We start from the raw sequence: 272,904 nt of genomic DNA, 5'->3' as shown, positions 1-272,904 counted from the left end.
GTCATCGCTCACTCATCCATTCCATCTCCTCTAACTGCTGGTGCTCACACACACACCTGCACACAAAAGGCAGACAAAATGTAAGTGCTAAGTATCTTTTGTATGAATGCAAAAATTTCTGACACCCTACCTTTTTTAGCTACTACTAAGGTACCAACTACTCTTCCTGGGATCCACACAAGTAAACATTACATCATTGTAAGAGATAGTAATAAAGTGAGCTGCAACAATCACTCGATCAACAGAAAAATAATCAACAGCTATTATGATATTTGACTAATCATTTGAGTAATTCAAGGAAAATTGGCAAAAGAAAATGCTGTTTTCAAGAGTTTCTGCTTTTCTTGTTTTATTCATTTTTTCTCTGTTGGTTATGAAAATAGTCATTAGTGGTGAAACCACTGGCAAGAGTGTGGGTCATATCACTTGCTTGCACATGTGTATGTACATTCTCGTGTGCGTGTATGAGACAAAGAAAATGGTGACCCACCTACTAGTGGGTTTTAGTGTTTTAATTTCACTCATTACAAAGAATGCTTCTAAGCTGAACAAATCACAATGTGTGTGTTGCACTGGGTACCAAAGCCTGTGTCTGTGAGGTGACTTAATGCTACTGAAGTGAGTTAAAGTCTACACTGTAAAACAAATGTGGCAATATGCACATCAAACATGCACAACTGCACCTTAACAGTTATCAAACTGTCTCTGTAAACAGCATAAACCCAAATAAAATGTTAAAAAAGTAAAAGTAAAAAGTAATGCTGTGTTTCATTCAGTGATGTTTGGTAAGGGCAGATAAAAAGTATATATGGGAATGTGGAAAGATGACACAGAGTCAAATGGTTACTTCTTCCTTTGTTGCTTAATTCTATTGAGATACTGAACCAAGGAGGTGAAAACACATTAGATCTTTAACAGTTAACTCAAAAACAAGAGGCTAACTCTCAATGGACAGAGAAATTGCCAATTAGGATTTGGCCTCAAGCACTAGTAGAGACCCACCATTAAATTTCAGTGAGCCTTTACGCCATGTCCAAAACAAATTCAAAGGGAAGCATTACTTAAGGAGGCAGCAAAATAAATAATGAAGTAATCAGTAAATAAGGTGTGACGAGCAATTTTAGGTTAAATATAATTGTATTTGGAACACCAAATTGTGAACACCAAATTATCTTTTTTTGTCTTTAACCATCACTATCACTACAACCATAACTAAATCATGTGTACAAAGAGACATTCCAAACAACTTGGTGACAAGTTCACTAAAAAGCACCAATCTGAGGAAGGTTACATAAAAAACGAAAAGACAGTCACCTGCCTGAAGGCACAGAGAAGAATACGATATCCTAAAGCCAATGATATGATACATAGACTGAGAGAGGCTAGAGATCTGCTCATCCTGAACATTTTTGTTATTCTCTAGTGAAGACGATGATGACAAAACATCATATTGCGAAATGATGAAGAGAAAAATATGAATTAGTAATAAACTTAGAGAGAGTAAGAGCACACATAGGAAAATGAAATTACTTTTTATGCCATCACTAATATTTAATATTTCTATTTTTTTCAGATAGGTACTTGGTAAAAGGGACATTTTCCTTACAGCTGAAAATATTTAATGAATTCTCCTGAATGGCAAAAAGCTTTTTGATGTAGAAATGCTAATTCATGAAACAACACTGATGAAACTGTCATTCTTTAAAGACACACTACCTTTAAGTAACCATGTGCTAGGTTAATAAAGTTTCATGTCTGACAGGCAGAATTTCCTTCAATGCTCTTGCTCTCATGAATGTAGGCAGAAATACCCTAAGTGCAAAAACAAAGCTGATGCAGTCACACTGGCAAAATAACAGCTCTGCAACAAAAATAGTGTCACAGTGACTCTGAACAGAACTGTGGGCAAGTACAGAATCATCATCTTCACTTTTAACTCACATTACTTTGCAAGAAGTGGTAATGAAGACTGCGTCCCGCTATCTCATAACTTCTTTTTGACAAAAGAATGGTTTCACAATACTTCTATTTTTAGCCAATTTTCATTTATGTTTACTATGAATACATACCCTGAATGACTCAGTATGTATGTATGCATTCAGTTAATCATTTGAATGTGTTGTTTTCAAAACAATACACATATTAATATCAAACCTCCTCAGCTTAGCTTTATTCTTAATTAGTATTTTTACATTTACATTCTTTTTCTTTTTTTTTTGCTGTTATCATTTTTGCCATTAGCAGATTTAACAACCATAAATTTTCCCACAAAGCCATTAAAGTTTCATCGTCTCTCTTATCAAAATAAGCAACAAAGAATCAGTGTTGGAGCACTGTGTATTGACATGTCTCAGTTTGTGTTTTTCTGAACTATGTCTGATTTCTAATACATTTTTCAACTGCATCAGCCACAGGTGAAGTAGTGCAGGGTGCTTATGTGAAGTTACCTGTGAAGTATCCATGTGGTGGATCAATCGTGTGGTTAGTTCATGATGATCAACATGCTGAAGACCCTCCTGGCAGACCATCTGGAACTCCTCCAGGATGTTTCCCATCTCTACTGGTCGCTGAGCGAGTGTCAGCGCATCACTGATGTCCTGTCAATATGAGCAAAAGTTTCCATTAACCTTCCACACATCTGAACATCAAGGCAAAGACATCCCAGAAGTAAAACTGAGAAAACACCAAATAAACTATGAAAAAAGATTGTATCCTTTTCATGTCAATAGCACCAACAAAGTACTGTCAAACTTAAATGGCCCTGTAATGTTGGTGAATCTCTCTGTGGGACTCTTTGACTGTCTGTAGGATCTGAATCCAATGCAATAAATGGCTTTAATAACACACCTGAATCATCCTCAGCCTTTGTTCTATACAGGTCATTGTATTTAATTATATGCTGGGAACTAGCAAGAGCTGCTTACTCCAAGATGCAAGTCTTTGTGTGTCCCTTGTACTAGCGACAATTAATCTTAGGCATGGCAGAGTTTCTCTTAAAAGAATGTAAACTAAGCCACAAACCTACAAATTTAGACAGTTAATTTCTGTCTGCTTATGGGCATTTGTGACTGTGTGGGTATTAGACTGTCTACACATGATAAGCAGTCTGATCTCAAATGGCCGTTGGGTTAGACATAGAGTCAGTGCCAAGAGCTAATCCTAACATTGATGCATCATTATAGCTACAATTTATAAGTACTGTTCAATTCATGCTGAATAGGACTGATAATTTTTAAAACAGCCAATGTTCATTAAGTGTCTAAACAGACGGACAAATACACATACACCCAGGCAGGAAAACACTCAAGGCGATGGTCTCTTTAACTTCATTGTTGCAGAAGAAGCGACATCCCGCTTATCCAGGAGCACATAAAAAGCTCTAGGTTATAAATTCATAGGTTATAATAAACATCAGCTCTATGTGTGATTAAAAAAGAGCAGAGGAGCAGAATCGCATTTATCCTCAAAATAAAATAGTCAGTCAGTCCTGAGCATAGTGGACAGGTTGTCTACTTAACTTTGAATTCAGAAGTAGCAACATGTTCACATGCTGTGGGGATAATCTGGTGCTCAGTCTGTTAACTGTGTGACCCGCAGCGGAGAATGCACACTCAGATGGTACTGATGTCCCAAATTATTTTAACTGTTTAACTGAGGTGTAAAATCAGAGTGGTGCCCAATTGCAAGATTTGGCATCATTGGTCCCTCCCCCCGAAAAAACCTGCTAAATGATCATGTGTAGACGCCAAAGGTGAAGGTGTTTTCTTCCTTCAGTGCGGGTGGCTGTGTTAACTCAGGGTGGGGGTAAAGGGGAGGCTGTGTGGGGGAAAAAAAATCAGTTTGGCTATATCATATCCCCTTGCAGAGTAGCCTTGACCTGCTGGATGATCTTGATAGAGCTGACGTCCATTTAATTGATATGGATACGCTAACATCCCCCAGTATGCCTTATCTCAGTGAGGACCAAGTTATATATTTGGGATTGGATTAGAGTGATCCTACTGAAAGAGAGAGAGAGAGAGAGAGAGAGAGAGAGAGAGAGCGAGAGAGAGAGAGAGAGAGGATAGTACTGACAGATAGACACAAAGGTGTGCAGACCAATAGAATTGCTGCTACCTACAACATATCAGCTTCTAACCTTGAAAAGTTTAAACCAATTACAAAGAAGCCTTTAAGTTTAGCAAACTAACTGTGTGAAAAGTCTGTGATATGAATTAATCAATAATTAACAAAACTGTAGTACCATAGTATAAAATAAAGGCACAAATATGCCTACATATATGAATATAATCAAACACTTGTTTTATTTTACAAACACTGACTTGAAAATGTAAATATTTCAAATTTCTCAGAGAAGCTATTTTGACAGGTCACAACAGGAAAAGTATGAGTGTAAAAATAGAATGGATGACAGTAGAACTCCATTTGGTTTCAGGGTCCTGGTATTATGTACGCTGCCTCTCTGTCAGGGCCAACTGGGACACTGGGGTTGTGGTTGAAAAGTAAAAAAAAACAAAACAAAGAAAAACCCTCCTTTCCCAACTACTTTTATTTGACCTCGGTGGAAAAAACATTAAGTTGAGAAAAGATGTGAAGGAGAAGTGATTAAAAAAAACCAACAACCTAATTACAATAGCGGTCACTTTAAATAGTGCTGCTGCAAGGAATTGTGTGGCAACAAACATTACCTCATAGATGTCTTATAATGCATCCATGCATTTTCTCCTTTCCTTTTGTAAACAAATGTCCAGTGTATCCTATGCTAGGTCAAAAAACAGGAGGGGCTGAAGAGCGCATGTAGAGAATTCACTTCATAATATAGCTGCCATTTAGATACCTCCAGGTCATATCACTCACTGAGGAACTTTCCTTAGTGAAAGAAAAAAGACGGCGACAACCTTGAATAGAACCGAGCCATCATTAACGTTATTAGCAACACCTGTGCTTTTCCTGTCGCAGGTCAAAATGTCTTCTGTGAAAAAGGTCTACATTTATGTGGTACAGAAATGCTCAAGACAGAATAAAATATAATGGTAATAAATGAACAGGCAAGAGACATGTTACACAGGTTAAATGAATCACACATACATTTGCTTAACATTTTAAAAACATGCTGCAAGCCGTAAGTTTGGATTAAAATACTTACTTTGCATCGCTAGGCCAGTATCATGGGAAACACTGTACAATGCATGTTCACTAGAGGTGAGTTTCTAACTTTTCACAGAGGTTATGCTGTATTGGCAGAGGTCCGCTGGAACAAGCGCTGAAAGGTAGCTAACCCAGGTCAGCGAGCTGACCTGTGGTCGCTCTGTGATGTCTTACTCAGTGAGAGTTGGCGGTCAGTGGAGTCGCTGCTCCTAAACACACTAAGTACTCAGCAGCATCACATCCCAGTACAGCTGAATTACAGGTGAACTTCAGCTGATCAGACAAAAACCTGTCAACAGCCCAACTGCTGACCAATCAGATCAAGGGTAAAAATGAGTCATAGTTTCTACGGGATCTCGAAGGGACACTAAAGTAGACTCGTTTTGCAGTTGTATAGCATGCATGTATCCGCTCTGTTTTAAAACACAACTTCTAACAAACGGAGTTTATCACACTGATTAATACATAATTATTATTATAGTGTCATTCTTATTGAACGAGGATTCCTGACTGTTGATGCTTTTATACTCTTCTTCCATCCCATCAGTATAGCTAAGAATAACACAAGGAGACTCTGTGACAATAACTGGAAATAAAAACTTAACCCTCTGACGTTTTTATTAGAAAAATTATCTTCAAACTGCTAAATATTGCCCATGATTATAAATGTACATTCCAGTCAGATTGACTTCATCAGACAGAAAATACTTTTCTTCTCTTCTTTCTTTCCCTGCTTTGGCAGCAGAAACAGTCTGACATTACTTTTATCTGCATCACATGTTCATAATTTGATCATCATGAGACTAAAGAGTGAAAACACTCACTCGCTAAGAAACTTAATGATAATTCATGTACTTATTTACAGCATAGCCTTGGCCTGACTTCAATGATTGGAAATTATGTCTGGTGTTTCTTTTTTTATTCTAGTCATATGATGAAATTGTTTACATTGATTTCACCTTGTTGAACATCAGCTTTGGATGTAACTGTAACCAACTTAATCAGCAGGTAACAGCATTTCTTCTCATATCATATTATATTATCATGGTTCTGTTGCTTGCAATTAAAAACACTGGCTCTTTCGCATGAATGTGCTTGTAGCCAGACAGGCAAACCTAGGGTTAATTGAGCAAGCTGATAACTAGCTTTGTAGTACAGGTTATCCAGAATGGCCAGTGTTAGGTTCAGTCAAGCCAGATAACAAAAAGTTATCCTGGGTCTGCTGAACTTGCTTCATAGTACAGGCCTTGGGTGAACTTGTGGAAGCCATTGCCGACATTTTGGCTTCTGAATGTTTAAATCTGAATGTAAATAAATCCTTGCATAATCTGGAATTTACAAACTTTAAACAGGCTTGTTCCACACTCATATTTATTCCAAACTAATGTTATATGGTCGATTTTATCCACCAGCCTCATTCCAAGTTGTAAAAAGTCTTTTTGCCTGGCATACAAGATTTCAGGTTTTTTGGACTTTGAAATATAATTAATCAACATTTGCTGAAAAAAAGTGCTAAGTCAGCAAACCATCATAGTCTCTTGATTCAACACAAGTGAGTCAATAATAAAATATGTGATAAAATATTTACCGTGGCAAAATATAGATATGATAAAGTAGGTTGTGTGGTGTTTTGTGCACAAACAAGAGATCACAATGAGTTGTTATGAATAAGCACACCCCCAAGCTCCTGAAACTCACTGAGGCAGAAGGGTACGTTTCCACCTGAGATGGATTAACTTCATGCAGGGCTGAACAATGAATAGAAATATTATCGAAATCACAACATGGCTGAGTGCAATATCCAAATCACAGGAGCAATTTTTTTATAAAGACAAAACTGCTTCCCAACATACCATTATAAATTAAGCACTGTGGTGTTACAGAGATGCCCCAGCCTTAAAGTCATACTCTCGAGATGTAATGCAAAATGCTTGCTTGATACTGACCCCAGCAAAAATTATATTACATTTTTTCCACTGAAAATGAATTTCAGAAATTCTCTCTAAAACCAAAATTAACTGAAATCACAATCTTAACATATTTCATTTACACATATTTTCTTTTTGAACATTTGACAGGTGAGTCTACACACTGTAAATGTACTTTTTATTGTTTATTTTTGTAAAGAGATTTTAATGCCAGTAAGAATGGCAATACCACCAATACCAGTATATAAAAAATGAATAAAATAAATTACTTCTGTGGCAATTCTTCTAGACAATAATATATTTAACTGTATTCAAGATTTCATAAGCCACCCAATGACATAATTTCAGGAACCTTTTGTGTTAATCATCAGTACAAGTCTAAATTGCCAGATATGTAGATTTTGCTAAAAATAAAGTTTTATTTCTCATCTTTACTCTAAACTGCACAGTGTGAGAAATGACTGTGAAATCTGCTTTTCAAGAGAAACTATACTGCATGGCTGCAAAATCTGTTTTGGTAATTCACTTGAATACGCCAAAAACCAATTATTTTAATGCATCTCTATGATATTTCTTTTAGATCATGGGACTCAATAATTATTCAGCACTTAATTTATTAGCATTAAATAGAAATACATATGACACTTGATTTTTGTAGCAGAAGGTGAGAAAGAGAACATGGGTGGATAGCAACATTTTATGAGGCAAATTTGTTGAGCTGACAGATGGTCAGGATGGACTGTAATCAACATTTAGAAGTTTTTGGAACAGATGGTTTTTTTGGCTGTGTCAGTTTGGTATCCACTCTATTGGCCTTTTCTTTGCCCTGACATCATGCAATAACTGACTGAGTCTTTGATAATTTGGTCCATTTGTCATGCCTTGCAGTGTATCATAAGATAACTGGCACCTATGTCATATTTTATCCCAGCAGATACAGTACATTTGTTTGTTGGCATGCTAATGAGTAAATTTACGTACATTTAATATCACAGTCTACATCTCAAAGTCTTATAAAAGAATATGTGATAGACAAAATATAACACATAGTCAGGAAGTTCTTCTTTGGCAGTAGTATGAGTAGGTAAGGTAGTCTGTGCACCCAGGAGCATGGACAGTATGCTATTTATAGCTGAAAGAGGAGGAAGCAGAGATTAACTAGATGGCACTTTAAAGGATGACCAAACTTCAATACTTTTTGGAGGTTTTAAACTAGTCATGTACAGAAAGTGGACACCTAATGCTTGCACAGATTCAAAGCCCTAATTTTTATAAGATATTTTCTCATTAAAATAATCCATTTAATACATTTTACACTATATATTCTCCCTTTTGTTAATTAAATTGACACTGGAATGTTTAATGTGATATACCAATGATGATGATATTTGATTCTAAATTTTCTTGATGTTGATTAATACTGATGGGGGACATGAAATCATCAGTTTAGTCAGAAGATTTTGTGGACGGAAGAGCAGACCTTGGGGCCGGTGTGAATTATCTGGCCAGTTAAAGTGGCTAGGCAAGGCTCATAATGCGACTATGACTTGGCAACATCTTTGTTACAAACTAAGATTATTAAAAGTATGTCCCCTGGCAACTCATTATACCATCAGCTCAGGCCATTTTCTCCTTAAGCCTTTAATTAAATTTGAATGATTACAAAAGTACAGAACAGTCAACAGCTACATGACCGCCAGCTAGTATTGCATTATGCCCAAAGGCATATGACTTTTTTTGCTTTAATTTATTTTTTTCTCCATGCTCACGGCTCCCCAGCATGATTGTTGGTCTTCACGATGCTGACATTTATAGCTGTGTTCCCCTATTGTTTCTGTGTTTCCTGTTTCCTATTCTTCTGTATCTTTTAGATGGGTTTATAAGTCAGATCACACACAATATATATATATATATATATATATATATATATGTAATATGCTTTTTTTGTGAAATATATGAGGGTAAAATATAATGGTTTGGGAAACTTTGTTGATTATCAGATCTTGGCCATTCTTGGGATACAATTGAACCAGGTTTGCTTTAATCTCAACATGTTCATTGTACAGTATACAATTATGTTGATTTATTAACATAACAAAAACTTAACTGAGTCTAATTAAAGGATAACGAGTTGAAAATTAGAAGTAGCTATAAGCTCTTTTTGCAACACATCAGTTTCATGCTTTGTCTTGGAGCTACAACCCTGTTTCCAAAAAAGGTGGGACACTGTGTAAAATGTAAATAAAAACAGAATGCGATGATGTGCAAATAATACAAATCCATATTTAAAGGACAACATATCAAAAGATGAATGCAGAAATTTTATTGTTTTATGAAAAATAGATGATCAATTTGAATATGATGCCAGCAACATGTTTCAAAAACGTGGGACAGGGGCAACAAAAGACTGGAAAAGCTGTGTAATGCTAAAAAAAAAAAAAAAAACACCTGGTTGAATATCTGACAACTAATTGACAACAGGTCAGTAGATGATTGGGTATAAAAAGAGCCTCCCAGAGAGGCAGAGTTAAGAATAATATTCCTCAGCATAAAATTGCAAATTTTTGATGTTCAACATCTAAGGTTCATAATATCATTAATAGATTCAGAGACACCGGAGAAATCTCTGGATGCAGGGGAGAAGACCAAAAACCAATACTGGATGGCCATGATCTTTGGGTCCTCAGGCAGCACTGCATTAAAAACAGAAACAATTCTATAGTGGAAAGCTGCATGGGCTCAGGAACACTTCTGAAAACCATTGTCTGTGAACACAGTTCTTCGCTGCATCCACAAATGCAGGTTGAAACTCTACCATGCAAAGAGGAAACCATATCTAAACATGATCCAGAAACATCGCTGGATTCTCTGGGCCCAAGCACATTTAGGATGGTCTGAGGTGAAATGGAAAACTGTCCTGTGGCCTGACATATCAAAAATTCTGATTCTTTTTGGAAATCATGGACACCGTGTCCTTGGGGCTACAGAGGAGAGGGACCATCCAGCTTGTTATGAGCACATAGTTCAAAAGCCAGCATCCGTGATGTTATGGGGGTGCATTAGTGCCCATGGCCTGGGTAGCTTGCACATCTGGGAAGGCACCATTAATGCTGAGCGATATATACAGGTTTTGGAGCAACATATGCTGCCATCTAGACAACGTCTTTTTCAGAGAAGACCTTGCATATTGCAGCAAGACAATGCCAAACAGCATTCTGCATGTATTACAACAGCATTGCTCCATACTAGAAGAGTCTGGACGCTAAACTGGCCTTCCTGCAGTCCAGACCGGTCACCCATTGAAAACATTTGGCACATCATGAAACGAAAAATATGATAAAGGAGACCCTGAACTGTCGAGCAGTTGAAGTCCTACATCAGGCAAGAATAGGACAACATTTCACTTTCAAAACTCCAGCAACTGATCTCCTCAGTTCCCAAACGTTTACAGTTTTGTTAAAAGAAGAGGTGATGCAACACAGTGGTAAACATGCCCCTGTCCCAACTTTTTTGAAATGTGTTGTTGGCATCAAATTCAAATTGGGCAGATATTTTTCATAAAACAATAAAATTTCTCAGTTTCAACATTTGATATGTTGTCTTTGTTCTATTTTCAATTAAATAATGGTTTACATTATTTGCACATCATTGCGTTCTGTTTTTATTTACATTTACATAGTGTCCCAACCTTTTTGGAAACAGGGTTGTATATTAAATTGCTTTGACCATATTAAATAAATAAATAAATTTAAAAAAAAAAAAGAAAAGAAAATAAGTGCATCAACTCAGGAATGAATGTCACAGAGCATAAAGCAAGAGATTGTTTTTCTTTGTTCTTTCCATTGACTTGCTTTCAATGAGTCTTTACACTGCAAAATAGAGTATGCAGTATTAGGTGGGTAGACATGCTAAAAAGCAAGTAATGCCACAGTGCCTTTAGTTGTGGGCTATTAAATGATCCTTCGGAAGAAGTAAAAACTCCAATAGGAGCACAAAGACAAACTTTATATTTTGGATGAGGGTTTTCAGGGAATAGAAGTCTTTTGAAAATCATATTGTTTTGGAAGGCCTCATCTACATTAATAGATATGGGTCATTCTTTTGATACAGTAGAACCAGGCCAGCTTTCATCCCGCCTTGTTCATTATAAACAATTACTATGATTTATTAACATATAACAGTTAAGTCAGTATGTTAACTCCAGGGCCCCAGCAAGGAGTGGAATGTCATAAAACACAGAGGTAGACATTATTCTGTTTTGTTCCTGCCACCAACTTGCACTTAATGATCTTTATGCCAAAAAACTTGGTAATTGTTGTAGTAGTTCACTGTATGTAAGTATGCTGAAAGCAAGCAATGCCAAAGTAACATTTGAATTGTCGTTATTTAATCCTCTTGTGCTTTTGAGAGCTAAAGCAGCACACAAAAACAGACTAGGCTACAGCATGTGAAATATAATACAGCCACTGAATGTCATAGCAATACAGATTTCAAGTAGGGACCCTCATTGGTTATGGAGATATGTCCCTGTACATGCAAGCAACCCTTTAGAGAGTGGAGGTCACGACATCACGTACTGACTAGTTTGTGTTCCAGTAGCATCTGTAGGTCAATGCCTTCTCTCATTCAGTATTTTTTTTCACCTATCTCTCTGAAAAAATCCAGTGTGTTCCTGGCGTTTCTGTCCATATTCAAAGACAAATCTGTATCCACTGGAGCAATTGCTAAATAAATTTAAACCTTTATGAGCACAGGAAAAACTAGGTCCCACATCTCTGTCCTGCTGTTATTGCTATTAAGACATGTCTGAGCCAACTGTGAACCCTTCAACTCACTCATGGCTTCTTCTGTTGAGCCATGATGTTTATCTAGCAAATGTCTAGGGCTTATGAGAAATGGTGTTCTATAACAGCTGCTAAAATTATACACATTTCATTAACAGCTTAATTAGATTATGGTTTTTTTTTTAAAAACAACAGTCCATATCAAAACATACAAAATGGGCCACACAAAGTACTCTGGAGAATGACTGATCCAAAGCTTTATTTTCAGTCATTAGCATAGTTGCAAATGTCGGTGAGATTTCAAATGAGGTTTTCTTACTTCTGGAACAGAATGCGCTCTCTCTGCTCTCTCTCTGTGCTCTCTCTGCTCTCTCTCTGCTCTCTCTCTGCTCTCTCTTTAGATCTCTATAGCCAAGAGATAAACATGCAAAAACAGAGGCCTTATAGCAGTATGGAAAAGCCTCAAACACCCAATCTCCGACAGGAACCTTCTTCCTCCACTGTGCAGAACAGAACTAACAAACCTGCTGATGTGACTGACCTCTACTGCTGGTTTGTAAAGCACAGCTCACCCCTGCTCTGTCTCACTGCACAACCAACTACACCAGAAGCTGTTCCTCCCTCATCATCCCGCACTAAGGATCTGTAAGATAACATGGTGCCAGAAGTTTCAGGGACAAAAAAAAAACAACAAGAAATCACCAAGCTAAGATGCTGTCTCATCCCAGCTGAGAAACTCAACCCTACCTCTACCAATGTACAGTATTACAATCCTGTTTGAATCAGCCACCAAATAGGACAGGGGCAGATCACAATGGGAAATCAGTGCTGCCCATGCACCCTTCAGGCCTTGTGCACCTTTTGAATTACGGAAGGGACAGAGAAAATCATCACAAGACCTACTTATGAACTTTTCCCTCTAGTAGACACTAGAGACTAACATACAAGCAGTTTGTTCTCACAGGCCATCAAAGTCATCAGTTAACTCAGTGATGTAAAGTCTCAACTAGTGTTTTTCAAAAAAAATCTGCTATTACTGTGAAATTACCACTATGTGTTGTGTGTCATTGTAAGTTACTTTGGGCACTGCATGTGAGTAAACACAGCAACTGACAGCTTTAAATTGCTTACATGTGTGAACAAACTTTATTCTGAGGATTATTGTTCTGTTTATTAATTAAGGTGTGAATGCCCAAGCCATCAACAGTGTGGCATCAGCAGCAGATAAATCACCATGTGTTTGTGTCATTGATGGTGGTGACAAGCAGGCAAGTGGTTTGTGTCTGTGGCTGGTCAGCAACAAATGAAATGGGAAGGATAAGGCTGATGACTTTGTGAGTCATGCTTGAGATGTTACAAGAGGTGTGAAACTTAAACTCTTGTTTTGTGTCCAATTTGTTCATACAACTCCTCACAGCCACAGGCTGTAACTGCCCTCTGTTGGTTCCCTCTGTTGAAACACTATTTTCCCACCACTTGGTTTGTTTACATGGTGATTTATTGGTTTGAAGATTGCTTTGAACATCTCTCTTCAGTCCACAATACTTTTAAAATACAGTTGTCTCCCATCTACCTCACTGGTCTTAGGGGAGGTGGATAGTGTCAAGTGAAAAAAAGAAAACACTACACACACAAATATAGGGGCGTCAACATTCTTGTTGTGAACACAGTAGTTCAGGTTTAGTATGTATTTGCAGCATTGCAGTTTTGGCTTGAACTTTTGCCTATGCCTGGGTAATGCACAGTCACTGTGGCCAAAAAAGATCACTGAGAATTTAAATTTGTGTTTTTAGGATACAATATGTTTTATACCTGTGTTCTGCATGTTATAGTAGGAGAACACATGTGAATATGGTTGTAACTTCATCAACATTTCAGCATTAATACTGTAGTATAAACATAAGAAAATATGGATATAACATTGGTGACACCATCTTATAGGACCTTGTCAGTAACTGTATAAAATTAGCTACATTTTGGCAGAGGGGGTGAAGCCTGAGTAGAGCTGAGGTGAGGTGAGCAGGCACACTACAGCTGAGTATGGATGTAATTGGGTGAGAAACCCCTGCACATCAAGCAAACACACCCAAAACATATAGCTTTGTTTAATCATTGATATCTCCCTGATAGAACTCACAAATTTGTGACAGACACACACACACCTGAAGGAGTGAAATCAATTTTTGAGACCCTAGCTGGTTGAGGAAAAAATACAGATTTTCTTTTCAAAGAAAGTTTGAGGTTTTCTGCCTCAACTTTAGTCGCTGTTTTAGTAAGTATCTAGTTGTCATAAGCTCATCTGCATCTTAAGGTACTTATACACTGGCTATAGTTAACAGCCTACTCAACTGTGATGGTTGCTGCTTGAACTGTGCTTGACTGTAACAAGCAGGACTCAGGGGGCTGCTGATAAGAAAGACCTAGCTGTGATGAGCAAAGCTGGGCATGACATTAGTCACAGCTGTGAGGAGTGTGACATTAGCAGCAGCTGCAGTGGATGTGGCTTCAGCTGTTACAAGTGTGAATGTGGATGCAACTGTCGTACTCATGTATCTGAGCAGTTATGATCAGGATGTACACTTTGATTGGGAAATGTGTAAAACTGACAAAAGGCTGACAAAAGGCTGATTTAATAATGCATACTTTAACACATAATTAAACACATACTGTGCTGCTCATAGTTTACACACACATATATATGTGTATATATATATCCATCTGCTCAGAGTTAGCTGGAGTATACAGATTGTTCGTATACAGATTGTTCGACTGTGAGTATGTGTGTGAATGAAGGGTGGATTATCAATCTGCTTTATATTTGAAAGTAATTAGAATTCTTCATTTCTCTTTGAAGCCCTGCAGAAAGACGCAGGGTGGTGGTGGTGGGGGTGACAGGTTAATTGAGGAATAATACCCTTCAGAATGATGGATTTTGGTGACTTGAGATGTCAGAATCCATTATAGGAAATTTAAATTTGCAATTAAAGTGGGAGGTTGGGCGCAGAATTCGTTCATTTTAATTCCCCCTTGCCTCCTCCCCTGTTATTATTAATGTTCTGCATTAAATGTCCAGGCCCTCTGTTCTCTGCTTTGGCACTCACCCACCATCCAAAATGAGGCTTAATTAATGAACTCATACATACAGTAAACAGTAAACGCCTTTTCAGAATAGGGATGCTGGACTAGGGGGACATTTCATAAGGTAATTGAAAATATGCATCTCATCATGTTAAGAAAAATAACTGAAAAGGCATTCAAGCTTCAACATATTTGACCTCACATTTGTGATAACTGTCTTTTTTAACTACTGTGTTGAGAACTTTTTGAAATGAGATATTTAATCTCTGTCCAGTCAAACCTTGTAATCTTTGGCTCGTGGGCTGCATGAACTCAGTTTTACAAGACAGATTTTACTGGTAAAGCGCATTCAGTGTAATGTGATGCCGATAAGCAGTTGACTATTTGTGAAGATATTTCTGCAACACTCATACCAGAGGGATTTTGAGCCTGAAGTGGTGTATGTCAGCACTTGTGTCAATAAATTTCTAATGGGAAACCCTTGCCGCCTGTCGCAAACTAAATAGTGTGTACACGTCCTGTTGCACATCAATTTCTTCTCCACATTTCAGATTGTTTAATGCACACTTCAGATGTTATTTGTTATTCATAGCTGTATTTTAAGATACTCCTGAGAAATCACACAAAGATCTGATAATTTTGTTGATTTATTAAAAACATCTTCATAAAGTTAACGTAGGCAAAGCAAATGTATATCAGTACTACAGATGAAGCTTGGCTCTTTGTCCCAATTTCTTTTCACTGTCAACTAATTTAACTAACTAAATGTTTTATGAAATATTAAAACCCTTCAAACTTTATTGGATTACATTAGAGTTGGTTAAAAGGAACTGCAACACCAAGTACTAATAGGATGAAAAATGATATGGAATACAGATAGAGGTAATATGAAAACTCACATTGTACAAACAATGAGACATAAGAAGATCGTTTATATAGATTCCAGCATTAGCTGATTTTGAAAAATATGTATTTAAAATATTATTTACAATAAGGATGTAGTTGAAAGTTAATAATAAATATGTATACAGAGACAAAGATTTTTTTTTCCAGATTTCCAGCAATGCATTAACTGGTGCAAGAAGCATTGCCTTTGTGCTTACCCAGAAGGGGAAAAGTGCAATATTTGGTATCCATTGTTAAAATTGAGGTGGTGGGTGAATAAATTCAGCATCACTGTTTCCCTGTGAGGACTATCATATTAATGCCACTATCAGCTACTATATCACCAGTCAAAGTGACAAATGGCAGACAAGCGCCTCTCAAATATTCAGGGAGGGTGGAATAGTGCAGGGGTGGTGATGGGTGATGGTGTTTTTCTCTATTTGGCAGGAGGACTTGGTGTAAAATTTGGGGAGGGAGATTGCTGGAGTAAAAGTGGAAAAAAGCAGTGTTTGGGGCTGTGTATGTCTGCATGTCTACATGACAGTGTTTTAGAGCGGCAAACGAATAATTGTCTTATTGTCCTTTCTCTGCATTTCCCTCCGCTTACCCACCACACACACACACACACACACACACACACACACACACACACACACACACGCCCCCTTGTCTCCCCCATCATTCGGACAGCTGGAAACAGAATTCATCCGATTCGTTCTGCTGCTTTTCTCTCTCCCAACTGCCCCATTCCCCCCACCATTCCCCAGTCCCCCTCGCTGTCGTAATAGGATCTGCAGGAATCATTCAAAGGCTAGATATAATTTACTGCTTGCCGTGCACAATACCCCCCTCCCACTCTCACCCCCTTTCTCAATCGCACAAGGTGCCCTGCGGATGAACTAATCATACTTGAAATATTATTTCTGCTTCTTATTCCTCCATTTTATGAACAGCTCCTTTTTATGGTGCAATGGATTTAACCCCTGCCTGGTCACACTTGCACCCGTCTGTACAGGAAGAAAGAGGGTGGGTGGGTTGGTGTTGTGGGCGGAGACAGAGAGAGAGAGAGAGAGAGAGATACAGAAAAAGCCTTTTTGTTTTTGTATTTCTTTGTTTACATTTCTGCCGTCTGTTTGTTTTGATAAATTCATATTTTACCCAAACTTCATTTCCCCAGGTGATGATTCCATCTTATGAAAAAAGCATTACTTACGGAACATACCGTAGTAACACACCCAGGAGCCTTGCCAACAAAACCATAAAAAACAATTCCACAGGGCTCTTTTACCCACAATCCCCTCGCTCTCTTTATACAAGCCACATATTTGGACAAGTAACTCCTCTTCATTCATAATATATACACCACGGTAAAAGCTCTCATGCATTACAGCTATTAGCATATGGACTCTGCTGCTCTTTAAAAATGAAAAAAAAAGAAACATAATTTTAAAACTACAAAAAAAAATGTATTTCTTTGTAAAATACTATCATGTTCCTTATGGTAAGACATCCCTCCTCTTTGAAAAATGCCACATGCTCAGTCTAGAGGTGTTGAGTTTGATAGTTTTTATTTGAGTCACTTGGTGACATGAAATGGTTGAATGCTAGACAGAGGGAGATGGATCATGGGCCAACACAGTTTGGTGAACAGTGGAATACTGATAGAGACTTTTATGAAATTCCATCGATTTAGCACTTTGTCCATTGATCTCCTGTGGGATAAGAGGTCTGGATTAGGATTAATGTCCTCTAAACCTGTTTGGGACCTGACATCATGAAAGAATTGCCTAAGCCCTTTTTTCTTTCTTCATACTTGGCAAATCGACTTGGAGAGAACTGATTCATAATGGGAACATAAATATGAAAACTGAACAACAGCATGCAAAATATATTTTCTGAGTTTTCAGTAAGTTCAGAGTTAAAGTCAGAGGTGCATAGTCTATATTAAATGAGCTGTTCAAAAATGCTGCTGCTACATACGGTCTCCTTCCCATTTGTTTTATGTCATTTTCTGTGGCAACATGAATAAACTAGGGCCATGGCCAAGGCCAATGTCAAACAACATACACACACACACAAAAAAAAAAAAAAATCAAATTCATAGTAAATGATCCAGATCTGCCCCAAAATTGAATGGATTCCCTGGCCCATGCGCCGTCCCTCCACCAAATTCGTTGCAAATTGATTCAGCACTTTCTATGTAATCCTTCTTACAAATAAACAGACAGGGATAAAAACATAACCTCCTTGACAGAAGTAATTAAGAATACTGAGGAATGTATTTTGCCATTTTGCCATGTTTGATTGCATGCTTGAGGAAATTGTTTTAGGTCTGTCTGTGTAAAACCCCAAACTGTCACAAATCTCAATGTAGCTGCCAATATTAATTTATTGCAGAAATACCAGTATCAGCATATTTGTCGGTCGATAAGTAACAAGAGGTTGCAGTACTGAAATGCTAACAATATGTCTGAGGTCATATAGAAACAGTGTTGCCTCTAGATAGTTTGTCCAGTGGAGAGTACTGATAAATTCATTTGTAAATTGTCATGTGTCAACTTGTACAAGTACATATCTTGGACACTAAGCTTTAACAGCAAAACGAGAGGAATTCTGAAAGTGTTAGAGAAAAAAAAAACAGACAAATATAATCTTATATTTTCTTTGTATCAGGCTATACTATCTGTGGTACATTCAGTTTTTCAATTGCTGATCCCTGTAGAGTGAACATATAGCGCTTTGGGCCTCTTGACTCTTCCTTTGAACAGAATAGCACCAATGTCTCTGTGATTCAGAAGTAGCCAATACAACACGTTGACTTAAGATATAATGAAGCAGGAAACCCAAGAGGGAGATCTGTTAGAAGGCATCAGGGTGTTGTCATGATACCCCCTGTTCATTTCTGGTCCTCTTTTCTCTCTGCATGAAAGGTACCCTGTGGGTTATTGTAAACAGAGCCAACTGTCAACTATCTAAAGTGCAGCTAGTGTGAAGAAGGACTTTGTCCTTTTGCTACATTCTGTACAGCACATGACTTTTGGCGAAGGAATTATCTCTGTGGAGTGATTGCAGACTGGATTTTGTCAAAACTTGTCATATGATGCATCTCACCAATGCATTTACATGTTTTAAAAACTTTGTCTCAGGATGGTGATACATCAACTTTTCAAGTGTTTTTCACTGTGCTCCACACAATATCTCAGACAGATCTAATGTGCTTTTGGCAAAATATGTATTGCACCATTGTTTATTTTAACAGTGTTGCATCAATTCCCCAAAGGGGAGTTACAGGTCAAAATAATAACTGACTGTACGGTGAGCTGCAGCATTGTTGGCCTTTTGTTAATGATGATCTGTTTTAAGAATAATTATCTGTTTTTCAAGAATTAAGAATGTTTTTAAGAGTAAACCTGCTTGATTTAAATAACTGAGTTTATAAATAATACACCTCACTGTATGTTTTTGGACAATGGCTTCTACAACTTTATCAAGGGGTTATCACACTAAGAAAAGTGCAAAACCTGTTGAAATTTTCACTTACCACTTTCTCAATTTTTTTTTTTTACACTGACCTAGTATCTACTCTAAGAACATACAAAAATAATACATCTATCTATGTGTCTGAAATCCCTCATTTGGATACACACACACACACACACACACACACACACACACACACACACACACACACACACACACACACATACTTGTACTTCTATCTTTGTGAGGACACTCACGGACATAATGCATTCCCTGGCCCCTTACTCTAACCTTAACCATCACGACTGAGTGCCTAACCCTAACCCTAACCCTAACCTTAACCTAAACCTAATTCTAACCATAACTCTAAAACCAAGTCTTAACCCTCAAAATGTGATTTGAAGTTGTCTCAAAAAGTGAGGACCGGCCAAAATGTCCTCACTTTCCCAAAATGTCCTCACTCTGTTAGTAAAATACTTTTTTTGGTCCTTACTATGTAGCAAGTACAAGTACACACACACGCACACACACGCACGTACACACACACGCACGCACACATGCACAAACACATGCAATTGCAAACATAATAAATCATGTATTCTTTGTTGAGTATGTACATATTGGCTGAGCAGACGGTGAGATGGAGAGAATGTGATAGCGAGTTGACGATGACACAGAAAGTGAAAACGAATAAAAAAAGAGAGAGGAAAGGAAGATAGAAAGGCAAAGAGAGAGAGGTAGACAGTAGGCAGCTATCAGCTGTTCACTTGTACTTAGGGAGCACATTTGCTTTCCATTGATTTCCAATGCTTTAGTCAATTTCCTGTCACTTTTCATTGCAAGTACATGTGATCTCAGTTTAGCTGCTTGCAGGAAAAAGGAGAAAGTCCAAAATGGATTTTTAGAGTCTATAACACAACTGCTACTGGCTTTGTGTTTCTTGTCTGCAAAATCGAATATTACTCTTGGCAGGTGTACATCAAGAAAAATAGGTATGAAGCAACAAGTTATTATTATTCAGTAAACAACAGCTTTATAAAATAACCAGTGTAAAAATCTTACTGTGTCACTAGAGGAATGGTCACTAGAAGAAAAAGTACAGTAAAAGTAAAAGCTAAACTTCTCACAGAGCATCAACCAGATGAAAGTCATAAATTTCCAGTCAACAGATAGCTCACTAACAGATGTGTTGGCCAGCGGCCCCCATGATTCACCTAATCTACTTTAACGAAATAATATTTTACTCTTTTTTCTTTTCTTTTTTTTTTTTTACCATGGTTTCTGTCTGCCTTTTTTTTGAGCCATAGTTTCCTTTGTGACTATTTCTGTGCACACAGCATACAGGTTTGATCTGTATTCCATTTGTTTTTTCTATCTCCCACATCTTTTACTGTTTCTCTTCAATGCAAATACTCATTCACCTAGTTTTTATTTTGGAGTTTTTTTCCATAGCCTGCCATCAGAGAGCGTTGCCAACTGAATATTCAGTTTGAAATAGCACAACTCCAAACAAAGGGCATTTTTTCCTAGCACATCTGCTTGCAACGGAGACAGGGCCTTAACACCTGGAAGTAATGAAAGACCAACACTGAGAGAAAAAATAAGGTAGGATTATTGTTCTGTGTGAGGAAGAGATTATGTTCAGAGAAAAGACGGGGAGGCATGCGGCTACACTTTCACCTCAAACAACAGGACTAGAAAGCAGCCACTGATTAAAACTGAAACGAGGAGAGAAAAAACATCTGAAAATGAAGCACACTTTCATGCTGAGACAACAAGTATAAAGCTTTATCTTAAATGGAAATAAAATAGACTGGAATATTCCAAAGCTGCTGCAGTACTATTACTCAGTTACAGTGTCATTATCTTACCACAGCTTAAAATGATACTGGTATAGCATTTTCTCAATTTTGATGAGACTCATTTGTTGCATTTTCTTTTTTCTCTGCTCTGTATTGAATATGTTGTGCATTTGTCAGCTTTCTTTTCCTCAAACCCAATGAGCCTGTAATTTCATCACAGTTGTGACACAGTTTCTGTTGTGATGAAACACAGAAAATGAGAAGCCTGGGACGTTATCTTATTTTCCATCAAAACTTTACTAATTAACTTCCTTTGAGAAGGATATTTATGAGAACGCCTTACTAAAATGAACATTTCTCACTTTGCCTTTTATAGCACAGTCAAATGAATCCAGACATAGAAAATGAATTTCTAATTATTTGCAAACTAAGACAGACGACAGGACAAAACAAGCAGGAGGAATGCCTCAGACAGGTAATTATTCCGTGACATCCAGACACCTATTTCCATTTGCAGGCCAACATCAAAGCACTGGGATGCGAGAGAAATACAAAAACAACAGTAAATGTGCCTCTCCTCAGGTATATGACCCAACAATGCCCCTGCACAGAGTATGTTACCCCATAACATCCGGTACACTGCAAACATTACACACAAAAACCAATTCAAACTGAGGAACGGGAGTATGGGATCCAACAGTCTCTCCCTTTCTCATCGCTCTCCCTCATGTTGACTGGAACGACATTAGATGCCAGTGCTTGTTTGTGCTCTAATGACAAGTAAGAGGGGACTGCTGTCTCCATGGCAACAGCCAAGGCTCAATACATCATACCTCGTTACAGTAGTCAAGCGGGGACGTTTGGTCAAAAATTAATATATCAAGGGAAGGGGAGAGGGAAAGAGTGTATTGTGGGAAGATTGCCCAGCATTTGTTATGAGTTTGATAACTGTAGCATTTAAATGGTGGTCTTATTAATTTCAAGCTGCAGCAGTAGGCAACAATTTGAAATGGATGTTCAGTGACCTTGGCTTGATACGTTGAGAGTGTCACGTCTATATGAGGAAGACAGGGAGAAGGATAAAGAGGCAGACCAAATCACAGGGTGTGTGTGCATTAGTGTGAGTGACTGTGTGTTGGGGGCAGGGATGGGCTTCAGGCTGTATGCTGCAGATTAATTGCATATGATTCACAGTTGTAGGGATTGTAGCACAACAGATACTCAAACTCAAAAGTCAGACTGCTCAGATTTCTTTCCAGTGTTTGACTGACTCCTGTTACTGTGTAGGTGGTTTTTATATGAACTAAACAGTTAGCTTTGGAGAATGAAGAGGAGAGAAAAGGAAGGGACTGAATACTTTAAGTGTAAAAAAATCTTTCAGCAGTATATGCCAGAATGAGAGTGGTCAGAAAGACAGACCCAGCCGAGGCACGTACCGGCTGTAAGGCAGGCGCAAAGAGACACAAGGACACAGTCTGGGCCAGATGCATGAGTCTAGCCTCATGTAAACCAATTTTTTTCATTTAATCGACAGACATTTCATATATGTTCTGCTCTGAGAGGTCAGGTGCAGTGACAGCTCTGGAGGAATGAACTCACATTAAATGTCACCTACTTAACTGGAAAATAGAGTAGCTAAATTTTCATCTGAAAACAACCTATTCACAAAGAAAAAGGGGTCAGTGGCTGAGATTTCTTTTGACTGTGTTCAACCTGACAGAACATGCACTTGCCAAAAGGTGTTTTTATGTCTTTTATGCACAATATATGCTTAAAACATGCCCACACGTCATTTGAAGCAGGCCTTTGTGCCTCTCCTAAAATTTTCTGGTAAACATAATAACTGTCTAATTTATACAATATCAAAAGCTACATTCTGCAATGCAAAACCGCATTTTAGCTCACAAGATAAGGCATCCTGAGTGACAGCCCTTTTAATAGCCAGACAGGGTCAATCAAATAGGAATCTGCCTTTCTGCAATATTCTCATGTTCTTATGGGTTGACTACCTTTGCATGCTTGTTCATACAGCAGGCACTGTGATTGCCCCTTATTCATGTGGGAATAATGAGTAATTCACTTGCTTGACAAAAAGGCCTCAGTAGGACCCTGTTAGATTTAATTATGGGATAATCTCAGGAAGACAATAGTCAGTGATGACGAGAGAGCCATTCCTATTTGTATGTAATCAATGTTTAATATTTATCATTCAACAAGCTCTTATGGAGAAGGCTTTAATGAGGACTTACCTTCACTTGAGTCCCTCTTCAACAGTTTCCGCTGTCTCTCCAATTGACATTTACTGACCTCCTGTAGAAAACAGAAGTGGGGCAAACTATTTCTCCCACAGGATCTGCTGCAATCTTTGAAATATGTTCTCAGAGGGTTCCTCTAAAGGGTTAAATTGTTGATGTTAAATGGCATGTTGGATTCTGCTAGCTGCCTGCTAATTAGATTGTAATTACAGCAGAGCTTTGCGAGCTTGTCTCTTCCAATTAGACACACTTTTGCGGCCAGTCTGCCTGACCTTTCTTTTAAAACTTCTCTACTTTAAATTAACGGCAGATACAAGGGGTAAATGCTCAAAAATAGTTGTTCTAAATGGTCAAATTATCATATTTATGAATACCATGGAGACACACAGGCTCACATAATTCAAGCAAAATATTGATTTTCAGCCCTAATTCTTGTTTTAGGAGTACACGCCACAGTGTAGTTTGTATGAGGAAAAAAAGATAGTACAACACCAAATGCAGGTGCATAACTTGGTTAGTGTATATATATTTTACATATATATTTTATACAGTATGTGCGTGCATGATGTGGAGTAAGGAATTGGACTGTGGCCCAGCCTGTTTTCAACAGTGGTAGTATACCCTCCCTCTCACTGAGAGGAGCTCTCAGACTGACTGAGGAGTATCTCAGGCATCCACAGCACACCTGGTCTCCATTATCTCTCCATTTCACAGGCTTGCACCCCCTAACAGGGCAGCCTGGGAATGGGCCTGGCTCTTTCATCTTCCCATCATTATAGCAGCCAGCCCAGGGTCAGGGCCCAGTCTGACAGGCATTCCAGCAGCAATACACTACAACTGATTTTGGTTAAGGCTTAAAAAATACAAAACCAAAGTCAGAGAAATATTAATAAGAACAAGTCTCAAAGCAATTATTGTATTAAGAATTCTTCTCAGAGTTGACATTCTCCCCAAAGCTATGTGAAATATGACGCTGCACCCCAAAACTGTGCCTCCTGCTTTTTCAACAGCATCACCTTCCCTCACCCATGCCTTAAAGCCAAGCTTCCTCTGTGGTTCATGTACACTTTCTCACTGGAACATATAGTAGATACACAGTTGTTCTACTGTTTGCTGACAAACACTCAGGGAAGACTTCAAGGAAGCATGATTTTTTTTGTTTTATCCTCCAGTATGAAAGTAGTGTTTACAAGTGTGTAGTGATATCATGCTGAGTGTTAGGTTTATTCTGTTATTTTATCACTCTTAAATCTTGTCCATAGAGGGACATTTGAAGACAGATCAAGGAGAAGCCAAATTCTTTCCCTTCAGCCTTTTAACTGTTAAAGGGATTTAACAGACCCCTTCAGACAATCTGTGAAACACATTTATGGAGAAAGGATACACCACCTGATGGTTCAGGTCTGACATGGTCCACCCATTATCATTTTGCGTATGAGAACAAAATGAGGTGTGATAATTGATCTCTCATGTACTTCAGCTCACTCTCTCACGATACTATCAGCACAGCTTCATTTCAAGGCAAAAACACTCTCAGGCAGAGCTCACCGAAGGCATTTTTAATGCATCATCACTTTGAGGTTACAGAAATGACACCATGAGAAGCACTTTGAAGTGAAGTAAAATTATCCCCTATTTCTGCAACACAAATGATTTCTTAAAGGGTGAAAAAAAAAAGGGTGGGGGGGTGGGTTGGAAAGGGAGACGATAGATGAGGGATAGAGAAGGACAAACACATTCCCAGCACATATTCTCTTCATTACAAGTGGGGTGTGGGGGGTGGAGGGGGGAATCATTCAATTACTGACTGCCGTCACATGCTAATATTCCTGCCTGTCAGTGCCCATTCAGGCTCAGTTTTGGTCAGAGTTCTTCTGATGGACCTCATTTCCTGTTAAACAGAACCAGAAGGTGCTGTGAAAATGCTGACACCTGATCCTGTGTTGAGGAGACGGGAAATGCTCTGGCAAAGCCCAGAGCTTGCCAGAACAACCTCCACACCTTCCCCGGCATGAATCCCATGCGGGTGGGAAGCCAGTGTGGTTGAGTTTAGACAGAAGGGTTTATAGGCCACTAACTTAACCAGCACAGGTGGAGGGTAACACTGACATGCATATTGTGGAGAAGTTTTTTTGTGCATACAAGTGATGTGAAGATGGCTCTTCCTGAATCAAGAAACCTTAGGAAATAATTCAGAAGAAATGTATAATTCTTTTATCCCATTCAATTCATCTTTGATCTTCTTTCATTCGTCGTTTTATCTGACAGATTAGATTGAATTAATTTGACCTGTCCTCAAGGCTGTAGTGTAATTTGCCTTTGACATTGATAGTGGAAGAAGACAATGTGGCAAAGCAAAAAGGTGTGAGTGGAAAACAGGAAAGTGCTGTAGGTATGTGATGTAAAGGGAGGGACTATGGTTTTCAGTAAAATTCTTTTCTTTGTCATTTCACCAGAATGCCTGTCAGGGGTTAACCCTTGACAGTGGCAGTGTAAGCATAACAGCTCAGCTTAGCTAGGTCTTTCATTACCTTAGTCACAAATGTATCCAGTATGTGCACAGTATGTGCTGGTGACAGACTGCAATTTGTTACTTCAGAGCAGAACAGTTTACACACAATTCTACATTCAATATTTTCCTTAGTATTATTGTCAACTCTTGCCTTTAAGGTGCTATACAGCTATCGCTACATAGCCAGTGTTAGCATTAACAGCTGTTTACTTACCAGTCTGCAAGAAACATTAAGTATCAAACTACTTACCTTTATTTGCCAAGAGCTTTCTCTAGCAAAGGAATCCATTCCCAATATTAACTCTTGCTTTGCTTCTATTTCTATGACCACTTTCTGCCGAATGTGGTTTCTTGCCATCTAGATAGCACTACGTCTTCCTCATACAAGGCTGGGGGCCAACTATATTCTACAGTAGGTAGTGTATCTTTTTCAAAGATAAAAAGCCTTTAATCCAATGGCTATTTCATAATTGAAGGTTGAAAAACGTGTGGTCTACATGTAAAAATGAGTTGAAAAGCAACCCACGCGTAGCAGCGCAGACAGCCTTTTTCAGGGTTTGTTCTTCAAACAAACAGTTTCCCCTTTTGTGTAGGGTAGCCTAATTACAATCACCTGAGTGGTAAGGTTGTGAGCTCACAGATAAGAGAACAGACACAAGACAAAACCACTAGGTGGCTATATAATAGGTTGAGACCAGAGGAATACACAGACAAGATAGACAAGTAGTCAGGTTTTTTCATCCAACTGTATTGCAAATTTTAACCAAATGTTCAGACCATCGACAAAAGAAAATGAGAATTTATACACATTTCTGTAACGTGCATATCAGGAGTTGGTTCATCGAGATAAGCAGTAGGTGGCACTAAGTCTCCAGTCAGGTGCCATTATACCACTGCAGAAGAAGAGGGCTCAATGAGATGATGTAATTAAAATATCACCGCTGTATTAATGTGATGGAAAGCTTGGTACAGTACACAATGGCAATGGAGAGTTTTGAAATACTAATATTACAGCTATGTGCTTTTGGAATAGTTATGGTAACATCCTTGTTTGCATGCATAAGTGTGTTAAAGCCATCCAGAGGCCACACGTGCCTGGTGTTTTCATCTGCAGCTGTATTTCATCTAACATGGAGAGGAAGCTTAGTGAAATTTAAGTTGTGCGATTGCTGTATGTTGATGACTCTGTTTCCATTACACTGAGTTGCAATTTTTTGCAATATTTTTTTGATGTTGTCAAATGTTATGCATTTCCACTCTGAGTGACTCACTATCACCTCTTGAGGCACAATGTGGTATTACAAGATGGGATGATCCAGGGCTAGCGGGTATAGATATCTTTGACATAACGTGAAAACTCTCATTTCTTCACATTCTGTTGATAGTTTTGGTTAATTTCTGGATGTTTTAAACTAAAATACTTATATGTAGTAGCTTTAAAGTGTGCATATTTAATTTATCATCAAATTCTTTCTTGTACTGTATGATGCTGACAGACAGTTTCAGGTAGTTTCACTGGATTACAGTTTTGGCTGTGAACACCATGAAACGGGACACACTGACTCCCCTCTTTTGTCTAATACGGATGCTGGGATATGTGGTAATGTGGTTTCCCTTACAGCTTTCTGCTCCTCATTTTCTGCCTTTGTGGTGTCAGGTGGTAATACCAATCTTAAGCCAAAAATCCATTAGCTATGTTTTTTATTTAAGACAAGGGCCAAGATAACATGGCATAGCCACAGCTTTGTGGTTATTTAGATGAGAATCATCCAACATTGATACCATTTATTCACTGCAAAGGCTGAAAGCTGATACTAAAGAGCTTTGGAAACCTGAATAAACCATTATTTCAAGAAAGAAAGAGCATAGACCTCAGCATGGTTACACCACTCAGCTTGGGTCAGAGTGTATAAACAAAGTCTGTGGTATTCTATCCAATAGAGCTCTGCTTGTCTTCTGTGCTACAAAAGAAAATAATCTATGGTATGTCATTGGCTATTTGGGATATGTAAAAGGTTGACTGATCTAAAGAGACTAATGACTTTAGGAAGTTGTCAGCTCCCCCTCTGACTGAAATGACTGAGTTAGTGAGGTGCATTGAGAATGATAATTAAATATGGGGCCAAAGATTGGCAAGTTGGGCCTTGTACCTTTAGGCCAAGGAAGAATGGGTATGGGAGCTCACACTGCCCAGGGCCTAGGTTAGACCCAGGCGCTAACCCAATTTCACACTGTGTGACTGGGCCTGGCCTGTTTCAATGCAGCATCTGAGTGTGAGTACCATCTGGTCCAGGCCTGTGAAGGAAATGGCCTTGCTTTTCACACTGATCGGATTAGGGTGTTTTTAATTCATTCGGGATGTGCCCTTGCGTGTTAATTGGCTCAACATGGCCAATGAATCTTGCCCATTGCTTGACACACGATGGTCTCTTTCTTTAAAGGTTTGATGCGCCTCACATTTTAGCAGTTATAGCGTAGCATGTTTTCCATACAAAGGCTGATGATTTTAAAGTTTATGACAAATTATTTAATATATAAAAACATGAAATAATTCACCAAGGTTCAATGAGCAGTATAGCAGTTTTTTTGTTTTTTACGGCAGTTTAATACAGCATTTTTTTCCTCTCTTTTATGACAGTTATGTTGCTCAAAACAAAAAAAAAAAGTATAAATGATGCATGCCTTTAATTAACATTGACCATATAATGTGTATACAAAAACTCTTAGGTGAAAACAATACACTTATGTTTGCCAAAATGCTAATTCTAATGCATAAAAACTCCTGCTATAGTCTTTGTCTTGTCCATACTTAAATGCTTATTCTGAGTTTGATGCCCAGTTGAGATGCCCTTTTAGAAGAGACTATTATAGAAGCATTTCTTCTTTTATTAATTCTTACTCCAATGTATCACATCTAGATGACACTTTTCCAAGCTTAATTGTCAGTGCTTCTGATTACATTAGTTGGATACAGTCACAGCTATTTAAGAAGTTGTTCACAATTGTTGCTTAATATGTAGGCTATTTGTTAGGCTTGGGCACATACAAACCCTACCAGTGGTCTAAATATAATGCAGGGGTTGAATCAGAGGCTGATGGGCAAGATCAAGATCACTCAACATATTAATTAAAGCAATTAAGAATATTTAACACAGAATATTTAAAGGCACAGTTAGTAATATTTTACTGGATTGTGGTATAAATTTATCATAACATATCAGTGGGGCCTCACGAGTGTTGCTGGTCAGTGCCAGTCCCTCTGTTACTGTACCTCAATGTGTAGTGAGAATTTGGTCGTGGTAGAATCTCTTGTGCCCCCTTAACTCCCCTTTGAACTGCCCACTATCAGCTAGAATTGTGTGGCTCTGTATTAATCAGATTGGTGAAAGTGTGTATGCATGCAATATTAAATGAGATGACTTCAGAGATAATTATGAAGTGCTATGATATGCAGCCTTGACCTTATTTCTCAAGTACAGTATCAGTTAGTGAATAGGTAGCAAGGATTCAATTTGTTCGTTGGAGATTTTGGAAGAGACCATGCAATTACTTCTTTTGCAGTTTCCTAAACATGCCACTAGGTGTTACTTGTTTTTTTTTTTTGGGGGGGGGGGGTTGTTTTGTGCCACTGCAATATACACTTACACACAAAGTTATCTGTTTACTGGTAATTTTCTTGAAAAGACACAATTAGTTATCTTGATGTAGGCAAATACAGCATTTCTCCAACAAACAAAGTTCTAAATAAAAGCCAATATAGAATTATTTAAATAATTTAAAGTTTAACTTAATTGTTGTCATTAAGTATAAAAAAGGAACTGACAGGTCTTTTATGATATGTGTGAAAATATCTGTGTGCCTCTTGTCAACTTGGGCTTTTATGGATCAAGCCATTTTATGAAGTACAGAGAAAATACAACAAATAATTTTTGTGTGAATATTTTTTTTTTCCAATTTTCTGAGTTCTGCCAAGTACAAATCAAGTGATCAAATCCCACAACATTGAAAGATGAGTCCAAACCAAATTATGCTCATACTTTTTTAATGTATCACAATGAGCAAGAAACATACTTGATGAAATATTTTCAAAGGAGTATATTCAATTACCATCTACAATCAACTTAACTAGGACAACAAGGTTTTGTGACAAAAGTTTCTTTAAAAGTCTGAAGTTCCATGTGGTTGTATGTATGTTAGTTTCCATGTAATTTGGTACAGTTTGGAAATCTTCATCATATAATTACAGTAACAAAAAAGCTAACAAGACTACAGTATAGAAAAGACATCAAGAACAACATTTTTGGTTTAACTTGCTCTTTTTTGTACATTGCAAGGCTGTTTTTTTCTACCCTCGGATGGGCTGCCTGGAGCCACAGAGCCATGCTTATGAGGCTCGAAGGAGGAGTAATTCAAGGAAACAAAAGGAAAAACTAAAAGCATAAAAAAACATTGTGGCACCAGAAGTCACAAAAGGAACAGAGAGCTCCAAGTAACAGTTCATCTTTGAAGTTGGAGCAAATGGTTGTTTGGTTGTTAGTTTGGTTGTTAATTTTGGTTAATACGCTTTTTTAGTGTAACTGCCTCTTTAAGAATGACAGCTTTGAGAACCCGTCCCCTCTCTCTGTTATTAATTTCTCTTTTTAGATAAGGTAATCAACAGAGAGAGGGGTGAGCCGCCATTTGACTGGAGAGCTTTACTTGTCAACCAGAGACAAGCACAAGGAAATGAAACGGGTAGCAACATGAACGGGGAGAAATGAAGCAAGCATCTCTGTCCATCCTGTCCTGAAATTTGGAAATTGTCCATCAAAGAGCAGAAGCAGAGGCAGAGCTGGAGAAAGAAAGAGACAGACAGAAAGGAGAAAGAGGCAGCTGGAGCCACTTAAGTTCAGTTTCATCTAAGGACTTTCCTCTCTGTGTCACACATGTCCATTGGTTCCAGAGTCCATTCCCATTACGGAGTTGTCAGTAATCAAAGAAGGAGGTGGTTTTAAAGCTGTTTGGAGCCTGCCTCCGGCTCCCATGCCCAGTTTTGGTGTGCCCACAGCCTCTCATGTCCTCCTAATGAGATCTCCAAAGCTTCCCAGAGTCCTGTTTTTTCTTGTCCTTCCTTCTTCATCTCAAAAGAAAAAAAAGTTGATGTCTTGTTTTAAATATATCTATATCTGTATACAGGTACACGTTCGTTTTCACAGTGGGCAAAAGATGACCTCTACAGAAAAACCTTGCCTTTATCTTTCTTTTTGTAAATGTCCATTAAAATCAAGTATCCCAATGTAAGTCAGTGGACCCAATTATCCACAATAAGGATTTGTGCCACAATAAAATATACACTTATCTGGGGCACAACTTGTAATTTTTTTCTTTTTGTTTCAACTGCATAAAGCTTTGGCCACATTCATATATTCAATCAAAGTAAAAACTGCTCAGTGCTTCGGTATCATTCTCATTTCTGATCATTAGCTTTAAAATTGGATTTTCAAAATTTCAGTTATTTATAATCCAGCTTTGTGGTTCAGTTTGTTTTGGTGTGTAACATATAAAAAAATAAAATAAAAGGCAAACAAGAAAAATTGAATTGATGCTGGCTCTTATGAAACACACACACACACACACACACACACACACACACACACACACACACACACACACACACACACACAAGCATACAAACTCACACACAGTCCATGCTGGCTGAATCTAATGCAGAGACCTAAAATTTGTCTTCCACAAAAGAGCCCAAAAGATTACACTTTGGAAATAAGAGAGCAAACAGTATCATTGAAACAATGAATATAAAGAACATTATCACACCATAAAGTGGCCAGGTCATATTTTTTTTTTTGTTTCTTAATTTCAGCAATTCAAATTAAAGCTAGTGTTAATTTATGATAAAAAGTAATATACAGAAACTAAAATACAAATACAAATACTTATAAGAAAATAACAATACATGTCTGACATTATCTGAAAATTAAAATAAATCAAACATATTTGAAAAAAACTGTACAACTTAAGATTTTTCCAAAATAAGAAAGTACATATGAACAGTATTTCAGGGAACTGGACTTTAGAGAATTAACAAGCTTGCAGACCAAATCTACTGACTTTCAACAGCATGCTGTAGCATTAACACCAAATCACATTGCTCAGCAAGACGTAGCACTTTAAACACACTTCTGAGATTGTGCCTTTTATTCATCTGGGCAAATGTATTGGCTATACTGTGGTGGCCAAAAGTAGTTTTTCACAAATTTAAATATGTGAGGGTTTTGGTTTTTAAAAAATAAAACTTTTAGTTCATCAGATCATCAGTGAGAGGGGTGGGGATACGTATGCACATCAATTTCCATTGTAATAAAATGAAGTGGGGGACGTCTTTGGATATGAAGGATCCTAACTATTTGAAACCAAGGGACATCTTCAAAAAACCTCCGACTTTTTTCCAGAAATAATGCTTTGGAATGAAGATGTCCCTTAAAAATCTGTAAGCTATGTGTGGAAGTGGCACCCTGCAGACACATGGGACAAGTCACTGGTGGATTTCCCAAGAAGGGGGCAACAACACTTCAGCAAAACAGCCATCATTTCCCTCTGAGACTAGTTGTATGTTGACTGGCATAACTGTTACTAAACCTATGAGACGCATCAGTACCAGATGTATTATATACATTTTTTGGTAACCACTATTACTTGCTTAACAAGTGAGCAACAACCTTGACTGGATGGAGGGATTTTCAGCAATGTTCCATGCCAGCACAAAATGACATATGTAGGTCACTTTGTTCAGCAACCAATGATGCAAAAATGTACACAACAGTTTACAGTCACTTTAAAAATGAGAAAAAAAATAGATTGTGACAATTAAAAGCAATTAAATGAAATACGATCAGTCCTTGCTTAAGAAAAATCCATTGTGATATTTGGAATGCACTGTTCTTTACAAACGTTATAGATCATTGGCTTTAAACATTGGTCTGTTCAAAATGAAAATCGGCAAAATGTCCTTTGGAACATATATTCACAGTCTTCAAAGTTCCGTTTTTGCAACAAGAAAAAAAAAAAGGTGTTGCAGAGGCAAGAAATTGGTTTATTGTTTGTTTTAGTTAAAGCTTAGCCAAAAGCAAAATGAGCATGCATCTAGGTACTCTTTTTTTCTTTCAAAATTCTACATTAGCAGCAAAACGTATGTCCTTGAAGACCAGACCTTATACATTTTCTTTAAAAAATGGACATTTGAATGTGACAAAAAGTCAAACAAAGATTAATAACCTCTATCTTACAAACTGCAATGGCTCTGTAACGGTGCTACTCCACAATGCAAGGACAAGGGCCCTTTTTGGTTTTTGGTATTTACGTAAAAAAGCTACCTGTTTGCTTGCAAAGAAGCTAAAACGGCAACTCTGATGCGTACTCCTTTATCTTTTAAAACTTTGTTTTCTTTCCTCTAAAAACAGCAACAAATTCTCAAGTATAAAGAAGCCTCTTTTCTCATCTTTATGCACCAATGGTGAAAGTGTTTAGTCTTTGGATTTTCTTTTTGTCTTAAAGCGTGAGAATTATTATTAGTATTCTTTTTTCATTTTCATTTATGACAACAAAAATGTCAAAATGAAAATAAAGACTGTAGCCACACTACATGAAGAACAAAAGACCTGCTTTGTAGTGTACATACCTACAAACACAGGAGAGCAGAGGAAAATAAGTGCGAAGAGAGGAACAAGTAGAGTGAGAAATAGAAGTCAGACAGTGATAAGTGCACAAAGGTAACACAAAAATTAAATAAAATAAAACTTTCAATATTTCACCCAGGATCTTTTTCGTCTTGGTTAGCGCAATACCAACCATACCATAAAATTTAAATAATTCTACAAGAGGATCCTTCCTTGTCAGGAGGGGCATTTGGGTGAATGTTTCCCAAGAAGTTGAGAATAAGACAGAAATAAAGTTTAGATAAATTACCTGTCCATAAATCTAGTCTATTGGAATGACCAAGACAACATCAAATGAAGCGTCTTAAAGTTGGACAATACAAAAGCTAAATGTACACAAAGTTTTTTTTCAACCTACCATACTGTTTAAATTCATTTCCAATGCAACAATCTACTTAACAGCAAAAATGTTCATATCTATCATAAATACAGAAGGTTGTTTTTTTTTTGTTTTTTTATTTAATCAAAACTCTTTTTAATCGCCCGTTAATATGTCTGCAATGCTCTCCTTGTCTGGGTACAATGGGATTGCTATTTCCCCCCTTTTAAAAGGATTTCTAATGTTAAAATCAGCAAATCATTTACCCTTTTTGAATGCCCAGAAACAATGCCTTATTAAAATTTCATTCAACTTAAAACTTTATATTATTAAATCAAGTTCTGAAACAAGGAAAAAAATTGCTCATCTCCTGTTGGAAACAAAAGGTGTAAAACATGGATTTCTGTAACAGAAAAACATCTGTGAGCTGTTGACCTGAGAATAAAATAGACATTACATTATTCTTTTAGTTTTGCAAGCCATTGGTATCTGAATGCTTAAATAGCAAGAAAACGGATAGACTATTCTCCCATACAGTACATACTGGCTTTTTGTGACTGTGCTATTAAGTAGAAATTATTACAAAACAAAGGGACAGCTTGTTGACTTGTGTTTCTTCAAAAGGGTTCTTGGGCCATTTGTCAACTTTGAGGCAGTCCATTGCCATACAGTACAGCATTCCTCTACCATTACCCAAAACATAACTGCAGCGATCTTTTCTATTCTCATATATTAGTATGCATGTATTTCAGTTGAGTAAAACAAAAACAAACAAACAAAAATAACAAAACAAAACGAAAACCAGCATGTTGATATGGGAAAACAATCCACTAACATTTAAATTTTTGGTTACAAGCTTTGGAATTGCAGTTAGTCTTTACACATCTTTTTCTGAAATTGGTTTGTATACTTTTAATGTATTTTTAACATTGCTGCTTTTTATGTTTTTTCCATTTGTGATTTTTTTTTGTCTTTTTTAGTGTTTTTTAAATATTGTCCATCACTGAAAGCTCTTTTACAATCTGATGGAGTCTGTTCCTACACTAGCAAGATTACTACTACAACTACTACTGTCTTTGACAAAGCCTGGCTGCTGCGGCTCCTCCGCCATCCTGCCCAGCCTGTCTGCTGACTTCTGACTGCTGTCAGAGTCAGACTCGTCGGTAAAGACGTCTGTTGGTATCGAGGTCTGAACTCCTGAGGTGCTCAATGAACTTGAGGTAACCGTTGAAGGTGAGGACACTGGAGGAAAAGAGGAGGAAGAAGAGGAGGGACTGGCATTGGGCTTCCCAGCTAAAGCTCTGGAGAAAGGGGCCTGGGGCCAGGGTTTGCCGGCAGCTGTGGTGTTGAGTGGGGTAGTAGACGAGGAGCACAAGGAAGAGGAGACAGCAGAGGATGGCATGGTGGCTGATGTTGTTGGCGGGGGAGGGGGGCTGCTGATGGGATGAGTGGCAGACTGCGAGGTAGATGCGGTGTTAGGATTGGGGAAGCAGGCTGAAGAGTGAGGTAATAAACTAGTAGCGTGCTCTTTGGCATTTCTGGCTGATCGCTTGATTGTTCTGTGTTTGTGCAATGCCGATTCCAGGTGTTGACTGAGTGCTTTCTCCCCATCCAACGTAGTGTCACAAGCCAGGCAGTCATAGAGACTTCCAGCCCCTGCACCTACGCCACCGGGGACACGCAGCAACATCTCTTGCAGGTTTACCACAGACTGACCGAAAAAACAGTTAGATTTAAGGTGGGTAATAGCCGCTTCCTCCTTGTTGAAAACTGCTTGACATTTGCGGCATGCCAGTTTATACTGCACCTTGGGGACGATGTACTGGTCTAGATGGGGGTTACCAGCTTTGCCATCCATCTCGCTCTGCTCAAAGGGTACTTTATTATGAGAGGAGGTGGAAGAGGAGGAGGAAGTGGGGGGTTGACTATGGGAGTTGCCCTTTTGCTCCTCTGTTTTCACTGGATCTTTGGCAGATTCTTTACGATCCCCCAAGGATTGAGAGGGAACTGGAGTTTGGCTCGCCTTGGGTTGCTGGATCTGCTGAAGCTGACGCTGTTGCTGCTGTAGTGCCTCCTGCAAGCTCTGCTGATATTGCTGGTAATGCTGCAGCAAGGACCCTGGAGACAGGCCCATCAGTGCTTGTGACAATGCTGGGTTGTAAGGGAAGAGACTTTCCATACCATACATTGGTTGCAGGTAGCCCCCTTGGAGAGCTCCAGGGATCTGTGGGGTGTAATACGGGGAAAAACCAGGCATGAAATAGGGCAAGAACTGGTTTGTGAGAAGAGCTGTGGGATCAGATGCCAAAGCAGCCTGCAGTGCCTGAAGTTGGGCAGGGTCTACCACATACTCCATGCCAGGTGTGGGCATGGAGGTGGCCGGTACCGCTGTATCGGGTTTCTCCTTCTTGGCGCTGGCAGCAGAAATGGAAGGAGCAGGGGTGCTTCCGGTTGATGATGGGGTTGGGGACTTCTCTGTCTTTTCCTTGGGCTTCTCCTTCTCTCTTACCCTCTCAGCATCATGTTCTTTGGGGAGTTCAGGCCGGGAGCCAGACTGGGTGGTTGAGGAAGTGGAGTTGGATGTGGAGGTGGGGCTTGAATGGGAAGCAGATGTGTTGGTCTGTGCTGGGCTGGATGCGGCAAGAGACGATGAGGAGGGAGGCTTGTTGGGCAATCCGGATGTAGGGAGACTAGGTGAGGGAACACTGGCACCAGGCATGTTCAGGAGGTTTGAAGGTTTTGGAGGAGTTAAAGCTGGAAATATTTCAAATACAGACAAAAATTTAAGAATTAATGGGCATTTTTTTTGATGGCTGAGCAATTACTTAAAATGTATGTATGTTAAAATATTCAAGTATAACGAAAATAACAAATAAGTTGTTTCATTATATAATACACACAGAAGAGTTAAATGAAAATCTGGATGTGCATCAGCGAATGGATATGGGCAGTTAAGGTAGATTCTGTACTTCTGTACTGTTACAAATTCTACACTATGTGTGTATGTGTAGTATGTATAAATGAAGAGGCATGACAGACTGATTGATGGGAATAGAAATTATTTAAAGAGGAGTAAAAATATTGTGTTCTAGTTTTGTACTGTTTTGACTATGTTTTACAGTGCAATATGTGATTATTTCATGTAGTACTGCCTCACAATTGTTTGAATTAAATACTTTTCGGTTGAAAAAACTCATCTGCACCTTTGCCCCTAAAATTTGAGCAGTATATCAGTAAATGAATGCAATATGGTGACGTACCTGAATTAGATGAGTTAAAGCTGGAAAGAGAGGGGCTGCCAACCCCTGGCAAAAGGACAGGTGGGATGCCTTGCAGATTCGGATAGGCTGACTGGAGATTCAGAGCCTGCATTGCAGGGTTATCAAACATCCCTTGCTGCTGCATGGCTTGCTGCTGTGCCAGTCCTAAAACTTCATTGGCCTTCTTAATGCGATCCATCTCTTGCTGGGCCATAAGTTGGCGGACAGTGGCTGGGTCAAAGTATTCTTTTTCCTTATCGATCTGGCTGCCAATGGTATCCTTCACCTTAGAGATGTGTTGCTGGGAGAAAATGTGATCACGAACAGAGAGGCGAGCACTGTACTTGACACCACACAAAGTGCATTCAGTCTTCGGCCCCTCATAGGATGTCTGATTTATTCCGAAGTGCTTGGCCATATTGAGCTTTGCCTTTTTCTCCTTGGCACGGGCATTTTGAAACCACACCTGGACCACTCTCTTTGGAAGTCCAATATCATTGCCAAGTACCTCACATTCTAGCATAGTGGGAGTCCTGTAGTCGTTAAAACAGGATTTCAACACTTTCAGCTGGAGGTTAGTCATCTGGGTTCGAAAGCGTTTTTGGCCAGGTCGATCTCCACTGTCAATGCTCCGGCCACCTGAGGCCCCAGGACTTGGAGAGCAGGGGTCAGCCAGACTAGATGTCTCACTGTGGTCGATCATATGTTCATTTTCATAGTCTTTAGCATAATAACTTGTTGCAGGGCTTACAAGCCCTGAGGACATCTGGTCATCATTTTCAAGGATGGGGGCTGTGCCTCCAGACTTAGACAGGTAATCACCACTATTCTGGCTGTGCTTTGCATCAGCACTGTCATTATCAGCATTGGCCTCATCACCTGTAGTTGTGTCTGTGATGGCTGTATTCACAGAAGAGCAGTCGTCATTATCCAGTTTGCTCTGATCAAAGCTGAGGTTAACAGAGGACATGGTCGCGCTCTCAAAATCCTCCATTCCCTCAACTTTAATGGATGAAGGGCTCAGTAGAGCCCTAGGAGACAAATCCATGCTTTTGTTCACTGGTGACATCGAGGAGCTTTGTCCATCACTGTTTGTAGGGGCTAGCTGGGAGTAACTTGATGCCTCTAGAGCATCCATTTTTATTTGCATACCCTCCTGTTCAGGTAACAAACCAGTGAGAGCTAAATTATATCCAGCACGTTTGGCTTCATGCCAGTGACGAGAACGAATGTGTGCCTCAAGGGCAGTTTTTGCTTTAAAAAGAGCTCGACAAAAAGGGCATCTACGATGAGCTTGAGCTGGCCCTACTGCCCTAAACTGGCCTTTTCTCTCTCTAGCTCTGGTATTTTGGAACCAGACTTGCACTACTCTCTTTTTTAACCCCACCTCATGAGCAATGTGGTCAAGCATTTTACGTGTAGGATTTGAATCTAATAAATACTTCTGATAAAGGATCTCCAGCTGCTCAGGTGTGATGGTGGTTCTGAGCCGCTTGTCTCTCTGTGGCTCTTCTCCACTGTTTGTGCTGTCATTCTCACCTGGGCTAGTGCCAGCTTTCTCCTCTAACTTCCTCTTCAGGGAGTTCATGGTGGAGGTGGGGGTGGACGGAGAGGTGGCAGAGCTGCTGGGGATCTGTGGCATTGCCCCAGAGAGTAGCTGACTTGCCAGGAGAGGATTGCTAGGATCAAATAGCATGAAAGGCATGTCAATTGGACGGTCGAGGAATTGAGGGTGGATGAATTGATTTTGCACAGAAAGGAAGTGTAATTGCTGGTGTTCCTGCCAGTGCTCAAAGGAGGGGAAGCCAATCTTGCACTGCTCACACTGGTATTGGATCATCTGTTGTGCCAGTTGTTGTGTGGCAGAGGTCAGATGTGGATTGAGGCTCATGTGAGAGCTTTGTGATGAGGCTTGGCTTGTCTGAGATGCTGATGGACCACACTGCTGTTGTTGCTGAGAGAAGGAAGGGGATGAATGTTTGATGGACTTGGACATAGTTTGAATTTTCTCTTCTCTCTGAGGTCTATGGTGTTGTGCCTCAGACTGGGGTAGATGCACAATTTCCTGCTTAATAGAAGTTTGGTTTTCTCGTGGATCAGCAGAAATATCTGGTAACTGCTTGGGCTTTTCTTCATAGAGGTTTGAGGTGGATGCTGGTGATGCTTCCTCTTTCTCTGCAGATGGGAGGTGTGAGAATGCTGAAGTGGAGGGTGGAAGTGGGCAGAGACTTGAAGAGGAGGGCATTGGGGTGTGACAGGAAGACCCAGAGGGAGTATTACATTCATGTGAAAGATCCAGTGAATCTTCATTTTGGCTGTCATACTGTCCATCCTCATCTTCATCTTTGTAACACAGCTTCTTTTGGTGTTTTATTAGATCAAATATGCGCTGGAAAACCAGACTGCATTTCTTGCACTGGTAGTTCAGATTTGAGGTGCGGATATAGCGGTCATTTGACAATTCTCTTCTTTCACCCTCTTTTGCTCCGTCACCCTGATTTTCATAATTCTTCCTGGCCTTCTGGCGAGCATTTTGGAACCACACAACAATAACTCGAGTGGGGAGGCTCAGAAGGTTGGAGAGCTGTTCAAATTCATCATCTTTAGGATAAGCATTGGCATCAAAGAAGTCTTGTAGCACTCTTAGCTGGTAGTCAGTAAACCTAGTCCTGGATGATCTCTTACTTCCATAATATTCCTGTTTCTGAGGTTCAGGGGAAGGAGGCTTAGAGTCAATCTTTGTGTCATCTAGAGTTGTTGTTGGTGGATTGTTGAAATTGTATGGCGAGTCTTTGTTGCGCTGTCTCTCTTTAAAAAGGGTGTTTCTGAACCAGTGCTTAATGACTTTTTGTGGAAGCCCTGACTTGTCTGCCATCTCTTTGATCTGTTCCTCATTTGGTGAATTGTTGATATCAAAGTACTGTCGCAGGACCCTAAGCTGGTCATCTGTGATGCGTGTCCGTGGCCTCTTGTTCTGCTGCTGTTGTAGCATGGCTGGTGTAAGTTGCTGTTGATAGAGCTGAGCCAGGTCTGAGGCCAGGCTTGGCTCAACAGATGGTAACTGGGGAGGCAACTGAGTGGGCAAAGACTGCAGAGACATAGGCTGCATCATGAGCGGCGAGAAGAGGGGCAAATCCATGGGCATGGGAATTTGTGCCATTTGAACTGGTGGTTGCGGGTTAGATACAGTTGGGGGTGTGAGGGAGGCAGCAGAGACAGGAATATTTGGTGTGGGAGCTCTTTGGGGTGGAGGAGGAGGTGGAGGAGGAGGTGGTGGAGGAGCCGGAGCAGCCTCTGGTGTAGGGGGTCTCAGTGGATAGAGTTTATCATAATGCTCTCTGTATTCCTTGGCAAACCTCTCAAGGGAACGAAATGGAAAGAAAGCCTGATGGATATGCTCCTGGTGACTCTTTAGAATCAGTATGTTTGAAAACAGCTTGCCACAGGCTTCACATTCCAGTTTCTCTAATCCCTCAATGGGGTCCACCACTCTTGTTATCCCACCTGGACCACTTGATCCTGTAGGTCCAGCTGTCTTTTTCTGAGCTTTCTGTTTATTTTCATTGTACTGAATTACTAACTCAAACCCAAAATTTTCCAGCAGGGCTTTAGTTGCATTTCCTCGAGCATCTGAAGCAATTCTTGGTGGAGGCAATCCAGTATCATGGTTCACATTTATTGAAATGTGCTGAATGTCCTTCTTTTCTTTTGGCTTGCTGTCTGTAGAATCTTTGTTAACATATTCCTCATTTTTTTCAGTTGTGTCCTTCTCTCTTTGTATTTCTCTGTCTTTCTCATTCTGAGAAGAGGGAGTTTTCTGCTTTCTGTCACCCTGCTGGAGGAGAGATGCACTCTGCTGCAGCAATGCCATCTGACTCTGAGCCTGTGAATGAGACTGCTGCTGTTGTTGTTGTTGCTGTTGTTGTTGTTGTTGTTGCTGCTGCTGCTGCTGCTGTTGCTGCTGAAGATGGTGGTGCATCAACTGCTGCTGCAAGCAACTCTGCTGGGCCTGCTGAGCTGAGTTTTTCAGATCTTCCAGCAGTGAGGAGGTGGACGATCCTCCTAGGCCAAGTGCTGAGTTACTGATGTTGATCTCTGGGTTCAGCTGAAATTCTGCTCCGGGGATGTAGAAAGGGAATAGCAACTGCTGTTGTTGCAGGGGGAGAAGTGCATCAGTTGTCATTGGGAAGTGCTGCAGAAGTGCTGGGTTGAATAGCTGTGATTGTAAAAGGGCAGCCTGCTGCTGGAGCTCTTGCTGAAGCTGAGCTTGAGCTTGGGCTTGAGCCTGAGCCAACTGCTGCTGCTGCTGCTGAAGCTGTTGTTGTTGTCCTCTAGCTGACAGCATGTCTGTAAATTTAGTCTTTTTCACCTCATGGTTCTCAGATGGTGAGGAATGGCAGCTCACTGAGGAATTCCCCTGGCTTTCAATGCAGTGAGTCTGGCTCATGTGGTTTCCGCCAAGAATACTCTGAGTTGTTTGAGACCCAGAGGAACTATGGTTGGTTAAGCTAGTAGTTGAGTTAGTTGCTGGGCTTGGACTAGATGTAGAAGTGCTGATGCCGGACCCTCCGCCACTTAATCCAGGAGTACTTGCAGAGCTAGTAATCCCTCCTGCTGCTTCAAGTTTGGCTGCCCTAGCTTTGGTCTGGTGTAGAACAGAGCGCATGTGGATCTCCAGAGTAGAACTCTGGCTATATGCCACGTTACAAGTGCTGCATTTGAATGGCTTGTTGTCAGGGCTGCTGGTAGGCTCAGGCTGACCAGTAGTGGACTCCTGAAGAGCCCGCTTCACCTTGTGTAGGTGGGAGACAGAGTTATAGTGAACCAGAAGAATATTCTTCTGTGTAAAAGACTCTTTGCATACAGTGCACTTGAAAGGACGAGATGGATCCAAGAACTTCTCCATAGTAAAGTTGGGGCCCTTTCTGAATGGCAAAGCACGTTTAGGTTCAGATCCAGAATCTTCCTGCAGTGAGCCTGAGTCACTGCCTGTTGGGCTTTGTTTTTCGTCTGGGTCACTTTCATCTCCTTCTTTGTCATCTTCTCCCAGACTCCCATGCTCCTCACCAAGGGATGGGTCACCCATTATCATAATGTCACCATTCATCAATAAGCCCCCGTAAAGCTGCTGGATATCAGCTTCACTCAGCTCCAGGTGGCTGGTTTCTAGATGTTTCTTCAAGGCCTGTAGTGTTCTAAAGCTTCGCTGGCAAAGGCAGCACATGGTAGCTGCCCTGATCACATGGTACTGCGAATGGAGCTGTAGTTTCTCCACAGTTTTGAAGGCCAGGCTGCATTGGTTACAGCGGTACTTGTAGACATGGCGATCTGAAACAGGCAACTGGGGCCTTTTGTTATGAACTTCATTGAAGTGCATCTGAAGGGAATTGGAGGACTTGAAAACTTGATTACAGCCTTTCTTCCAGCACAAGAATCCTGTGGCATCATCCCTCTCTGATTGTTGATCTTCCAGAGGTGACTTGCGAGCTTCCGCTATTTCTGTAGGGAGTGATACCCCCTTCTCTGGATCAGCATCTGATGCATCTGTGAATAAATAAACCAAAAGAAATTAGAAATACATTACATACCTACATTTGCAAAGTGATATTTTTCAACAGTAGTATCAATAAAGGACATTAAAGCACTCATCATTGGAGTACTTTTGGGAAGGTGTAAAAGAAGAAAAAGCAATATCTAGATAGCAAGTGAATACCAACTATCATTTACCAACCATCCAACCATCATTCATTCATGCCAGAGTAATGGTTCTTTATTTCCAGTCTATGTAATAACAACTAATGACTTAATACAAACTTATAAAATGATAAAATTGAGTTCAGTCATATTTATTGTACTGTCAGCCATGATGACCCAGTGTGATAATGCTCATTACAGACCACAAAGGTAAAACTAATGTAATGGATTGATCTATTAAAAGGTTTAAATAAATAAATAAATAAAATACTTTATTGATCACTTAGGGAAATTCAAATTGTCAAACAGCTCACTAATGTATTGAGTTAATATTTTTGTCATATTTTTGGCATGAGCTATTTAGCAAGATACTTTAAAGTTACCCTCAAATCAGATACTAACCAGCTTGCTTCTTTGCATCTTCGGAGTTAGAATTGGCTGTGGCATGAGGGGTGCTCTGGGACTCTCTGTCTGGACTAGGTACAGGTATGAACATGCTTGCTGGCAGTACTTCAGTCGCTGTCACCTGGAAAACAGAGCACAAAGGAATTGTAGTGTTAAACATCTTGCTGAGTGACAATGTAATGTTACATTTTAGTTTAAATGATTAAAGGAAAGCACAGACAAACAAGAGGACACACAAAGTAGTTACCAAGAAGGTGATTTAAACAGATAATTAATGTCTACTGTAACAATCACATTTTTACATAGCACTAAAGGACACTAAACATAAAAACTCAGGAGATCCATTGCTGAGAATATTATATTTGTGAGTTACTATTTTCATATAAATCACTCAACAAGCACATATGTACATGTGTATGAATGTAAAGTTTCACAGTACCATATTTTGTCATGTGTGTATTTAAGTTCTATTGCAGCCAATTATGATGATGGACCTCATGTCATACAGTATCTCAGCCAGTTGAAAGCTTTATTAGGCAGGACTAATAAAATAGGACTAATGAAAAAAAGTCAACTGTAATAAAGTGGGAAAGGTAGGTAAACTACATCCAGCTATTTTACACTTTTAATCTTTCTACAGAATTTTCAGTGGTAAAGCTCTTTCACTTAAATAGAAAATCATTCCATTTAAGAAGAATTGCTAAATGTGACTGTGTGCTCCTTGATAAAACAGTAAAATCAAAAGAAAAACAGTTTCATTGCTGATAAAAATGTATGCGTTTTGAATTTGAAAAGAAAAAGAAAATGTTTTTTCTTCTTACTTTTCTTTTTCGAACATTTCAAGGACAAATAAGTATTGATTGAAGAAGTACAGAGGAACCCTGGTTCTCTGTGCTCTTAAAAGGTTGAAGTCAGTCATGTGTGAATGACAGCATGACTGTTTATCCCTGCTGCCCTCCCACAACTTTCTTCCCATTTTATCCTCTGATACTGTCTGTCTACCAAACCTGATAGTTCATCAGAATCACTCATTCAACAGATCTCTATTTAACAATAATAATCAGTCTGAAACTGGATGAGAATGGAAGATGAGACCCTATCTTTTTCACTTTCCTTCAATTAACTTCATAAACAGAATAATCAACTTCACTCTCTATGCTGCATTTTAATTCACAACTCCCCACCTTATCCATTCTCTTTTCATTTCTGTTCCATTGCTGATACTTCATTTTAACTTCATTTTGACATTTTGACATTCCACCTTTCAATCTTAGCTTAAAGTCCTTTCTAATAAAATCAAATAAAGATGTCTCAAATGATGTAGACAAAGGGGAACAAATATTAAAGAATGCATCTTGGTGGAACTATGGTCTAAGTCACTTCCACTATAACTGTGAAGTTCCTGACTTGATCCTGGTTGGAGACCTTTATCAAATGTCTTTCCTCTGCTTCCCCCTAGGCTCTCTCTCCTGCTTCCTATAAATCTACATTGTCATTTTCTAACAAAGGGGAATTAAAATCAAAGACAGCAAGTATATAATAAGTACTGTATTCACAGTATGTAAACATAATCAGTTTATAGCGATCAGAAATTATAAAATTTATCAAATAGTAGTTAATGTTTCTTTTACTGAAATAAAAATATGCTGGAGCTCGTACTGAAAAGAAAAAAGTGCATTGTCAGATCTCTCTGCCTGATGGTTTGGTTAATGTACCATATGTACCATATGCTTTCTAATCACTCCCCAAATAGAGTGAGGAGCGAGTGAGAGCACAGCTGAACGTACTGTAACAAGTCATATAAACAACAGGCCAGATCCAAATGGAGCAGAATCATGATCAAGCAAAAGGGGTTTCAAGGTGAAGTAGAACAGTTTCAACACTTTCCATAACAAAACACAGAAAAAAGTTTACCAGAAAACATCCAACCATGTCCTCCTTTTTTTGTTACCTCTCTATATCTTCAAAATGAAAAGTGAAGAATTAATGCAACCAGCATGGAAAGTCACCACAAAAAGTAAGGATTTACATTACAAAGTGGACTGTTTCCAGAAAACTGCTTCATTAGAAGATTAGAGGAAAGAACAGAGTATCCCAAGGTCACTTTTAATTTGGACTGCCTAATTGGCAAACATAGTTCAAAATGGCTATCATCCAGCCAGACTCAGAATTAATGAAGCACAATTATTTTCATTACCCCTATCTTATACAGACAGAAAATGAGACATAGGGTGAGAGAGGGAGGACCGTGTGTACTAATATATATAGTGTGTAGACAATGGTCTATGTAAATCTATATGCACAGAATATATACTTGTACAAAGATATATGTGTGTATACATATATACTGCACTGTATACATGATCTATATATGAGAGACATGGGCCGGGGACGAGGGAGTGCAAAGACAATAAGTGGATGAAGGGTGGAAGAGTGAACGCATCATTATGCATGCTTGGCAAGAAATAAAAGTCACCTATTTCAGAATTAATTAGGCTCCTCTCCTTAGACAAGTGAAAAGGATGAAGTACATTTCCATCTGCATTCACCAGTTATAAAAAGGTGCTGGCTTTAATGTATGTTATATTACCTCTGTTCTATCATGGTTCTTTTGTAGTGGTTCACTACATTACTACCTCCTATAAAAGAAATAAATATTTCCGTCTACCATACTAATGTGCTTGCCATTTACTGTCTAGATGGGGGATGAAGATGGCTAGGCAGCAGACATAGCAATGTTCTATTCGGTGATTGTCCAGCAAGCTATTTAGCTTCACAGGTTAGAACAGAACAAAGATTTGCTCAGGGATTTACAAGAAAACGGGGGAAATAAACTTTTATTTCCCCTTGATGAGCATTAAAGGAAGCAAGGAAAGTATTATCTCATGGAAAGGGGTGCACCAGTGCATTGCAGCTGATGTAAATCCAACTTCAGGACTTGAGGGCCAGCAATCACATGACTCAGGCTACAGACACTACAGACTGTGCATCTCATTTCCCATGGGAGTGGACCTGAACAATGACACAAAATGTTGTATGTTTGGTTTTATGCGCTTTTATCTAGACATATATGCATTGTTTATATGAAACTTGATTTTTGCCTGATATGTGGAGAATAACAGCATTAGCACTGTTTGTACTTGAATTTCATGAAGTTATGAAACTGTTCATTAAATTTTGATTAATTTGTATCACAATTATTTTAACATATTCATAATAAAAGACTTTGTTTTGACTAGCATGCAGGTGATCATAGACATGGCAAGAATGTCAGTGTAGCAATAAATTAACTGGGAGCTAAGAGACCTGCTCATCTCGAAATCATTAAAAAATACAAAACAGATTATGAGCTCCCCTCCCCAAATGACTGTGATTAGAGGCATACTGGAAAAGGCTCTCTGATGACAGACGCATTAAGACAATGAAAAATATGCATCTTAAAAAGGTGCAATCTTTTCCAACAAGCCAATGGGATTGCCTGCGGCCATTTCACAATTAACAACATTCTTTGTGTTTGATAAAGGACTGAATGTTGGCAATTTAGAGGAGTGACGACAGGAATGACAATTATTCACACAGCTAAGGCAGCCACTCCAGAGTGAGGGATTGATTAAGAGTCAGTGACTCATCCTCTTGGCAATACTGAATCTTTACACTGGTCCTTGACCTGACCCACTGCCTGGAGTCTGACTGACCATAATGTGTGTAAGTAGCAATATGCTGGGACTACAGAACACAAAGCCCACAAAGCTCCGCTGGCTGTGGTTTCCTTGACTCTAATATAAAATGTTTGTAGAAATGACAGACATAACGTGGGTCAGAGCAGGTAGAGAAGTTGGACTCAAAACTTGGATTGGTGTTATGTACAAATACAGCTTACCCAGGAGGTATTTCTTCAGCTATTGTACTTTTATTTCTACACAGTTCTCTGACTTATATACTTTGGATAATTCATCACCTAAGCATCACCTACTTATGTATTTTATTTTCTATGGGACTATATGACCAAAATAAAAGGGTACTGGCCATTCCAAGCTAATAAATAGCACAATAATAAAATAAAGCACAGCCCCAAGGATTCAAACGCATCGCTGGCTGAGAAATGTCAAATGAAACACACACAACACAGGACTCACTGTGGCGATCAGCTTGTCAACACAGTCAGGTGCCACACTGTGGAGGTGTGTGAGGTGGAACTGCAGGTGGATCTTGTTGTTGAGCATGTCCTGGCATAATGGGCAGCGTAACATGGGCTGGACAGAATGCTGCGTCATCACGTGCATTCTGAGACGATTCAGGTCTGTGTTGGTGAACTTGCAGTAGGGACACTGGTACATCTGGGTGAAGGTGGAGAAGGAAACAGAGAAGAGGGAGGGGTGGTTGAAATGGGTGTGGTGGGTACGGTAGGCCTGCTCAAAGAGCAACTGTGGATCAGGGGGAAGACTGGAGCCCCTTTCCCTCAAGCAGGCAGGTCCCTCTGATCACAGACAAGAGTGTAACTGAGTCTTGGCATCCACTTCAAAGAGCTCTCATCTGTCAAATACTATATTGATTTTCCACCTCATACACAATTAGCAGTGCAGCAGAAAGGCTAAAAATCCTGCATAATATAAAAAGGGTCAGTGAGATAACTAGGTAACTAAATAACTGAAAATTATTAGAAGTACATTTTTACATTTCGTTTTTTAATTGATGTGTAAGTTTTAGCCTCATAATGATGGCTTGGTAATTGAGGATGAGATAACCTTTAGCAAGAATCCTCTAATTCAAAGAGTTTGATGAGAGTTTCATGAACATCTGAAGGCTTCAGTGTTAACAAAATTCTCTGGTTTGTAACTCACCTGCTCTGCAGCGTTCTTCTCAGCTGTCCTGGGACGCTTCGTGGAGAGCGGGTTCTCGGAGGTCTCTGACCGTGAAGAGGGCCTCTTGGAGGGGATTGGGGAATCTGACTGGTGACGTTCCAAGTGGCTGGACAATGCTGATCATATGCACATTCACACAGACACACATAAACAAGAGGGATAAAGAGAGGAGAGGATGTCAAGACAAGGTAAGGACTTGGCAGCCTGGGAGCAGGTCAGTCAATAACACTGTGGATAAAGGGCTTTGGAATGTCTTTCTTAAATGTGATATAACAGCATTTAATGCGAATTGGGCAGAGAAAGTGTTGTTATCCAACTCATGTCTCCCCCATAAAAAATGCTGCCCACTTTGTTTTACTTGTCTTCCCATGCTGCCGCACAGCCAACGTGCTCTGATGGGCTGTCTTTTTCAGTGCTGGCTTGTCAGGATATCATACAACACTATAAACAGCTAATAATAATATTAGTTTGCCACAGGGTGCAGCTTCAGATTTCACACCATCACATATTTTTATTCCACATGTCTCACAAACTTGAGACAAGGTACACAAACATCTTGCGACCTCATCATACAGTAAGGAGGGTAAAGAGAAATACAACTTGTTCCTGTAATTACTTTTCCTCAGGTATGCCCTATCTGTATAAGACTTTAAGGTCATTCATATTTAACATACATTCAATGGTCACGTCAACTAATTTACAGTATTTTCAAGCTGCACTCAGGTGTACATTCAAGAGAGACAAAATTCTGTTTTACTATTAAAATGATCTGTAATGCAAGCATATTAAGCTGACACTCATCAACTAAGCTCAACATCTACATCTTCTGCATTTTAGTACACTTTGTCCCTGTCACAGAAAAGATCAACAGCAAGAGCTAAGGAAGAAGATTTTTTTTCGATACCTCACCAATAGTCACAGTTCTGCCTCACCAGAATTTAAAGTAATCAGGGAATTTTAAGGGATCAAGAAAGAAATGTTTTTTTTTTTTTTTAATCAAGCAGTGCCTACAGTTTAACCCAGCTTGGAAAATTCCTCAGCTCTTTGTTTCCATAAGCAGGTGAATGCCAGTGAAATTCTGTTTTTGACCTGCATTTCTATAACCAGCTAAGCCTTCCCCAGTGTGTTGTAGTTCTGTGCAAGTGGTCTGTGACAAAGAGAAAAATAGGACAGAAACATTAGAAAACCTCCTTTCAAACCCTGAGCAAATCTGGATATTTCCTCAAAGCTAGGTTGCAAGATTTCTGAGACAAAAACGTGCCGCTGGGCTCAAAGATGGCATTGGACTAATGATTAGTCATACCCACACATATTCTCAGGACACAGCCGTGCTTTGGTGCTTGCTCTGTGGGAATGTTTTTTTTAAAAAAAAAAAACATAGTCAGTGTTGATGGGTGTTTGAAAAGATTTCCATTCAGTATAGGTGCTTCAAGTGTTTCATTATAACACACATCAAATCACAGCGCTGATACTTGTAATTCAAACTACACTAATATTCTAATATTAACAAAATAGCATGTCTTTTGCTTTTCGTATCTTCAGAGCAAGGTCTCACACAAGAGTCCCTCTAATTAAAAACTACTCTATAAAGCAAAAGACAAACTGGAGCTGGCACATCGAGAGGCATCAGTGTTGGGCACACTGTTAAGCATAGGTTCACAGAGGAGCTAAATCCACACAGAGAAAGAATTGGGGAGCAGCAGCAGCACCACACTTTGTCACCAGTGGAAAGAATTCACTGGGAAATTTAAGGAGGTGTCTTGCCAACCCCTAACAAGCCCATAAAGAGTTAAATTTGGCCTGATTTGTACAGTCCTGGAAGGGCAAATTGAGAACAGAGGGCACTGGTAAGAGAGGGATGGTTTGGTGGGGGGTCAGGTTAAGCGGGGCTGACCACGCTTCTGCTCCAGACATTAAAATGTCAGCTCCAATCAGGATGAGGGCAGTTGAGCTGATTACCCAGTAGGGGACCTGGCTTTGGACAGAGCAGCCTGCGAGATCTCCCAGAGACACTAGGATCAGCCAGGGAGGCCCTATTAGGGTCCAGTCACAGTCAATCCTATTAAACACATCCGCCAATAAACAAAGGGAATGTTAAACAAAAGGAACCTCCCATTCCCTGACATTAACCTCGCAGTCATGGCACTGTCCTCAACAATTCCTCCTCCTCAACTCCACTTCAGTCGACTCCTACTTCCCCTGAACTCATCTCTTGAGGAAAACAACGGTCATCTGTTGTCACTTTCGCATTTCAACATTCTGGTTGGTCTTGTGATTCTTACACTAGATAGCAAAACCATGCCAACATGTATTGACATCAAATTTCTGGCTCCCAATTCTCTTATAAATATAATACCTTTTCCTTAATAAAATACTGTTCGCTATTTTTGCAGATGCACTATGAGTTATAGTAAGGAAACACAACCTTTACTCATAGGCCTTTCTTCTGTCCTTCAGCAGCTCATACAACAGGCAGCTTTTTGATTTCCTATTATAATTTTCCCAGCTACAAGAGCGGGGAGGAAAACGAACTGTTCTTTAAGTCATGGGGCAAGGACAGAGGAGAGCAAGGCAGCCAAACAGTAGCCTAAACCCAACAGCATCTGTTCAAACTATTCATATCGAGACAAATATCACATTTTTAAGCACCTGTTTTTTATATATAATAAATATCTCTAAAAATCTCAGCTGTACTGCATTTGTGCATGGAAGGAAAGAAACAAATATAACAATTATATATGTATACTTATATGTATACTTATATGTGTACTTACACACACACACACACACACACACACACATATATATATATATATATATACTTATATGTGTATAATTTGTGTTTACTGAGAATTAGTTCACTTTTGTAACTAACAAAGAGGTGAAGTGTAAAAAAGAAATTATTTAGATATATTAAAAAATATTAAAAAATAGAGCGTAAGCGCAAGTAACACAGGGCTTGTGTCGCAGATATAAAGTGCATACATACAGTACATAAAGTAAGCATGGACTAAGTAGACACAAGTATCCTCTCAGACTCATGATTAAGAGGATCAACATAATTGATTATAAGTATATTCCACTTCCACAATTACATAATTAGCACCAGAGAGGTGAGACAAGTGGCTGTTTATGCTCAGGCACTGGAGAGCTGCTGCGGAAGTGCCCAAACCAGCTTTCTAGCTCAGGGTGTTTTGTTTATGTGTGTGAGAGAGAGAAAGTGAGAGAGAGGGGGACAGATGGAGGGCTAGGGAGGCTTATTCAGTTGCAGTCTTTCTCGTCACGGCCAGTTAGGACTCCATAAATCTGATCAATCGCCATCTCTTGAGAATCCTACACCCTGACACCACCACTGGCACTGTGACTAACATCCAACTACTGTATCCTGTTTTACTTTGTCAAGAGTGATGAAAAAAATGACCGTAACATTGAAAAGCTGGGAATGAAATAGAAAAAAAAACTCTTTTTTCTTTTTTTTTTGGTTGTTGTCATTACGTACAGTTTAGCACGGCACATTGGACACTGGTGTCAGAGCATAGATCAGACATGAGAGACATGGATCGACAGTGTGAGCATGTGATCAGAACCAAAGACCAAAACATTGGGTCCTGATGGAGCAGGGTATAACAGGGTGAGTGATTATGGTTGTCAAATATAGCTGACTAGAATTGGAGGTAAAGTGTAGTTATACTTTGTGATGTTGGCGGGGGCAAGAGAGTGAACCCACAATAATTATACAATCATTGTAAAGTGGTGAAATATATTTTAACAAAAAGAGAGAGAGAAATAGAATTATTCCTGCTGTTTACTCTTTAATATGTAACACTGCGGTCACCAAGCTACTTTTGGGTAACATTTTTACTGTATGACTACAGTAGAAATTTCACCTGAGTGATACTGCTTCAAAAAGACCTAAGTCAACAGTATAGTTATGTATTTTAACCTCAGTGGTTGGCTTGATTAAAAATTCTCATCCTGTTCACATATAGTCCTCCACAGAGACTGCTATCCTCTATCAGCGGACCTTAATATCTTTCAGGAGTCTGTCTGTTACCCTGACCTCTTCTGCTTGGTCATTAGACACAGAGCCTCCATCAACACCAAACCTCTTCTGACAGATACACAGGGTGGGCTTTTGTTTGAAAGCACAAAAGGCAGAGCAAGAGTGCAGAAAAAAACCTAAGAGTCAATTAGGTGATTATTAATTCATGTCCCTTTTCCGTAAACCAGAGGCTTTTGTGCTGTCGAGTCCCGTAAGTGAATTGGACTTTGGCACCTTGTCTCACCTCCCATAGCTGGACTGTGTTATTCAAGCAGCAGAGGGGCTGTCAGCACAGTGCAACGGCCTACGGAGCAGTCACAGCCTTGTTGTGCTTTCAAGGGGAGAAAAAGATGGCAGCTGAACAGCACAGACTGAATTAACCACAACAGGTCATCTACCATCGAAATGGTCCAGGAGTGCAATCACAACTGCAATGAATTCGCTTTGTCCTTGAGGGAGCTTTTCCATATCCTAAAATGTGAGTTACAGTATACAATATGTAAGGAAGTGGACGATAGGAAAAAAATTCCTGTTGTTTTGGAGGGAAATTCCCCTCCTACTTACTGACATGGGGTCCTCATCATCTCCGGAGCCTCTGCCCCCTCATTACCACAGTTCCTGTCTTGCCATGCCAGCGTCAGGCCTCCGGTTGTAAAAAAACATAACCCATCATCCAGTTCATCCACGCCAACGAGCCTGCATAGCTTTACTGTCACTTTGCCCAGAACAGCCACAGTCTGCCAATCACTTTAAACTTCAGCTCACACCCACAATTCCTCTGCATAGTGAAACATGATGATCCTCAGTAGTGCACTCTCTGAAAAGTGTGTCCTCTGATTCCCAGCTCCCTGGAACCTTTCACCTTCACACTGCTGAGGGTTTCCGACACCCCTCTACTTCTTGCACCGTAGAAAATCCTCACCTCTATTCCCTTGGCAAGTTGGCCATTAATATGGAGATGATTCAACTCCCCCAGTGCTACAAGTCATTCTCTTTTAATGCTATGCTAACAATAGCTGAATATTGTCTTTTCTTTTTCCCATTTCTATCCAGGTTTTTAATCTATAGCCTGTGTCATAGCCCACAGCAATAAAGGGCAGTTTTCCATTTCATCCTATATTTCTCAGGTACTTATTCTGCGTTAATAAAGAAAATGCGAGAAAACTAAAACCTTAAAGTAAAACCTCATATTGAACCTACATAGGAAATTACTACTTATGTCCAAATCTGCATTTATAGAACTAAGCACTAAACTGTAAAGTATAAGAGCAAGTGAAATAGTGTCAGAGTGTTATGCAGCCTATGGGCATGATCGCAAAAAAGGAAAATCCAAGATGAAAAAATTGAGAGGAGTTATTAATTAGCAGAGGCATTAATAATTTTCAGGCCGGTGAACAACAGGATGACATGATGTTCACCTTTACAGGACGCTCAGAGACACAGCAGTGGTACTTGGCCATTAGACACCCTGTGGTAAAACCCATAAACACTGAGCTTTCAGGGAGTTGGCTCACAAACAAGGACAATTTATGGCCTATTATCTTCAAAGACAAAAGGAATTATAATTTGAGGGATGACAAGCACTCAAAGGACGTGATATGAATATGTAAACATTTTCACTGCTCTGTCTCCTGATTTCTCATACTACTTAGGGTTTTAAAGCAATAACAACAAATCACCACTGTGCTGAATGTCTCCCAGCTCAGAGTAACAATAACATAAACTTGAATAATTTGATTGTAACTAACCATAAGCATGCAATTTCAACTACAGCCACAGCTAATATTAAATCTACATATCTGCACTGTTATATGGAGAACAATTCATAACATTTGGTAGGTCTGTTCCTGAGTGAGCAACACCAGAGATTTAACAGCACAATAAAAAATGAGCAGACTGCAATGCCACGGTGCTGCGTCTAGGGGATGCTAATCATCATGTTCATTATACAGACTACATGCAGCATCTACAGTGTACAAGGCAGCATCTGTTTCTCCTACACACAGCACACCTGTATGTGCACATGTGCACCCTCAAGCACATTTACACAAACATACAGCTGGATGAGGAGCCACAAACACACACAGAGGCACACACATAGAATAGAGTTTACTGTAAGCACACCCAGCTGCTCAGTCTTCATTTAAATTGTTTTACAGGTTTAGTGTCAACATTTACTGAGAATGGTTTGGTGCATTTTTTTAGCTGGTCTGCGTGAAAATTTACAGTAGGAGCCTTGCAACAGAGGAAAACACAGCACAGTTTTGGAACATAGAGACAAGTGCTGCTACAGTCAAGTGAATATGTAAGGAAATGTAGTTTAACATATGATAATTTGATACTATCTTATTCAAAATAATTCACAGTTGTTCTTACAAGTTGTGACTGCACAAATGTTTAATTGTGTATAACTATAGAATTAAAATATTCTATTTATCAAGCCCAACATGTTAGAAGTAAAAGTAATTTTTTGGGCATAAAGACACAGGAAAATATGCAGTATTTGCCCAAAGGCAGTGTGAAAACAACATGCAGCACCTAATCAAATGCTAAATTGGGACCTGCACATCACCTTTAATTGGTCATCCACAAATACTCCTACACACTTGTACCGTAACAACACCAACATTTAAGCCGAATCTGGCAGAGACAAAGTCCAGTAAAAGATAATAAAATGTAAAAAGAGATTCACTGAACACAAACATGCATACATGTTACATACATACAAGTTATAAATGAAATGATTCCCAATGATTTTTCAGGAATTTGCAGACGGCAGAAATATATATCACTGAATAGACACAGATTCACATATTCATTTACCTTTTAAATATAGACTCTCAAAATGACAAATAAGTTAAGAGGACTGTATATATGGCTAACTGGGCAAATAGGCTTGTTTGAGTGAAATATTAAAAAACATATCTAAAACTGTCTATTGTTATTTTATCTGAGTTTTACCTTCATACCATTTACAATAATGTGTTTTCAGCTAGTTGAGTCTGCCTGATCTTCCTAGGTTTTAGTGGTGTCAGAGTGTGGATGATCCAGGCTGAAATATAATTTTTCAACCCCCTTACTCCATCGCCCATAAATTGAATGTAAGGAAAGAGGTATGAAAAGAATTATTTATCAAGCTCAATTTCATCCTCCCAGCACCTGAGACTTGCTCTCTCCCTCTTCCCCATCTCCCTACATAGGGTCCCCAAATTTCAATACAACCCTTCCCATACATTTATGTTAAAAATGTCAAAACACATTGTGTCCAAGTCTGCAGGTACATTAACAATTCCCTTCCTTCCTCCTCTTTCTGCTCTCTTCACCTTCCTATTTCCCTTATACTCGCCGCCGTCCTGCCTGCCTTTCTCCTTGCTGCATCCCCATACGTTCAGCTGCTGCATAAATACACCACCTGCTTTAATGAAGGTAAGGATCCTGCTCCTATGCAGAAGCTCTTCCCTTTTGCTAGTGCTGTCTCAGCTAGGTGAAGAAGGTGCACGGAAAGAGGCTCATAGCTGCCCATTTATACATATTTCATACCTACCATTAAAAATGACCCTTTGAATTACTAATCACGCTGGATGGTTAAGTTACAGCTACTGCCAACATGAACATCATTATCCAAATACATTAAGATTTTAGTATTTCACTTATAATTACTTTTGCTGTTTTTCTTCTATCACGATATATCTTTATGATAATGTGCTGTATAATCACAAAAGGTTCCACCACATATTACCTGTAGTGTTGGGAGCATATGACATTTACATATGTCAGAATGCATGTATGTGTATAATATGTACTTTCTTAAAGATAAATAAAAAACAACTGAATAATGAAGGCATCTTTCAAGAAATGACATGCCAAATACATATGCATTTTACAAAGGCTTCTGATGTACCTCTAAATGATTTTAATGAATACTGAGGAGCTGTGGAACAAGAAAGAGAAAATAAGATTGACAGTGGCTTTAAAAAGGAGGAAGCCTTTTTTCTGTGTTCGCTAACGCTGTCTGTCTGACAGTGACTGTCATTTGTAAAGGAACAATGTTGTGCTCTGTTCCAACAGCTACATGACAGCGATGAGAAGAAATACTTCAGTAGTTCTAATGATGGACCTTAGAAACAGCTCATCCACAGACAGTGGGAGACTGAGCACCTTTCAGATAAATAACAGGTTGGCCGAGATGCTCGTACACCATATTCTAACATACACGCCATCTGTGTATCTACTGTACAAACATCTTCAGACAATCACGGGCCCAAACAAGTGCTCCTCTGTTTACCAAATGCATTGTGAGGTCTTCCTCGCTTTTTTCCTACAAGACAGGTTTTCTGCGCTCCCTTTGAATGAGCATTGTATTCATCCATCACAAAAAAGTTTGAAGTACAAAAAGGGACCCTTCCATTAAACTACAGCTGTCTACCTTTTGCTGACAACACAGCCTTGAACCCACCACCCCAGCCTACACACCCACCTTTTCACTGACATCAAACAGAACCTCAGACCTGGTTCCCTAATGCACATGCTATTTTTAACTAAGCGTTTCTAATAAGCTGCTGGGAAGCTGTAAATTTTTCATATGCAAGCACATATTTCCTTTGTGAAAACACAGAAACACACTTATTTGGTGATTAGCGACTGACAGAGGGGAGGAAAGGAACTGAATATGCTTGTATCAAATTGCATGCCTTTCAAAAAGGAGGAATCCTAATGCGAGGAGTCGTCTTCCTGTGCACCACAGGTATGAGTGAATTATTAATCGGCCAGCTCATTTTAATGCTTTTTAAAGTGCTTTATTTTGATGTGCTAAAACATACTTTTAGCCATATTCAGTCAGGCATGCATATCATTATTTCTTCCATCAAAGAAGAGTGTCGCCCTTTCAAAGAGCACAAACAACTCAGCCTCATTTAAAATAGAAGTTCGAATATCAAAGACATTTTACAAAGGCTGGGCTTCAAACACTGTGATGAAGTTTTTTTTTTTTTTTTTTTTTGCTGCACTTTATAAAAAACTTAGGTATGCAAAAGGTCTGAATTGTTTTCCAGCTTTTAACCTGACTAGTGTAAATCAAAACATCCTGCAGTAACACAAGAAGTTAGACAAGTGAGAAGCATCTACCCAGGCCTGTTACTGTTCAGTGTCATCATTATCAGAAATCTCTTCTATTGAATAAGAGATGTCTTAACTGCCAGCATTGTTTTTCAAACACAGGCATACAAAGTAAATTGTGCATAACAAAGAAAAATGAAACTATATTTCATTTACACTGACATTTGTGAAATCTGAAGACAATCAGTAAACAAAAGCACCGTATATAATTAGATGCAGCAATGCACATGCACTGTGCAGTATGTGATAAAAAAAAGTTTTTCACTCTTGCTTTAAACTTCAGTCTGATTAAATTTGTGCTTGAGACCAAGTTTTATTCAAGTGAAGGAGATAAAATTGGGCAGCACACTTTGAGGATGGTGTTTGTGTTAAAAGTATTTTAAGTGTCAACAACTTTCATACATCTGACAATCTAAGGAAAAACTTTTTTTCTCCATACAGAGCATAAGCATAATTAAATTAGCTTACATACTTGTTTTTACCTTTATTAAACAAAATTACAACTGCTAAAAGAGCCTCAACTGGTTCTTGTACACCAGCAATCAGCAATGGCATCATCTCTCATTGTAAAAACTCCTGTTGAAACAAGATAGGGCTTAGTAATACCAAAGCAGCACTAAAAGTTTAGGGTTTGATGTTTAAAGCAGTTTGTTTTTTACCATGTAGTGCACTAATTGTTATTATTGGCCCCACAAATTGAAAAAGAAAATCCATGCATGTTCGCTACCATGAACTCAAGGATGACAGTGTATCATTGCATGAACCATTCAAACTGGAGACATTCTCTAATTTGAAAACATCTGTAAGATTAAATAGCTGAAAATGCTTTTTAAGGAGCTGCTGCCTGCCCTTGGCCAGAGATTGTTTAGGCCTAAGATCCTCCCCTCACCCTAAGCCCAACCCACTGCTTAGGAGTCACCACCAACACCTGTCAATAAAAAGGGATCTCAGATAAAACCATCCTAAACTGATGACATTAAGCACAGGTAAGTATTCTCTGTGTTCCTGTGTGTGTGCTGCAAAACTGAGAAGAGGGCAGTGCTATCACATGTGGATACACACATGGCTCAGCTGGAATTAGGCATACAGGCCCCTCTCTTCACATCACCTATTGAGCAAAGACAAAACATGGGTCACATGTCACCTGAACATATTACCTAAATTGACAGTTTATCCCAGTTGTATCTGATGGGATTTAATGCCTGGAAACCTGAAGCATGAAAGAGCACCTTCTGAAAAATATAACTGAATTTAGGGAGTTTCGGGATGGAGTGTTTCATGCTTAAAAAGGCTCTCAATATTTTGTTAAAATATGTGTAATCTAATTACATAAAAGGCCTGATGTTCAGCACCATTCAGGAGCAGAGCCTTATGCTTCCTGTGAATAACAGCCCCTAAATGTGTGTGGTGTAAATATTGGCCTTACCTGTCCCTTTGGTGAGCTCCTTCTCCCCCCCACTTTCTCTGTCTTTGGTTTGGTCCTCCTGGTCTGTGGTGGTCTCACTAGCAGCCTCCACATCCTCGCTCAGCTCTCCTGAAGGGGGAGGGAGGACGGGATATGTAAATCACCACGCCATCAGAATTGGTGGAAGCACTTAAAGGGACGGCAGCGTTTTTTTCTATAGGAGCTTGCAACAATTACATTTGCTGACACACAGTTGCAAGGCTAGCAGACAAAGAGGGCAGAATCTGCTTTCTGCTGTCTGTCCTGTGCTGTCTGATAATCACTGTGAAATTTATTTTGACAAGAATTATAAAATCTGAGTTGAATTACTGGGGACGGAGAAAGGCAAATTTATTATTATTATTATTATTATTATTGTTATTATTATTTGTATTAGTAGTAGTAGTAGTAGTAGTAGTAGTAGAGTAGTAGTATTAGTAGTGGTAGTAGTAGTATTATATTGTGTATTGTATTGAGACCTAATTTATTACATTTCTCCATGTACTCAAGACCATGACACAAATATGGTTTCCTCGGGTTTAATGTGGACATAAAACTGTAGAAAAAAAGCACACATGTGGTCTGAAGTGGGCAGATGGAAAAATAATTGTAAGAGCAGTATCCTTCATGAGAAAGACCTTATACCAGACAAGCCCCCATTATCTTTCTCACAGGCATGCACACATGAACATAAACATGCATACATACATTACTGTCCCCTGCTGCAATCTGCTAGGTTACTTACCAACAACACAAGTCTCATTTCACTTCTTCTATGTTACTATGTTAAAAAAAAAAAAAAAAAAAATCATAAATATTTAAAACTTTCAAAGCCACAATTCATTTTATTTTTATGCCAAGCCAAAGGCAGAAATCCCCTGTAACCACCTTAAAAGCCTCAGCTCAATATATCAGGCCATTTAGGAGCATCGAAGTCCAAACAATGGATATCCGATAATGCCATTTGTAAGTAACACACAGAGGAAAAGATAGCAAAAACAGATAATAAAAAGGGCATCAATCTTGTTTATTTCCCTCCAGTGCCCCCTGAACATCCCCTTTGCCTGTTAAGTTTGTTTAAAAGTAGTGGGACTTGCATGCAATAGCATTGATTTGACAACAGTAAACTAGGCCGCAGTCAATAGGCCCTATCAGTTATTACACAAGTCAGCTAATTCTCAGCAAATGTACTTAAATGCTCTTTTGAAAATGCTTTCATGCTCAGGTCTCTACTCTATGAGCTATTGACATATTGACAATGCTACAACAGCTACTGAAATATCCTGTTCAAGTATTCAGCCCTGCAGTCATCACACATCCAATCCTAGCTCACCACATGTCTACCCACAGCCAAAACCACCTTTATGATGTTGCATTATCCCCAGCACTCACTGTTTATCCCATCAGTTATGAAACATTGCATACATTGTATATGGAGTTGACACTCTGTTCTCAAAATCCGGTATGTGTCATTATCACAGATACACTTTGAACATCTCAGAACCACATGGCTGTTCTCACAGTCCCTTCCCCAATGCCAATTTTTACTCATAGATAGAACATTTTGAACTATATCATTTAGTAAATAGAGGTGCCTCACACAAATAAGTCATGTTTATAAATGAAAACTACATTAAAGGATTTTTTTTTTTTTTTGACATTCTCTGCTCCGTATGTAAATTTTTTTTTCTCAGTAGCCTTAAATAAAAAGGTTGGATACAGTACACTCTGCCATAGAACATATTTTGCCATTTTCAAAGGTTGGCTGAATACACACTGTAGCTACAAAATGTATGTGATATTACCATAACAATAGTTGCATTATTATAGATACATCTGCATGCTTATGGGGTTACTTAGTTTAAAAAAAATTAAAAAATTAACGTCAATGGAAAACACCTTTGTATTACTGGCAGGACCGGAGCAGGATCCTCCATTTCCTGCTTGCTGATCAAATGCTGTAGGAAACAGCTGAGCAGAGTGATAGATGTATGAACTGTGTTGTTACACATTACTGCTAAAAGCCGATCCTGTGATCAAATGATCCTGTGTTTAAATAAACATATTTAAAAGGGATGACTGGCTCCTAGTAAAAAGCATATTTAAGTGTTCCCCGGATCCCACAGAAATGAATACATTTTATTCTTTTATTTTTAACCATGTTTCTATTATGTTTCCAAGGCAACCCATGAATTCCATCCAGTGCAGCCCATCCCGTGCTGGTGAGGTGGATCTTAAACATTCCCAGAAAACCAGAGTCCCAAAATCCCATCTAACTCCTGCCTGCATAAATCTCCACAACTGTGTGAGAATTAGGATACTGTACAGCTGCATAGGTGCTCAGATTACAAAATAATCCCCAGGTAAATTTTTTCACCTTTAAAAATGGGGCAAGGTGTCATTTCTTAGCTATGTGACACTTGTAGTGAGACTAATTCCCCACCTACACATTAATACACACTTTGTGTTTAAACATTGCTGTGATAGGCAGCCAACATTTTAATGCCATTCACCTTCCCTGTACCCACCCCCAACTTCCTGCACACACAATGCACATGTGCACCAATATTTTTTTCTTCCTTGTTTTTTCAATACGTTTTTATTTCCGTGCCTAATCAACATATACGACACTTTTAGCACACACTACACAGAGCCAAGTCCATAATTTATGCAGAAATGAAGACATTTAAATCCAGGAGAAGCCTTACATCTTTAAGTGGTAAATGGCTTTGCCTATTTCTCGTCTCATCTCCAACAGTATTACAGAATGATTAAAGCCAGGCCGACAATAATTAATGAAAGGTCATGAGTGGCCTAAGAGTAGGATGCAAATGGAAGAGACACTAAAACTGTAGCCATAGATTAACTCTGAAAATAGATGAGGAGAAACACTCAAAGCTATGGCAGCAGGCCATTTCTAACCCAAATTTCAGAGATGTAAAGGACAATAGCCTGAAGGTTGTCTTCTAATTAATTGTCTTCATTAACCATCCTAATACAATGATATGAAACAGTTCCATTAATCTAATCATGCAAGCTGAATAAGCCCATTGCCGACACAGAGATTACACTCATCTCTTCTGAGCATATAAATATCAGCTTTGCTCTGCCAGTCACTCAGTGGGGACAGTCCATGGACTCTCTGTTCCAACATCCCGCAGACAGACACACACACACACACACACACACACACACACAAACACACACACACAGAAATTCGTGCACACTCACACACCATCTTCCCCTCTCGTGTTTTTGCCAGCAAGTGCAGAGGCTTAATCAGGCCCATAGGTGTCACTCTCTACAAGCTGGGAGAGTGCTACTTGCTCACACACATTAATGAGGTGCGGAGGGGTGGGGGGGAAGGGGCCGAGCAGCAACAGACAGAAACACACGCGGAAGGGGAAAAGGCAAGAAATATGTGGAGATGACAAAAGCAGATGCTATGCAAGAGGTGTCCGGTGGAGATGAGACACTGAAAACGGCAAGATTACCTTCAGATGAGAGAGAGCAGCCTTCCTTCCCCTGAAGAGCAGTGATTACACTAATGCTAATCAGACTGACAAGCACAAACGGCCTAATAAATAATTGATGGTAACCACTGCACTTTCCAGTATTCCTTCCCAGACTGTAGAGAAGAGCAGCAGCAAGTAATAATAGTCACTCTAGATATCTTTCACTAGGTCAGGCTCCTCCTCCATCCTCGGCCTCAGCAGAATCTACTGCTATGATGATAACTGCCTTTCTTAAAGTACAGAATCCCAGTCCTACCTGCAAACGGCTCCAGTGTTCCTCAAACAGTAGTTATAGTCTGCTCTTTTTTGTTGCATATACAGAATCTTAGTCAACAACAGTGTCTTGTCTGTCTCTCTCCTGGCTTTCATAAGTCCTGGAGAACCAGTGCGGGGGCTGAGCTGAGCTTCTCCCTCTCCCCGGGTCTCGAGTACTGGGAGTGAGGGTTGAGCTCTGCTTCTCTCTGGGCTCTTGTGTGGAGCTGTGGGCCTAAGCTCTCATTACTCTCATTATGATTATTGAGGCTGTTGTTATCATTTTAACCAGGTGTTACACGACCGCACTGTAAATCAGAGAGGTGCGCTTCCCCTGCTTTCTCCGGGCCCGGACAGCTTCCTTTTCTTTAGCGCTGCACTGTCGGATAAAAAGCAATCTTATTTCACACTTCACAGACTCTATCTTTCTCCCCTACTTCTTCTTTAAAAAATCCCCCTCTTTCTCCCCCCATCATCCCTTGCACCCCTTCCTTATATCAAAGTTGGCCTGACTCTGGACTAGAGGGTGCAAAATGAAAGTGACAGGAGGGTACCATGGGACAATGAGACACAGGACCCATGCTGAGGGCTTTCATGCATTGTCCGCTCCTCATATCAGCACCTCTGCGCCCCATACGCAAGACCCCCTTTTAAAGTACAACACACAGGAAAATGCTCCCACCCCTCATAACCCCCCCCCCACACACACACACAGACGCTCCCCTCTTACATACTCAACTACCTCTCATAAAACCACAATAGAGCAAAACATGACCACAACCTGGCCAGAGACAAGAGGGGCTTTTGCTTATGAACAACCAATAAACCACAAACGGGTATTATCAGCAACCATAATGGTCACTGCACAACAAAGCAGAATTAAAAAGTGGACATGTGATATGCTGTGCAAAAAGTGCTTTTTAAATGACTTGCAAAACATTCATGTGTAAAAGCTGATAAACTCCATGTATTGCAGTTGTGAGATACGTTCAAAAATGTGAATATAAATATCTAAGATGACTGAAAGTGCAATAAAATAGGACTAAGCGTACATCAGAATCAAAGTACTAAAATGTCAGGAAACACATCGAACTCTAGATCAGTCACACACACACACACAAAATGAAAGTGCATCTGTGTCTTCTTTTCTCATTCGTGCGCTCACTCCTCCCTCACTCTCTTTCTCCCACACACACACTCTCACATTTTGAAAGGAAAGAAGAGTAAGCTACCTCAGCGCTGCTGGTCAGAGTTATGTGTTAGATTCCTGACCTGTCTATGGGGGGACGCGCTGGCCTCTCCCTGCTGGCCCTGCTGTGACCTCAGGATCTAAATGTGAATGAATACTTTGTGTCTCCATGGGGCTGAGGGCAGGAGGGGAAAGGAGGAAGGGGGATAGTGAAGGAGGAGGTCCAGGGGATGGAGGAGGAGGGGTACGGGGTTAGGGCAGCTAATAACTAAGAAAACTTTAAACGGCAAGTTAATCACAAACAGAAGTGATAGCTCACACTGCCTTAGAACAATATCGCGGCAGCCCCCTCCTCCACTGCTCCACTACTCTCCCGGTGGTGTCTGCTCATCAAACCAGCTTCATAGGTCTCCCACACAACACTTAATTTGATCCCCCTTGCCTTTCAAAGTCACTGGCCATTTTAAAGGACATTCAGTGCATCCAGGTCACAGAGTCACACATAGAAGTTTTTTTTTTTAATAGTATTATTTCACAGAAAAAAACATACATTTAAACACACTAAACATGGCTGACAGCTTTTTTGTGCTCATGATACTTAAGTAAATTAGGAACTGTTATTGAGCACCATTAAATGTTTTCCCTAAAGTGTTACCTCATGGGAAATGACACTAATTAGAAATACTCCTCGTGATAATGGCATGTTTAGATACATAGATACAAATAAAGTGGATAAAGTAAGTGCCGCTCTAGTTGTTCTCTCTTTGTGTTTTACTTGAGTGATGAGAGAGAGGAGGATCTAGGTTAATGTGGCTACACAGGGAGTGAGCATTCAGGGACTGCTCACTCTTCTGCCCCAGCTGACACACACACACACACACACACACACTGTGACTTCCTTGAATGTCCAAGATGATGGCCACTCACTAACACATATTATGTCCACAATGGAAGATGCAGGCTGTACTTTTCCCTGCTAGGATGGTGGGCTAAAAGCCTGGATGGGGGGCAAAAACATCACCGGGCAGTGTTCTTCCATCTACTCTGCCTAAGGGACATTGTCCTGCACAAAGAGTCACTCTGCCTCTCTGCCACCCCCCGCCATGCATTTATGCTTATCGCCTTCCACTGCTGCCCCCTCTTAAATCAACCTGCTGTTATTAATGCGTCTTTTTCTTTTTCCTCCAGCTCAGAGTACAATGCCTTCACCTATTTGCAGCTATTCAAAGGGACCAAACAGAACTAGGGTGGGTTGACGGAGTGTGGGGGTGGCTGAAGGGGTGTCTGAAAAAAAGAGAAAGAAAAAAAAGCATCACCGCTGTCATGAAGGGCAATCACATCAACTCTGAAATATTCACCAGTGGGTTGGAAAATGCGATGGTACAGTTATGACAGGCGGACAGGCAACTCCCCCCACTCTAGCCCACAGCCCCCCGCCCCTCTCTCCATCAGGGCGGAAGCATGGTGGACACTCTGAATATGTATAACCCGGAAAATGTATTGATTTTTCATTTGGCAAAAAAGGGACACAAAAATCACATAACCTGAAACTGTCACAGCTCTTTTGTTCATAGCTCATCTCTCCTGATGTTTGGCTTTTGCCACAAACTCTCTTTAATTACCAGGTACAGCGAGCTTCAGAGCCTTTCTCCACAGAGACACAGCCACATACAGCCTGCTGGGCTTAACAAGACAGCCCACATCTATTATATATGACATACACCAAGCAGCTTTTGTTTCATATCTGACTAATAAGCTCACTGAATATGACTATACCCACAGTTTGTTTTGTTATTATACACAATATACAATGCAAAAAGGTTTCTTGCAGAAAACCTTGAAAATTAAAAATATAGCATACTGTATTAAAAATAGCACTTTTATTTAAAAAGCCAATGCTGGATTGTCCCAGGATTTATTTGATGTGCTTTTATGAGGCGGTTCTGCTTAACATGAACTTCTATTATTGATCTAACTTTTCCTAGGTAACAGGCAGGTGCTTGTATGTTTGTCTGAGTGTGCACACGTGTGTATGTGCATGTCCATTAACAGGTACTTATCTGTTTATCTCTCCTTTTAGGCACTGCCGACCAGTACAGTGGACTGTCTGAAAAAGATCTCTGCCTGTCGATTTATCGAATGCACCATTTGCATATCTTTGTAGTGCATCCATCTGCCTGTGGACTGTTCTGTGGAGGTATTAGCTCAGAAAATCAATGTTGCCATGGTTGGATGTATGTAGCGCCTACCTCGGCGCGTGTTAGGAGTCCGGCTCACAGCTCCCACTTGGGTCCTATTTACATGAGTCCTGCCGGCAGAGGCTTTCCTGCTGGTCCTTCAATCTTTGTAAACTTAAAGTACACAAACACGTTTCTCAGCATGCCCCATCAGAGTGGGCTGGTTTGCCATCCTGCTCGATGGTCATCCTGCCTCCCTGTCTCCATCCACAGCCCTGCGCCTGACTGGCTGTTTGTTTATGAAAGCGTACGGCGAGATAAAACAGAATCTGACAAGGTTATGAATACCAATTTCTCTAATCAATTTTATTTAAAATATAAAATATAGGGTTTCATTGACGTGTTTGCTCTGAAAAGTTTAAGGGCTTCCTAAGTTCAGATTCTTAGGATAGTTGAGGAGAGGTGGATGGTGGGCTCCTGTTTTATCTTATTTATTTTTTACACTTATTTTTATTGGTTACATCATACAGCTGTACAGATATACATGGAGACGGTGTGTGTGTGTGTGTGTGTGGCGGGGGGGAGGCGTTACAATGGATAAATATTTTTCTAGTAGAGACTGCAGTGGTTACACTGGCCAACTTTTCTTCTAACAACCACCTCGGCTGGTTGCTCATAGCTAATTGCTAAAGAAATCCAATGATTACACTGCATAGGCACTTTAAAACATCTATGAGAGTGCTACCACTTATTGGGGAAAAAAACTCCTGCTACCTCTTTCCATTCTGTTTCTAATACAAATCAAACACAGTGAGCTTTCTTTCACCATTTGTCTTTCTTTCTGTTCCTCTTTGCATAGCCCATCCATTACTTTCACATGAAATATGAAAAGGCAATATCCTCTCTGTGTTTGTACTGAAGCGTAATGCGATTGTGTTGTCATTTATAGGAAATAATCGCAAACCTCTCTTTCATTTTCCAGTTCAAATAACCATGAAAAATTAGCCTTCAATGTCAGGGAGGACAACAAAGGGATGCACACAGACTATTGCTTCACCACCGCGCTTGACATTTCTCCTTAATAGGAAAACGGGTGGTTGTTTCTATCTTTCGTTTTCAATCTTTCTCTTTTTCTAACCTCATCTTTTCCCTAATTAAAAAGTTCTGCACTCAGATCTTTGTAAATCTTTCTTGCGTCTTTATTCAGTGATGAGGGTTTGTATGTCAGGAACGGTTGGAGAGTTTGAAAATTCTGGTCCCATGCACACTGTGCCCTGCTCATTAGCACCCCTTCCCCTGTCTGCCAGTGGCTACTGTTGGAGGGAGATGTTGCCAGACAAACACTACGGGGCCTAGGTCGCCGTGACTACCGTCCAGCAGCCTGATAGATAAATAATTCAAGAGCTATCAGACTCCCTGGCAGCAGAGCAGTCCCAAAAACACACACTTAGGACACAGCTTGTAAAAGCCTTCCTAACTGATGAGCATTTAGCCCTTACAAATGATGTACAACCAGATGTCTGTACAGGACCCCACACAATTAGCCTTAGCAGTAGTCAGAAGATCCTTTTAATTTAGAGAAATCTTTATTTTCAGTATGAGCAGCAAAGTAATGGTAATTGCTTTCTGTATTACTGCCATTAAAGGCTTAATAGGCAGGTTGTTTTCCACTGTAATTATGTACAAAATAATCAACCAACTTTGCAGTGCAATTATTGGAGATGCATTTAACCAAGTTTATTTTAGCTTGCAATACCAGGTCTGAGGAAAGAGAACAAAAGTGAATATCAATACTACAAGGTGTATTGTCAGTATATGCAAAAAAAATAATAATAAGAAGAAAAATCACAAATCACCTTTATGGCTAATTTATATACCTTTGATGTATGAATGTTGATTATCAAGGAAGATAAGTAAATAATGAAGTAATGTCTCAATCCAAACTGAAAAAAAATTTATCAGTCATATTTTATATCTCTCAAACAGCCTGAAACTACAATCTCTCGAAGATGTAGAGACTACTGTCACCGGTCAGCACCTTTCTCTGGGTTATGAGGCATTTCTCTTTACAGACTCCGTGTTGTCCTCTTTTTTTCCCTGACTTTTGCGTGTCACTGTCTGGAGTGAGCAGAGGTTCAATGAAACTACGTCAAAAACTAGGTAAAAAAAAAAAAAAGAAATCACAACTAGATGTCTATTCAAATGCCGTGTTTCATCTGGCACTATGGCTTGTGATGCATACAATGAAAGTTCCTCTCAAAAGGCTAATGAAACAGACTCATCTCATGCAATTAGCTGCTCCTTTATTCACTTCTTCTAATGTATTAATTTATTATCACATAATTCTGGCAGCATTATTTATTTATTTGATTATGCGCACACCTTACAGCCTTAATTACAAAATAGACTCAGAGCCAGATGATGGGATGTAATGCACCAACTCAACCATCATTTAAACTAGTTATCCTTCTAATCTCAGTGGTATATCCAATGTCTATTAATATGAACCTAATCAGTATGCCAAACTGCTTTAGGCTTTCAATTTTACCTGAGATACAAAAATGCCTCAGAATGACACTTGACTGAGCAGGCCTACACAGTTCAGCCTGCATGAGAGCTCTTTTTTTGCTGTTAAGTATATTCAAATGACTGGTTCTACCGCTTGTTCAGCTGAGTGTACCCTCTCAGAGTGGGTCAAATTTTCTCCCTTTCTAAACGCAGTTTGATTATTGTTTATTGTTAGGAGATCTATCCAAATAATACGAAGCTCCACAGTTGAAAGTGTGTGCTTGTACATTACGTGTATTCAAGGTATGTATATAGATGTACAATCTTGGCTTTGTCTGATTCTTCATGAACATGTCATGATACTCTGAAAGTGGGCTGAAAGCTCCTAGAGGGGTGGAACTGTGCTGCCCGTTGTGGTGCTCTCCAGAGAAAGAGACTTGGAGTGATTACAGTCAAAACTGCTACTCAGTTATCTTTGGCTCAGCCACAGGAGAGGGAGAGGACGAGACAGGAAAGGAAAAAAATGGAACTGATGATGTGGCTAAAACATGGGCCAGCTGTGCTAAAATGACCAAAATGACTAACATATCCAATACTGTTATAGACTGTAACTTTTACTCCTGGCTAAAAAAAAACCCCAAAAAAACAAAAGAAATCCCGCAACACCCCAGCGGCAATCATTGTGGCCAAAAGATCTTTAGGATGAGCCCCAGGATTGTCCTATGTCCACTGGCTACAAGATGCCTGTTTAGCGCAAAGTACATTCTTTCTAAACACAGTCAAGAACAGCTCTGTGGGGGAAGAGATATTATTAAAGGGACCTTTCAGATGCCCTTGAATTGTGAAGTGCAGGCCAATTAAATGGCTTTGCAGCATCCATTTTGTGCCGAGTGAACAGGTATGAGCAGGAGGGGGAGGGGAAAGATTTGATGGCGGCAGGGAGGAAGAGGGAGCAGAGCACACTGGCAGGTAGGTGTGGTACATGACTGGCCATCAGTAGGCTCCATTATATAGTTTTTCAATTTACACACGTTTGTGAGACATAATGACACACCATCACCTAATTGAAGGTAACTTCAACTTTTACAGGAAACTGTTATGTTAATGGTCTACGGATCACAACTGCAGCATTTGTAAAACGTTGGGTTCCCCCCCACCCCCTCTCCACCCCCTCAGTTTAAATGCTGACTATGCATACAGGCATGGACATAAGCAGGTTAGTCAGAGTTGTGGAGTCCCTAGCCTCTCTAAGGCATGGTCAGGGATTAACAACCTCTGCCCTACGGAGACCAAGCCTGCTGCTAAATTGGTGCCGTGTTATATCACATATTACATTTCTATTGTATGCATGACTGTGGTTGCTGGTGTTGCTGTTGTCTTTATAATGGGTGCTGCTATTGTCCTCGCTGCAGAAGGCTCTTCTCACTCATTAGCCAGGGGTTGTAGAGTTAGGGGTGAGAACCCAGTAAGGTACAAAATTAATTATTCATCTCAGTGGTTGGTGTTTGGGTGCTGCTATGGGGCCTAAAGCAGGGACTCTAACTAACAGAGGTCTGCCTCTGGAGGACTGCAGGAATAAACAATTGAAAAAATGTTATGCTGTGGGTGTCAGTTACCCTGAAATAGCAAACACTAATCACTAAATTAATCATTAAAACAAGCTGCCTACAATAATATGCCTCTCTGTGGATTCATGGTTCGTCCCCTGTGTACTGATCCAACATTCTAAAGCTTCATCATGTCCTCAGTCTAGATCCTGCTTCTGGCTCATGAATGGGCCCGGATACAGCTCCCTCCTCCTCATTCAGTCATGGCTTCTGTTGGCTCCAGCCAGGACCACTGGCCTCCTGAGAAGGCTGTGATAAGAATTCATTTCTTCCTATTATGTGCTCTTGTCCACTGCCTCAGTTCATCAGTTCAGTGCAACCAAGTCAATGAAAGGGCCTGTAATGAAGCAATCAGATGCAGCCTGGTTCTCTGGGCCCGGCACTCCATTCTTGGCTCCCAGACCCTAGCTCCCAGTGCAGGGTGTGGGTTGAGGTGGGGGCGGTGACGAGGGGAGAATGGACACAGACTGCACAGAGGCATTAATTCAAGACCTTGCCTTTCATATACTGGAGGATAAGCTGCTCTCACATGTGCTTCACACCAGGTCTGCTGCCTCCTGTGGGTTCAGAGAATCATCCAGTTTTAGAGAGCCCCATTAGTTTAACCAGGCTTCGGAATTGCCACTAAACCAGCCAGTCAGGTTTCTAGGGGGCTTCTATGCTTATGTTACCAGTGACAGTTGTTTGATGGAAATCTCTTTCTTCATCTCCCCCTATCAGTATCTAACCTTTTCACTCCATTGTCTACGCTGCCATCCCTTACTCTCCTGCCTCCTTAACATCTCTTCAACATGTGGAAACTATTATGTGGAGTTTGGGACGGGAATGTATGTGTTGTTGCATCTTAATCGGTGCCTTTAAGTAGAGGATTCTGGGTCTCCTTTGTCTTGTAATGCTGTGAAAGTTTCACTCTAAATTAAAAAAGGCCTTTTTGATCTACCTAATATTGTTTTTTCTCCCTTCAGGAGATGGAAATGGATGGTGTTATCTTTGATCAGACTCCCTTCCTTATCCTCTCTTATACACACACACACACACACACACACACACACACACACACACACACACACACTCACACATATCTAGAGTATAAACACACGTGGTTGCTGTATTTTATGGTCTGTGTTTGGCAGTGGTCAGAGTTCAAAGCTAGGGTGCCAAGGCCCAAAAGTACAGATAGCAGAGTACACAAGGAGGCAATAAACTTTGATAAAGAGCAACAATGATGTCTATAAGTTGCTAAAGCATCTAATACAGAGATAAACTTGGATTCTATGTTGCTTAAAACATAAGAGGTTTCCCAAATCCCTTACTTCCCCTTCATCTGTACCTCTTCTTCCACCCTCCACAGTTCACCTGCTGCCAGCTTTGGCAGAAAGACCCTGCAGCTGGATTCTACCTGACAAGAGCTCCTTAACAAGCAGCAGTCATTAACCCCAGGAGCAGGCAGCTGCCATGTGATGTAGTGCACTCGGCCTGCTGCAGAAGGGCCCTATTGATCCCAGACATACTTGGTGCCTTCCTGGATGTTTATAATCAATATGCAAATGGCCCGCAGCATTGATTCAATATTAATTTTCAATTAGGGAATTCTCAGGGGGTCCTGAGGGGTCAATACAGAACCATTCAGAGCAAAGGCTTGAGCAAGTTGCAGGCATTGACGTTCCACTACCCAAGACAACTTACTTACTGTTTATTTAGCCTGCCCTGCTGTAAGTCCCGATTAGGGCTTTGGATAATAGGCAGAGAGACAGATGGGCCTTTCTGCACTTCTGCAACACCCATTACATAAACTGGATTTTGGTCGAAAGGGCTTGTCCCAACTAATAAGTCATCATCTCACACTTAGTTGTGTTTCTTACTTTGTTAAGTCGGATTAGGTGAGAATATTTAAAGTAAAAAACTGAAAGTTTCCATTATCTTAGTAGTTTTTACGAGCTCTCCCCTACAAGACATAAGTGATGAATATATAATTGCACACATTGTACATGCCTAAATACAGTACTGTTCCCACATTTGGGTGTTACTTAGTAAACATACAACAAATTTAACACATTTAAGTGATACTCGTGCATTACAAAACTAAATAAACACATTTTCCGGACAAGCATCCATAATTGATTGAAACCAACTGTGACTGCCATGTCATTGCTCAATGAGTGCATTTACTATAAATGTGTAAAGGAACACAGAGAGGGCAGGGCTCAGTGATCAGCATGACTATAATTTAACATGTTATTGTTTTCAAAGCCAGACTCAGAGTACAGCACTGACATCCTATACTTTTTTCTTTTGTTGCTTGACAGTAACCTTGCAATGAAATGTGGAAAATCCTGTTTTATTTACATCATATGAAGATGAGAGGAATGAAAATGTTGAGCAATGAATTCCAGTTAAGATATTTCTTCCTTTAAAACAATAGTATCGATTTATCAGGCGGCTATTATTCATGTACAGACAGTGTGTCTGTTAGAGAGAGGTGTGGTTTGTTACTTGGCTCCGACTCTTTGGTTTGCTCTTTGTTACAACTGTCAAGACAATCAGGTCTTTGTGGCTACAGACATATTTTTCACCACATCGACACTACACGTAACGTACAATTAGAGGTGAAATAATTACTTAATTAATGGTTCTGGAGTTACTGGCCAACAAACATGTCTGTTATATTACCATCATCTATATGACTGGTTCATTTCTTGGTTGACTGAATAGTGGATGACCTTTGAAACCTCTGCGTCCACAGTACAGATAATTTTTAAGAGGAAGACAGACACTAAGACTGTGAGGTCTAAAGAGAAGGATGCCCGCAACAACCAAGTTTCCATCTTTACAAGCTAAAATAGGAACTGACAAAATGAAATGGATTAGCCTGGAATATGAATCTATGACTACTTAGCTGTTTCTGTAACTTCAAGGCCAAGGCAACAAATAATGTCATGTCATTAAATACAATATTAAATATTACTCTTTTCAAAATGTATTTTCAATTTCAAAATATTTTATTTTTCCATGGGGTGAGAATAGATTACGAAAGAGCAGCCTCACCGCCATGTTAATTCACAGAGCAGTAAAAAGGCTGCATGAGAAAATTGCTAAGAGTATAACAGAGATAACCTGGTTGGACTATTTGCTGCGCTTTCCTGTAGATGCACTGCCTGAGGTAATTGGTTTAGGGATAACATTAATTACCACATTGCTCATTAATGGATGAAGCCTTTATTGGTTCCATTGATCAGCAGGACCTGTTAGCCATCATCCTAAGCAATGGTGGATGTAACAAGCTTACATATTGGCATATCAATTAATGTAATCAATTCCTGTCTAGCAGTTGCCATTCCCCCTGTCGACCCCACCCCCGTCCAATCGCCCCTTCTTTCTCTTCTATCATGTATCTGGACGGCTGGGACAAAAGGCCCATGTCAAACCAAAGTTTATTAAGAGATTTCCAAATTGTTCCTTAAGTCAGGGCCATTACACAGTAGACTGATTAAACATTCCTCTGACTGGCCACTGGTAAGAGTATTCCATAGGATTATAAAACCTGAAATTACACACAGGAGGGGCAACATTAAAGATATACACTGCTTAAAGAAAGAATGTTTAACTGATCTGACTCATGTGTAAAAAAACATAACTTGATATTCTAACTGGACTTCAGACCTTTTCTTTAAAAGTTCAGTAGTTTTTTTAAACGAAGAATCTGAGTTATATCAACACATGTACTTTAAAAAATTCATACATCTTGTATTTTTCTCAAGTGATTATGATCCAAAATAAAGGCACCTAAACATTACATTTTGTTATTTTGTACTGGAAGTACTTATTAAAAGACTATCTTAAAGTGAATCCAATCCTGAGATCTGATGTTTAGTGGGTCTACCCATTCATTTACCTTTGGATCACAAATTGTGCCTTTAACTTTAATCTACTCGGGAGAAAAAGCCTACTTAGTTCCAAACTTCCTTTTTTATATAAAATCAATGTGCCTTTTGAGAAGTCATTGATTAGACAACTTGGAATCCTCTCTGTGTCACGCATGCTCCAAAGGAGCGACTGACTTCAAATACAAGGCTGCTGTGCTGTCGTATAACATGGTGAAATGGGTAGAACATCAGGAATGAATGAAGGAGCAGGGTGTGATAACTGAGAGCACACCATGACAAAGTGGAGGGATTTACCGTTGGGCCCGCAGCACTTCATTTGCTTAATAACAGATCATTCTATAAGAAAGTGGCTGCTCTGAGGGGGATATCACCCAACGAGGATGTCTCACTTGCAGAAATCCTATTTGAAGACAACACCTTTTGAGCGCTCATCCTCCTCCACGCCTAAGACGATCAACGCGCATGACAGGCCCCATTAATATGACGCCCCGTGTAACCTTGCTCCTTCTCCTTCTCTTCCAACAGGAACAAAACTGATAGCCAAGGAGGAGGGGCATTATGTTCTGACTGAGCGTGTAACAGGAGGGATGGTGTTCATTTTGAAAAGACGTCTTACATATTGTTAGCTAGAGCAACTTCCTAGAAGGTGAGAAGTGCATGGAAGTGGGGTAGGAAGTGAGTTTTATTTGTGTGTGTTGGCAATCGTATTGGAACCAAAAGTGCCCACTGTGATGACCATTTCCAGCACAAAGAGGCGTTGGCCTCATGCCTCTCGAGTCTTTCACCAAAAATGCTTGTTTCCTGCATAGGGTCATCTTTACATCTGTGTTTCCCTGACCATCTGGCATCACACATTACATTTCAGAGAAGACAGACAACAATAATGTGACACAGGTTGACTTACAAAGACAGTACACCTCAATCTATAGTTCACATATAAAAGTCTAAATTCTTGTCTCACTCTTTATCAAATGTCACTGCAATGATTTAGGATAAGTCTATGCTCACTCCCCTGCTCATTAAACATTTTTAGTTATTCTATTACTCTACTGTAGCTACAATGAATTCTTAAATACACTATGCGGAATGTGCCTCTGGTGATTGCCGATGCAATTATGTGAAGGTCACAGAGAGTGAGAGAAGACAACATGTTTGTTGGACATTGTTATGTGTCGTGTGGTAGACCAGACGTGCAGGCAGTTAGTCGGACACCCCTTACTCGCATGATGCGGGACCTCCTGAAGGCCCCTGTCCCCTGAGCAACGCACAAGTGGGCTGAGCAATTAACAATTTCATGCTGATTGCCTGAAGCATGTTTTGCTATGCCATAAAGATAATAGCATGAAGGGTGCAGCAGCAGCAGCAGCCCCCACTCCCCTGGTTTTCCTCTATTGCTTCCATCTCTCAATTCTCTCCTGTGCAATTCACATGTTGGAATGGCGCTCTGCCTGCTTGCTTTATTAAAGACACTCTCCCTGCTTAGAGGATGCATTTAAGGAAAAAAAATATATAAAGATGACTCCCTGAAGAGTAAACAGGGATGATTATTAAAGGGAAGGAGAAAACTAGAGTCTTGGTCTCCCACTGGCTTCTTGATTTGAAAGTCTAATTTGGCAACTGCACACAACAGGCGTGCAGGTAGACAAAACAAACAGGTTCCATTTCCCCAGACAAACTGAGCATGCTCAGAATGGCTGCTGGTGACAGCCCTCATCTTCTTCATTCTCCTCCCTGCCAAGGCATGACAGCAATCCACTCTGACCATGCAGCTCACCGCTGTGCAACAGGAAAATCTGCACACCACTAAACCTGCTATTCATCTACAGGGCAGATCATATGAAAGAGTGCTAAACACTGCAAGAACATGGCACAGAACATGAAACTTTTCCCCCTCAATTACATTAGTAGTTGTGTGTGTGTTTGTGTGTGCGTTTGTGCAGATAATGTTGCTTAAGTCTCTGACAAAGACAATAAGATCTTAATAATTTGAATTTCACAACTGTGAATATTTATTTGTCTAGCAAATAATAGAAAATTATAAGGTCTTGAAAAAAGCATTTAGTGTATTTTCTGTCACTCTGTAGTAAATTGTATTGTGCATGAAGATAAACAAATACACCCACACCAAAGAAAACCCCAGCCTCCGTTATTAATGTATGGAAAACACTGAATGTAGAACACTGTCCTCAGCCTGGTGAATTAACATTACCCATATAGTACAAAGACGCCATGAATTGTCACATGTTTGAGCTGAAGTGCTGCCTTGATACCACTAATGATGTTCCTATGTTAATGAATGCAGATTTTATTAATGCAATGACTTTGTGGATGATATTAGCAATGTGAAAATGTATTATTTTTGACTCTGTAATGGTATGAACAGCATAGACAAATTCATATGCTCCATGAGAAGTGAAATTTACCAAGATGTCTTGAAATCATTAACCATTTGAGGTGCGTATTACACAATGAGAAGCTCACCACTACTAAACTCCAAACTTGTAGTTTGATTTAACGCAAATACCTCTTTTACAATTTCTTTCCTTTGACAAAGTTAGTGATAATAATCATAATGAGAATGTCAAAGTGGACTAGTGAGTAGATCGGTTTCTGTGTTCAGTGTGATGACATTCAATGTCTCGACAACCTCTGTAGTCTCATTTAGCCACTTGTTAACAACCATCCTTTTTTTAAGAGACAAAAAACTAAAAAATCACTGCTGAGGTATTGGCTGACATATTTTATGTCTTAAAATTGTGTTAACCACAAACCTTACTTCAGTCATCCAACAAAAAACCCATTTAAAAAACCCATTTGGGATGAGGGAACCAGAGGTGCTAAAATTCTGATGCTAATTTCTGGGTTTTGGGACTCATTCCTGTAGCACTATATGCATTTCCTTTTCTCAATATGCCAGTGAAAAGTTAAGAAGAGAAATCATTTTTGATTAAAAAAACACTGACTGACTGCATTAAGTCTGACAGTCTCACTATTCAGACAGCCATGTTATTAACAATCTACCCCCAGGGTCATTGTTTTTACTATGTGAAAACAAACCCTAAAGACATAAGGAGGAGCTGTGGACAAAGGGCTGCGGCACTAGCCCCCTCTGCCCCTCTGGCTCGCCCTCTCTGACCCCCCCCACCTCCCAAGCTTCTGGCTGCCCTTCCACCCCCTGGCTGTGTGTGAAAGTCCAGCTGGCGCATTGACAGCCTCGACACCTAAACTAAACATGGTTGCATTACAGGCCCCATATTGTTTATGATATGGAGCCTGTCATTAATTTGCATTCTTAAGTGGTAAACACACACATACACACTTACCATGTGATAAGGAGAAACATGTTTTTGCGTTAATTTATACGATACAATGTCACCCCCCCAACCCCAGACACACCAACAACACACACACACACACTTATAAATTGCAGTCACATCCCCCTGCTAGAAGGGGATGATAATTGCAGACGGCCAATAAATTACTGCTGCCTCCACATCAATTATAAGCATCACGTCTGGCAATGAGGAAAATGAGATCTTGTGACAAATTTCATGAGGCTTGGCTGCCCAGCAGCCTTTCTTAACATGCTACAGATAGCAATCCCTTATCTAGCCTCTGTAATGGGGAGCTACGGATAGAGAGATGGAGCTGCAGCCATTTAATTAAAAAGCTGGGGGTAGGGGGTGGAGAGGTGTAATTCATTGAAAAGGCACAGGAAGGAGACAAAGCCTTTGTCTCCAATACATATTTTGCTCAATATTGTCACTCATCAGAGGCCAAGCTTGTATCTTCTCTGACAGCAATTCTGGAGATTTTTTCCCGTCTTTGTGCTCATCTCTCCACCATTTTCCTCTGTTCCTCTCCCTCTTCTTTCCTTGTTTTTTTTTTTATATTTCCCAGGAGTCCACTGTTTTCTCCACTGGGACAGCTCCAGCGTTTTTTACGAATGACTGCGGTGGACAGACAGTGGCACTGAATGAAATGGCCCCTGCACCTAATTGTATTCCCACCTGGGGAAAGCAGGCAAGGGCGGAGGCTTCAAGAGCACAGCAATGAGGATTTATGGCAGATGGGGAGACGGCAAAATAAAACACCAAAAGGGATGGCTCTTAAATCTCATTCCCAGTGCAATATTCATTGTAGTTGCAATCGGGTGTGCTGATAGAGCATTGAAAAAATGACTGCTGTGTTCAAATTATGGCTGTACTCTCTACTAATATTTAACATCATTAGAAAATCATTAGAAAACCATCATAAAACCTGGGATTATGACCAGAGCATTAAACACAATGATTATTCAGTGTGTTCCTTCGCCGCTTTGCCTTGGAAATGAGATTTGCTCTGCTGCGGCTATGTAGGGGAAAAGTATGAATATTTTTCATAATTACTGTAACATTTGAAAAACATTGGCTTGCATGAATTACTATACCATTATGCAGTTGTGTTTGTCTGCCCAAAAGCAAAGTTTTCAATGAGGCTTTGCATGGGATATCATTAATGCATTTTCATGGAGAGTGGGGTGGGGTTGGTGGGTGGATGGGGGTAATGCCAATATTTTACTGAACTTCAAACTTATACAACTGTACCAGTCACATGGGTAGCAGCGACACACTGATTGATACCATGCAGAAAAAAAGGAAATGTAAAAAAATAAAGATATTTTTCTTACAGTGCTGGCTGCGTCATCATCAGACTGCAGATTCAAAAGTTGTGGGACATGAAAGGGACAGCAACAGCTATGTTGTGGTGAAAACACAAACCAGTAAGTTCAGTAGTAGATAGCAACTTCTTAGGGAAAATGTCTAAAAAAAAGAAAGAAAGAAAGCAGGTAAATCTGGTTTTAAGACTGCTAATAAGTGTGTGTATATCTTCTACTGTACTCCGATGTTCTACTCTACTAGAAGAAAGGGAGGGCCAATAGTGTCAGAGTTGAGTCTTTACTTTTTGGGATTTCTCGGCAGCCCCATTATCAAGAGCAGCCATCAGCACAAAGATAAAAGATCCTAATGGAGCTGGCCCTGGTGGAGATGAAAGGTGCAGAGATGGCACACTGTTATGAATCTCTAATGCAGCCCATGTTTCTAAGGTAATGACTGACTCTCAGGCCCCTTTCACTGGCTTCCTTTCTCAAGGCCTAGGTGATAAAGGTCTCCTATTCTTTGTCACTAAGTAGTCTGCAGCCTGATGATCCCATGACCCTGTTGGGTACTGAAACCCATCCTGAGAAGGTACACAGAGTTTGGGGAAAAACATATGTGTTCACTCTGATTTAGACAATGGATTAACAAAATTATCTCAAAAGAGGAAAGATTGAAAATAATGCTTCATCACTGAATGTAACATGGTTTATTGTTGCTCCTCAAATAAAGGGCAGTCACTGAGATGGCAGATAGCATGATTTTGGAAAAGCTATATGGTCAGAATAAACAGCAGATGGTGAATCTTTTTCATACTTTCAGATGCTGAAGTGTGCCTGTTTTAGAGTAGGTGAAGACTATTCTTTTTGGGTCAGGATGAACAAAAGGCTAATGTAAGAGCAATTCCTTGTCAAGCTTTTCAGAGTAATTGAACTGACACTTATGAGAACCAATGCTCTTTTGAATGCATTAGTTGGCAGATATTCATGCCTTTGTCCCTTAAACTTTGCCAGCAAAAATGATGGCCTTTGAACAACAGGGAGAGGTGAAAATACATAGTGAGAGAAAGAGCAAGTCTTCTCTGCAGTCCCTTTCACAGAACCTAATGGATTGTGAGCACTTAATGCATTAATCAATCAATATCTCTCACTGTACATCAACAACGCGACCAAGTTATGAATGACCTTTGTAACAAAAAAAAGGACACTTTAATGCACACAAGATTGCTCCTAGGTTAGTAACTTGGGCCCGGTTTTTATCACGCATGATTACACCTTCACAAGGCAGAAGGCCATTAACAGTGCACTAAATATACTGAGGTTAGTTGTTATACAATTTACACATGGATTTGCTGGAGGTAGTGGAAGACTAAAACCTAGGTCATACTGCAGAGATGCCTCATTCATTCACCTGCTGCCTCCTGTGGACTAAAGCATATTCTTCAAGACACATGGATTTTGAAATATTTTATAGGACTTAACATACCAATGCCACGAAAGTATTGCTTCCTCTTATGCATTGTAATCCACTACAGGGAGAAGCCTTGGTCACCAAGCAACATAAAAACTGATCTGGCTTGCTCTGTGAAGACATCATGAAAATTAAGTGCCCGTCTTTGTGCTATGGCTCAAGCACAAATTTAAAGATGGTCTCTATCTTGTGATAAAAGAATATGAAAAATCTCTCGGTTGTTGAGAGGAATCATTGTGAGTGGGGGTGTACACTCCAATGGTTGCCGATTGAAAGTCGTTTTCAATGTTAAACCACTTATGGTCTATTGAATAATCAGTCAGTCAGATTTGCAGCTGGTGCTGACTCGTAACAAGAAAAATTACTTAAAAATATCAATTATTCCATTGTTATTATATTATTTATTACTTGCATATTTGCAAGATCTTTGGCAACACTGCCTGGACTCATTGGACAGTTGCATTAATGATCAGTTTTAATACCTGCTCATTAAATGAGTGGATTCTTTAAAACTGACAACAAGAAAATATAAATATTCTATTCTCAGGGCAAAACTATGAAGAGAGTAATTTTAAAACTAAACACACAGGAGAAAAATGTATCTTTCCTTCACTATCTTTATCTTTTAAATAGTGTGGATAAGGGAGCAGGATTGAGGATGGTGATGGTAATGGTGGGATAATACAGGATAGGAAGAGGGCGAGGTTGAGGTGATCATGATGGGGGGCATGTTTCTGAGTCCCTTCCTGAGCACTGGTGGAGCGTGGAAGTGAAGCGTGGAGACAGAGTGGAACGGACAGGAGCTGACTGCAGAGAGCCAGAGAAAAGAAGAGCCCAGAACAAGAGCACAAGCTAATGCTATTGTGGTCAATGCACAATGGGTCCTGGAAAGTGACTGCAGAGGGCCCTTAAACAAAGAAGGCATTGCCATTCACTCTCCCCCACCCAATTAGATTCTTTTGGCCGGTTTAACATGACAAAAACACAGGCCATTTTTCCTAATTCTGGCTGCTTTACTGGCCCCTGTGCCACCTTAAATCGAGTAAGCCTCAGAGCGTTGGCCTGCCTGTTCGAATGTCAACGACTTGTGACATGGATTCAAACACATCCACCGTATTCTCCCTTCTACATCTCACACACAAATATGTGCCCCATCTCAGCTTTCCCAAGTGCTTGATATATTCAACATATACATGAGAGGAACTCATTTCCAGAGAACCACCAGTCATCAGGTACTGCTAGGGTTAATTTTTTTCCACTGAAAAAAAACATGATTTAAAAAATCTTTGGTAACAGATTTTCAAACAGGTTTTTCCTGCCCATGCCACCAATAGATGATGTGTTTTCTGGTGCATGTGGACACTGAGCATGCAGATTAAAGTAAACAAGGTCCCTTTGAGGCTATCACAGTCCAGCACATGCCTATAATACTTCACATTAATGTTGTTATTATTATTTCAATATTGTTTATTATTTGTTTATTTGCCCTTTTTTAATTTTTTAAATAAATTTTTATTCTGAATAAACTCAGATAACTTATTAAATAAAGGCAAAAAATATTAGGCTCTCTGCATAGCATGCTTATCTACTGTTGAAAAGGTATCAAACCATGTTAGTGACAGTAAGATATAAGGATGTTTTTGACATGAGCAATACTTACTTTCTTAAGTTGATGGCAACAAATAACAGATGTCTCACTATTATTGTGCGTATGTTTGTAATTCATTCAAAAGGTATCCACACATACAAGTCTTCACAAATCACAAATCTGCCTCAAGGGGCTGCCTAAAACTGGTTGCAGTATAACTAGAGGTGGTTAAAATTATTAAGGTTCAACGCAATGTAATTAGTGAACAAATTTATGTTGCATAAAATTAATATGTAACTGCTTAACATTATACACCTCTCTTCTCACATACAGGGGAAAGGAGTTTAGTTGCTGCTTATGAGATTAATGATTCAACAACAATTTCCTCAAGCAACTAAGCTTGTGTTCTTTTGAAATGGTTGTAGCTTTATCTCATAATTTCACATTACACGACTGAGTATTTCTTTGCAGACATCAATATACTGGTCTGAATTGACTATTCAAGTGCACATATACCATTACAATATTACAACATAAAATAAAAAAAATAAAATAAAAAACATCTTCCTTCTGAGTGGATCTGGAAAATCTTTTTATGGCAACACTTAGTCTAACATAGTGGACTAAAAAAAAAAAAAAGGACCTGAGACTACATGTCCTTCCCTGTTGTCTGTGCAGTGCAGCTGAATTGACTCGATATGCTCCTCTGTATGCTTACTGAGCAAGTACCATGAAAATTGACCTTTGCTTGCTTTCTAAACAGTGGATTATTCAACTTAATGCTTCCAATTGGTCAGGGTGGGTTTTTCCTGCTGTTTCAAACATTTGCCTTCCTCTTATTACTATATACAGTATGTTTACAAATTTGGTTTTAAATAAATCTTTAAAAGAATATAAAAGGATCCACACATGGACATGTAACAAACATAAAAAGAAGCATAAAATCCTTGTAAACAGCAAAAGGATTTAGAAAACATCATAAAATGACTAAATATGCAGTAATGATAATGCGTACAGAAACACATGGATGTTTTTCTTAAAAACATCTCAACTCATACAGTTGCTTATCATCAGTATATGCAAACATTATTACATTTAGATATATAACTATTATATGTAAACAAGAAGAAAGTGGTTTCACCCTTAATTCAAGTTAAGGGCTCTTGTCTTGTACCATGCTGTTTTTTGTGTTAGTAAAACAAGCACTGAAGTCTGTCAACCAGGGATACACATGCAAACTTTTATTGCTTTATTATCCATGTCTGTGTCATCGGATCCATGTCTTGCCAAACACATGCAGTTCTACAGGGAGTAAGTAATTAACCAATGTTGCTATTACATAAAAATTCCTCTTGGTATTTGAAAGGGATTGATCGTGGGTGCAAGCCTCAGGTACTGCTAACAAAAGTGTTCTTTTTTGCTTTTGTTTTGTTTTTGGTAATCACAGTGTTGCACTAAAACTCCTCCCTCAATGGTCACAGTGGAATTTTGTCTCCTCTGTGTGCATTTACAATGCAAATGACTGGCTCCTCATTTATTTTCCCTTACTTAAATTTCATTATTACTATCACTATACTCATCCAAGCTCCTTGCTCCAATGGACAGTGGGGAGAACATATCCACAGCCAACTAATAAAACAGCAGTGGCAGAGCAGCATTTCTAGCCAGACAAAGGGAGACTGTGAGAGATAGGTCATCCATTGGACCAGGGGGACACTATAAATCTAACTGAGTAAGAATGTCCAAGATTGTCACAACACAAATACTATTTTGTCTCAGGCTGTCACTGAGCAGGCGATCACATCTGGTTAAACAGAGTCAGGCTATGGGCACATCACCCACATTATCCAGACTTCCTCTCTTTAACAAACAAAGCCTTAACAGGGTCATTGGTGGCCACCACACAACAAGATACACGGTTATGTATGTGCTCATCAACCGCAGTGTCTTTCACAACAGTCCTCCCCAGATAACCACTGTCTTACTCTGCACCAGGTGTAGCGTAAGATGGTGAGTGATCTGTGATCAATGGCAGCCTACTGTGGCCTGCAGTCGTGGCATCACACTCAAACTGGTGTGAGAATTTCTGTCTGTCACTGATACCCTGCCACATAGGGACAAGGGGGGAATAATTGTGGAAACTAGACAAATCCAGTAAGTAATAATTATAATTGAGTAATTCTCAATAGCCATCTGTAGAAAGTTCTCTCTAATGTCACACACACACCATCACCAACATACAGCAGAGCCTCCCTCCCACTCATATCATCTTTTTGTGTTTTTCACCAAACTCATCCATTTCTCTTCACCCACCCTCCTCTCACCCTCCTCAGGTGGTGTGTAGTGTACTGTCAAGCACAGTGTGAATCAATGACTGGTGCTCACGCCCACAGGTAAAGGTCAGAAAGGTTCTTTACTGAATTATTTCTGCACTTCTCTCATTGCTGCCATCTGCCTGGCTGCTTTTAGTTGAGGCACTGAAGGGGACTCTTTTTGCTAATGCACTCAGAACATGGATGCATGTGTGTGTGTTTCGTGTCCATCCTGAATGTGTCTGTATGTTTTTTTGTCTGTAAGGATGTTTTCTGCAGATGCAGCTGACATGACATGAATTTGCACATTAGGCAACAGACACACACGTGTACTTACAGACACACACACACACACACACACCCCTACACTTATGCACACTCTGTTCACTACTCATGCCTATCTATCGGAGAGTGGATAATGAATCACAACATCTGTGCTTTCAGCCAGCCATTGTTTCATCTGCCTTTATTCTAATGGAGCCTTCGGAGTGTGAGGGCAACATGCTGCTGGATGGGGCATCCTTCATTCTCTGGTTTTGTTTTGCTGTCAGCGAGGCCAATCGTCTCTGCTGGAGCCAGGGTGAACTCATCCATAGCACAGATCATGCCCTTTGATCCACCAGCTCTCTCTGGGGGGTACAAACAGCCTTATTAAAAATGGCTAAATAAAACTTTCCTAGCCTCGACTCGATAGTTCCCAAACTTTACCCCAGCTTTTTCTCTGATGCTGCCTATGGTCAAATTGAGCTGCCTAATTCTGACAGCAAGCAGCACTGTTCACCCAATACCAAAACATAGAAACAAATGAAGCAATCTAAGTGTTTAACAATTTATTGGTTCTAGTTCCTAGACTACCTGGCAAACAGTTGCACTACAATCAATATCATAGATGAGAACATGCTGAATGTGAGATGATAATGTGAGCCTTAGGGGGAAATTCAAGTAAGTAGCATGCAGAAAACTAAATAATAAACTATTACAACTATTACCAGTAAAGAAAGGCCAAAAAGAGAAAAATGTATCTCCATTTCATCTCAACTGCATGCAAGATGTGCTGGTTTTGCATTTCTTGAGAAAGACAATAAACCAATGTTGACTTGATAATGACAGGCAGACACAACTGGCTCTTTGTGTTTGTAATTACATTAAAAGAGTCAGTAGAGTTAATTTAGTTACATTTATTTTTGTCCAAGTAAAATTTCTACTAAAAAATATGTATTTATAAATAATATTCTGGACATTAAAATCAACCTATACATTAGTCCTATGCTCTGTCAAGCACATTTCATATAAATCAGTCACTAAAGAGAAGAAGCTGTCTCACAACTCTCCATCTTAAATGGACTTGTTTCTTCTTCATCTCATGTACCTGTATGGCAGTGACATGAGTGCTGCTATAATTAAACCCATCACAACCATTGTGTCTTTGTCACCTAATCTATTCTCTCCTCCCCCGTCTGTGTCTGTCTGTAACCGCAGACTTCCCGCCCTCAGCTCTGACTGACAGCCCCTGTGGAGGCTGTGGTCACTCCACGTGAGTGACATGAGGTGCAGCAGGACTACTGCATTACCTCCTTCCCCTCCCTCCGAGCTCCTCCTGATCCTGCACCTCACACCACTGATCGCCACCTCTGCTCCAATATCCAGCAGCAAAGCCTCCAGGCCTGAAAATAGAACTCATTAACACGTTTAGTAAGTACAAATGAGATGACTGTCTCCTGATGGACTGTCTATCTTTTGGATCAGCTTTCAAGGAGAGTGTCTGGTAATGACAAGAGAGAGGGAAACCAATATTATAATGTGCTGCCGGTCTCTTCTGAAAATGGGCTTGATGACAGGGAGAGCCTCTCGCACCCACACACGGCCTGATTCTCAGTGTGGACACCTATGTGCGTGCTCATTTATGGGTGTGCGAGTTTGCAAAATAAAATCTGGTGCATATTGACACCCACATGACATAACTGACAGTGAAATCACACACCTGGCATAAAACATGCAGAGCATATGCAAGATGACGTTAGCATGACCAGTCTGCCCATGTACAACATACATTAAAAAGTCTCTTTCTTTCAGTATATAAACACTCTTAAACACTTTTGACTTTGTCAAAACAGTCAAATCTTTGTCACTTATGATGCCTCTCTTCTCCTTTAAGTCTGGTGTATTGGACGGGCTGGCACATCAAGACCCAGACTTTACCCACGTTCCACCCTGAGGGCAAAGCTAGCCAGTATTTACAGAATGAGGATTCAGTCGGGAGGTAGTAAAAATCTGGACACCAGACATTTTCATTCACAGCCTATCCCAGAATAGAGTGGCGGCTTTCTGGTCAATTTGCTATTACAGGATGAGCCAGCAAAGGAATTCATACCAAGCCTGTCCATGAAGCAGAGGGCACAGGGAAAGAAAAGACTTGCTTGTGTTAGTTAGAGCAGCAGGGTCATATGAATGCTGATACACAACTGGAAAATCTATAAAGCCATCATTTTGACTTTTTAATAAACGTCTAGTCTTTTGTAATATTTTCAAAATGAAAAGTAATGTATTTATGAATTTCCTGGCACGTTCTGTGGACAGCAAACAATTTCCTATGCTGCCTAGATGCCCTTCGGACAAGGATTAGAAGGCAGGCGACTGACAGAGGCCTGACTGAGCTGTGGGCCCTCTGGGGCCCTGCTCATCCAGGCCTGCAAAGTCCTCATCCTCATATCCATTCTGCATCACCAGGGCAATAACAGCCTTTATTAAAAGCGCATTGCAGCAGTGTCTGTCTATACAACTTACTTTCAGATTGGCCATAATGTGGCATGTAGAAAGGGTCTGGTGGTTAGGGGCTACAATATCCTGTTTCTGGAAAGGTTTACTTTGCATTTTAACAAGCATGAATAAAGGAAGACATTCCAGAAATGGCTATCATCTGTTTTTCTCTTGCCTGTGTGTGTGTGTGTGTGTGTGTGTGTGGGTGGGTGGGGGACTATGGCCTTTGCATGCTATCAGAGTGTGGTCTGGCTCACCTCTGATTTTACCTGGCTTTAGTAGCTTTAGCTTAGCCACTGGATATGCACATAACTTCAGTATAATAGTAGTGGAAGGTAAAGCCCTATTCATGTTTTGCAAAAAGCAGAAGCAGGGGAGGACAAAACATAAAGATGAGGACATGGTAATAATATATAATATAATAATATAATAATATATATAATAATATAATATAATGTATATTAGACATTTGGTAAAGTAATCACTGAATCTAACTGTGAGCTGCAAGGTGTTGTATAAATCCTAAAATATGAGTGACTTTCCCCTATTTGCTTTATTAGCGCATTTTTCCATGTCAGAGTCCGTTTTCCAGCTTTTTCAGATTGTCTCAAGAATTATGCATGAGGCAGGGAGGGAGAGGGAGGCATGTGGGGAGGGAAGAGAAATGCCTCTGTTGTCAGGACAGGCCTTGCTATTAGGTGTGTGACCCTGACAGCGCACCCCTTTTAGCGAAACAAGCAATGGATCTCATATTGGATACCACTATTATGCAGTAATTTGTATGCATCCTTTCGTCTCATTTCCATTTAATAATGCACACAGCTCCCCTGCCCAGTTTCTCAAACTGGTCATTAAAAGTAATGCTGATCTAAACTGGGGGCTTAAGTTCCACTTACAAGCTCTCATGGTGTGGTGGATGAAACAACTGCAGAGTCAAAGTAAGATAACCCCTCCCCAAACCAGTCTTTGCCCTTGAATACCCAGGCCTCTATGTCTAAACAGACAGGAGACAATGACTGGTGGTTGCCGAGGCGGCCCCAGCCCCAGCCTTCCCCTTCCCAGCCTTCTAGGCTCACAGACAGGGATTTCCTCCTGCGATGAGAGCCAAGCCGTCACAGCCCAGCGATCAAGGGCCTGCCATCTGTGACTGAGGCAGATTTACAGCGGGAGCTAATCCACACTGTCAGCCACGTTTGTTCTCCATCTCTGCTTCCTCCATACACATACATATAAACACACACACATACACATACACCACCACTGAAAAATACTAATATTTTAGCCTTATAAAAGGTCCTTTCTCTCTCTCTCTCTCTCTCTCTCCCTCTCTCTCTCTCTCTCTCACACACACACACACACAAAGCAAACATTTCTTGCAGAAGGGCATCCACCCTTCAGTGCAATTTAACTTTGCCCTTTTTGAAGGCATGATCTCATTCTGTTCTGTGCTCAAAAAATAACTGTAGTCGATTAAATGTTAAGAAATGAGAAACCTCAATGTGTCATTGAGTTATATGCCCTGGTGAACATCATTCATATGAAATAGGGTCATCATACGCTCAAGTGTCACACTAGTGCACACACGCAAGCTCCCAAAACACGTTTCCCCCACTTCTTCTACATTAATTTTCCACTATTTTCTCTTATTCTCCATGTACAGTACAGAACAGGCCTCTCTCATACACATACACCCTGATGCTTTACGATGACAGTTGTCAGCAGTCACCATTAACCCATATACTCGACATCAACATGACACTAGGTTTTACTTCTTCTCTGTCAACTCTAAACCTGAAATATATTCTGTCCCCGTGCCGCCAGACCAACTGTCTTCACAAATTAACACTTTATGGGAGTTTTAACATTTCTCTCTTGCCTTCTATGTCACAAACATGCCTCTTTTCTTTTTTTGTGTACACCTGCCAACTGATAATGACCTGCCATCCTTAAAATTAGAAGCTAGCACTGGTGCAGACAGTGCTGAGCTTTGTCCAGTGATCTCTGCACACAGGGCAGCTGTGTGGGTCTGTGGTCCCTCTGAGGCCTTCTTTCTTTCCACATAGATAAAGGGTTAAAGAAGACAAATGGAGGCGGGGCCCACAGAGCAACATGCCTAAGCAGCACATTTTAAGGACGAGCAAGAATTAAAACAATGCCGGCCTGTTATCCCCGCGTTAGTCTAATTGGAAAGAAACCTCATTTCTGCTGTCGCTGCTCTCACTGGACATTCAACCCAGAGGAACAATGTGGCATCAGTTCCTTACAGTCCATGTTTTCTGCATGCTTATAAGGGGCATTAATATGCAAAGCTGTAAAGTATAAAACATACCAGTTCATTCCATTATTGTCACAAAAAAGTATCAGTAAACTACATGTAAAGCTCAAAGACATTATTGTCTAAATGAAAAGATTCTGGGAATGTTTATATAAGCGTTTTGCCATGCTCGTGTTTCATACCACTTTTTTGTGTAATGTTGTCAGAGAAGCACTTGCAGGACCACAGAACAGCAGCAGGCGGGGGAATTACTGTCTAGGTGACCCAGAAATCCAGGGGCAACTTTGTTTTAACAAGCCAGGGAATGTTCCCCACTTTAGCAACTATGCCTTAACCACAAAAAAGAGTCCCGTGCCACAGAAGAGCTAGCGAAGAGGAAATTAAATATTACACAGTTTCAGCCCTATTGCAGGGGTGGGGCTATGAGGTGGACTGACGCAGCTAAGGCATTTGGGGTGTGAAATGATAGAAGTGAGGGGTGTGGAGTCAGCAATTTCAGAGTTAATGATTACAGACGCCAAGGTATGATCATTATTGAGATAATTTGACCAAGATGCTCAGTCAACACTTTTTCTTTTCTTTCTTTCTTTCTTTCTTTCTTTCTTTCTTTCTTTCTTTCAAACACACTCCATTCTTTTTAACTCCCTCACTTTAAAAAGAAACAAATGGAGATGGTGTTGGATTGAAAACAGTGACTAAGACCTAAATCATAATGAGTCAGAATCATGGATTTTGCTCTTAAAAGCTTATCTCTCTGCAGCTTAGTCTAAAAGAACACAATGAATTTTCCTGATGAAGGCGTATAATTAGGAACACAAAAACAATTATAGGCCTATTATACAGCAGTAAAACAGTGCCTAGATTAAACGTAACAATAGAAAGGCATTAACACCACTCCTAATAATCAAGCATCATCATCATCAAAACACACAATTATACTATAAAGACATCAAATCTTAAGCGCATTGAAAACTTAAAATTCAATTCAATTTCATTAATATTTGTTAGATACTTGTGGTCTGCTCAAGTATGTGAGGGTTATTGGATTTTGATTGAGCTCTGCAGGGGAGTAACCACTGTCTACATGTGTATGCGTGTGTGTGTGTGTGCAATGATACTGCCCACACACTACCCTACAGCAGGAGCCCATTACCTAACCTAAGGCTCAGATCCCTCATCCTGGCACAAACATAGGCATCTAGCACATCAAAGGTTAAAAAAGAAACAAAAAGCAGACTGATAAACACATTTATTTGCAAACAGCACAACTCCTCCTGTCTGAACACAAAAAAGGAAATTCCCAACCCCCAACCCTTTTAACCTAAATGGCCCTTCCCCTCTTGCCTTTGCATGTTCGCTTGTCCACTGTACTGTAGTCATTAACATATTTGGAGTGCAGCGAGCAGAAAGCTTAATTGTCCCTAATTGCTCAGCTAAATATGTTCTCTAATGATTTGCTTCAGATCTGTGACTGCCTTTTGCGCAATTTCCCGGCCGCTGGCTTCATTATCCCTGCCTCCTTGGAACAAAGCATCTTCACAGGCTGGCCTTTTTTCCCCCCTACATAACACAGACAGCGAGTATGTGTGCGAGGGAAGTAATGGTTCCCTCTTGGAGGGACACACAATAAAGCCCCTTTGTCAGGGCACAGGAGTTAAAGTGATTAGAAAACCAAATCTCTGCTAAGAAAGAGTGTTAATTGACCACAGCTCGCTATTCCTAATCAGTCCATAATAAATGAGCAGTCAGGGCACTTTGTTTTAGACATGCTACTGTTGTTGTAGCTGTGTCTGTTTTTTGGTGTTCTTGTTGTTTTTGCAGCTGCTGCAGTCATTCAGCTCTTCCTCCTCTGGCTATAATGCTCTGTCTCAATATGTCTGTAATGGCCAAAAACGACAGCTCCTGTTAACAGGAGCAGGGATTGCAGGAATTATTTGTGTAATGATATTTACACCTAAAATTACATCCAAAAATGTGACATTATGTTATGTACTATTCTTCCTATTTAAAAATTCTGATGTACGTCTCAGTTGTACAACTTCTATCGATTATTTTTAACCAAAACAACAAAAAGTACAATAACAACACCACCACCACCAAACCCTACTCAAAAAGGATATTTTTCTTATCTTTTCCAAACAGATGTTATCTAATAATGTTAATGCTAATTCTATACAGAAGAACATGTAAAAGTGGAAGAACGTGACCAGTTGTGATTGCAAATTCTGGCAACTCAGGCATATAGTGTCTCAGTTGTGCGAGTGGTTGTGTGTTTTGCGTGCAAGAGAAAGAGTGGCATAGGTGGAAAGATCAAGAGAGAAAAACAAAGGAATACAGACATAAGAGATACTAAAACAGGGCCACAGGGGCAGGTTCTGACCTGTATCTGAAGAAGGGCATTTACGAATGGTGAAAATGGAACTGAGGTCATCCTCCTCCTCCGGCAGGCCCTTCTGCAAGCGCTGAAGCTTCCTGAGGCTCTCACTGCGCTGGTGCTTCATGGAGCGCACATGCTGGATCAGGTTGAGCTTGGCCTTGGTCGAGTAGTTACACAGTACACAATGGTAGTAGCAGGCATCACCCTCTACCGCGTTTTCGTGCTGCTGCAGGTGCTGTGGGAGGGGATGGAGAGAGAGAGAGAGAGAGAGAGAAAGAAAGGAACACAGAGAAAGGAGAAAAGAGAGAGAAAGAGGTTATTGTAGATGGCAGATAGCTGGCTAGGCACTACCGACTCACTTTCACTCACACAGTTGGCAAATGAACAAATCAATTCCCAATCACAGCCCTGTTGTTTAACATCCAGACCTCTTCCACTTCAGGACAACTGTTTGGACTGCGCACTTTGCCTGCTTGAGTGTCTGTATCAGTGGGCTAACAGGACAGGAGAGGCCTGGGAGGCACGCAAATCTCAGGGGCCCAAGGGCGGGCAGAAATCGCATCAGCCACCCTTCAGAAACTGAGGGTCTACAGCCTCACAGACGGAAGGGAGCATTGATCCCCTTCACTCAACAGAAGCCTCTCGTCTCTGAAAAGGAAACTCCAAACATCTGCCTGTTTCACGCATGGGATACTAAATATTGATCATGGCGAGTTAAATCCTGGCTCTCTCATAGAGAAAGAGAAGCAAAGTCAGCCAGTGGTGAGACAGGAGGGGGACTGAGTACATTCTGAGAGAAACTGGAACATTCCGCAACAGGAGGACAACCTTCAGAGGACAGGAAATCAGCACCAGTATTGACCTGTCAACCCCAGCACTTCCTCCAAGACTCAACAGCAGGCCTAGTCCAGTCTGCAGCCCACCCTCTGTAGTGTCACAACATGCCTGTAACACCCTGTAGTGACACCATACCACCACAACCTCTTGTCACACCACAGAGCTCCAGTCTAATTACCTCCTGCATGGCTCAATCAATGATGCAAGGCCAACACAATATGGCTGGGCCTGGTGTGAGCAACAGAGTTATTGACCATTACCCTAAAGCATCACACTGATGGTTTCTGCATGTTTATAATAAAAGCCCCAGACTCAGTATGGTCACTTGTGTCAGGTCTGTCATGTGCGTCTCCTATATCAAACTCTGGAGTCTTGCTGTGGATTTCTGTGGCTGCAATCAATGTCAATCACCAAAAGTTTTCCTCTTTTTACTCTAATCCTCTTGGCCTCCATATCTCCTGTGAGACATGCTGAGACAACAACAAACTAATTGTACATTGTAGTGTGGCGTCCACAAAAAGACGTTTGATGAAATATAGATACTTTAAAAGCTTTTAATACATACATGTAAATTGTGATGACAATTATTTAACAATGGCCATTTCTAACAAGGTAAAATGCACTAATGAAAATTAACCTACAGTAAGAAGAAGCTTATTACCCACATCATTAACACTGCTGAAAGCTTGTGATTGTAATTAAAGTTGTGTCCACTCAGTATTTTCGATCAGAGTATAAATTTCCCCGTCATTTACTTCAGGCTTACACTTAAAAGGTTCAGAAAACTGAATCATTCATCAAGAAGAAACTGAACTATCCTCTCCTGCACTGGATGGCCTGTTTGGCTGGCTGTAAAATGTAAAAGCAATGGAAACATTAGACATTTAACCACATTACATTCAAATCAGGTGTTGACAGGCTAGCGAAAAAAAGTCATAACAATATTATGCCTCCCTAAAATGCTCTTGTCCCCTTCTCCTAATGTTTAATTTTCTGGCAATATTGTAATATTGCTATGGGGTTTTCTGAGCTATTGTATTTCATTCTCTTTGGTTTCATATTTCTCACTTCTACACCTAAAATGTGCATTAAGACACCGCTTCCAGGAAAAGGAATAGGAGTTTTTTTCCTCCTTTTTGTGAGCCCCTCAGCTCAGTGTAATAGAGTTATTAGGTGATTGTAAAAGGCTGTGTGTCTCTGTGTGCTCTCCTTTCTCGCCTCGTTTTAAGCCATCCATGATGTCATGAATAGGTGTTGCTGGATATTGTGGGAGCCCCCCTCCTTCTCCTTTTCCTTTGTGCACAAATATTGCATCAGAACTAAGGTAGAGAGAAACCTGAGAGACAGATTCAGTTATAGATAACACCAAATCCATCATGCAAACTACTTTTAGCCATAGCAGATGTCTTGAATTAAAAAAAAGAGTTCTTGCCGCAAGTGACTCAGGGCTGCAAAAATCTACAAGAAGACAAGTTAAAAAAAAAAAAATGACAGCACCTGACTGAAACTTCAAAGACAGTCTCAGGAGGTAGAAAAAAAATCTGGGAGTTTTATAGTTTCCCATAAAAACCACAGGGTTTATATAGGAGTGAACCCGAGACTGCCTGCCCCAGAATCAGCCATAATTCACTATAAACCTGACTGGCCAGGAAGATGGCCTTAACGGGGCCAAAGCTGGCCTGCCCCAGTGCTTGTAGCTCTGTCTACAATCTCAAACGGTTACACCTGTAAACCACAACTTTCACCATCTCTGCACTGGCCATGACCCAAAGCAGTCTGGGGTATTTTAGAGTCAGTGAACAAGGTGAAAGATCAAACCAGTCAAGAGTGATCAGTGAGGTGGGTCCCAGTTCATTCAGAGGCAAAATAATACCATAGTGTGACCCATGAAAACAACAACCCTCTGATCATCACATGCACAGGCTTTCTCCAATATGGATTCTCATTGGATTCCTTAGGAATTATCCATGTGAGGGACTACTAGGATAATATCTAAGAGCATAAACACAGTATGGACACAGTACATCCCCCCCCCCCCCCCCCCCCCCCCCAAAATACACAGACACACACACACACAGACTCTTTGAATGTGAAACATAATAATGCACGAGACAGGGCCTATGTCTGTTTCCTATGAACCTGCAATGAAGCCCCTAGTTGATAAATCACCTCCAACTGGAGTGCAGGAATTTGGCGGCTTAATGAAAAAGTCATGTTGAGCTGGGAGGAGAGTTGCCTGGCTCTGGGGTTTCTAAGCGCCCTATCAAGGCCCCAACAGGAGGGGAGCTGTGGAGCAGAATGAGAGGAAGCTGGCTGTGTCAGTGGCATGGACTCAATACCACTGAACTGTCTGGGAATTTGCAGCAGTCACATAAGAGATAGTACAAGCGTGTGACTGACAAGGATGCAGTTATGTACTCAACAGGGAGACATGCGCTGTGCACGTGAATGTACTGTGTGTGTGGCCTGATTAAACAGATACGATCACAAAGGGACATTGATTGTAAGAACCTTAAAATTGTCTTAAAATACCTCAGTCATTTTGTTGTTACAATGAAGTGTTTTATAAGAAACATGCAAAGAAATCCCTTCATAATCTACTTAAACAGAGACTGACTAGATGACTGTCACAGATACTTAACTACCTATGCTTTATATATTTTAAAACTGTATCCTCGGACATAATAGATCGTCTTTAACTGGCTTTTTGTCCAGTTCTAAGCCTTATTTAAGACCGTGGTGGTTTTCACAGTTTGAAAATGCAGTCATGGTTTGTCAAGCCTCTCTCTTCGATGGAGCACCTTGTCTCTTTCTGTGGAGGCTGAAGCAGTGCTTTGTGCTTTTTCAGGTAAAGAGGGGCAGGGGCGGTGTGGGCACCACCCCATCCTCTCTCTCACAACTCCACAGTGCACCTTGCTCTCTGAGTGGGCAATACACGCCTGTATCGGTTTCACCACCCACCCAGAGCACTGCATACATCTGCATTTCCATCCACTTAAATGCAAAGTAAAAGTGCACCTTTAACACAAAACAGTGTGGTTGCTGAGAGAGTCCAATTCACACAAGATGGAGGTGGGTATTACTGGAAGGGTGGAAGGGAGACAGAGAGCCAGTAATTCCAAAGAATAGCTCCCAATGGAGCCATATAATGAAGCATGGGCATGCAAAAAACACATACAAAAGTATAGACAAAAAGAATATCAGAAATGTACACACAGACATGCACACATATACACACAGGCACACACACACATAGCTACATACCATTATGATCATACCCTAATTTCCACCATTAAATTTGGCAGTGCTGTTAATACAAAATTAATGCATTAAAACAGATGACGATCTGTGAGCTAAATAGCTATCAATTCTAAGAGAGCTGCCAAATTCCCTCTGTGAGAGAGTCAGTGAGTATCTGCCTGGATATTGCTTTGTAATTGTCTCGCTGATTCTCAGCACTAAAAGCTGTTTTGTGTGTGTGTTGTGCGTGTGTGTGTGTCTGTGTGTGCGTGCGTGCATGCGCGCGCGCAGATGTGTTCTTCATGGGAGGCTTACACAAGTTACAAAACTTCAATTCACACCTGAAGCCATGCACTGCAGTAGAGCAGACCTGTCTGCTGATATAGATCAGGAGATAACATCCTCCAAAATCATGGAGGTAGGGCTCAGGTTTTCTCTTTCACCTGACAAGAAAATGTACAAACTAGTTCCTGGCTTGAGACGTGTTAGAATAAGTCAAGCAGCACCTTTGTTTTTCAGACACAGTGATGTCATGGCAGCAATTATAATGAATGAGGTAACTGTATTTCACTCTGAAGGGAGACAATGTACTGTGCCTGTTGGGCTGAAAAACACACTATGGCCAAAGGGAGAAGAAAACACCTTTGTGTTGTGGCTTAAGTCTCACTGTGCGTCAACCGCTGTAGTGAACATGTACTGTAGTGTACATTCATATATAGTGTATACATATTTCTGACATATATGTTTTACTATCCTGGTGCATCCAAAAGTGAAAATCCGAAAAGGTAGTTGTCCAATTGCTGCCTAATTCTGAAAGTTATGAATAAGGATTAAGCTAAACTTTTAAAACAGATTATTTTAATAATGAGGATTAAGTTTAGGGTTAGGTTCTGGAGAATGAAGATATTATGTCATGTCAACATTATGACCCCTTTCTTCACACCAGCAGTGTTTTTCTACATGTGCAGAGATTTGTTGGGGACTTGATTCTCATAAATCTGAACTCTGGGATTCCCCTGGAATGTAATGTAGGTTATTTAGCAAGGCTAAGCAGAGTGACTGGAGTCAGTGAGTGCTTGCAGTTAGGCCAGTGATTCCCTGTCTGCCAGCAGCATGAACAACAGCTCCAACCACAGAGGCCCCACTGGGTGCCAAGTGTGGTGGCTGCTTTGAATTAGCCACTGCAAGCTGCAACATGCCTTAAAGTTAGGTTGTGGCTTACGGGGACTGTGTATTCCAGGCCCAAACTGTCTACCTACTGCTTCCTGAACCTCATTCCATCCTTGTCCTTTCTTTCCCTCTACTCTTCCTGATCCCTGCTACCCCTCCACCCCACTCTGTCCATCTCTCTCAAAGCCCATAATGTGGTAAATTGCTTCCTCTATTGCTTTGCTGTAGAAGTGATCCATCGCTACCAGTGAATAAAAACAGGCTGCATATTTGTCTCTGGGAAGGAAGAGAGAAACAAAACGGACCTCTGTGTCGTAAGGGAGGGCAGCAAGGTAAAGATGGATCACTGTAGGTGTCCTTGGAGAGGATGACTTAACACAGAGCCATGAAACAAAGTAGCCTGAGAGCGGTCATAGAGACACTTAAAGACAATACAGCTGCTGGTACTCCACACCCACCACTCTTACTTACTTTAACATTAAATAAAGCAATAATTATTGAATTCCGTTTGAATGAGTAAGATGCTAGAAAGTAAACAATGGGAACATAATTGCAGAGGGAAGGCAATCAATGCAGGCAGTCATTTGGCCCATGTTGATTGTGTAGGCTGCTGCATGTGTTGTGTGTGAGTGTGTGTGTGTGCACGTTTGTGTAGCCATTGCAAGTCTAAGGTGAGCTAAGGGGAGTATGTGCCGTGACAAGGAGCTGAGTAATACACTCTCCCATACACACGCACAAAACAAGAGCTGGGTAATCCCTCCTTCAATAATGACCCAGGGCTCTAAACAATAGCTCTCAATCAGCTGATCAATGTGTCCACATAATTCATGTGCGAGTCACTGTCTTGAAAGGGGTGGAGGGGGAGAACAAGCAAGCGGGCGGTAGAGAGATCAATGCCCTGTGTGGTGATAACGAGCCTGGGCCTATATCCACAGGAACACCACACTGGTGTCCAGGGTCTCTCTCATTAAGAACATTTGGATAAGCATGACTATACATACATAATGTGCACTTCTAAGCCAAATAAACACATTTCACCCCCTTCTTAATGAGCTCGGCCCTGCTTTTGTGACATACAGCAATGACTCCAACACAGGCAGGATATGATGTCAATCCCCAAATAAGAAAAAAAAACAAAAAAAAAAAACGAGTAAAGCAAATTAACAGCAAGCTGTTGGCCTCCTCTTTCAGTAGCTAATTAACAGCTTAACCTCCTGGTGCTTTTATGAAAGCCATACTGGGAGGAGCTTGCCAAAATTGCAGTACAATAAGTTTGCCTGCAGGAGGCGAGAGCAGGGTGGAGCCATGGGGGTACCCAAACAACTGTTACAGCCACTTGATGACATGTGTACTGGCAAGGTACCATCTGGAAGCTGAATGGGGGCAAATCAGGACCTGCCCTGGCCCTTCTCACCATTACTCACAGTACTGTGTCAACATAACAACCCTCCATTTTGGACAGTGGTGACAATAATTACTTGCACAGGGCTGGGGAAGAACATTTTTTAATTTTTATTTCAGAAAAAACAGGAGGCACAAAGCAGGCTGAAATTTTGAGTTTGAATACTAGTTAATGGTATTGGTGCTTTACTAACATTTTTACTACAATAGTAAGTCATGGAGGAGAAAGACCAGGTTTTGTGATGTAACAAGTTGTGATAGCTCTGGTAAGAAAACATATAATACAAACAGTCACTGTGCCTAAAATTGCAAAGACTACAATGAGATTTCAGTAGGAGAGATAGTAAACAAGCAGCTTTCAGCGTCCACATCACCAACTTAACTTCTCCAACCCAGTATCTAAATGTTCTTCATCAGCAGACGAAGATGACTGCATCCAGAGGCTACTGATATTACCCTGAAAGCCACTCTCTGTCTTCTGGTTAAGACATTGGACAGACACAGAGGACTTCAATCTGAATCACATCTGGCATGACCCCAGGCTCTCTACTATGGATTGCATGTTTAAGTATACAGCTTTTTCACATACTCCCTGTAACAAAGTTAGGCAGACTGAAGACACCTAAAGCTATCAGTCAAACAGAATCCCCTTGTACAAAATTTATGCAAGGCTGGCTGTCTGAACAGAGCCATTTAGATCTGGACTCAGCTGTACTGTAGGCCACTGATGTGCTAGTAGGGTAAAGGCAGAGGCAGTGCTGTACCCACACAGCTGACAAGAGTCTCCAACACCTTACTGCCTCTCATTTGTCACTTGCCAGTCAGACAATGGCAACATGGCCTTGTAGAGCCACTCAAAATCTGGGCAGCAAAAAGCTTGTTAGATGGAGACGAAGGATGAAAAACAGTTTGGCGAGGGCAGAGGGGAACGAGCCATATAAGCATGAGTGAGGTGGTGAGTAGGGGCATAGGGGGTTGTTGGATTAAGATACAGGCAAACACTACTTGTAATGATTTATGCAGTCAGTGAGAATTAAATTCAGAGCAGGAACATTACCCAAACACAATTAGTCCTCGAGAACAAACATCACACTATGCTGTGAATGCAGATTCATTGCCATATCATCGTGAGGGAGTAGCCATCAGAAGTCAAAAGGACTCCGGAGGTAAAATTTAACATGTCTGGTGTGGTTTTCTAGAGTGTCAGTGTTGTGATTATGTGTCCCCTTCCTACAATTCTGGCTTCTGTGACCCAGAAAAAGCCCTTAAATGTGCCTACAGCAGTAAGGTTGACCAAAAGCCATGCTTACTGAACTGCAGGTCTGCCCACGCTCTTGCTTCTAAGCCTATTGTCATTAGTTGATCTCCTGTTCCACCTTTTCGCTGACGTAATGGCAGAGAGGAGACACAGAATACAGTCTCCTCAGGCTTGTATTATCTAGCTTTCACCCCTGGCGTTCTCAGTTTGGTAGTGTAAATATTTCATTACCACATAATTGGTTGCTGCTTCAGGCTACGCAATAAGGCTGTGATAGCTGTAACGCTGTATGTTTTCTAACTATCCTGTATCCTTTTTTATGTAAAATTCATAGAAATGTGTTTTGGGGAGAGGGTGTGGGAGATCTCGTGAGGGGAAATGTTTAGTTGTTCATGCGCTGCCCTCACACAAGCTCACTAGAGACACTAGCTAATTAAGAACAGTGATGATGTGCTCAGCCAGTGTCAATATTTAACCCAGTCTTACACAGCTATCTTTATTAGCACCACTGCACTGACAAAAGGAGCAACATGGCCTTTGAGAGGTCCTCTTCTTAAAATGAAAATTAATGAGTGGGGTTGAGTGGAGGTGAATATACAGAGTAGGTCTATATGTGGAACATGAAGTACCTTGTTGGAGTGTAAATGCCGTTGAGGGTTCTTCAAGCTATTCATACACCGAACACCCACTAGTTTCACCCGCCAATTCTTCTATACCAGGCAACTAAAAAGCTGCGACTTAATGAGTGAAACCCTGACATTTCACTTTTGGTATCGACAATAAAATAGAAGTAAAGAGCAAAACATTGTAAGTGGTATGAAAAATACCCTTTTTTGTAAATAAAAAAGTCAATACACATATCCTCTGAACCTTCCTGCTCATTGTTCAGTAAGAAGTCTTTATTACTTTTTTGTATTAGAACCCTATCACCGAAATGCAGAAAGAAACAGCTGTTGTCTCTCCCTCATAAGGACCAAACTTAGATTTTTTTTTCTTCATAAGACCCATTGTAGCCTTTGACCTATGCCCACAGGGAGATAATGCACTTCTGTTGAAAAATGGTGCTCTGTGCAGTGCCCCCCTTCTTCCCATGAGCAAAGCCAGCTCTATCACTAATACATATGGACCTTGCTAACACTGGTTTCTTTACTCATTAGCCAAAGAAAAAAACACAACTCCACTTTCCATAAACAGAAACAAAAGTGCTCATTGATCAGTGTAATCAATTTAGGATCAATAACCTAAACCCTCATCATTTCCACTGCAGCATAATTGCAGCTGAGATATAGTTGTCATCACTAAAAATCAAACACAGACCAGGCTAATTGGAAGAGGCCTATTGCTTTGGCCACGCTGGCAAAAAGCCTTACAAAGCCCCAGAAAGACTTGTGATAGCCAGTCATTGGAGCTTCCCAAAATAACTGTTCATGCCATTAGCAAGTGTCATCATGGAGGTCACTGTGCTGGCTGCCCGTTTGGGGACATCTAATACAGGGCATAGCAAGCTACCACACAAGAGTGCTTTGTATCCCTTCTCATGTAACTTGTACACATAAGTTATTAAACCCTGATTTTATAGGACACCTTGTGATTTTAATCTAATGTTTTGGAGGAATGTCCTTATTAGACAATTTGTTGCTGACCTCTGTGTTAAGCAATGGTCAGAAAAAAAAAGATGTCATTTTCCACTCCAGTAGTTGAGCACTGTAAAGAGGCTTAGAGAGCTGGTAAAGCAAAGAGGCGTGCCTGATATAATAGATATTTCACAGGCTGGCATTGCTGCCAAGCTGCCCTTACTGGCTACACCATATACACAGCTCAATCGTGCAAAAAATCTCAAACTATACTTCAAAGCCTACCACTTTTCCCCTTCCTGTTTATTGATTAGATAGAGCTCTTGTTCAGTAATTGTGCAGTAAATCAAGCATGGTGAGCACTAATCTCAACCCCGGGAGGAAAGTGTTAAAGGTAAAACCTGCTGAAAAGTGCATAATTACGGTGCTGTGTTCAGCCAGGAGAGAGGATATACTCCTCCCTCTCACATTTCTCACTCACTGCCTGCGCAACCAGAGGCATCAGGGAAAGGGGTTGGCAGAAGAGCAACGGGAAGTGTATACAGTTTCTAACCACCTCTCACTCCCTCCCTTACTCTTTTAATCCTTCTCCCTCTCAGTGCATTCCCAACCAAAGCGCCGGGGGCGCCATGCTTGTAAAGAAACCACAGCCTTTTGAGTGCCTCTTGTATTTACAAACGGAGGCATGTTGGAATCAAAGGCATTACCACATGACATAACACATTAAACAGTTGGCAGATTGAGAATTTATAGACTGAATAGATAGTGAGTGGGGTAAACAGGAATAGTGCCATTGTTGGATCAGTTTAGCTAGCTATACTTGATATGAGAGCAAAACTTACCTAAACCAGAGCACAGGATAGGAGTCAACTGCAGCACCTCCCTCCTTTCCCTTGCTTTGCCTTCCCTCTTAACACACAGCTCAGACTACACTCCAGGTGGAGACAGCTATCACTTTCCCATCAACTTCCTGTTCCTCTTGTCTCTCCACCCCCCTTTTTCTCTCCACTCTCTCACTCCCAGCTGCACAACTTGGTTTTCTGTGCCATGTTTGAAGAAATACAAAGCTGTATCTTTTCCCACATCTTTTGAAATACTCAAATCTGCAGTTAAAGGATTTTTTTTTGTTGCTCCTTATCCCTCTTTCTCTTATCCTCCTCCCCTAACACTTTCCCTTGTTGCTGTTCTGCCTAATCTCACCTCAGTTTTTATTTCACCCTCATCAGCAGGGACCTAAAAATAAATGATAAATGGAATATGATATTTTAAAGTCTTATCTCTTATCTGTTCTAACAGGGGGAAAAATAGGGTAGTTAATCCTGCAGATCCTACTCAAATTGATTAATCAGCACATGCGGACAATCAAATAAATGATTAATATTCCCCAGTCCTGTGGTCGGACAGTTACCCCTGAAACCATCAGTAATAATTCAGTAACCCTTCCCAGACCACAGGCTGCAGCTAGTCAGCCTCACTCAGCATCAGTCCTCTGATGTTCAGCAGGACTTTGAACTCCCCGCACAGAAACTCAGACACACCAGGGGTAAAACAATCTGCAGTCTACTCTCTCTGCAACCCTCCTACAATGCCTGACTACCTGATCAGACTCACCGTATATATTGCATATACAGATTTTAGGGCGAAGGACAGCAACATATGGGTGATGAGTGCCTCATCTCATTGCTGTTAAAGATAGGAGCCTACCCTCATATTACTGGGGGATGCTATATAAAAAGATCTATATTATGTACTATTCCAGTGACTGTACAGACAGACTATAAACTAAAAAAAAAAAAATTCTCAAAATGTTGCTATATAATACAGGGGCCAATTATAAAAATATCCATGCAGCCATGCAAAAAAAAAGCAACATTTCCTTTAAGAGCACATGCATACCTGAAATGGTGTGTTATGTAAGCACTAGGTGAAGAGCCTAAAAAAATAATGCCACTGTGTTCCCACAGCTAGAGAACCAGATGTCTCTAGGCATCACACACAGACAGACTGACAGACAGAGAGACAGGCTGTTTAGCAGCAACTCTCCCAGGCCTAACCACACTGAGCACACCCTGTCCTGCTGGTGGACAAAGGAGGGAATCTCCATTGAAAAAGGCCTTCTTTTCTCTCCCATTACCCATGCTATTCTCCCTCCCATAGAGGTCAACGAACAGCCATCTTTGTGGCACTCCTCTGCATCTGCCAGCTATAACTGTTATTAATCAGGGAGAGGGCCAGAGGCAGGAGAGAGCACCTCTTGCTCCCCCACATTTACACCCAGGCCGGGAATGAATGGTTCTGGTGGGGGTGGGACGGAAGATATATGTGCCTATGCACGTGTATATGACTTGGAAGGGGGGGCACAGGGTAAACACCGCTTGTAGGTGTGGAATGTCTGCTAGTGGGCCTACAGTGCTAGAGCTACGGATGTGTGTGTCTGTCTCTGCCAATGCTTGGACACATGAAATTATGGAAAGCCAGTACTCTAGGCTACTCCAGAGGACAAACACATATATACAGTATACACACACTGGCTCACCCCACCCAAACCCCTTCTTTCTGCCATACAGGAGACTTGGCCTTTGTGTTGCGTCTGACCAGCTGGTTGGCTGAATCAGCATGTGCAGCTGTCTACTGTGACAAACACTATTCTACCACGACCGGGACACAGTGACTCTTCATTGCATTGCTATGTTTTAATATGTCTGCCTGGCAATTGTACAGCCATTTAAAATCCATCTAAGAAGCCACTGACCTCAGGGGAGTCCACACAGGTTGAGTTTTAGCTATAACACATATTGATGGCCTTTAACTAGTGTTTGAGAACCTTAGAGGGTGGTGCTGTAAGAACTGCACTCACAACCGGGGAAAGACCGAGCCTTAAAGTGTGAGTGGTTATTTGGTAGTCTTGCCAATATGCCCAGTGATATATGGCTTTGTCTTTAATAGGTATGAGAATGGTGTGTAGGGCAGTGTCATGAAAAAGCCCTAGTTTTACATAAGCGTTACAGTTCACTTTGATCTCTTCTCTTGCTCCAATGTTTATAAATCAGCCACACAAATATTTATGAGCGGAACGAGGAAAATGGCTGGTCTGGTTTGTATCTCTGCCCTCCTTTCCCCCCCTCCCTACTGCGTCCACCCCCCACCCTCCCTGTGGCTGATGTGTGGATGAGGCCACCGCAGACGCAGAGCGAGCGTATAGGCCCCAGGCCACATCCATCATATCTGTTCTGTCTCTGGCTATTGTGTGGCCCCGGAGAAGCTGACCTAACCAAACCAAATGGCAGAAAAGATGGTACATTTGCTCTGAATAAAAGATAAAACTATAAAGAAAAGAAAATATTACTTGTCACTGACTTAACTTGTATAAGATGATATATAATAGTTGAACTAGCACAATGTGAGTGCATTTTGTGTACACAATCAGGAACAAGCCTGTGCATATCAATTCAAGTATATGGCTGTGTGTGGTGTGTGTGCACACACATGTGTTCATGCCCCTGACTAAAGCATCACTGGTTCATCAGTAACAAAGCTCGATAAATTAAAACAGCCATGTTCAATACTTATTGCCTCTGTCTCACTTTTAGCTCACCTATCTGTTTCTGCCTACAACACACACAATGGGAGAGGCCCAGAGCTTCTGGATCCATATGCTTTAATTGCTCCCCCCAGTCCTGACCTCTGATCCAGATCACTCTGATATACAGCATCTCTATTAAATTGGGATGTAGGTAAATATTCTTCTAATGACCCTGAGTTTTAGCGACACCATTGAAAGTGGAGGGGGGGAAAGAAATCAATCTTTTTTTTCCTTTTTGCCCTTCACCGACTCTATTAGTTGCCTTTTTATCTGAGGGCTGACTCCAAAAACGCAGAGGGAGACTGAGCAGAATGGAATGTCTACTCTCATTTTGACAGGGCAATGGACTTTACTGAGATGCATTTCGGTACTGAGGAGATTACCTATGCTCGGAAGGAAATATCTTTTGAACAGCATCTTGACTGTCCTTCAAGTAACACATTGGGTTTACTGAGCCAATATAAAAAAAAGGAAGACAACCTTTATCTAAACTGAACAGAATGTTGATCCTGCAATCTAGACTCGAGATAATTTAAAAGATAACGTGGTTCAAGTGGGAAAGAGACAAACTCGACCAAATGTTACCCATCACGTAGTGGTGTGCACAAAAAGATGTGGTGTATGCAAGGCGATGTGCATGTGTTATGTGTTTCTGCATGTGCGTGCACTGTACAGTAAAAGCTGATGAACTGTATGTGTGTGTGTCTGTGGCCAGGATGGGTGGGTGGGTGGGGTAGTGGTGGACTGGCTTGTCGATCGATGCAGTGATTGGCAGTTAATGGCTTTTCCTGTTCTGCCTTGGTAACCCTGACCTGATGGCTGTTGCTTCTGATCAGAGATGGCAGATGGTGTTTGATTTTCGTATATAAACCCCTGACTTTGTGGAGATGGCTTCATCATGTTTAATGATTTAAAAGTTAACTTGAATACTGGTGATAGTCCAGTGCTCAAGCTCTCATTTAAAAAAACTCTAACCTCCCTTCCAGATGCAATGACTGATCTCTCTTAACTACATGCACCACTCATGGTTAGTATTCTGCTATAAGCCACTCAAGCCTTCAGTAAAAAAGCTATTACAATGAAATTCAAAGCACATATGTTTTTCTCTACTTCATGTCATCCACAGGTCATATGACCCTTCAAAGAATCAAAAGTCCCCAAAGATCAAAGATAATCCTCAAAAGACCTATCACCAAATTGTTCCGTTCTTTTCACCCAACCAGTCAGTAATGACAGCACAGACTAGAAACTGAGCCAAGGTAAAAGGAGAAAGAGTTGTAAATGGAGGAAAATTGAATGATAAGCTCTATTTTATGTGTAAGAGAAGATGGAGGGGAACCAGAGTACAAACAGCAGGTCCTGAAATCTCAGATTCTTTAGAGTAATTTCATGTTTCAACTGCTTAAATCTGTGGTTTTTTGACATGTAATCTCCCCATTAAAGTTGCTGATTGTGGAAAAAAACAGGAGACAAAACTATCTGAATTGTCTTAGAAGAATAAAAAGTTAAATACAGTAAGGAGTGACTATATTAGAAAAGAGACTGATGTTGTACTATTCATATCGTCTATAAGTCATCTGTGTAACAAGGTTTGCTGAAACACAGGAAGGTGTCTCTGAACAGTGGTGAGCACAAAAGCAGTTTATTTTTGTGTGTGATGATGATAATGATGATGATGATGGTGTGTGTGTGTGAGTGAGAGGAGAGAGAGAGAGAGAGAGAGAGAGAGAGATTTAGGTCATAATGGGACTCACAACTGCAAAACAAATACACCCTCACTCCTGAAACATCAACAAATAATAAAATACTTTGCTTTACAGAACTTATTAAGATGCCCTCTCTCTCTCTCTCTCTCTCTCTCTCTCTCTCTCCCTCACTTTCAGCATGCAAATGAATACATTGATCATTTGAATAATAATTTGCATTCCAGATCTCACAATTTCATGTTCAAACTTTAACAGCTCCCAGAGTTCTCATTTAAACAGTAGCTGCACAGACAGTCCTTATGGTTCAAATTATTTCAACATGACTATTCCAACCTAACAAGCATAAATTAAGGAAATTCCTATCTAGTGACAGAGATAGGCCATCTGAAGGAAGGATCCAAGTTTGAATTATTCAGCAGTCCTTAATTTTAGGGCTAGTGTTGATTGAATGTGGTGTTATATAAAAAAAAGGAGTGTGTGGGGCTGGCAAGGAAGGCAGTGAAGGATGACAGTATGTGATCTGGGAGTGAGTCTCAGAGTTCAGTGGCTATAGAGACTTCCTCTGCTATCTGAGTCTCTGAAGAGATCTCAAAGGAAAGAGTCATCTGTAAATCAACATGAGATTGAAAAGGACTTTATAAAATACAAATGTGTGAAACCGCTTATACTGAACAAAAGCCTGCGCTTCATTCCTTTGCTTTCCAGAGCTTTGGCTAGTAAAAGAAAAGTGTCAGACATCATGACCCTGAGGTTTGCCACATAAATGAAGCAGGGTGAGGTGAAGGTGAGCAAGGAACACAGATGATATGATGGGGTGGGGCTTAAAGGCTTGGTAGTTAAATTTTTTTTTCCTCAACACCACTCTTTCTATTCTGGGCATCAGTTTGTCAAGAAGGAATGTGAAGGCCATAAAGTATCGGTGCCCTTGAGAAGCTGAAGAGCATTCCTGTCCCCAACTCTTAAAGCTGTCTCCATCTCTTTCACTCACTATCACTTTCCCCAGCTCACTCCCCCTCTCTCTTATTTCAGCAGTACGTTTAAAGGAGAACACAGGTGTAGAAGACGGCACCCGTGGGGATGATAACATTTGGGAACATTCCTGGGGTTAAAAAAGAATTTTTTTCTGATATTCTTCATCTGAGGAACTACGTAATTGCCTTGGTTCCAAGACTTTGCCTTTGTCCCCTTTGTGCCTCCAACCCACACTCTCAATCGCTACGTCTTACATCACTACATTGTAATTTTCATATAATAATTTAAACAAGGGATTCTATTCTCTGCTACTTTTTTCATTTTTCATCTTTCCATTTTATCCATCTTTTGTATTAAGAATAAAAGGCATGATGAGAAAACAAGGTGCAAAATGATCTTTTCCAGAGCCCCCAATAAAAACCACATGACACCCTGGGCTGCACTGCTTAATTACAAAAGGATGAAATCTTTTCTTCTACATCTGGAGAAAACATTGTCTGCATAGCACTGATAGATTTACAGCTCCCAGTTCTAACCCTCGACTCCAGCACACAGCAATTAGGCAAAACATGGATGAACAACCAGCACCATGAAGTTCAGGAAGGGATGGCTATTTTCTCTTGGCACCACAGAAAAGGCCCCTGAGGCCCAACTGTTTAAAACAAATATTCTGCTAGGAAAAAGGTCCTCAGGAAAGTGGTGGATGGTTAATTTTTATTCAAGCCTTGAAGGTGAGGCGGACTTTTCACTGCAGAGCGTACTTTACATCAGATTTCATGCAACATAACCCATTCAAAATAGACTGCTTTGGGGAGTGCATGCTTGCAGGCATCAGCACCTATCTGATCCATCACTAACAACAAACAACAAATCTGTCTCTTCAACCTACCTTGCTTTCATGTACAGCTCCACTGAACACAGACCTTAGAGCGGAGTAGTTTTGTGGCCCTGACCACTCGGGGGCCATTAATCTGGTGGCTAAGCCTCTGATGTATTGATGGCACAGAGCCGGTAAGCCTGCCTGCCTTACTCTCTCCATCCCTTCAGCTTAGAAGCTACATAGATTCACAGGAGCCTCCATCTGCCCTCATCAAAGTAGCATTTACCTGCCAACTGCTACTGTTAGTCTTTCAGGTGAGGTGGCTATAGGTTGCCAGATGTATTGACAATTTAAGCAAAAAAGAACTGTGAGGTATTTCATTCAAGCCATGATAGCAACAGCTGTTTGCAAGCACTCAAATGCAAATACAACAATTAAATCCAAGTATATGAGCAGTTAAATCTGGTTTCTGTCACTGTTTTCAATCACATGCTGCAGCTTTCATCTTACTACAAGAAACTGACATTACATTGTATTTAGTTGCTCTGTACACCAGTATTAGCATTAGCGGAATTATATCAGTGTTTCTTGTGAGCCTGTAGTCAACCACACATAATTCCAGATATTGACTTGACCATCAAATAACACATGTAGACTTTGTTATTTAGAAAGTCTGTTTATGGCAAAACATGAAAATGCCTTTATCAATCACTTCAATGTGGGTATTCATAGTAATTGAGTTATTTGGGTGCATGTAAATATAATGACAGACGGCCTACATGGCAACTAATTTTACTACAATTTGACTACCAAATGCATAATAGGCTTATAGGAAACTGTAGTGGCCACCAATCACATGGAATCCTAAGAGGCGCTTTTTAAAGACAAGGCAAAAAGGATACTATCTCTCTGGCATCTTTGCAGTGGGGGTTTTGTGGGGGTGGTAAAAGACAGGACCGTGACTAATATGTCTGTAATATCATCTTTACAAGATAGAGGCAGGCAGAGCCAGAGTATAACACAGATTAGATACAGAGACCCTCCGGTTAGTGCAGGAGGAAGTTGCTTCAAGATGTAATTGTTCTCTCAATAATGCCCTCATCTCCTACAATCACTTGAAAGGGAAGAACTATGTTTTACTGTTTACCGTCATAATTTCAAAAAATTTAAAGACAAATTTGAGCCTGGAAAACTTTATGTGTCTTTTTTTATGGGAGTTAGATCTGTTGATTTAATAAGAGAATCAGTGTGTAGGCAATAACAGTTAACTATACTTTACTGAGGAGCAAGGAACATCTAACAGGCTGGAGACTAAGAGGAAGTACAGAGAGTGGGATTGGGGATCCAGAAACAGAATTTAACTCAGGAGAATGTTTAGTTTTCCAGCATGGTTGGATTAAAGATATTTAACCTTAAGCAGATCCCCATTCTAGACCACCCACTGGTTCACTATCAATACTGGTTTGTTTTGTGAGTTTGTTATGTTTATTAATCTTGTGGAGACACCAAAGAGGGATGAAAAGGTAGGAGAGGGGAGAAAAGAGCAATATAACATAGATAGAAGGCTGTGTGACAGTAATGTTTAAGAAACTGCTTCTTGTCTGTAACAAGGTTGAAATCTGGTGGGAGGTATAAACTGTATATCTAAACCATACATCACTGCCTATGACGCCAGAACCATCCGTTGTACACAAAGTGGAACTTATCTCTGTCCTGAACTGTGATGAACCCCAGTCAAAAAACTGATATAACCTTGTCACCTCTTCCTTTCCTTCCTCAAACACAGTCTGCCTTTTCTGCTGATCAGGCTGAAGATAACATGATCAGCAGCTTCCTTGCACATTAGCAGGAGTGTGCTATGCTGCTTTTGTCCAAAAAGAAAAAAAATCATATCAAAACAAACAATCACTGACACAATGACCAATGATCTCAAACTCCCAGCTGACACATCGCTATCCTCTCTCTGATCATCATCCTGCTCTGTGTGATGGAACACAGACAGTGCTTTTCTATGTCCACCACAGCCACAGGATAGAGAACCTGGTCTGTAATGCACTGGGTCCTTAAAACAACTGTGCTGAATGGCCATTGAAAGAACGCTAGGAAAAGACCAGCCTCCCCTGTCTATGCAGCTCTCTGTTCCCCCTTTTTGCTTTCTTTCACTGTCATTTTGTGAGTCCCAGCAACACCCACAGTAGAGCAGTGGCACATAGAATCAACACCAGCAACATCAGGAGGAGCAGGAGCAGCAGCAGCAGCAGCAGCTGTGCCACGGGTCAAAGCCTGACCTTTTCCCTGGCCTTCTCAAAGGGTGGGAGCGTTAAGAGTTGTGAAATTCTTACACACTGCCAAACCCTAAGCCCAACTAGCCCCCCTTATTTGCCTGACAGCCCCTCTCTCCAATCCACCTTGATTTTTCGTTGTATGTCACACCTTCCTTGTTCCACCAACTCAGAGTAACTGAGACCATGTTTGAGGTATGGCACTGGACTGCAACTCTCTGCAGGAAACATCTGACACAAGGAGGGTTCAGGATAATGACTGTGTTAACTGAGGAGGAGTTACACACAGAATTTAAACACTTCCTAAATGTGATGTCATGCCTTTGATCACATGTTCATCACTCGCACAGAAGCATATGCTCTCTATGACCAATTAAAATAATACATTTCATGAGCTCTATGTTGTCATTTTCTGGTAGTTTAGATTACAAGATTGCTCCATATGTGTGTGTGTGTGTGTGTGTGTGTCTCTCTCTCTCTCTCTCTGTGTGCATTCACACGCTTGTGCATGTGAAAGGGGAGAATGGGCTGTCTCCCAGGATGTGCAGCGAGCGCTTTATTAGAGCGGTAGTACCAGTAAATCAGAGCTCAGCTCTTCCTGGAACTGCTGCAACCTTTCCCACTGAGCACTATTACTGAACAATCATAGGCTAGCCATGATAATTAGCAGAGTATCTATCCTTCCAACCCTCCTGTCGCCCCCCCATTGCCTCTCTCCTGTCTGTCTCTCCATCCTTCTACCCCTCCTCTTCTTAGAAATGTCTGGTGGGTGAGTGGGCAAGGCCAGGCGCCCGCTACACTTTATTTTGCCAGAGGACATCTTACATTACCTGCTGTAATATTTGTCTTGACGTTGGCTTGAATGACAATTTTGCTCCTTCATCTACCCACACTATAGGACCATGAAAATATAAAACAGAAAAGTTCAGCAGCTTGGGAGAGGATCTGTGTGTCCAATAAAACATTGACATGGAGACCCTGTCTGAGGAGCGAAGGGCAACAAGATTCCATAGTAATCCTGTTGATGTGCAAAATCTGAAAAACTCATCTGGGACGCCTAAATCAGCCTCATAGTCAACTAGCGAGGTCTTGGCCTAGTGGAAGTCAGGTGGACTGATCTCCTGCATTCATCCAAAATACACTCCAGCTTTATTTGATTGCAAAACTGCAATATATTTCTCAAACTAGAATACAAACAACCCATTCGTGGTTGAACCCCAACTACTTACGACTGTATAGTCCAAGGGGATTGGAGTCAATCCTGGTAGTTGATCATTAATGGGAAGAGGTCATCACGGCTTGCATTCCTGAGTCTGAAAAGCCAGTGCTTCTGCTGAGTAGGATCATTAGTGAAACACCTTAATGTCTTTTCATGTAACCACTAATCCCTTCATTTACATTACAGCCTCTTTTGCTCTCTTATGTTTCATTGCGATTATTTGCTCTCTGCAGGCTGTAGACATTTTCTTTCCTCAGCATTCACTGATTCTTTTGGATTGCACTGAAGGGTAAAATAAGAGCAGTAACTCCATCCAAGACGCAGATGTATTGTGTTCGTTAATGGGCTCCACTTAACTGTATGTTAGTGCAGTTAAAAGTGCAGAGCATGTGATCAAAACCACTGTTGTCATAGGTAAGGAACAGATGGTGGATGTGACTCTGTGTGTCAGACAGAGAGAATGAGAGATAGGTGAATGACAGTTTGCACAGTTATGTGTGTGCTCAATAGAGCGGGACCAGGACAGAGGGAGGGGTGACAGGACTTTCTTGGTTAAAGATTCCCCATCTGATAGTGACGGCACTTTCTCCCTTTCTTTCCATGGCCAAGCGGCATCTGGAGTGGATTTTGTGCTAGCAGACACCGAGGAACATGATTACATTCGGCTAACTGCGCTCTAAACTGATTATGCATGTGCCAAGCTAATGGACTACATTTGCAAGAGGAAAAATAACATCCAATCAATCTCAATTACCGCCAATTGCACCGGCCCCTGAGACAAGGAAGGTAGCCAGCTAACCCCCCCATGCTCCTCCCCTTTCCCCCAACCCTTGACTGGAAGCTGAGGCCTGTGGCTGGGCCTGGTTAGGCCCCACCCATTCTGTCTGCCCAGAGCAGCCGAGGCCTGAGTGCTGGATTAGTTCCATTTATCTCACCTCCACACTCGCACACAGCCAAGCCCCAAGGCCTACTATTGGTGCCATAAGGGCTATCATATTCAAATATTATGTATGTGAATGGATGGGTGACCATCATGCTATCATCAGAGCCACTAAAAACCCCACGTTCCATGGTAAAAAGAAAATGTAAAAGTTATTCAGAGTGCAGGGGTGTGTTGGCAGAACACACAGTGCTTAGAATGGGTAACTCTTCAAATGAGCACACGGGAAGACAGCATCACCCCCCACTGTGTGGTGGTCCATGCGGTCAGGATGACTTGCTGGATCTTTCTGTGGTCTTTTGGAACATTCCAATACATGGGGTGGTGGGGGTGATATTTTTAGAAAGCCCTAATATGGGCCGCATACCACAGACTCTCAAATTATCCCATCCAGCTTAGCCCTCAGTTTAAACCTTCCTTTTTAATTCCAGTAATTACAGGCTCCAATTTATATGGAGCTGTGCACACAAAGGGCCTGTTTAATGCAAACCAGTTTGATTTGGGTGAAGTGTCCCAAGCATCTCCCACATCTTACAGCCTGTTTATGCTGACTTGATGATTTATTTTCTCCCCAAAAAGGTTAAAAATGGTGCTATTTGCATCAGATTTCTTTGGGGAGGAATAAATGAATGGTGATTTTCCTTTTTCATCCTTGCATAATATACCAAGTTGGGTTTACAGGCTTGTGGGTCACTGTAGGTTTCTGCCTGTCAGTATCTCCACCAAGGCTGTAAATTCAGCGCAGTACGAAGACTGTGACATTGTCAAGTGGGGGGCCAATGCTGCCAAGAGGCCTCACAACCATGTACTTGTTGTCCGCTAATCACATTTGTGAGTCATAAAATATTGTAATAATTCTTGACAACTCACAAACATCTCTGTTTTTGAATGGTGTCTGGGATGAGGAGAGCTTATGAGGACTGCAGTGTTCTTGGGTTGAGGGTGCAGGTAATTTCTGGACAAATGCACACGCTCTCACTCAGAAGATCAATTGGTTTTAAGAAATATGGAGCCATCTTAAGAGGCTTAAGTCATAAAAAATGATCATGCCTGGATGTGTTGTACATATTTAATCCCCCACAGCCTGAGCAGCAGTATGACATATGTCTCTTCTTTCTTAAAAACTTGAGCGGAAAAAGAGACAGGGGAGAAAAAATATATGTTTCTCTTTTGCCTTTTGGGCTTACAGCAAAGTGGAAAGCACACAAATAATGTAATATAAACTGTAACTTATCTTGTGAGACAAAACAAGTCTCTCCCCTCAAAGGTGTGAGGAAGAGAGAGAGTATGCCAGTGCCTGTCTATTTTGGTCTAATGTGAGACTGTGATTGGAATGTGGGCTGGTAAGTCCAGCAGCTAAGGCCAGGAGGGGATGACCATGGGCTGGGAAAAAACAAAGATATCTTGCTATGGTTTTCTTGCTGCCTCACAACTGACTCAACACATTCACAGGTTATGTTGCATATCTGAATTTGTAAGTATCTATAAATAAATGAAACTGTTCTGTGGTCTCTGTTGTGCCCGGGAAAACCAGACTGACAAGCCAAACTACATATTCAACCCTGAACTACAGATTGTCTGCATGAGGAGCATCACACCTTCTTCTTTAACAAAATGCTGACACTTTATTTTTGTCCTACTGTTATTTCAGTACAAATGCTGTGTGGACAGGAAACATGTCTGCCACGTCAGTGGATCAAAGGAACCATTCATAATGCTGGATGATTTTCAATAGACAGCCACATTAGTTTTTAATGTGATTAAAAATGTCATGCTTTAAGCAGCACATTTTTCACATGCCTCTTAATAACTCCTCTCCAAAAGAAGTCATACTATAATATACTCAGACTCCAATTCAAAAGTGTCAAGCAATATAATTGTTCAATTAGTTTTTCCTGTTTACATTTTAAGAGTAAAAGACTTTAATGGAGTGGACTTATTCTAAATAAAGTCAACATCTACTAGGAGGAAGTGCACATTGCAGTATTATATATTAGATTCTGTTGGTCTGTATGTAGTTTAGACTTACAGGGAGTACATGTTGCCAGCGCTTGTATATGTTTTGTTGTGTGTGTTGTATGTCTGTGTGCGTGTGCAGCTATGCCAGTTTGGGTTAAGCGCGGAGTGGTCTTGGCCGCAGACACACAGGATAGGTACCTAAGTGGAATCAGGCCTGTTAGATTTATGGCCATTTGTTCTGAGAGTGTTCATCCATTGGCTATTATGGAATGATTAGAGGAGAAGGTGAAGCTCCAAGTCCAGCAAAAATCAATACGGCTGTCGAGAACGATTCAGCCTTTCCCGCTCCAAGGAGTATTAGCACCAAACCTCTGTCTCCTCACACTTCTTCATTCGTCTCCAAGTGATTCACCCCTGGGCCTACAAACCAGCTTCACCTGCCATGTTCTTCTCATGGCAGCAGTGTGGCCCCCTTTCCATGTGACTCATTCATGCCTCGGGAGAGCAGCCAGTATACTGGTGTGGGCAGCACTAGAGCATTTACAGTGTGTTGTATCAAGTTAGCAGGGAGATGATTAGGACACATTGTGCCATATGTGTAAAACTCAAAGTTGACTTGGATCATAATACTCCCAAATATGACACAAAGATGCTACTCCTAATGGTCATATTATTAACACCTCAAATACTGTGATAATAATATAATTAACTTATTGCAGGTTGGCTATTGTGTGACATACAAAAGTCTAATTTTAGATTTAATGTCTCTGTTACTGACATCCTACCAATGTGCATGCTCTTTCCCCACCAGTCATATCTATATTCAGTAATGATATAAAAATTGTGACGCAATGTCAGGACAAGGTTGAGTGGTGGGTGTGATGAAGGAGCTTGAGGATCACTGACCTTGTAGAGTTTGAGGCTAGCCTCATGGCGGGAATTGACAGTGTGCATTCTCAGCTTCTCCAGACTGTTAGTGTAGTAGTCGCAGGCATTGCACTTCAGGTGCACTGGATTGCCAATGGCCACACACTTCAGGCGCCATTCATTGCCCTTGCCCCCTTCCTTAATGTGGGCAACAAGCTGGTATTTTTGTACATGCTTGTCCGTCTTGCAGTGCAGCTGGAAGTTGGCCTTCAGCTGAGTGGTGTAGTGGCACAACTTGCATTGGTGAGAATCACCCATCACAGCACGCCATTCCTCCTCCGGGAGGCTGCGTTCAGCTCCCATATGCATGCCAAGCACATCCAGGTTGTCAGTTGTGAAGTGGTTGCACACAGCACATTGAAAGAGCTTGAGGGAGGGATCACTGGTTTGAGATAGACTTTCTCCCAGGGTCATCAGTTCCTCGGACACCAACTGCCCGCCGCCCAGCCGCACATCCATAGGAATCTCCCCACCTACTGGAACGTACAGGGAACGCAAAGACAATCAAAAAGAAAGAGGACAAAGACAAAGAAAGTATTTAGATGGCTGCATACATACCTTTATCATTATGTTAGACATAATCAGAGTTTACAGTCTACATAATGGTTAAGTTTTCAATGAACACTATCTCTCAGTAATTTACTTCAGGACATGCACATTTTATTCTTTTTTTTATTCAAAATGAATGCATACATTTTGAGACACTCTCATGACAATATTTCAGGTTAAGGAAGGTTTTTAAACTGTGAAAAACCATGCACTGTCTGTCTGTGAGATATTGCATGGAGAATAATACTGCATGGAGGATAATATACATGTATGTATTTATGGGCCTACAGCTATCCTTGCTTTGAGTTGGGAAAGAAGAAAGTCTGGACTTTTCCACAGGGACCAAAACCTCTCACTGCCAGAGAATGAACATACACGTCGCCCTGTTTGGGCTGGTGCACGTTCATGGCCTGTCTGTAAATCAATTCCAGAGGCCATGAGCTCCACAGAAAAAACAAGTTATTTTATCATTACCGAAGAACTAAGTTCCCAAGCACACATTACTGTAAATCAAATCCATCGCCTTGTTCACTGAATATAAAAAAAAAATCCAGCTCTCTTGGATTCTTCTGCATTTTTCTCTCCAGATTGCCTCTAAATCAATATGGACACCTACCAGATTAACTCTGCTTGGTACTGAGTCTAAATGCTGGGAGAGGTGGGTGAAGGGTGCACACAGAAAGCACATATCCTGTGACACCAACCACAGAACTGATGTCTATACAGTCTGGGAAGGTTGACTTTAAAAATGAATGCTAAAAAAAATGAGGTAACAGCAGCTGGAGTTTTTGCCTTTGCTTGCTGATCTTTAATCTTTCACTGCCCAGACTGAGCATGCAGGCTTGACCCCGCCTGGCTTTACACTAAATTAATTCCAGCAGCTCCTTTTTATTTATTGCTGCAGTATGCAGCCTGCTCTTGGACTTTTCTCCATTACCTGAGTTTTTATAGCCAGGAGAGGGAGACCTTTGAGAAGCCCTCTGAAATCACTCACAGACCCAGCTCCCCAGTCATACCTCCTTACACTCTCTCTCTTACAAACACGCAGATGCACACACACACCCAATCGCTATCCCGGTCCTGTCCTTTCCTGCACCTTACATCTCTCATTTCCACCTGGCTCTCATGCTCCATTACTACGCAGATTTAATGATTTACCCCAGACCTGGATCCTGTTCCTTACTAAATTCTAGCTGTAGACCATTAGACCAAGACTCTGATTTGCAGCAGGTATAATTGTAAACCAGTCTTCCCATTTATACAAAGACAGATTGCCAGTGTTGGTTAAATCTTAAAAAGTTCTGACACAAAAATCTAAATCTTTACACATTACAATTTTTTTTTACTTGTGAATAGCTATCTGACTTGTCTTTTGTAAAGTTTCACTGTGTATGTCAGACATCGAATTCGAGCCAAAATAGCTAAAAATCACATCCCCCTCATTTCTTGCACTCCATCTCATATCTGTCTTTCACTACAGTAGCTGAGTCTTGGGAATGAGGATTACCAGGAGGCTGGGATCATGTGAGGTCAACATTTGTTATCTCTCTCTTTGGCAATACACTCAAAAGTCAAAAATCCACTGAAAGCATGAAAGACCACCTCTCACTTTAGCTCTTTGGCCTCCTTGTGATGGCAGATTCTCTCAAGAGATTTACCAAGCCTTATGTAATATCAGAGTGTTTGTGTTGATGATGACTTTAAGAGTTCCTTTAAGTGTGACAGAGGATGACACCACTGTAGTTTATGGGTTCAGACTGTGTAATCATTGCCTCCCTTGTAACATGCTTATTACAACTCACCTCACACGAAAATGAACCAGATGGCAGAAGAGAGGAAAAAGAATTAGTCACAGCAATCAATTCTTGTTTGTGTCTCTGAACTGGTGACAGTTTCAGACAAGTATGTACAAACTATGGGGTTGTAACTGCCACGCCAAACACTCTGTTATGCTGCTGAATTACCCATGCTGAGCCCTCTAACCTCCCTTCTTTAACCGAGATAAAATTTATAGCTGCCATTACGAAGTTGGAAAAAATGGAGAACTCCAGTGGGGAAGTTCAGAAGCAGTTTGGGAATAATGACATAAAAAAGGCTGAGGCTGGCTGCCTGAGGGGAAGGACAGAGATTAGAGAAGTAGGGAGGTTTGGGCCTCTAATTCACCTTTTGGGAGCAAAAGTGGGTATCGCAAAGTGAACTTCAAAATTCAGTGAGAGGAAATAAAAATTACCTTTGGGCTTCTGCATGCTGCTAGACACATTTATGGCTATACATTTGGAGATGAAACTGATCGGTTGACTGGTTATGTGCACTTACAGGTTTTGCTATGGACATCTGATTAAGGCACTGAGTATAGGTCTATTTTCATGACGACTACTATCATGTACATTATCAGTGGGAAAATATGGAGAGGGTGTATAGTAAGCCCCTCTTGTAAACTGTTTATAATGGATGATTTGTGTGAATTTTGATAAATCAGGATTCAACATCAAGTCAAACTGGAAATCATCTTACATCAAAAAATTGCTCTTAACTGTTACTTGGTGATTTTATAGGCAACTAGGGGCATTTGTGAGTAAGGCTCACCAAGTGCAGGGGCCAGGGCGGCCATGTTGGGATCCAGGTGAAAGCTCCCCATCAGGAACTGGGCCTCTGCTCCAGCTGGGTCTATCTTGAGGCCTGGTGGAAGGCTCATGTTCTGGGTCAGGTAATATTGGTAGAGCTCAGCCTCAGAGGGTGAAGGCATGGCTCCCAAGCCAAGTCGGCCGTGCTGCATCTGAGTCACATTCTGCTGGAGTAGCATCATGTTGTGCATGTGCTTCTCACTGGTCATGTGGATACGCAGGTTCCGTGCCACATTGGTCTCGTAGTCACATACCTCACACCGCCAAGTAGGTTTGCTCTTCGGCTTGGTTGGAGAGGGGGTGCCACACGGTCCTGCCATATGGCTAGAGGACTGTGTGGGATGGTGGTGGGGCGGGTGATGGCTACTGGCCTGGGTCACTGAGGGGACACCCACCACTCCTCCTGGGTTATGTCCAAACACCTGCTCCTGCGCAGAGCCAATGGAGCCTCCGTTCTGCAGTGTCTGCATGTTGTTCAGGTGCTTGTCCGACTGCATGTGGATGCTGAGGTTGCCCTTTGTGGTGGTCGAGTAGTTACACACCTAGAAAATATAGAACATTTTCTCTTGAACTGCAATTAAGTGATGCAGACATTACTTTTAAATATCAGTTTATATCTACCCTAAATGGGTCAACAAATCAAGACCACAAAAACAACTTTAATTGTGACCATAAAAAAAACCCCCAAAAACATACATATCAAGCATTGGTGCATTTCTTTGCTACACACCTCACACCGGAAGGGCTTGTATCCACAGGTATAGCTTTCTCCACGAGCCAGACGAGGATGGCTCTGACCACTGCTGCAGTAGACACAGGAGCCTCCAGAGTCTGGGTGCTTCTCTTTCATATGGGCTTCCAGCGTCTGCTGGTACTTGTAATGCCAGTTGCATTTAGGACACTTCAGTGTCTTGCACGAGTTTCGTGAATGCATCATGGTCATGTGACCACCCAAGGAACGTGAGGAACCCAGAACAGTGTCACATTTAGGGCATTCTACCCCACTTCCTCCGTTGCCACCAGGCCCATGGTTCTGTGAACACTCGCCCATCCCTGTCATGTCACAGGAGCTCCCTGGGAGGGGGTGCGAGTGGCCATGAGATGAAGGGTGGAGGTGATGATGATGGTGGTGCATGTGGTGATGGTGCAGAAGGGCTCCATTTTCCTCCTCTCCCTCTGCTGGGCAATCATTTGGTTCTGGAGCTGTGGCACTATCTCGATTGGCACTTTCATCAGCAGCAGCATTGGAGGACAGAGGTGAGGAGGAAGTGCCAGCAGTGTCATCCTCGCTCCTTCTGACGGCAGCTGCCGCCATTGCCATGGGAACAGTGAGCCCTTGGCAGTTAAAGCTCAGAGGGAGCTCTGAGGTCCTCCCCCCACCATCTGCAGCTGAACCCTCTTCCTTGACAGAGGAGGATGTGGAAGCAGGGGCTTTGCTGTTGAATGTGGAACTGACCGCAGAGGTGCAGGCAGAAGGCTGGAGAGCGCTACTAGGCATTAATAAAGGAGATTTGGAAATGCTTTGGTTTGAGACAGCTGGTTCCCCTGCTTCACCCCCGCCGCTGCTACTGTTACCACCACAGGCCACTGCAGTGCTTTCTGCCTCCACCTCATCTTCCTCTTCCCCTAACAACAGTTCCTCTTCTTCAAAGCCCCCCATCTGGCTGGATAGGTGCGCCTTACTTTCATGTCCCTCAGTGTCCCCATCCTCTCCCTTGCATGCCAACTCTTTCCCAGCAGGCTCCTCTGTTCTCCCTCCCTGTTTGGGCAGGGCACTGGAGTCTTTGGCAGAGCCTGGGGATGAGGTAAGAGTGGATGCTTTGGAAATGCCTAGCCCTCCAAGAGAGAGGACTGAGCTTAGCGGGGTTTGTTGTTGCTGCTGTTGCTGGAGGCAAGAGTCAGAGTCTTTGTTCACGAGGGTCTCGCTGCCCCCGCTGCTGCTTCCAGGCTCTAGATGTACACCACTAAATGTACCATAGAAGCTCTGGCCAGAGTTAATGGGGAGCAGGGTAGGTGGCAGAGGAGTGCTCTTATTTTTTGGTTCCAGGAAACTGATGAGGGGCTCTTTGTCCTTCCCAATGCCCTGGATGATGGCAGATGCATGCTTGTCCCCTAGCAGCCGCCGCTCGTCCTCACACAGTGTCATGCGGTGATCATGGACGGCGTGGGTGGCAAAGGAACGCGCATAGCCAAAGGACAGCTTGCAGAGAAAACACATGAGAATGGGCTTACCCTTGCCATATAAGGCTAGCCCATCAAATTTGGAGAAATCCACGTTGTTGGGAACATCTTTGGATACACAGGACTTCTTGGCAGACCCATCGCTGTTCAGGTAATCCTTGTTGCTTTTGTGCCGCACATCGAAGACACGGAAACTGTGCAGGACAGGACTGAGGCCTGCCAAAGTTGAGGTATTGGGGAAACCTTGGTCTGAATTGCCAAACCACTTCCCGAAGGACGAGGCTATGTGGAACGTGTTGATGATCTGAGGGTAGACCGAGGATGAAGTCCCAGCAGGTTCCCCCGGTTTTCCCCCACTGGTAATAGAGTTTGTGGGAAGCAGGCCGGGTACCATGCCCCCACCACTTTGGATCAACTGACTGAGGCTCTCTACGATGTAGGCTGAGCCATCTGGCTGGTAAACTATCTCTCCAGCCAGGTTCTCCACATCACTGCTCTCCTCTTCCTCTTCCTCCTCTCCTTCCTCACTCCCACTCTCATGTGCTCCCTGCTGTCGTGTGGGCTGGTGTCGCAAAAGAGTGGGCATGCCCCCTCCCCCTGAAGCCATTGGCACCCCAGGAAAGGGTTGAAGACTTGGGAAACAGCTGTCAATCTCCATTTCATCTAAGTCCTCAGATTCTTCCTCTTCTCCACAGCTCACTCCCTCTTGCTCTTCTTCCTCAAGACCCTCTCCTCTGGGGTGCAGCTGGCCTGTGGCAGAGCTATCAGTGCGGGCCTTGGGTGATATTTGTTTTGGCTGCTGCTGCTGGGACTGTAGTTCTCTCACCGTGTCATGAGGTGCTCTGGGGATTTGGGGTTGAGAAGGGTAGGGAGCAGAGAGAGACAGAGGGTCCAGGGAAGGAGCCTGGTTGGTGCAAGGGACCTGTGAGCTAGAGTGATCGTTCCAGGGCTGTGGTGGTTGCTGCTGCTGGGAGGAGCCGAGCCCATCGTCTGTCCCAGAAACCACGGGAGACTCACAGCTGTCCATGCTGATGCCTACATGAGGCGTTCATCGCATCCAGGCCTGCAGAGACACAAATTGGGTGAGGTAAGAGGTTATTGTTATATTTGGGATGTTTAATGTATATACATGCATATACTGTACATAAACCCACACAACTCATCATTTACCATGCCAGTGTTGGAAACATATATTTCTAGATTTTCCAAAGTATTACTATGGCTGTTATGAAAAGATTAGATACAGAAAATATGAAAGGGACAATATGTATAGGAACCTTAAAGGAAGAAAATAAAATGTACGGTACATTGGGTGAGAGACAAAAGTCTGAGATATAATTGGAAAAATGACACTGTGCTCATTACACTAGATTAGGTACTTAAACACAATACCTGAGACAAGCACTAATAAGCCGTCTATGATTCATCTTCCTGCCATATCAGGAAGGTACCATCTTTTATCTTCACCTTCCAAACAACACCCCTAATCTTATATTCTGCAAATCCTACATCCGTTTTTAATTAACTTGCAGTCAGAAAAAAGGAGAAACAGGCTAACTTAATGGATCAAATAGATTCCTTGTGAGATAATTAGACACTGAGAAGCCACCCATCAGCACATTGCACATTTACATAACTGGAAGAAAAAGGGAAAACTGCATCTAAAAAAAGCAATTCGTAACAGTATCATTACCATCTTCAAGTTGTGTACATATAAGAAGAATATAATTCATGGGCATTATTGAAATAGATTTGTATGGACTCTAACAAGAGCAATAAAAGGCAGTATTTTCTATGAGCCCAAAATACATAAGCTGGGTAGGGACTTCAGTGCAGCTGTGTTTAGATCTTGCATCCAATAACCTCTATGCTCAGCCTGGTTTCAAACACTCCAGCCATCCTCCGCCTCTGAAATAATAAATGGGAGCTGAGCTTTCGGGAGCTGGCCATGCCCCGAGCATCTGAGAGGCCCAACACAGGCTGCAATTTAGAGCGCAGAAGAGATTAAATGATAGCGCAAGATACTGCTGAGCTAATAATTTTATTAAAGGGATGCAGCCAACATTGATTAAAGGGGGCAATCGGGCTGAAACCAATAACTCTGGGCTGCCCTTTAACCCACCAGCACTGAATATTACATGAGCAAAGTTTCCAGGCACCAAGCTCACTGCCATGTCCCGGTTGATTAGCACATTCACTGCTTGCACTTGATTTATTTACTTATTTACTTAGGGATGCAAATTTCAGCTGTGATCAGGATGGAGTCTACCCCCACACCCTAACATATTAACCACTGAGGGAGAGGAGAGATTGATAATGTCTGTCTGCCTCTTCATGAATGTCTGATGAAGCTCACCTCCCACACAACATACCTGAGACCTCTCCAGCCTATATGCACTAAAACTACAAAAATAATGGACTCCCATTTTAATGATGTGCTTTTGTATTTGGACTTCAGAATAAACAAAAACAGAAAAGATTGTGGAAATAGGAACAAAACAGAAATAAGCACCATACTGATAAAACCACGAGTTAAATTAAAGGACTTTAAAATATCACTGCAAAGATGTTGTAGATGTTACTGTTGAAAATACCTGGGGACATACATTTTCTGTTAGTATGGTCTATCTGATTGTTTTGTTTACACACTACAGAAGCTAACCCCAGTGACCCTTGTCTTGCTTTGCATACAAAATTAAAGACATTAGACCGGCTGGCTTATTAACAAGATTGCTTTATACAGCCAGACATGATTTAGAGATGGCTGCCATATTGAGTGAGGGGATACTAGCCCTACTGGTCTGTATTTATTATCTGCTCCATTAATAAGAGGCTATGAGCTCAACAGCCATTTCACACAAATGGACTGAGGGCAGCAAGAGTAATGCAAGAAAAAAAAATTATGCCACATGTCAAACAGACAGTGATTCTTCAAACTAAAAGCACATGAATAAACTGGATGAAATGAAATGGAAAAAGAGCTGAAAATGTGAATTGTCTAAAACGACTGCTTCTTAGGAAAAAGTCTCCATGTATCCTGTCTCAACATGGAGTGTCTCTCACCTTACTCCTGTAATCTATCCTATCAGTCTCTCCTCCAGATTCCACTGCCTGTCCTGACCAGGCCTGGGAACACTGGGCCCACATGCACACAACTAGCAGTTAAGATTGCTAGTTAACAATGACCTCTAAAGTTCTCTACTCTCATCTTTGCCTTGATGAGCCTGAACAGAGTGACTACGGTGTACTGTACCAAGGGTATGTACCCATCCATTCCCATTACTGCTGTAAGATACCTGAAGCAATTAGCAGTAGACAGGATAACACGATGACTCTTGATCAGTGCTGGAGCTCTGAGCCAGCTTGGTGTGTTCACTGCTTACAGAAAACAGGATTGCCCTTTAAAATCAAGATGGTGTAATTCAATAACCTGCAGTGGTTACTGATGAGCAATGGGATTGTCTGGAGTCGGCAAGTCGCAGATGGGCCAACTGATATAACGCTGTTTGTCTCTCTGAGGTCTGCCTGGCTCAGTGACACCTGTTTAAAGCAGGAAAAGCTTTAATCTCTGGGAGGCACTAAACAAGTCTGGGAGACAGACAAAGAGACGCGGTCGAAGGAGAGGGGAAGTGGAGGAGGCTGGTGTCTCAGTGTGCTGACTGTGTTAATAACCACAAATCAAAATGATGGAGCAGCCCGCTAAAAGTAACTACTGCTGAGTGGTATTGTGCAAGGTTATATACTGTAATATGTAAAAAAGTTCATTTTCTTTTGCATACTGGCACTAATGCTGATTGCACAAAACAAACGATCCCACCATGGCCTCTGCCCTTGTGCTATATCACAATTCTAAATGTGGGCCCACTGAGTTGACAATAAGCAGGCTGTATGCAGCCAAAACAAGCCTTAGTTGACAATAAGAGATAATGAGAGAGAAGAAAAGGCTGGATTCCTGAGCTGATCTGAGGGAGAGCATGCCGACGCACAGATCCTGACTGTAGAACTCACACTCCTGCTGCCACCTGCCTTCAAAGGCTTCATGGCAGGGTCTCCCTGTTCTCTCTTTCTCTCTACACTCACAAAAAAACTCCACTCGCACTCCACCCCCTCCCACCACCATAACAACACAGATAAGGTTGAACCTTGAGAAAAGGCCTCAGTTCTAATGAACACTGTCAGAGAGCGAGTCTGGATGTCATTTGGTTGGGATGGAAAATGAGATAAGTTTTAAGTTATGGGTCCTTTCATTAGGTGGGATTTACCGACCAACTGAGGGAGGAATTAAAGGCTAAGGAACCATCTGATTATAAGCATGCCTGATCACCTGCCTGAAGGCCTGTCCTTGTCTCTAGAAGACCCTGCTCTCCAGGGTTTCCTGAGGGAATTAGCTCTGACTCAGCCCTAACTCTGAATACTGCTGGGCTACAGGCGTGATGCAGCCCTGACCCTTACTCCTATCAACGTGCACGTCAGCAGTGAGAGAACACCTTTTTAAATTGTAAAGACACTGTCTCTTAATACACCTAGAGGACGCCTAACAATATACCAGATCAGGTTTTCAATTGTTCCTCTGTGATGTTGCCTGTCTGTGTCAGGTCTCTGAGCCATTGCTGAGCCTGGCCAGCCACCGCAGGGTAAGGGGCGCTTATTGGAAAATCAATGGCGTGAACGCTAAGCAAGTTACAGGAAGATGTGGGAAGGAAGGGTTCTTATTGATAAAGCAGGGGAAGGCCTTTGATGTTGCACTAGGGACATGCTCATTGACGGGGGAACCATTGTAGTCCTCAGGCAGAGTGAGGCCTAGGTTTATCTCATAGGTTTGCTCCAATTAATCACCAATAAAAGGCATGACCGCTTTGCATTCTGTAGCATAAGTCCACTTTAATGCCTGACATGACTAAGTAAATTCTGGTTTTAACACCAAGCTCATACAGTGAGGGACTTTATATTTCTTAAACTGCAGTACATGTGTCTCTTTCTGCCTTTGTCTACTTCTCTGCCAAACTGTACTGTAACCTATATCTAATACAAAGATCTGATAATCAACTAAGGTATAACTATGCTACATGTGAGAGTGCAAGTGTGGTCCTAAATTAGCAGACTGGTGTCACATGATGGTTTTACTGTACAGAATTAAAAATAAATAAATGTGTGCAATTATAAATAATGTCCTCTTACTGACAAAACTATTTTACTTCGCTAATACTTTTAGGGGGCTTTATGCCAGGGTCTGAGAGGACAAAATGCAAATCAACTTTCACTTTCCAAGACTATCACAGGTCACTTTGTCTCAGAGTTGTGTGGCAAAAAAGTGCTACCACTGCTGTAGACGATACACCAGTATAATTGTATTAGGTACATGGAGTTCTTGTTCTCTTTGATCCCTAACACTGTAAATCAGATACTTAACCATGTAGAGAACTGTTGTTTATTGTGTGCTGTAAATATTCTGTCCACTATTCTGCTAATGCAGACATAAGGGTGCTCCAGTATTGCTCCAAATGCAGGAGGCAAAAAGTCACCTCAGGTCGATGGCACTCAGCCTGTAAACAGGGCTTCCCGTAAAATCAATGATCTTCAGTAGGAGCTATCAGTCTGTGGAACAGAAATAGCCATGGCTGTGTTGAGTCTGAGGCGGGGAGGAACAGTGCTGTGTGTTTACATGAGTGTGTGTGAGTAGAGGGGGCCAGTCACTGGCATGTCTGGGTGTATTTCTCAGAGATAGCAAAACTGAGGCATGCAGCTTTTGTCATGTTACAGCCACTGAAAACCTAGGCTGCTGGACAGACAAGACTACAGTGTAAAGATTTTTTAATGTTGTTTTCTATGTTTATGGTATGCATCAAACTAGAGTTGGAACAAATATATAACTTAGAGCTAAAATAATCCTTTCTGATTACAATTTGAGCAAACTCAAATACCCGTGAGGCAATGTGCTGATTGTTTTAGTTTCACAGCACCCAATTTTAGTAACCATTTTGCACTAGCAAACTGGCCAGAAAAGGCAAAATTGATTTGTTTGTAGTATCAATTGCCTCCTTTGTTAATAGACTTGAAATAGAACCTTGAAAATGATTTTACCCTTTACGCAACACCATCAAATTCTGCTAATCCATTCCATGTTGCAGAACGGAAGAAAAGTGATTTCAGACAAGTGAAATCACAGTGCAGAAATGTATGTTACTCAGACACAGGGCAGTCTGATTAAATGATCTGACTGTCGCTCAGCTAACCTCCAAAACCATCCAGAAGGGATTTACACATGGCACTGGAGTGTTTCCTCAGTTTTGGAGGGTGCGATAGAAACAGCATGCTGGTGTAATTAGAAGTAGTTAATTAGCTGTGGGTTAATTACTGGGTTCTGCAGAGTGTTGGTGAAAGACCTGGTGGGGTGGCAAAGCAAAGGGAAGCAGCGAACACACAGCAGGAAGCTCCCAGTCTCCCGCCAATTAGCAAACAGCATGGGGTTGGGGGTTGGGGGGGGGGGGGGGGGGGGGGGGGGGGGGGGGTACAGTAGGAGTACAAATGTAAGAAGGCTCATATCATTGGATTTAAAGCTCAGTACAGGGGAAGTGATAAAATGAGAGAAGACAAAATATATTCTATTTAAATATGCATAGTGTTAGACTGTTTTACTACAGTTTTTGTAAAGAAAAAAAAACATTTGCCAAAAAGTCGCAGTGAAATTTTAAAAAGTGATACTATTTTAATAACAAAATTTAACTACAAAAGCAATTTGTTATTACAGCAGTCACAAGCTGTCTTTCTTTATTTACCAACCATACTAAAAGACTGCACTGTATTATTTTCCTGTTATGTCTCGTGTGGTTTGTTTAGAAAGCTTTGTAATTTATAAGAGCATAAATTATCCTTGGAATTAAGGTATTGATGTATAATCAGAGCAGGGCTATCGGGCACAAACTAACGTTCGCCCCCAGGCAACCCAGTGCACAGAGCGCACTCACACACTCAGTGTACACTCAGCAGGGTGTCAGTAAAATTGCTAGACAGACTTAGAGAGAGAGAGAGAGAGAGAGAGAGAGAGAGAGAGAGAGAGAGAGAGAGAGAGAGAGAGAGAGAGCTGTGTCTTTCAAATACTTAGATTAGTTAGATACACATCCCCCATTTCTGCTCATTTTCTGATGAACAGACATGGATACTGAATGATTTGCAACAGTCTGACATGGAACTTCAAATCCTTTAGCATGCAGTACTGACTTTCCCATAGTGTGGAATGCAGAAAGGCTGAGAGGACACTTGATACTTTGTGCACCGTTCTGTCTGGCACTAATCAATCAGAAAACAACACATTGATCTTAATCCTTGGGAAGATTTCTAAATGAAAAACATTTAGAAATCCCAGAAAGATTTTTGTAGATATGCGGTATGTATAACTGCATTTCTGTTGTGTCTGCAGATTAGCAGGAAAGAGAAGGGGAAGACAGAGAGATAGAGAAAGTCAGATTGAGATATGGAGCTGGAGAGAAAGTGAGAGAGCTAAAGACACGTGTCCAATAAAAGGTCATTGACAAGGGGGAAATGTGCTGATCAAAGTCTTTGAGCCCCAGGACCTTCATTTCTACTAATTATCAAATCTGCCCCTATTTATATCTGCGGGAAGCAGACACTCTCTCAAGAGAGGATGGAAGTGAAATCTGCTAACTACAGTGCTTTCAGAGCTTCTGTTTGCATTCACTCCATTTCATTTGTTCTAGAGTAACAGGATAAGGGTGGTAGATGAGGGTTGAGAGAACCGATGACTACAAGTTATGTTACTGCTTTGAAAGTAAAGGACAAAGCACTGTGTACAGAAGAATGCAAGGCTGAGCAAAATGTAAAATATAGAATCACTCTACTTTTTGATGGTGGGACACTCATTTGTGTCAATCTAGAAAACTATTGTCTAAACGGCCAGATCTCATGGTACCACACACACACACAAACGCATACACACCTTCCCACAGCACTGCAGTTAAGGCAAGCCAACCACAAACACAGTTGTTAAAATGATCAATACCATTGAAATATTAAACCTTAAGAAGCCACATTATTGATTTAGAGCCCAATGATAAAATGGTTTATTATCACAATTGTGGGCTTTATGTAAATGTTTTGGAGAGGCCCTCAGCTGTCCATCCAATATGGGCTCTGGCTAAATTTGACCCCCCCACCCCACAACAACCCACTCGTCAGTGAGTTCTGCTCCCTTACCCTGCTATCCAAAACCCGAGGGACTGGAGGGACTGGGGCGTACAGGGGGGTGTCATTACCACTACTTCTACTTCCATTAAGGCTAGCTGACACTGATCAGCATACCAAGCCACTGTTGACAGAGAGACAGGAGTATGGGGATCCAGGCCCCTGGAACAGCCTGGTAGCCCTGGGATGAGGTGTAAGAGATCTCAAGCAGACATGACAGCAAACAGGGGCATACAGTGGAGCAGTGGTACCAAGCTCCATGCAGAGCTCATGCCTTGACAGACAGATATGGGACATGGATAACATGTCTATAATCCTAGGCTTTTCTGTGTAATCTGGAAAACTAATAATAATGACCCAGTCCTGCACCTGGTGAAACACAGGGTTCACTGGCACCTGGAATTAGACAAATATCCACTGCAGAGCTGTCTTAAAGGGACACAGTATTTTTTAGAAGACACCAACATATGGAGTAATGATGCATTTTCTGAGAAAAAATGTCTACTGAACTGAACGATAAAGCACAGAGAAAATAGCAAATCTATAAGAAAATATCCGTAATTGAGTGGCTAAGCTGGGAAACAGGTTAACATGCACGCAGTGGTATGAGGGGACGACTTAAGTCACACAGACGCTCCGCTGTGAGGCAGTGCCACAAGCCTGGCGGGTTGGGCCCAGTGTCAGTTGAGTGGCTAAACCTGAGTAGGGTGATAAGATCCTTTTTAGAAGGCATGTGAAGGCCAAATGACCAGGAAACCTGACTAATGTGGGTGAAAGCTGTCTGGGGTGAGAGCAGAGATGTGGAAAGTCATGCAGTGTTATGTGTGGAAAATGGAAACTTACTATCTCTTTTTACACACCTCGTACTGAAGAATGGTGCAGTCCCATACACATCCAGTTGCGTGTACCCTACCATGTGTGGGAGCACATATCCAGACATGCACACACACACAAGCACACACATCAGGGATTAGAGGGTGTCCCAGTGAAACCATTCTGTGGAAATTATTTCTTCGCAGAAAAAAGGCATGAAAGCCAATGGTGACCTGGCCTCTAATTCTAGAGTAGGATATCCTGGATAAATAATTAGAGGGTTCCTTTGAAGACCTTGCACAGCCGAACCATTCACTCCCCACTTCACATTTGCTAAAATCATTAATGACAAAGATTTAGAAAGGAAAAGCAAAAATCTTTCTGGTACACAAATACTTTTTTTATGAGGCCTGGCCCAAATTCCTCTCTGCTTAGCTGAAGCCCTTATCCTGGGAAAGAACTGCACCCGTTTTAAACAATAAACCTCAGGGGAAAAGTGTTTTCTATTGCCCCCTTCCCCTGCTGAATTATGAGAGTTAATAAAGTTAAAAGAATAATGTGCCCTGTGTTTTAAAAGAGGAAGTGAGCAAGAAATGGTAGGACACTGGATGTCAAAAAACACAGGGTAAACAAAGAGAGAGAGAATAGTTTCAAACTCTAATAACAAAGACTGTTTTATATTTCAGAACGACAAAGGGGTGTGACAACTCTGCTATGAATATTAAAAGGACCCTAAACTTAATGAACATCACTGACTTCTTATATATGGGCTATTCTTGCGCCACAGTAGCGTACATCTCCAGTTTAGTCACAGCATGTGCCACTTCTACAATGTGCTGTGTTGTTAACCAGCATCATTCACCGGAAATAAGCGAGACAAAATCTGACATGTGGAATTACACTTATCACATTCAGCTTACTTTCATTCCCATGGAGGAAGAATACATTCCCCAAAATGTATTTTAGTGTATTTCATTGTGACAAAAATAAAAGAAATGTTAATGTGTCTTCAGGAAGACAAACCCACAAGCACTAGTTTACATGCCAATGGGATGTCTAATCTTTACACTTGCAGTTTACAAACAAAACATCAGATCTCGATTCATCTGTCATCTGAAAAGGAGAGCAGCGCTTGCCCCACAGTTTACAAGGACAGATTCCAAGGCAAACCTTGGAAGGTGATGTGCATTCCTTCTGAGCGGAGCAGTGATGAGGAACTGTCAACAGAGGAAAAGGGAAGAAAAACAGAAAGAAAACAACTTGTTAAGTGTATAACAAGGTGGCCTGGAGGGCAATGCTGAAAGACACCTCAACACTTGACTCTGAAGTGCGCAAGGCACATCAAACAGCACTTCCGTAGCTACACTGAGCACTGACAGAGCCGACCACAGTGTTCAGAGACCCTTGCGTGAAGAAAAACACTACAGTTTGGCAGGAAATAAAGAGGCAAATTGTGACTAAAAAGACAACAGTTCCTCCTGCAGTAGTAATCGTAAGTGTTTGTAGGCACTGAATCTGAGTTCTGTTGTGAGCCACAGGGAGACCTGTCTAACATGAGGTAAAACTGCTGCCATCAAACTACAAAACAGAAACAGAATAACCCCAACCTAATAGGCAACTGCAAACAATGAAGCAGTTCCTATTAGATAACGGCTACCCCTGAGCTGTATAGATAGGTGTGTGTGTGTGGCACAGCATGGCCCTCTGTGAGAAGCACCAGAGAAAGAGAACAAGGGACAGAGTCAAAGTATCTTTACTGCACAGCAGCTGAAAGAAGACCAACATATATATGACCATTAAAGCTGCTGGCAGCTCAGTAAGCACAGTGGTTCAGGCATGTTGATCTGGGGAGCATTCAAAAATCCTGTCTTAATGGAGGAAGGGGGAGTGGGGAGGAAACAGGAAAATTAGAGGTTTGGAGAAGCAAAAACTGGTGTGATATTTTAGGACATGTGGAGCGTGTTAATAAGTTCCTCCTCTTCCTCTCCTCTCTTGGCCTGGTCTGAGTGTTGTGACAGCTACAGTGCTGTGGAGCTATATTTGAGAAAGACCAGCCTCCTGCCCCTCATCTTCACACACACACACACACTGCAGCCCTTGTTCATCCGCCTTAATGAAATGGCCACATGCCTCCTCTCATCCCAGAGCTGCTTGCACACTGTAGCACCTGGTAGATATAAATCAGCCTCACTGAGCTGTATTTGGGAAGTGAGGCATTAAGAATGACATGGGCTGTCAAAGTTCAGATTGCACCGACCGCAACATCTAGTTGAACCGCTGTGGAACAGACCCAAGACCAAGGAGCAGGCCTACCATCAACCTCATATCTTCTGCTTCCCAGCTCCACATGACATGGCTGCCACATCTGGGTCCCAGCTGGATAGCCTGCTGAGCACAGCATAGCGCAACTGGGGCTAGGTAGGGAAACACTGAAGCACCCATGCAACATGGATTCATAGTAAGACACCCTTTTACAGGGATCCACAGCCCAAAACAATTAAGATTTAAATGGGTGTTACTTGCTGCCATTTATCTTTGGTCTTTCTTATCCATGAGCTGTTGGGGCTTGTGTGTATTAGTGCAGTTTTTAAGTGGTGTTCTATTTCTGAACGAGGAGATAAAAGTAGCTGGGTGCATGTTGTGTTGAGCATACTGTATGTAATATATGTGTGTATGTGTGAGTGGAATTTCAGTCACGTGAGCCCGGGGTCTGAAGGTCAAACACTGCCAGAGAACCCACACATTCCTCAGAGGACAGGCACACATCTTCAGTGCATAAGCATGTGTAAGTTTGCATTGACTTTGATGCATGCATGTGTAAGCATATTGAGTTAGCTAAAGCTCCAGTTTTTTTCACCACTCCACCAGTCTATCCCACAGCTTTATACTTGATTTATATATATATATATATATATATATATATATATATCTGAGCTGTACATGTACCGGATGAGTTTTCAGACACATGCATAAGACACAAAGACAGGAAGACAGAGCTCTCTCAGAAAAAAACACTATGACAAACAAAATGAAAAGGGACAAAGGGAACTAAAGGGTGAGGATAATGAATTATCATCTGCTAGATATTTAGTTGTGGGCTTTCACAGATGGGGTTAGTATGATATCTTCTTAGCTAGTAGTCAAGAAGAGCAGAAGTTTAGTACAAGAGAAAAAAGAGAAAACTGCACAGAAGAGAAGGACGGAAAAGGAGATGAGCGGACAGTGCAAGCAGCCCAGGTTCAGTTCAACCCTACTGTAATTTACATTGCTGGGTAATTAGTTTCAGGATCAGGCCAATAACAGATCGCTCTCGCAGGGAAAAAGCAAGCATATGAAGAGGACCTCAGCATTACCTCTATGACACATAACATTTATTGATTCAGTCTGTCAGAGGGAGCATGTGTCAAGGGCACAGAAACTGTTATATGTACAGCACAGAATTAAAGAAAATCAGGTCATGGTATTAGGGTTATCTTTGGCAGACGTGAATAAAGAAACAGAACACCTGATTCTAAATGTGGGAGAGAAGATGAGACCCTATAACTTACACCTGATGGATGGTTGTGATACATACTTAGTTTGGAATTGGATAACACTGTCCACATTTTTCACCTTTACGCTGTGTACCCATATATGCACATGCATATGCATACACACATATAGAAGCACACAAATTTACACATACAACTATGGTAAAAGACATTTGCATAATATTCACATACCATTAATGCATTAACATTAATTAATGTGTTTTATGTTTTTATGTTCATTTTATGTCTGTTCATGTTAAGCACGTGATGCATGTAATTTCTTTGTTGTAAAGCATTTTGTGCTGGATTTCTTGTATGAAAGGTGCTATACAAGATAAAGTTTAATATTATTTAATACTATTATTATTATTATTCATTTTTTTAAAATCCATTAGATTATTTTTTCACAGAGAAATAAACTTCACTTAGTGGCAGTAGATTCAGCACTGTCTAGAGGTCCTTGAGAACTGCACATTTAATACACATTTAATTAATGATGTCATTGTTTTGACATTGAAAGAGCATGTCAGCAAACAAGATAAACAAGATCTAGCTGTGGGAAGAGTGCTATCAGAATACTAAAGGAAACTGAGAGCTAGGAGATCACAGCTCCATTAAATCCCCCACAATGAGGGAAATATTTTACACACACCACCAAGCTGCACCACACTGTGTGTGTGAACATACATACACCCATATGTAAGGTCATATGTATCCGTGTGAGACTAAATAGCAGCCAGATACTGTACAATATTGTGAATGAATTCTTGCTATGGAGCAGTGAGTTTCCACTCAGGCTGCTGTGCCAGTGCACTGGGCATAGCTAAGAGTCTTTACACATGCCAGCTACTACTGGGAATTAAGCCATAAGGCTGGGAGGATAGACATATAGACACTGCAAAACACACACACACACACACACACACACACACACACACACATATACACACCCACACACGCACACACAAACACGCACATGCACACACACACACACACACACACACACACACACACACACAAAGAAATTCACCACATACCACAGACAGAAACAAAGCATAAAAAAACATAAGACAACAATAAAAAAAAACACCCACTCATTCATGCGTGCATGAGCAAACTTGCTTATCCACGTTTGTGCTCATGTCCTCGCACATACACACCGAAAAAACATGTTAGCAAGGAGGTGAGAATTAGAGCAGAGGCAACTGGCTCACCCTGAAAGTTCAAGTTGAGTGCCACTACAAATTACAGGTTGACAGCTTAAATTATGTTCCTTACAATGTATGTGCATGCTGGAGTTTGCTAAGGCAACTGCCTCCAGACAGCTGTTCTGGGTGAGGTATTTACATGTCAACCATTATCTCTACCAAAAGAAAAAAAGAACAACACTATACAATGTCCCTCGAGCTACGCTGACCAGCAAATGCCCCAGACCAGCAACCCCCTGCATGTTGTCAATGACAGAACCCTATGCCCCATCTCTAACAGATGCCCCATATTTGAGCTGTGAGGAGGGAGAGTGATAGGGGCAGTGTAAAACGAGAGGGTGACTAATTGGTTCATAACCTGTAATTGGGGAGATGTAATTGGAGTGGACTCGCAGATGCCAGGTGCACCTTCAGGAGGTGGGGCAGCGGTTTGCCCTTTGACTGGCTATAAGGTAGTGTGTGTGTGTATGTGTGTGTGTGCGTGTGTGTGTGTGTATGTGTAGGCAAGGGGCTAGGGAGGATTAGATTAAGGGGGAGCCAACACTTCTATAGTGCATGCCCCCAAAGAATATAGTTTAGGTGTGGCGTGTGCCTATTAGATCCTTAAAACCACATGAAAGCCCATGTGCTGAAACCTGTCACAACACAGCACAGCCACGCCCAATCCAAACAGGCACACAGATATAAATACGCACATACACATACAATATACAACATCCTCATGTCCACGGGCAATTTTTTCAATCCACTGTTGGGAGTGAGAAATCTGCAGCTCAACATATTCTCATGGTTCACATGGTGGGTCAATATGATCAATGTGTTCATGGCCCACCTAGCCAATACTACACCTCTCTCAATCAATGTAATGGGGCTGAGTATTAATTGGGACATAGTAAGAGGAGAGTGGGTGATGGAGCGCGATGCACTTTTTGCAGAAGCATCAGAAATGCTGCTTAATGTTGACAGCATTCTTGTTTAACCGCTTAGTTAAGAAATGTTTTTGTATAACAAAAAGAAGTGGACTGGGTGTGTTAAGGTGGTAGTACAGAGAGGGGGGTATTTGCAGGAACATCTGTTTGTCCTGCCCATCACCATATGATTATCAGTAATTAGCCACGACGCCTGCAGTTGAGTGGGTGTGGTCATGCATTCCCCTCTTTTGGGCAGGTATGCAGGAAGCACCCATAAAACACACTACCTACCTCTTGTCTCCTGCTGCCAGACCCCTACCTTCCTAATGAGTCACACACTAGTCTGCAAGCAGGCCTTTCTAACATGTACCATCTTGGAGACTCATGCTACAAAAGAATCAGTGACTCTATTTCCAGGCTGCACTTTGTGCTGAATTTTTTTTTAAAAAAGGTAAGAATGATACAAGACGGCACAAAATGTGGACTGGTGAAGGAAATTAAAGTAGTAAAGGCTGACTATGCCCAGCGTTGATTGTTCACTTGCATGGATGTTTCCTTTGCAAAAAGTAATGCAACAAGAGGGTTTCCTAACCACTGCGCTCAGTTGTGAGGAGACACTTGCTCTAAAGATAAGTGGCCTTCACATTCTGCTTTGAACAGGACTACAGTATCCACTTCAAACAGAAAGTAAATCAATTCTTCTCCACTCAACAGCCATGCCTCCCATTTATTTGGGAGAAACAAGTGCTAAAGATGGCGATGAGAAATAAATCTGCATTGTAAAGTGGGTGGATGTTTTTGCTGTTCATACTGTCGGTAGGGTAGCTTGGATGCAATGCATCGTACACTGTTAAAAATAAAACTCAGATATTCAAACATTTAAACATCCTTTTCTCGCAATGCATCTTTTGATGGAAATCTTGGAAAACTTCCACTGAAGAAATGAATAAATTAAACAAAAGCAATAAAAGACGAGAGATAGTGTGAGGGGTAGAAGGAGAGACATCACAGAATCAACTGTTTACCCTGCTTGTTTAGTGCATGGTTGTTTTTTCTGATGAGAAGCTGCAGCTGACAACTAAAAAAGTATGTAGAGCACAGGAAAAACCTGCCTGACAGATATTCTGTCTGTCAGCTAAGTGGAAGTAGGAAGTGGTGGTAAGGGAAACGGCCTCTACCAGAGTAAAGGCTGTTTCCCTTATGTTGCTTGTTGTCTCTCCCTGTTTATACAGGACACAAGGTTAGTCAGCGTGGAATCCAGCCCAGAAAGTGCTGCACCACAAAAGGCACTGTGAGATTTCACTTGCTATGTCAAAGTCCTACATGCAGAAAATCAAAAATAAAATTAGACTTTTCTTTTCAACTTTCTTTAAAATTATTATCATTAATAGATAACAAAAATCCTTTTTTAGCATTGTAATGCAGTATTAAAACTATCAGTTCCCTACACCATGAGCATCTATCTGAACCATTAGCTGGAAGTGAGGACATCTGATAGAGATTATTGATTTTCCACCGTTTTTGTGTAATTTGGTGAAGATTAATTAACATTTTCCCTTGCTCTGCCCATCTTGCTGACACAATGAACACTGATGGGTCAGAGGAAGGTCTAAAGTCAGGACACAGTCAGTCCAAAAACAAGGTGGCCCCCGCAAGACCCTGGCCTACCCCCAGCCTCTAAATTACCTCAACTGACACCAGAGAGGGAGAGGCATAGGCCCACTTTACCTCTGTACTGAAGCCAGTGGCTCAGCAGGTCAAGACCTCCCCATTAGGGAGCAGGTCAAAGCCACATAACTCTTTAGCTAAGGTGAGGGTCACTGCGATGCTCTGTCCGGCCAGGGTCAACCAGAGGTCTCTGGCCACTGAGGTTCATGGCAATACAATAAAGTAATCAATCTGGTCCCTGGATCCTGGTCAATAATATACTCCCAAGCAGCACAGGGTCACCACCTGTTCCCTGGCCTCTCCTTGGACTGTCCTGGCCTCCTGAAGAGCCCAGGTCTTAGATTTCACTGTCCTGAAGAAAAACTGGAAGACCATGGGGGTGCATAATCAAACCCTGGGTCTAGCTAGGCTATGGCAATATACTGTGATATACATTATGTACAGGTTATCAGTCATCAGTTATCAGAGCTGGACTTTTACTGTAGTGTAGGTAAACACATTCAACTTTGCTGTCAATTTTGTAACAAATCAGAACTTTTTCCTCAGTTTATGTAATTGGAGGTGTCATCTACAAATTTCAAAGGTTTTCATTGCAGCCAAATGGTAACTGCATTGTGTTAAGACTTTTCAAAGTAGATAAAATATTCTTAAGCTGAGTAAAGTCTAAACAGAGAAATAGCTGAGCCATGTAATCAACATTACTGACCAATATGGCCTATATTCTATATATATATTTTAAGGAAGTGCAGATGTGCATTTTTCTCTTGTACTTCTGTTGTGCAGAGAAAATCTCCACATACATGTATAGAGCCCAACCAAGACACATTAGTCTCTATACTGTTAGTCCCATTTCTCCCTAATTTCTTTCAGGTTTTTGTGACACACATTGCCAGCAAAACTGTTTCTTTCCCCTCCCCTCTCTGTTCCTCCCTGGTTGCCCTCTCACGCTTGCCATGAATGGAGGCAGACAGCATCCTTGACGGCTGCCAGGATGAGGCAGCAGTTAATTCTTGGCTGCCCTCCCTCACTGCTTAAAGGCAGGTATAGAGTTTCCAACAGCTCCAGCTGGCTGGATACAATGGAGATCTCAGTGCAGGGGCAGAGTTCCATGCAGGTGAACCAACCTCTCCTCTTTTCCCTTATAGCCCTTATCAGTCTTCCAACAGCAGTGCCACTAACACCCCTACACCTCAGACTGCACCAGAGTTTACCCTATCTTGCTCAAATTCCAGCCAACACAACCCTTAAGTCTCACACCATTTCCTGGCCGACAGTCACTGCACCCTGTCTCTCAAAGAAACATAAAACTGCAATGATAAGATCTGAAATAGAATCTAACGAGCTAATGAAACAGTGCAGGTTCAAAGGTACAGGAATATCTACTGCAAATGCAGCAAAGGTGTTTACAGTGTTAATGTCTGAACACATGCATACTTTCAACATGAGACAAGACTGGTATTTCTATTCATTTTATACCTCCATCTCCTTCCTTACTTTTATTCCCTGAGCTCTCTCCCGCCAACAACATGACATGTCATTAGGCAGTATAATCAGCATGCTATTTGCATACATCTGCTTTATTTTATTGATTGCTCCTCATTCGTTAAGATTCAGGGTATATAATTAATGACCATCCCCTGGTGCCACACCCTGGGGACAGCTAATTCCACTGCATACCAAGGGGATTTCAGCAGAGGGCACAAGTGGGCTTGTCACAACGGGCACTGGGCCAGTATCAGTCCCGGTCGCCTCCCAGCCTCCGGCTGTCCTTGGTCCCGCCAGCTCCTCTAACAAGGAGAGCCCTTCCCGGGCCGCGTTAACTAAAAGGACAATTATCTTGAGAACAATGATGCTTTTCACAGGGGCTGTGTTGTCATTAATGCAGTGGATCTGGTTACAGCAGCCAGCTTAAGCTAATTAAGGAATGCTATCTGTGCACTCTCATTGCTTCTTAATTAAGTAAGATTCATTTCAAAATGGGGACAAACAGTCACTTTTCTTAGAAGGGTAGGGAGGTTGTTTTACCTTTGAATTGCATTTGAATTCACTAATTTGGTGAGTTATTTTCATATGACCAAAACACTAGCACTTAGCTCCACAGCACTTAGTTAACATTTGCTTCACATTAAACAAGCTGCGTTTCAAACCGTTTGTCTGCCACCCAACCAGTCAAACAGAGGGCTCTATATTAATTAGCTCCAAGTATAAAACATAATTTGATATATGAAGCCCTTGGAAGAAGCTCTATTAAACAGCAGCTTTTGATAATGGCAGTGATGCCACATGCACGGTTGAGGAACAGCACACCTTGCCTTTCCTGTCTGGCTGTGGTCATAAAATTATTCACTCTGTCAGGACTAAGTTACTACAAGTCCTTGCCTGTCACAAACACTATCTAGACCCCACTGAGTCAAAATCCTTCTCCGCCATTAACAATGTATTCTGATTAGAAATGGCTGACTGACAGACTGACTGACAGACAAACTGAATGCTCTGAGAACAGTTGCTTTCCGAAAAGACAGCTGACTCTTTCTTTCCAAGGAGCCTGCTGACCTTTTACACAGGAGAGGGCTGTTAGTCACCAGTCACTCAGCACTGACTGACAACATGGGGAAAACTGAATGAGAGAGAGAGGGAGGGAGGGTGTGTGTGTGTGTGTGTGTGTGTGTGTGTGTGTGTGTGTGCGTGCGTGCGTGCGTGTGTGTGTGGTTGTGTGCGTGGCAGGGAGAGAGAGAGAGAGAGGAGAGTTCTGAGACAGTTCTGACTGGGTAAGATCCTGCAGAACTCTCCACATCCTTTGCTGCTCTCTTAAGACAGACTGACACATGTGCAGAGGTTAAGATGACACATAAGCTCATTCAAAGCCATTGCATATCCTTTCTAATGACACATACTTACTGCTGTCTAAGGACTGCAAGACAATAGCTGTGGTTCACTGGTCCACACTGGCTACTAAGGTTGTGTATTTTCAGTATCTACGGCTTGTGTAGCCGTTATTGCGGGAGAGACCAAATGTGTAAACACAGACACACATGAGTGCAGGGATCTGGTTTGGCAAGTATATATATGTCCTTACTTGTTGGGCATTGTGAAGGAGGTTACAGCTGTTGATTGTGATTAAATGTAAACAAAAGCTGAGTTCAGAAAAAGGGCGAGTATGTTTGAGGGTTGATCCACTCTCACAGACCTCAACACCTACTGAAAAAATTTTACTCTTAACACAACCTACATGGCTAGGCAACATTACAAACACATACAAATACATGCAGCAGATTTTGTCTCCTCAACATGTGCCATGTTGAGGAGATGAAAGAATGAAAACTGAGCAGGAAAATTTGCAAAAATGTATAAGACCCTCCTCCTCAAAGCTCTGAATCTATCAGCTAAAAATGATGAGGATTCAACTTCTTTCCCTGTTGTGCCCATGTATGGGGTCATCATGACCCCATTGTGACTGCTCTTCACATCAACAGCAGCGCTGCTTCTTCCATTTACCCTGCTTTTAGCCTCTCGACAAGAAAAATGTACTGTTTTAAGTAATCCTTGTTTGTACTGACCATAATTGATTGGGTAATCCTGGTTTAACATGCACTAAAGCCAGTGCTTAAGAATCTATTAGGAGGGCTAGCAGCTTAAAGAGGCAGGATCTATCTAATGTTGACTGCTAGATCTGTGTTTCTGTGCCTAGAGGTTGGCAGCATTTGATGACCCCTTCTACACTGACCCATTTAAAGCTCCATCTCGGGTCACATGGCCACTTCTGCCTTCCTGTCCCTCTCTGTTTCTTGTTTCTTTCAATCTGTTTCTGTATTTCTCTGTCTAGTAGGTAGGATAATACATTCATGTGCCAAGGTATCACCAAGGTTTATCCTCTGAACTCCACCAGCAAATCTCTTGGCATTCTTCCATCAACCTGGTGACACAGTTCTTGTGGTGTATAGGCCAGCCTCACCGCAACCCATCTCCACAGACGCCAAGCAAAAAGTCCCTGTCAACTCGACATGACACACGCCACGCTGCACACTCATCACTGTGACAACCCTGTCATAATCAACACAAATCTCCCAGCGTCAGCACGAGGAGCAAAGGTATTATGGAGCTGGAGAAAGGGAGACGGAGGAGGGAGAAGGAAAGGCAGACACACTAAGTACAGGTCATGGAACGATCTCAGTGGCTCTGGGATCTGACAGTAAGTGTGAATGTGACTCTGCACACAGGACAGTCAGAAAAGGGGAAGGCTAATTCCTGCTCCTCCTCCTGCCCTGACTGCTGTGGTTTCTACATGACACAGGAGGAGGTATGGAGGTCTCACACACACACATACAGAGGAAAGAAGAGAAGGAGAATAATCCCCACCAAGACCTCTGCCCTAATGGGGCCCACTACTGTAATTACAAGGCACAGATTTCAGATCAGGCACTTAAGTAGCCAGCTAAGAGTGCCCAGAAAACAAAAAGCTCTGTAATTATCGTCTGCCTCCTCTCTCCCCAGTGCAACTTCAGTTACCTGTCATGCTGCTGTTTTGTCAGGAGTCCGTTGTTTCCTGGATTCTCCCTAATCCATGGCTGGAAGCAGCCCTGGCAGTGCGCCTGCCTGTGCAAGATGCACATTTCAGCTTGTGGGGGCGAGTGACGACATGGCACACAAAGATAGCAGAAACCTGAGTCCTCACAGCCCCACAAGCACATGAATGCATTTTTTTTACAAGAGAGGGGAGGAAAAGAAGGAGGGGGAGTGTTCAGTTTGCTCTAGACAAAAGATCCATTGTGCAGTGAAACTTTATATACATATTAGAAACTTGAAACCCATAGCCTCTGCAAGCAGGATTCTTGTAACTGTGAACAAGATAACATTACCTACCATTCTTTCCTTCTGTCCACAGAAAAAGAGAAAAGCCTTCAATCCCACTTTTCTGCAAGGGTCTTATTCCTCATGATGGATTCCTGGTTTTTTGCAGGGTCATCTAATATCAGCGATAAGAGAGCTGCGGTCTTCAGGCAGTTTTGTGGCCCATTAGGTAACACATTCCCCAGGTGGAGCAGAGCAGGAGGCACAGCTTGTCGACAGAGATTTGCACTCAGCATTCTCTTAGCTTACAGCCACCATCCGCCTAACCTCTCAGGTGTTCCAGAAGGAATGTTATGTCCATTCCTTGACTTGCTCATTCACTCACTTCAACCTGGAATGCATTCTACATGTACTTCTTCTGCTTTAATAAAACTACAGAATCTGTTTCCAAACATGAGTGACTTATAACTTTTTTAATACTTCCTTTTACTTTTGAAACCCTGCCCTGTGATACCTGTAACCATTCAGAAAATGTCAAGAGGGATATTTTGAGAATAATATGAGTCACACAACACAAATAAGACTACATTTTTTCCTATTTATCTGTGGCACAAGTCCATTCTTGTTAGAGTTGTAGAGATTATCCGTTTTTTCAACAGTCAAGTCAAATAACCACATGCACAGTACTAATCTGAGACATACAACAAACACCAGGAGGAAGAGGGCCATGTGCAGAAATGATTCTCTTGGTAAATCACAAGAACAGCTCCGAAGTAATGGCCTCTCTTTGAAAACAAGTTTTTTAAATAAGAATGAAACAATAAAAGGGAAAAACCAAGTGGTTATCAAAACTTGGGGAGCATCAAGACCGAGTTCAGCCCACCATGAGTAAATCTGTGTCCACCAGACTGGGAAAAACTTGCCAACATGGTGACATCATCGACATCAGACATATAATTAACCTACTGCAGCCATGTAGTCAGGGGGACGGTCGGACAGCCAGGCTCATAATGACAACCCGTACACCTTGTAATTATTTTTCGCAAGGGACAAACACATGCGTACAAAACATACACACAGAAAACGGAGGACCTGCAGATAATAATGCCTATAAACAAAGTGCACTAGGTAATATGCAACAAGGGTGACATACAAATGTCATAACAACCAGCTTATAACATCTAATTTCTATCTAAAGGCAATGAGTGTGGTTTACTACAGAGAAACATTACAGCATAATTAAATCAAGCACTGGACAGTAATTTGGTGTTCTGAACATTGATTAATGCTTATGACAAAAGTTCTACATGGTCATTTCATTATTGAATTACATTTCAAGCAAGGTTTTAAACAAATTGCATAACTGTGTTTAACACAAATTTACTGAACTGATGTTTCCTTGCTTATTTTTGCTTGTGCACTAAGCAAATAAGGGGCTTCAGTAGGCAATAGAGTCCACGGGAAGCACAATAACCGAGTGAAAGGGCAGCCGCCCCATAGGGGAGCTCTCTGAAGAAAGACTGAGAATCTAAATTTAAAAGTTACTTAGGTTAGGGGGGGTAGGTCAAGGTATGAGAGCCATCTGTACAGATAATAAATCATGAAACCTTTCCCTTTATAACCAGAGACAACAAACATGGGAGTGGGGTGACTAATCCTAATGCTTTCCATTTTGGTTCTGGCTCAGCCTTTGTATCATAAAGACATTCTGTGAGTGTTTGGATAAAAGACAGCTTCCATTTTTACAAGTTCTATTAATATGGGCTTGAGGTGGATGATTCATTGTGAACCAGACCTGGGTTTTGTCAGTCTAACTTGTTCCATGAATACAGAGGTTAACTTTTTCCACTGATCTACATCTAACTAATAACAACTATGACCAGCACGCATTCATTTGTTTAAAAACTTAACAGTGCCCTTGTGAACTTGCTGTTCTTTATTCCTGTTTAACTGTTGTGTGCGCCAGGACAAAGAAACATAAAAGCATGGTGTTGAACAGAGAACTAACCACCAGTGTATAATTTGGGGGCCTCGAAGGTTTTGCATGAGGCTAAATGAGGTGACGTCCAGTCAAATGATGTAACTGGCGCCTAATGTGAGGAAGTGTAGGTGACCCTTTGTTATTGCCCTCCACCATGGAAAGATCATATCAAAGAGTGGAAATCATACAGATACTGTGGACTCAAAATGAACAGTGTCTTTGTCTTAGCTCATTCTTTATCTCACACTGGGGTGGGTTAGGCCTGGCTGCACTGTGATTGTCTCGGCTGAGCTGAAGTAAGTATCAAGCCTGGTTTGGTGTGGTCAACTTAGACCCAGGGAGCCTTGAGAGTAAAGAGGGCTCTAAGTTAGTTTTAATAGGCACATTATTTCTACCCCTAACACCCGCACAGGCTCCACTCTGAGCCATTGGCTGTTTGAAGTTGGTAACAGCTGTAGTGTTCCAGCCTTTATTTAGAGGTCAGCACACTGACTTCACTTAAAAGGAGAGTGGGACTAAAGTAGAGAGAGAGAAAGAAAGAAAGAAGAGAAGGCAGTGGGAGGAGAAATAAAGAACAGAGAGAGAGTGAGAGGTGAAAGAATGAGTTAAAAAAAGAAAGAGTTACTAGTGTGGCAAGGGATTAACTGAGGGAGAGGTTAAAAGTTTGTGGAGTTGCATCTGGCCTCCTGCCTGCTCTGTTGTTTATTGCCGTGGGCCTGAGGATCTGGTGCCAACATTAACCGCACCTGAACCACTCTACAACACAGCACAGCACGCACACACACACACACACACACAAAGGGACAAAACAGGAAGAGGCATACCCGTAGCCTGCACTCCTCTCCAATGCTTTGGCAAGATGTTACAGTGTGCCAGCCTTTTCTCCTCACTACACCAATGTGTGTGTACATGTGTGTCTGTGTGTGAACTACACTTGCAGATGCCAAGTCATGACTTCTCATTTGTTAATCCCCTGTTGCTCCTATTACCCTCGTCTTTCCCTTTCCATCTTTGTGCTCTGTCACTCTGGATGACTGCCTGGCTGCAAAGCCCTTGCCCGCCTCAGCCAAATCTCTCTAACTTAGTCTCCCAAAGCCTGGCTTGACAACAATTTCAAGTCTTCTCAAACCTCCACAATAAGTTCAGTGAACTCAAGGCAGATGGGAGTTCTCATGCTCCATATAAGAGTCCTATGTGCCATCAGCCAGTAATAAAACACTGACCACACCAGAGACATACACAGGGTCACTGTGGGCAGAAATCACACACAAAGAAGAATGCTAGGATGCCACCCACCGCAAAACCCATGGGACAGACCCTTCTCTGTTCAACTTCTCTCTTTCACTGGAATTCCCCTTTATAATGTGCCAGCTTACACAGTGTAGCACGTACATGCATGTGCACATACACGCATGCACACAGACACACATCAAATTTTAGAGACACAAGAAGGCCTGGAGAAAAGAAAGGGAGTTTGGAAGAGGACAGTTGGAAGACATTTGGGGGTTGACAGCAGGGTATTCCTTTTGCCCCAGGCTGTATAGACAAGCCTGGCAGCCAATTAGTACAAGCTGAAGCCACCCCCACCACCCAACCCCCCTCACCCCTGCCCCTCTACTCAGCCTTGCCCTGGTCTTCTGAACCTGGTATGGTCAGGGCTGGAATGTTGAAGCAGGTCATGTTCACATGCACATCAAAAGCGATTAAGTACAAGCCTCCTGGATTAAGATGAGTCTGTGGACCTTCACATCTTGGGCTAACCTCTTGAAAGCACTTGGCTTCCTCCTGCCACAACAGTATCCAAGTTCGTTTTGGCCTGACACAGGCCCCTCCTTTGCTTGTGGAAGTAATACCAGATTACAGAGCAACTGTTGTTAAATGTTGATATAATGTGTTTTTCTTGTTCTTTTCCCCCTCTCTTTGTTTGCACAGCTGTTCTTTAACAGTGGGACATCTCGCTGTGCTGCTCTTGTATGGCTTACTTTGTGCAAAACTGACATCTCATTTCAGTTTAATATATATGAAATACATATACGATTTGGCTGTGAGAGGATGATGAAGCCTGTGGGACTGAACTGATGGGTATGTGTGGCACATTTTACTCTGTTAGGGCTGACTGTTTTCATTCTGCTCTGTTTCATAGCTAAAGCCCAGCTGTGCATAATTTGGCAGACTCTTCCTCAATAGTGCTGTGAGGGTTAACTAATCCTTCTGTGACTCAGGTATATGGGACATGTCCTGACAGGCGACCCACAACTCTAAAACACAGTGCAAAGATTTGCACAGCCCACAAAAAAGGGGGATTTTCACCAGAGCAAGAAGGACTACGAAAACAAAAGGAGAAGAGGAAAGATGAACACCTCCTTGACAACATTCTTTTCTTTGTTGAATCATAGTATGTGAGGATAAAAGAAACACCCATCAAAACACCCATTCATAAAACATACCACCTTTTGGCGCTTGTGGTGAAAGGACGAGCGGAAAAGACAGGGAGACAGGTCCATGGGTACAGGTCAATGTGCACAGCAAAGTTAGAAAGGCTATACAAAGATGGTATACAGTGTATTAACTGAAACCTGCGCTCTAACTCTCTTACTCCCCACCCCCCTCCATCCCTCCCTTTGTGTGTGTACATGTGAGGACCCAGCAGGCTGGAAGCTCTCCCAGGGCCCAGATGCTCTCTGTCAACACCGAGATTCCAGAGAGGAAGCAGGGCTTTACAGCAGCAAGCTGCACACACAGCCAGGACCTGCAAAGACCAGGAGCCAGGAGAGGACAACCTGCTCCACATAAACACAGACCTCCCTGTCTCCTGTCTGAGCCACTGGTTCTGCTTCCTGGCTCAGGATGGGCTTGGTTCAGAGCAAGCTAGTAGCAGTGAAATCCTGGGTGTGGGGAATGAGCCACAGAGTTCCTCTTGCTGGGCTGGGCCCCCTCTCTGCCTGCCACCGTCAAGAGGTAAATAGCTATTGGCTGCTCAATAAGTGGCTTCAGTGCGTTGGAGTGAGGGGCCTTTTTTCCCCCACACTCTCCCAGCCTTGACAAGCATGTATTGACAGAGCAGTTACACACTAACCCATTGGGGGAAATCCTCCACATTGTGCCCCAGGCAGCTGATAAATGGAACTCATACAGTACCTGTAAGCATGATCTCCTACGCATGGACACGCAAAAGTGCATTCGCACGTACATACAGCTCAATAGCACCATACTAATGCAGGCATAAGTGAGGAGAATGGGGACTTTATGATATATAATGCAATAAACCGATAAAGCTGTGGAAAGGTAAAGAGAAGAGGGAAAGGGGGTTACAGATAAGTGTACAGTGGATGAAGTCATCTTGTATCTCGGACATTGTGTCTTTCTAACCTAACATGCAACAACTAAAATCAATGGGCCTGTGGTGCCTCAGGTGGCTGCAGATTACAGGATGAAAATTAGACTAAGGACAAAGGCCCACTATTTACAAAGGGGATTAAAATTCTCAAATAAAAATGTTTGAATTCGATTGATAATCAAGGACCTTGGAAGTAATTTTACAGACTCAAATACAGAAGTAGAAAGGAAGGAAGTGAAAGAGACACGCAGAGAACACGAGACAAAAGTCTTGTGTGGTTGCCCATGCCAGAAAAAGTTGTCACTGTCAGTCTTCTGTCATATGTGAGCCACCGCGGTCCAGGGGAGGAGCCAGTGGTTGGGTAGGAGAGGAGGAGTCGGGGCTTGAGCCCCCAACACTGGGGGAAAGTGCTGTCCTGTCTTGTCCTCTCTCCCCTCCACCCCTTTCATGTCTGATCCACTGCTGATAAATAGCTAGGGGTGCAGTACTCGCTTTCACTTTGTGATATGATGTCAGTAACCTTCATTGATCTGCGGGCGAGCAGGCAGGCCTTATCGCTGCCTCTCCCTTGTGATATACTGTGATCCAGGGCCCTGACTGCTTTTTAATACACTGCACTTTAGGTAACGGTGTCGCAGGCTAACCACCCTTCCCACTAACACCTGAGGCTGTATTTTACAGCGGTGCTGTGATGGCCAGAGAGATTACACAGAAACTAACTCTGGGAGAGCCTGTCAGCAAAATGATAACACTGCTAAAGTAGGACCTGCCTAATCAGGCAGTCTGGCGCAATTTCACCTCCTACCAAGGTGTATGGAGAATGCAAATCGTGGACATAACATATATACATATACGTATTGTGAAAAAACTTGAATATATATACAGGGTCATCAACCTCATGCACTTAGTATCCTAACTCTATGACAGACCTCTCCTGTCTCTTGTCTCTTGTCGAGACCTTTCAGTCCTGTAGCCGTGTCAGAGGCACTACCTGTGCTGTATTTTTAAACCTAATCAAGCACCTGTGTCAGAACATAGAGCTTGTGTTGACAGAGCACGGGGATCTTAGCTGGGCTGAAACGGTGCTGACAGCCACTTCCTCCCACCAGATTTACACATGCACTCACTCTGAGACAACACCTGAGCCAATTGCTGGGAGTTGGACCCACATCATGAGCACCCTTACACCAATGAAATGATCATGAGTTTACCCTCCAGGAACCCTGTGCTAAAATGGTGGTAGTGACCAGTTTGGGAATAGCCAAGGTTTAAGATGAACATTTGGCAATTGTTGAGCCGTCCTCTGGACCACTACTGTCAAACGGTGGCACTGAAGACGGTGAAATGCACGCAATATTAGCAAATGGCAAAGTTATATGCAAGTATAACTATTTAACCTCTAATATAAACGCAGGCATACTCCAGATAACCAACACCCCCATGTACATGGGTTGAGGAAGGCTGCAGATAAAGGAGACTGGACGACTAGCGGGAGAATTATCCCAACTATTGATTTTAGCTGTCGGGTATTACAGAAGGAAACAGCGGGTTTATCAGGCCAAGATCCCTCTGCACTTTCACTAACTAAACGAGTATTTTCCGGGCTTATCAGGCAAAAAGCCTATTACTAATGGTCTCAGCCTCCCCCACAACTAGACAAAGAGAAAGGTTGGCCACCATTATGTGGCCACTGGATGGGTTAGGTTGCATGGCTCTTTTGGGGACCCCTAACACTTACACAGCACTTCACAAACCCAAAATGATGTCCATATATTCACCACCAATATAATAGCCCTAAGGGGTGCTGCACATTTTTCATATTTATGTATCTTTACGGTTATCTGCTAATGGACTTGTGACCTCCTCAACCTCCATCTTCCTCTCTCGTTGTCTGTCTCTCTCTCTCTCTCTGGGTCAATGTCATTTCTATGGCTTCTGTATATGAGGACTATAACCAAAGATAATGGGAAGTGCTATAATCCCTGAGAGGAGCCTAATACCGGCCTTAATCACAAGAAAAAAGTGTGTGTTTTAATTACAGACTAAAGAGATCCAGACTGATACCTGTGAGGTACCTATCCCGGGATTCTTCGTAAGTGTGTCTTTCTTATCTGTGAAACCTGAGGAAAGCCCTGTTCTCAGTATGCATGCTACTCTGTATTAGCTGGCATGAATTAAAAGTGCTCTCGTTATTTTAAAATGAAATTATACTCAGAGACATTTTGAATATATACCCATTTCCCAATATTAATAATGAAGAAGAGTAGAGACAGAGAAAATTTCCCTCAGCAATTACTGTGGAAATCCATATACTGATCAATGTGCAATCCCAAGGATTGTCTTAATACATATAAAATATAGACAACATTGCATGTGAGTATGAATGTGCATGAATTTATTGTGGCGTAAAATGACCTCAACAAGATGAGAATATTATTGAAGAAATAAAAGCTGGGTGTAATGATTTACATATTTCATCACAGGCAGCAATGAAAGTAAGTGATTAAACACAAAGTGAGAAGGAGAGAGCGAGAGAAAGAGGGGGAGAGAGGGAATATTGACAAGACTGAACAAGACAAACTGCTAAACAGAATAAAATGATAAAGAAATAAAACTACTTCCCACTTGGGTCAGCCATACTAAAAGTCATCATGGAATAAAAAGACATATTGGATAAATATGTCTACCAGATGCTTTAAAATGTGTTAGTCTAAGCCAGTCTTTTTTTAACTAAAGATTACAAGAAAAGACTTCCATTATGTCAACACTGAAAGTTTTTCACTGTCTATTCGACAAAGAGGAAGTGAGCCTAGAGGTGGTGGAGAGTGGCACCAGCAGTGAGATGGGGATAGGATAGAGAATCGTGGCCAGACTTGGCACCCACGAAGGGGCAGTGCTCATCTGCCCACTGGCCTTGCCTTTATGTCTCCAAGTCAGCCCTGTAATTTGCTTGGGGCGGAGATAAATCTTATCTCGGAGACCTGATTAAGTTTTTAATTTACACTCCAATCAATAGACCAAGTCTATTGGCAATGTGTCTAAAACTCTATTTACCAAAGGATTCCCTGCTATCAATTGATCAAGGACCCGGCAGCCATAAATTATGGGAACATGTGTGTGTGAGGGAGAGAGGGAGACAGAGAGAAAGGGTGAGAAAGTAGTGCAGGGGAGAGACAGTGCAAGAGCCAGGTCATATGTGAGTGATTTTAGGATAGAAAAGAGATATAAGCTGTAGCTGTACCTAGAGACATTCACTTGAGAGTAGTGTGTGTGACCTGAAAGCAACACAAACACACTTTCGGAGCTCTGCTAAATATGCCTCAAGAATATTCACCTCAACAGCTGATAAGCCAGCTGTTGGTATTTCATCCGTGCAGCCAAGTCTACCTACATCAAACCCATGGCAGGGAGAAGTGAAATGTAAATGAGCAGCAACATCAATGCAAAATGCCAAACTCGCTCACTCCCACATGACTTTCCAAAGATTCACACCCAGAATGCCCATGCTAAATGTCTGGACAAGTGAGACCTCCCACTTCCGGCCCTTTCTGCATGAGCGCCATTATCTGTTTACAGTGCCTACTTTCCCAACGGAACTGTTAAAAAGGAATCTGCTGGGGTCTGGGTTCCCCACACAGAACTCTTACATACAGTTCCTAAGCCATGCTCCATGGCATCCTGCCTGGGAAACTGAGTGAAGGATTGTTCAGGCACCCATTGACACTGCTATGACATCCAGGAAACAGTTATTTTCTGTTGGCTATTTTTGGCAGTTCGCATGTTTGTTTAGGATTAAAGAAGATGGAAGGATTATCCATGCAGCTCTGAATCATCACAACTGTAAAAGGTACAATTAATCTTAACTGAGACCATCTTCACCTGATTACTGTGTCTGGTTCTGTGAGAGGACAAAGGCAGTACCATTGTGGTCCAGAGTAAATGGGCACAGATACAGTTCAGACTCCTCTCTGCTGCTCCCCTGCAGAGGAAGTGAAGGGGAGGGAAAGGAGGGCAACGTTATCACTGTGGAGAAAGTGTCGTCATGGCGGTTCTGCTCTGACCCTGCTGACTTGCCGATTCCTTAACATGAGATCATTTTGGACAGCTGACCTCAATATCATTGTGCTCTGAGGACGAAACAGATCCAACGGAGCTTCTTATTCCCCCCCATCCTGCCTACAAAACATAAGCGGGACGTATATTTAAACAGCCATATGCAAAAGTCTCCTTTTTATTCCTGTACCACCATTAACAGGAATTAGAGGAATTAACAGAAATCAAGTAAACAAGTTGGTTTCCTCTCTCCTCATCATTTCCACAGAGACAAAAATAAATGAGAGGAAAGACAAGCTGGACTTCCCAACATCGGGATATTCTTAAAAACACTTGAATTTAATTTTGCTGTGCGTCTTAAGTTTCACTCTCTCATACTGCTGATGTTTGTCAAACAAAGTAATACAGGATTTGTTGTAAAATGGAAGAAACTATTCCTCTAGCCTCTCTACAGGTCAGCCAAACTAGCACTTCATGTTTTCCAACCAGTACTTAAAATTACAACATGCAAAAATAAGGTAGAAAAATATTGTTGTAACAAATGTTTGGGAGGATGTTATGCACTACTTTGTCATTAGTGGAGAAGCTGTCTGGTAGAATCAGGCATAAACATGTGTCAGAATTACATGTAATTATAGTTGAAAAACTTCCGCATGGGAGTATGAATCACCTCTGCAGCTGGTTGGCGTGGCAGGAGAGAAGACAGTACCCTGCTATCCTCACCTTCATAACTGCACTGGGGGAGGGGAGCAGAACATGGGAGACACACAGACTACAGGAGATAGACAGGTTCATACTGTGTCAGAGAGCCCAACTTGCTGGTCCTCTGCTGGATTATCTAAAGAGCCACCGACGGATATGTGTAATCAGCCCCATCCCCGTGTTTCTCTCTCTCACTCTCTGCCTCTCTGGCTAATGTCTCCGCCTGATTCGATTGAGGCAATTAGGCAGTAATCTATAGAGCTAGGGAGTGATGGAAACATTTCCCACTGTCCTCCTCATGTTTCTCAGAGCTGCTATAATTAGCTAACTTTGTTTCTCATTAAACATCAGAGCAGTATTTACATACCCAGATCCAATTTGGCTCTGTAGCGCCCATTCCTTTAAAACTGTCTTGAAACTCTGAAACATGTCTGTAAACAAAGGAATGGGGGAGCTGTAATCTGCAGTTCTTTCAATCAAGCATTTATATCCCATACTGGTCAGACAGAATGTATCTAGAATGCACAGATTAAAAACAATGTCAGAGTATGTGTACATAACAAAGTGGATGATCATTCCAGAACAGTTTGCTGTTCCAGATGTAAAATGAATGCTAGGATGGCCTGTTATGGTATGAAGTTTGATTTTAAAATATATCTTTCAGTCCCTGGTTTCAATGAGCCATCATGGGAACTGGAATGGTAGGCTCACTTCTATTCCCCTATGGCTCATACTCAGTTTAAATTGTTTTTGCAGGGAACAAGAAAAAATGTTATCACACAGAATGGTGGGGAAGACCATTAAACTGAAATGCACATGGAAAGATCTTGACTGTCTCATTTAAGAAACTATGAAGTAAAGTTTAACACTCTGCAACTCTGATCATAATTGTATCTGACTTTTGCTCTCATTTGTTAGACTGCAGATGTTTAAAGTTTGTTGATGAGTTGTTAAAGTTTGCTTGAATTGTGTCTCCTCATCTTTTTTATTATTCATTTATTTTTTTACTTATTCATTCCCATTATTATCAGGAATTAAAACATTTTTTAAATTATAAAACTCTGTTTAGAATTTTATATTCATATGCACATTCAGTAAATGCACATGACAGAAAAGAGATTAATTTCATTATCTGCTAATATAATTTGCACTTGTTTTCTCTAAAATAAGGTCTAACCGGGAGATAATGTTCTCTCTGTTATGTTAGGCTTGCAAAGCAAAACAGACACAACAGTCAGTAAAATTAAACAGAAAATTAATTGGAATTTTACACAGTTAATGTTTAGGTTGGTTTTCTTTAATATTTCTACAATGCAGATTTCTTCCTTTTTTTTAAACAGCAACTAATCATAATGTTACAAAAGCAGTGGGAAAAAATCTACAATGACATTTGACAGTGAGGGAAAGCAGGAAACCATCAAAACCTTTATTCATGCTGAACTGCCCAATAATCTGTTTTGGCGCGCTACAAAACAGCCTGTTGAGCTGAACAACAGAGGTCAGAGGAAGAGACAGAGAATCCCAAAAGAGTGGAAATCTCTTTATAGCCACATGGGCCCATAGCAGCTCTAGACACAACCCAGAGTTGTACAGCAATTGTAAACTTTTCTGTTGATATGCAAAGCAGCATGGATCATTTTACGTCCCCATAGTAACACTACCTGTGCTTTGCAAAAATGTAATGATTAATCATGGTTTTGATAACAATGGACAAAAAACATTGTTCCAACATTAACAGAATGTGTGCGTGAAGAGTGTGTGCATGTGTCTGTGTGTGTATCGTCCAGGGATAGAGATGGACAATTGACCACTGAATGTGGATCCCCAGTGGTTATCACAGACATTGCAGCTAAGTACAAAGCTAACTCCCTGCCTGTGTAGATCTCTGTAACAGACTTGGAAAAAATTGAATGAACACATCTAACTTAAAGGTAGCAAACAAACTCAATCAGCTTACACTTATACAATCAGAGCCTCATACTTTGTGTGAGCTGATACACGTTAATGTTAAAATTCATTTACTACTTGTGTGGCTATGGAACTCTGCTGCAATGAAAACTTCATATTTAAACCAGTTTTCATCCCTGGCATCAACAAATGACTACTCAGGGACTTTAGCAGGGTAATGACTTAATGTATATTGTACAATACAACTATAAAATATTAGTTTTGCTTGGATTTTCTTCTCATATGAAGTCCTTTGTAATGCAATGTGAGTTGGATATACACTTTTTTTTTTATTGGAATCCAGCACAAACAGATTACCCAGGCTGAATTCTGAGAGGTCTAACAATCCAAAAGCTTTAATAGTTTAATGTTAGGATGTGACTGAGGCACACAGGAATCCAATCTATTCCTTTGCTTGTCCATAGTATGGTGTAGCGTGAATACATATGCAGGAGTACAGCCAGCACTGAGGAGATGGGTAATTCAATCAGTGGCACTCAAGGCTGACACAGATTCACTTTGTCAGTTCTGCTTTACCAGTAATTCATCTTTTTGAAAACAGACACTATCCCAACAATAATTTCTTTCAACTCAAATACCTAACGAAGGCATGGGTGAAAATTTAATAACAGGTTTTTATTGGCTAACACCACAATGTCTTCAGATCTCATCCTATCAAGAGTAAGATTCCTTTTCCTGATGTCCCTGAAAAAATAAGAGCTATTTATGTAGAATGTCCAAGAGCGAGAAGCAGTGGTAATTCCTGTAATTATGCCTTAACTCACAAGTGACCACACTTTTAAGTAGACTATATGAACACTCAGATGTATTCGACTGTTAGTGGAATGCATAAGTAAACAGTGTTGAGAAGAAGAGCTGCGTGTAGGGGTCCAGATGGGCAGGCAGGAAGGCCCGTCCTGGGAAAGGGCTGTCCCAAACCCATACACCCCTTTTCAATGTGCAGGACTGCAGCTAGCCTGGCCTGAGCAGCAGAGGGTTAACTGCACTGCCCAGTCACAAGCGTGAAGTGAAACAATGAAATAATGGCAGCGAGTGAACGCTCAAAGGCAGGGGGCAGGGTGGGTGTGCGAGGGTGGGGGCTCGCCATAGGCTCCTGCAGATGTTGCCGGGCTTCGGCGGGTCACACAATCACACGTATTAGCATTCCTGATAGAGGGAGCCCGGATTAGGGAGCTGAATGCCTTTCTCAACTCTGTCAGAGTTTGAGCATGCTGAAGAAGCAGAGCAGAGGGAGAGAAATCCCAGACATGTGGTGAGGAAAGGTGGAGACAAGAGTATAGGAGAAGAAAAGCGCCCTCAGACAGTGTTGAGGAAGGCCTAGGTCACAGAAAGAGCAGGCACAATGTTGAGGGCAGGAGAGAAGAGGAGAGAAAGGCAAATGAGTAAGATTGACAGACAAATTGCGCCAAATTGACTAAAACAGCTAATGAAAGAGTTTAACAAACAGACAATAAAGAGAAATCAAGCATGTGATAATTTAATGGTTTTGTGAGGGTGGCAGAGGGAGTGTATATGTGAAACGAAGATTTCTTTTTGAGGCTGAATGAGTGAATGAGCATAGACAAATGGCTTTCTTTCTTCTTTGTATGTCTGAGTGAGTGAGGGAGAGTGAGAGAGAGAGCAGAGACAAAAGCTTTTCTGAGTGTATGTGTGCTGTCCTGTCCTTTTTTCCCCAGGACAGAGGTCTGGAGAGGCCTCATATTTCTGGCTGCTGTCAGGCCAGGGTGAGAAGCAGAGACAGCAAGGGGCAGCTGTTTTCTATGAGGTACCCTGACTCCCTCACACATGGTCTTTGATCCAGCCTGGCTTCCTTGGCCAGCCAAGTCTCCCCCCTGTGTATGTACACATGAATGTGTGTCAGGGTATATGTATGTCAGAGGGGGAACACATGAAAGTGGGGGTGTAATTGGCGTAGTAAGTAGGCACAAGTGGTGGCAAACCATGGAACAAACTGTGAACCTGAAGTGGTAAAGTGAAGTGATGCAATACTAAACCTGTGCTTTTGCTCTCTTCCTCTCTCTTTGTTTTAGCACAAGACAAATAATTTCACAGGAATGCAGCAGGGCCAGTTTGATATGGTTGTGTATTCAGCAGGGATTTTAGAATATTGCACAGGACAGCTAATAGTAAGACATGCTAGCGCACACATGTTGAGAAACACTCACAGTTTTCCTACATAATAAAGGAGGTTATTGCTGCAGTTGATTTTTGGCCGACGTGGGATAGAAGCAGAATTACACCAAATCATCTTCAGAGGCAAACAACAGTATCAAAACTACAACTAATCCAGGTGTCCAGGCTTTTGAGCTCGACCTTTAAAAAGCAGGAGAAATCTGGCCTGTCTGCCTAAAACACTTGATCACAAAACCAGATGATGCCATAAGGTCAAAGACACCAAGCAATTCTAAAGTGTTTGCTCTCTCTCACACACCCACACACACGCGTGCGCGCACACACACACCCACACACACACACCCACACCCACACCCACACACACACACACACACACACAAAGAATGTTTACCAATTTATTAGTGTTTTCTCACTTGCAATATTCATAATGTTCTTCTTTAATTATGAAACACTGTATTCACACCTTTTCACACAATGACTTGGCTGTGGTTTCATTACTACAAATAACAACAATATTTTGTTGTCAACAGGAAGAGGAAAGAAAAATGATTTCATATTTCTGTATAATAGTAAAAATAGGGCTTCATATGTAGGCTTTACTGCACTATGGTTTTGTCTAACAGCATGCACATCTTTACACAGGAGCCTATACAGATGGAAAATTTGAAATGCATTCTGCTGTCATTGTCCTTAGATCCCTGACAACAAAGAAATAACACAGGCAGCGACAGCGAAAGCAGATAAAAACCTTCATATTTGACAGTTAAGGGAGGTGTACCTTTGTCCCCAGCCAATGACTATCAGTGACTCTACAAGTTAATATTTGCTTCTGCCTGCTCATAAATTTGCATCGCATTAGATCCTGACCTAAATGCATTTTTATCACCCAAAGTAATTAGCTGAGCATTAGTTGTAGGAGAGAGCGAGTACTATGAGGCTGAATCCTTCCTGAATGGGTGGTGGCTAGACAAGAGCTCCAGGAGGGATGGCTACAGTGTAAAGCTGAGCTAGGCCACCAGATGAAAGAGGAAGTAAACAGGGCCAGAGTGCTGCCTCTTTAATCTACTACATTAACTCCAGCACCACAAGGGGAGGAGCCAGCATGCAGGCAAACGGTACAGCCACACAAAAGGGGAGTGTCAATGAGGGGGTAATAAGGAAAGACAATGAGTAAACAAGCAGGGGAAGTCCAGGCCTGGCGTGCTAGAAACTCCCTGCTTCTCACTGCCTGGGACACACAAAAGCCCTGTTGTAATTAGCCACCCCAATAGGTTGTTTAGCATTTGCATATAAATGCCCTCACAGGCAAACACTAAACAGGCTGACACAAGCCATGCCCAAAACAGACGTTCACCACACCTCTACCCCTCCAGGAGGTCTCAGGGGTCCACTTATGCCGGGGTACCCCCCTCCCTTTGCCTTGTGCTTGTACCCACTACAGGCAAGCTGGCATCCATTACACAAAATGCGGACAGCACACCATAGCGGGTTTACTCAGTTCTTGTTTCTAGAGAGATTGTGAAACAGTGTAGCCAGGCTTCCTGTTGAAGGCCCACATAGCCATCTGTCATGCGAAAGTACATTTTGCCCTGACCACAGGGCTGAAACTCAACAAGACAAAGGGTGCAGGTGTCAGTCTGCTGTTTTCTTAAATAGAAATTCTATGTGGAAGACAGGAAAGAACTACCATCTACCATGTAGCATATACCAATCACGCATCCATGCATCCATCTGCGCATGTGCATGAACACACACTGAGGAAACCAGGGGTCTACAGAGTGTGAGAAATGAGTGTTCTGTCTTGATCAGGGTCAAAACATGCAGGCTTGTTTAATGTACCCTGTCTGGCAGGAAAAAAAGAGAAGTGTTATTGTTGTCGCAGGGTAAACCCAGCTGGGAGATTACAGACAGAGGCAGACAACATTTACACAAAGTTTAACAACCTCCAATAGCAAACATGCTATCACTTTAATATTTTCTACAGTCTGGTGTTTTCATGCATTATTGTTATACAGAATGCTTTAATGGGACCTGTGTTCAACACTTCCTCTTCTGCCTACTCCTGTTTTTCGATAATGGCGAATCATGAAAAAAAACACACTCACACACACACACACACACACACACACACACAAAAAAACAAAAAAACAAACAAAAAAAAAAACATTAAAACTATAGAAAGGAAGGAAGTGATGAGACTGGTGTCTGTGCCCTCCCTCCCTCCCTCCCTCCACATGCCCTGACCACCGCCTCTGTCTTTTCTCTCCTTCCTTCAAACCCATATTCTCTCCAGTGTAAACAAAGGCTGTGTCATCTACACACTTGTCCTGCTCCTAGTGCCTCTAGGAGGGAAATAGTACATCCACAGAGTCCCTGCACCATACAAGGGCTACTTCCTGTGTTAATCCTCAGCCCAGGGTGCAATTTTACCACTCTACTCTGCTTGCAAGAGTTTTCTGAGCTTTGCTCATGGCACAGGAAGACCAGAGCGTGAAGAGCTATCTGCTAGCATTAAAATTGGGTTCTCACCTGCCATGTGGCCTGTTATACGTTATCAGGGCATGATCCAACATGAGGAAACACCTGGCTCCAACAAAAAGCAGGCAATAAGAGGAGCCTGTTTTACAGTCATCCTCCTCCTGATATAGATATGCACCTTGTCTGAGTTGCAGGGACGATACTCAATCTACAGAGGATATGCTGCCCAGATTATACCCAATCTCTGAGGCTTTTCCTTTATATTTCTATCAAATGTGCATTATTTAGGGTTAGGGTAACGGCTCTGGGGGAAAAAGTGCTTAAATGATCCTCTATGGCAGAGTAAAAGAGTAGTAGAAGAGAGGAAAGGCAAAGTATTTCTTGTCAAAAAATTGGCACTTGGCATGTAAAGAGGAGAAAAACTGTTGTAACAGTCAGTATCCGTTTTGAGCCCAGCTCTTACCTCAGGCTGACTTCCTATATGTGGTCAGGGTGTGTTTTGTTTTACTGCTTCACACAACAATGCTCACTTTCTATTTTGTTACCACCTGAGTAAAACAGAAATGTCAAACATTCAGCTGCGCTAGAAAAAGAGGAGAAAATGCCACCTTTAATTAAACCTAAACTGAAGTGTGAAAGACTTGCAGACAGCAGATGATAAGGTGACAGAAGGGATGTTTTAACTCAAGCCATTATTATAATCTGGCATTCTTCTATTTGTACTGGGGCCTCTGAATTCACCAGAACATTACCAATAGCTGCATAAAGTAGCCCAGACCCCTATCTTCATTCATTAAACAGTAGGGAAAATGAATGCCATGGTGACCAGACGAGGCAAATGACGTCACAAAGCCGAGGTCACCAGTCTGTCACAGCCGTCTAGCCCTGTGTCAGCCCCATGGGACCTGCCCAACCCCCTCCTTCAGCCTAGACCAAATCTATGCTCTGTGGCACTGAACGTCAGAATCAAAACCAAACAGTCACACAGGGCCCGGTGTCGAATATGTAAACGCCACGGCACTGTCGCTGTCATGAGATATCAGCCACTGGGTGCAAAACAGCAGTTAGAGTATAGCCTGCCAGAGAGGTGGGAGCTTGAGGACCAGCTGACATGAACTGCCATTAAACTGGATAAATACACTATTTTTGTTGTTGTGTTGGTGTATGTGTGTCAGGGAGAGGAAGAGTCTGTCTCTTCCTCCTCAGGGTAAACACACACTCTAGTTTTCGGTGTTGCTGTGTGGGAGTCCGCTTCTCTCTAATCAATTTATTATGGAGGTACTGAGGTCCTTATGTTTGTTCATTTAACAAAGGGAAAATGAGAAAGAGCATTTGTTTTAGGTACAGTGAGACCCAAAGAGGAAACTACACGTGTTTCAGGAGGAGCAGAGCAGGAGAGGAGGATGAGGCAAAGGCACACCAGACAGAGACACCCTTCAGAATAAGGTCGGGGTGGAATATTGTGGCTTTGAGGAAATGTTGCTTTAATTGCAGTTTGGTGTAACATTTAATGCAGTCTGTATGACACCTGGAATAAATGGTTTACACTCGGGACACTGCCAATTATATTTCAGCCAATCAGAAATCTTTCATAAATCCACTGACATGCTCACTGCAGCAGCCAGGCAGTTATTTGATGAGATGAGATGGAACAGCAACAGATGCACATGCAGTATATCTTCTTTTTAATTACAATGTCTGCAGAGGTGGGACTATACTATAAACAATCATCTGTGCAATCAAACACACCCCCGCCAACACTCTACCTTATAATAATACATTCTCAAACTGAAAAATAAATTCATCATCCATAGTATTTGTATCATTATTGCTAGTAATAGAACTGAAAGAAAAGCTGTAAAATAATATAACGGTGTACAGCTAAAGAACTGAAGTATCTAACTTCATTCAGCAGCTATAACAGCAGGACTTCTCCGTTCGATTTGATAATGACTATCAGGTGGTGGTGGTGGTGGTCAGATCGGCCTAGATATTTTCTGGCATTGACAGAGGCAGACACACGTGCTCACTGAGTGTAAGAAAAAAAAATACCATTACCATTCTGCTGAATAGAAAGCTTTGATAAATACTTAAAACAATTTTCATAGATCATTAAAAATATAAAATGTGTGCATCTTTGACTGTGCTCTTCAAGAACAGTTAGCACTGTCTCAGCTACTTCTAGCAATACAGGTGCTGACAGGGCCTTCACAATCTATATTCTAATATTATATTGTGGCATCCAAAAGTCTGAGACCACTTTCCCAATCGCTTGAATGGGTATATGCTGATGTGTATTCTGTATATGCTGATCATATATACCGTGTTTGTTTGCAAAGCACCAACCAAAAATAGATTAAAATATTCTTCGGAAGTTTAGTATGTGATTTACATTACATACTTTCTTACAAAAAAGAAAAAGAAGATGTGAGCTGAATCTCAAACAAGTAGATAATATAAAGGCTATTGTGTTATTTGTTATATTAATCATATAACAATGCATAGTATATGTACAGTGTATGTGTACACTTCCTGTACATTGCACACAGAGACATGTCCATGTGTTAGTAGAAAAAAGGAAACTACAGAGGCAGAAGCGGGAGGAGAGCTGACATCAGAGGACTACGGAGGCTACAGCACTTAGAGGCCATTTTATTGCTTTGCTGTGGTCAAGTGAGGTGCACCGAGCTCAATTCCACCACAACAATGGCAAAGAGGGCCGCAGAGACAAAAGAGGGCTATCCCTGCTTCTTAACCCCTTCACTACTGGAAGATCAGTCGCCTGGGGCACTGAGCGAACAACACCAGGCCATCTCAGGAGAAGCTAGGGGAATGACAAATAGTGAGTTGTAACTCATATACCTAGTGCATGACAACAGCTCACACACATACATATTTAGTTACATACAGCACAAAAAGGATAAACACACACACAAACCCCATAAGAAGCTATAAATGGGCAGATGGAGTTGGCTGCTTTTCCTGATCAGGAAGAAGCAGTCGGCAGCTTCACCTCAGCCCTGTCTCACACTGAAATACTCTGCAGACTCCTCTCTATGTCTTACCATGCCTGCCCCTCCCGCTCTCTCCCTCGCTCTCTCTCTCTCCTCCATTGGGAACATGGACGGGCTACTACACATTTGCAAGTGAATTACACTTTTTGTTGGGATTTTTGTGTGTGTGTGTGTGTGTGTGTCAATTGTAAAAATGGGGGAGAGGGTGTGAGAAGTAAAGGGTGCTCCTGCCATCGCTCTTTTCTTTTCTTCTCTCTATAATCCTGAGGAGGATAAGCTGTGAGGTACACAGAGAGGAAGTGCCATAGACCTGCCGGGGTCCAGCACATCCTAGCAGTACATTCCTACAGCCCAGCTATCAGACACACATACAGACAGATATAGACTAAAACCCTCTCAGCCACACATGACTACTGTTTGTCACAGTCACATAGTCACAGTGGATGCAGTGCACACACAGAGAGGAAAATAAAATCATTATGACCTAAATCTGAGACCTAAAGTGAGCTTTAACCAAGATCTGAAAATAGAAATAAATTATCATCAGACTTGGAAAAAAAACAAAACAAAAACAAAGAACAAACAAACAATGGACACATGTAATTGTGTAAAGCAAAAACTATACTGTCCAATATTGTCTATCTGCCCCATTGTTAATACTAAAGATGTTTTGGGTGTAGCAGAATACAATGACTGGCATGGAGAAAAAGAATATGGAGCATAATGTTCATATCACTTTCACATAGCTCTTTATCTGGTCTTTCAAACCAGCCCCAGCCCACTGACCAACAGACAAGCTGAGAAGCTGATAGCTTGATTAAACAAACACACGCACTGTATTTGGTGCTAGTACAAGCTTTGAAGTTGCATCATCGAGTGGCCTGGCAGTAATTTAGTGACGGAGGAAAAATGACATGCTGATGGTCTGCAACACAGATCATCTGCCTGCACTGCAATATGTCCTCTTTTCTATGAAATGTAATTTTTCATATGAATAAAATTATTTATATTGTTTACTTTTGACCTTTGTGTCAATCCGTGAGTGCACAATGTTTTTTGAATTTAAAGTACACAAAATTCTATTTCCAAAAAAACGTAATACAATAGATAATATGTCATATGAAAGCAGGAGCTATGCAGCTGATGCACTGTCAATATTTTAAATCTGTCATTCTCCCTCATATACACACGCACAAACACACACACACTTACATTTCAGTTACACAGTGCAGATTTCACAGACACAGATAAACAATGCGAGGGCAGTTATCACTCCACGGAGCACAGTAACATAGAGGAAGAGGAAGAGGATGACAAAGAAATAGGGGAGGATAAAAAGACGGCGTGTGTGTCGTCAGAGTCACAGGCCAGAGGGGCCCATGCATTGTTCCAGGGCTCAGCGTGGGGAGAGAAAGGCGACCTGGGCCGCCTCTGTCTAAGCGTCCTCCATGTTTTATGCATTCTGTCCTTTGTGATGATAAGCGCCAGTGCAGAGGGTGGAATGCTGGCCTCCAGGGTCCAGGAGAGGGGTGGGCCTATGGGGGGCTGGGGTGCAGCTCAGTTCAAATTTGCAGCCCTCGGAATGGTCCCTGTCATCCCTGCTTTGCCCGCATGTAGGCATATGTAGCCTATACAGACACAAAACCGTTGTTCCTCCCATCCCTGAACACTAGAGCTAGCTCCTGCTGCCCCAAATAGAATATATACACAGTGAGTTGTAGCCACTAAGCTACACACAAACACGCACACCGTGCACACACGCACACGCACACACGCACACACACCTTTGACGGTACTGTCAGTCCTGGACAGGCATACGTCACATGGGTCTGCTACTCGTACTCGATACAGAAATGCAGGAACACAATAGTCTTCATCACTGTTAAAATACGACTACCTCAGAAACCTTATTTACTACAAAAATGATACTGTTCATTTATTACAGAAGCAATATTGAGATTCTAGTCAAGGACACAAATCCACACACATACACACACACACACATACTATAAGAGCATTAATTTATTGTTAGAAATGGAACACAAATTTGTGTAAATGTGTATTAGAAATTATTTTTCTCTGTTCTGTTATAGCTTGTGAATTCCCATCACTGAAGGTGAGGGTAAGAATTTTCTCCCTTCACTCTGTCTCTCTATTCTCTGTGTGACTGCTGGATAGACAGAGCAATGTGTTATCACAACATAGGTCTGCTGTGATTTGTCTGAATATGAGCACTAACTCAGATTTTTGGATACAGCCCAAAATAAATAAAAATAATGACAATAAAAACAAAACCACAACAAGGCCTCAATGTGGTACATTCAAAAGAAATTTGATTTTCATCACACCAGTATGCGGCTGTGCACACACATATGCAGAGACACATGCATATCTTCTCTGTCATAAATCTAGTCTACCACAATGATTTAACCAAGATTGTTAACATGATAACATATTGTGAAAGAGCAAACCACAAAAATCCCTGTCAACTTCACTTCAAAAAGATAAAAGGATGACATTGAAAAAGAAGAGAAGCTCAAAAGAAGACAGGGAGGGGAATTTTAGAGAAAAAAGGGGTCGATAAAGAGGAGACCTTTTGGACACATGGGGCTGTTGGGATTAAGGATCAGGTACACCAAAAGCATACACACACACACACACACACACACACACACACACACACACACACACACACACACACACACACACACACACACCTGAGCATGACAGTCATCTCCTCCACTCTTCCCTTCCCACTTTCTCATTCACCCCTGTGCTGAGCGAGATCCCGCCCACCGCCCGCTCCTTTATGATAGCATGACACATCCACTGGCCTCGGCTACAGGACAACTGGAAGAACTGGTCCTCACTGCGCGACCTTGCATATTCAAAACCATACATCAAATTCAGAGCCAACATTTTTGTTGACTGCCCCTATCCACACATGTCCATATTGCTGATGGTGCAAACACACATTACAGACAGACTTAACATTCTTCTCTGATTTCAGTGGCACCACATCCACACAAAGGTAGATCTATTCATATTTATAATTCTTTGTCTCTTACAGCCCAAACAACATAGAGTTGGAAGGAATGAATTAAAAAGTGACAGGTGACCATTTATCAAAAAACAACAATAATAATAACAAGAACAACAACAATAATAATGATAATTATTATAATAATAATATATTTTTTGCATTCACAAAATCATTCTATATTTATCTTTATCTTATATATATATGTGGATTTTTGTATTCTGCGTACACTTTTTGTTGCACTCCAACCTAAACTGTATTCAATCTCCGATGTATGGCCTTAGCCTACTGTTCACCCAAAGAGGGCTCTCTCCGACAGAGGACATGGCCCACGGTGCCAGTGCCCGAGCACGGAAAGGTGGGACTTAAGAAGAGAGATATGCAGAGACATATAGAGAATGAGATTCAGAGAGAAAGAGGGAGAGAGACAGAGAGGTAGAGGCACAGTGAGAGGAGGAGAGGGGGGTTATGACAGCCAGAGGCGCTGTCTCCCCTTTTCTCTGTGTTACCCCCCAAACCATGAAACAAAACTATCCGTGACGACTGCTACTCCCTTTATTTCTTTTCCCCAGCTGGACGTGCTATTCCCACTCACACAGTCAAATGACTTCAGAATACTCTGAATGTACCTGTCATCAATTATGGTAATAGAGGGGACCAAGTGCAAACAGTGGTCGAACGTTTTGTTGCTGTGCAGAATCAGTGGCAGCTGCACATCTCCACAGCAAGACCGGTCAAGACATCACACCAGTACAACACCAAATATTCTCTTTATATTATGAATAATGATCACAACAGCAGCAACACACAGATATTAATTCCAAAATATGCACTTACTTGATTAATCATATCACTGGAGTCATGTTTAATCGCTAAATGCACAGCACTACCAGCACAAATAAAGCATTTTTAATTATTTTGATCTTAGCAGACAAAGAATTGTGTAATGTCTAACATCCAAATAACAAGTTAACAATTTAGTCTATTTTTATTCCTATATGTGCAATCTTTTATAACAGCTACCTGGTGTCACGAAGATCTATTAACCAAGTCCAAATAAATTAAAACAAATTCTAATTAAATTAATTAGAATAATTAGATGAGTGAAATATTTGCATGAGATTATTTTTCATTTATTCTGGACACTCATGTACTATTTCCCATTTTCCCCTCAGTAATAGCAAATAACCTATCTGCAACTAAATGGTTTTGATTAATAAAATTATTTAAAACATTTCTTTAAAAAAAAAAGAAGAATGAAAACCTAGCCTTGATCAACATGTCACCAACAAAGAAGAAATAACTCTGACCACAAATACTGACTTAAAAATAAAAATGGCCAATTTTCAATGATTTAAAAAAAAAAAAAAAAAAACGCTCTCTGCAGTAAAATCAGCACTGTAACATGAACACAATACTACCTATCACAGTCAGGGATGAGCTTGAGATACTATAGTTAGCCACACCAAACATGTATTTGAAACACAATACATAGAAATTTAGCCAATGACATTCCTATACCTTTGCCAGGAGCTGTTATAATTAAACATAAATATGACAACGAGACAAGACAAGAAAATCAGACGGGTGAGATGATAGTAAACATTTCTGCTGTCTTTGTTTTGTAACAGAAGACGGGGAGAAGGAGGAGGAGGAAGAGGAGAGGAGTGTTGCTGTCAGACAGGGGAGGAAGAGAGATGATTCGAGTTTTGGCACAGCAGCCTACCTGTCCTACAGCCTACACTGAAACACCTTCTACTTTCTAATCACTGGCTTGTAAACACACAAAAATTACTGTTGCAGATGCTAACATTTAGTGTGGTAAAGAAATATATAGCAATACAAAAAAGAGGAAGGAGCTAAAAAAACGCATTCAGCATGAATCCCTATTTCCCCTCTTTCTCCTTCTGTTAATCTCTTTCCGTCTGCTCCTCTCCAGTCTGAAAGGTAGGGATCTGTTTATCTGACCTCTTCCCCTGATTCCTCCTAGATGGCCCATGGCTATCTGACCCCTCCACCCAGCCCCCTCAACACTCCTACCCTCAACCCCCTCCACCCACCCACGACCACCACTCCCCCTTTTTTTTTTTTTTTTGCCTCTCTCTCACTGCCTGACAGCTTGGACGCTTCATATTAATTTTATTAAACCTGTTACCGGTCTATTTTTGTTTCTCCCATCCTAAACTAAAGCCAAAGTCTTAATCCTACAGATGCTGACAACCACAAGTGCTTTGTGTAGCTCCCAAAACACACCAACAACTACTATCACCCGTTTTCTCCCTGCTGCCAGACCCACTCTCTCCTCATCATCCCTGGGCTGTTTGCAAGGGGGTTTCCTCTCTTTCTTTTTTATCTCTGCATTCACTCCATGACCCCTGTTCCCCCTGTTTCTTGCTATCTGACCTACCCCCCCACACCCCCCCACCCCCCCACCCCACCTACTCCCGCGCACACACACCACACACACACACACACACACACACACACACACACACACACAGCTTCTCATCCCCCTTTCTGTTTCCCCCAACGATGCACATATCCTATCCTTGCCTCTGCTCGCTCGCAAAACCTCTTTTTTTCCCCCCTCTTTCTTTTTTCCCGTCTCTGTGTCGCGTAAAAATATCCACGACTGACTTGTAATTCTTGCAGCTTTTTTCTGACTTCCACGCAGCTCCAATCCGTCCGAAAAGTAGTCGCTATTTTATCCCATTTACGGGGACTTTCGGCTTGCACTCTTTACACGTAAACGTCAAGATAACAGCCGCATATCCGTTTTCTATTTTTTGCCGACCTGATCCATTTTTGGTGTGATTGGTAACAATGTAGTTACAGGCAGATATAAAGTATATTTTTGAAAAAGGCCCAGCTTAGACAGGCTGCCTCTTTGCAAGCCTCGTTTGTGTTTTCCTCCGAGAGTACAGCCTATTCTATTTTGGGTATGTGGACGAGATCTCGTTTAGTTTAACTTCAGAATATCCTAGAAATCTTCACTGGCTAAGTGGTTATTAAACGCATGCAGTGACCTATAGGTTTAGCCTGGACCATAGTTAAGTTTCTGGCACTAACTTTGGTATGAATATGTCTGCTTAAGGTCAGACTAATAGGGCAATGTTTTGTTTTCATTCCGGTCAGCATTTCTCGGGGAAAAAATGTTCTCTTGAGCGTCTGATACGGTGGCCAAGTAGTTCGAGGCAGCAGATGCAGCCTATCTATGTCTTCCCCTCAACCACATGTCTGTTCTCTGACACGCAGCTCACACTCTCAGGCTGCCCGTGTACAAGGTCCTGCTGATCCGCTCTTGTCATGAAGGAGACCCGGGGATCCGTTTTTCTCAACACACCACATTCACATAACACACACACACACACACACACCACACACACGCTCGCAAAACACAAACCCCTCATGCACGCACACACACATACACACTCTCTCTCTCTCACACTCACACTCACACACACACACACACACACACACACCTCGATCGATTTGCATGTGACTTCGTCAGGGAATGAGCAAGAATCGACCTAAAAACAACGCTTCAAAGAGGCAAAAATAAAAAAGAAAAGATGGACAAAGTGGGGTAAAGAGGAAAGTGTAGCTAGAGGAACTAAGGCAGGGCGGAGGGATTGCACGTTTCAGAGAGAGACGTATTGGAGAGGAACAAAAATGTGTTTATCCAGAGGAGGATTTTATAACCATACGACGGTGCTGAAAACCCCTGGATGTCGCAAGTGTCAAATCTGTCAAAATTAGAAAGCGAGAGATGTTCCCTTTCGCCGGACGCTCACGGACCCACAGGCTGGACTTGGAGCTCCTTTTCTGGGCTGCGCTCATGTGGAGCTGCCGCTGCCCTTCGTCCGCTCAACACAGCCCCTTTCTTATTGCCTCTGTGCCTCAAAACACGTTTCTCGACAACCATAAGCCCTCCATACCTTTTCCCGATCCCACCGAAATGCACATATTTGTTTTAAAACCGTGTTTTTCTACGATCAACTGCTTGGGAGAGGATCGCTGTCTTGCCCATTTCTTATCTTCCATTCATGAGGAGGAGAGAGGACGAACGCTGATGTAAACACAGGTAACGATACGAATAAAAAAAAAGAAAAAAAAGAAATCGAGAATAAACCAAACTACTTGCATGAAATGAACTTGTGATCGCCAGCAAATTTCTCACAACGTAAGAATAGCCAGCTCCGCTACACGTAAACTAGAAACAGATAGGGAAAGAGGTTCAGATAAGTCTACAGCGAAAAGAGCAGGATCGTGGAAACAGAGAGGAAAAGAGACAAACGCAAAGTTGAAACTTACAATTTCTCGCTGCCGCTTTGTGATCCTCGCTTTTTAATCCAGTATTGAGATGATTTAGCTAAAGATCCCATCAAGGCAGTCCCGTTTTGGTCAGTTTGCGCTTAGGGTGGCAAAAGAAAGATCATTGTTGTTGCGGAGTGTAAAAAACGAAGTAGGTACTATTAGTTGTTAAAGGCAATATAAAAATAATTTGGATGCAAAGCAGGCGATGAGTCTTGTGTTAGAGGGAGCGAGGAAGAGGTGAAAGTGAGATCTGATGATTGAAAAGAAAAAACTCTTTGGATCTTTATTCCTGCTAATTAGTTTCCTGCAAAAAATGGCTGTGATTAATTCAGTGCGCATGTGCTTCATTACACAGGCACGAAGGGAAGGGCTAATTAGCCGCCTTCTGGATCAATAAGATTCAGCAAAGGAGAGAGCTCGGGAGAGAGAGGGAGGGAGGGAGGGAGAAAGAGGAGGGAGGGAGGGATGGATAGATACAAGTAGAAAAAAGGAAAGTAATGATCAGGAATTGAAAATATGGAATTAAGAACAGCGGAAAGTAAGAGTTTGATTAGACGGAAGACTGTGAAAGTTAATACTGGAGCAGGCAGCCGCAGCAGGCAAAACCCGACGCTACAGGCACAGCTTCTCCTCCGCTCTTTTTCACTTTTTCAAACCTTTTTGTCCCGGTTTTTGCTTTTTTTTTTTTTTTTTTTTTTAAATGAAAGATAAGCGCATACTGTGGCCGCTAAAAGCACATAAGCGACCATGCTTTATTTTATTCTGTCTCTCTCAGCCGAAGTCTGTCATTTTCAGTCGTGTGAAAGCTGCACACAGGGCTGCGTCTCTACAGTTAGTTGATGGTCTACGTTTGAACAACTTATTGAAATACATAACTCCGTTTGGACGGCTGAAGTGGCTAAAATGGAAACACGCTACTCCTCATCACAGTCCACTTGTTATTATTGCAAATAACTGCCGTGCATGTCAACAACTAGAACAAACCCTTGCCAAAAATTAAAGCATGTTTAAAGCGATTTCTACATGTATGCAAAACTGTAGGTTACTGTAACCTCTTCATATAGGCTTCCACGGTTTATCCTTCTATTGCAATCTGCAATGAGCACAGCTAATCATAAGCACAGTGGCATCAAGATATAAATAAGCGTTAACACTGTATTTGTATTGGTAAATATTTATTTTAAGCATTAAGAGAAATATCACTTGCTCAGAGACAGATGCTTATATTAAATAGTCCTGATGCTTAGCTTCAATTTTTTTTTTTTTTTACTTTAATAAACTTTATGTGATTTAGATTGCACACTGCATTAATGAAGTCCCGGTACATTTTTATTTTTAGACTGAATAAAAATAGGAATTTACCGATGATAGGTTTAATGATAAGAGAAGACTAAAGACTACTTTCATGAGACTTCAAGCAATAGATACTCATCAACTCATTCCCAACTCAACTCAACATTAGTGTGTAGGCAGAGATTAATTTGAGTAAAGCTGTAAAATTCAGACTCATAACTAAATTTGAAAAAAAGTGAAATTCAGCTTATAAAATATGCCATAGACGGAAGTAAGACGGAGAAGATGTGAAAGACGTGTCGCTTTTACAGTTCCTGCCAGCTCGAAATATTAGCCCAAGTTAAAATTCAGTTCAATACTTTATAACACTGTTGTAATATAAAAAAAACTAAATGTTTTTAATGATGCGAGAGCATGCATAGCACAAAGCTTTAAATATTTTTCCAGTGAAATTAGGAAACTCCAGAGAGCTGCTTTGTGTTAATGCATCATGCAAAGCAAGTTTTTTTTTTTGTTTTTTTTAATGAATACTTGTTGAAGGCTCATTGTATTCCATACGAGTGTGACAATTTATTTAATGTTTACAATATGTGTGGCGGGTGTTTAGGACATACAGATAGCTGTATAGTTGTTACCCTGCACACCAGTGAAGGACTTAGAAGTGTAGCTCTAGCAGGGATGGGGAAACAGGTTATCGTGACATCTATTACGAAACACGTTGTCAATACATGTAGGTTCTCTTAAATAATAATAACACTATAAATGTATGACAGTGTAACAAACCCGTATTAAGGCTTTTTGTCAGCTCCGGCCTGTTTGCTTTCAATTTGCTATGGAGTGATAGTTATTCTGAGATCATGACAAGAAGCCCAGATGGTCAGTGTCTCATCTCAGCTTGATATGTTTCGTGATTAGGAATTTCTCCATGCCTTTATGATCAATACCAACTATTTGTGGAGTTTCTCTCGTTTGTTTCTCTTAATAATCCTTCCGTAAAGCACTTCGCCTCTGTAACTGATGTCCTCTCGTTTCCTCCGAATGAAAAGACTGTATTGCAAAAATCGACCTTTGAGTCTCTCAGTGCTCTTTGTTATGATAATTTTATTGTTGATTCTCTGAGGAAATGGACAATCCCTCACTCTCAGTATGCACACTTTCTGTGCAAACAGCTCCATATAGAGTCCTGGTCCACTGAATACAAGTAGCAGCTTTCACTGATCACATAACCTGCTATGTTTATTGAAACAATACGGATTAGATAGTCCTCGCCTATAGTCTGTAGTGAATTCCGATAGTGAGAGTTAATAGTTCAATGCTACATATACACGAATCCAAACATTGTTCAAACATGCTATATAACTTAAAGTAGCATAATACAGTACTGTGTACGAGACGAGCCAGAACTGGGTTACTGACAACGACCAGAGATTTTTTTTTGTTTGTTTCAAACGTGTGTTGGATAGAAATGCTTGACACAGATAAATCTAGTGTCTGTTTTTATTTTCTCAGATTGCACACAACTGATATCTTAAGCGTCCTTTCATGGCGTTGTAGTAGTGAAGATGGCTGATCAAATATACAGGCTGTATTTTATATTTTCCAGAGGCCTTTGACTTAAAGGTTATAAAGGTTATGGAATCCACATGGGACGCGGTGTTTCTACAGACCCAATAGCACACATCCCTTTGAAGAACATACGAAAATCTAAATTCTTATATTGTAGCCTATATGACCAAGACCCAACTCACCCTCTCCAACCCCCCCAACCCCACTCCACTCTCTCTGCCTCCCTCTCTCCCTCTCTCTCTCTCTCTCTCTCTGCTTCTAAAATATCTGGTGTGCTGTAACACGACATTTCCTCAGCATTTTCCCTCCATGAGCCGAGGCAGGCGCTCATACCTGTTTTTAAGTAGTGTATCATGTGCTGTATAGTACGCCTCTCTCAGAAAAAAAAAAAAAAAACATAAGAAAAACTGCATCGTCCCCGTCGAACGGCTCACATTTTTTTGCAGTGTGAGAGGCAGACTGCAGGAATCTCGAGGATTTGCGACGTGTCTGCTCTCACGGGAAGAAGAGATTGTAAAAATGAATAGGTTGAAAATAGCGTGCGAGTGGAGTTAAAGGGGCTACCAGATAATAAAAGAGTCTGGTGTAATTTGAGGCTTGTAGGAGGCAGCTTTGAGCCAGTCAGTCGCCCAAAGCCCAACAATGCAAACTTCAGTTTACAAATGTATGCAAAGGCCTGATTGACATTACTCCATCAGTGCCCGTATTGAGTGTGGTGTAGGCTAAATCAAAAGACTAGCAGCCAGACGGAGGCCTTGATGCTTTTAGGGCCTATGCATCACTGAAAAGGGGGGGAAAAAAAAAAAAAAAAAAGGTGGTGGTGGTGGGGGGGGGGGGGGGGGGGGGGTGACAGGGTCTGAAGCTTTTGTGTTCCCAGCATTCAACTGCGCCTCTCTGTGGGAAGGATAACTGTCCACGTGCCAGCCTCAATGGGCCCACGTCGATGAGTGGCAGTGCAAATCCACCACGACCTGTGGCTGCGACGGCCCCGTGGATGTGAGAGAGAAAAGGCAGAATAAGCTTAAAATGCAAAAACGCTCCGTAGACGTGGGGCTCATGAAAGCGCTTGACCATCGCCAGGAGTGAAGGAACCAAACAGTGTGTTCCGACACAGGGCGAAGCCCCCGTGATCGTTTCCAACGAGCTTGGACCGTTGAGAGGTGACGGTGTGGGGGGGTGGAGGGGTGCGGGGGTGCGGGGGGGGGGGGGGGGGGGCTCCCGGCAGACCCATGAGCACCACTCAACTTTAAGAGATATTTATTTGAATCTGTTCAAATGAAATAAAATTAAAAATTTATGTTTGTTTGTTTGTTTTTTTTGTTTTTTAATTTATGAAAGCAGTCACTAGGCCTGTGTGTGCGTGTGCGCGCGCACGTGGGTGTACACGCGCGTACACGTGTGCACGCGCAATCCCAGACAAAGCACAAAGGGAAACAGAGGAAATGAGCGAGGGGTGAACGCTTTTTGAGATAAAAGCTGCCATCGAGAAAAGTCATATAACTTTATAAAGAGATAACAACCATTATATTCCGAGGGATTTGGGGATTTAAGGTGCTCATAGGCTGCAATATTAACAAGGAGGGTGTCAGTCATATGTTCAGGCTATTGTAAACAGAGATGAAAAGGGCATCAGACATTCTTTAGGAAACAGTCTGAGTGAGATTATGCTATGAATTTGTTTTTTTCCAAATAAAAACTTTGTGTAGGTGGACTGGATGGTCAAAGTGTGAGAATCAACAAAAATAAAATAAAATAATAATAATAAAAACGCTGGAGTGATTTTTAAAATAAAAAAATGTCATTTTACTTTAGTAATGAGGTTTAAAAAATGGACACCTTGCAGATGGTACATGCAACATGCAGGGACTGTGGGTTGGACTCTCCAGTCAGTGACAGTCTCAGGGTTGTAGCCCAACTTTCCTATGGAGGGCGAACCCTTCCCAGCTCACTTAAACCCGAGTTTTGTCTATGAAAGAGAGAAAATCCACACTGAAAAACCTTTTGACGTGACCTTAGTCAAATAAAACAGTATCATCACAGCCATTTTTTAAAAATAGCTAAAGGTAGAGCTTGTTAGAGAAAAACACGCTTAATTTAGATTTTAAGAAAATACTAATATAAATATTTTCATATTTGTCTTTTTATGACCCTCGACTTGATGGAACCGCTCAGTCTGCAGTTTCACACCACATCACTGCACATGTGAGAGGCTGGTGTCCGGCTCTCCATGTGTCTAGGGTGGATAGGGCAGCGCAGCCAGGTGCAATGGGAGCGCCCTCTTATGTTCAGCCTGACCACTGGGATCAAGCAGCGCATCAAACTCTTTACAGGAGCCAAGCGCCTGCGGACCAGCTGGTCTTTGCAAAAGCGCACCTCTGCCTTTCACTCGACCATTATATATTAGACTGCCTCCCATGTAAATGATGTCAATCCATGGTCGGCTTATTGCGTGGTCAAAAGTAAGACAGACCATCCACGGCGGGAATCACAAACATTTGACATATACATTTCACCAAAAATAGTCCGTGAATAACAGCACAGTGTCCGAAACTGACATCATTTTAAACAGCCACTAAACAAGAAGCCAAAGCCCAAGACTGATCAAACTTGAACTTGGCCTAATTAGCGGAGCATCCTGCAGAAATCAGTACAGTTGACATACAAATCTACATTCAGAAAAAAAAAACAATATTTCACTAGAAATGCGTGTGTACAGTAATTAAAAATGAACTTTTTTATAATTTGTCTGTGCAGCATGTTTTAGACTCTGGGTGCTTTCCATTAAAGCTCATGCTACTGCTGAACAGAAAATACCTTTGCTTAAATGCATTTTATTTCTTCGACTTTATTTATCTAAAGCAGTGTTTGCAGATATTCCAGTGTTGCATCCTTCTGTGGCCTCTTCGTTTCTCTTTTTATCCCTGTGTCATATTTGGCACACGGAGAATGTTCTTGAAGTGGATACAACTCAGTGTGCTGATTTTGTGTGTGTGTGTGTGTGTGTGTGTGTGTAGCCTTCAAGTGCAATGTTTGCTGTTGTCATTGCTGCTATGTTACGTAGTCTTACCTGTATTATAGCATTGCATTATAGGCTATTCATCATTCAACTGGTTTTAACTTTATCAGAGATGCAGAAATGTTTCCCTACAGTGGAAATTTGCCCTCAGTGATTTCCACGACTTAAACCTGTACTGTTCATATTGGTGGCTATTTTATTTAAACGCTTTTAAAGTGCTGTCATGTTAAACGCATGTGTGTTGATAGAGATTTTGTTTACTTGTTTGTTTGTTTTTGTTTTGTTTTTTTTTGTCCCAGATGTTCTGTATGTATCAATATGGGAATGTTTTGCCTACTGTTTTTCTACCTACTTGATTTTATGACGTTGTGGCCAGTATGTTTTTATTTATTTTTATTGGTATTTTATTTTTGTTTGGTGATGTAAATAAATACTCTTGGAATAAAATATTGATATTAAAATGCTCCTGGTCAAAAGCATCTGCTGTTTGTTTTTACATCTTTTTAACATTACATCATCAGATTCAAATATTTCTAATCAAAATAGTTGTATACATGTCAGTCTTAGATCGTTTGCAAACCACAAACACGGGAGCAAACCTGACATATTTTCTGAATGCAGCTGGAGGTGAAGGAACAGGAGCCGTCTCCTGCTGCTGGTGTTGTGATTTTAGAGTTTGGACTTGAACAAGTGACGAGCGGCCGTCTGGTCAGTCTGCCTCATTTACATGAGAAACAAGAAGGCATATCAATCCCTCTCTCTCCCATCAATGCACTCGTCCTGCCAGTACTACCGTATTAATGATCCTATGCATAATTCAAAAACAGTTTTGACGTTTAGAAAAATTGTCGTGTTAATACATAATCATTCCAACTCTGAAGTCTGTCAATATTTGGAAAATGTCGTAAAACATCCAAAAATCTCCGATGTTTTGCTGACTTTACTTGATTGCCCAGATTATTTCATCCTGACCACTTCGATTAAATCAAGTCAAAGGACACACACACACACACAAACACACACACACACACACTCACACACACACACACGCGCACACACAGAAGCACGCACGCAAAAATCCCCCAAAAATCAGCCAGCATGACTCTGTCTGTCTCATTCTCCCTGTTTCTGCTCCCTCCTTTCTCTGTGTGCGTGTGTGCGTCTGTGTGCATGTAGGCTGGGGAGTGTGTGTGTGTGTGTGTGTGTGTGTAGACTGTGTTTTTGTTTTTGTTTTTTTTATTCCTTTTCTTTATTTATTTATTTATTTTTGGACGGGGGTGTCCGCATCATATTTTAAAACAAGATGGAAATTGAGACACACACTTACTTATTCTCATTCTTCTTCTTCTTCTTATTATTATTATTATAAAAATTGAGACGTACAAATGTAAAACACACACACAACAACAGCAAACCTGTATATGAGCCTGCCAAGCCTCACTCTAGCTTCATCACACCTCACCACCTACAAGTCCATGATACGTTTTTGAAAGAAAATCATTGTCAGACTTTTTTTTCCCCGAACTAGTCATTGATATTCTAATTAGCTATGTAATCTTTCAGAAGGCCTGAAAATGTAATTAAAATATTTGTTTATGTTTTTTTTTTTTCCTATTCGTACATTTCAAAAGTAGATGCTTTAACAGTTTGCCTGCTGGTAGCCGTCAGATCTCAATTCTTTACAAGTGCACCCAGATCATGAGCAACGAAAACATCGACAATCAAATGCGCAAGAACACAAAATAAATAGTGATAAAAACCAAACATAAAGGCAAGGCTTTCAAAGTATCAAGTCTGTAATTTAACCAAGGTATTAAAACTTATCAGCGTTTCACACCAGATTGTCTACTAAATATGCAATTTTAATACACCCTTAAGTGAAGATCAATTTGTAAAGAAAGGAAGAGGCACAGACCAGTCCTTCTGATAATGCACATTTCAAGTCGGGGATATAGTGAATAATGGAGAAATCCTGAGAGCTGCTGTCACAGACTCTGGGTGAGAGACAGGCGGACTCGTGGGGTTTTACGCGCTTTGGAGAGGCTCACTGAAACAGAGGGATCCCAAATCAGAGCCATATGACCACTCCAGGCATCAGAAACACTAGCTGGTGGTAAACCGACCCAAACAGAAGGGAGGAGAATCTCAGATCCCTACATCGCCAAACCTATTAAAATACCACTTCGTGTTCGCTGCATTTGAACTTCAATGTAATAACTTTAAAGACAGTAATTTTCCTTGATGTCAGGAAGACCCCCCCCCCCCCCCGCCCCACACACACACACACACACACACACACACACACACACCAAACAACACGACGAGATGAAAGATGACAGGTGGCAGCGACACACAAGGCAAATGCAGATCTAGGGGTCAAATCCAAACCCTGAGTCACACACAGCCTCTGGATGCGCAGCATCATCTACAGTACGCTGTATGGCCTGGTTCAAACAAGACAGCAATGATGTGTGTCCTCTGATAAATCATAAAGTTGCCTAACTAAGGTAGCATAGCAGCTAAGTTCATAAAGATATAGGCTATTCAGTGTTTGCCAGTGACATGGACCCACATTCATGCACACAGTGGGCATCTAGTGAAACAAGTGTGAGAAGTGAACACAGACATGGGTGGGATCTTGCTCACTTATTTGACACTATTCCACACTGGGCCCTGTCCATGCCGAGACAGCATCTAGTTAAGAAACAAGCTCATCTGATGCCTCATGTGATCAAACCTCCAGAACCCCCCCCCCTCTCCCTCTGGACCAAAAGCCACCTGGAGTAATTTTAGATCTAGTCAAAGCAACTGAAACATAATCATGAATGCTTAACCCCTATCAGTGCTCCTAAACTTTGCCTCTGTGGCAGGTGATCCCACCCATATTTGCTGTGGGTGGTGAGTTTGGAGGGTAGAGGTCATAGAGTATTGCCTGTCCATCAATTGGTTTGGCCCCTGTGCTCTAAATAACTCAGTGGCGGTGAGGCCCCTGTAGCCCCAAGTGTTCCTGGAGCCAATAAAACCAAGTGATTAGTGGAGCTGTTCCTATTTTAGGTGTTAGCTTGTTAAGGGAGTTAATAGTGAAGGTGTTTACTTTTGCATGACAGACACACTACAGGACGGGTGGGCTTAGACCTTAAACCAGGAGATCTGCTCCTGTCTGCACCATCTACCAGCGCTCTCTTCACCTGCTTCATGTTCCTACTGTGTGCATGCATACATAAGATGCCTCATAAACTCAGTCCTCTAATAGAAAACACATCACCTGTTTAATTACCGATCTGAGCTTTTAAACTTGGGTTAAGCGCTGTCACACCTTTAGTCAGAGGCCTGGCGTATTAGGCAGGGGAAGATGCTCAGGAGTGACACCGGTATCCTTGCTACCTGCACACCCAGCTCACATGGCCTGCTTTCCTGCCAAGATCACCTTTATGTTATGAATTCCAGCACATGTGTAACAATCAGCCTACCCTATCCTTCACCTGTTTCAGGCACATACTGTACTTTGTGTTTTGCTCAGTCAGGAGCCTGGCTGTCTGTCTATTGTGTATGAGACATAGGAGGTTTGTTTCTATAGAGAGTGACTCATGCCTATAGTCCTATCTTATCTGTGTTAACACTCACACGGACATTTACATGTGAGTGACTGATGTCATGTTAGAAGAAATTAGGACCTGTGTAATAGCACTTCTAATTCTGTCAGATGTGTGATTACTAGTTTGGAATGTTGTGCATCTCTACAGCTCTGTGGTGTGTCTGAATCCAACCTAATCAAGTTAAACAAGTTATTTTTCTGCTTATGGGGGCAAAAAGATATCAACATGAAAAATTGTCTTTGAATTCTAAAAGGTCATACCATCCCTGTGGTCAAATGACAGACAGTGATGTGATATTCTCTTTCATAGCTTACAGGATAAAATGTGTGCATGGGATCACAGACATTCAATTCATGGGAGCTTGTAAATGAATCTGGAGTCATCACATTTTTCTTTTCTCATGTGGATCTTGAATTACAACTGAGATTTTATGTATAAATTCTTTTTCACACATATTTTGCCACAACAAAACCATTTCCAAGTCTCGAACAACAGCAGTAGATCTTTCTAACGGGTAGCTGATGGACTGAGGCTTCCCCAAGTCCAACCAATTGCACACAACAGATTTCTGGATAATGTGATTGAGTTTTTCAAAAATAATGCATGTTCTGAAAGGGAACACAGATTGTTCTCTCACTATGAAATGTTTGATTTAAATGTAACGCATTTCTATGTTTTCCCTTTCTTTTTAGTGTCTGAGGAGTTTATTGGGGAATTAGCATTATCCAAAGCACAATGTGTAATCTTCAGATTTCGGCTTGTTTTTTCATGGATGTATTGTGTTTTCCGGCCATTATTTATAGATTAAAACATTTTTTTCTAAAATCTATTTTTTTCTTTGCTGAATTTAACAAGATATCTTGATGACAAGTAAAAACAGGGACTACACTTTTAATTCATTAAATCATCACTTGCTGTGATTCATAATATGATAAACACAACATTGTCTCCCATTAACTGTGGTGGCTATGTCAGATGTTTGAATACACATCCATTTACATGTACATATTGCTGTTCATTATTGCCAGAATCCACTGTATTTCTCTTAAAGCCACAACACAATTGCCTTAGCCACATGCCGACACAGTGGCACTGAGATACATTGGCAGTGCTTGTGCATTTTGAACGTTCGCATGAGATATAAAGCATGTAACAAGAATGATAACCTGTGTTTTGTCTATCTTTTTGATCTTATGTTTTTGAATATGTGCAAATACGTTTCCTGAGGAAGAAAAGAGGGGGGAGAGAGAGGAAACTGGTTTTAACGTATTCTGTTTAGAATTGTAAATGTATTGCATAGGCCCTGCCGTCCAATTACATATATCTTTCATGTATGAAATCATGCATGTCTTTCTGTCTAAAAGGGGGAGGGGTGGCACAAAGGGAGCAACCCCGACTGCAGCAGAACAGTGTGCAGCCCACATGAAAAATAATGTCTAGTGTCGGAGCCCTGGAGCCCTGGGCAAGGAGTGCAGCTCCATCAGCACACAGGCCAGGGAGGGGAGCTGCTATCCCCCAGACTGGAGCCCTCTCCACTCCTGACTCCTGCTCTATTATCGTTGTTCTATTGTGAGGCAGCTGACCCTTTGGGTCCTAAATCAGACTTTATAGAAAATACATTTCAGATCACGTCCTTAATTAGCTTCACAATAATAAATATAGTTGCTTGTGCTTTCAAGTGTTTTCCTTACACTAAAAATAATCTTTAAAGATGCAGGGGAAAGAAAAAAATATGATGTTCATTTGTTTATTTATTTTCTCTTCCTTCATTCTCATTTTCAAAACAAAGACTTGCTGCTGGGTGCCACATTTCAGTGACCCGAATTTTGTCAAATTACTTTGAACTTTTGCAAACAAATCTCTTCAGATCCTCAACAACATGACTCATCTCACTCAGTATGTCATGCTGCTTTCACTGTCATCTTTATTACAGGATATTAACTTAATTGCATAAACACTTTTTATTTCTAATTAGGCCTATTTTCAGTGTAAAAAGTAGAGAGTAGAGAGAGGAAATGCTTTGCCACATAGGTAACAAAGCCTAATCTCTATATCCGTATATCAGGCTCTATTTGATTCCATGTTATTGCCTGAGAAAAAATAAAATCATACAGATTCCCTTATCAAGCAGAATAATTTAATATAGTCAGATAACCTGGGATCAGGTCTTAATCACTGACTGAAAATGTGTTGTCAGTCTTCTGCAAAACAACTGGGAAACCAAATCTTAATAAAACAACAAGAGTGAAGCTGAGCAAAATCAATTTCAAAGTCACTCTGAATGGAAATACTCATTTCACCACCATGTGCTATGAAGCCCAAAAATGCATGTATGCATCAGAAATGTGACAAGATTCAAACACATAATGTATAACTATTCTTATATGAACCATACACACGCATACACATACACACACAAAACATAACATACACCTGTCTGTTAATATACACACAAATAGCAATGATATTTTATCAGCTAGAAAATCCCTTTTGTCCCCTTAGCAAACTAAAAAACACCCACATCTTAGAAGGTTCACAGATCCCATTACTGACAACATTTCTGATAACTGTAATAAAAAAGAGTACACTACAGTGTATACCGTGATGTGTCATTGTGTAAAACTAAATAAAATGTATTTCCTATCCATGTGTTTGCACATTTACATATGTTGATCTGCAGGTGTACATGTATACACAGCATGTGTTTGCATGTCCACAGAGTGTGACACATACAGTAGCTAATGAGAGCATGTGTGTGTATATGGGAGTGTGAGCCACCTGGTCATGCACATGCCAGGTCAAATCACCTTTCTCACACATTTGCTCTAGCTCTGGCTGGTCACTGGCTGAATCTGCAAGGGACAAGTGAAGAACCCACGGCGAGCATCTATCAACCAAACAACCTCAACATATTCAGAGCCTCTAATCCGAGAGGAACAAACAGGTGAGCAGAGCATGAAAGCGGAGCATTTATCAGCCAGCTTTTTCCTTTACATCGACTCTGAAGGCGAGCTAACCGTGTGTGTGTGTGTGTGTGTGTGTGGGGGGGGGGGGGGGGGGCACAGACTGGGGACAAGTTAGCTTCAAAGCCCTGAAGAAGTTAAAGGGCTTAGGGCTTGGACAGCAGGAGCAAGGGGGACTTCACAGCCTTACCTGATGGGGTTTTTGGTCTGAGTTGCCACCACGCAGAAGCCTCTCTCACTGCGTTTTCTTTTCAAGTGTCTGTTTGAAGTCAGCAGGCAGAAAGGTCACGCCCTCTTGGTCACAGCAGGTTTGTCGAAGCAATGGTGGATGGCCAGCGGCTATTGCTAATGTTCAGACTTTCGTCTCTTTCTTTGTATACACAAAAAATAATAAAGGAGAATGTAAAGCTATTGATCCGGTGCCTGGGCACCTTAAGAAGTTTTGGTGATACACTCCTAGAATTCCAGGTATTTCCAGGGTTTTCCAAAGCTATATGTTTTGGGATTTAGGGACTCCCGGGTCACAAGAAGAACAAATCAGGATGACACCATCACCTGAAACGAGAAACAAAGAAAGAAAAAAAGAAAACAGCATCAGAAACATGTTTTGAACAGAAGTGAAAATTATGACAGCAGAGAAAGAGTTCCATTGCAGTCCTGTCAGAGCACCCACGCTTTCTGTACCTCATCCCTAAAATCTGAGCACATAATAAATGTCTTTCAGGAGAAACAAACCAGAGCAGCATGACTTCCATCAAGACTTTTAAAATTAATCATCTGCTTTTAGAGCCAACAAAATTAATCTATAATTATTTGTATGATTCTACTGCAGGACAGCCTCTTATGATTTCAAGATTACATTTAATAGCAAATTAACTGCTGTGAGTAATTTCTCTTCTCATACCACTGAAGACTTTTAAAATGAGAAATGAAAAAGATTTCCGGAGAAACTTAATTTCCCTGTAACCAGACCAAGACATATTCCTGTAATAGCATATATAATTGCCTGTTCTGCAGAGGATCTCCCGTATACGACAACAAAGTCCCATAGACAATACATATTTATTCAACTGTCAATTTCAGCGATGAAAAAAAAAAAAAAAACATGTAAAAAAAGACTTTGAATTCCACATGGGCTTGGTTTGTGAAGCTGGGTAAATATGCTTGTCATATGTTCCAATAGTTCCACAGCGACAGAGATTTAGTTTGGGAATACATGCGGGAGAGGCAGACAGCTTGTGATAACTGAATAGCTCTTTTGAAGCCACTTCCATTTGGAAACATTGTGCGATTATTTTTACCTCTGTGGTTAGACTTGAGTTAAAGCCCATGTTTAATTGTTCCCAAGAGTTCTTATTGTGGTGCTGATAAGGAGCTCGGGGAGCAACATTTAAAACTGCAACAAAAATAACTAGACTCTTGCTCATTGGCCACAGGTCTGATAGTGTGACAACAGAGGATCAACACAGCACGGAGAAAAAAGAGAGTGAGAGTGAAAGAGAAACAGACAGGGGCAGAGGTCTTGTGTGGTTATGATGGGCTTGCATCTGGATGGTTTTATCAGTTTCTCTTGGTGCCAATTTTAATGTGTGCTCCGGATTTTCTGAATCATATCACTTCTGTGTGCAATATCAATTTCAATAATGATCCTTTTGAGCTATCTTAAACAAAGGTATATTAGTTGCCAATCAATAAATAAATGATTGTTATGACAGTGTTTTGTCAGCAGTTACAGCAGACAGAATGCAGCCCTGTTAATTTGTCATCTCTCTTACTTTCTCTCTCGCTCCGTCCAAGGCCACGACTTCCCGGTTTGTCAGGGCAACCTGTGGGAGTGTGTGTGTGTCGGATCAATAGCCCACCCACAGCAGAGCCGCGGGCCATCCCTGACCTGAGCTATTGATTAGGCCTGGCTCAGCTGCCAATAGCAATGTGCTGGATGTGACACCAGGCTAAGACAGGAGCTGAGGAAAGGGGATTCTGAATTGCCAGTGGCAGCCCCACAGCACACCACAGATAAAAGTCAATTCCACTTAACCAAATCACTGACAACTAAATAGTTAGCAGACTGAAGAATGCAGAATCTCTGATGGCAGCAGCTGGATGGCTCCGGGGATTTCCTAGCCCCTGACCTGTGAGGGGGAGCACAACAGGCCATGGGAGAAACACTGCGACATACGCATTTGTGCAGGAAACATGACCTCTGCTTGCATGTCAGTCTGTTTGTATTTTAATGTGGTCACTTCTCAATCTGCAGAGAAAATCTCTGTCATTAATACATTAGGGACAAATTCTATCAATGACTCCCTCTAAATCAGTTATCTAGGATCATGCCAAATACATTATCAATTCTTTAGTAATGATGTTTGATTGATTTTCACTGGTATTTTTTTTACAGTGTGTGTAATTTAATCTGCAGATATAATAATTAAATCCCTTTAGTTATCTGAAGTAGGATTGTAAGTATAATATGAAGAATGCTGCTGCCATGAAGTGTATACAGTGGGACTGTTGTATTATTAGGATAATTTATTCTTGCAGCAAATCATCTGATTTTTAAGAGCAACTATTAAACATAAGGTTTACAGTTGTGTTTCCTGTGACTGTAAAGCAGTCCCACTGAAGGTGTCAGACTCCTTTCGATCCATCTTGTTCCCAGTCATTACCAGTCCATATTAGAGTAGTTTACATGTCACTTTACCGGTCCTTTGCCTCGTGAATGTAATTCTGTGGCCACTGCCTCCTTGTGCATTCAGCACCTATCTATGGCTCCATATCTCTCCCAGTAATTGCTGAGTGACAGAAAGGCAATACTGACCACTTCATTATAGGACAGCCAGACTGACTGGACACTGGCCTCTTGGCTCTAGGTCACTCTGGCCAGACTGACCTTATCTGCCCAGGTCGTCAGGGGTCAGTCACCCAGATTTTATAAGGACTTTACTAGAGTTGCCGTGGGTGCCATACAGCAAGGTCGCCTGACCCAGGCGGGCTGCTTATATCAGGTATTGATTGCAGTATGTCTACTTAAGTTGAGGCTGGACTAATCTCCCAACACTAGTGTCTCAGGGGCAAAGGCTTCAGTGTAAAGTTAAGTATTGGAAGGAACAAGAGTGATGGTGGGGTGAGTGAATACTAGTGACCATAAGAGGGACACAACAAGAGTTGTGGGGCTTTGGGGTTTAAAAAAACAATATGTGTAAGAACAGTGAAATGTAGTAGGAGGACTGGAACTATGACTGCTGTTCAAAGCTGGAAAAAAGGTTTTATTCTTAGGGTGCACTTGGGGGATGAAGCTCTGTGCATGACAATTTTATTGAGTAATGAAACAAAGGATGTTGTGGCAAGATGTATCGAACAACTACAGTGAACTGAATGTGGGTTTGCAGGCTAAGAATCTGTTCCTTCTTGCTCATAAAGAGACAGACACAGGCAGGATACCAATCATCTGTGTGTGTGAATACTACACGCACAATTACTCACATTGCTTTAAATTGTTTGGTTTTCTGTTGTTTGTTCCCAAGATGATTAAGTTAAACCAAGAAGGCAGTGATCAGTATTTGTTCAAATCATCACTACTTATTCCCAAGAAAATTCATGAATCCAGATGCAAAAACAATTAACTACGAGTCTTTCTGTCAGCCACCTTTAGCTAAGACATATGGATAAAAATACGCTATTTGTTAGTATGCAACTAAATGTGCATTTGTGTGTGTGTATGTGTGTGTGTGTGTATGTGTGTGCGTGTCTGCACCAGCTTGTGTCTGTGTGAAACCCTTTATGTACATACTAAAGCATCCCTGATGCTTGTTAGATCTTGTCTCTCGGCAGCTGCTTGGCACCGTTCATATTAAATCACAATAATGGCAGATGAGCTCTCACGCTGGAGAGACAAGCATCTATTTGAAACTGCACTTTATTACACTTTGTTCCTTTTAATCAAAAAAACTATGCGAAAAGATAACCCGGTTTTAAAAATCCCAGATAAACAGCAACGATTGCATCTTTAAATAATAAATGATCCCCTGCCTCTTACAGACGGGAATATAACTGAAAATAATTGAAGACAACAATGTCCTATAAGAGCACCACTCGAGCAGTGCTGATTCAGAATCCCTCATAACTTCAAACATTCAGTCATAAAGTATGGATAATCCGTAAAAGAAAGGCATGCGTCTGTTTACAATTTCCTTCTAATTAAGGCTACAGGATGGGGTGTACCTTTGTTAAAGTTGATGTGTGTTTGTTAGACTTCCCGAGAAACTGTACCACTGGCAAATTAGGGATGGAATACAAAACGAAACAAACAATAACACTCTAATATGATCTGCAGTCAAGGAATAAATATTTCACAATCTGTCTACATTTGACACACTTTCAGTTGAGAACAAAGGATTCCTAAACAACAAATTGCCCAAACTTGGCCTTGAGATAATAACCTTTCTGACCTGCATTAATTCACTAAATATGATAGCGGCTTTCACTTCATGACTGTGTATGTAATCTGTCCTCCTTTTGTTTGGAATTTAAGGATACATTGTTACTTCTTTATTAAGTCCAAAAGAATTTTTTGTTGGAAGCTGTGGAGGAGAACAGATCGAAACAGATCAAGAAGTTAACAAACAAAAATCCAGCCAAGGCCAAATCAGGATGGTATGGCACATTTAAAACAAAGAATGGGGCAAAACATTATGGTGTGCTACTTTATAACCATTGACACCACAGTGACAGTGATTAGCCTCTACATGGGGCCTGAGTGACTGGCTGGTCTTAAAACCATGCTGATATCCCTGAGATGATGATGCACAACAGCATTTTACTGTATAAGGCTCTTGGGGATGGTGAACTAAAGAGTATGGAAAATCAGGTAAGCACCGTGCTGATGAAGATGATGTTTTCCCATTTTCCCTCTGTGAAGCAGGGCAGCAGTGTGCTGTGTGGCTAAGAGGGATAAGGTAGTGCTTGATGATTAATCACTGGACATAATAAAGCTTCTCACCATGAGCACACAGTCCAGCTGATTCTATGATATGATTGGGGCCGATTAGAAAAGAGAAATAATCATTCCTTACAGTGCATTCATAGTACACTCTAATGATATCTTCTGATTGGACCTTGCGGAGAAGATAATAAGGGCCGTCTTCAGAATGGACTCTAAGATTATTTCTTTAACTTCATGAAATGGGGCCACGGGCCTGGATGCTGCAGATTTGAGGATTAAGATAAGCTGACCTTTCACATTATGTTGCCATGTATAAAAGATGAAGTTTACAGTCCCTCATCACATTAGACCTTATCAATGGTTAGAGCCTCTGTGAAACCCCTTTGAACATCACAATGGTGTTTCAGGCTGGTATACAACAGGCCTGTACCCCCTGGTGTGGGATTACTGTGCTTGTGTGTGTATGTGTGTGTGCTGAAAGGGGTGTGATGTGGATGTGCATGCTTGCTTGTTTGGACAATACTAAAGTACTAATCTGATGTAAAAACTTTTCTATGTCTCTTTTTCATGGTCATGGTGGGATATAAATAAATTTAAAAAAACATAACAAAGGTAGGTAAAATATTTAACGCCTCAATTTAACTGATGTAGCCTTTTACATTAAAAGATTTGAAAGTAAATGACTATTAGTACAGTAAGTGTATATCAAACACTTATGTTTCACACAACACTGTTAAGCTCGGCCCCTGAATGCACATGTTAACTCCTCGTGTTGTTGGGACAGGTCGCTCTGCCCTGCTTTCAAGACATTCAAGAGGAGAGCAGCAGAAAACATTTCGTCTCCACAGATCTGTGAAATCATCATAAGTCTGATATTGAATCTTAACATCAGAGTATTCCCGAAAAATGAAAAAAACTGTCAAATGGAAGGCAAAGTGTCACTTGTTTCAAATGCAAACCAGCAAGTTTAAAACATTTTCTTGGATCAAGTGATATGATGTTGAAACCAGAGTAGTAATCCACCTGTCAGTTACAAATACTGTCACATGTTTCAATCTCAAAACAAGTGAAACTATATTTGAAACAAGTCAAACGATCTCACCCTGAAGGCAGATTTGTTTTCTCTTGTTTTGAGGTAGACAAAACTAAATGAAGTAAATATCCTAAATTTGACTAAATTCCGGTGGCTTGTGATAGTGAGTGACACTTTTGGATCATACATGTTCAGCAGAACCACACTCTCTGCTGGGCTGCGCTGAAGAGCTATAGGCTTATAGGTATCAGACTACTGGCCAACAGCTCCAGGCTTCTTTGATGTGGGAGGCATTGCTTACCCCTATAACTTACAGCCCAGCTCTGCAGGGACTTATTTTTATAACCTCTATTATTTTCTATCATAAATATTCAAATCCAGATCTTAAATCCAGAGCTTAGTGAGGAGAATAGCCAAAAACAACATGCAGTTCTTCAGCTTCCCCCAGCTCTCGCTCTTCTATAGAAAATCATTATGAAGATTAATACAGAAATCAAATAGAATGCTGAGACAAGACTGTAGGACCCAGTGAAAATAATGCACTCATATGAAAGACTCAGGATGGAATTTTTGGTCAAGGATCTTGGGCTTTTTTGTTCTTTATTTGTTCGAGCATTTTGACACATTCTGCATTTCCTCCTTTTGGCTGTGAATTAATATTTGCAGCTTGAATATTAATCCCGATTCAGTAGTGGATTAGTTTGCTATTGTCCCCTCTGTGCTGAGCCCTAAATAAAGGCACTGACATGGAGAGGAAATCTATACCTCTCTGCCCTGCAAACAAAGACCTCTGCACCCAGAGATAACACATGTCCCTGCAACATAGACCCCCCTACTCTACCCACATGCTGGATCCTCCATCTCTCTTTCCCCTTTCTTTCTCCCTCAACCCTCGATTTCACATTTCCCCTTCTTCTCACCACTCTCTTCCTCCTTGTCTCTCTCTCTCTCTCAGAAAAACTTTGCCATGGTAGATTTGCAAGGCAATTGTGCCCTTAAACCGCGCCTCTTCCTCAGCTTATGCCATGCATTTTCCAGAGTTTATCAAAGAATACAATGGGGTTATGCTTTCACCATTATTCTCCAGGCAAGAACAGTAATTTAAATGCACCAGTACTACTGAGGCAGGGCGCAGCCCTGCTGTCTCACTATGGAACAGAGAGAGAGATGAAAATGCGTTACAAAAACGGCACTGCATTACTTTGTTGACCTTTCCTGTTCTCATAGTTTACAAACAGCTGTGAAGCTCCTTCCTCTGGGCTCTTTGTACATCAGAGACTAGGACTGATGGAGGCACGCCATGCTTAAATGAAGGGCTTTTTCTAACTTGCCTCCGTTGTGGCTCACAAACACAACCTAACAAACACACATTTACTTTATCTCTGCCGCCAAAGCAGTTGCCAAAGTGAGAGAGGAAATACATAGTGAAACAGATATGATGGCTTCTTTCATGTAAGTATATATTTTAACACACAGTCTGTTCAACAAGAAAAGAAAAAATCTAAACATATGCACACATCAATACGGCCACCCACACACAGATACGAGTTTAATTTTCTCATCCATTGTAATAGCATCAGCGAGTATTTTTGAAAAGTTAGTCTGCACTGCTATTTTGATGCAACTAAATGCGTAGACCCCAGTTTATCTAGGACTTCTGTCTAAAATGAATCAGCACATACCTGCAATATCATATAGTGATATATCTGTACACACACACGCACACACACACACGCACACACAATTTATCATGTGTGAAAGCCAACGGGAACATAGAGTACTGTGCTTTGGATTGTGGTTCTAGATGTGTGACCTGAGTCTGAATGCCAGGTGAATATTAACAGGGTACTGAGAGAGTGGGGGGGGGGGGGGGGGGGGCAGAGGACAGAGGATGATGAGGGAGAAGGAAGGAAGGAAGGAAGGAAGGAATAAAGTGAATCGCCAAATAACATTCGGAGACAAAGATTGGGGAGTGCAGCAGACAGTTGGACATGGACTGGACCAGCCTGCAGACCTGGTCAGACTGATGAGAATGGGCAGCCATAGTGATGCCATTATGTTGTTAATCAATCCATTGGTGTCTGTGTGTCTGGGTGGGCAGATACTCACAGTCTAGAAGGGGTTAATGGGAAATCAATGAGAGGGATGTGCTTATGAGCAGGACATGGGGAAAGAGGGACAAGGGGGAGAGAGTGGAGAGAGATAGAGGGGCGGGGAGGGGAAGATAGGAACATTGTTTCCTGTGATAGCAGCAGACTTCCCAGATGTTATCTGTCATTCAAAGGAGCATTTGTTGACCAGATGTTTAGGCTCAACATGGCGGAGTGGGTATACATCCTACTGGGGGATCAATATAGGTCAAGTGCATGCTAATATTTATCACTAGTCTACACACACAAGACACTGATGTCTTTGCAATACAGAGACTTGTACTGAGCAAGAAGAAAGTTATGTGTATATATATATATATATATATATATATATATATATATATATATATATATATATATATATATAAATCACATCCTGGTGATATGCTCATTTATTTCGGGAGAATATACTTTGTATCTGGCACAGTGGTGTTTTTTCTCATTAATATGGATCATATCTCTGGCCTGTATGAGCAATATCTTCTTCTTATGTCCATTACAGGAAACAAAGGGGAGCGCTGATTTGGAAGGAAAGGTAAAATAAATACGGCGAAAGTCAGCCAGAGTCGTTTTCTAAAGGCCTGGGGGCATTTGGGGAGGTGGGTGGGGGGTTGGAATGGGGGAACCAAGAGCAGGTCCCAGTGCAGTGAGGCTCTTTGTAGTTTGAGCAGTCTGAACTAGCCAGAGGCTTACTGCTCTAACCCTTAGCACTCAGAGAGACTGTTTGGGGAAATTACACCACAGAGTAATAATTAATCAAGTAAACGCCAAACTGCTTTGATTTGGATTACATTAACATATTATCAATAATGTATTAATCAAATACAAATAAACACCTCTGCATAATAGAATACTTAACTAACTCAATTTTTATGCTTGGTAAAAAAAAAAAAAAAAAGTTTGTCTTCTTTAAGCCATGAGAGAAACCACAGCAAACTACCCCGGAAGCAGCAGAGTTTTTGTGGTTTTGGATGCAACACCTCATGGCACTTGACTGTCTCTGTTCATCAGCTCCCTTCTTCATCACTGCATCACCCATTTCAAGTGCTCCTACCAAGAAGCAAAAAATTATGAATTCATTTATTTATGCGTAACAATGGCAGAATGCATCATGCAGAGTGAATAAAAACACCACTGATGAAGCACTGAAAACACAATGCACGTAATTTGTGCAAAGCTACTCCAGGTTTGATTCCAAAAGAAGCTAAGTGGATTGAGAAAAAGAGTTAGTCACTTTTATCATTTGCAGAGGAGTTGAATCAGCTCTGCTTTTGTATTTTCACTTAAATGCATGTTCTGTTTTTCTCCGATAAGTTGTGTTGTTTAAAAGCATCCGTTCTCGCCTAACGCTTTGTTCATTGGGGGAACTTCATGCCCAGGGATTTTCTAAACACAATTCATCAAAGTGGAACGGCAGTCTTTTTTTCTGCATTTCTAATCCTTTTTGCTGCAGATGAGAGATTTGCTGTTCAGACTCATTAAGATTAAAGCATTTTGCCAGAGTTATTTAAGAATGCAAAGTTCCATGTGAGACCTCTCAGAGTTCAGAACAGAAGAAAATCCTATCGACACGCTTGGTGCACTGGGGGCTGATCTTAGCCTATATTTCTATATTTGGTGTCAGTGATTGAGTGATAGCATGTGAAATGGTTTTTCCTGCTGCATTATGGTTTAGAGTTACAATCACTTTTCCATTCTTACCATCAGTAGGAGGTTGTGCATGTGATTGCTCTCTTTTTTCACTTGTAAGATTAATTTGGCAACCTGTAAACATATAAAAAAACTATGCTTTTTACTTGTGTCATGAAGTTACCATCTGGTTTTAATCAAAATCTTTTGTTTATTGGGCTTGATAACTAAGTAAAAACTGGCAGAAAAATTAGATGTCTATTGTTAAGGAAAGCAATACATGCTGTGCTCATAGATTGTAAACATTCAGTTAACTAGCAAGTATTTTGCTTTCTAGTATTATTTTGGCAGCAGAGATTTTGGCTGGGGTAAGGTTATCAGTCATCTGGTTGGACAGACAATAGTTAATATTTAGCTGGAGGAGATGGAGCCGAAAAAGAAATTATCATTGGATCAGACTGTATGTTAGTCTTCTGCCTAAGGATTTTTAATATGAGCTTTTTTGGCCAGAGACTCAGTAGTCTTTTGGCTGCTCTAAACCTGGAGAAAGACTCAGATCCCGTTGTTGGTAGAACACAGCTTCAGTCTCGGCACCTTTCCCAAACTTTCCAACTCCAAGTGTCGCAATCTGGTTCCATTTTACAGCTGGCCTTGAGATTGTAACAGAGCTCCTTTCTCTCCCTCCTCAACCGCATATTTAATCCCTGTGCTTATGTCAAACTTAATTACAGGACCTTGTACGAAAAAATAACAAGTGAGCCTTGTAGGGGTGGGAGAGGAGGAAAGGAGAGTATTAGAAAAGGCAGAGAAAAAGAGACATAGGGAGAATGCTAAGAGGTGTGAGGGGGGAAAAGGAACAACAGAGACATATAATCTCTAGACTCAGTATGTTAAATGACCAAGCAAAAAGCTTTGATCTCAAGTATCCCTTTTGTAGTTGACACTGGAACAATCACAATCTGTGTGTAAAAATCAACAGATAGCTGACTATAAAAAATATATCAGTGTCCTATAGCTGAGGCATACAGTACACAGATACTGTATGCCTTGCGTTTACTGTATAAAACTATAATGGTTAACCTAAATAGGGAGAGGCAGAGAAGGTAAGAAAGTGTCCTAAGAGGCCTTTACGCTATGTCTTTCAACTTACAACCCAGCAAATTCTCCTGAACCACCAAAAACCAAAAAGAAATAATCATTAGACTAAGTCAGTCACCCAGTTTGTGTGTGTGTGTGTGTGTGTGTGTGTGTGTGTGTATTTGTGCACATAAAACTATTTACTCTGTAGAAGTGGAACAGCCAGGGAGAGAGATGTTTAGTCTGTCAGTTTAAAACTATTACCTCAAACTCTGAAAATATGAGCTGAGCCTGTCGTGCATTGACACAGGGAGACAGCACTGTGAAGAACAAACCTTTGAAAAGTCTAAATCAATTTTTGGGGGAGTAACATAACAAACGCTTCACCGCAGTGAAGAAAAGGGGATCTCTCTCTTAACAGTTTGAAAAGCACGTATTCATACAATCTTCATAAGGCAAAACAGCAAGAATGCAGTACACATGAAGTCTTTTGAAAAGGGAGATGATGGGAACGGAGGGAGGGAGACGACACAGGGATGCTCCTCAGAGAAGCAGATAAAACAAACAGGAAGACCACCATTGCCATACACAGCCCCCCATACTTTTTCCTTACACTGTCCACATTTCACACACCTAATCACCCACCCACCCGTCAGGCCAACCCACTGGCTAAAACCTTCCCAGACTGGACTTAAGTGGCCAAGCAATGGACCAGAGGAGGGAGAGAGGTTCCCATGCCACTGGTGCTGGAACTGGCGCGCCACCCGGAGGTATTTATAGCAGGCCAGCACTAAAGGGCCGGGAGAGAGGGCATGCTTGTTTTCCTTTCCATTCCCTAGGCACTTTCACCAGGCCTCACATGTGGGTGTTAAATATATACCCAAATACTGGGAGCAACATTGTGGGGGCAGAGAATAGGAGGCAGTGGGCTCTTTGGAATAGGAGTGGGTTGAGGGAGAGAGAGAGATAGAGAGTTAAGAGAGAGAACAGGGGAGTTGACTCTGGAGTAAGCTGGATGCAGAAAGAAAGAAAGAAAGAAAGAAAGAAAGAAAGAAAGAAAGAAAGAAAGAGAAAGAAAGAAAGAAAGAAAGAAAGAAAGAAAGAAAGAAAGAAAGAAAGAAAGAAAAAGAAAGAAAGAAAGACTATTAAGGCAGAACAAAAAAAAGCTATATATGAGGCAGAAGATGAATGAATTTATTTAGGCTTTCAAAGCTTGCAGGGCCAAACCAAGTGAGGCAGGCTAAGTGCCAGCTCCAGGACACAGTCAAGGCCCAGACAAGGATCAGACATTAGGACCCAGCTGGACCCAGTTGATCTGCAGACTCCACAGTGGAGATACAGAGAAAAGTCCAGACAAAACAAGAAGACATTTGCAGTCCTGTTGTTGTGGCCTCCTTAACATCAAATGATATCTGGATCCAAGAACCAGCCTTGTCTTTCTCCAGCTGCTTCCTTTATATACTCTGTGATGAATGTCTCTCTCTCTCTCTCTCTCTCTCTCTCTCTCTCTCTCTCTCTCTCTCTCTCTCTCTCTCTTTCTTTCTTTTTGCCTGCATGGGAATTCCAGAGTGACATTATTACTATGATGAAAACAGACCCTATAAATACTGAGCACTATGATGAATATAACAGCGATTATGGGGGCAGCGATAATTAGATCAGGAAAGAAAGAGAGACTCATTGAAGTTTGCTCTGTTTTTGTGTTTGGGAATTCCTTTCAACCTTGTGTCTTAATGTATGAAGAATTACAGAGGCAACAGTAGTGTGGTAATCATCTGGGTCTCTAGGAGGGCCTCTTGGGTCCTCCTCAGTTATCCTCTCTCCTGTTTCAGCTCTCCGCTCCCTCTCACATCTCTGTAAAAGCCACCTGCTGTCTGACTTTTTAATGATGGTTTGGCCAACAAACAATTAATAGGCTGCCCCACAGATGCCTGTTAAAAAATGGAAAAAAACAGGAACTGTGGAGTGCTCCCAAAAGGGGCCATCCAGCAGCTCCTGCTATCTTTCCATCCAGTTATACTCATCAGGTTTTAACCTCGTCAGCAGCTCTCTAACTCACCCAGGTCCAGCTTAGATCTTTAAGTCCTAAGACTACAGCTTTAACAACACCCTGACCTGAGCCCCTGTCCAAATCCCAACTGTACAGCAGCCATCCCACTAGCTGATTGCGTCAGAAAGATTCCACAGCCATGGCCTCTGTTTTTTCATACTTGTGGGAAAATAGCAGTTCATGTTTCTTTGGATGCTTCACACATTCCTCACCCTGTCTTCACATTGTGGGGCCCCAGAGACTGGGTAGGGCCAAAGCCACTCAAGAGGAGGTGCTTAGCAGATAAGAGGTGTGGCTAAGTGAAAAAGGAAGGCAATTTTTTATTGTTTATTTAGGAGTGAGTTGCTAGGCAATGTGAACTCAAAAAGGCACTAATTACATTTCCCCAAGTTTGATGAGTATAACAGAACTTGGACAGAAACGTTCCAGCTCATTTAATCTCTCAGAACACAGCTGGGAATTATAGATAACAGAACATCTGGAAGTCACAAAAATACTTCTCTAGTGTCTAAACGAAACTAATTCAAGTCACCACATCCAGCAATGAACGGTATCCCAAAGCTAACTCAATGACAGCTCTGATAATTCAAGTTTTTTTGTAAAAAAAAAAGAAAAAAAAGTAGCTATGTCTGAATGGTATTCCAGTTATTTGGGCAAAAGTCCTGGATCATGCCACATCTTTTACTCAAAATTCATCATTAGACTGAAATGGAGATCATGGCAAAGTGCCCAAAACCCCTGCAGTCCCTACACAAACTCTCACACACACATTTGTCCTGTACAGTTATCTTTGTGCAACATATGTTCGCATATGTCATTATATTCCAGTACATCTTCCAGATTCATGTAATGCTGTTGCAACATACAGTGGAACACACAGACGAACACAGATACACAAACAGAGCGGACTCTGCTTGGCCACATTCAAGTTTGGTCTCATCCCAAATTCCTGACCTCAAAATTTCAAGACAAAGGTAGTTAGTCATGATTTATGTATGCTTCAGCTCAGGATGAAGAGAGCAGGACACAGTAGCACAGCAATTAATTTTGATGCTGAAAACATTATTAATGGTAATGTTTAAAACATCAAAGCCCCGGCTGACAGAGACACAGCATCTTAACTCTGACAAGATGGAACAGATGAGCTCACTTGAGTCAGTCAAGGTGAGGCACAGGGGAAAATGTAATTTGTCTCTCCATTGATTTTCATTGAGATTTCCTGAGGAGGCTGTGGTTCAGAGCAGGTTAAACTCACATACCTTGTGTCTGTGGTTTAGCAGGACCATATAAAGGTGGTGTCTGATCTCTGTTGCTTGCGTTATTTGTCTACATGTCACAAATGCATCATACATTGGATTTTCTAATGAAAAGTGATTAGCATGAGACAACAAATAGGAGACAGGACTTGCTCTTTAAACCAGAGGACTGAATTCAACCATTTAGCACCAGCGTGGACATGGGATGTAGGGGACAAGAGAGGACACACCATTAGTTAGAATGCATGAATTTTAAGTTCATAATGACTGAGTGGGCCGGTGCAGAGCCCCCTCCTCTAACTGTGTGGACTTCTCACTGTAGCTTTGGGCAAAGGGATAAAGCTTCTCTAACTCCCACATATTCATTTACCCCCCACCATCACACCAATTGAACCAGGGAGTCTGGGGGGAGCCACATTGATATTCACTTCACATCTCCATCCCCCAGCCACAACCATCCCCACTGGAAACATTATTTCATTACATATATTATGCATTCAGCATAAGGGAGTTGGTGAATGTGCAGTGTGCAGATGTGTGTGTGTGGGTGTTGGCGAGCTCAGATGTTTCCTACTATGTATACATGGCTGTGACAAGCCTGTTGTAAAAAGAGCTTTAAAGAGGGTGTAAAAAGATATAACGCCTCAGGGGTCCAGTGTTAATGGCACTTAGTTTACTTTGTGAGAGAGAAGACAAAATATTTATTTCGTACTGTTTTGTGTCAACATTATAAAAGTGATTTTGCAATTTTTACAATGTAGAGGGACAAAGTTTCTTGCAGAGTTTGCATGCATTTTCTCAGTTCATTTGAGAGTGTGTGTCCATATGTGAACGTGTACTGTGCCAAATGCAGAGCAGGAGATAAAAGGACACAGAGAGAAAAACAGAGGAAAGAGTCCAGGAAGATATGAAGACAGAGACAGACAGACAGATCTTTCATATGTCCCGCTGCTCTCTGGGCCGTGGTCCAGATGTCACCAGAACAGTTTTTATTTGTTAATGCCTTGTTTTAAAAGCCTTCTTAAAAGTGCCTGCCGCCTTTTCCTTAAGTCTTTAAGTGGCTCAACACAACACACTCTTGTCTGATCAGAACTAGAATCAATTTGGAAAAGAAACCATTTCACCTCTGATTAAGCACTGCTCTGTCTCTGCTGTGGCATGCTGACCTTTCCAGAGGTCTGTCTTGTGCTGCTAGGAGGGGCCAGCCAGATGATATGCTGGGCTAATTAAACTGATTGACGTCAGCAGGCAGGGCCTGAGAGTGGCTTGTGTTTGAACCCTGAGCCATTTGTCAGGACTCACAACTGCATCTCTGTCAGGATCCTGGAGAGTCTCACCAGTCAAATTCAAAGCCGAGTTTCATTTTTATCTACTACATACAGCCTCTCTTTGCAAATGTCCATTATGACATTAATAAAGTCTTTTTTCTGACTTCAGGGGCAATCAATAATGTGACACCTGCCCGTTGTCTTATGATACAATGACCCTGTGTGCACTCAATCATAAATATAATCATAAACAAGCTTTGCTGTATCCTTGTGTATTTTCAATCACACATAAAAGTTGAAATATTCCCAATTTTCAGCCCAAAGTGTGGATTCACATCACTTACACACGTCATACTCAGTCCAGTCAGCCTCAAGTCAGCCATTTTATTAGCATCTTTGAAGTGGCTGCATCTACAGTGACATGACTCCGTGTGATCCATGTGATCACCAACTTCAGTCTCTGCATTTCTCATCATCTTCTTCATCTCTCGCCCTCTTTTCGTGTCTGCAGTTGTAGAAACATCTGTGCAGGTTCAGCATCTGTGTGTATCATGGGCTTGTGTAACACATAAAACGTGGAAGTCCCTAGAGCTATGAAATGTTGCAAACCCAGAATGCTTTGAGAAGAGAGTTCAGAGGGAACAAGTCCACCAGAGATCAGCCCTCAGTCCAGATTCCAAGCACTTTGCCTTATACACCAAGAGAAATGTTGCCTAAAGAGAAGCTTGGTAGAGAGAAACATCACCTCCAGTTCAAGCGGATTCCTCTGCCCTTTTATTTGCTCTTGTTTGGCTGCAGGGGGAACGTGCTCCACTCTGACCTGGGGGCACTCATCCAATCAGCTCGCTATCTGCTGCAAGGGCCTCCATAATAGTGACATTTTTCCACCTCGTCAATAAAGTGGTGAAAGCCACCCTCCACCCGCTACTTGACCATTTAACTTCTTCCTGAAAAGGCCCTTTCTTTCTGTCTGTCTCTGTGTCTGGCTGAAATCAATAAAAGCAGAGCAAGGAAAGAGGCCAATCCAGCAGCTGCATTAACTGGTGGTCTCAACTGAGAACAGAGAAAAGGATACATGAGAGCTGGCAGCTCCAGTCTTTCTTATTCATACAGCAGTGGGAGAAACCTGCCTCTTGTTTATACTCTATGTTGTCGTCCAGTGAGGACAAGTAACTTCTGAAGATGCTGAATGAAAACATCACACACAGTTATGACACACAGAGTAAAAGCTGAAAAACTTCCATGTATGCAGCCAGACTGAAAGGTGACAATCACATGCAACAAAACTGACATATACATTAACAGATGCAAACTCTCTAGTCTCTAATGATCATTGCTTGCCATGACTCATTTAGCAGCTGCATTCACACATCACCACATGTCTGCAGTGATTGACATAATGGCATCAGAGTGAGAACAAAATGTCTTCCAATAAAGGAGCAGGAGGGAGAAAATGAGAGAGATGGGTTACATCTGTGCCCATGCTGAAATGAGTGCAGCGCTTTGTTTGGTTATGCTGTCTGAGCTGAAATTGATTTCTGTGAGAAGCATGCACCAAAGAGCCCCTGCATTCAGATGAAATAAATAACATACTCTCTTAGAGATGGGAGGGTATGTGGAGGAAGGAACAGAAGGTGAAAAATGGGATAGGGGAGGAGGGAGGAAACAAAGATGGATGATGTCAAAATGATTTTATAAGGGTAAAAAAAGATAAGATAAAAAGAATGAAATGGCTAAAGGTGGAGTACTGAATGACATGTCTTCAGTCTAGTGCAGCACTGAAAAGAGACAGGCTGGAAGACATCTGGAGTAGTTGAGGATAACAGCCACCACTCTCCAACCACAGACAACATGATGAGGGATTAAACTTCATTACAACATGTTATGGTAATGAATGGGCTGTGGCCAGTTCTGGATGTGTTAGGGTAATTACCACTCTCCAGTGTATGTGTGAGTGACACTTCCTAGATGTTTGCGAAGTCATGTGTCTGTCTGTGTATGCATGTGTGTGTGCTGATCATATTCCGGGGAATCCTCAGACAATCCAGGAGGTCCTTTCCATCATGTGCCAAGCAGAGGCAACTGCTGCAGCTAATTAAAAGAATGCAACACTTAAGCAGCTACTGTCATATGTATCATCTCCCATAATTAGTTTACCACGGTTCTTTAACAGAGGATGGGCTGGGGCAGGCCCAGACTTTGCGGTTTGGGCCAGTGTCTGGGCATCTGGGTCTAGGGTAGGTGCCAGAGAGGGAGGGGGACAGACGAAGCCACACACCCCAGAGGGGTGAGGTTGACTCAGTGTCACAGAGGCTTCCTGGCCTTATGGCTGACAGATGTTAGACTGGTTCAACAAGAGTTGTGATTCTGGAAAAAGTTATACCACACTGTGTAACACACTGCAATTATCTTCTCTACGTAAAGAAACATTTCATACATCATCATTCAACAAGACATAAGCAAAAGCCCCTCCCTGGATGAAAAAGCCTGTGATAAACCATGCCACTGGAATCTGCTATCTCGTTGTATGGCAGCAAAGTGTTCCAGTGTTTGAGTGAGCTGGCCTGTCTGTTGCTTTGTGGTTGGTGTGCTGCTGCTAATGTTGCTAATGATGCCCACAATGGAGTAACAAAGACTGGAGAGGAGTCCTTTCATTTACAGTAAGCTTCAAAGTGAGTGTCTACAGGGATGCAAGGATGAGAGCCAAGACTCCTCCCGGTTCCCCTGTGACAGTACAACAGGGACACTCTGTGGATAGGTGTCCCTCTGCACATTGCCAGGCTATGAGTCTCCCAGTATTTGCACATGCTGTGTGTTTGTGTGTGTGAATGTGAAATAGGGGCAAGGTTTCTGAGGTGACACATTTCCCACAGTGGGCATGCACCAGCAGGGAAACAGTGAGGAGAAGGAGTGTTTCTTGCTAAGAGAGAGGGGTGCAATGGGAAATGCAATGTAAGCAGATCATTAAATGTGGATTGCCTGCAGTTTGCTAATTTATGCTAATTAATTTCTTGGCTGATGTGAAAGGAGAGGGAGCAGGTGCCACTGCTTGGCCAGCAGTCAACACTGAGCAGCAAAAAAGGTTAAACTGCTGCACTCTGCTTTGGTGGTCTGGAAAGTTTAGCAGCGTAAGCCAGGGAGGGCTGTGGTGTACCAAGCAACAATGACAAAGAAATGCAGACTATGCCAGCCCTCTTCCTGGCAAGGCGGGCGGACAGACAGCCAATCAGGTCCACGCTGGCTCTCTTGTAGGCGAATGGCATGGCATGCTGGCCCTCTCGTCGCCCCGCCTCCCCTCCCTGCTGCACCGCAGCTGCCCAGAATGATTTTATAAACATTTTGCCAGTGGATCAATACCTGTATTGATCAACCATTGTGAGAGTGATCCGTCTAAAACCCAGAGCAGCCTAGAGCTCAGAGATGGGAGGAGCGAAAGAGAGGGGCTGCAGAGAGGATGGAGAAAGAGAGAGAGTCTGCAGCCACAGTGAAAGGGAGAAGAGGTACAAGGGAAGAGAAGGGAATCTGAGAGAGAAGCAGACGGAGAGCTGAAGGCAGGTGGGGAGGCAGGTTTCGGACAACGCTGCCAGGCCACTGGGATTGGGGAGAAACCTATGGTAATTGCTTTCTCATTACGGGAGGGAGGGTTAGAGCGACTAATGATTACTGCGTTAAGTATGCGGGTAAGTGACAGATGGATAAATAGTGCAAAGAAATGTGTATGCAAGTGATTCCCTCACCTGAGATTGCTAATACCTGCAGTAGTTTGGCCTGCTATGTAGCACTTTCAGGTACATTGTTGCATGTGCATAAGTGTGCATGACTGCATGACATTCAAAGGGACTAAGTATGTAGGGAGGTGGGGGATGTGGGTGATGGGCAATGTTCTTCACAGAAAAAAAATATCCTGCTTTATTTATTACTGATTACTGTGTTTTGATTTTTTTATTGTTTTATCTAGAAAAAAAATGGAATGTCAAATATGCAGTTTGCCTTGGTGACATCGTGGGACAGAGAAGGCCCAGCACATACTGCGCTCATGAGTTCAGCTATTACGGTAAAGTCAAAACTGGAAAATCAAAGTACTTGTGGAATGGAAAAGCCTGCATAGTGGATACAAACATCCATGGAGGAAGCAACAGGAACATCTATGATCAAGGCAAAGTTGAATGTATAATCAACACTGATGTCAAACTCAAAGATGAAAATGGCTGCGAGAAGGTAGTGTAAACAAATACAGATTATTGCTATTTTGCACTGGTGTGGATATAGCTAATTTGGGATATTTTTGACAATTCACTGGACTGGATTTAATTTTCATTATATCTCGAGTTTTGTTGGAATTTTACTGAACAGAGGACCACCTGATGATGACTGGACCACTCAACACCAGCAATGAATGTTCGATTCAAGGCCCCAAGCAGTGCTGCACTGGAGGAGGAGTCAAGGGGCTTTTGGGATCATCCCCCAGTACTAAAGGGAAATCAAGTTTCCATTGATTGAATTTAAATGTGACTTCCTTGTACATAATCATAGATTTGTGGGAAGATTAATCCCCCCAACAAACTGTGGGGAAAGACCTTGATGCTCTTGAACTCACTCTGTACTTGAGCTCTGATGTGGGAACACTCAACAAAAAAAGCCTCTACTTTACAGGTTTGCTGTTCTGTGAACGTGAAGTAGAAATAAAAGAATGAACATTCTGTATCAAGGACAAGAGGCATCAACATGCAATTTTACTAATAAACTTAAAAAGAAATTAAATATTATTGTGTGGTGCACAATGCAAATCTCTCTAAGTGTGTGGCAGTACTTATCCATGGCTGTATCCAAGTTCAACACTGCATACTAACAAGAACGCACTGTATATGTCTGATAGTATAGTGTTTGGACAGTCAGTAAACAAGGAATTAATCACAGGAAATGATACAACATGGTTGCCAACAGACTTCAATTTAAGAGTCATTTTGTTATTCTACTTCCATTTTCAAATTAGGACAATACAAGTACTCAAAATGTTTACCAAATATTTAATGAATTTTTGTGTTGTTTGCTTTTCAACCCAAAAGCTGTCTCACCACACTCAAAAAAATCAAGCAAGTTTCACAAGTATCATATATGAATGTATGCTGTTTCAGTGTACTGAATTTTAAAACTGGCCATACACTAGATGAATGATGCTGGTATTAGGACACAGCTCTGCAGAGTCAGTGCGTCAACTGTACTTTAGACCAACTTGTAGGACAACTTCTGTGTAGGTACAGAACAAGTAATGGTAACCATGGAGACTCAGTTGTTTAAGTGAGGAGAAGAAAATAAAGAACTACAAGGTTGCTTGCATCAAAGTTGTTCAGTGTATACAATACACATATTATGTGTTCAGTGCATCAACAGGAAACATTTTTTTTTCTCCTTATCACGGACGGGTAAACTACAATGAGTTCAGCAGTTGCGGAATGCTTTTCTTCAGTTCAAGGGTGAACAGAGTTGCATAGACAGGAGAAAAACGTGAGAAAAGCAAATGGTCAGCGGTCTGACATGGATTAATATGAACAAATAACTGATCATCTTGGGATCCAAATATAAATGGAATGCAGAGTTATTAAGCAAACAAAAACTATTACATTTATTAAAGAAAAACATCTATACTCTTACTATGCAGATAGAGTAAGTAGCATGCAGTTAGCAGGGATTCAGACAGTCCTGCATTAAAGCAATGCAGCCAGCTGCACTGGTAGAGGTGTGTTAAGGTACTACTGAAACAACACGATACAATCCAGGGAGTCCAGTTGGATTGACAGGTTTGAGTTTCGTTGAGTTTTTTTGGCAGACAACTCTGCACTGTTTTATTGCTAGTGTTGTTGTGTCAAAAAAACATGTAAACTGTGAAAGGACTAAGAGGCAAAAAAAATGTCATCTCTTTGCTTCTTTATTTCACATTAATGTAGCACTGATGTAGCTGCACTACTTGGAATACCTGCTCTGCGCCCTAAATCAGTTTGTGCTATAAACGAACCAAGCTGAGGTTCTGAAAATTAAGCCAATGGTTCACAGTGTAAAACAGCACAGAGACTAAATATTGCTGTCAGTCTTCTCAGCCATGTTCTCATTTGTTTTCAGTATAGTATAATGATATCTTGATTTAATTGTGATATTCATTTACAGACACAAAATTGCTACATATAGCACCTTTAGAGAAAGAGAGAGATAGAGAAAGAGAGCTTCATCCACTTTACAAGCAGATTGCCTCTATAATGTTTTCCTTTTTCAATTCATTTTTCCAGAATTTTTGTTTATAGTCAGTGTGTCTGATTAATAAATAAAAATGTATATCAAAAATAGGCCAATTGTTTTTGCCTATTAGGACAAATAACCAAATGGCAATCCAGTTTTTAATAAACTTGCAATGGCTTTTACCCGTATTGGTGCCTTCCTATTGTCTATGTCAGCATAATTTCAGGAAGATAAACATCCTTCAGTTTCATAACCTTACACACAGATTAAATTCATGTGTCATCAAAGCGACACTGAGACACTGAATCATTTTCTTGTTTCCTTTCATCCCTTTTGTTTGATTCCTTCTCTCAAAAACAAACCCTTGGATGAGTGCCAAACAATAAATTAGGATCTTCATTAGACACATCAAATCTAAATTACTATTCAATTAACAGGCCAGTCAACCTGAACTAATCAACCAATTAGGCTGTGGGTGTTCACAGAAAAGCTAACAAAAGCACATGAGTCCCCTGGGAGAGCTGTAAAACACTGCAGATGAGTGACAGTACAAATGAGAGGCTACTGGTTTAGGAGGGAAAAGGGAGGATCAGAAAGTGGCAGAGGAGAAACGTGACACTGAGATCCCTTCGCCATTCATCCCTGTAAGTTTTGGGGAAATGAAACTTCAAGTTATAGAAAATAATCAAAACTGACCTAGGGATAAATGAAAAGAAAAAAAAAGCGTGTTTCTGACCAATACTTTTATGCAGATAAGTTATGACCCGAATTAAGACATATTGCTCTGATTATAACTTATATTGTGTTAAAGTAAACAGCTCCTAAACTTCAAATCAACTAAAGAAATTGTCCTACATCAGGTAAAGTCTTGCTTTAACATACTTTGCTATGGAGTAAAATGTAAGTTTTACATTATGCAGATCAGACAGGATATGATGTCTGCACTGAGTTTCTCTGTAGGGGCACATTTACCAACTCTGAATGAAGACTAGTTTTTTGACAAATACTGTTGGCAAAGTACAGTGAATTGGTTGAATTTCCCTCTGTCACTCATGGAGCTCATCTTTGGTGTGTGCAGTGGCAGAGTGGAAGGCTTTGATAGTGTGGCTGTGTTGAACATACCTTTGGGCCACAGGAGATCTGGTAGGCAGCACAGGCTGTTCAAACCTCTTCTCCACACACAGCACAATGCAACCTAAGAGGGAAACCAATAGACACGACATGACTTACACACGTACCTTCATATATTTTCAGTAAAGCCAAAGCAATACTGCATTTTGAGGCCTATACTGATATCAATAGTAGGGAGTTTAAAAAATATGATTACTATATATCGGTCAATATTAATTTTAACCATAAAAATAAAATGTAAACAAGTAATTTTGATGCAGATCCCTGGGATTTTTTTATTATTAACAATATACATAATGAGTTGGAACCTTTCCAACCCTCACATCCAAAGATCTTCGATCTGATGGCGCTCAGCTACAGGCCAAAGGGGGTTATAGTGGAGAACACCATTATCGTACTAGTAAATGTCAGAACAACCCCATCTAATTGTGCAATTACTAATTCATGTTTATTAATGCAGTGATGTATGATGGCTCTACAGGCAGACTGAGCTTGTCTGTGCCTGTCATGTATGGCTTATTCTTTGCTGGTGAGGGCTGGGGGGAGTGTGTTAGGGACTGGGTGGTGGAGGTGGTGGGTGTGGGGCATATGGTTCATGTAGTGACAGTGCCAAGTGGTGTGTGACTTTAACATGAAGGCAGTGGGGGTGAGGGAGTTGACTGATGATGCTGGTGTCTTCTGCTGGCCCAGTGCCAGGGCCCCAGGTCCCCAGTGCCCCAGCCCCTCTCTACCCCAGAGCCTCTGGGCAAGTGCTACAGTTATTGTTTTCACTGCCAAGCAATTAGCAGCACTTAAGATTTATTTAGTCATGCTCTAATGTGTGGTAATTAGCTTGGGGCCCAAACAAGCCCTTTCATCCCATCACCTTGTCGCTCACATCAGAGCAATGCATCAGCAGGAGACAGTGAGGGAATGTGCGGGAGGAAAAAGGAGGTACAGATGGTGGGATTGTGGGGGGAGCGGAGCTAGAAGGATTACAAGAGCACCAGCCCAGCTCTGTGGATCAGCACTTTTTAAGAGATCTTCAGGGGCCTGTTGGCTGAACGCATAGCAGGAGGAAAGGGCAAATACAGCCCAGTTACACTTTTATAGAATGCTTTGTGGAAAAACACCCCTGACACACACCTCAGCCTGGCAGCTCAGTTTGTCATACGGCCCAGGGGGCTCTGCTGGCCTATCACATGACCATTGTAATGACCTTAAAGGGCAGCCTCTGCAACAAGCTCAGGCCACACCCACTGGCTGGACTGCTCTTTGGGAAATACAGTTTGGGTCACTGCATAATGTGTGATGCATTTGGCCCTCAGGCTGGATTAAAAAAAAAAAAACAATGTAGAAACCAGGCCAAAGAGATTATGCAAAAGCTGCCAAGTAGGGTAAAACAAAACCAAAAAATGCAAGACAAGTGCTTGTTTCTCTACTGTTGTTGGTCCATAATGTTTTTGGGAATTTACATATTATAACACATGATATGAATGTGCAAGTTATAAAGTCATAAATTAGTTTTAAGTGTCAGGGGCACCTCTAGAGACAGAGCTTGTGTGATTAGAGTTTCATTGATTTATTTTTCATTGATGCATAATGGTTTCAGCAATGTTTCGGTCCTTTGGTTATGTGATTATATTCATCTGCAGTGTGCACTCAGTCACCAGGCTCTTTGGTCAATGTCACATGCGTTAGCCATAGTTTGGTCCTCAGTACATGTCGCATGCCAGTGAGTGGTGATCATCTAACTACTGTGGTCAAAGCATGAATAAAATATTATATTGAATGAACAACACCAAGCCACTCCACTTTAGCGACACACATTTCAATTAAAGCACGAATACAGAATAAAGCACAACTGCACGTTTCGAAGAATAATATATGGAGGCTTGAGGAGAATCAGTGCATTGTGTGTTATAACTAACAGCATGTACTTAAACAAGCAATATTTTTCTTTTAAAACACTACAATGCAGAGTGTTACAGCAGTAGCTCACTGAATACATGTGAGCAGATGAAGGTCAAAGGCAGGTTCAACAACATATGCACATCTTATACATATGCATAAACAAAACCCATCAATCTTTGCTGGTTGGAGGGGGTGGGAGAACATTTGAATCACTAAATATTAAAACAGCACATGGAAAACTATACAGCCTTTGATCATTAAAAAAAGAACAGCAAAAAACTGCTGATGCAAGACATCAGGGTAGACGTTTTTGTGTTTAGTGTTTGACTGCTAGATGCACTCTAATCATTGCAGAACTGGGCCTCCTCATGGAACTATCACCTAAAATTGCTGTGCAGTCTGGAAGGGTGGTGCTATAAATGAAATATCCCTTTCCATTTTATCTCTAGGGGCAGCGTGAAGCTCCGAACCAATCAGAACTTCACAAGCCAACCCCTGACCTTTTTCATCTCAATATGACTACCATTATCTTGCAGAAAATTAGAAGCGTCTGTTCAGTAGCGACAGGTGTGGGGGAAGGGTAGGGGGGTTATTTAAAGATAAATTCTCTAGTGTTCATGATCCATCAGCAAACACGCACCATCAACACAGAGTAGAGGAAAAACGTGTCCGCAGAAGCCGTGTGGCTGCATGAGTGCACGTGCGCACATATGAGGCAATGTGTAAATGGATTCATGTTGAGTGGTTGGTGCTGATGTAGCTTTGTGTTTGCCTAGTAAACCTGTCTGTCGGTGTTGGGCAAGCAGGTTTCAGTGGATGCTTTTGCATGACTGTGAGTACTAAAATGAAAAATCTGTAAAATACAGTTGTTAGATGGAACATTCAAAATGAATCTTTCTCAAAACATTTCACTTCAAATGAGCATGCTTATACCGAACCACTAAATTCATAGATTAAAAAAATGACAATTAAAGAATGTAATTTTAAATAGTTAGAACAGAACAGTTGGGAAAAGTAAATATTAATTCCAGAACTGACAAAAACAAGCTTTCAGTAGCTAAAATTGTTGTCTTTGTCTCATTTTGATAGATCAACATTTTAGGGGTGTGCCATTTCTGCCAAAAGAGGAGAGTTGGTAGTATCCATTTATTAGTATTTCTTAGGAAAATATAGATGATCAAAGGCAGGCCTACACTCAGCTACTCAGCTATGTCCTTGAAAAATTGTGTTATAGTACTAGTCCACAAATATTCCTTTAAAATAGCAAATTTTCAAAATATACTCTATGAATATCCATTGAACAACCAAAATAGGCCAGTATGGGAGAATCCTCATGTAAACACTGCACAATCAAAATAAATTAAAAAAATAATAATATGTTCCCTTACTAATATGTAGCCTGTTAGCTTGAGGACTAGCACTACTAGAAGTAACTGAATTAGAGGTTTAGTTAAAATGTCAATATAATCATTTTGGTCAAGAGCAAACAATCACATGCATTTTTTCCCATTCCATCGCCATAAAATAATTTACTTACTAAATATGAGCATTAAATATTCAAAATTCAAAATTATTGAACATAACACAAGCTTTGCTGACAGCCATACACAGTATGTGGCAGGCTCCTTGTCCATATTTGCAGTTCCAGTGACCCTGAACAGTAAATATGACAACAGCTACATAACATCTTCTGCCTTGTGTTTGCTCTGGCTACTCTTCACAGCAGTAAACAACCTTAAATATACAGAAAAGTTCAGGAAAGAAAACCCCTATGTAATTTAGGTATATATAGTAATAACATTGGAGTGTGATGATTTAGTTTGAACACACAAAACTGTTATACTGAAATTGATAAGCACGCTGGACTAAAGACAAGACTTGGGAAAAAAAAATATATTGAAAACATACTGACTGCACTGCTTTTTTTGGACAGTTTTATAAAAATAAAAAAATAAAAAAATCTCTAAAAAATAACAATAAAGAAGATTGTTTCAAGTTTGACTCGTGTCAATCACTTGAAGGAGCCATTATTCTCATAATTCAATGATTTCAGTGTCAGAAACCAAATGATGTCTAAGGTTCTCACATATTTTTTGTAGTTTCAGCTGCCTTAACAATAGACAAAATGCATAATAACTAACATGTTAAATGTGAACTGTTTGGGGCATAAACTGACCATGAATTTGCAGTAGTTCCGCTGAAGGACTTGCAAATTCTTTCCTGAATGTAATAAAACAGCAGGAAATCGACAGTTCTATCCAACATATGTTAATAGCAGGATATGCTTACTAAATAAATGAATACATTAATATTTTTGTTCTTTTTTCACTTCCAGCATTAGTTATTATCTATTATGATGCATGCATAATGTTACAGGGGTCACAGGATAGCTCTGCTTTAAATGTTATATTTCCATGATTGGTTCATTCTCTCCATTTCCTGTTCAATGTGTGCCAGCAAACTCCATTGTCTGTGGGTAGATTCTGCTCGGCCCTCAGAGGGACCATCCCCAGGGAGCACTGCATCTTTTATTAATCAGGGGCGCTGCGCCACAGCCCGCTTATCTAATTTAGCAGCCCGCCTCAGATACAACTATGTTGGGCTTGGTGTGGAAAGAAGGGACAGGGGAGGTGGGGTGCAGTTGGGTGTAGATAGGATGGGGGTTGGGGTGCTTCCTTTGGTTTTTCCATATTGTGGGTGATGTAGGGTGGGGAGCTGTGAGGGAGCAGGGGAGACAGAGGGGAGGTATCGACTTATCAGACACCTCGTCACCAAGTTTTAGGACTGAATCACAATACAGCAAATTACCTTCTGCTGACAAGAAAAAATGAGCATGGCCCCCATATGAAAAAAAATAGGATTGTCAGGAAGAGGTGACACATTGATTGCTTAGTATGCGCATCCAGAAGGCTGGGGTTCAGAGGCGTCCTCCCTATATATATGTAGAAGAGGTGCAGCAGTGCACAGCACAGCCATGAGGGGGAATGAGAAATTGAAATGCCATGTTAGATTGGAGTCCCTTCCTCAAGCCAATCTCTCTAGTCTAGCCCTTATTAGATCACCATATCACAGTACAGCCACGTTTGTTATGGTGAACATCCATAAACCTATAGGTACCAGCCATCACTAAAAAGAAGACAATCTGGTGTTCACTAATATTACATGCACTGGGATATGCTCAGGTATACAGTATGCATTGTACTAATACAAATACAAACACAGAACAGAAGGACCTGGTAGCTCAAAAACAATACATGAGCATAACCTGGTCTCTAGGTGTTTTATACTTCTTTGCTGGTTGTCCTTCCCCCGCCCCCCTTCTCTCTCATCTGTGTCATAGCTCAGATGAATCAGTGTCACCGGTGTTGAGAGCACTTACTGTCAACCCTGGCGCCCCGGGCTACGGCACTGATGGACACAAACTATAAAATATCAGCCCCCTGGGGAGACATCGCTCAAGCACTGCCCCACAGCCCCGAGGGGGTGTGATCTGGTCAGTGTGTATGTGTTTGTATGAGTGTGCTGAGAGAGCAATAGGGCAATGTGTTTGTCTGTGTATCAGATGTGATCTTGTTAGTATGGCCTAGCATGTGCAATCAGGTGCATAGTTTCCATAGCATTTCCATGAGAAAGAGGTCAAAGGGAAACCCATGGTAAAGACTTTTTTTTTTATGTCTCTGCATAACTGCATTCTTGTTTTATTCATTTTCTGTTCCATAAAATGTTTCAGATTGGGAAAAGAAAATATATCTGATACTGGGCTTTTGAACTTTTCCATTTCTGTACCCCAGTCAGAACAATGACCCTCCTCTGGCCCCACCAAGCCCATCAACCAAATTTCATAACTCTGCATATAAGCTCAGCACCCATGACAACTGTATGGGAAAAACCACAAATGAATCAATCAATAAAATCAATGGCTCTGTCTGAGGACATGTCCCGTAACAGCTGATAAGTGGTACAACCTCCCCCCTCCTGTTCTAGTCAGACACAGAGAGTATATGAAGAGTCTGCACGGAATTGAAAGTGGTAGAGGAGGAAAATCACTGGTAGAGGAAGAGAAAAAGCTTTGCAACCCTCTGAATGAACCCCTACCCCCTCCCCCAGTCCTCCATAGGTCACTGGGTTGCTACTACCCTGTTTTCAATTCTGCAAGGTCAAGGATTCTGTTTGTTGGTATGTATGTTCAAGCATGTGTACATCTGCACTTAGGCAAAACATAAGGAACCCACCTTAGCTGCATGTGCATTAGACTTCTCATATATCATTAGATAAAATATTCAAAGAAAAAAAACACCAATTTACACAGATTAACTTGTCTCTTAACATTCCTTTACCATATCTCAAAATATTGACTATTCATTTACACTGTCTGAAGTCTGTGGCTGCTTGACTCACCTAATAGAAGTACATTAACAAGGATCTTTTCAGATTCAAGGACAAAGGCATTAAGAGGAAAAGGTGCAGTACAGTTTACAGTTTATTGTTGCCCAATGACAATGGGACACATCAGAAGGCTTATATTGCATTGTACTACTATATATTACTCTATTAGTGGTGGAGCTATAGGACTTCTTCACTGGCTTGGATGAACACATAAATGCAAATGGGTAAAATCAAAGCCAAATCACAGATTGCTGTTTGTCTTCATTTTTCTGTTTTTTTTTTTTTTTAGTTTCTCAGCTCAGTGCCATAATGGAAGAGTCATGAGACCTAACATAAGAACTGTATGATCAAAAACAGCTATTCTTAGTGCCTGGCAGGTAAATGACAGAAGACAACAAAGTCTTTTCTGTTTGATCAAATGCATCCAAAGGCAGATATATGTATTCAACACCCAATCAATTACAGCTGTCGTGGGTTTTGTTTATAGACTTTTACTGGCTTGAGCCTGGCCAGTACTCAGTGTACTGCATTTTAATATACCAATATCCGTATTTAATGAGCAGAAAGTGCCACTCACATGATACGATTTGGGTAAAACACCTCATCTTGTACAAATAAGTATTATGAGTAATGTGGTACCCCATTGCTGTTTTCTGATTTTGCTAAGATTCTGTAAGGTAACGCAGTTTCCAGAAAAACTTAAAGAAAAATATTCATAAATGCACAGTATGCGATGCCATACACAAATGCCTAATGTTAGTACAGACCGTCTCAATAAATGTTACTTCCTTTTTGAGGGATGGGTACGGTTTCAAAGGGGAGGTGGGGGCTTGCAGACCCCCCTGTAACAGTCACTTAAGTTAAGCACTAGTCTGCCAGGCCTGCCGCAACACAATAAAACTCATCTATAATTTGTGATGAGTGTAATGCCATCTCCACTTCATGATTATGTGATATTCTTCACCTCTGCCATGGCCAATGAGGCCAAAAGCTGGCAGTCTTAATGAGGTGCCTCAGAGTTGAGCTTAGGTGAAGGAGAGGTGGGAAAGTGTGAGCATGGAAAGGAGGAGGAGAGGATGAGGATTGTAGGCCTTATGCAAGCTAGATAAACTGATAATCACAATATCAAGAAATAAAATTTAATGTTAGGCATGTTTTGTGAATTACTACCTCAATAAATTATTTGATTGTGAGCTAAAAGCCAGAGATTTTTAACTCAGTTGGAAATTTAAGCCCACGCACCACTGTAATGAGACATAGTCACTATAAAAATTGTGGGAGAAAGTCGTTAAGTCTTCGCCTAAAAACACTTGTTACGGGAAGTGTGGCATCCTGGGTTTGTCGAGGATTATGTCCACGAGGGAGATCTCATGAGAAAACCCCTTAGACTCATTTTCAGTGAAGTGCATTGCTATGCTCTTATGGTTGGTCTAGATGTTATGAATAAGTAAATAACAACATTTTTCCAGTCGTTTAATCTCTGAACACTGCAATTAATAAGTCTGTAGTTTGTGCTGCCTTTTTTTCTGCCCCTAGTATTGTTATTGAAATGTCACGCTCTTATTTAGCTCAAGGATGAATAATAAATAAGCTATAATTACTGTCTTGAATGAGCTGACGGCTTGGCTGGGTCAATGGTAAACGGAGAACCCCACCCCCAGTCTTCTCTCTCTCTTTTTCTCTCTTCCCCTTCTTCTCCCTCTCTCTCTTTAATTGGATCTTGTAATTAGTTTCTCTGATGGATCTGGGAGGTCTGAGGCATCCTCTACAGCGTTCATTAGTGTTCTTGGAGGAGGATGCAGCTTTTTAAAACCTCTCCCTGCTCTGTCCCTCACATGTCATAACACCAGACATGATACTGCCCAAATACAAGAGGAGCACCATTTCCACCCTGGCTCAGGTTTGCCTATATGCAACCAAAACAAAGTAGTTCAGCACTGTGGGCCTTGAGTGCAGCTCTTGTATAATACACATGGAAATTTACACTTTATCATCATTAATCTCTTTAGGAGAAATTTTCCATAAGTCTGCTCCAGCTAAAAGAATCAGGTGCTGTACATAAAAAGCCTATGTGATAATGGTTAGCACAGTGAGACGTTCAGAGATTCTTATTTCTTTTAAAGAAAGCAAAAGACTGTCAGACACATCTAGACAGTACATGGCTGCAGGTAGCGGTGTGATCTGAAATCCAGAGTAAAATGTCCTTTGGCTTCCTATTAGAGAGCTGACCAGTCTCTACAAATTCTTTCTTGAAATGCACACACACACACACATACACACACGTGCGCACACACACACACACACACACACACACACAAATGTTCAGACCTATAATATACAAACCCCCCCAGCACCCCAACACCATTTCCCCCTTTTCCTCCCCACCCTCCGCTGGCCAGGCTACACTACACATCTCTCCCTAATCAGCAGCCTCGCCTCGCTCAGACTGGTTGCCATGGTAATATGCCGGCTGGTCGACATGGCAACCACTCTGAGGTCCACTATTAAATGAAGAAGAGTGGAGGGAGGGATAGGGAGAATGGAGTTGGGATGAGAGAGACAGAGAGAGGAAGAGCGGGAGAGACAGCAAGAGACAGAGAGAGATTGTCCAAGATGGGGGAAGGGGTATTGGGGGTGGGTGGGGGGGTGGGGGGGTGGGGGGCATAGAAAATGAAAAAGGGGAAAAAGCATAGAAAAATGAGTACAAGGAGAGGGAGAAGGAAATGGAGGGGCAGCTGGTGGAGACAGAGAGCATCAGTAGTGCTGTTTGAGCTACCTATTGCCTTGTAGGGCATTAAAAGCTTCTGATACATGTCACAACAATGCCATTAACCTAATGCATGACGTCATTTACTTAATGCCTTACACTTATAAATTCATACACATGAAAAATGCATGTCCAGCCTGTCCCACTCTAGATAAAGGACCATAAACTGATATCATGTTTTAAGAGCTACTTACAATATTATTGTCAATCTACATCAGACATACCTAAAAAATGATAGAAAGAAATGAATATTTATGAAGTGTAACAATTTTATGGACAGCACATCCATAATAACGATCAGTGAAGGCACCTGAAAAGTTGATGTTAGAATAAGACAAAGGGGTCACATTATTTCTCCTCTAATTTAACTTCCAATTTAGGAAGCCCAGGAAGCAGCTGCAGTGTTTTTGCAACAGTGCGCTTACTCTACAGCAAAACATTCACCTTCAAAATAATGTTAGTCTTAGGCAGCATCCTGAATGTTTGACTCCTATACCTTAAAAAAACATTTGCGCCTCCCTCTCATTCCACTTAATATGTCCAGCTGGATGGAATATGTAAAATGAATGTGCCTGTAATTTCAGCACAAGCTGGCAGTTTTCTGTCATTGAGCCATCAGTGTTGCACTCTTTCCAACCTGAGGTGAAAATTTACCAGAGCACACATATCTCCCTGCATTTCTAGTGCGATCTACTTCGATCACTCTTTCCTTACTCCTTCTCCGATCTTGCTAACTCTTCCCGTCTTTCTCTTCTCATTTTTTATTTGCACCTCACCTATATCTTGGTGTCTCCTGCTACCACTGCGCTTTTCCCCCCCTTTTATCACAGTCCTTCTTCTTTCTCTTTGACTGGATCTCTCTGTCTTGCTTTCCCTGAATGTCTGATTCTTTAATGAATGAAATGCCATTCCATCAAGATGCCACCACAGCAATGACACAAAATAGCATTTGTTGCCTTGTGTGCGAAATTCCTTTATGAATTGGAGCCCTCTCTTTCCTCCCTGGAGCGTCTTATGAAAGATAGCTAATTGCATGTCCACATTGTGCCGTCAGTCCCTGCTTCCCTAGCGCACCATTCACAGGCAATTAAAGTGAGCTTAAACAGAGTAAGAAAGTGCGTCATCCTCTTAATGCAATTAAGGAAGTGTGCACACAAACATACAGTAATACTCTGAAACACAAAAACAGGAACACATAGAAAGAACACAGAAAAAAAAGGGCAAGCGGAAAAGGTTCATTTTTCAGGCAATGTAAGCCTTGTCTTTATCATGTGACAGTATCTTTCATATAGGGTTTGGCACTACATTAGGCTGTGCCTAGATATAATAAACAAAAACATAAACGCTTATATTGCTTTCTATCTAGCTAAATTGCGACTGTTTTACTTTTAAAAAATGTAGTTGATTTCTGTATGTGTTAGCCTCAAAATCAACAAACTTAAGCTTGAATATATTTCTTGTACATGCTTTCACTTCTGAATAGTGTCATGTCAATATAATATTAGCAAAATTTACATTTATACTGATTTATAATGTCATACCTGTCTGATTTTTATGGACGTACTGAGGCCAGTTTACTAACAAATCACAGCAAAGTTTCTGATCTTGAGTTATTTGTCTGGAAAACCTGACATGCAAATAATTGGCTATGTCTGCTTGCCTTCATTGTGAAATGCTTCGAAGGCCCCTGAATAGAGCACCGAGCACGACAGAAGGACTAAAAGTATTACAGGTTTCTACCAAAGTTAGAAGCAGATACACGTGATGATAGAAGCACAAACAAGCTGCCAATCTTTTAAGTGACCTTGAGGTACACATGCAAAAAAGCTGACTCATGAGGTGAAATGACAGGCTTCTGGTCAGGCACATAAGGTTTTTTCACTGTAACAGTCATGCTCCAACACTTAAGCTCAAACCTCTGACATATAGTATGTGATTACAAGCACTAGATGATCAGTTAAATCAAGCAAGGCATTATTACAACGCAGCACACTTAAACCAATTTAAGTAGTGAATAGCTGCTAGATGAGAGGTAATTTTGCATGTGAAGATTCCTTGTTATTTGTTGGTAAGCCTAACTTTCACCCACCCCTTCTTAATTTGGTGGTACAGAAATTTAATTTGTTTAAAGGCAGCATTTTGCTGTGCTTATTTGGACAGGCTGGGGAACAGCATGGGAAATCTCACAACTTGTTTTTCCCACTTTAGCACTTTGTGTGGTAGCCTCATCTCCTCAATAGCTTCACTAATATTTTGTAGGACAGACTAGAAGCTGACCAGTCTATGGAGGAGGTAAAGCAAGCTTATATTACAGGATTTACAGCATTTTCAAAAAAGAAATATACTGATAATGACAACAAAGCAGCATCTGGCTGCATGTGCTAAACGCTACATGAACTACTACATTACACTCTTCACTCACTCATATACACACACTAACATAAATGCATAAGCAAATCCCTTGGAAATAACAGTGCTTACACAAGCAATGGCATGCACACTTTGCTATCTTTTGTTAGACTTGAAGGCTCCATAATTATTATTGATCTGCTCATTATGGTGTATTACTCACCAACTGAATTTTCCTACTTTTCAAGTCAAGTTCATTGGCTTGCAAGTGACAGGACCTAAACTGAAATGTCATCTATCTCATCTGACCTGATCTGCCTATGATTCACTATTAGACATAGTACACAGTACTAGTGCACAGTTCAAAAATGATACAGGAAGCATTCACACTTACATTGTAAGATGCACACAAACACACAATAATGTAACATCTAAAAATGATAATGATTGGGCTTTGGTCATTTCTGGTTTATATCTCTTTTTTTTTATTTGCAGCCCCCAATGTATTATTTTTCTGTCGTACTTTGACCTTTTCTATTTTGTCTTTTGTCACTAAAACTAATTTTTGTTTTGTCCATGAGCATGTAAAGTTCACACACCCACCCACACATGTCACCTATATGTGGTGATGCTGTGAACCCAATTAGGAAGTTTTTACCTTTTATATATTTATCCTATAAATATATATATATATATATATATAGTACAAGTATATATTTTACTATACAGACATCTTACTACATACCTGAAAACCTTGCACCCTTGAAAATATATTCAACGTGTACATTACAATATATATTTATCTCCCTCTCACCACTCCTGGGGTGGTGTGTCTTCCACAAGCTTGGGTCCTCTACCAGAGGCCTTGGAGTTTGAGGGTTCTGCGCAGTATCTTAGCTGTTCCTGGGACTGCGCTCTTCTGGACAGAGACCTCAGATGTTGTATCTGAAATCTGCTGGAGCCATTCTCCCAGTTTGGGGGTCACGGCCCCCAGTGCTCCAGTTACCACTAGTACCACTGTTGCCTTTACTCTTCACATCTTTTCTAGCTCCTTTTTTCAGCCATTGGTATTTTTTTTAGCTCCTTGTGTTCCGTCTTATATATAACAGACCAATGTGTAACAGTTTCCTGCTTCTTAAATCTGTTTTATACCAAGATTTAAACAGAAGGACACAGGAACACAAACAGAGCAACACTCCTACACTGAGAAAATATCCACCCAATACCATGCATTGTGAGAACAAGAATGTCTGTTCTGTTGGACCACAGATATTTGTTTGTACTGTCAGAGAGCAAGGCTAGGATGTGGCCTCTATGCCCTGGGGGCAGTGGCTCTCTGTGGCAGAGGGGGCATGCTGGCTTTATATCGGTGCAGTGTATGGACAGACACAGACTGTAACCCTAAGGCTGCTTACAGCTCTCTTCAATTAGTATCCAGTATTGCCTCCTGAAGCACACCCTTCTCCTCATGCAACTGAAAACTGGCTGGTTCAGTTTGTTTCCATGAGTGTGACCCCATGATTTTCCTGTCCTTTGCCTCCAAGATCCCCACCCTCACTGACCTCCCTTATGCACTGGGAAATGTTTCATTTTAATAATTTCTGCTAATATTGAAGATAATCTATGATGTATTTTGAGCAAATTGTTAATAATTGCTGGTTTGTAGATTGATCTGCAGAGGAGGGATGGCATGTTGATATTGACTTCCTATTTCCTTCATCTGAGATATACAGTCAAGAAGAGGGAGAGGAAATAAGACAAAAAGAAGAGGAAGGGTCACGTTATCTTGGACAGTCTGTACTGTATATGGAAATATAATATTAATAAGATATCTTAAGAAAAATAAAGCAACTGCATGTGTTTCTTATACATGTGGTAAATGCAAACCTTAATTGGTTGATTATAGCAGTTAATAAAGATAATAATTATCCAAGAACAGATAGAGAATCATGCAACTATAATTCTTTTAACACTGCAGTTTGCTTGTAGCTACAATCTAGACCTTTTGGAGTCCTGGACATGCTGGGGCTCTAAGCTCCAGGGCATCCTGAGCAGAGCTGAATCTCAATTCACCTCAATACGACTTTTTGCACAGAAGTAGCTAAAGCTATTGTAATGCAGAAAATTACAAAATGTCACAGACGCAAGAAACATTTACAATTCTGTCTGTTACATATCAAAGTGTATATTCTATGAGTAAAAAAGCTACCTGCATAGTTTATGACAATTTGCTATGTAAACAGAGAGAGACTCCAGCATGACTCACTGCAAAAAGCAAAAAATAAAACTAAAGATAAATACGATTATTATATGAAAAGGTGGACTCTCAATCATATTCAGTACAGTGTTAGTAACATGCTGGGATAGCATACAAGCCCAGGTGAATGTGTGTGTGAAGACTTATAGGAATCTCTTCTTCAAACTGCGGTGGATGGATTGTTGTAGCTGGTTTCGAAATTATGCCACGACACTCCCAGCAACAAATGGACAGTAACAGAGCAGACACACATGTAGACTATTCATAGGTGCCTCACAATGAACTACTTGACTGTAATGGGGGCTTTGCCACCTCTGTTATTCAGCCAGCACAGTCACCATCACAACCTATTCTGATACCAAATGTAAAGTCCAACTGCCCTCCAAATCCCTCCAATTATAAAAAGGTCCTTGAGTTGCTGTTTTGCCCCCTCTCCAGCTCCTGTCTGATTACTGAGTGTGGGGCGAGCTGCGCAGGCAATCAGCCGCAAAGCGCAGAGGACCAAGAGGACTGGGGGAAAAAAAAAAAATCAAATCCAAAACACTGCAAAAAATAAACTACAGGGGGACTTCTGGACCGCAATTACAGGCCATCTAGCCAGGCCTCTGCTCTAGCACTCAAGAGCTGCCGTGATTTCCGACAGAAAAGGTTATTAGTTTTTATTGGAGGAAATAGATGCTGGGTGGCTTTAAATGGCACAGTAATGTAGGGAGGCTGGAGGGAGGCCTCCTGACCCAGGTCTCCCAAGGGTCCCATTGCGCCGCCGAAGGGACATGCAGAAGCCATCACACGCCCTCTCCCCTTCCCTCAGCCCTCGTGCCCTACAGCTCCTGCTTGAACTCCAAGGCAGTGCCCTGGTCTTCAGCCTTGAACTCAACCTGGACACCCACTTCGTCTTTTTTACTGACATGTCTTTAAACATAAGCATTACCACTGATGAGGCTTCTGAGGCCTCCCATTCTTGCTCTGTCCTAACTTCACTGGTGAGAACATTGAAAAACACTGTCCTCCTCTCTGTTTTAATATTTTACCTGCCTTTGGTTTGTGGCTAATTTAAATGATACTCTGAAATTTATGATGTTTTAGAGATATAATCATCAGCAGTTTTGACATATTAACCAAAAACAAATAAACAACAATACAATAAAACCAAAATTTTATATCAAACTATCCCTTTACATAGATATCTTGCCACATCAATTTTATCACTATATTTTTCAAGCTGTATTTGTGTATCTGCGCACACATACAGGCGCGTGCCTATGCCCCCAACATAGCAGCGGCACATGTGAAAATATCATCAGTGAGCGTGGCGGCTGCGTGTTTGCTTGGCTCGGTGTAATGACTGCCTGCAGATTTCCTGTCACGAGCACGTGAGTCTCCGGCTCCAGGAGGAGAAGAGAAGAATGCAACCATATTTGCCTTTGTGCTGGGCTGCCAGTGTGTGTACTCTGCTCTGTGTGACGTTATTTCAGAATGTGTAAGCTATGATCTGCTGCACCAGATGAAGTGCTCTCCGCAGGCGTCGGTGTGTCAGTGTCCAGTGATAGGCAGTAATCAGACATGTATGCTTTTATCAGCCAGAGGAAACACAGAAATATTTTAAATGATTTTACTATTATTCCACGCATATGATGCAACGTCTCAGTCACTTAGGTGTGTAAAATGCAATTACTTTGATTAGGAGTGTGTGCGTCAAAATATGTCACTGTATGTCAAAGTAGATAATATGTTAATGCTATCTTTTGTGAGTGTGTGTGTGCATGCGTGTTTGTCTTCATTGTGCTTGCTGCCCGTACTCTCCTCTGCTCATCTGTATTCAGGGCAGGTAGGCTCCAGCACGGACCCACAGCTCAGTAACTAATGGAGGGGCTGATGGGAGCCTGATGACGACCACAGGGCCATTTATACACACAGATACACACACACACACACACGGTGCACATATACAAACACAAACACTATGGTCATTTCCAACCACATCTGCAGCCATCATGCAGCTAGTAGCCAGGTAAGTTAATTACTTTGACCATTTAATATTGGTGATTTTTTTTTCTTTAGTGTGCAGGGATGCAATTTGATAAATTTTATCATCTTTCTGAGTAAGTGAGTAACAATTACAGTGCAAGGCATCATCCTCTTCTGCCTCTGTTGATTTTGTTGCTGCTGCGGTTGCTGCTACTGCTTAGATTTCTGCCTTTAATTGCCTCCACTGCAAACTTTTCCAGCGAACCACTGCCCCTCTAAGTTGATTGCCAGGAAGTGCAGGGAATTAGAAAATTAATGTCACACCAGGGTCAGTGCATTAGAGTGGCACACACATAAACTTGGACAATATGTTTGCTCTGTTGACAATATCGCAATTCTTGTGAATAGCTTTGACACAGGTGCTTAAAAACATTTTTTCTGCATAAGATTAAATTCACTGCAACATTGGTCCCACTGTATAATATAGATAGTTAGAAGTGGTCACTTCTGGTTTGCACAAAGATCTGTGTAAAAGCATCCACTGAAATAACCAAACAAAAGTCCTATGTGAGGTCATTCATGTCAAACATGTAGAACTAAAGACTTTCACAACACCCTCTAAAACTTCACAGGTCTCTTTCATGTACTGCCAAGCCTGTACATCTACTTGTCTCCTGTCCTCTCATGTTGTCCTGTCATCTTCTCTCATACAGTATCTGTGGATCTTCCATGTTGAACTCTTATTTTCTTTTCCCTTCATGTCTCTTTTTCTTTTTTCTTTTCTTTTCTTTTTTCCCCTTTCCTTTCCTTTCCTTTACTTTACTTTACTTTACTTTCCCTCCTCCTCCTTTGCCTCCTCCTACTCCTCCTCCTCTGCTGAACTTGGGCCAAAGAGCTGACAGCCAGTGACCTAGGAGCCTCCAAGGCTCCCAGGGAGAAAGGTAATGGGCCCAACCCCGGAACGCACTCTCACTCTCGGCACACATGGGGCTGCCGGCTGCTTTGATCCAGTAGCCCCTGCTTGGGTCTCCTGACGCCTGGTGAGGAAATTCATAGGAACAACTGGAAGAGGCCTGTGTTTATTCAGCTCCTTTAATGAGGAGGGAGACGGATTATCGGGGGCCTAGATCTCCCCGAAAAAACACAAGGAAAGAAAACTGCTGCTCCTTCCAGATGTTGCTCTATCACCGGTCACTCCAAAAGAATCCAAGTGAGAGCGAGAGAGAGAGAGAGGGAAGGTTCCAGCATTCAAGAGGGAGAACTAGTGGTCGGCAGGAGAATTTCGCAGTGTTTTCTCTGTTCTTCTGTCTGGCCAGATGTGGGAGCTGGCCAGCCCTCTTTGGGTGAGCCCAGAGGAGAGCAGCCGCCCTGGCGCAGTGGGGAAAGCTGGGGGCTCTGAGAGGGAGCTTGCAGACATGTGTTATTTTTGGGGGGGTTGGATGGTGTAGGTTACTAAAGCTCTCATGCATACGCTTTAGGTTAAGCAATTTGTGCTGTCTTAAAGAGAAAAAGGAACTATTTCCTGAGTCTGTCATACAGCCTCTAATGTGTTATTTTTTCTATTTTTTTACACATAGCCTCACTGTAACCCTAATTAACATGACGCAGCAAGTGACGTGGGAACAGACGTATGAAGCGACTACAGGTGGTAGAAAGACAAAGGGAGCCCCAGTAATGATAACGCCACTCTACCTGCAGACATAAAGCAGACTCTGGCCGTGTGTCAGACTCTTGACCCTTTTGCCAGAAGACTGACCAGATCAATACGTCTCTCTATTGTCAAACCATTTAGGAGAGGATTAAGGGTCAGCCACTGGTCACAGATCCTCACACACAGAGGGCAAAGGTCAGTCTGTGTTGCACATTTACATATGATTTCCACACATCATATCTTGTGAAGAGTATCTCCTCTGGTACAAACGGATTTGTAGTGCAGTCTCGCCTGGCCAGAGTCTATTCCAGCCCTCATCCTTTCTCTTTATGTTCAACTCGAAAATCAGCCTCTGTTCTCATCTACACAACCAGACCATGATGACCTTCGCCCTCTGAACTGCTACCCCTGCTAGGTTCAAGGTCAGAGCAGTGACAGGTTGGAGAAGAGGTGTCCACTAAATGTGTTTATGTGAAAGAGGGCTCATAGTAGGTCAAGGTCAATAAAGAAGAGTAAGCAAACACAAAAATGTTTACAATTACTCAGAGTCATGTGCATGTACATATCAATAAAGAACCACTGTGTTTATGTGTGTGCATTTGTGCGTGCGTGTGTGTGTGTGTCTGTGTGTGCAATCACACAAATGATCATGTATATGCAGTAATACAAGTGTACTTCACAGCTATAAAATTACACACAATTTCACTGTTGTTGGTACAGACAGCTAGTTAGCTTGGATTGTCATTTTGTGACATATTGTGTGATTTATTAAATGATGATAAAATGATCTCATTAGAACAACTTGTATGAATATAATTATCAGCTTTCTTAAAACCATCTGACATAAGAAATTTAAAATGCTGAATATGTATCCGGGATGTCAATAAATACGTTTTCAGTAAGATACAACAAATGAATCACATATGATAGCATTTGGGGGCTATCATGCTCAATTTATTTTTTTTTATTTTAATAACTTAAGGACCTAAAATCACCAAATACTTCATTGATAATACATCATCATGTGATTTTTTTAAATACTTGAAAATCATTTTTGAAGTGACAGTTAGACTTAAACACTGGGTGTTAAAATATAACATTAAAATACATTTTTGTCAGGGTTAGAAATGCCATTAAAAACCTCATTATATTTTAGGTTTATAACTAACTCCAGACATTTTTGAGCCACTTTGGATCACATAATTGTGCATTGTGAATGTCATTCATTTATTTTCAATGGAGCTTGTCAGCCATGTTATGTTCAGTTTCTAATTCTAAAAAACAAAAATTTTTGTCCTATTTAATTTTACTTAAAAATGGAAGGTTCAGTCCAAAAATGCTACAAAAAAAGGACCTTAACAATCTTTTTTTTTTTTTTTTAGCAAAAATAGGGTATGGTTTAAAAACACTGGGATGTGTGGATGTAACGGATCCAACAGTAGAGACTTTCCGCACACCCTCTCTTATTATTTAAACTCTAAACCCTTTAGCTGATACTTCTTTTCTCATGTCAAGTTCTCAAGGGTTTGCTTTTAGATTAAATCTGTTAAATACAAACTTTCCTCAAAGAACATCTTCCCTCTAAAGTCTTATACATGTGGTGAAACTACAATGAGGAAAAAAAATTTCAAGGAAACACTTACCAACTGTGAAGCAGAGGAAAGCTTCCGTCACAGTCCTGCAAAACATAAGAGAAATGCATCACTGTCCGGTCTTCAATCTGTCAAACATTTGTCTCGAAGAAAACACAAGTTAAGCAAAGGTCTCACTGTTCATGCTCGTTTATTACAGTTACTATTCACAACCTTTTGCCAACATCCTTCTTACTGACCAATAATATCAGCCCCAAGGCTGCTCTAAGCTTGCAACAAGCTTTTATGTATGAATGGATACAACCTGAATAAACTGGCAAATCAAAGACAGTCATTATCATTATATTGTTATTTTGCACTCATGTCTGTCTCCAGGCTTTGTGCTGTTTGTTTGTTATGAACTTATATTACAACCTGAGGGTAGAAAAGGACACTGCACAAACATATTGAGCATAAAATGAATAAAAGCCACAAAATACTTAGCTTTTTTAACAAAAACAAAAAATTTATATATGTAAATCAAAAACACATCCTCTTTAATACATCCATGAAAAAAAAAAAAAAACAGCTTCCAGCAGATTCATCCTCAGTGGTTCCAGATCTTAGGCCACCTTCTCTAATTATCAAAGTCATTGCTCCTCTAACTACTAATATGGATATAGCTTTTCTTATTCCGTGTCTAAGTATAAGGATGACACATGTCCTACAATAATAACCAATCAAGCTAATCACCATACTGTACCAAGAGCAAACCCCACCTGTTGTGGCTGTCTGATCATAAAATTTAAACTTGAAGACGAAAAAACAATTTTCGAGAATCTTGACCCTGAAATCACAGCCTTGAAAATAATTTCCTCTTTCGTTTCATTTATTATGAAATAATTACAGACAGCACTGCAGATTCCTCAGTGAACAACACCCTAATGTTTAATTTTGGTGCATAAGCCACAGTTTAGACAGCATAATTGCTAGCTTCACGCAGGCAGAAGAAAAGTTGTGCCTCAAGATACCATGAATAAAAGACAAACAGACAAATTTATTCATTAATAAATAGAATATAAAAACCTACACACAACATACTGGGTTTACTATCACAGAAATAGAAATTAATCTACAGTATTCCTTGCAGTGCTGACATTCAGACCTCATTTTAAATCATATTAACAGTATTAAAGCTGAGCTGAAACCAACACTTCCCTGTTTCTCTGTACAGTATGGTGTGATGATGCTGTAGCCTCAATCAGCCTTTAACCCCTACCCTTAGACAAGGTAAAGGCATCCATTCCCCTGACTCCAGGTCAGTAAGTAAGCTTGTATTTTTGGATGGCTGCTGCCGATTGTCTATGCACTTTAATAAGCGGGCTGCAGGTCAGGCAGATTTATAGGCCCATGGTGGGGTGTAGGGACCGGACTCCCTTGGCCTCCAGCTTCCCCTTGTGCCATTACGCCAGAGTGAGATATAGTGGGATATTGATCCCAGTGCCACTTCATTTCGCAATAACTATTACACGATATTCTCCCGGGCTGCGCGTGGCTCCTGATTTATGCTGCCTTGCTATTTACATTAGCAGTAAGTGTTTTTCTATACCAACTGAGGAGGGTCTTACAGCCACACAAATGGACATGTGAACATTCACATTCCATACCATACCTGTCTTTTTGCTGCCATTGATGCCTTTTCGCGGTAGCAGGGGTGCTTAACACACTGCTGCCTGCTAGGAGAATAACAGACATAAACATATTGAGGAATACATCCCAGCCTTCATTGCAGCTGTGTGATTGACCTTGAGGCAATGTTATTCTCTGTATTATATCTTATTTAAAATACCTGCTTGATCACATCCACTCTTTAGATTGCTATTATATTCAGGGAGATAGGTTTGAATTATTTCATATTATTTCATTTCCACTTGCTGGTTGGAGGCATATAGGGTCTACATATAGAAAGCAATCCAAGTAGAGATAACTGCTGCATCTGTGTGGAAAAACAAAATGATTTGTATTTAACTGTGTTGTATACCTGCATTTAGAATTCACATTTATTTAACACAAAGGGATTTAAAGTACATCCACCATCACACTATATGTAGCTCATAAGACTAAAATAACAGCTTCAGACTGAAGATTCAGACTGTGATTTACACTGTGCTAATGTGTGGAAATATCTATTTGCCAGAATCAAATTTAATTGAATGTTGCCTTTTGCAAATTTTATCATATGAAAGAAATTGTTGTCATGATCAGGATAATTAGGATAAGCAGCCAGTGCCTCCTGAGCCTGTACCATCCTCAGCTGCATACTTCAGAGCTGGGTCTTTGCCAAAGTGGCTTCCCTTGCAATGCCAGGCTGGTGCTGAGTGTTTGTTTACACACAGAGGAAGCCTGTGTCAAAGGCAGAGTAGGAGACATGAATGGGGAGGAAGGGTGGGAGACAGACACTGTTTAGTGCTGACATTCCCACAGGCAACCCCCACAGGGGGCACCATGCCTCAGATGCCGTCACTGGCACATTGTGCCACAACAGAAAACAAAAGGACTAATGACCCTTAATTGCTCTGGAGCTGTTTAATATCAGATGAGTGTCGCCTAAGCCGCAGTATGTAAATCAAATCCCCCTCCTCGTCCCTCATCCTGGTCTACCCCCTAAGCTGTCTCCCCTGGCACAATCAAGTCTTTTTCTCATAAGGGGGCGGGCAGCTTAGCAGGCTCGCTGCCAAGTGAGGGGAGCTGGCAAGCGTGGTAATGTGAAGACACTTGTTGCTACAATGCCTGCCTGTTACGCCAGCACATGGTGGAAATGGGGCGACTGAGGGACATGTGTGAGGAGCAGATGCGCATACTATAGCCTCCACGTGCTTCCATATTAAACATGGCAGCAGAAAAGAAGTGTGTGCCTCTGTCAGCTTTCAAAGCTGGCAGACACTGCGTGCATGTCCCATTCATTAATGGGTCCATTCACATGCAACATGAAGTTTGATTGTACACAAATGCCCCATTAGGGAGGATGGGGTTGGTTAGTGAATGCGAGTCAGTGTGTGGGTGTTTCTGCAAGTGCAGTTGCTTGTGCTTGTTTGCATGCGTGTTTGCATATCTTTGAAAGTGGCAGAGTTTGCTTTGTGTATGCTTAAAGGGATTGTATAAAGTTGAGTCTGGTTTGTAGGGTGTATACTTTCAACTGAATGGTAGAAGACATTTTCATAATAAAGGTGCATATAATTTTACAGAGATTGCTTTTCTGTTGGTTTCAATAGTCATAAATGTAATAGATGTAAATAAATGTAAAGATATTTAATCATACTATATTTTCCAATAATAAAACATGATACTGTATTAAAAACGTATACAACTATTTTGACAGATACCAGGAACAACTAAAGCCTATTAATCCATGTGTTATATAATACCTCTCTAAATCTTGAGATGCAGTTAGTCTCTAAAAATATATTGTAAATAACTGGCCTACTGAATTATATCAATTGTACAATTTCACCACAGTAGAGGTTGACTCCAGGACTAAGCCTCAGACCAAGTAGGTGTCTCAAGCCCGTGACCCAGAGAGAGGTGAGTGATGTCCTCCTGTGCCCCTGTGCTTCCCAGTGCTCCCACCACACCCATTAACATCAAGCCTTAATGCATTTCCTATACCTGTATGCTTTCCTGCTATATGGAGTCTCTGGTGATTTAAAGACAGCAACAAACCTGTCCCATTTTCAGAGTGACATTATTGATAGACTGTCACTTCAGATTGTACGTGACTGCTAATGGTTCTTTTATGGTGCACATGTCAAATCTGATGTGTAAATTTTTTCATCCTGTCTCTTGCCCCATCTTTCTCAGTTTTATTTGAGCCTAATGACTGACTCCAGATTATTGTCACACTTTTATTAGAACAAACAGAACTACCCTGCAATGTAATAACATGAGCAAGACTGACCTTTCAGGAAAATGACCTGCCAAGTACCACTGCAAAAATAATCTTTTTTGGTCCTTTAAATAATGTGTTATTTATCGTAAAACTTTACCTTATTATGATGCATTTGTTCGTATTGTTAAAGTTAACAGTGGCAAATCATTCACTGCACTCTACAGTGAAGAAAAGACAAGGCTCAATCCTCTTGTCCTATGTGCACAAACCTGAATAAAAAGTGCAAAAATTGAAATTTACACAGCTCAATCAGGGCAATCAAACAGTGATAAAGCATGTATTTTCTTTCAGTGTCCAGCATGCCATTTTGAGAAGCAAGCTCCCCTAACAGACCACCACCTCCTCTTCACCCCTCCACTCTTTATCCACTCCAGTTATTTCTCTATGTGAACCTGTATCCCCTCTTGTCATGGATTAGCCTCCATACTTGCGTGAACAAAGACTCAGTGAGCATGTGTTTATGTGTTGGTCCATGTGCTGTGTGAAGAGGGGACGTGTCTCCCACTTATGTCCGGATCTTAGAGGACCCCAATTTGTTAGGCATTAATCAGAACACCTGCTCAGAGAGCACCCTGTGTCAGTGGCTCACTTTGTGTCCCATTGGTTTCCCTGGCTGCCAGGCTTTTTGTTTCACCACTTGAGTCATCAGTGTCGTTTGAAATCAATTTAACGATTGTGCCTGAGACTGATTTGTGTATGCAAATGCTACATGGGGAGAAAAGGAGTAGGCAACATACAGAGACAGAAGACAAGAAAGAGGCCCAAAAAAAGGCCAGAGAAAGAGGAACTGCATACTGTGCATTACTCTGGAATTAAAGAGCAATAAGTCATCAAGTGTTGTTCCAGCAGGTGGGTGTAAACAAAAGACAAAGCCAAACAGAAATTTGGCTCTGCACTATAAAAATAACATTGTCTTGCTTCTTGCTGAAGGACAAGGCATGCAAGAGAAAAAAAAAAACCAGTAAAAAGCTATGACAGGACAAGGAAGACTAGGTCAGAGAGAGGCCAGGAAAGAAAGGGAGTACAACAAGAAAGAGCTAGCAGAGGAAACAAATGAATAAATTCATGGGGCACAAAATGAAAAGAAAGATGGAGGGGAGTGGAGCAAAGGAAGGGGGTTGGAGTCATCAGTGGAAGATTTTTATTGTCGGGACACAGGAGATGCACACAAAAGCACTGGGAAGATTCAATTAAGTATCATATGCAGTGACCTTATTGCCATGGTTACAGAACAGTGGAAAATATTAATCAAGCCTGCACTTGCAACAGGGAGAAAGATGGTGGAAGGAGAGATAGAAGGAAGGCATCAATGAGAGAGACAGAGGGTGGTAGGAGAGGGTTAGAAGATAATGGCACAGACTGTGTGTGTCTGTGTGTGTGTGTGTGTGTGTGTATGTGTGTGTGTGTGTGTGTGTGCGCGCGCTGATTTTATGTGTGTTTTAATGAGTACAATTGTAAAGGTCCATGACTGTCCCCACCAAGCTGGACATCTGTATGCTGACATTAAACATGCCATTTCTGACAATGGATTTTCAAATCCTTTGTCAAAAATATTTTTTTAAATGAAAAAAAATGCTCCCATGCTACCATTAAAACTTGTCTGGTTTACATTTGCACAAAGAGGAGTCACAAATGTGGAATGAGCTCAATTCAGAACTCATTTCATACGGTTGTGAACTCACAAAGATTTGTTTTAGCTCCCTCTCTGTATTGCAGGTTGAATTCCATGTGCCCAAATGTCTGTTGATGCTTTCTTAGTAAGGAAAAAAAAAATCTAGAATCCATCACACGAGTGAATTCATTAATAGCAAAACTTGCAAATGTTTGCCACATGAAAATGAAATGTTTTCATCCATCAATGTGTTTTTTTCTGTGTTAGGGTACACTTACACATAGTTCTAAATAAATCCTCTGAAAACCAGTACTCGCATATTGTTACAGACTCAGACAGAAAAATTATGACGATCATTTTCAATCATATTCCATTATGATGTTCCTCTCAGTCACATTTCCCTGCACACTGCAGAAGGGGAAAGTTGAAGATTGTTCTGTTTGATGAAGCTGTAGAGTGTTTGCTCGCTGTCTGCAGGGACTGTCTTGAAAACAATCTATCTGAAACTCCCCCGCTGAGCAAAATGTTAAATAAACAAAGGCGGGGATAAACAAAATCCCTCCATTTCAATGTCACTGGGAAGAAAGCTAACATTTTAATACTGCAATTGTAAAAGGAAGGTGGCAGCCATAACGCGTTCATCATTTAAACTTTGGACACACTTAATTTTTTTTCTCAAAATAGGTAATTATAACCATGGTGGCTATTGAAATACAATTGTTGTACTTGTTTCAGCCATGAGGCAGTGAAATAATATCTCTTCCTAATCCTTCCCTAATTTGCCTTTCCTCTAGGAAGAACAATTTTAGACTTCTCCTGATATTGATAATGATTTTTTTTTAAAATGTAATGTCATGTTTTGTACTCTTTCATTCAGTTTTTTTTTTATTTACTGAGGGAGAGATGGAAGAATTATTACAAATAAAATGGCATGAAAGTTGTAGCACACATTTTAAGGTTTGATACTAACAAACTTGACATATAACTTTCACATTATGGTCACATAGAAAAACTGATGTACAGTAGAATAGCATGAGCTGGATATTTCTTGTTAAGTATTCTCTCTAATTACTGTTGAAGTTATACTAAGTGACCTTGAGCTCATATAAACTATCTTTAGCACTTTGACTTTTCCCATTTAATAGTTCCACTGAGGTGTATAATTCCCTGAGACAACATCAGTATTCACTGCTATGCAGATGACACTTATCTTTCCATTGACCCTAAAAACATTATGCGATTAGACAGTTAATATCAGCTGTATTAAACCTGCAGGACACAAAATGTCTCAAAATTAACCTCAGATAAATCTGTTATCATCATTATTCTGGACTCCTAAAAAACAGTGACTGAAACTAACGCTATGGTTTCTTTCTCTGGCATGTAATTTAAAGTATAGAACCAGGATACAGTCATTGATGCTTTTATTATATGTTGGCTTGACTTAAATCGACTGCATATGCCACCTGATCGACATCTTCCAAGCCTCTATTAAAAACTTCAGTGTCTGCATAAACTGTCGCTTGAAAGGGTCTACTGTATGTTTTAGAATTGCTTTAATACTTCACCCACCCGTCTAGCATGACATGTATGCTTAAATAATGACTTACATAATTAATCAAGAATCACAATGGCTGTTAACAGATTTTCTGTCAGTCTACCTATCACTAAATAATAATAATTCCAGCTCTTACCTACAGTTACATGAGATACTGTAACATGTAACAGCGTGCGTAAACATAACTCAGTGAAACAAAAGAACTTGGACAGGTGCATAAGTTAAAGACTGACGGTAAACCCAAAAAGTGTATACCCCTCTAGCTGTTTATGAAATGTTATTTAGCAAATAATAAAATTTAAATTATTACGAAAAATGATTTCATGAAAATTTGGGGTTTCATTAATGCATGAAAACTCCAATGAGAAACTTCATTGCATATTGAGCTGCAACACAGAACTTTTAGAAAGTTGGCACAAGTTGGGTCTTTTATGAGTTATTTCCAGAGTGACAGGCAGTGGTCATGCAGGAAATCAGCCAATAAAGTCATAACTGAGTGATTTGAGTTCAACATTGGTTCCATTCCCTGCCTACCCTAATCCTGAGTCCTAGTGTCTGAAATTCCCCTGCCCATCCCCGTGGCTGAGCCCGAAAGGACCTATGGGTGAGACACAGGCTGAGGTGTAACAAGAGAGGGCCTGAGCGGAGTGGCTGTTAAAGTGCCTGATGTGACCATGACCACTTCCAGAAACAATTTAATTCCACAGCTTCAGCCATCTCCAGCTGATCTACTCCTCCAAGGTCATTAACTGTGCCACAGAAGGTCACATGATTAATGAGTGACAGACCCTCTGGTGCAATAACGTGTATGAACGTCGCCCATTAATTAGACAGGGGGGCCAGAGAGAATGAATGGCCAGGGACAGCTTGGCCCCCTCACAACCCCGTCCTTCACAGACCCCATTTTTCATTTTCATCTACACAAAGAAGCACATACAACTGTTTCTAATATCCCCAAAATGCAATGTATTCTCTTCCAAAAAAATTACAACAACTTAAAAATTTAACCAGTATTTTCAACATAACTAATAACTCAACAATGTACAATACATTATAACATTTAAACCACACACAGTCGCCCTGATTTAAAAAGTAAGAGGTCCTCTGAGTCTACACGGTCATGGTCCAGTGCAACTAAACAGGTCCAACTGCTGCTTAGAAGTGCTGTGAGCATTGGCCTCAGGTTGATCTGGGTATCAAGCATCAGAGCGTTGTCTTGTTGCAGTCCTTTTCCAGGACTATGATAAGCACTGTGCATTACTGAGGGCAATCTCCAAGAGGAAATGAAATATTCTGCTGCCACAGACTGGCTTTATTAGAAGACAACAAGTCCAGCCTCTCAGGATATACAGATCAGCAGATTTAATTGATGCTGACCGACTGTCAATGCACTCCTATAGCTGGGAGAAACAAGAGTGTTTAACACTGCTCCATTGTAAATAGTATTCATTTCTCAGTCTAATCAACTTAATGCAATTCCAATAAGTCCATTTCTTAGAGTGGCCGTGTTGATTTGAAACCTCATAGCCCTCTGTTTTATTTTCACCATTGCCAACAAATGTAATGGCTGCTAAGTATATTGGGCAATAATATAAGAATGCTCTACATCCAGTGTATGCATTTCAATTTTACCTTGAGGTCATAGCATTATGGATATACCCCAGTGGGGTCATTAATCATAAATACAAACACTGTATGTAATAACAACCAGTAGGGAGAAATAGACTTCGGGGAAGGTTTCAGATGAGGACTTGTGTAAGACCAGGAGACATAACAGCTATATATGTAAACAAATCTCACCATTTCACCCACTGCACCTGGGCCAGCGTTTTCCCAAAGCTGGCACACAGTCACGCAGTTAGTATATGCATATAGAAGTACACATTTCCAATTGTCATTGTCCCAGAAACATAATAAGTAGCGACGGGGTGAGCCAAATTTGTTCAGAGCACAACCAAGAAAACATCATCCTTTGGAAACAGGAAAAATATAAAATGTTGAGATATGTGTGTTTGTGTAATGATGTTTTATCATGAGATGAATTCTAGGTCATAGGATATTCATCTGCAGTTATGAATATGGAGGAATAATAATTTATGAGGCATGCTGATAATAAACATAATTTTGAAAGGTACTGCTGACATTCTTACGCTACTTTTTATAAATGAGCAACAAAAATAAAAAAAAAAATAAAAAAAATAAAAATTCTTGCATCTTATCAAACATTCAGAGAAACCCTTGACCCTTCTGAATAACGCATCTCTCTGGAGATTTGACACACATCTCTCAGCACAGATCTAAAGACAGCAATGAATGTTGTTTGCCCTCTGATATATTTTTAATATTCAGATCATATCAAATATGTCCTCTTTCAATAATTGATCTATCTATCTACTAGCAACATAACACATGCTGAGCTTTGGCATGTGATTTCTATGCCCCTGTCAGTATATCTTCTTCCCTCTATTCAGTATGATGAGGAGGGTACCGGCTGCTGCCTACATGTGATGCACTTGGCCAAGGGAACTACCCGGGGCATGCTCCAATGAACTCCACGACCACAAAGCGTCACTCCATAACACTGTAAAGCTGTATTTACTGTGGCTAAGCTCAAAATAGAAGATAAACTGCTGTCAGAGAATGACTATGATTATGTGTCACTATTTTTGTCCTTGTATTAAATGCTAATAAAAACTCCTCCTAAATCTATCAATTGTAGCCAACTATCTCCACAAAATATATTTTATTTAAAGAGCATTGTACTGTTACTATCCTGCTTGAATGAAAACATGTTCATTTATAAAGGTCCAACATGCAATTAAGGATTTCAAAATGAGAGTTGCTGTAAAACCAAGTATCTACTGTGCAAAATATGTACTAAAACATTTTTTCTAAAGGAACATAGTGCAACACAAACATATCAGAGTCTAATAGAGTGAGTGTTTTTCATCCTGTCTTTTGACCAACAGCATCTCCTGTGGTGGCTCATTTCCTTAGTGCAAGAGGTTCCCACCCTCTATCGCAGCCAGGCTTCAGGGGGCATGGTGGAGAGAATGCGAGATGGAGGGAAGGAGCAAAGTAGAAGAGGGAAACCATGCTGGGAGAAAGGAAATCTTCCATGTGCAGAAGGAGAGTGGCTAGAGGACATTTCACGCTAATGGCGGTCGGGCCAATTGAAATGACTGCAGCGCTGCATGATTTGAAGGTCAGGAGACAGCGGATTATATTCCAATGGTGGCGAAGGGGGATTGGAGGAGTAAAATGGTGGCTCCCCACCACCCCGCCCCTCCTCCTCTCCTGAATTATTGCAGAACAGCCAAGATGGAATCAACATAGCACCAAACCCCACCATCATTACTCTTACACACAGCACACTGTGAAACACACAGCGTTGCTACGGTCTTCTCTGAGCCCGTACATCATAATGAGAAATTCTGCTCTGAAAAATTCTGAAGCTCAGTTTGTAAAACTGAACAACACAACAAACCACCCTGCTCACCCCACAGCATATTGTTTTAACTGTTTTTTCCTTATGTAACCAAATTAGATTTATGCACAATAGCACTATTAAAAACGACATTATGTGTAATACAGCAAGAGCAAATGAAGATAAAAAAACACTGTACAAAAGTATTTTGCTTGTGAAGGCCAACACATGATTAGGCTTTTTCAGTTAACTGTCAGTGCTCTTATTCTTATCCTTGAGAAGGCATCATAATAAAACAATTAGATTTCCTCCTGTAGACATGGGTAACACACTGGATAAAACAGCGTGGATGAAAAGCACAATTTTTGGTCGGGCTTACAGATGAGGGTGCAAAAGTTACTCACACATGAGAATAGCATAAAGTGATTATGCACATGACTGCAATAATAAGCTGTAATAAGATGTGGAATGACCATACGTGTTTTACTCCAGACATTGTGCAAGGCAGGCCAACATGATTACATCGTATTTTTATCCAGTGGTTATTAGAGATTTAAGGCAAAAGAACCTCGAGCCTAACATGCAAACAAACATGGAAACAACAGCAAATGAGGCAACAAGGCTGTCAAGGGGAATTTCAGAAATCAGGAACATTAATGTAATTAAACTAAACCCTTGGAGGCATCAGCTTCGCTATGTGCTTGATGTGATTTCAAAACTTCTGGAGGCTGTGCAATTTTTCACAATCCCCATTAGACAATGCACATGTCTCAGGAAATCTGACCATCAAAGTATTAACGTTTTTAACATTAATCAGGCTTACAAATGCATCTGTTTGAGTTGGAAAACATCAGAATGTCAGACAGAAAAAAAACTATGTCCAAAGCAGCAGTGACAGGTTTTAGATGTCGTTCTCTCCAGTGGCAGTAAACACTGTCAGTAAATACTTGCGACAGCATCCAAAGCTGCTCCGCAACACTGACAGCAGCGAGGTGGACATCTTATAGGAGGAGAGCAGACGCCACTCTTTGTGAACTGCCAATAGAGCAGTTTGTTTCATTGAAGGAATAAAGAAAAGACACTTGCTACCATGCCAGTATCCACATGCTAACAAAAGTGTCGCAGCCAAATCACTGAATGTAACAACTAATCTCAAATATCTTGTATTGCTCTACTGAATATCATTACACAGTAGCTTCACACAAAAGAAAAGGCAAACTGCTAGCATGTGTCATACGCTTCTATGCAAAGCATTTTTTAAACATATGTAGTAATATAAGTAATAAGAATCTAACATTATTTAGTTCCTACCAACTAGAAGAAATCTATATTGTTTTATAAACGTACAAATACTCAGATTATTAAACATTATCTTACAAACACGCCAAATCAATTCAACTGTAAAAAGTAAAAAAAAGTAAAAAAGAGTAAAAAAGAGTAAAAAAAGACTATAGCTTTTGCTCCCACTTGCAATTGACTCCATTAACTTTAAATATTCATGCATTTAAATGAAAATGAGATTAAATGACAATGAAATGGAAAAAAAGGCAAATATATTTTTTGTATTACATAAAATTACAGTGAACATTGTGTTTGATCAAAGTTTTAAGAAGAATAATATATTTTTATTATGAAAATATTAATTTGAGCCAAAGATATTTCAATAAAGACACCATGTCAGTACTGGTTAACAAAAAGCAAAGGTTTTATCCAGGACAGAAGTGTTTCCTGACCTGTGTGTTAGTGTACAGGTTTGAGAAACACAAGCAGTGATGGTGCTAAAATTCTCCCCCAGTGGCTCGTGTGCTTGTAAAACTCTAGAGGAGATAACAGGCAACCAAGGTAGCCCAGTCAATCCAGTACATGTTTGAATGGCTGACCATGTTAAGCTCTTAAAGCAGGCATTAATCCAGGATTTTAGGAGCAGAGCAACGTTTGGCATGTTATCATGGCAAGGCCCAGACCTTAGCCAGAGTTCAAACAATATGCAGAGGCACTAGCAGCTTCAGTCACACAGGCCTCAGACATGACTGAAATAATAGACATGCTCATAAAAAATAACCATTAAAAAATGACCAGTGATTCAAAGTCATGTATTTACTTTCCACTAGATTTATTATTATCACAACTTCTTGAATAGACAGCACAATGGATTTCATATACTAGTAATGTATCAGAATCAAGACTCGGGATACACATTTTACTCAACCAAATAGCTGAACACCTAATTATGTGAAGCATTCCAGCAAGGCTTGCTCAGAGTGTTGATTCTCACGGAGCCTGAGTGACCTCTCTGGCCAACCTCAGCCTCAGCACTAGCCTCGCCCCTCCAGATGTACACAGGCCAAACCAGACCAGGGCACACAACAGAGCCTCCTCTGCTCCATTCGACTCCAGATACACACAGTTCACCTCAGATCAACATCTAAGATAGATGTGCAGACAGACAAACATGCTGTATTAAGAGCTGACAGCTCTTGACCATCCATCTGCAAAAGTAGCATCATCATGTTTTAGCAGTGGCACAAATACCCATCAGCCAATAGGACAGGACAACAAGCACACAGTCACGTGATTGCATGCACCTTCAAGCATAGGCGCGCACACACACACACACACACACACACACACACACATAAAAACACACACATAAACATACACACATGAACATCAGCTCTGGGGTGAAGTCTTAGGGCTTGGGCCAAGGCTTAGGGCAAAAACATGGGCTTAGGGCACTGGGTGTGCTTGCTGGCAGATGGGGGACAGTGTGTTGACTGATGAATCTTCCTGCACAGTGTAGGATGTTATGTTATCATCTGACATATGAAAAAAAAAATGCCAGAAAAGCTGTGAGAAAAGAGAGGAAATTAAATAAGAGGGGGATGAAGGAGGGGAGCAAACCAGCACTGTAGCAGGCATTTGTTTTGCTCCTCATCCTCACCCACAAACACACTCTGGATGTGGGCGCGCGCACGCACACACACACACACACACACACACACACACACACACACACACACACACACACACACACTGTCAGTTCAGTCTACATACATATCAGATTTCATTCATATTTCTACATTTATTCTGCTTGTGTCATTAGCACAAGAGCAGCTAAAACACAGTATGATTAATACATGTGTCAAAAATAGTCTTGTATGCTTGTAAGAATACCTACTACTTCCTGTTTGGGATTTATAGAGTTTAGAATCTGGATCATGACTGAATGCCAATCTCCATTTATGCATATTGTTTACTGTATCGTTGAGGAAAAACGACAGCTACTGATACTTATTAAAAATGTAGGATATTTTGACTGTAATTATAACGGTTGTTTGACTACAAAGAGGAGAAAATGGTATTGAAGACTTTTATTTTGGCTTCTTTTCTTCTCAGTTTGACAGGAAAATCTCATAAAGCAGAGGACATGATGGCTAGTTTTTCCAACAAAATGTTGCAAACATTATGATACTTTTTGAGATATGGAAACAAGACAGATCTGATTCCTTTTATCTGCAAAAAAAAAGTTATACACTTGCTTTAACTATATACACTTCATTATCAGTTTATTAGGTGCACCTAGCTAAATCTAACACAGTCTGATACATCAGCCCCACAATACCTCTTTCCTTGAAGAAGGTTAAAATGTTTTGGAGAGTTTATTTAACTTTATAGTCATTTTGAAGGCTGCAGTCTGTGGTGTGTTATATGGAGAGGTGTTTCTAATGTATTTTTTCCATCCTATTTATATCAATGACAGTAGACTAAATTTGTATTTGTTATGAATATGGCCAAATAAAAATCCCAAATTGGTGCTTTAAATAGCTGTTAGTAAACACAGTGATTCTTCTGATTATTTGTACTCACACACTGCCAAACTATCAGGGTTAATATTACTCTAAAATTGCAAAAATAAACAGTGTTAAAGTCCACCCTCAGCAGAGTAATATTTTTATTTGATATTTTGAGCACCTGCCCCAGAGCAATGTCAGCTCTGTGAGAGGACAGATAATTCTCCAATCAACACTTGTCAACTCGAAGTAATTGCAACTGAAAAAAATCAACACTTATTAACACTGGGAGAGTTGCTGTGCATGGTATATTTGGGTTTATGTGTGTGTTAGTGAGTGTCACTGAGTAAGTAAGTAAGTGAGTGAGTTAGAGAGAGAGAGAGAGAGAGAGAGAGAGAGAGAGAGAGAGAGAGAGAGAGAGTCCAAATGGATTTCAGCCCTAGAATAAATCACTGTCGCCACAGAAACAGGCCGACAGCTGTGATGGATGGCTGAAATTTTTGTGTTGATGTCTTTAGTATTGCTGACAATTTGGTAGTCCTGGCTTTTCCACTTTTCCTGTGCTTGCGTGTGGCTAAGCACATCTAAATGCTGGCACATATCCATACCTACACACAGTGCTTTGCACCTGCTCAAAATCTTCTTTTGAAAAAAAAAAATTCTTTATTTGTTTTTGCTATATAAAAAGTTTGATGTTACATATTCATAAGCAAACTGTACAAATCTTAAAATTCTCAGCACTTTTTTTAGTTATTAATGAAACTGTTACTGTTATCATTAAATGTTTGTGTACTATTTTAGAAAATGTCCAAAAGTGTACCATCATTGTAAACACAACTTTCTGAAATCAAACAGTGGACACCATCTTGTGTGTGTGCAATGTGGTCACATGTTCCTCTTGTACCTGTATGCACTGACCCTCTCATTGGGTACTGTGTCACCACATGACACAGTGACTGTTAGGTGCGTTTGTAGCGTTCACTGACTGTCTGTCAATGGCGTCACCTCTTCACGCCGTCCACGCAAACTGAGAGCGAAAAAGTGACTTTCTTTCTATTTTGTTCTGGTGCAACCCATTTCACTCCCAGTCCTCTTATCTGGTCCACTTCAGAGCTACTGGGCGGTGACTCTCCCCCTGCCCTAAATGCACAGTCACAGTCACCTCTGATACACAGCATCTCAGCACACACACATGCACACGCAAATACACGCGCACAAACACACACTAACACATTCACCTGTTACTGTAGAAATTCCTACATTCCAAAAATAAAACGTGCTTTTTACACACAGGCTGTACATAATGCCCTGCATACAAAATCTATACACGTATGCATAAAGTTATGTAAACATAAGAACACTATATACCCTTTCATACACATACACATACACACACACACACACACACACACATACACACACACACACACACACACACACACACAAAGTAAAGAGTTGGGCCGCTCTAAGCCAGCCCCCCCACATCCAGTGTTTCCATCTGCTCTCACCTTGCAGGATCAAAAAGAGCACACTTCCCACAAACTTACAAAGAATCAATACTTTCTCCAGCAAAACACAAACAGTCACAGCCTCAGCCTCAGCCCGAGCTTCACACTAACTGTACTCAAAGTACTGTAGACTGACAGAAAGAATCCACAGAGCAGAAATTAAAAAAGGATTTACTGACCTTACTGTCTTTTTTCTCCCCTCTCTGTCTGACGTCCAATCCCCTCTTTTTCTTCTGCTGGTTCTTGTCCTCTAAACCTCTAGTCTAAGTAAGTCATGCAGGAGCTGCTTCCTGCTCCTGCTCAGCCCCACGCCACTGTATTAGTCTGATTTCACACTCTGCAGCCTAGCCTCCTGTCCTGAAGGGGACGGTGAATGTGCTGCTTATTTAGAAGCCGGCGCGCACTACCTGGGCTTGTAGGCAGCTGTTTAAAGCACGAGGCAACATCCAGGGTGCATAATACCCCCTCTTCCTTACACACACATGCACGTATCTTCTCTCTCTCTCTCTCTCCCTCTCGCTCAAACACACGTGCACACACTCACTAGCTGGCTGGCTCGCAAGACAGGCAACTGCACAGACACATGCGTGCATACACACACACGCACACACACGCACACGAGCCAAGTGAAATACACACACATGCAAGCAGTCTGTGAGAAGTCTCTCTACCTTGGCTGGGATAGCAGGCAGTGTGAGAATACACACACAGGCACACTGAGATGGGCTGGCTGCTCCGTTCTGTCTCCTTCTCTCTAAGTGTTTAGAAGACAATTTCAACAAGGGATTGCTCCCAATCTACTAGGGTGATCCACATGGATGAGTTATAATATGCTTGCCACTCTCTCCCTCTCTCTTGCCCCCCCCCCCCCTTCTTCCTCTGTTCCCTCTCTCTCATTCTCTGTCTCACTCTCTTAGTCTCTCTCTCACTCTTTCGCTCTCATGCTCGTTGTTTTAGCCTATTATCGAGCCGTCACTGCTCTCAGTTCAGGAGGAAAGCCTTCCCTTCTTGGATACTATATTTCTCTTGCATGAGATGGGGCCAACGACCGACTCCACCTGAATGCGTATTAGTAAAATGCATTATTTATTGCAAAGCTGCATTCATTTTTTTTCTGATATGCCGGTGGACATGCGGGGGAAGAGAGCAGCGATGGTGACTGCATCAGCAGCGAAGGGGTGTATTTGTGATGTGTATGTTTGGGGGAGGCTGAGGTGGCAGTAGGGGGTGGGATGAGGGGTCAGGATTTGGGATAGGGGGGTCTGAAGGGAGGTGAAAAGAATACATAAGATAGGATTTTAATTTATTTATTTATTCAATGACAGGGATTGCCTTATCAGCCAGGGGGCTGCTTAATGACATCACTGCTGGCTTCTCCAAGCTGTCCCAAATCACACTGCCACTTTTTCATAAAAATGACTTCAATTTATTGCACTGTGTGTGTGTGTGTGTGTGTGTGTGTGTGTGTGACTGCAACAAAGAAAAAAAAAGACAAACTGATAAACTGATAGAGTGAGGTACATTATCATAAAAAGTATAAGAAAGCACAAACACCTTACTTGTAAAAAGACCCAATGTTGAAAAGATACCTGCTAATGTTATTAATGTTATTAGGTATGATTTTCAAATATTTTAATTCATAAAAAAAAATCATAAAACAGATTGTTTATAGTAGTGTTCCTTACCTACAAACTTGAAGGCTCTATTTATAAATTCACAACTAAAGTGCTACATTCATCTCAGTTTCAGTAATTTAAAAAGCAGTGAATATTTAATTTAACAGCAATATCTGTAATCAAACACTGAGGTACTAATTCTGTAACATCTAATCCATTACTCTAACCCCTTAATTAAGATATGCATGTGTATACACACACACACACACACACACACACACACACACACACATATATATATATATATATATATATATATATACACACACAACATATTTTTTTAATAACATCAGATTTCAGACCTTTTACAATTCATGACTATATGATTATTCATCTGAATTAACCAGGTTTTTGACAATGAAACAGGTTGATCAGTTCAAAACAACATGCTGACACTCAACGAAAACAGTTTTACTGAAATTTCCAAATATTAAGTAGAGACATCTGCCTTTTCTATTTTACCAACCATTTATAAATATTCAAGACGATAAAAACACATTGCTGATGCAACCTCTGCCCTTTTGTTGAGCTACTTCAGTTTTACTCAGAAGAGAGATGTAATAAATGCATAAAACAAATAAAAACTTGAAATAGTATCCCAGCTTTTTGTGCAGGTTGAGTGCAGGGTATGAAAAATTCAAATGTAGGCCACATGCACTTGTAGTGTTCACACTTGAAGTGTAAGTCTGTGACAAACTTCCAAAATGTCCTTGACTCATTACATCACAATTCTTTATGTTTATTAGATTAAAATTATAATTCTAGACTAACTTAACAACAAGATATAAGGCTTTAGTCTGTATCTCTATTTTAATCATAGTGGCTGCTACGATATAAAAGAAGTTTAATAATTATTCACTGAGCAATGACTGTGTTCACAGTTCACCAGAGCCTAAAAGAAAGACTAAATATGAACTGCCAAAGGTGGGTTACAGTGGGACCTGGACTCTGACAGCGAAAGGGGAGGGGGGCTGGAAATGACTGTGTAAGCTGGAGTTGCAAGCTGGTCAACAGGCTGCAGCAATGTGCACCCATGGGGGCAACCAGCTAGGCAGGAGTCATGACTGCAGAGTGGACCCCCAAGACTCAGCACTATCAGCCTCCCTTCTCTCCTGCAGGAAGAGAAACAGACCAACACAACAAAAACATCTAGCAAAATCATTCAGTATGAAGGCCATTAGCCTCTGCTAAATTTTCTCCACACCGCAGTCAAGTTGACTTGAACAGATTTAATCTCCCCTATAAAGCTTCAAACAAAGATACATTTTACAACTAATTCATCAAGAGTTACTCAATTTAAGTTTAAGTTAAGTGTGTATGCAATCCATGACTGTTTATATGACGCTCACTATGCTACACTTTATTGTAAAGAAGTCTAATTCAGTCTCCTGCTGCCTGGCCTCAGTGTAGCCTGTTAACAGCTTGGTCCTCAGCCACAGGGTGCCCATCTACTGTACCTGTGAAAGGAAATGATGTGGCCCATGGCAGAGCCAGGCCATTCTATCACCACCATTAGGTCTTAAGCAGAACTGGAAAATTACTCCACTGGCATTAACAGTCCATCTCAATCATTTTAATACTATCATAATCACGAGGATTTCTAATATTATTTTTAAAAGCCTCGGTAAGAAAAAAGGAATTTCATTTCCTTTGCTTAACCATCTTAAATTGAGAGAGAGTAAGTGAATGGAGAAGAAAGTGATATCTTATGAGACAGGAAAAGAAAGTGATAAAGAGTCACCTCTAACTCCCCCCACTTCCTTCACCACCACCATCAACCCCTCCACTGTCACACACTGTCTCTCTGCAGCACTGCTGTGCTCTGCCAGCCACACTATGTTACAAGTCTCAAGAGGTAGCAACGTGAAATATAAACAAGACAATTAATAATAATGAGCGGTCTTACTCTGTGACCATTAAAGTAGCCTTTTTCACACAATTTCACACAATGTGCCCTCCTTTACCTTACCACCCTATCTGACCAATGATATGTAAACCTGCACTCCTGTGTTCTTGGCGACCTCTCTGTGTACATCATATTCCAGACTTGTAACCATAAAACACCACTAAACAATCCAAGAGTTAATGTTTCCTCCTCTCTTCTCCACTGTTTTTCAACTTTCAATTTTCCTGAAGAGCATTATTATGTATTATTAATATCTTTGAATTATTACTCATTTTCCTCTTAAAATGGAGTGCTTTAATTCACATTTGAAGTACTCATCAAGGCTGTGCAGTGAAATGAATGTGGAAGGATACATTATATTTGCAAAAATGCAAAGGGTGAATTAAAAATATATAACAATACTAAAATATTAACTATTAATTTCAAAAAGATAATTTGCCCTCGAAAAAAAAGCCTTTTCATTACTTCTGTGGCCCTCTTTCTTTTTTTGAAGTGTACCTCTCTGACTGTGGCTCTTTGAATAACATGTAATTATCATGTACTGAATATTCGCCTGTGTATCAAACTCACTGAATATTATATTTCCACTACGAGACAGCTGTGCTCACTTTCATGAAAACAGGCCGCAAAAAGGGACGTGGGTGCAGCATGGCAGAGGTGATGCAGTGTAAAATTCATGTTCAATACAGTATCAGAGGTTCAGTCAACGACAGGAAAAAAAAAGCACAAAATAAAAATCAAAATAGGTCCAAACATGATAGTTGAAACTATCTCTCATTCATGTTCCCTCGTCATTTTTTTTTTCTACAATAGTGAACTCTAATTCCCATGATCACCCTTGAAAGCATGACCTTGTGCTGTGTGACAGGAGATAGCCGCAGCATGAAGACAGGACGCCACTTATCATCAAGGGACGAGGTGGCTGTTTAATTTCACACCACCAGTGGCTAAAACCCCTGTTAGTGTGGAGCATCACAATGGCAGCTACGCTGGGGGAGCAGATGTCCTAGTGAAGGGGTGTAAAGAGGGAGGAGGTTGGGTTGGGAGAAGGACAGGGGGGAGGAGGGTGGTGGTAGTGTGTGTGTGTGTGTGTGTGTGTGTGTGTGTGTGTGTGTGTGTGTGTTCGTATCAGTGTGTGTGTTTTGAGGAGGGTGGTTGCACTGTCGCTGTGTATTGTATTCAGAGCACCGTCTGACCCTGTGCGCATGCCCAGAAAAACAGTGCCTCTGTCTTTCACACACACACACACACACACACACACACACAAACAGGACAAATAAACATAGTGGACATAGTCGTCGCGGCAGTTGGCCATGCTTATGATGGGCTACAATTAAACTTAGTTGCATCAGCATGAGAGAACTGGACTGGGAGAGGACAGACGAGAGCTAAGGTGCAGCTGGGATGGTGGTGGATGAGAGGAGAGTTTTGTAGTGCAGACTATGCCACAGAGGCCAACATCACTGAGAGCCCGATTGCTTTCTGAAGAGCTTTCCATTGTCTGCAGTGATGAACTTGAGCTCTGGCCTCCAACCCAGGGGTCTTTCTCTCTAATCCTGAGTGCCCCTGGCTCACAGCCCCTCCCTTGAACTTTACACACACACATACACACAAACAGACAAACACAATACACACCCTTCAACTGATGCCTGACATGACTGCAGGGTTGAACAGTGACCAGCACCTCCCAACACAGCTGAATATAAAACACAGTAATGAGCGGGGCAAGAAAATGGCTTCCCTCTCAAACATGGCTGCTTACTGATGGCCAGACGCAAGCCAGGGAGAAAAAGGTCACCTCTCTCATCTTTTAGTTCCCCCACCCCCCTGTCTTCTATTGCGGGTAATGGTAATGTTTTTTTTTTTCTTTTTCTCTCCCCCCTTTTTCATCTCTTGTCTCCCTTACTAACACCTTCTATTTTCCTTCCCTGGTCATTTTCCTTACCCCATTTCGTATGCGGATGTAGGCTTATTATTTAAGAGACAAAGGAAGGGGATCTTGGGAAGAGACAGGTGGCTGCGTCTGCGTGATGAGAAAATTAGGAAAGTGAATCCAGCTTCTACAAAACTCTCCTTCATGGAAGGTAGCAAAAAAAAAAAAAGGAAATAAAAATAACTGTGCACCTTCCCCTCTTTGGTACAGCTCAGCAAGAAAAGGAGCAACCCCCACTCCCATCCCTCCCCAGTACAATTTTAAATCCCCTCAGAGCACCGCAGTCCAGTCAGATATATTCATTTTTCCTCACTTACTCCCCCAGTGTCATTTTTCTCTATTTTCTCCATCGGTCGGCTATGCACAGAATGTTCCAAATGTATTTTGACTGCTTGATTTCTATTTTCATAATATCAGAACATCAAGTTAAAGAATATAAATGTTTATTCAGCAGAGTGGGGAATGCTGGTGTGTGGGTGCAGTGGTTCTTGGGGGACAGAGCCCATGCTAAATCAGTAAATCACTCCATCTGGAAGATGAACAGCATGTTTTGGAGTTCATTGCCTTTCGTCTCGGGCGAGTGGCCGGTGCAGCGGCAGGCCCAGCAGGCTGGAGCGGAGGTGTGTGCTGATGTGGATGGTTACAGAGGGATAATGAAGCGGCAACCAGGGGCTCACTCATGTTCTGTTCGCCCTGTCCACCCTGCTGTGAAAGGGACAGCTGCCAAACATGGCTATTAGCCGGTCCCTCTCTGAACCATCATAAGGCCCGCTGTACAACTCGACTGACTAGCTGCTTGGAAAGTGCTTAGGTGTGAATATGGTCAAGGTTTCAAGTCCTTTGTAATTTTCATCTTTTCATTCTTCAGTCAGCACCACGTTGGACTGTTCAACTGCTCACTATGAACTGAGGAAAAATCTTTCAGGACTATTGTCGCCACTGCCCATCTTTCTAATCCCATCCCTCTTTATAACAGACTGCTTCCCAACCAATACCTGAGTTTATCTAGCACAGACAAAGTATGGATTACTAAAACAACCTGTCCAGCATATTCAGATCACACAACATACAAACTAGTTAGTTCAGAGCATGTAACAGCACTATGAACCACAGGCTCCATCACTGGCTCAGCTTTTATTTTAGCTGAGTCTTTCAAACAAAACCAGAAATATGTATGTTGCTAACATATGCTTACAATACTACTGCACATGCAGTAGGTTGGGTTGGTAGAAATGATTGAAAATATAATATTAGATACATGTTCATGATTTTGCATTCAGTGTGATATTCTCACAGCCCACAGCTGTACATAAGAAAGCAGACATTTGTTTACAATCATTATTCCCTTAAATATATTGGGACATTTGGTACACCACGCATCTGTTACTTTGCAACACAAATGTGCTTTAAATACATTTTAAAGATACAGTCTTTGATTTTATTACAGCACCCAAAAGCATGCACAAAGTCTCTTCTAACCTCGCTGTTTACGCTTTTGTACTCAACATATTTCACAGACACATTTCAAGACACTGTCAGTAAGATGGGAAGGTCAGTGATTGTAGGACTTGAGAGCACTGTAAAAAAACAAAACAACCCCAAAAAAAATTTGCATTATCCCAAAGCAGGGACAAAGATTTTTTACGTCCCCAAAAGCCCACTTATGTTAGACATTGTGACTAAAAGCATGTGATCAAACATGGATCTAACTAAATATTCAATCTATCTACCACATCAAATACAATATGAAAGGTTGCCAATAGTACCACTCTTCTCACCTGCAAACTAAAACTGGGATGTGAGGCACAACACATTTAAATAAGTTGATAGAGTTTATCAAAATGACAGGCAATTAGACTGGCTCTGACCATGGGTTTGCATGCTAAATGAGAGTCATTTGAGTGGTGGGAGCTATACATGTTATATAAAAGAGAGTGAGAGTTCTGGAGCTCCATTTCTGCTCCTGGACAGCCCTAAATTAAATACCCCCAAAGTCCATTAGGCTAAACAGCCTGAGGAAAGACTTTGTCTTACCACAGAAAAATGACAGTAAACTCAAGCAATCATGCCGCCAATCAATTATGCATGAATTATATTTTTCTTAGACTGTGTAAAATGTGTCTTATGTTAATTCCCCTAAGTATACAATACCCATTACTTTCGAGGGACGAATCCATATGCATACTGTCTAAATGAGTGTTTTCCCAAAGATTTATCAGCCTTATGCTGCCAACTGGAATGAAAACACTGACACTGAGTTGTGATTCCTCCATATCAACTGTAACTGCAGGGGCCACAGGCAGAGCTCAGAGGCGCTCACTGCAGATAACCTACATGGCTGTAAATCTGCTGATAGAAAACATCCCCAGAAACTAAGAAAATATCAAGGTGTGCCAGTAAACTCTTTCATAGAAGCTCCAGCACGTGTTCAGAGGAAAAACAAGATGATGAGACAGAAACAGAGATGAGTTTGGGGTTCGAATGTGAGGGTTGCATTTTTGACCTGACCTGTCTTAGCTGTAGGCCTGTTGAGCCAGTGAACAGTGGAATCCCCGAGGTCCCCACTGAGGCCCAGATGTCTGATAATGACCTCTGTCTGGCCATGAGAGTAGGAGACAGGTATTGGCAGACCTGCTGACCAGTGTCTGTGAGGTGCCAATAACTGGTCAGTGTGTTAATAATAAGTAACCCTGTGGCCTCTGTAACTGACCAGCCCTTGTGTTAGAAGAGGGACAGTGTCACTCAGACAGCAGGCGAGTGTGATAACCTTTGAAAGTTAAAATAAAAATAGAGACGCTGACACATGTTTTAACATTTAATTGATTCTTTTTTAAAATATAGTTTGACATTTCTGAATATTTGCAGCCACACTTTCACACATTATGAAGAATCGATCATATCTACATTAGTTACTATCTGCCAGAAGCAATTTAGATATTTACACACACATGTAAAAACAAGGCCTCTTGCTCTCTCCTTTCTAACTTCACTGACAATTCCTGATGATCCCCACCAATGGTCCCCTCTTATATTACATGCAACACAATCCACCCTTACACACTAATTTGTTTTCTTTGGCTCTTTTTTCTGTTTCAGTGTGTAACTGAGCCCTTGAATATATACAAATTTAATAGAGCTAATAGAATCATTATCAAATTCAGATCAATATAAATTTAGCCTCTGTGCCCATAAAAGGCAGCAATATTGAAATACAACACTGTCTGTGCTCTTTCATTCTTCCGCCTACAACTGACGCTTGCCGCCATCAGACATGAATTACCCGACAGGCACATTACAGCTAATAAGACTCTCACAAAACACCCTTTATTAATGCATGAGAGAGTCTTTGATCCTGGAGAAACTTTCCTAGGGAAAGCAGTAATCACTGTACTTCAGACAACACAATAAGATGCTTCCCATTACCTTGAAAGAGTCAACAATGTGGCTGAGGTCAAATCAACCTGAGCCTGTACGGCATGTCTCAGAGAGGAGGGACAATACAAAGCTGCCACCACTCAGCTTAACAAAGCTGCTTTTCTCTACAGGCAAATCATATTATGATCATTTTTACCTAATCAAAACTTTTCTGAAAAGCCTAACAGGGAGTCAGCCAGCATTTCTGGAACTGATTCATGTAAGGCTCTAGTTAGGATGTAAAATAGAGATTATTAAATGCGACTGATCAGAATAATACAGACCATTGGAAGACTTTTCTTTTGTAGCACAGCAAGGATTAATATTAGGCTGACAAACATGTTAAAACTCCAGGCTGTCCAGTCTCAGGTGTGAAATTATGTAATGTGTATGTTTTGTGTGGCTAATTTCAGTGTATCATTGATATTTTAGGGCATAAGATTCTGCATTTTTAACATTCTTCCAAATTAAGACAATGTCTTATGTATTGTGGCCAAAATGTTACTTTTCATGTGGAATAGCAGAGCCACAAAAATCTGAAAGACACATGGAAATACACAAAAAGATCATTTTGACAATATTTGTTAATAATTTCTAAGCATCAAACTCCACAGTAAGTAATACCTACATCTTCCTGTCAGCCACACTGACAGTCAGTTTCCTGTATACACTTCCACATTGTATTTAGTTTGATAAACTCAAGGAAAGTTAACTTTCCTGATTTAGCAAGAATCAATATTCTGAAAGTCTTTCCATCCTTTCAGCACACTTCTCAGTAACAGTATTAGATCTTCTCACAAATGATCCATTGGAGGAAAATTTTGGTTTAACTTCGATTCCAATAATCTAGATTTTGACAGAGCCTGTCACATTATAAAGTCTGAACATAGTTACAAGAATTGCGAATGATACCTATGATTGAATTTTATTGAAGTGGTCAGCAAGTAGCTCATTCCCCACAGAAAGCCCCGGGGCCTGAAGGTGGTCAGTGGGGAGCAGCTTCACAACATCTCACTACTGTATGATAGACAGTGAGAGGAAGGATAAGCAGAGGAGAGGACCCCCATTTGAGAGAGGTGTTACTGCAAATTCATGACCTGACTATTTAAGACCAGTGTAATATATTCCCACTTCAGCCGGGATCTGTTGTATTCCTTATACTATGCATACAGTAAGAGCAGTACACACAAAGAGAGTCTGTGGTGCCACTGAAACTGAACTCATGAACCCCCCCCCATTCCCCTCCTGACCACTACATTGAGCAAAATTTCATTTCAGTTTGTCTGTTGGATGCTAGTGGCGTTGCTAATATTTGAATAGCATCAAAATTATTTTACTGGTGAGAGAAAATCAAAAGAAATGGTTTTGAGGTCATTTGATTATTTTGACAGTACAAACTTTTTTCTGTTAAGGTAACAATGATTTGGAGGGTGATTCATTAGTTTGAACAAAAACATTTAAAAAAACTTTTTTAAAATATATATATATTTTTTGTAATATGAGGAAGTGTAAGAGTTGGACTTTTGAGGGAAGACGTCCCCTTTGATTTGGGGTAAGAAGCCCCCCATGCATATCAATGATTTTGAATAGTCTGGCCTTGCTCATTTTAGATTTCTGAGATAAAATGTACAATGTCACTTAACACTATCTAACCAATGGTAAGACATGTATTATTATCAGTTTAAAAGGCTAAATAGCTGAGTTTACAATAATAGAATTATAGCTAGCAATATTAGCTTGCTGTAGCACTAGATAGCTAGCTTTAATTCTTCGCTAGTGTAGGCTAAGCATTTGTACTGTCATTACATAATTTTAATTATTCACCTGCTTTTGTATGTAACAGGACTTTTATGTCGGTAATTTAAATATCAATGATAATTAGGTTGAAATAATGTTTTTAAACGAAACTCCCTTTGTCCTAGACCCATCAATTTGAAACTAAGTGGCAATAATCATACTGTTATGAAAACAATGTGTTATTTAACATTTATGTTGCAGTTAAAGTCAAGGTTACATCAAATTTGAAAATAAAGTTAATTTTATGCATAACTACCAAGTCTGTATAGATCAAAATGACTCATGAAGCAAGATTGCCCACAGGGACATCTTCCCTGGGTTGTGGGAGAAGATGCACCCTTTACAAGATTTTACATTTAGTTTTATAATACCAAAGTTGTAGTCTGTTATGACTTAATTACCCTTTAGATGTTCACTTAAGCTTACTTCATGTGTACATATTATACTGATATTCAAAATATACATATTTTAAAAGAAAAAAGACATTGTTCTTAAGGGAGGCATCATCACCAGTTTACCCTATATTCTATTATTGAGTGTTTAATTATGGCAGTTTATTGTTTATGAAAAAGAAAGAAAGGAAGAAATGAATAAAGAGAGACAAAAGATTAAAAAAACAAATCCATCATATCAATATTTTGGAGCTATCAGGCCTACTTACAACTTATTCCAAATATTTTAAAAATGAAAAATTTAAATAGGAAAATATATAATTTCCAAACATAAGATTATTTTGGAAATTGTATTAATTTTGCTATCTTCAGCAAACTACAGAAAAGTGCTCCAGTGCCCCAGACTTCCTGCAGATTTACTGAAATTTTGCATAATGACACTAAGCAAAATTTGCTCTATTTTCAGATAAACCGAGGCACATGAAATCAAACAAAGATTATTCATACAGAACAGATTTTTCTCCATCTTGACTCCAAAGCTGCAATGAGCATGTGTTTTTTGACGCCTATTGCATGAGCATGCTAATCAACCTAAAGGGTCAGGTTGGGTCAGGTCTGGACAGAGACAGCATCCCAAACTGGCCACAACAAATGCAGAGGAACATCTGCTCTCTGTGCGTCACACAAAGCTGTCCCCTCAGAGCCCCTCACAGTCCTCAAGAGCCTGGGAACGGCTCAAAGTCAAGGGCAGCCCTCACAGTCCAAATGCTGACTGGACACTGCAACAGTCTCTCACAGTGCTCGGGAAACTGTCAAACTGCTGAATGAAATATTCATATTTTCAACAATAACAAATTAGAGATCAAATACATTGTTCCATGCCTCTACTGAATTCCATTATAGTTGCCATAAAGTTATAATTAATTATCTAAAAAGGAACAACAAAACAATTTGTTTCGTTTTAGCTATTATTTTTCTGATAAATTAAGATATAAGGTAATGTAGGACTGTGGCCCACAATGATTAAAAAAAAAAACTGGAATGAAAAGCCTTATAGTTCCGAGAGGTTAAAAGAGGCTGAGGTCAATCTGCTCAGGGCCAGGGTCTGGTAATCTTTTTGAAAGACTAACCTTTGAATATGCAGTTAATACATCATTACACACACACCGCCCTGATGACAGAGAGATTACCCCTATACATTTACACTCTCTGTCTTTGGCACCATCAACCATCAAATGATGTCAATAGTTGGATCAATACCATGGGATGTCTCAGTTTTCCCTGCAGCAAGTGAAGAGCATTATACAGATCCTCATGGGCAGAGTTCTTACCACATTTCACTACATAGTGTACTGTACTGCTGTTGAAGGACAGCTGATGTATGTCTCCTCTCCCAGACATCACCACATGTATGCCACATTTCCCCTGTCTGTCTAATGTGCAGCTGATCTACACCTGCTGGGCCCAGGGTTGCATAGGTATACGTTGTACGCTGACAGCATCAATCACTCAGCAGGCCTTATTATTGCCATTTAAAATACATTTAAAACGATTCGCTGGAGCCACTGTCCAACCCGGCATGGATGCAATGATACTGATGCGTTACGATGAGGAATGTTTCACAGAAGTGCCTTCGGTTGGAAACAGCTGGGCACCTTCAAGCTCTATTTTTTGTGTCTGTAAGTGAGCAAAAGTCTTTTAATTAAGTATTATCATCAAAAGTAAGTAAATTAAAAGTAATTTGGTTTCCCCCACAGAATATCTGCATTCATACCAAAGACGTTACCCCATCTTAACAGCATCTCAATGTCAGGGAGCCCGGCCAGCCCACTGTGGAGTAATCTATAAGACAGGACTCAGCTTCAGAGAACTGATACATGCTCCTGAGCTCACAGGTGAGCTTCGTAATAGACACAGTCACTCTAATTCTCCTTCAATTCTCACCTAAAATTGAAAGCTGCCAAATGCGGCCTTAATTACATACTACCCAATCAGAGCTTAAATGTAACCTTTTGCACCCCCCTCCCACCCTCACGAACACCTTCTCCTTCCCTCTCTCCCTCTCTCTCTCTCTCTCTCTCTTTCTGAGAGAGGAACAAATGTAGTGCATCCCTCCTGAGGTCTACATATATTTCACTGGGGGAGTAAACAGGTCTAGAGGATATGAGAAGTATATATTATGTATATAGTAGGCAAGTGTGAGATTTAAGGAGCAACCTGCTTGGTCAGCACAGAGTGTGCTGAAAATGCAAGCAGATCAAGGAATGAGCAGGGTTATGGATCTCCCCTTGTATGTAACTGGGCAAGGTCTATTGACCCAAATTTAATTATTTTAGCCTCCGCCCATTCCCTTTCCCCTTTCTGTCCCCTTTACAGTGACATGCATCTCTTTCTGTAGAGGATGTTATCTTAATATCTAGTGGTAGTTCATTTACACTCAAAGGTAAATTACTGTGCAAATTCTGATCATCTTGTTTTGTTTTTTAGTGCTAGAAGACATCTCATATTTATACTCTTACAACATATTTCAATTAAATGTTTGTTCCAAAAATCAAATACCTAATGTATGTGTAATTTTAAGTTTTTTGCAAACCGTGACTTGAATATCTGAATAAATATTAGTCGTCCCTCTATTTGTCCTTCCGTCTTGCACTGATGCTTGTCTACAGTAAATTAAAGGCATCTCCTCTGGGCAGACGAATAAACCAGGGAAGTCTAAAGGCAACCACAGTAGACACGCTGCTATTTTCCATCCTCTCTAATCACATGATCAGGGTGTCGGCACCACATCCTCAGCGCGGGGAGGGGCCAAACAGCGCTCAGCTCACCACCATTTTGTGTGGGTACCTGGCTCCTTTTGTGTGAGTACCTGGCTGATTTGTTTACCTGCATGAGTGTTAATATTTTACAACAGGTCAAGTGTCATTTGTGACACGTTTCATTCAGTGTGTTTTTGTAACAGTGAATGCATGATGGGCACGTTGCTAAAGGAGCATAAGCGGATGCTGCAGACAAAACATCACAGGGGTATCAGTGTGCCCCGACTGCAGCCCATTCTGGATTTCGTGTCGTGTATTTTCTTCCTCTCTCCTTTCTCCTGGCTGTGCTCCCGACAGACCCCTCTCCTCCCTGCCATCCGATGTGTGAGGCGCATATGGTGCAGTGAAATTGCTGTCTGCGAGAGCATGCCTCTGCCTGTCCAGACTTCATCAGAGGGATTAAAGAATGGGATGGAAAAAAAATCAAAATAAAATGATGATGGCGGGGCTGCGGCTTTTCTCTCTTTTTGTCTACACCCAACACTTCCCCCAACCCCTCCTCTGTTTTAAGTAGAGTGGAACATCAGATGACAGAGGAGGCTCTCTTGCTGGGGTGCAATGGTTTGCAGGGAAAGGTTGCCCGGTCGGTGAGCTGCAATGGGTTTATTTGGCTCTGACAAGGACTCACTACAAGGAAAACCAAATTACAGACAGCACTGTTCCTCCCTCTATCCAGCCAGTGAAGTTCACTTAAAAGCTGCATCCAATTAAAAGAAAAGTGACATAGGGATGCAGCAGCAGTTTTCTTTTATGATTACTTAACCATTCTTCTCTGATGTCTGTGCTTTTTTAAATAACATAAACAAACAAAGACAAAATGTGTGGTAGCACACATTTTGTCTAGGGGAAGGGTGTTATACTCCCAGTGTTGGAGATTTGGGGGGCAAAGGAGAGAGAAGAGTGGAAAGATTGCAGGATATTAAGTAGTAATGGATGTCACACCAGGCCCCTATAACAAATTCTCATATGCTTTCATCATGTCTCGATATGAGACTGATGAAGGGAACAGGTCATTACTTGGTTTCCTATTACTGTTATTACCAAGAAACAGTAAATAGTTATTGCTATGTTTATCATCCTGAAAGATAGCTATTACAGAGCAAGCCTGGAGAATCTCTTTTTTTCTTTCTATAATGAATCATCAAATTATAGTGCATAAGTGGAAACTGTTAAAATTAAAAAATATTCTAATGATGTAGAATATTATTCTGAGTCTAACAATTTTAACAGTTTTTAACTGTTCTGGGGTAGCAGGAAGAAATATTAGATGTTGAAAATATTAAATAAGCTAATGAAGTAATACATATTTTAAGATGCAAGGGAAGCTGGGCATGGGCTTTATATTGTTAAAAGTAAAATTGAAAGAACTATATAAAGGATACAGTTTGTGTCAGTTCGACATACAGATAAGGCCTATCTCTAACTGTACATGCAGATGGGGTTCCTCCTAAATTCAAGTAAATAGGGATATATTCTGAGGTTTATTCTGGGATTTGCCAGACACTAGATCTGGCCCTGTATTTGAGACACCAAAAAAAAAAAAAAAAAGCAATCTTGACATCTTGCCCAACTAGCAGATAATATTTGCTGTTCAGAGACTGGCTTTCTTTTGTTCCAGGTTTTTATAAACCCAAGACACTTGAAATTTAAACCCAGTTCAAGAAATATTATTTGCCACAGGGCAAGGTAAATCTCTTGGCGGGGCCTTTCAAAGGGTTGCCCTGGGTTTGTTTACAATTGATCTTATTTAAAAGTGGATTTTTTGTTTTACTTTTCAAAGACATAGTTTCTGCCATGATCTTGTAGGTCAAAGGAACAATGGATGTTATTTTTCCAATTGGAGCAAAAAAGAAAGAAAAAAAAAGAGTGCAATAATCAGAAGATAATAATACAGAAAGCCCTGTTGTGCCACTGATTCTTCCCAGGTCCAACTTGCAAATGTAAAATAGAAAACACATGCAAGATAACATCTGAGTACAGAAAAAAAGTTGAAGAAATTCACGCTGGTGAGAACGCAAATAAATACTATTTGAACTGCCTGAAAAATTTTCATTCTTGTGATTTACTGAAAAATGACTTGCATCACAAAATATGGTGGAAAAAAAATCAATCATTATTACTACAAGTGTGTGCAAGCGTGCATGTATGTGTGCATCTGTCTGTACATCGGTGTGTTGCACAGTGAAAAGAAAATGACCTAAAAGCTGCATAAAACAGCTGTTTCCTCATTGTTTAAGGAAGCAGTCCATAATTTTCATTCACCCTTCTTCCTCAGATGGAACAACTGACCTGACAACTGACCAATCCCCATAAAGCACAGGGGGGTGGGGTGGCAAGAGAGAGAAAGAAGGGGGGGGGAGCCCCCCTCTGCCTGCCCTATTGAACCAAGCTCCTTCATCTTTGACAATTATTGTATTTTAACAAAATCAGTGGTGCAAGCTGAGCCAATAAATCATTATTAATCTCTATTCTGTACATGAACTTGAACTTGCTTCAATTTACTAGAACTTCAGCAGGGGCTCTCATGTGCAAGGAGGGAAAAAAAGAGAGGTGGAGAAAGACGGGGACAGAAGTTCTAGCCAGGGACTATCCTCCAGCGCTGGGAGGGTCCTTCTCCTGCTCAGACAGGCCACGCTGGAGGAGGAGGTCACAGGCCGAGCTGGTTTAAAGCTCACTGCTCCTGGGGAACAAGACAGACAAGCAGAGGGCACAGCAGCAGGGACGCCCCTGTAAAGACCCCTTCATCTGGACTACACCTGGGGGAGCCCATGGGCCACCCAGCTCGACAGAACAGCACAGCAGCTACTTCACAACACACACACACATAGTCACACACTCATATACAGAGCAGAGTGAAAGTGACTCTACCTCAGTGTGTGAACAGAATTTTAAACACTTCTCACATAATAAAATTAAAGAGCAAATTAATACAAGCAGTTACTTGTCTAGGACAGCAGAAAAATATGGTGCGTGTTGGACAAACAAACTGTACACATGGGGAATATATTTGATAACATTTATGTGGTGGCCGTTGATGCACTTCATTTGTTTTTGATGGATAAAACTTTTGTCTTTACTGTTCTCATTTGGTATGAAATGTCCGCATCTCATACCTTTTACTGAAACATCGAGTCTCAGAATGAACAAAAAATTATTAAAATTAAGATTCCATAATTATGAATATATTTACCAAAGATTTGATTATATTGCCCCTTGCATTGCATTGTTTCTTCCTGTACTAAGACTTTTCCGAACGTGTGTTTTCTGTATTATAAGACAAATGTTCATATCGCCCAGAGGTGTTCTCAACAATACTGATCTTACCTGTTTAAACAGTGATGTTTACCTGTGGCTTTCATAATTTTAATTTACTGCACATTTAAAGACTTATTTTACAGCAAACATTGGTTTTAATTAATCATATATTTCCTGCCAACAAAAAGCGCCATGGGTTTTGCTATTCAACTTTTACTATAAGAAGAGATCCAGGAAGCTCTGGCAGGACAGTAGCACTATACCAACATATAAGAGGGCCCAGGCCACAGCTAACATTTTAAATTACATCTCTGTCTATTGTGTCTTGCTTGAGCTTATGAGAGGCTCCCTGGGGCACCTCCGTTTTCCCAGAAACTCCCTCCAAGGCTCTTCAGGTTAACATGCCCAGTTTGACTATTAGATCAATAGTTGTAAATGACTTCATCACACCAAAGAGGCAACTTTCTGGACAGAATTGGTCCCACAGTTGCAACTTGACAGGCTCGTGCTGTGGGGAAGTCAAATCATGTTACAAATCTAGCGTTTCTCCAAAAATGTACTACACTGTTAGAACAAATAAATGATCCAACTTGTGGTAAATTCTGCATGAAAAAAATATCAAAATATATATTTCGAAGAACAACTTTCAAAAAAGTGATGCTAATCCTAGTTTAGTTGCAAAGAGGGACTGATGTGCTCAGCAACAGTAGCTGTGGGGAGAGGTGAAAAATCCTCATTGATATCACACGGCCTTTCTGCACCTCTTTTGTTCTTATGGGATAAGGGGTGATGTCAGTTCACTCCCAAGCCTCCCTAAAATGCCCCCAAAGCTTGCCTGGCTCCTGAGTGGGTGTGTGTGTAATCGGTCCTGGCAGAGTGCTGGTTAATGGGGGGCACAGGGCCATGGGTTGGAGATGTATTCATGTGCGTGGCGTGGCGCCTGGACCCAGGGTGACACTTCTTCATTCCTGCCGCCTCAGGCCAGGATTAGGATTGCGGCCAGCCTCACAAAGCCAGCCGTAATGCAAAATCATTTTCATATTAACCTCGTCTCTCCTCTCTGGGCCTGACAGTGGACAGGCCTGCTCTCTTTGGTGCTCAAATTATCCTCAATTACTGGGGAAAGGCCAGGCGAGGGGACGTCACCTAACCTTCACCATCTGTTAGGTTCAAAGCTTTAGCAGTCAGCCAGCCCGCCTGTCTCCTGCCTCCCCTGACCTTTCCGCCTCGGCCAGCTCCTGCTCTATACGCCTTTCACCCCCCCCCAACTACCCATGATAGCCCAGCCCTCTCTGGACACAGCTGGGAAGTGCATGTGCACACATCACATTAAGGGGGAAAAGGTTATGTCACGCTTCTTCAGCAAAGATATGAATATTCAAAACTATGCACAGACCAAGGCAAAAGCTTTGTCAAGACATAGGTTAAGTCAGCCTCAAAAAGATAAGCCAATACATTTGAACTGAGTGTTGCTTTTATTGGTTGTGAAATTCAAATAATAAACAAAAGAAATTAAAGATAAAATCTTATTCTCTTACAGTCTCTGGTTTATTGTCTTTTGTATTTAAATACTCACAGTCAATAAGATATTTACTGATGTTTTGAGTATAAGAAATTTATTTGACTAGGCCTACATAAAAATTCAGAATTTAATTTTAACACATTATACTGCTAAACATTATATTTTTGTGTATTATCATTGTTCCAATTTCCACAAATAATGTCTAATTTCTGCTTTATTTTGATAAATTCAATTAGAGCTTTTAAACAATTTTGACACTTGATTTTGCTTATATAATTCACTGGAGGATGATTATTTGTAAAAGTATTTTTATTATTTATTTATTTATTTATTTACAGCCTTGCCAAAATGTTATTTTCTGTTCTGTCATTTTATTTAGTTTTCTCTTACATATACTGCAAAAGTTGGCTTTAATTAAACATTCATCTATATTTGAGATTGTGCTTGTGAAATATTGAAGAGCTCCTATTTCTCCTATAGTGAATGCACCTCTTAATAATGCAGGTTGTGTTTTCTGTTTGTTTTGAGCCTGTGTGTTTTAGCAGTTCCACTGTGTCCATTTGGATTTTCCAGTCTGTCTGGCCACTCAGGAGGCCCCCTTTCTCAGGTCATCTGGCAGGACCTGATGGCTCTGAAATAACTTTTAATAAGTCTGCTAAATAATATATGAAGTGTTGGCTAAAATCAAGCAGGGAAGAGCAGGGCAGAGGACAGCAGGCTGCAGAGACAGACAACAACCAGGTCCCAGGCACTTCCCTTGCTGCCATCATCATCATCAGCAGCAGCAGCAGCAGTAGCAGCAGCAGCAGCCATGTTCAGTCTCCTGCCTCACCTCCTCTCCAGACCCAGACTCTCTGGGGTCAGGGGTCATGGACTTGACCTTGTGGCCCCCAGGAGAATGTTCACTTGGTTTGGGGTATAATTTGGGATTTATTCGGCAGGAGGCCCTGTCTCAGTCAACATTATGCCTCATTATCCTCGGGTCCTGTCTGTTCACAGGGCACAGCCCAGAGCAGACGCATCAGCACTCCATTTTACTTACACCTTCACAATCCTACAATCAATACCTCCAACTGACAACATTATTCATTTAAATGCATCTCAACTGCCCTCAATAGAAGATGATTATCAGTCAACATTTACTTTAATATTCAGGCCATATGCAAAAAAAAAAAAAAAAAAATTCCTGTTTTTTTCCCAATTGCTATTCAAACATCTTTTAAGGTGTTATAGCCTAAATCAACAGATATATATATAAATAGGCCAGTGTAAATGGCTCTGTAATTAACAATTTAAAAAAAATAAACTGTCAATTTCAAATTAAATACTGCAACAGAGCCTAAACCAAATCTTTAAAAAAAAACCTGATTTTGGATTCATCTCATTTAAAATTAAAGTCGTTTCAGTTACTGATCTGTTTGAATATTGATTTTCCTAAATTCTTTTTCAGTTTGACCTCAGAATGTGCTCAGTCCATCTTCTCACCAAAATCACAGATATGAAATTTGAAATGAAATCTTTTTCTTTTGTTTTAATCTGGCAAGTTAGAGAGGCTTTATTTATTTCATAATAAAAATGTTATTTCATAGAAACTGGAGATGGGCTTCTAAATTAATTCAAAATATGCTTTTATTAACCAAAAAGGCCTACATGAACTAGGTTTTACAAATTCTTGTCACTTACTGTATAAAGTGAAGCGACATCTTTGAGATACAGGCTAAAAAAGAGTGATCATTTCTATTATGTGTGCTTCACTCTAAGTGGGTCCCTGTGGAGGACAATTTTGGAGAGATTCTTCCTGATAAGAAACAAGCCCTGCATGCATTAATATTACATTAGACCCAGTATATCACAGAACCATCTGCTCAGTCAGGTAGAGAGCTTTTCATTGACATCTCCTTATCATGTTAATATTACACTCATCAAAGAAGTCTACATCATGAGGAGAGAGAGAGAGAGAGAGAGAGAGAGAGAGAGAGAGAGAGAGAGAGAGAGAGAGTGTGTGTGTGTGTGTGTGTGTGTGTGTGTGTGGGGTGGGGGGGTCCAACAAAACGTGCAAAATTACAGATTATTCTTATGAGAAGTCCAAAAGAAGGAACAGACAATAAAATGGTTATTTAGGTCACATTGTCACTGTTGTGCACAAGAAAGAGACAAATGCCGCAGGAAAGGCGTCGTTTGCGTGTTTGAGTGTGTCTCGGTTGAAAATATGACATGCATGGCCAGTCACACACACACACGCACACACACACACTTACACAGAGCGACTCCTCTATGCCGGCAGCAGGAGGGTGCAAATCTCCAGCGAGAGGGAGACAGGTGCAAGGCTCTCCCCTCTATACAGTAGCTTAAATGCATTTAAAGTCCATTCTTAACACACACTCCCCCTCTTTATTTCAGTGAGATTTTTCTTGTCGGTCCTGTGCTTTTGTTGGCTCGTCTCTGAGCTTTGGCTTTGTGCGTACGTGTTTGTGGGCGCCAGATTACATATTTTAATGTCAGACAAAAGACAAAGGCCAGGAAAAAAAATAGATAAATTAAAAAAAAAATCCTGGGCTACGTATTCTTATTTTGTAATATGAGATTGAATGTAATATTTTAATGATTCTCTTTTCTCGTGTTTGGGGTTGGGTTTCTACTCCAAGCTGTCGGGCACGGTGCCATCCTCTTCCAGAATTAACCAAATAACGCTCCTCTAAACACGTGTCAGGTTCACAAAAGGCGGAGCGCTTTTTTAAAGGCGGACTGGGAGGCCAGGAGGCGGACGTGTGCTTGTTTCTGTGCCAAAGTTTGTCACTCTCATTTGAATGTGAATGGTATTTACCACTGAGAGCTGCTTATAAGGACCCCGTGTCCACAATACACAACCTCCTTTTCTGAAGGATTTTTCAATTAGCGCCCCCCTCCCTCCCTTTCTCAACTAATCGGGCCTAATTAGGCTTTATCGCGGGGTAATAGCTTGTATTAATTGCCTTGCGGGCCAACTGTTGAGGAATCTGGCGAGTGATCCAATTGAAACTGACAAGTTTATTCCGTCTATTTAATATTCATTATATTCTAATAGGACACTTGTTAGCACGGATACAACAATTAGGCCCAACACTGCAAGCAACAAGGTAGGCCTGCATTTTGTTTTGTAATCTACTTATGGAAACATTTTTTTAAAGGATTTATCTTAACAAAAGATAGGCCTACTGATATAGATATATATTATTCTATAATTTACTCCATAAAGAAACAGTGGCACAGCGTTTTTTAATTTTACTCACAACTCATTACATAATATTTAATATAGACTGCGCACCTTATCAGATTAATGTAATCTAAGATATAGGCCTACAGTTTATGCTTTGCCAGACCATCCTGTCATCATCAATATATATATATATCTTTTTCTATCATTATATAAAAGTCTAAATCTGGATATACGCTAAAGCAGCCTTGCTTCATTTGACTGTTATGCAGGATTTTTGTTCACTTTTTATTTTTTATTTTTTTTTTTTAGCTGAATTGGCAAACAAATCATATTGAAACCTGCCACAATCAGACTTTTCATCTACCTGAGTTTATTTTCAAGTTTCAACTCTGAACATCATTTATTTATCCCTCACCTTAGTCTTAAGCCCCCCTCTTTCCTCGGAAGAAAGAAAAAATAATGTTTATTTAGTGCTCATTATTAAGAGTTACTCTCAGTCATCAAAGACCAAAGGGATTTCAAACATGACATCATAGTTACTGCAGGAACTGACATATCGTACAGAGGATAGGGCCTGTAGTCTTACATAGCTAAAATGGATGTGCAACAAAAATAGAAACCTGAAACATCAATGCAGGATGTAAATGTATCTACTCGCAAGAATGTTTGATCATTAATCAATTAACATTTGTGAAACAAAATAGTCCATGTTTACAAAAAAAAAAAAAAAAAAAAAAAAAAAAACGGAAGATGAAGGCAGCCGAGCCACCACCACTACCACATTTAGAAAAGAGCAAAACAAATAATTAATTGCTTCTATGTTTCTATTTATACTGGTTACAGTAAACTATTATCCCTCCACCCCCTCCCCTCTTTGTGTGCCATCCTATCCAGGAAGGGTGAAGATGGGCCTAAATGTGAAGCATGTCTGGACAGCAGTCAGTGTGGATGGAGGTTAGTGTGGATGGGAGCGGGGGGTTAACCCGCCATAAGTTGAACCCCTTTTTGATTCCTACACTTCACATCACTTACAGGCTAACTTCTTCCAGGCTGAATATTTTATAGGCCCCACCAGCTGAAGCCATCTGCAGGCTTGTGTGTTGATATGTAAATATAAGGCCTGTTTAGCTACAATGCACGAACAAATCGCCTCCCTGAAAATGCGTTTTTAAATGAAACTCAGTTCTGACTTATTAATGAACCTGACCAGCTGGAGGTTTCCGACATGCAGACCAGTCACTGAACGAATCAAGAGAAATACAGCAAATTCACAATCGCGACACTTTCATCACGTGACTGAACAAATGTGTCGGGTACAAACAGGAGAGAGCAATTCCTGCAAAAATGTCCAAGAGCCAGAGAAGCAGTAGGTACTTGTCCTCACCACAAGAGCCGGTGAGCATCACTCACTCTGCGCAGGGTGTCACAGCAAGTCACATGGAGGCATATGGCTCTCAGCTGCCACCCCCCACCCCGCATTTGAACCCCCAACCAGCTCCGGTGAAGTTCAAGGTCTCTGCAGCCAGTGACCACTGACAGAAGCGGCGGACACAGACAGCAGCGCCTTCTGTGTGGATACCTCCGACTGTCCCAAGTGAACCACTTAAAAACTATATAATTATGTCTTTATTAAAATGTATTTAATATTGCAACGACCCATTTATTATTATTATTATTATTATTATTATTATTATTATTATTATTATGTAATTAGTTAGGATGAGTTTGGCTTTCGGTAATATTCGTGAGGTTTGTCCAGACATGTGATGGTTTCCAGTTGAGACCGATCTGTCAATATTCACCGTTGGGCTACCGGGGATTTAGACAAAACACCTGTCAAAAATAAAAATTAAATGCGTCACTGCGAATTTTAAGAGCTTAGAGCAGAGACATAAAATTCTACTTGCTTTTCAATCTCACATTGTTTACAAAACATAACCTTGTGGCGCGTTTCATAAATACAGATGAACGGCTCATATGTGCCTCAGTTGTCCCGGAGAAATTTTTCGAGACACAAGCTGAACGACGGAATCACTGACTTTTCTTTCTTAAAGCTAAAAAAGTTCTTACACAGAGCTCAGGCCCGTAATTACACACATTTCTTTTTCTTTACTCCAAACAATCAAAAGCTTTGGCCTCACACTACTTTTGTTACTAGCATAGTTATTATCATTTTAAATTTAAAAAAAAAAAAAAAAAAGTCAAAGCTAGAACATCACAGTGGCGATAATCAGTGGCTACTGGCTGGCTTGAGAAGGAACTGGACTTCATTAACGCCCAGTATACGGTGAGAAATGTTTAGATGCCATGTTTATGAAAGGAGACGCAGTTATCGCCCTCCTAGTGATTATTTGAAAAACCATATGGCAAAAGTTACAGTAAACTCTTTAGTGTTCCTTTGTTCAATGCCAATTACATATGTAATTGCAATTTCATACGTGGAGTTTTAGGATGGGCTTTAGGAGAATAAGAAACACTGAAGAGGTCTTCACTACCATCATTTGCAAGATGCTCCTGCACTCAGGACTGAACACATTAGTCATTAGAGTTTTTATTGAAACAAGAAGCTCAGTTTTTCTCACAGATTCTTGTCCTGATTTGCAAATAAGATGCCAAGTTTATGACCTGTCCAAAGTCATGTCATTTCAGAAAAGAAACAAACATGCAGTTTCTCTAACTTTCATTGTGAATGTAATTTATTCAAGTATGTGTATATTATGAGCAAGCATATATTAGAATTTTTTTTTCTAATACACACAAACCCCTACATCAACAGGAATACAATCAAGGATTCTGTCCAAGTCAAAGTAATTATAAAATATGTTTCACGTACTTTGGGATGAAACAATGTGATCTGATCATAGAAGTTTAAGATAATCATATCATGTGAAAATATGTGTGAGATTAAAAATGGCTATACTCTTATACTGAAGGGAAACCTAAACATTTTGTCTTGTTTTTTTATTTCAAATTGAAGACAGACCAGATTCACTTGAAAAAGGAGACAGAGAGAACATGAAAATGAGGATAAAGATGCAATCAATACAAAGAGGAGGAAGAGAAGAAGCAGAGTAGAAGGTTATGAAGCAGAATCAGATGGATAGATGCAGCCAGTGGATGATAGGTGGTCCCAGGTGTCTGTAATGACATCAGAATGGGAGAGACCCTGCATCTGCATAGTGGAAGAGATCCTGTTTCCTCAGAAAGTCTCTTCATGAGAGACAGGTCACGGCCAATAGCCTCTGTCTGACACATAATTGGTGATATTGATTATAGGTTATCATATGCTGCAGGCCATTTGTAAGATAATGCTGCAGGGGTTAATTTGTCAGCCATTAACCTTTTGGACTGGTGGGTATGTACGTGTAAATTAAGTTTAAAACAACTTCTAAATGGATCACCTAGCCTCATCTAATAAATGGAATGCTAACATATTTAAGTTATATTACAGTATAACACCATACATGAGGACAGTTTCAACACATTTGACAGGTAGGGTACTTAGGGAAAATGTTAAGATTTCTGAAGGACCATGACATGCTCTCCAAATTAACCCCTCTCTCAAAGCTCCCAGAGCAAACACCTACCATAAATTCTTGTGCTGACCCTTCGGAAAAATATCTCCTCATCTAAAAATGAGAGTGACATTTACAGGAAACACCTTTTCCTTTTCTCAAATCCATGAAGCAGCTCCTTCCCTACATGCCTATGGGACTTTGAAAGTTGATCCAGTCTGTCAGTCCAAACTGATGGACAAAGGAAAACTAAACAAAAAAACAAGTCACTTTGTAGTAATGTGGTAACTAAAACTGAAGCCTCCATGTGATATCAATTTTAGATTATTTTGCAAAGTTATCTGAAAATGATGAATTGCTGTTCAAGTGGTAGTTAATATGATTATATAAACAGAATAAACCAACAAACATACAGGAGTCTGTCACGATATTAATGTGTCATTAATAAAACCCAAAACATAAATTAGAAATGTAGGAAGCAGTATTTGTTGTAAATATTGGTAACTGTGAGTTTACTAACCATTACTGTCTTTGAGAAAACATAAATGAATATCTCCCTCTTTCTGTCTCATTTTGATGAATGTTATTTTAAAAACTGCATCATTTCAGTAACCACTTCAGGGTAAAAAGTAACAACGTTGCAGAGCAGTCAAACAGATTTAACTGCTTCAGAATCATCACAGTTTGCCACATATTTTGGTTTTTATCTCAGCAAGGAATAACACATCAAATACACAAAATCACAGAAAAGAGAAAAGCTGTAACCTTTGAGAAAGTCGATCAGAGGCGATCAGAGGTGTAGAAGCACCTAGTACAGCCCAGAGCAGTAAAGACAACCCACTTCAACTTCAAAAACATGACATTTGCCACCTCAGAGCATAAAACGTGTCTCTCCAACTCTACACCTGTAAACCTGTAAACCCACACAATGTAGATCAAGAGAGAAACCAAGCTATTCTCACTCCAGCAAACAGTAATAAAAGTTACTCAGTAATGGGCGTGCATGCACGTGAGTACTGCCTTGTATACTGTGTGTGTGTGTGTGTGTGCGTATGTGTGTGTGTAAGTGTGAGAGAGAGAGAGACAGAGAAAGAGAGAGGGAGACAGAGGGAGACTGGGAGAGGGAGGGAGGGAGAGAGAGTGTGAAAAAGTGAAAGCATGAGTGAGTGCTGGTCAGCAAATCAGTCAGTCAGCAAAGCTCTGTTGACAAAGTGAAACAGAGCAGGGCAGGTCCTCAGAAAAGGAAGGCACAGGTACCTGTTTGGAGCAGTCCAGGGATCAGCGGGATCAGCCCTCCAGCTTGGCATGCATTAATTATCCTCTAGAAAGATGGGTGCTCTATAGGTTCGCTCCTGACCTGGCACTCCTACTGTCCCACAGTTAAAGAAAAGGATGGATGGAGAGGAGCAAGAAAGAAAGAGGAAGAGAAATGGGAAACGAGGAGAAAAGAGAAGGAGGGAGAGAGAGAGAGGGAGAGAGAGAGGGAGAGAGAGGGAGAGTCAGATCCACTGCTGCCCTGACACCATGACTGGTCCACGTGAGATTGATCACACACTCGCACTCACACACACTGAGGCCTCTGCAGTGACGGGGGGATCTGCCAAGAAGTAGCATGCTTTGTCTAGCCTGGGGACACGCATACGCAGACGCACGGACAGCCACATGCACATACACGCACTTGCACGTTAGAGACGCACACGGACACATGTGCTCACTGATACAGACAGACCGCAAACACATGTGTGGCCTATGAGTCAATGACTTATGAGTTTTAGCTATAATCAAAGCTTTTAAAAAATAAACCCATCATTTGACCAAAACTGGACTCAACATGCCTACTGCTATTTCTTCTCATTCTGTCATCCAGGCTATGAAAAGGATTGGTGTTTCAGAAGCCCTCATTAGCATTAACTGGCTGCCCCTGCACATCTGTTCAGTAGTCTAATGCCTGTTAGGTTGCGGGGCAGCTGAAAATGGACAGGAAAATAAAAAGGGTCAAAAGTCTGGCACTGAGAAGCGAGAGGACTGTGATTATGCACAATAGACAATAAAAGAGATGCATATGAGCGGCAGCAGTGTGCCTGGCCTCTGCACCTTCAGGGAGGACAAGGTTCACACCAATCTCATGAATGCCTTACACACACATACACACTCACAAATGCATGACATCCACTAGCAAACAGAACAAATGTCAGCGTCCAACCTAAGAGCAAAAAACTGGTAAACTGACATATAAATTCAAATGTGCTTTTTAAAAACATTTTCACTTTCTACAAGTATATATTTATGTTGCCAAGTGGAAGGTTTAATGTCACTTTATTTTAGTGTCATTTTTTTTATATAAAATAATAACTGACTGCATCCCTCCATTACATACATACTGTAAGTCAAACAAACATGACCCAGTGAGATATAAGCAGTGATGGTGATGTTGAAAATCAATTTGCATTACATTAACCAAATATAAAGGCTAGCAGTTCAGTTTCTCTACTGCTTAGAAAAATCACATTTCCCAAATCAACCGTCCCCTTCAGCCATCTTTTCCTGTCACTAATCAGGAGGGGCCGTCTCAGTCAGCTGGCCTCTGTATGCAGATTGATCCAGATGGACATGGCGTCCAGACCTCCAGTCCCCCATAGACCCTCTGGCTGAACTTGACTCCCAGGACTACAGATGGGAAGGAGGGCCCCTCACCTTTGGTGAACCCTGGACCCCAACACCCTCACCCCAACTAAAGCAGACCGTAGGCTGAGCCACCTTTCTTGTATTAACAATCATTCCAGACTGAATTCAGGTCGCTTTCCCAACAGCTATCATCACAGATAGCTGATCAATACAGGGACATTATCACAGAACGCTTCCTCAAACACAGTGTCAACATGCAAGTCCTGGTCGGGGAGTGTGTGTGTGTATGTGTGTGTGTGTGTGTGTGTGTGTGTGTGTGTGTGTGTGTGTGTGTGTATGTGTGTGTGTGATCACTGAGGTGGAAAGGAGCCGTGGCCTGGCGGTTACGCAGCGGAGCCTCAGAGAGGAGAATCCTTTGAGCAGAGCTTGAACCCTGGGGGGCTGCAGGTTTGACTGGCTATGTTGCTGAGCATGCTGGGCCACAACTTAAAAGGAGATCAGAGGGCTGTACCTCAGAGCAGCAAAGCCCTCTTCCTTCCTCCTCATCTCTGCCTCTCACCCTCTATACACACTCTCAGCCTGTCCATTTTTTCCATACTTACAAACCACTGAAAATTTCACTGTGAATTCTGGACAAAAAAAAAAATCTGCACAAAATACATAAAATACAAAAGATCTTTCCTGCATGGAAGGCCATTGCTATTTGAAAGCAGTACCTGAGAGAGAGATGCCTCCATATGAGAAACCACAGATGTAATGAAAATAACATTCCTGCCACTTATAATATTCAGCTGCCACTGTTTCAGATAAGAAAAACATTATGCATCATTCTAGTGAAATGCAATGTCTTACCAACAAAGCTAGTAACATTTTGGAGTCCAATAGGTTTCAAATTTCTACATAAGCAAACATCGCTTCTCAGACCTTTAAGTATTCCTGTCCCACCCTTTCACTCACCCTTCGACCCTAGGTGCTACAATCGCTGTGCAGTCTGACTTGTTGTCTTGCCTGGCTTCCCTTAGGGCCTTTGCTGCCATTCTAACCTTGTTTCTGATACCGTCCTGCTCTGTTCTCCTCCCCTATGTTCTGCCTGGGTAATGCCGTTTCCCCACTCACCCCCGGTAAGTGTCTCATATATTGGCCTTATCGGTGGCCTATCTACACCGCACAACATTTACCTTGCTGGAGCCCAGCAGAGAGAAAGCCTATATCTTCATCAAACACCAGTCAGCAGAGAGAAAAAGGGGATTGAAGGACTGCTTTATGAATTATTAAGATTAAAATCTCTCTCATATTACCTATCCCTTCCTCCTTCCATTCCATTTTCTTCCCTTTCTTTTTCTTTTTTGGTTAAATTTTAAAACATTTATATCCCTCTGTTCCTGAGTAAACGAGCTCGGGGCCGATTTTCCATTAAAAATAAAAGTTAAAGAGAGGAGGAAAGAGAAGAAGTACGTATCTTGGTCGGTTTTAGGTTTTAGTCATCTTTAATCAGCCCGGTGTTTCTGTGCTGGGGAAGAAAAGAGTCAGATGAAACAACTGCGTAATGATTTTTTTTCTTACTACTTTTCTTCACTCTTGGATGTTGGAAACTTAAAAGGAATGTAAAAGAAAGACTTTCTTACCTTTTATTATTACTGTCAGTGAGTCCTTGCTCATTCTGACTTTGTTCAGTGGTCTGAGCAATTTTCTAACTTATTAAAAAAAATGATGCATTAACAATGTACTTGCCATTATCCTAGGTCAGGTATTTCTGAATAGTGGATTCATCGCTGAGAGCCTGAGCATTTCTTTAATGATGGTCTGCCTGTATCAAAGAGACTGGCCTTAACCTGTGATATGATCTCTTTCTATTTCTCATTTTACCTTCAAATGCCTTACCTGCTGGATTAAATTGCATTAATTCATTAGGAAAAAATACATGAGCAGAGGCATATGGATTTTCTTTTTTTGGTACAAAAGTAGTGGCTTTACTCCCACAATACAAGCTATAAGTCTGTCAATCACATAACTGTACTTGACAAAGCTGTCATAAAGAAAAGGATTGTTAAGTGGTGTTCAAAACCAAGTGTTTTCTCTTGTACGACTGTAGAAGCTATTTAGAAGTGCGGTTCATTTGAATCTAACAGTGCAGCATGTGACTGCAGCAATTAATTCAACCTGCAATATAGAGAAAAGAGAGCTATTTGATTGGCATGGTTATAGCTCAAAAGATCTCAAACTCAAAATCACTGGGCCCAGTGTTTCATTTAAAAGAAAAATGTTCATACATAGTAACTATAAAAACTTCTGAACTGAATCTTGGTCAAGGTTTGCCTGAAAGAAGCATCTAGATTTTCATAATTCTGCCTATTCAATTTCATACATAAAGCACACAATGGAGATGAAGCAGCAGAAGACCATTACTCAGGGAGACGATCTAAGTCTGACTTTTGAGTATGTTCTCTTCTCAGAAGGGCCATCATAACTAGAGCATAAGAGCAAAGGTCACAAGTCCCCATAGGAGCGATCAGGATCCAGGAAATAATCCAAGCGCTCCACAGAGGGCACTCAGCGTTGGCTAGCGGACAAGAAGGACTAGAGGACAGAGTTGGCTGCGTCACAGTGGGCAGCTTGAACAATGTGTGGATCTCACATACAGTCTGTGGAATCGGGCCTGCTATTTCTGATGCAGATGTGATACAGGGGGCTCACTAGTGTGGTCATACATCCTGAGTAGTGTGTGTTTAACTGTGCTCTCAATAAAATATTTCTGGGGCTGCACGGAGTCGTGGTCCCTGCGCTCATTAGAGGTCTCTGACCAGCCTGATAAGTGCGGCTCTGCTCCATGATGATTTATTAAGGCTGGGGGTGGGGAAGGCTGGTGGGTCCAAACTGCCTCAGGACACTCCAACCACTGAGACATTTAAGGGTAAAGGCTTGAAATAGAGGGTGCCTCTGAACAGATTTACATCATCCAAGATGCATTTCAAAATGAATTATGTAAGACAAAATGAAATACATAGGAGTTGCACAATTTTTGCCGCCTTTTTCCCCCCAGCTCTTTATGCTGCTCTTCCTCCCTTCCTTCCTTCCTTCCTTCTGAAGCTCTTGTCTGCATCGCCCTGAGGTAAATTCATGGCCATTTGCTTTATACAGCAGAGTACTAATGGACAGACGGGGGGACATATGGGATTGTGTTTAAAAATGAATGGAAGAGATGAAGGTCGGATGTGAGCAAACAAACAAGTCTCACTAATTCACAGATTTAGACTGAGTCGTGTTGGGCTGGGCTGGACAAGAGATGCGGGACTGATGAGTTAGAATAAACTACTGCAAGTTGGGATGGATGGGGTGGCTATTCGTGGGATCAAGAAGTTGGTACTTTGCTGTTTCTCCACTGTGGGTGAAGAAAGAAGTCTGCAGGCTGGTTTTGCTGTGGCCTATTTGATCTAACTGGTCTGTCAAATCCATAAGAAACATATTTCTGTCACAGCTCTACAAAAATAAGTCCCTATGCAAAACAATCACTATAAATTGTCAACAGATGCTGTTAGTGAATATGGCCTGCATATATATTTATACTGATACTGAACTTTAGATAAACTAGACATTTGCAAGCAGAAAGACAATATTTACAAAATGGAGTGAATAGAACCATCCAAAATGCAATCTGTTTTTTTCAGATGTGTTTTTAATGAGCTGACTTTTTAAAGCTGAATATATAACAAAGCTATAAATATGAATCAGAAAACACTGCTTAAAAAAGGTCTGAAAAATATGACAAAACATATCAGAAAGCATCTAAGGCTTGGGCTTTGGTAAAGTGCAAACTAAGTCCATATATATTAGATTAAGAAAAAAAGAGTACTACTATAACCACTCTCCCTGTTGTTATATGTTGTGCCAACATATCATGTAACAAAGTTGAAAACGGGGAAATGTGAATGCATTGAAAATTCTTGTTAAACCTTCTTTGAAAAAGAAATTAATTTTAAAAAAACTAAGTCCATACAGCAAGACCAGGTCAGCATCTCAAAATGCCTGGAGAACCAGGCCCTTTAGTTGAATTAATGCTACAGTTTTGTCACAAAATAAGTGTAAGTCTTTCTTTAGTGCAGTTTTAACAAATACATCTAGCCTGTCACATGTTAAATTTAAATAACTGCCGTGTTTACAATAGTAACACAAGATGCTGGAGTTATGTGGAGGACCACACAAGGAGGAAAAAGCAACCAAAGTTAAACAAAGGAAACAAACTTATTGAGCAGGGTGTGAACAGGTGCGGGCCAGAGGTGGTCAGCAGGAATTATTATGAGAGCAGAGAGACAGCAGAGCTCCAGAGACTAGTGACTCATGGAGGCATCTGTACAGAGAAAAGCTTGGTATCCTCCAACAGAGGAAACAGGCTTAGTGGTTGGAGGATAGATGTTTTTTTTTTACTTGCCACAGTTAATTTTCAAATCTCCAACATCCTATGGCTGTCTGTTTTTCTTCTTTTTCTTTTCTGTTTTTTCTGCTTTCATTCTTTTCTTTTAAAATGAAACTGGAGCTGGGGCGGTGATAGTGATAGATGGCTCAGCGCTCTAACACTTTATCCAATCCGGCGCAGATTTCATCCAATAAAGAATCACTTGTGCACTCTCAAACTAAATGGAAGTCAGGCAGGGGAGAGAAAGGGGCTGCCGTATGTTTCTGAGCTGCGAAAATCAAATTTTCTTAAAGCTGCCGCAGCAGTGGCTGGCGGAAAAGGCAGCAACAGCCATGACTGGCCAGGGCCACAACGTCTGCACACACAATTTAATCCATCACAGAGCGCCTGACACCATATCAATCAACCTTTCATCAGCATGCCCCCCACGCCCCAAAAAAGAAAAAAGAAAAAAACAATATTTCTATTCAATCACCTCTGACTGAACCAGGCCTAAAACCCACTGACCAGTGGGGAGGACCAGAAAACTCCTGCTGGTTCAGAAATCTTTTCACATGAACACACGCACAAAGTAGAGCACATGCATTCTTGCTAGTGCGTGTGTGCCCAAACACAAAATGGTGCAGAGGATATTCTGAACACTTCCCTTTTCTTTCCCATGAGGTGCACATGTGGAAAATATTTTACAGTTAGACATGAATGGGTGGGAATACAGAAAGTATAAATCTGCTGTATGGGCTGATTGCTTCAAATGTTTATATCATTACCACAGAGTTATTACTTACTACATGTTAGACAAAGATAGCAATGACACCATCAAACTGTTTGTCCTTCTTTAACTTTTACTGTGTGACACTTACCCACCACCTCTCCACCTTACCCCCTCCCACTGCTATCCTTTGTTCCGGGAATATAGTCCGTCTTACCCCCTCCGTTTCCCATAGGCTGTGGCTCCAGTGGCCTATGATTTATAATTCATAGGGGCCGCTTTTATATGGGACCTTAGTCTACCTGATACCCTGCCACTGGGCCTGTCCTGGGACAGTGGGAGGGGGGCTCTTCATTACGCCTGGCACCGGAGTACTAACATGACACCCGCCTCTTTGAAGCACTGTATGTAAATGGGACATAATAATCTATTTTTCCCAGTCAGTGTACTGAGTCTTATTCCCGAAATGGATGCTCTTCTTTTCCCTCCCACCGGCCATTTTGTTTTCATGAACTTTCTGTCTTTTACTTGTTCATCCTCTTTTGTTGTTGGTCTTCCTGACAAACAGATGCGAACGGTATTTTCCTCACTGCAAATTTAACTGAACTTTGATTTTTTTTTTTTTCCCCAGTAAAGCCTTCCCATTTTCATGGACATGTGTGTGACGGTGTTCTTTCTTCCTCCAGGACCTGTAAAGCTCAGGTCTCAGCGTATCCACATTACTTCCTCTCTGGTTCGCTCTCTGCTCTGACCTCCCTGCATACCAGAGAGGTCTCCAACCCGGGCTGTGCTCTGTACTCTGTGCTCTTGGCCTAGGGCTCTGCTTGGCCTCCATGCTCCACTGGCTCCCTAAACCCTGGTGAGGCTCCAAAAGGCCAAACACTGTACTTGTTGTGGATGCCCCACAACCCACCAGTGTCTCTGGTGCTGATGGGGGGGTGTGTGTGTGTGTGTGTGTGTGTGTGTGTGTGTGTGTGTGTGGGGGGGGGGTCTTCTGATTGCCAGGAGGAGCTCAAATGACAAAGAGAGAGCAGCTCAGCCTGGATCAGACGCGTGTATTATTGTTGTTGTTGCTAAGTGCTCCTGACTAATTATTCCTCCCTCATTTGCAAACGGGGCTGCTGCTCATTTACATATCAATGGGGGTGAGCGGAGGGTATGATGTCAAGGAGTGCGGGTTAAGCGTGCGGCTAA

The 272,904-nt window shown here is 41.1% G+C and overlaps 1 protein-coding gene and 1 long non-coding RNA gene across 9 annotated transcripts; one reads left to right on the top strand and one right to left on the bottom strand.

Moving 5' to 3' along the window:
- Positions 1 to 29,897: 29,897 nt before the first annotated feature.
- Positions 29,898 to 169,088, bottom strand: zfhx3b (zinc finger homeobox 3b). Of its 8 annotated transcripts, XM_071488442.1 has the most exons (13): positions 151,674 to 156,031; positions 151,061 to 151,126; positions 150,830 to 150,929; positions 119,065 to 121,578; positions 118,297 to 118,876; positions 115,141 to 115,637; positions 91,277 to 91,508; positions 58,708 to 58,815; positions 48,104 to 48,240; positions 47,399 to 47,599; positions 43,260 to 43,383; positions 37,164 to 42,707; positions 29,898 to 36,657 (listed from the first exon to the last, which is right to left on the bottom strand). In XM_071488442.1, exons 4-13 carry the CDS (start codon positions 121,540 to 121,542, stop codon positions 34,919 to 34,921), a joined length of 11,640 nt encoding a protein of 3,879 aa, XP_071344543.1. In that variant the 5' UTR covers positions 121,543 to 121,578; positions 150,830 to 150,929; positions 151,061 to 151,126; positions 151,674 to 156,031; the 3' UTR covers positions 29,898 to 34,918. The 8 variants fall into 8 exon arrangements, 6 of the variants coding, with proteins under 6 accessions (XP_071344543.1, XP_071344542.1, XP_071344541.1 ...); XR_011692592.1 differs by lacking the exons at positions 150,830 to 150,929; positions 151,061 to 151,126; positions 151,674 to 156,031 and adding an exon at positions 168,653 to 169,088 and having other exon boundaries at positions 29,898 to 31,462; positions 31,493 to 36,657; XR_011692591.1 differs by lacking the exons at positions 150,830 to 150,929; positions 151,061 to 151,126; positions 151,674 to 156,031 and adding an exon at positions 168,653 to 169,088 and having other exon boundaries at positions 29,898 to 31,462; positions 31,497 to 36,657.
- A 30,737-nt stretch (positions 169,089 to 199,825) lies between these two features.
- LOC139627890 (uncharacterized) lies at positions 199,826 to 202,913 on the top strand. The gene is made up of 2 exons (XR_011692639.1): positions 199,826 to 200,108; positions 200,453 to 202,913. It is a non-coding gene; the product is annotated as an uncharacterized lncRNA (long non-coding RNA).
- Positions 202,914 to 272,904: the final 69,991 nt, after the last annotated feature.

This window comes from Trachinotus anak, unplaced genomic scaffold, assembly GCF_046630095.1.
Source record: "Trachinotus anak isolate AG129_WGS33_773 ecotype Australia unplaced genomic scaffold, CSIRO_AGI_Tana_v1 ptg000011l, whole genome shotgun sequence".
NCBI classification, from domain to species: Eukaryota; Metazoa; Chordata; class Actinopteri; order Carangiformes; family Carangidae; genus Trachinotus; species Trachinotus anak.
Note: the sequence above shows the minus strand (reverse complement) of the source record. Positions and strands in the feature narration are given on the sequence as shown.

Coding starts and splice junctions, on each gene's coding strand:
- zfhx3b (XM_071488440.1), bottom strand. CDS start 121,542: ATGGACAGCTGTGAGTCTCCCGTGGTTTCTGGGACAGACGATGGGCTC. Junction 118,877..119,064: donor ACAAGCCCTTCCGGTGTGAG/GTGTGTAGCAAA, acceptor TATATTTTCTAG/GTGTGTAACTACTCGACCAC. Junction 47,600..48,103: donor AGAAGAACGCTGCAGAGCAG/GTGAGTTACAAA, acceptor ACCTTCACCCAG/ATGTACCAGTGTCCCTACTG.